The following is a 288,358-nucleotide window of genomic DNA, read 5'->3' on the forward strand; positions in this document are numbered from 1 at the left end:
GAAGGAATAGGCAAAGTGAGAAGCCTATGACACCTCCCATCCTACACATTTGATTCCGTATTTTATCTCTGGCTTCCACTTTGAATTTCAGAGGTATTTCTGCTGCTAAGATGCTTTTCAACACTCACCACTGGCTTCAAAGTTCAAGCCTTTCATTTCTTTGCCTCGTACTTACTTTCTGTTTCACTGCTTGCTACTGTCTTGCACTTGTCTTGCTGAAGAGTCCACCATGGCTATTTAATATTTAAAGGTTGGGATCACTTTGCAGGTTTTAGTTTAAAGGTAACCATAGCGCACGCGCACGCACACACACACACACACACACACACACACACACACACACACATTCATTATTAATAGCAGAGATGCCCTGTAAGTTGTTGGGAATCTTCTTTCCTTGCGATGTTAGTTTCATGCAAGTGCTGCTTTCAGTAGAATTAGGCTCTGATATTGCTATGTGGCAGGTAGACCAATGCAGTAACAAGGGACCCAGAACTCTGTGAACTGTTTATTATGTGGGTGGATGGGACCATGCTGAAGCGGGAGGTGAAGCCAGAAGCTGACAGGCCACGGAAAGTCCGATTTCGGATAGCATCGTCTCACAGTGGGAGAGTTCTGAGGGAGGTGTATGAAGATGGACGGCCAGCAGGCTCTCTGGATTCTGAATGTGCCAGTATCTGTGGCATAGATGGACTCAGTGAGTCTGATGGACAGCAGAATGGCCACATAGGATCAGAAGGTGATGAACAGGAGAATGACCAGGATAACCTGCTGGTGTTAGCAAGGGCAGCCAGCGAGAAGGGGTTTGGGACAAGAAGAGTCAACATTTTAAGCAAGAATGGCACAATCAGAGGTGTTAAATATAAAGTCAGTGCTGGACAAGCTCTGTTTAACAATTTGACCAAAGTATTACAGGTAAGTCATTGTACTTTGTCCTTCCTTCCTGATCTTTGTTTCTAACTCACTGTCTCAACACCTCTGTTCTCCAGTTTAAAGCAAGCCTCTCTTATTCATGACTATTACACATTTTATGAGTTACTTCTGCATCTAGGCTATTGTCTCAACAGCCATCAATTAAAAATATGGTCAAATGCTTAGCAAACTAGATTGATTTCTCAAAGCCAAATTCCTAACATTTAAGTAGTCTTCTAGTACATAATGACTAAAACAGAATATATGTTTCTTAGCCAAGGAAGGGAAGAAGACAGATTATAGTATTCAAAGCATTTGAACAAAGCTTAGGAATTAATTTCTGGTTAATCATCTTTAATACACCAGTTTACCATTTGTCATCACTTGTATAGACATTTAAACTAGAAAAGATTGAGTGCTACATTGAGTGGAGTTGGATTTAGTTGGAATGTTATGAAGATAGAAGGCTAATTTGACTTTCTGCCTTTCCTGGTGAGATTGCAGATTTCATCTAAGGTACTTTACTCCATTAATTTGCCTTAAGAACTCTAGAGCAGTACTTGAAAAAGTTATTCTTCTATAAATGTATACTTTGGATCCAGATTTTATAGTAAGAAGTTAGTCTTTAAAATATGATAGATTATGCTCCATAATGTAGGAATGCATTATTCATCCTGGGGCCATTGGCAATGAGCTTATGTTAATACAAGGTTTTGAAATTGCCTGGGAGCATTGGTGAAATGATTTTCTTTTAAAAACAGGAATCTTTATTTCACGAATGGAATTTATAATCACTACCATTAAAGTAGCAAGCCAATATTTTTTCATTTTAATACCATTGTATATTATTTTCAATATTTAAATAAAATGATCTCTCATGATGAATATTCCAGTGCCTCGACATTAAATAAGGACATGGGAGTGGTGAGGAATTTAACCAAAGACTTTCATTTTTCATTTAAAGGAAGTATTGGGAAAGGTCACATTATGAGTATTTAGAAAAGAAACTAAAGGGTAAAAGCTTTTCAGATCAAAGGTTTTTTTCATATATGGAATTTACCTATGACAGATTTTACAGATTAGGGGTGAGGGTTAGAACCAAACATTAGAAATCGGTGAGTGTTTTACTAGGTTGAAAATAATCCTATGTGGTGTCCTAGTCATTAGGCTGAGTTCATCTTAGTGCCTGTGTGTTTCTCCCAGTGCAGAAACTGTTATTGCTAAAGTGTAGAGCAAGACACGATAACAATTACATTTGTAACTGTTTGCATTCTTGTGATTAATTCAGCTTGTCATGACTTCACTTGCTTTATAATTTGGAGGGTTATTTACAAAACTACTGTACTAATTTTGGTCCTTGGATTAGAATTTGTTGTTCAAATCTCCCAAGAAACCTATCATTTATGAGTAAATACCTTAAACCTTCAAAGCCTGCAAGAGGAAAGCTTTTCCTCTCTGTGGCTTTATCCTAATGAGGCTATAAACTCAAATACAAAATAGAGGAAATTCCAAGGTCAAAATTTTAGTCCTAGATTAGGTTACAATATTTATTTAGAATTTTATGCATAATTCCATCACCCTATTTTGTTTTTTTATATTTTAATTTTTTTAAATTATGAAAGTATGGTAACACATTTACAGGAGACTTAGAAAATACAAAACAAGGTTACAATATATATTACAATTATTTCTTAAGTAGATAAATTAAGATTTTACTTGGACTTTCAATATCAAACTCTCAAAAATTAATAGAATGAATACAAAGAGAAGTAGAAGGATATACTAGGCCTGAAAAGCAGTATGAACCAATTCAACATAATTAAGATTTATACAGTTTTCACACAACAGTAGGATACAAATTCTATTAAAGTTCCCATGGACTGTACACTTGGAGACATTGGAACATATCCAGGGACATGAAACAAGGTGCAAAAATTTCATGGTCTAGAGGTATTGAAATCATACAGAGTCTGTTCCCTTATCATTGTGGAATTATGCTAGAAATCAGTATCAAAAATATTTGAAGATAGCCCATGTATTTTCAAGTCCAGTGTGAACTTTACCAAGAGAGATCTTCAGCTTAGTCATGAGATGCCTCAAAAAAGTTAGCTTGAAAAAAGTAGAGAGGGTAATTGCAGAGAAGAAAGCATCTAAATGAAAAATTAGCATCAAAATGAGAAATTAATATTAAAGATACTTTATAAACAAAATCCCATGTACTTGGAAATTAAATGACCACTTTCAAATGATGGGTGTATCCAAGAAGCCATAACAAGGAAAATTAGAATATATTGGTAATAGAGTAAAAAATGAAAAGAGAATTTACTAGAATTTGTTGCATGCAGCTGAAGCTGCTCAACACAGTTAAATACAACGTGGATTCTTGAGTAAGGTATGAAAACAAATAAAGGACACTAGCATAAAATTTTGTTCATTTTTTTAAAGATAAAAATCAAACAAAACTGTCCTTTTCTAATAATGTAACCTCATTCTATATACTCCATGCTTTAAGAAGATAATAATGGTTACTAGCGGAGGTCTCTCAAAGTTTAATATTTAATCAGTTTTTTTTTTCCAAGCTGGTCATTCTTTTTTTTTTTTTAATAATTGTAAAGAAATCAGCACATTATATTCACAAATTGTGGCCATGATCACTAGTTTCATCATCATTATTATCACCGCCACCATCATTGTGGGGATATTCGCCCATCTCTCCAGGACAAAATGTTAAAGGAGCTCCTACCTTATATCAGAGCTGCTAGCTGCACCATTTCAAGGGGCTCCATTAACATCACTGTCTGTGTGAACAGCACAGACATCCACACAGAATTATGCTGAGAGCTGACTTGGATACTGCTGCTTGCTAAGAGATGTGTATGTCAGTAAGGGATGACAAATGTCTTAGGCATATGTCTTAGGATGACTGAGTCGGTTATGTCCACAGGCATCCCACATGCAGCATCGGAGAAGCCCCAGAAGGTAAACGCAGAAGTTACCATTCAATTACACTCATAGGTCGGTATAGGGGCCAGAAGTGCCTCTTCCCTGGATCTCTGTATATTTTCCAAATCCCTTGGGAAGTAAGCAGCAAATTTAACTAGATGGAACTGTAATGTAGCAATTTCTCTCAGGGAGGAAAATCTGAGGAGTCAGGAGTCCTATCTTGGATATTTGGTTAAGTTTCACAAAGATTCGCACAGCGAATCTTGAAGAAAGGAACTGTGCTGGAAGATCAGGTTGTTCTTCCTGCTCTTCCTTTAAGATATTAAGTTATAAAATCTTAAAGCACTCAACATGAAACTTGAGAGGAAAACCTAAATATAAATAACATCTTTGAAAAACCATGAAAATCACTTTGCTTTCTCTCTATTAGTTTTCCATTATGTTATTACCATCTCATAAAACACTGGTAAGTGACTTGCAAAATTTTCAACTGTGCAAAGAATAGTCATTGAAATAATTTTTACTCCAAACATTTATACTTCTGAGCAGCACTTATTAATTAATAGGAAGTTGTCTATAAAAAGGATATTAGAACAAATTTTTATTTAATTTGTCAATTAATTGCCCTATAAAATTCTGGGTTATTGAAGGTGTGCAGTATGAATCAAGGTTTTTAAGGGTGGTGATGGACCCAGAGAGAAAAGGTTACCTGGATTATCCAGTGACCCTTGTAGATTGTGATTTGTTAGTGAATCACTCAAGGGCCTGGTGATGGTCTAAATTATGACTTTTCAGATGCCTGACTTTTTCATCTCTCCCAGAGATCACAGGATGTAATGCTTAAGAGAGGCCGATTTGGAAATCTGAAAGCCTAGAATATAGTCATGGCCTGGAAATAGGTATGTATCAGAAGCTGTTTAGGTTGTTCTTACATATGGTAACCTGAAGAAGGGCATGGCAGCCCACTCCAGTATTCTTGTCTGGAGAATTCCACGGACAGAGGAGCCTGGTAGGCTACAGTCCATGGGCTCGCAAAGAGTCAGACACGACTGAGCGACTTTCACTTCACTTTGCATATAGTAAAGTTCAAGAATTATTGACCAAGACGTAAAAGGAAATTTTAATGAAAAATATCTCATAGTGTTCTTTATGACTTCAATGTTTAATGAGGAAATAAGAAGATATGTATTAATCTATGATTTTTTACTCTGATGAGGTTAGACCATCAGGAGGGTCTTTATTGAGTCAGAGATAAATAAAGGTATACTGATAGGTTTCCTATTGGTATCCTAATTTATCCATCTCTAGTTGGTTTAGAAACAGGTCCAGAAATCTTACCAGTATAGGTGTTCTTTTTTAGTTCTCTTTAAGAAATTTGGCTGTAAGGATATTTCTATCTAGATAATACTTTTCCTCATTATTTGAAAATTTATTTTTTGTTTAAAAAATTATTCATTTTTATCTCATGCAAGACAAATTACACAACTGTATTGCTCAACCTCTCCACCCAGTTCATATGATTAAGTATGAGATACACTTTTCTCTCAGCAGCAACATCATTTCCAAAGGCTCTTACAGTGGTCAATGATGCAGATAATTAAGGTCATTAATGTTTTCTGATTTATTCTTATAAAATTACATTTCAGATGGTAATCTTTTCTTGATCTTATCTTCAAACTTTGTAAGCATACTTTGTTAGAATTGCCTAAATAATTTTCATAATTTTAGTTCCCTCTCTTTCTACAAATTTGACATTTCTGTATTAGAGAAAAATAGATGCAAAAAAGTAAAGTAATTACAGCACACACTATAATTTGGTGGCTCTTTTCAAAGAACTCAAATTAGACATATAACCTCCATCTGTGTATGTATATGCATTTCTCTAGCTTGTGAGCTTGTATTTATGAACATTCTAATATTTCAAGACAAATAAAATAAAAATAATAATGCACTTGCAGAACAATTATATTATGCAAAGGGTTTTACAAACATTATTTTGCTTAATTGTACTAAAATTTTTGTGAAATAAGGAGGGTATTATTATGATGATGTCTGTTTTTAAATAGCTGGATATCAGAGAAATCAGTTATTTGACCCAAAGATAGAAAACTATCTTTCACTGTTTTGGCTTTGTTCATTTTTAAAAGTATAACACTCTATACAAAAAGCCCTCACTTTGCCTTTTGAAATGTTGTAATAACAAATATGAAGATATACAGGAATAAATATATCATGCTATGATATAATCTGGTCTTTTGAAATTTCAACAATTGGTTAGAAGATTTTTAAATTTATCATCCATTGAACTTTCAATCTTCACCTAGGGGAGGTTTATCTGCAGCTAAATAGCTTCTATTCAGTTTTAAATTGTAATTCTATAACATCATTTGATTGAATTGTCATGCGATTGGAGAAGTTGAGTCAGCAGGGGAATGGCTTGGTTCACTCAAGGAAACAGCTGCTCAGCTTTGCTCACTGACCTTAGCATACAGCTATCTATCTGTATTGGCAGAAGTTTCTGGACATACTTCTTATCCATCTCTGGTTCACTGAATCTAGCTTTGATAATAAAATAATACTCCAGAAAAAAGGAAGCAATACTCTTGATGACTCTTATGTCCCAATGGTTTATTTGGACCACTCTGGAAAAACAATGATAGTGGTTAAGGCTGCTTAAGTACTTCCTGAATGCCAGGCACTGTTCTCATTGTTTATGTGCATTGGCATATTTGCTCTTCATAGCAACTATATAAGGTAGTATCATTATTAATCAATTAATTACAGTTTGTGCTTCATTTCTGTATATGAAACATTAAATTGTGGGATTTAAAATCATATTTATCTGGGGAAATTCTTATGCAATAGTTTATCAAAACAAGCATCTACTAATGGAAATATTGCCTTCTTAGCTATCAATAGGCAAGAAATTCTAGGATTTTTGATACAATTTCAAATGGTACAGGAAGCTACATTAAGAAATTAGGTGGCATCATCAAAGAAGCAGGAAAAAAAGCACCAGAATATAAGTTGGTACTGTTGTCGTTTAGTTACTAAGTCATGTCTGATTCTTTTGTGACCCCATGGACTTTAGCCTGCTGGATTCCTTTGTCCATGGGATTTCCGAGGCAAGAACACTGGAGTGGGTTGCCGTTTCCTTCTCCATGGGATCTTCCCAACCCAAGGATCAAATCAGTGTCTCCAGTGGATTGTTTACTGTTGAGTCACCAGCTACTGATATATTATTGTGTACAATTAAAGAATTGTTGTAAACTGTAGAGTACTGTGACGACTTTCCATGTGCTATCCCTTTGGTACTCTTTATAACAGTATACAGTGATACTAATTAGGATCTCAATAAATATTCTTTCTTTGAGTTAATGAATTTAGGGACATACTCTTAGTGGTTATTTCCTTCTCTTTGTGTTTGGAGATTTCTTATATTGGATAGGAGTAGAGTTTGCATGGTGAAGTATTAATAGCTTGCTCCCATCAATTCTCTAATTGATGTGTTATCTTTAATTGATATGAGTTATCTTTCCTGTGCATTCAATCCTTTATTTAATAGCCATTTACTGCATATTTATTATGGAGCAGGGACTATGCTAGATAACACGAGGAATAAAACTTAATTTCTGCCCCCATGGAAGATTGAACAGTGTATTATGAATGGTTGTGTGAAGTGATTCCTGGGAGAATTCAGATACAACACTGACATTGTTTCCCATCTCCAGAGGATTCTTGCCCTCTGTTTGCTCATTGACCTATCATAGCCATGCCCCCATTCTTCATTTGCCAATGCTTATATTTTTCTCAGTTTTAGTCTTTTTTCTCGTTAGACTGTCATTGTATTACATTCTTTTCTTCAGCTACTCTTGCTTTCTTTCTAATTTCATTCTGATCTTGATATATAATTAAAGATACTTATTTTGACCTTATAAGTCCCCAGTAGTCAGAACTAGTTACTCTGCCCTTTAACACTCACTTATCCAAGTCCTGTGAATCTTATTAAAATCTTGTCTCTTTAGTGCAATAAATATCTAAATTGGAATATTTCATTTTTCTCTATTTATCAGAATCCTTGTATCATCATGAATTTAAACTTGTAGGAGCTTGGTTTTATTTTATTTTATTTTTAAACTTTACATAATTGTATTAGTTTTGCCAAGGAGCTTGGTTTTAATTGTTTGAAGATTAATTGTGTGAAGATCCCATGAAGCTACTTCAATTCTGACTTTAGAACAATACACTGAGCAAACCTGCAGATTCTATAAGATGACTTGAAATGGTTTGATGAACTCTTACTGGCAGCCCATGGTTACCACACAATTAGAGAATTAACACCTGATGTTTCCAAACTTTATTAAAGCAGTATAACAGTATCCTACAGTATACTGTATACAGTATACAGTATAACAGTAGGATTAGACAAACATCCTCTGAGTGGCATATTCATGCTTGCAGAGTTTCTGATATTTTCTCCTAAAACCAGTGTTTTGGATTTTGTATAAAAGCAATATGAACATTTAATGGTGTATAAATTGGCATACTATACAATTATATGAATCCCTCAATCATTATTGCTTGGAATGAATTTTCAAAATGATACACAGAATAAAATATACAAATTTTTTTGGTTAAGGACAATTTATTTACATACACAAATCCATTCAACTAAGAATTTGGATCCCTTTGCTTAGTTTTATTTTTCTAATAATTCATTATTTCACCTAACTGCTGACAATTTATTTATGTCTTAGAATCTTTCATTAGAAGGAAAGTAGTAGATATATTAGACTGACCTAAAATTTCGTTAAATTTTTTTCCCCATAAGATGCGATAGAAAAACCTAAATGAAACTTTTGGCCAACCCAATATTTGCATTTTGTTCATGTAATCTCCCCCACAGTTAATAGACCAAATTAGAGAAGAATTCCTTATTTTATTGATCTTTAAACAACAGAATTAGGCCATGAAAGAATTAAGTTCCTCCATTATGTATCTCTTATGTAAGAAATGCTATGGAATTAAAGATCTTTATTATATAAAAACTCTGAAAGCTTGGCTAGTCCACAGTTGGAAAGAGTAGTGAAAACCAAAGTATTGATTTGCAAGAGATAGTCTGTGTTAGAAGAGGAGGCGCTGGGGAATTATGTTCTAACAGGTCAGCAGAAAGAGAATAAGGAGAAGTTAGAGTCCCAGACCGGTGGAGACTAAATGAAGGTCATCTTAGGAAGGGAAGAGAGCGGATGGGCTTTGACCTTAGAGGAAGTTGTTGGGTCTAGAGACTGGGGTTCTGGGCTTCATGGATTAGAACTGGGTCAGCATGGAGAAGCTGTGGACAACCCTATTATGGGGCCTCTAGAAGCAACCAATGCTGGCAGAGCCGCTCTCCTTGACTGCTCGCTGTCTCTGCTGCAGAGCCAGGTTCACATGTCACCCCGTGGCTGTTTCATGAGCACCTCCCTTTGACAGCTACCAGCATATGGCTTGTGGAGCATCTAATGGAAGTGATGCCCTCTCATGTCCTGAGATTCTGCCGAACTCCTTCCAAACTGGCCCAAGTAAACACTCCTCTTTTCAATGATGCAGGACTCACGATTCCCTCCTGAAATGAAAAGCGGATTCATTTTGGTATTTGGCAAAACTAATACAATTATGTAAAATTTAAAAATAAAATAAAATTAAAATAAAATAAAATAAAACAAAATTTGACTTGGAGATGTATGTGAAACATGGAGAAATTTACAGTTGCTGCCTAGAAGTGTTCAAAGTGTGAAGATTATCAGAGAACATACTAAATATCATGACGAACCCAAGGGATGAAAAAAAGTTAAGACAAGAAAAAGGAAGTGAAAAGCTATTAGAAAAAACAAACAAACACATGAACTTACTCATATAAGAATGTTTTGTTGTATTTTTTTCATTTTACCACTAAATTTCAAGTCATATAAAAAAAAAAAAAAGAAAACAAGGCCTTTGGCATCCAGATTAATCATGCTGGGTATGTGAAAAATAAAGCCTGCAGTATCCATATTCAGGACTTTCCTGGACAGTGATAATGACTCACTTAATGTATTAGCTTCTTACTGCTGTTGAAACTGGAGAAGGCAATGGCACCCCACTCCAGTACTCTTGCCTGGAAAATCCCATGGACGGAGGAGCCTGGTGGGCTGCAGTCCATGGGGTCGCTAGGAGTTGGACACGACTGAGCGACTTCACTTTCACTTTTCACTTTCATGCACTGGAGAAGGAAATGGCAACCCACTCCAGTGTTCTTGCCTGGAGAATCCCAGGGACAGGGGAGCCTGGTGGGCTGCCGTCTATGGGGTCGCACAGAGTCGGACACGACTGAAGCGACTTAGGAGCAGCAGCAGCTGTTGAAACAACATGCCACAGACTTAGTGGCTTAAAAGAACACAAATTTATTACTTTACAATTCTAGAGATCAGAAATCTGAAATGTCTCAGGGGGATAAAGTGCAGGTTTTAACTGGACTATGATCTTTCTGTTCCTGCCTTTTACAGCTTCCGGAGGCTGCACATTCCTTGGCCATGGTCTTGCATCACTGTGACCTCAGCTTCCACTGTTACATCTCTTCTTCTTGTTCTTCTACCTCCTTTTTTCTTTTATAAAGACATTTATGATTACACTGAGCTTTCCAGTATAATCCAGGCCAATCCTTCTACTTTAAGATCACTTAACACAATCACTTCTGCAAAATCTCTTTTGCCATTTAAGGTAACGTATTCACAGCTTGTGGGGACTAGGGCATGGCCGCTTTGGAGTGGCTGTTAGTCTATATACCACAACTGGTAGGTGTAGTAAGCTTATTTTATGTATGAGAAAACTAAGGTATTGTGGTAGATTAAATTATTGGCTGCTTTTTCTCCCTTTTCCCTGTGGTACACTGACGTAGTTTTGCCATTGCCACCTGAAGACAGGAGTGCACTTCTACAACTTTTGACTCTGTAGTCTTGGACATGTGACTCTTATTGGACAATGAAATCTATTGATGTAGCACATGAAGAGGCTTGAAGTGTGTTTGCACATTTGGGTTTGCCATCTTGTATGCCTTCATTTTATGTCTGGGCTCTTAAAAACAGCACTATCAATTATTCCCAAGAGTAAGAAAAGAACCAAGTGTGTCTAAGAAACAAAGCCCCAATTTCCTTTCTGAGAGAAAGAAGAAACAAATGTCCTAATTCTCTGGTAGCGTCTTAAATGATTTTTGTGCTCTCTTTCCCTCCATTAATGGGTAACAGTATTATTCTCTGGAGGGAGATGGCCTGGTTTCTGATGCAGAGTCTGAAACTCCGAGGTGAGTATCCTAGGGAAATTTACTTAACTTTTGTAAATCGCAGTTGCCTCATCAGTTAAGTGGGGATAATGATAGTAACTATTTCCCATGAAATGAATGAACTACTGAGTATATAGCATTTTACACAATGCCTAGCACATTGTACATGGTGAATAAAACTGTTATTTCTGTTATTCATCCCTCAAACAAACTGAATCAATCATTGCTAACTAAGTACTCTGCTAGGCAGTGAGGGCACAGTGATGAACAAAGCATGATTTATCCTCAGAGGAGCTAAATTCCTTCTCCTGAGGCAGATAAACTCATAGTTCCTGTCAAACATGGTGAGTACCGTGGTGTTTACAAACAGACAGAGGCAGGAATTCTGACCTGACTCTGTTAAGTCTTTAGAGATGCTCTTCTCCTCATATAACATCTTTTTTTTTTTTTTTTTTTGTTTGAGGATTCCAGTTTTATTTTTTTAAATTTTATTTTATTTTTAAACTTTACATAATTGTATTAGTTTTGCCAAATATCAAAATGAATCCGCCACAGGTATACATGTGTTCCCCATCCTGAACCCTCCTCCCTCCTCCGTCCCCATACCATCCCTCTGGGTTGTCCCAGTGCACCAGCCCCAAGCATCCAGTATCGTGCATTGAACCTGGACTGGCAGCTCGTTTCATACATGATATTTTACATGTTTCAATGCCATTCTCCCAAATCTTCCCACCCTCTCCCTCTCCCACAGAACTAGGGCTTGCGTGGGACTTCTTGAAAAGACTTCATGGCACAGCAAGCTTTGCTGGCTGCACTCACTTCTCTTCGGGAAAAAACTCAGCTGCTGGCCCTGGGCTTGGCTTAGCCTCTGCTACACAAACCTGTTTTCCCGAGGCCAGTTCCTCCGTTCCAGATCCTGTCTTGGCTCTGGCCCCTGCGTGGACCTTTGTCTTCCATTCTCTTTTTAACCTCCTGTGGCTGCTAGGCCACACGTGTGTCAGTTTGGCTCTGTACCTGTGAGCTCAGCCAGCCACCCACGTGCCTTGTGTCTGAGCATTCCTCCACAACACCTGTCATCCTGAAAGCCTGGCTTGCTCCTTCTGGGTAGAGATAACTCCCATCTCTTCTTTAGTAATAGCCTGGATTGACTTTTTATACCTTTCAACCCTAATCCAAGGGATTGTTTGTATTTATATGGGATGTATTTTGCTATAAGCTATAGAGTAGACTACTGGATATGGCTTAAAATACATTCATTTTTATCAGTTCAGGCAATGTTGAGAAAAGGCTGTTGCTGAGGTTGTTTGGTGGCTTGATAATGGGGTAGACAACCCAGTTCCTGTTTTCTGCTCTATCGTCCTTGGCTTATTTGTGAAATTCCTCGTGGATCCAAGATGGCTGCCAGACCAGAGTCAAAAACAGAAAGGGGGCAGTGGCAAAAGAGAGCTCCTTTGTAGGTTCGTCTTTTCTATCAGAAAAGAAAAGAGAATTCTAGAAATTTCTAAGAAGCATTCTCTTACAGTTAATATCCAGAATAGAGTTTTATGGCTACTGCTTGCTATAATAGAAAACTGGGAATATGAGTTATGGCTTTGCCTCTGTGGCAGAGGACAGCATGGAGCCTGGAGTTTGAAACAACTGTTGGGTAAGCAAGCAACTGTGCCTGCCACACCGTTACCCAAGAACTCTGTTGTTGTTCAGTCTCTCAGTAGTGTTGGACTCTTTATGACCCCATGAACTGCAGCATGGCAGGCCTCTCTGTCCCTCACCATCTCTTAGAGTTTGCCCAAGCTCGTATCCATTGAATCAGTGATGCCACCCAGCCATCCGGTTCCATCCAGAGCTGTGATATGACTTAATTTTTACTTTATACAATTTGACTCACATTGGACCATACAGAAGCATTTTAATAGTGATCTTATAGTATAATCTGTGTGCATTGTTTTTACCTGTCCTTGTTTTTTCCTGTCTTTTCAAGTTCATTTCTTAATATTTTTTCAGTATCCATTCCTTTTGATTTCTGGCTGCCATACCTGTTTTTTCAGGCCTAGCCCTTTTTCTTGTTGCTTTTTACCTTTTAAAAAAGTTTTTTGAACCTTTTTACCAGATGGCTTTCATTATTCTAATACTAGAACTTCAGAAACCTCAAATGACATGTTGTTGTTCTTCCAGTCACGTCCAGCTCTTTGCGACCCCATGGACTGCAGCACACCAGGCCTCTCTTTCCCTCACCACTCCCAAGGTTTGCACAAGTTTATGTCCACTGCGTCAGTGATGCCATCAAACATCAAATGACATGAGAGGATGGTAAACAACTTATTATTAACTCATTGCCATAAACATCTAAGTATATTACTTACCTATTAAATCTAGAGTAGGGCCTGACTGTGTAATTTTAAAAAGGTGCATGTCAGCCACACTTGACCTAAGCTGAGCCACCTGAAACAGAAATGAACTTCTCCTATACAGTGCCTATGGCTTTATTTTTTCCCTCCTGCTTGCTTTCATTAAATCAGAAACAAAATAAAATACAAAACACAGTGACTACAGAGTCACGGGGAGGCTTCCCACAGCTTCCTCCTCCACGCCTGCCTTGGAAGCATCCCCTCAGGGCTCCATAGGCAGGGAGGGGGACTCGCTTCCCATTTGAGGAGAACAATGAGACAGCAGCTCTCTGCATGCAGAGCAGGGCAGACCTCTCTCAGCAAGCCTCTTAGCTTGCTGCTGCTGCTTTCCAGATTCCACTAGTCATAAACAAGCTTTAAAAAAATTATTTAAACAATTCTATTGGTATTAATAATGAGAGCAATCCTTTTTTGAATGCCTGCACATACAGAATTTAACTTAGGTACCTTTCTTATGGGCTTCCCAGGTGGAGCAGTGGTAAAGAATCTGCCTGCCAATGCAGGAGACTCAAGAGACATGGGTTCAATCCCTGGGTGGGGAAGATCCCCTGGAGTAGGAAATGACAACCCACTCCAGTATTCTTGCCCAAAGAATTCCATGGGGTTGCAAAGTCCAGGGGGAAATGACTGAGCACACACACACACACACACATCTTTCTTATAATACTATTTCTTCAATCCTTATAGCAAACTTGGAAGTCAGATATTAATTTATTTTACATGATATAAGCTGACAACATCCTGATTTGATGAAAAAGCAATGAAAAAACATTTGTCCTCAAATATTTTGACCTTTGTTTTGATCTTCCATCTGAAATTTTTCCATTATTTTTTTACTCCAGAGATCTCCTTTGTCTTAAGTTGAAGTTCCCTTGAAGGAGAACCTGTGATTGGATTCTTGAGACAAGTGATTTACTGAGGGAACACTCTCGGAAGAAAAGGGGTGGAGGGTACAGTTTAGGGTGGCAAGAAAGCTAAGCAAAGAAGCAATCTTGTCTAGAGACCAGCTTCAGCCTGAATGCTTGGAATACAAATTATACCATGGATTTATCCTTGTTTTCAGGAAGGGGCTGGCGTTTGTCATGCCTGTGTTGTCTGTCATTGGCTGTTGTGTGTCTATGTGTGTATATAAATGTCTGTAGTAAAAAGGCATCATCCATTCTGCTGAAACATTGATCCAGAGAAAGGGGAAGCTGTGAGCTTTTGGCAGGCACTATTCACAGTGGCTGGGGGTGGTGGTGGTGGGTGACCCATTATTTTGGGGGAAACCTGGAGCATCCACTACAGTCCACTTCTTGCGCTGTTCAGACTTATTTGCTTCTCCCATGGAATTTATTCCATCCAGGCACAGCCATGCCCCAGTTAATGGGGGAGCTAGTGGGATAAATTATAACCCCCACACTGTAGCTGGTCTTAGAGTGATTTTTGTTTTATCCCTCTCTTACTTTCCACTGTAGACCTCCTCCTCTTAACTAGTATAACCATAGCTTGCATGGGTGAGTGCCCGTATTCTCAGTCCCAGGGGATTCTGAGCCTCTGGTGATTGGTACCCTCATCAGGCAGTGATTGCTGTACTTGCCCATTTACATTTAAAACCAAGTGAGTACCAAGAGTGGCACCTGAGCACCGCACTGATTTTTATCTGTCCCTAATATATAGCAGCAGTTTATCCCTTTGACAGTCAGGGTCAATTACCCCATCCAGTGTGATAGCTCCTTTTTTATGACAGCTGGATCACTGTTATAATGAGCCCAAGGTAACCACATGTCAGCTGTAGCTTTAAGTTTAATGGGCCCTGTCCTATGCTGTTTAGTGGAAGTCGCCCCTTTTGGGACCAAGGGATTAATGACAGCTAAAGTTGTAGGAATGGAAAGCACAAGTCAGTCACTGCAAGTGATGGTGAATGGGAGCATTCTTCTATCTCCCCATTGGTTCCTGGAGCCATGAATTCTAGATATTGGCAGTATAGCATCTTATAATGACCACTGGCTTAAGGTGTAATTGGCATCCTGAGGAATGATACCCTTTCCCACAAGGTGTCATCATCAAGCTGATACATCATCTATGCTTTCAAGCTGCTTTTCTATAGCTCTATCCAGTTCTGGATGATGTTGTATATGGTAGGGGCAGTGTTCCTACCTATTCAAGTAGCTTACTTGAGCCTTCTGAACCTGCTTGAGCCTGATCTTACTTCATTTTCTGATGAATTGTTGCTAGACCTACTCGATCTTAAATGACTTTGTGGTTGTGACAGTATACATCTATAAAGTAGTATACATCCAGACTAACCATATTAGTCTGGAAGGGTAAATGCTCGATTTCTACCAGGGGCCTGGCCATGCCAGAAGCTGCTTTTCAAATACTGTGTAGTTTCTTCTGCAGACAGCATGGTTTTGATACAGAACCTAGAGGTTGCTGCTACGTCTTTCCTGGCCAGAGATTTGACAGAGTGTCCTTGTCCACTTCAGACACCCCTAGTAACATGGGATCTGCTGGGCGCTTCAGAGCTACTTGTACTTTGGCCTGTAGCTGTTGCAAAGCCCTTCTTTTTGTGAGCCTTACTGTAAGACTGGCAACCTTCTGTGCCACTTATAAGTGGATGTGTGTCTGCTAACCCCATCCAGCACTGCACTTTTTACTTAGAGATAGATGGTACAGGGATTTCCCTGGCCGTCCAGTGGTTAAGACTGTGCTTCCAGTGCAGGGGGAGCATGGTGGATCCCTGGTTGGAGATCCTACATGCCGTGTGGTGTGGACAAAAAAGAAAAGGTGCAAAATACAACAACTCATCCTTTCCATTTGAGGGGACATTCCAGCATGCCCCAGATCACAAGACTCCTAAATAATTCATCAGGAGTTGCAAATTTTTGGATCTTTATTGGGATTTTCTCCTACATTCTGGAGCATATGTGTCTTACAGTCAGGCATTTAGTATTTTTTGCTCATCATGTCTTACTTAGATGAGCTGTTAATACTGGTGGGCCAGTATGTGGTTCTGGGTAATGTCCATAATTGCCCTCCCACCCAAGTCTCCTAGACGAAGGGAGTAATTCTCTGTCTAAAGGGAGAGGAAGCTGAAGCTGAGAGCAGTTTGCAGCCACGACTCATGACAACAGAGAGTACCAGAACAGTGAAGGGAAGGGAGAGTCAGGGATAGACGCCACAGCATCCACTACACCCTGGAAACATACAATGATATCTGGAGATAGTGGAGGAATGATGCTGAGTGAGGAAGGGATAGGATACTGGCATCTCTCACTATAGCACTGCACTGGAAAGCAGTTCCATATTGATAGAAAGGAAGTTGGTTGTGAGAATTCTGAGTAGCCTGAGTCCTTTCCTGTGGGAAATGGCAGTGGTGTGGTGGGAAGAAGATGGTTAAGTATTCATAAAATCTGCAAGTTGGTTGTCAAAACCTTTGCAGTTAGAAACTGGTCATGGTGGGAGTGTTCCTAGCACAGAGATGAGCAAATACTACAAATTAGTGCTTTTTTTCCCCTCCCCTGGAAGCAGTTTACCAGCAGATCATGGCTACTAGAAGCTTTTTTAAAAGAATTGCAAAATAGGAGAAGGTGAACAGCAAGAGAACCCCAAATCCAAACTCTAACTAATTAGTCATTTTTCCTGGAACCAGAGCTAGCGCATTTTCCTTTTCCTAAAATGCAATCAGAAAGTGCCATCTGGTTAGCCATTTTTTAAGGTCATTAGTGTTATTTTCTCATTAAAAAACCCATTTACTTCTGGGGATTGCTTAGTAAGTTTATGCTGCAATAGACATGAAGAAACTCTTCCTATTTTGTTTTCCAGCCCCCAGGCTTGCCTTTGGCTGATCATTTCCTCATGGAACTGAAAATCTAATCATGTTACTCCCTTGCTAAAAGTAAGCAAATTGTTTTCTGTAGCATTTACATATAAAACTTCTCAGCCTGGGATATGAGCCTGAGTTCCTCTCAAAATCAGAGTGTAAAATAAGGGTCCGTGTGTGGGTAGTTTTTGGGGAGTAATCTCAGGGCAGAAGGGAGAGATTGGGGAATGTGGGGGAGGGAAGGAGATAAAGCCAATACAGAGATGCCTTAATCAGTGTCATGGGACACTAGGGTTCCTTCCATCCCCGTTCCCACTGCGGCCTTCTTGGGATTGTCTATAACACCTTTCAGAGTCCACACCAGCCATAAGGGTAAGCATTTATGAACTTTTCCCCTTTGGTGAGGGTTGCCCCAAGAGGTTTACATGTCCCCCACCCCATCCATGTACACACTTCTGTGCTGTAACACCTAAGAGCTGGGTGGTCTTCCTCCAGTGCCTCTCATTGAGGAGTTGGAGAAAACCTAGGGTAGAAAGCAAAAGATGTGTGACACAAACTTGCAGCGAGTTTCTGTCAGTACAAAGTGACTTGACACTCATATGGGACTGTTTCCTGAAGCCAGGATTGTGGGGTGGAACACAAAAGTCTGCTGAAACACATGACATGTAAAGCTCTCTGTGAGTTTCCTTTTTACTCTTCCTGTCTCATCCCTGGACATGGTCTCCTTACAGACTGTGCACACCAATACAGGTATCCTAGTCAGACCTTTTCGTTTAATATAACCTGATTTTTTTTTTTTTTTTGGGTGTATACTCATTTCTTGTCTTGAAATGCTGCCACTCTTTTCTCTTAGTTAACACAATCTTTTCAGCTAACACCAGATGTGACTTTTTCCTGGAAGCTTCCATGGTTCCCCCTAGTTAGTGCTAAATGCTTCTGTAGTTCTTGAAATATCCTTATTACAACTCTTATTACAACACTAACTCTAACACCCAAATCTGTTTACTACCCAGCCTTCCACATAGGTTCATAAGGGACTGTATTTTAAATTTCCATATCCTGAGTACCTAACACAGTACTTGACTGTTTAATAAATGTTCTTTAGGTACTTGAGGACTAAAAGAATGAGTGCATTTTGATTTTGTGATGCCTTGCTTTTACCTAAAAAGAAAATCTAATCTAAGTCTATTCCAAATAAGTTAAAACATTGATATATTTTGAAAGCAGTGAGGTAAGTATCCAAATAGGTCTCTGATAAACATAGATATATATGTATATATTTATATACACACATATATAAATATATATATACACATACACCTATATATGTATTTATGCATATGTATAGGCAGCTGAAGATGGAGAAGCTAGCTCTATAAGTCAGCAAAAACAAGACCAGAAGCTGATTGTGTATCAGATCATGAACTCCTTCTTACAAAATTCAAACTTAAACTGAATAGGGAAAATCTCTAGACCATTCATGTGGGACCTAAATCAAATCCCTATGATTATACAGCAGAAGTGACAAATGTATTCAAGGGGTTGGATCTGGAGAACAGTCTGCCTGAAAAACTATGGGTGGAGGTTTGTAACATTGTACAGGAGGCGGTGACCAAAACCATGCCAAAGAAAAAGAAATGCAAGAATGCAAAACTGTTGTCTGAGGAGGGCTTACAAATAACTGAGAGAAGAAGAGAAGCAAAAGGCAAAGGAGAAAGGGAAACATATACCCAAATGAACGTAGAGTTACAGAGAATAGCAAGGAGAGATAAGAAAGCCTTCTTAAGTGAACAATGCAACAAAGCAGAGGAAAACAACAGAATGGGAAAGACTAGAGAAATCTTCAAGAAAATTGTAGATACCAAGGGAACATTTCATACAAAGATGGGCACAATAAAGGATGGAAATGGTAAGGGCCTAACAGAAGCAGAAGAAATTAAGAAGAGGTGGCAAGAATCACAGCAGAACTATATGAAAAGGTATTTATGACCCAGATAACCGCAATGGTGTGGTCACTCACCTAGAGTCAGACATCCTGGAGTGTGAATTCAAGTGGGCCTTAGGAAGCAATACTAAGAACAAAGCTAGTGGAAGTGATGGGATTCCAGCTGAGCTATTTCAAATCCTAAAAGATGATGCTGTTAAAGTGTTGCACTCAATATGTCAGCAAATTTAGGAAACTCAGCAGTGGCTACAGGACTGGTAAAGGTCAGTTTTTCATTTCAATCCCAGAAAAGGGAAATGCTAAAGAATGTTTAAACTACCACATAATTGTACTCACTTCTCATGCTAGCAAGGTAATGATCAAAATCCTTCCAGCTAGGCTTCAATAGTACATGAACCTAGGGCTTTCAGATGTTCTAGCTGAATTTAGCCAGGACATGGAAGCAACCTAGATGTCCATCAGCAGACAAATGGAAAAGAAAGCTGTGGTACATATACACAATTAAAAAGACTACATTTGAATCTGTTCTAATGAGGTGGATAAAACTGGAGCCTATTATACAGAGTGAAGTAAGCCAGAAAGAAAAACACCAATATAGTATACTAACACATATATATGGAATTTAGAAAGATGGTAATGATAACCCTGGATGCAAGACAGCAAAAGAGACACAGATGTATAGAACAGTCTTTGGACTCTTTGGAGAAGGCAATGGCACCCCACTCCAGTACTCTTGCCTGGAAAATCCCATGGATGGAGGAGCCTAGTGGGTTGCAGTCCATGGGGTCGCTAAGAGGTGGACACGACTGAACAATTTCACTTTCACTTTTCACTTTCATGCACTGGAGAAGGAAATGGCAACCCACTCCAGTGTTCTTGCCTGGAGAATCCCAGGGACAGGGGAGCCTGGTGGGCTGCTGTCTCTGGGCTCGCACAGAGTCGGACATGACTGAAGTGACTTAGCAGCAGTAGCAGTTTGGACTCTTGGGAGAGGGAGAGGGTGGGATGATTTGGGAGAATGGCATTGAAACATGTATAATATAATATATGAAATGAATCGCCAGTCCAGGTTCGATGCATGATACAGGATGGTTGGGGCTGGTGCACTGGGATGACCCAGAGGGATGGTACAGGGAGGGAGGTGGGAGGGGGGTTCAGGATGGGGAACACGTGTATACCTGTAGCGGATTCATGATGATGTATGGCAAAACCAATACAATATTGTAAAGTAATTAGCCTCCAATTAAAATAAATAAATTTATTAAAAAAAAAAAGAAAAGGCAGTGGAACCAGAGATCAAATTGCCAACATCTGTTGGATCATAGAGAGAGCAAGGGAATTGCAGAAAAACATCTATTTATGCCACATTGACTATGCAAAAGCCTTTGCCTGTGTAGAATTCTTAAAGAGCTTGGAATATCAAACCACCTTACCTGCCTCCTGGAAACCTGTATGTAGATCAAAAAGCAACATTTAGAATCAGGTATGGAACAACTACTGCTGCTAAGTTGCTTCAGTCTGGTTCAAAATTGGGAAAGGAGTACATCAAGGCTGTACATTGTCACCCTGTTTATTTAATATAGTGTACTTCATGCAAATACAAAAAGGATCTTCATGACCCAGATAATCAATGATGGTGTGATCACTCACCTAGAGCCAGACATCCTGGAATGTGAAGTCAAGTGGGCCTTAGGAAGCATCACTACAAACAAAGCTAGTGGAAGTGATGGAATTCCAGTTGAGCTATTTCAAATCCTAAAATGATGTTGTGAAAATGCTGCACACAATATGTCAGCAAATTTAGGAAACTCAGCAGTGGCCACAGGACTAGAAAAGGTCAGTTTTCATTCCAATCCCAAAGAAAGGCAATGCCAAAGAATGCACAAACTACCACACCATTGCACTAATTTCACACGCTAGTAAAGTAATGCTCAGAATTCTCCAAGCCAGGCTTCAACAGGACGTGAACTGTGAGCTTTCAGATGTTCAAGTTGGATTTAGAAAAGGCAGAGGAACCAGAGATCAAATTGCCAACATCCGTTGGATCATTGAAAAAGGGAGAAAAGTCAAGAAAAACATCCAGTTCTGCTTTATTGACTATGCCAAAGCCTTTGACTGTGTGGATCACAACAAACCATGGAAAATTCTTCAAGAGATGGGCATACCAAAGCACCTTACCTGCCTCCTGAGAAATCTGTATGCAGGTCAAGAAGAAACAGAACTGGTCATGGAACAAGAGACAGGTTCCAAATTGGGAAAGGAGTATGTCAAGGTTGTATATTGTCACCCAGCTTATTTAACTTATATGCAGAGTACATAATGAGAAATGCTGGACTGGATGAAGCACCAGCTGGAATCAAGATTGCCAGGAGAAATATCGATAACCTCAGACATGCAGATGATATCACCCTTATGGCAGAAAGTGAAGAACTAAAGAGCCTCCTGATAATAGTGAAAGAGGACAGTGAAGAAGTTGGCTTAAAACTCAGCATTCAGAAAACTAATATCGTGGCATCTGTTCTCATCACTTCATGGCAAATAGATGGAGAAACAGTGGAAATAGTGACAGACTTTATTTTTTTGGGGCTCCAAAATCACTTCAGATGGATTGCAACCATGAAATTAACAGACCCTTGCTTCTTGAGGGAAAGCTTTGATAGACCTAGATAGTGTATTATTATTTTTTTTTAATTTTATTTTATTTTTAAATTTTACATAATTGTATAGTTTTGCCAAATATCAAAATGAATCCGCCACAGGTATACATGTGTTCCCCATCCTGAACCCTCCTCCCTCCTCCCTCCCCATACCATCCCTCTGGGTCGTCCCAGTGCACCAGCCCCAAGCATCCAGTATTGTGCATCGAACCTGGACTGGCAACTCGTTTCATACATGATATTTTACATGTCTGCCCATGGCAAAGGTCATGAGGAAGGAGGTTCGGCATATGCAAAGGCAGGATTGAGCCTCAGGAGTCCCCCTGGAAATTCTCGAGCATCTACCCCCAAAACCAGAGTCTACCTACTTTACTGCTTTGTGCTCTCACCTACACCTCTGACTTTATGGGGGGCTGTCCCCCACCACCTCTCTCGGAGAAGGAGTTAACTTAGAGCTCCAGATAATAAAGTTCCTGGGCGTGACAAGAGTGTTTTAGTTCACAAACTCCTTTGGAAGTCCTCTAGCCTGCCTGAATAGGTTCTTCCAGCCACATGTGATTGTTCACAGCCTCCCAACTGTGGAGGCACGAGATGTTCTAAACTGTTTAAATACAGATTCCTTTGAGCAGTTAGAAGATTATTAGTATAGTATAGTGGGTTGATTAGAAATTATATTGGTGAAGGGTTTTCATTTATTGGGCCAATGTTTGCTGCTAAGTTTCCATATTCCTTACCTATTGTGTCCCTGGGAGTGTATTGATTAATATAATTGGTGCATAGGAATGTAAGTAGTAGCTTTAATGTTTGTAACCTTGGACCCTTGAGTTAATTCTTTTCTTGTTATAGCCCACCACATTTTGCCCTATAGAAATGCAACTTTATCTAATGCTTTCGGAGGGTGGCGCCTGACTTTAGAATAATCACCTTTAGAGAAAAATAAGTTTTCTGAAGAAAGGGTCATAAAATGTTAACAGCCCTCCTGGCCAGAAGATGATGTAAATCACCTAAACTTTTGCATATGATAAGTTTGAAAGCCTGGCTTCGATAGGGATCAAGGACTGCTGTCCTAGCATGACTCTACCCATTCCCCCGTTATCCTCTATGCACAACTTAAGGTATAAAAACTACTTTGGAAAATAAAGTGCGGGTCTTGCTCACCGAAGCTTGGTCTCCCCATGTCGTTCTTTCTCTCACCTTCTGGCTGAATTCCCATCTGGAGTGTGGAGGCTCGCCAAGCCTACTAATTTTGCCTGGGCTTCTAAGATCTGACCAGGGAGGCCTTAGTGTCTCCTCTCCTTCGGGAGAACGGGAGGACACCTGCGGCCTACGTAGGTGGCACAAATTCCTTGTCTTGGAATTTTATGGATTTTCCACGTAAACCAAGTTATTCAGCCTCTTTTCTCCACTGAATTTCTTCACTGAGCTATCCCTGTTTAGCCACTCTTTATATCTTTAATTCTATCATATCCTGATCGCTGAAGCCATCTCCCCTTTGAGTTCCCTGGATCCACCGGGGCTGGACCCTGGTAGTCATGTACAGATGTGAGAATTGAACCATACAGAAGGTTGTGTGTTAGTTGTTCAGTCAAGTCCAACTCATTGTGACCCCATGGACTGTAGCCTGCCAGGCTTCTCTGTCCACAGAATTCTCCAGGCAAGAATACTGGAATGGGTTGCCATGAGCACTGAAGAATTGATACTTTCAAATTGTAGTGCTGGAGAAGACTCTTGAGAGTCCCTGGGACATCAAGGAGATCAAACCAATCAATCCTAAAGGAAATCAACCCTGAGTATTCATTGAAAGGACTGATGCTGAAGCTGAAGCTCCTATGCTTTGGCCATCTGATACAAAGAGCTGACTCACTGGAAAAGACCCTGATGCTGGGAAAGATGATCATTGAGCCCCTGTGGCCGTATTCACCTAGGATAAATGCTATTCATGTCAGCATCCTTATAGCATTAGCTTGCCAGCTGAGGACTCATGTTATGCATCTGATTGGCAACACCCATTACATGTATGGTGTCAGCATCAAGAGGGCCTAGGACAATGACTTCTGGCTATATCTTGGGGGTTCCAGAGGGGGAAACTCTTCAAAATTCAGAAATTATGTTCAGAAGAGATTGGACAGCTTCAAACTACTCTGTCTAGGAGAAAATCAGTGCCCCAGGTAATAACCCCTGTACTATATGAAAGGTAATTGCTACGTTTTAAAGCTTATTTTACTGAATAGGAAGAAAAATAAGGTAGATGGACCTTGTAAATGAAAACTGTAAGGAAAACTAGCCAGATATGCTTTCTCTTTTATTGTTAATATATCCATATGTATTTATATTAATATGATTGCAAAATATATTCTCACTATTAGAAATTCATGAAGAATAGAAAAATTATAGGGGAGAAACAAGAATCATCGAATAATTCTACCAACATAAAATTACTTTTACCTATTTGTTTCATACTCATCCATTCATCTAATAAAATTACATAATGTGTACATTGTTGTTTAGTTTAAAAAAAATAGATGAATACAAAAGGATAAGGGGGCAACAGAGGATGAGATGGTTGGATGGCATCTCTGACTCAATGGATATGAATTTTAGCAAACTTCGAGAAATAGTGAAGGACAGGGAAGCCTGGCGTGCTGCAGTTCATGGGGTCACAAAGAGTTGGACGCAACTTAGGGACTGAATAATACAACACAATGCTGCTTGGAACATTGAGTTGGGGCACATCTAAACCTAAAGTTGCAATGCCATTTGATTGGACATCTCTTAGAGAAAATTATTTTGAACAGATAAATTAAATTCCAGCCAATGGATAATTCTACTCCCAAGCCTACGCCTGTATAAATCCACTAATCAAGTATAGTAGTAGTAGTGAAAGTCACTCAGTCGTGTCCGACTCTTGCAACCCCATGGACTGTAGCCTGCCAGGTTCCCCTGTCCATGGGATTCTCCAGGCAAGAATACTGGAGTGGGTTGCCATTTCCTTCTCCAGGGGATCTTCCCAACCCAGAAATTGAACCCATGTCTCCTGCATTGCGGGCAGATTCTTTACCGGCTGACCTAGGAGGGAAGCCGGTATAAGTATAAGCCTAGAGCAAAAATATTTCCTCCTGTTCAGAGTTCAAGAGAGTTAACCTTGCTCACATCGTTTCAGAAGAGTACTGTTGCTTAAGGATGTACTTTTCTTAAAAATAAAGGTACAAACCAAGAGATGAGAAGATTTTGAATTTAAGAAATACTGGATCCCACTCAGAAGAGCAGTAAAGGAAGATTCCAGGATGAAAGTCTTCAGCAGATCCAGAGAGCAATTTGTTCAGACTGGATTAACAGAATAAATGGTAGTCGAGAAAAGTCCTCTTGCTTAAAGAGGGCTTCCTGAGATAACAGGCACTGAAAGCCAGAGGAAAGAAAGTAAGCTATGAATGCCAGGAAAAACTACAGAAGCTGAAACGTAGTCATGATCTGAATATGTAGCAAATAAAATTTGTCATTTTTAAGATGAGAGTTCTTCAGCCTTTTTTGGTCTTTTGTGCCACTGACATCTTGAAAAATATATACCAGTTGTTTAATAGAATATCTCTTAATCTGGGTTTCTTTGATGTTTCCTCAAGTTACACATTTTTGGCTGGGATATTATTTAAGTGATAAAATATCATATCTGAAGGTACATGTTATTCATTTTCCCCTAAGAGTGATAGTAATCTTGATCACTTTATTATGGTGTTCTCTAATTTCTCAACTGCTTAGTCATTTTCCTCGCTTACTTGCTAAATAATTTGTTGGGAGGTACTTGAGGCTATGTGATTCTCTTGTTCTTCGTCAGATTTCTACAACCAAGATTAAGCACTCAATGATATTTGCCTGCATTAATTTTCAGAATGTTTGCAAAATGGTATTTTTTCCCTACAGTGATTGACAAGTATTTTCCTGTAAGGAAGACTCTTTGTTTCTCCTTTGTTATGGATGCATTTATTTATCTATTTATATCAGTATGTATGCCAGGGTCCAGCCCCGGCTGATCCAGGGAGTTCAAAGGGGAGACGGCATCGGTGATTTAATTAAATATTAATCAAAGATATAAAGAGTAATAGAATGAGGATAGCTCAGGAGGAAAATTCAGTGGAGAAAAGAGGCTGAGTAGCTTGGTTTACATGGAAAACCAATAAAACTTCAAACCAAGAAGCTTGCACCACTTACATAGGCCACAGGCGTCCTTCCATTCTCCCGTGGGAGAGGAGACACTGAGGCCTCCCTGGTCGGATCTTAGAAGCCCCAGCAAAATTAGTAAGCTTGGCAGGCCTCTGCGCTCCAGATGGAAACTCAGCCAGAGGTTGGGAGAAAGAATGACATGGGGAGACCAAGCTTCAGTGAGTAAGGCCTGTAGCTTTATTTTCAACAGGGGCTTTTATACCATAAGTTGCACATAGAGGATAATAGGGGATGTGAAATCATGCAAAGTCAGCAGTCTTTGATCCTTATCGAAACCAGGGTTTCTTTTCTGCAAATTTATCGTATACAAATGGTTTAGGTGATTTACATCATCTTCCGGCCAGAAGGCCTATTAGCATTTTATGACTCTGACAAAGGTTTGTCAACCATAAGACTTATTTTCTCTAAGAGTAATTATTTTAAAGTTTGGCACCATCCTCCGAAGGTGTTAGATAAAGTTGCATTCCTATAGCGCAGAGGTGCAGTGGGTTTACAACAAAGGAAAGAATTTATTACCTTAAGGGTCTAAAGTTGCTAACACCAAGGCCACTACTTATTTTTTCTACATACCAACTATATTAATTAATACACATTCAAGGATACAAAAAAGGGGATGTGGAAACTTGGCAGCAAGCATTGGCTCATCAATGAAATCTTCGACTAGTTTTATTCTGACAGCTTCTAACTCTCCGAGAGGCTCTAAGCTATTTGAATATCTTAAGCTTCCCGTACCTCTCGTGGCTGGGAGACTGTAAACAATCGTATGCATAGCTGTAGGAGTCCGGGTAAACTTGTCAGGCGAGTTAGAGAGCCATCTGAGGGGTTTGGATTTAAACACTCCTATTATGCCCAGGAACTTTATTAACTGGAGCTGTAAGTTAACTCCTTATCAGAGAGAGCGGGATGGTGGTGGGGGACAGCCCCCGTAAAGTCAGAGGTGAGAGCACAAAGCAGTAAAGTAGGCAGACTCTGGTTTTGGGGGTAGATGCTCAAGAATATCCAGGGGGACTCCTGAGGCTCGATCCCACCTTTGCGTATGCCGAGCCTCCTTCCTCATGACCTTTGCCATGGGCGGAGTTCCTCACGCTGGCTCCCGGCATATGTAGACTCATGGATTCTTATCATTGAGTTATAATCTACCAATGTTTTTATTTTGATACTTTAAATATTCCAGTTTTGGTTAGTGGGAGCCCCTGAAGAGTGATGCTGGTGTCTTTTTGACATGCCTCCATCAGTCTTTTGAGCATTTCCTTACTTGTGGCACAAGATGTTCTAGGCTGACTTTTCCTACACATCTCAAGAATCAATCATTTCTCCAAAGAGCTCTGGTACCTTCCAGTGAAGAATGGTATTTGGAAACCAAAATCTGGGTGGTGGATTTGCTCACTGCTGCTGGTACATTATTATCTGTTTTGTTTTTTTGGTGGGCAAAGCTAATAGAAGGAGGGAGCACTATTGAAATTTGCATTGATTTGAAGCTCAAGCTCTTCTCTCCTTCCTAGTGATGCTGAATGTATGGGGCATGTGTGGTATTATTTTGTTCCTTGTTGACATTGGTTTTTGGGAAGGATGTGTAGAGTGATTTGGATTCAGGAAACCATCCTTATCTGAACACTGATAAGAACTTTTGAGATCTGAGGTCTTCTGCTGTTTCTCATATCCAGGACACTCTCATATCCAGGACACTCATATCCAGGGTATTTAAAATTTAATTAAAGATTTTCAATGAACTGATGTATGTGCTGATGAAAACTGTGAGAATAGGAGTTTCTGCTCCATCTCCTGACTATTTTTCACTTTAATGGTGTGTCGCTGTTTGAGGGTCAAAGAAGGCAGCTTGGGAGGAAACCAGGCCAATAATTACTCCCTTAAAATGAACACTGATAGGAAGATGGCTTTTGTAATGTGCTTTTATGCATTGCTTTCACAGGCTATTGATACATTTGCCATTTTTTCTTACATATTATATATATATCACATATAATATATAGCCATATTATATATATCTTAGATACATATATGAATAGTCAAAAGTGTAATCCGTGGCATTTATAAAAGTCTAATCTGATTTTATTGCTGGAAGCAGAAATATATAGAGAAGAAAAAAATTGTTCCATTTCCTCCTGTACTGATAGCACAAATGAAAGCTTAGTGTTTCATTCTAATGAGCTTGTGGCTTTCATTAATCTCATGCTCACTGCTGATGAATGAAAATTGTTTTGTCATCCCAGGCAGACTGCTCCTGCAGAGTAATTAATCACAAATGAAGGGTTGGAACAACTACCAATGAAAATATTGTATGTCTGCAGCTCAGCTGGGACTCACCAGCCAGGACTTCATGGGCAGCGACTCATGACTTTATGATTCCTTTCACTTACGTAGGGAATGACAGATGGAGCCACTGACACTCGCTTTAATCAAATAGTCTCTAAAACAGGTGGCCAGTCAGGATGAAGGAGGTACAGAGCGCTTCTTAGATAAGAGCTTCCTAGAGTGAATGCATTTCATAGTGAAAGAAGTTGTGCTAGGCATAAAAGCTACCTTAGTATTTCTGGGCAGAAAAGGATCAACTGGGATTATGAAGCATACACCATAGTCTCTAATAGGGAGCAAGGTAAGAATTAGACATAATGATAGGAAGAAAGGAAACCCACGAACTATTCACCTTTTAACCTTTAGTTTTGCAATATTATGAGATCTAATGTGGAACCTAACTGGTGAATAGGCATTTTAAGATTCCAGTCCAACCAACACACACTTGTATCTGAAGGTACAGTGTTTTGGAATCAGTTTTATCTGCATAAGGAGAATAACATGGCAGCCCACTCCAGTATTCTTGCTTAGAGAATCCCATGGACAGAGGAACCTGGTGAACTACAGTTGACGGGGTCACACAGAGGCCGACACGACTGAGCGACTAACATACTTTATATGCATAAAGTGAAAGTGTTAGTCGCCGACGGACTCTTTGCGACCCATGGACTGTAGCCTGCCAGGCTCCTCTGTCCATGGAATTCTCTAGACAAGAATACTGGAGTGGGTAGCCATTCTTTTCTCCAGGGGATCTTACCAACCCAGGGATCGAATCCAGATGTCCTGCATTGCAGGCAGATTCTATACCATGTGAGCCACTGGGGAAGCCCTTATATGCATAAAATATTTCTCAAAACTCCTCTGGTGGTGTCTCACTTGACACACCAGCCTCACTTTCATGAATGGGGGAGCCTAGAATCACAGTCGTGTATTCCTTCTTTTTTTTTTTTGTGGCTGTGCTGGGTCTTCATTGCGGTAAGTGAGCTTCTCTCCCGAGTTGTGGCACGCAGGCTTAGTTGTCTGGTGGCATGTGGGATCTTATTCCCTGACCAGGGATCAGTCCTGTGTTGCCTGTGTTGGAAGGTGGATTCTTAACCGCTGGATCACCAGGGATATCCCTGCAATCATATATGTCTTGAGCAACTCTAGTTTTAACAAAGTTTTCTTTTTCCCTGAGGCACTAAAATCCCCAGGTCAAAGGATTCCTTGCTTCTCAACATGTCATCTAAAACCAGCAGCCTCAGCATCACCTGGAAGTTCATTAGAAACAGAGGATTTGGGGCCACAGCCAGACCTACTAAATCAGAATGGCATTTAACAAGAGCCCTGGTGATTCCTTTGTAAATTACTGTTTGAAAAGCCGTGCTGGTGAGGACTAGACCTGGCCAGTAACTTTATGGTATCCCTCCATTCTCTCCTGTATAGTCCTAGCTCCATATTCTGCCTCCCACTGTTGTGGAGGCTCCTAACATCCCCTGCCTCTGCCCCTGAAAGTACCCGTGGGTTCTGCACTGGTGTGCTCTGTCATTTGAAGAAGAGGGTGACGAACGAAAGGATGCTTGTTCCCATCTCTGCTTCCTGTCATTAACTTTGTAACAAGTTCCTGTGCTTGACCATCTCTCTTCTGATACATCAGTTCTTTTCCAATAGGTGTCTTGGTTTGCTCACATGAATAAAGTACTAGAAGACTCTCCCCTTTGGTCTACACGCTAAATCCGAGGGTAAATCTAAGGCTCAATCTAGGAGCTCTGCTGGCTGTCATTTTAATAATAGCTATCATAATTTAATAATGTTTTAAGTTAAAGACAGCCTGTATTAGCTTCAATTATTTTAAAATCAGAAGATTTTACATCAGTCTGTATCAGGGGCATGTCTTGACAAATCTGGGTTCGCATTTCCTCCTGTGATATCAGCTAGAGCTGTGTAGTGGTTGGCTTGTCAGACAGAATTGCGTCTTCCATCATGCCTCTGTCTTTAATGCTTTTTATTATCGCCTTAATTCCAAGTCCAGGGGTCCTTGGTGTTTATCCTCATATCCACTCTGTTGTTTTCTCATGCTTGGCCCAAGTCCCTCTTGTTTGTGTTGCCTGCTTATCTTTCATGGGCACGTGGATTTGGGGTCCTGAGCCAGCTTCTTAGTCTTTATTAAACATGGTATTTTTAAAGTGTGCCATTTGCTTTTGTTTTTCCACTTAATACAGGTGCACTGTAGAATTTTCATCCCTTTTCAGGGATAAATCTGGATTCCAAACATAGAACATAAGTCTGTGATACCAGCATAGAAAGTTTTGGACCTCTTAGCCATCAGTGCCTTCAGAATTGAAAGCTCAATAGAATACGAAAATAATATATTTGGACGACAGAGAAACTGACTAAATCATGTTTTCTTGGTTGTTCTCACTGGATCCTTTAGAATTCGCTTCACCGGCAGGCACAAGGCCATTTCTAAGAACATGTCACATCTGTTCAGTCGCTCAGTCATGTCTGATTCTTTGTGATCCCATGGACTGCAGCACACCAGGCCTCCCTGTCCATCACCAGCTGCCAGAACTTGCTCAAACTCATGTCCATCGAGTCATTGATGCCATCCAACCATCTCATTCTCTGTTGTCCCCTTCTTCTCCTGCCTTCAATCTTTCCCAGCATCAGGGTCTTTTCCAGAGTCTTTCCATGTCACATACTGGTTCAAAAAAAATAAAAAATCCCAGAACTCACTGTTTATTTTCTATCTGGAGCTTAAAATTTTAATTTCTAGAGATGAAAATTCCTATAAGCGTTCCTTTCCATTTATATTACTAATTTGGAAACCTGTCAGCTGATTGCTGTATCTATCAAGGAGTCCCATGCATCCTACTATGTGATTTGCCATAAAAGATATGGAATATGTAGAATTATGTATACCTTCATCCTCTGTGCTCTTTGGAAGGCACTGCGGCCTTTGTGACACAAGGGAATGGAGCCTGGGCCTCAGAGAGGCGAGTAACCAGTCTGGCTCGCGTCTGGGGAGTAGGCAGGAGGTTTGCCTTGCTGACCATCCACTGGCAGAGCTCTTCTGTAGTGTGCTTCTCCTGCTTCATGGCAGAGGGAGTTTATCATAGGACAGTGGAAACAGAGGCAAACACTTCTAGAAGAAGCTGCTTCTCATGAAGTCAGCGGTGTTGGAAAGGTGAAGGGGGAGGTTGGGGCAGAAGCACTGAGCATCTCAACGAAAGAGAACTCTTGAACATGTCTAATCATACCCTCACCCATTCAGCCAAGAAGTTTTTTTTCTTTTACAGCTTATGATGAATTAGTATGAGAACTTAATTTGCTACCCCTTCCATCTGTACTTAATGCATACATCAGGAACAATGACTTTCAAAGTCAGTTATGAAATTATGAAATATATGTTGGGACAAGGTGTCACATAGAAATAGCAAAGAGCAGTGTATCATGTTGAGAGGTGCTAAAGCCTAGAGCACGTGTCAACTTTGTGCAGAGCATCCATGAACAGGGCACAGAGGTTCTGCTTCAAATCACAGCTCCATGCAGTGCACAGGATGACGTCCCCTCTGTCAAACTGAATAAATCCTGCAGGATTTAAGATTCCCTTTCTCCCCTCCTCCCTCCTTCCTTCTCTGCCTTCCTTTTCCCTTCTCCTCTATTTCTTAGAAAATACCTTTAAAATTTTTTTCAGATAATCAAACACTTTTTACTCTTCTCTCATTTCTCATACTGAGCTGTTCCACTAATCCTGATGAAATTCATACTTAATAGTATGAAGAACTGAAGAGTTCTCTCTGAAATTCTTAACCCTTTTTCTCTGATTTTTCTTCTTCTGTCTTCCTTAGTAAGCAGAGGTCAATAAATTATTCCTAGCTCACTTCACTGTGGGGTTATCATTCACTATGGCGTTGCAATAATTTCCTTTTAAATCTCTATCCCAGAAAATGAATGCTTTCAGTACCAATATCCCTACTTTTACTCATTTCTAGATTGTTTTTCTAAAGATCTTCTAAATTTGGAAATTCAGAACCATACCCTGCTTCTGGGTACTGAAGAGCCACACAGGAAACACTTTGACAGAGGGCTGCAGGTAACTTTCTCCTGAGCATTTGGGGTGGGGCATTGGTACACAGAAAAACCTGTAGCTGCACACTCAGTCATCACCAAACTGCTCATTGAATAGTCTGAACTTGATGGGATTCAAACAGTAAATTGATTTAATTTTTTTATATCACCATCTGAAACATGTTTAATCCAATCTTTTTTTATTTCATCAACATCGCAGACAAATACATAATGATTCCAAGTTTGTCTACACTTAAAGCTCTCTTTCTCTTATTTAACCCTTAGATTTTCTCTCTCCCACTGCTGATGTGACTTAGGGCTGGGAAGACCTGGAGAGATGAGAGATGTGGTAGAACATACCACCTGCATGCCTTTCCTTCACCCACTTCCTTTTCTAGGTCCCTATGCCTATGGTGCAGGAAGGAGAAAAGTGATAGAAGGTGACAAGTGTTTCTTTTTTATTTCTTGACTAACACTAGTTGGCTTCCCCAGGTGCCCCTCTGTTGCCAGGTACCCCTAACATTTTGGGGGGTCTGTGTCATGAGTATGGATAGAAGCCAAGACATCCTATGTCTAAATACTAAGAAGTTATATATCAAGTAAATGAAGTATTGAATAGATGTATTACATGCACTTATATTGATAGACATTTTTCATATTGACCCTCAAGGCCAGTTGGACTGTGGAGTCCATGAACTCCTTGTAATGTTGTATGTTAACATGATGGCATAGAATGAACTGTCCTTGTCCTCCTCTCCACCCATGGCCCAAGGCTACCATCTTGATCTTTCCTGGATTTCACACTGACATTGGCCCTGTAGCCCTGTTAATAGTCACTGCAGCCAACAAGTTCAAGCTCTGTTTTACCTCCTGCCACCTGCTGCAAACAGCCACCCCATGGCTACTTTTTGGGCATAGAGGTTTTATTCTTCAGGGGAATGGACCCAGGGAAGAGGTCTGTGTAAATTCTGAAAGCAGGCTTAGGACCACTTGGAGAGAGAATTCTGGAGTACTCAGAACATGACCTAGAAGAGGGTGCAGACTGGCAAGTCCCTTTGTCCCTCATCTTGTAGGGATGGGCATGGCTGTAGGAAGGCAAGAATGTTGTCCTTAGAGAGAAGGCTAACCACTGCCTCTGTAATGAACCTCAGGTCTCTTTTATCCTCTCCTTATATAAGGTGGGGGGAGAGGTGGAAGTGGGATGGGGAGGTAGTTGGAGGATGGCAGAACTTGTTTCTTAATAAGCCCAGGAGGGACTGTTGGGCCCTCTTATTAGGTAATTTATGCTCTATCTTCTCAGTTTACAAACTGAGTGACCCATTCCAGGGCCAATAAGAAAATCTCTCAATATCCTAATATGCATGCAGACAAAATACCTCTCCTATTAGAGTAGGTAGCTTTGCCAGTAAAAAAGAAAGAGGACTATTTAGCCAAATATTTATCTTGATCTTTGCTTTCTGTGTATAGAAATTTTCTTTTACTTCACAGTTATACAAATAGCATACTTGTAATTTGGCTTAAAAATGTGTCTGGGCAACAAGCAAATTACCAATTTAATCCCTTCTCTTTCTATCTTGGCCCCATGTTTCTACGCCTCCATCTGTCACCAGGCTAGGCAATGCACATACACAGTATTCGCACAAACACCAATTCTTAAAACTCTCCAAAGATCCTCCAATATTTTTTCTTCTGAGACATAGACAATAGATATTGCTCACTTACTGGAGTACTCACTTACTGGAGTGCTCACTTACCAAGCATCATTCCATGTGCAAGAGGGAAGGTGATGTACAGCCTCCGATATGCTACCTTCACTGCATCTTCTCTCACTCAGGGGAACATTTCAAAAGCTAGAATGTGAGCGTGAAGTTATTATGGGGATAACCTTGAACTCTATTCTATATTAAAAGGCAAATCCCTGATAAATAATGCAGCTATACTCAGTAATAAACTATCTGCCACCAGTTGCACAACTGATTGTGACACTAAAGTTGACAAGCAATTCCCTAGATGATCTAAAATGCAGCAAGCAATAGAGAGCAACAAAGAGAGCGGATCTGATTCCTGAAAGGGACCCTAATTTATGGAGGGCTCTAGATACATGGATCAGATCCTATAATTTACTTGCAAATTCATCAAGCACTCAGTTACTGACATACTTCATCACAGTTGTCATGCTTTTAGAAATATTTATGTGAAACAAGGTAAGAACTGTATATTAAATCATGTGTGTGTGTATGTGTGCACACACATGTAATATACCAGGAATAATAATTGATGGATTGATGATTTTACCGAAATTATCATATTTAATCCTTAAAACAACTCGGCTGATGAGATAAAAATCCATTCCATTTTATGTATAAGGAAATAGATGCTCAGAGAACTTACATAATCTGCCCAAATACATACATGTAAGAATCAATGAACTGGTACAGGCACTATGGAGTATGTTTTCCCCAAGGATTTAAAAGTAGAACTACCATATAATACAGCAATTCCACTTCTAATAACATATCTAAAGGAAACAAAACAGAGTCTTAATGAGATATCTGTACTCCCATAGTCATTGCAGCATTATTTTCAATAGCCAGGGTATGAGAACAAGCTAAGTGTCCATCAGTGGATGAACAGATAAAGCAAAAACTTAAATCTTCTCACTTAAAAAAAAGGTAAATATGTGAGATGATAGAATGTTTTAATTAACTCGACGAAGGGGATTCTTTCACAATGAATACTGCAGATCAAATCATCGTGTTGTACACTTTAAATATCTTAACAGTTTTTTTTTTGTCAATTATACCTCAATAAAGCTGGAATAAAAAGAATTAAAACAACAAAATAGTAACAGGGACAGAAGAAGCAATGACCCTGTGTGGCAATTCAGGCCCTTCTGACTCTAAAACCAATTTCCCTAATCACAATTTTCTGCTGTCCCTTTTTTCTCTATTTCTTTCCTTTACTTAACAAAAATAAATGAAGCACCTATTATGTGAAAGGTATGTTTCTAGGAGTTCGGTATACCCTAAGGACAATCCAAAATTCCTGCATTTTGAGAACTTAAATCTATTTGGAAAGCAAGTAATAATCAAGCAAATATATGACTAAATTAATACACAATGCCCCTTCAGGTGGTGGTAAATTCTATGAAAAAAATCTCCATAAAATGAGGAGATTGGGAATGACAGTTGTGGTGGACAACAGGAGCAGGAGCAGGGTGCTTTTTCAGGTATGGAGGTCAGGGAAATCTAAGAGTTGACATGCTTTCACAAGACATTGACTGCTTTATTGAAGGATCTAATTTCCACTGTGGCCCTGTAAACAGTATGCATTTTTTAGAAGAAACCCTTAGGTGCTTTTTGCAATTTGTTTGTAGGGCTTCTCAGGTGGCATAGTGGTAAAGAATCTGTTTTCTAAACAGGAGACCCAGGTTCAATCCCTGGGTCAGGAAGATGCCCTGGAGAAGGAAATGGCAATCCATTCCGATATTTATGCCTGGAAAATCCCAGAGACAGAGGAACTTGGCAGGCTGCAGTCCATGGAGTCACAAAGAGTTGGACATGACTTGGTGACTGACCACACCAGTATCGACAGTGTTGTATGCCTCTGCTGTGAGCCTTCCCAGTGAAAAAGAAAAGTTTGTGAGCCTTTCTAAAAGCACTGAAAGATGTCTGAGGATACTTAAAAACATTTTGAGTTGTATATGGCAAGAAGGTACAGATCCTGTGTTTAGACTGAATGTCCCTTTAACCCGGGCAAATATTACATGTTTTGAAAGGAGGAAGAAAATTAGACAAAAGAGAAAGGGTCAGTGATGAATTTGGGAGGGCGTTAGGGAGGGCAAATTGCTAATGGAAGCAGAATGTGAAAACTGTAGATCCATAAATAAAGCCCCACCTTTGTTTTACTCAAAGAATGCAGAAAACCTTGGAATAATTCAATCCTAGAAGCAAATAGTCATTTTACAAAGTGCATCAGCACCCTAATTAGAGGTTCATTTTAGGAATACATCTCAGCAAAACCAATTAACCATATTTTGTTAATTTCATTCTATTATTTTTTTCAGCAATTTGCTTATAATTGTAATTTATTTCCGCAATTTCCTTAATAACCTTCTTAGAATGGCACTCTCAGATATAAATGGCTTCAAAAAATATGCTGAATCCGTGCATGTAAAAAATTTACACTCAATTTCCTTCTTCACAGTATAAATGAAATGGAGTCATTTGGGCTTGTGCCCTTCCGCCATCTTTACAGGGGTTTAATGAGGTGGAGTAGAAGGGCAAGTGGGAGAGAAGAGAAAGCACTTGCTTTGACAGAGGCAAAAAGTGGAGGAGGAGGGGTCGTACTGACAGGCAGCTGGTTCATTTGATCCCTCAGACATTTTCACCACCTCCAAAGATCAGACGCTGAAGCTGAGTTAGACACTTCTGACAGTAAATGAGCAAGAACTGCAATATAGAATGCCTCTGGGTGGGAGAAGTTCAGCTCACGCTGACTCATTAATTGCTTTGTTAAATATTGCCATAGGATGAACTGCTTTCACCTAACATTTCAAATCTCCTTGAGAGAAATGTTTCTTTAAAATGAGTTCTAGTCTTCTCTCTTTCTACCTGAAGATACAATTTTTAAATATTTATTAATTTTTTGAAATATAGTTGATTTGTAAAGTGTTAATTTCTGCTGTGCAACAAAGATATGTATATATGTATATTCTTTTTCATTATGGTTTATTACAAGACATTTGAACATAGTTCCCTGTGCTATACAGTAGGATCTTGTTGCTCATCCATTCTGTATATAATAGTTGGCATCTGATATCCTCAACCTTCCAGTCCATCCTTTCCCCAGCCTGTCCCTGTTGGCAACCATAAGTTTGTTCTCTGAGAGTCTGTTTCTTTTTCATAGATGGGTTCATTTGTGTCATATTTTAGATTCCACATAATACAGGATATCATATGGTATTTGTCTTTTTCTAACTTAGTATGTACTAAGTACTTAGTATATACTTAGTACTACACTTAGTATGATAATCTCCAGTTGCATCCATATTGCTGCAAATGACATTATTTCATTCTTTTTAATGGCTGAGTAGTATTCCTCTGTGGATATATATCACATCTTCTTGAAGATACATTCTTGATATTTTTTAAGTTCTTCTAGCTGCCCTATTACTGTTCCTAAGGGAAGAGTAATTCAACATGGCAGTACTCTATTCTAGGTTTTCACAAGTTTTAAAAAAACTTCTAGTAGAGAGTTAAACTTATTTTGACGTTTCCCTCATTCTGAGTTTCTTTGAGTTCAACTTTGGATATGCTCCAAGTTTTACTATAGTTTCCATTTTAGAAGAAAGAAAGGAAATTGAAGTACGAAGAGGTCAAGTACTCATCTAAGACCACTGCTAAAACAATATCAGAGCAAATGGCTTAAACAACAGCATTTATTTCTCACAGTTCTGGAAACTGCAAAGTTCAAGATCAATGTGCAGGCAGACTTGGTGTCTAGTGAGAGGCCACTTACTGGTTTATCGGCAGTTCGAGTACTCTCACATGGAGCAACAGAGCAATGAGGTTCTATGGGGGGTCCCTTTTATAAGGGCATTAATCTCATTCATTAGAACTGCACCTTCATGATCTAATTATCTTCCCAAAGTCTCACCTCCTAGTACCATCATACTGGGAAGTTAGGATTATAACATGAATTTTGAGGAGATACAAATATTCAGTCCATTACATTCTACCTTGACCCCTCTCCCAAATCATGTCCTTCTCACAAGGAAAATACATTCATTTCATCCCAACAGTTCCCAAAGTCTTAACTCATTCTAGCATCAACTTTATAAAGTCCAAATTTTATCTAAATATCATCTCAAGCAGCTAAGGGTGAATCTTGAGGTATGATTCATCTTGAGACAAAATTCCTCCATACTTTCCATCTAGTAAAACCAAACAAGTTATGTGTTCCCAAAATACAATGGTAGCACAGGCATAGGATAGACTCTCTTTTTCTAAAAGGGATAAACATGGAAGAAGGAAGGGTAACTTGTGATATAGATTCCAAGTAAGTCCCAGACCTACCAAGGCAAGCTCCATGAGTTCTTAAGGCTTCAGAATAGTCCTCTTTGATGATTAATCCTGGTTTGATGATTTGCCTTCTGGATCTACTGAAGTGGCAACAAGCCCCACAGCTCAGCATGGTCCTGCTCACTCCATGGCTTTCTGCAGTGGCTCCACCTGCCGGGGTCCAGCCCTGGCTGATCCAGGGTATTTGAAGCGGGGACGGCGTCGGCGAGGATCAGGATAAAATAGCTTCAATTAGATATTAATTAGAGATATAAAGAGTAATAGAATAAGGATAGCTCAGCAGGAAAATTCAGTGGAGAAAAGAGGCTGAGTAGCTTGGTTTACGTGGGAAACCAATAAAACTCAAGACAAGAAGCTTGCACCATTTACGTAGGCCGCAGGCGTCCTTCCGTTCTCCTGAAGGAGAGGAGACACTGAGGCCTCCCCGGTCAGATCTTAGAAGCCCAGGCATAATTAGTAAGCATGGCAGGCTCCGCGCTCCAGATGGAGACTCAGTCAGAGTTTGAGAGAGAGAATGACATGGGGAGACCAGTATTTCTAGGAACTGATCCCAATTCTTTATTTTCCAGAGTCTGTTTTTATACACTGAGATGTTATACAAAAGTCACGCAGGGACAGCAGTCCTGACTTTTATTAAAGTCAGGTGCTTCATACAAATGTATACAGAGGTCTTAGGGGTGTTACATCATCTTCTGGCCAGGGGGCCTGCTGACAATTTATGACCCTCTCCTTGTGACAGCGGTCAGTCAACACTTATTTCTCCAGGAGTGATTATTCTTAAAACAGACGCCACCCAAATAAAGTTACATTCTTATAGGGTGAGGGTGTACTGGGTTTTAGTTAAGGAAAGAATTTACTTAGCCTAAGGTCTAACGTGATTTATATCAAAGGTTAATACTTATTTCTTCTATATATTCATTAATGTGTATAAGGGCAGGGGATGTGGAGACTTAGCAGTAAACATTGGCTCAACAAATGAAAAACCCTTCACCAATACAATTTCTAATCAGCCCACTATACTTATACTAATGGTTTTCTAACTTTTCTAAGGAACCTGTTTTTAGAAGGTTTAAAGCATCTCGTGCCTCTCACAGTTGGGAGGCTGTGAGCAATCACATGTGGCCGGACAAGCCTGTCAGGCAGGCTAGAGAACCTTCAGAGGAGTTCGTAGGTTAAAACACTCTTGTCATGCCCAGGAATTATTATTAACTGGAGCTCTAAGTTAACTCCTTCTCTGAAAGAGGTGGTGGGGGACAGCCCCCCATAAAGTCAGAGGTGTAGGTGAGAGCACAAAGTAGCAAAGTAGGCAGGCTCTGGTTATGGGGGTAGATGCTCGAAGATTTCTGGGGGGACTTCTGAGGCTCGATCCCGCCTTTGCATATGTCGAGCCTCCTTCCTCATGACCTTTGCCACGGGCGGAGTGCCTCACGCCGGCCCCCAACACCCCAACACCCACCCATGCTGTGGTTCTCTGTTGGAGTAAGAATCATGCCCCCAGGGCTCCTCTGGGGTCCTGTTCTTTGATATTAGGTGGTTGTTGTTCAGTCACTGTCGTGTTTGACTCTTTGTGACCCCATGGACTGCAGCACGCCAGTCTTCCCTGTCCTTCACCATCTCCCAGAGCTTGCTCAAACTCATGTCCATTGAGTCAGTGATGCCATCCAACCATCTCATCTTCTGTCGTCCCCTTTTCCTCCTGCCTTCAATCTTCCCTAGCATCAGGGACTTTTCCAATGAGTCAGTTCTTCACATCAGGTGGCCAAAATATTGGAGCTTCAGCTTTGGCATCCATCCTTCCAATGAATTTTCAGGATTGATTTCCTTTAGGATTGACTGGTTTGATCTCCTTGCTATCCAAGGGACTCTCAAGAGTCTTCTCCAACACTACAGTTCAAAAGCATCAATTCTTCAGTGCTCAACCTTTTTTATGGTCCAACTTTCACATCCATACATGACTATTGGAAAAACCATAGCTTTGACTAGACAGACCTTTGTTAGCAAAGTAATGTCTCTTCTTTTTTAATACTCTGTCCAGGTTTGTCATAGCTTTTCTTCCAAAGAGCAAGTGTCTTAATTTCATGGCTACAGTCACTATCTGCAGTGGTTTTGGAGCCCAAGAAAATAAAGTCTGTCACTGTTTCCATTGTTTACCCATCTATTTGCCATGAAGTGATGGGACTAGAAGCCATGATCTTAGTTTTTTGAATGTTGGGTTTTAAGCCAGCTTTTTCACTCTCCTCTTTCACATTCATCAAGAGGGTTTTCAGTTCCTCTTTGCTTTCTGCTATGAAGGTGATGTTATCTGCATATTTAAGATTATTGTTATTTCTCCTGGCAATCTTGATTCCAGCTTGTGCTTCATCCAGCCCGGCATTTCACATGATGTACTCTGCATATAAGTTAAATAAGCAGGGTGACAATATACACCCTTGACGTACTCCTTTCCCAATTTGGAGCCAGTCCTTTGTTCCATGTCCAGTCTAACTGTTGCTTCTTGACTTGCATACAGGTTTCTCAGGAGGCAGGTAAGGTGGTCTGGTATTGCCATCTCTCTTCCCTTGTCTTAAAGAATAACCTGTGTTCTCAACTAAATAGTTCCATGGTCCAGTCCTGTAGGAGCTAGGAAGTCTGACATTCTTCCTCCATTTTGTCCTGTTTTCTCTCTTTCACTTAGTTCCAGTTGAGAGTGTTTCTGCTGGTATAATCCCATTTCTATTCCTGGCTAGTTTTGAGATAGTTGAGTGCATAGTGGTTCCATTCATATTAATCTCCTTATAAACAGTTGGTCAGTCATACCCTTGGTGTTCTCTTCTAAATGTACTTTCTCACTTTTTGCAACATGGACAGACTGATAATTTTCCAATTAAGTTCTGCTTCCCCTTTGCTTAACCATTCCATCTTTGGTTTACTTCTCTCTTCTTGCTTTTTACCATCAATAGCCAAGAGGAATCAAGCGACTTCTTCAACACTTTGCTTAGAATGTCCTCAGCTTAGTATCTGATTTCATTTGTTCATAAGTTCTACCTTTCACAAAACCACTGCAACTCAGATACAATTTAGTCAAATTCTTTTCCATCTTATAACAAGGACTGCATTTTCCCCAGTGTCCAATAGCATCTTCCTCATTCTTATCTAAGACCACTCAGAGTGGCCTTTACCATCCATATTTCTACCAACATTCTGTTCATGACCACCAAATTGTTCTCTGACATGGCTCTACGGCTGTATTCATTCTTTCTCTACAGTTATTCTCTTTTCTTTCTGAGTCCTCATCATAATCACCTTTATAATTCCATCCCTGGTAATCTAGACTTTTTCTAGAGTTCACTTCAAACTCTTCCATTCTCTACCATTCAGTTCAGTTCAGTCACTCAGTTGTGTCCGACTCTTTGCAACCCCATGAATCACAGCATGCCAGGCCTCCCTGTCCATCACCAACTCCCAGAGCTCACCCAAACCCATGTCCATCGAGTCGGTGATGCCATCCAGTCATCTCATCCTCTGTTGTCCCCTTCTCCTCCTGCCCCCAATCCCTCCCAGCATCAGAGTCTTTTCCAATGAGTCAACTCTTTGTATGAGGTGGCCAAAGTATTGGAATTTCAGCTTTAGCATCAGTCCTTCCAAAGAACACCCAGGACCGATCTCCTTTAGAATGGACTGGTTGGATTTCCTTGCAGTCTTCTCCAACACCACAGTTCAAAAGCATCAATTCTTTGGCTCTCAGCTTTCTTCACAGTCCAACTTTCACATCCACTATTACCCAGTTTCAAAACCCTTTCTACATTTTTAGGTATTTGTTATAGCAGCCCCTCACTTCTCAGTACCAATTTTTATCTTAGTCACCTATACTAGTGGTAGACAGGATGTCTGAGATATGAACTCAACTAGCAGCTAGACCCTTAAACTCTAAGTCTGATTTTTGGTTTTCAGGGGATTCTTTACATTAATTCTATATCTCACTTTTATCTGCCCTGCTTTATCACCTATCATCACTCTTGTTCATTTCTTCATCATAAGACATTTGTGTGTAGGAGATTGTTATCAATACTAAAAGCTTAGAGCCTGAGGGAAAGGGATTCCAGACTAGTCCTGCACTGGTAAAGAGCAACCTAAGACTTATTACATTTCACTGTACTAAAATTTCATCAGCCACTCTTCATCATGGGGAATTTCTCTAGACCACTGCCCTGTCTGAATCAGGCCTTTCCTCCTCTTTCTTCAGCTTCTTCCTTCTAGCAGGTTAATTTCTAATGTCTTTTCTAAACCAACCATTGAGCCTGTCTTTGCACATCCAGAAGTTTGTGTTGGATACGTGCATTTCTCATCAGGTTCTGTGTGTTTTGCCTTTGCTTTCCTTCATCCCTCTATGCAGTTCATTAGCCTCTGGCATCCAGATCACAGTGCTAACATTGACTCTCACTGGTTAAATACTGAGGCTGGTGATCAAAATATAGGTTCATGGTTTTTTTAATATATATATATATATATATATATAATATTGGTTTCCTCAGATTGGAATATTGTGGCGTCACCGAGGTCTGGGTTAAAATCTCAGTTCCTCTGTTTATTTGCATGCAATTTATTACCTCTCTGAACCTCAGATTTCTCAGAGCTACAATGGACATAGTAATCAGATAATGTACATGGAAGAACCTTGTACATAGAAAAGCACTCAGTGATGCTAATTCTTTCCCTCCATTCTTTCCTTTCTTTTCTTTTGCTATAACAGCAGTAATCAGAGGGTAATCAAGGTAGTAAAATTTCTTATGAGCCTAAGACATGATTTATGTCTTAGTGTAAACTCTATAGCAAACAGTAGAAGCAGTGGCGAGTATTATATCTGAGTGATGACATGGAATATAGTGGAATATAGGTAAAGATAAATTACATGTTTAGCTCAGCCTTCCTGAAACACAGAGGAAAGGTCGTCGTCTTCTTCTTCATCTTTTTTTTTACAAATGGGACTTGAACCCCAGTTCTCTAACTTAGTTCCCTTTGAAATAGGCAATAGTACTCAAAAGAGACTGAGGGAGTTGGTTTTCTAGGTTAACACTCAGGATATGATCAGACCAGTAGGTCCGTGTGGCATCCTGGGATTCTGCATTTCCAACAAGCTCCCAAGTGATACTCTTGTGACTGGTTCAGGCACCACACTGATTACTCATTCTGGAGAACATCCTTTTAGTATCCAGGGGTTTTTTGGCACCTACTTATTTATTTTCACTTTTAGGCCACAGTCAAAACTGACAGAAAGAGTCCCATGTCAATGTTTTGTCAAATGTCAAATGGTAAGAAAGTTGTCATGTAGATCTCCATCCTGCAAGCCCTGTACTTGTCCAGCCTCAAGACTGCAGAAAAAGCCTAGAATCAGTGACAGAGACATCATTGTCTTAATAGCTGTGGGATCTTACTTGTCTAAAGAAGGGTCCCGGAGAGATACCCCACAGTGTGCAGCAGACAACAGTCAGGACGTGGTGGCAGGCTTCACTACTTGGGGTGGGGGAAGTTACTAATTATAGGAGGAACTGACATCCGGTTGGCTTATGGGAACCAGCAGAGGGGCATGCGACTGAAGCGACTTAGCAGCAGCAGTAGCAGCAGCAGCATAGTGGAAATACCTCTGATCTAAAGATGAAACAATTACAGCTGGGTCTGGAAAAGGACATAGGCATTTACTGGTTAGGCTCTTTTGATTAAGAAGGAGGGTCAGTCAGGTGACTACAGTGTAGGTGAGGCAGATACTGGTTGATCAGGGAATGTATGGAGAGCAAAATAATAGCCGCCTTAGGTGGCCTGACCACACAGTTCAGGAAGCCTTTTAAGTATGTTACCATATTGAATGCACATTTTCTTATCCAGCTATTCCATCAGCCTGCCAGCTAAAATTTACTGAGTACCAGCTCTGAGACAGGAGTCTTTTAGAAGTGAGACATACAACCATGCTGTGATATCCAGAGAGCATTCTAGTTCATTCCTTTAACTCTCCAGTCCTTTATGGAACGTCAATACCAAAGAGCTGGTGACATGTCCTTCCTGATTTGATATCACCCGCAGCAGCTTCAAATGTGGTTAAAGGCATCTCAAAATTCATAAAGGCAAATTTAAATATGACTCAAACTCTCTGGATGGTACAGCGTCACCAGCAGGTGAGCATCCTCAAGATGCAAGGATTGTGTCCCACAATTAAGGACCAACACAGTGGCTCTAGGATAAATCCAAGGTTTTTTTTTTTTTTTTTTTTTTGAGTGGGAGTTCAGGGCACTGTTCTATGTGCAGGGACTTAAAGAAATGTGAAGCATCTCTGTCCTCATAGTTGTTTCCAGTTTATTTGTTGCAGTTCCTTTGGCCCTGAAATTACAACCAAGACCAAAGCTAAATGTGAAAGGAGTTATGTGCTCCTGAGTGTTAGAGAGCTGGCAGCAGTTGGGGATGCCTACCTCTCAGAAGGTTTGCTGGGAAAACTTCCTCTTTCATTGACCACTATCCTACCTCTTGAGATGGAGAGAGAAAAAAGGAGACCAGTGTTTGCTCCTTACTAAGCTTAGGAAGGTCAGTGATGAGAGAATGATCTATGATTCTAGGGAGCCTCAAAGAAGGAGAGATGACCACTTTACTCAACCAGTGGACATGTGCTTCCTGAGAGAGTTTTATAACTTTCCAATGTGCATAGGAAAACAGCGGAAAGAGAATTAGGGAGAGATGGCATGGTGAGAAATTACTGAGCAGAGAGGAAGCCGGGACACATCCCGTGTCTTGCTCTCAGTTTTAGTAGGTCTGGAAGCGTGACCCTCCCCATACACCTGGCCAATGATAGTGGAGGCTGCAGTCTTTCAGGAACCAGGGCTTTATGAACAAGGAGCACATGAATCAGAGGGATGTTGCCTGAAACCCTGAGCTGGGCATCAGCTAGAAGGATGGTCACACCTCCCAAAGGACTGCCAAAGTTAAGAGGTGTTGCATTGCCTATTCGAGTCAGCATCACGCCCATCTGTCCAAGGTCATGAAGCTAGAGGAACTGCCATGACCCATCATGGGGAAGACAGCATGCTGACACAGTGAGGCAAGAGGGCTGCCCTCCTCTTGTCTACAAGAATGAGGAGTCACTGCTCTGTAGAGAGAGAAAAGGAAGTAAAAACCTGACCACATGGTGTCTCTACCTCCTTCTTCCAACTGAGCCAAAAGCAAGGAGAGATATAGCCAAATGGAGCCGAGGGAATGGGGAGCTCTGCTTTAGGTTTAACACTGAAGTTTAAAAATTAATTTTTAATTATTATTATTTTAAATATTCAAGTGAGGCAGTTCTAAATTGGAAAGGAACAGATCAGTTATGGAATCTTTAAGTAGGCCTCTTAGTAGTATTTGATAAAGCAAAGTTATGAGCATTAACTGGAAAGCTAAAACAGTTTTATGCTGCTTTATACATGTCATACATGTATGTTATATATGTATGATAGGACATCATAGATACATAAAATTACCCACACCATTTATCATATCCTAAGTGATATTTTAGTGATAAACAAGCAATAAAGAAGGGCAGACAAGATACACTGGACAATTTTATCATGAAACAAATGGTAATTCAATTTAACACCCTGCCTCTGCACCACACACCCCCACACACATACAAGCACCCACAGAGTCTGTTTTTTATGTCTAAACACATGGATTAGCACTTCTTTTCATAAAGTTCATATAATTTCTTGAGTATGTTAATCTCTTGGAGTGAGGATTTTGGGGTTGCCTGAAGCAGAACAAATTCTTTCTCTATCTTAGCAAACAGACACTACACGTATTCCTAGTCACTTGCTCTATCACTCAGTAGAGTGTTTACTTGACTTCTCTTTGTTTTATACAAAATATTTTCACATACTTGTTTGTATTAGACCTGATATGTGAGCAAACTTTGCAGGAATAAGAATCACATATGTAACAGCTAAAACTAGTATCTCATACAGATCTTCCTGCCTTCAATCTTTCCCAGCATCAGAGTCTTTTCCAATGAGTTGGCTCCTCGCATCAGGTGGCCAAAGTATGGGAGCTGGGAAAAGTTGAGGGCAGGAGGAGAAGGGGATGACAGAGGATGAGATGGCTGGGTGCATCACTGACTTGATGGGCATGAGTTTGAGCAAGCTCCAGGAGATGAAGGACACGGAGGCCTGGTGTGCTGCAATCCATGGGGTCACAAAGAGTCGGACATGACTGAGCAACTGAACAGCAACAACCACATACATATCCATGTACAGAGACTTGAACAAGAGTAGATGAGGCCCCATGAATGAGCTCAGTGAAAGCTCAGGAGCACGGACAAAGATTATTCTTATGGTCAAAGATGCTTTTCTTTGAATCTTTCAAATATTCTATTCTTTGGGATAGAATACATGTTAAGAATGTTTCCTATGGAGGATTGGGATGCTGATTGAAGATTGCAGAGCAGATTCCATACTCTTAGCTTCTGATGAGGGGAGAAAACTTCTTAAACAAGTTCCTTGAAGAAGCAGATTATTTTGAAATGCCTGAAACCCTGACTGCTCAGGAACATGTCAAGGCAACAAGTATTTATTATGCTCCATATGTTAAACATGGCTATCCCAGTGATAGGTCACCATCAAATGAAAGACATTCTCTACTGTCAAAGAAAAAGACACATGTATGCCTTCAGAGACATGCAAACAATGGCAAAGTTAGCATTTTCTCCATGATGGAGGTAGACTGATTTCTAGTGCTAAGAGGTGGTCAGCAGAAACAAAACTTAATAAACGCTGGCCGTTCCATGGGACACATTTGGAGAAGTAAACTGGAGATTATGCAGTAAGTGACAAAGTCAGCATCATAGAGAGAAAGCACTAGAGGAAGAAAGAAAGCAGTGGTTGAGGCCAGGAGAGGTCCAGGAGGGCTTTTTGCATAGTGTGACTTAAGCTAGACTTTGAAAGATGGGCAGAATGTGGGGGGGAGGAAGAGGAAGGAGGCTTTTAGATAGTCAGAATATTGTCAGATAGGCACAGTCTTAATCAAGTCTCAGAAATGAAATTCTTCTCCATATGAAGAGAGAAGAGCTTTGTGAGAGCAGAGGTTCATGCTGAAGGAGTCTGAGATGCGGGCTGGACATGCAATGAAGGATAAGTAGACTATGATAGAGGGGCATGAATGCTAGGCAGAAGCATCTGGCAGGATTAAGAACCTTTCCAAATGTGATCTATTACAGAATGTTCTTCCATGAACTTTCCCCTGTGGTTTATATCATTCTACTCAAATCTCTCAGAGGGCAGCTTGTTTACACCAATGTATAAAATAAGATTTTTGTGCTTCATACATTGGGCAAGCCTTGTATCAATCACTATTAAGAATCAGCCACTCTTTTTTTTTCTTTTTTTCTTTTTTAAATTATGAAAATACGATGCAATTACAGGAGACTTCAAAAATACAGAACACAGTTACATATAGTTCCACTATATATTACAATTATTTTTTAAGTAGATAAGATTGTTAGTCAGGGTATCAGTATCAGACTCTCAAAAATTAATAGAATGAATAGACTGAAAAGTAGAGGGATGCAGTAGACCCAAAAAGCACTATGAACCAATTCAGCATATTAATAATGAAGATTTATACAATTTTCACACAACAGTTCAGTTCAGTTCAGTTCAGTCGCTCAGTCGTGTCTGACTCTTTGCTACCCCATGAATCGCAGCATGCTAGGCCTCCCTGTCCATCACCAACTCCTGGAGTTCACCCAGATTCACGTCCATCCAGTCAGTGATGCCATCCAGCCATCTCATCCTCTGTCGTCCCCTTCTCCTCCTGCCCCCAATCCCTCCCAGCATCAGAGTCTTTTCCAGTGAGTCAACTCTTCGCATGAGGTGGCCAAAGTACTGGAGTTTCAGCTTTAGCATCATTCCTTCCAAAGAAATCCCAGGGCTGATCTCCTTCAGAATGGACTGGTTGGATCTCCTTGTAGTCCAAGGGACTCTCAAGAGTCTTCTCCAACACCACAGTTCAAAAGCATCAATTCTTCGGTGCTCAGCCTTCTTCACAGTCCAATTCTCACATCCATACATGACCACAGGAAAAACCATAGCCTTGACTAGACAAACCTTTGTGGGCAAAGTAATGTCTCTGCTTTTCAATATGCTATCTAGGTTGGTCATAACTTTCCTTCCAAGGAGTAAGCATCTTTTAATTTCATGGCTGCAGTCACCATCTGCAGTGATTTTGGAGCCCCCCAAAATAAAGTCTGACACTGTTTCCACTGTTTCCCCATCTATTTCCCATGAAGTGATGGGACCGGATGCCATGATCTTCATTTTCTGAATGCTGAGCTTTAAGCCAACTTTTTCACTCTCCACTTTCACTTTCATCAAGAGGCTTTTTAGTTCCTCTTCAATTTCTGCCATAAGGGTGGTGTCATCTGCATATCTGAGGTTATTGAAATTTCTCCCGGCAATCTTGATTCCAGCTTGTGCTTCTTCCAGCCCTGCGTTTCTCATGATGTACTCTGCATATAAGTTAAATAAGCAGGATGACAATATACAGCCTTGATGCACTCCTTGTCCTATTTGGAACCAGTCTGTTGTTCCATGTCCAGTTCTAACTGTTGCTTCCTGACCTGCATACAGATTTCTCAAGAGGCAGGTCAGGTGGTCTGGTATTCCCATCTCTTTCAGAATTTTCCACAGTTTATTGTGATCCACACAGTCAAAGGCATTGGCATAATCAATAAAGCAGAAATAGATGTTTTTCTGGAACTCTCTTGCTTTTTCCATGATCTAGCGACAGTAGGATACAAATCCTATTCAAGTTACCATAGACTATAAACCAGAAGATACTAGAATATATCCAGGGACATAAAAGAAGGTGCAAGGATTCATGATCTAAAGGTATTGAAATCATACAAAGTCAAGAATAAGTCACTTTTAAGAGCCTCATTTGAAGAAAGTAAAGGTCTGCTTTATCATCCTGCTGATGGCAGAATATTTTGCTACTCTGATCTCCTAAACAGTGACTTTTAAATTCCGCTGGTGAATAGGTGCATCATGGTTTTCAGAGAACAAGCTAATAGAATCTACTTTTGCACACTTTATGACATGGTCATATTGATTGAAATATATTTTCTAATGAAATATTGTCACAGAGAAAACAGAATGGAATTTAAAATTATTTAAATTAAATTTCTTCTTCCTGAATGATCTGAATGCACTGTCTTATTTGGAAGTCTGTGTTAATAAATGCTTTCTGAAAAATTAGACAATGGTCATACAAAGTGGGATAATATGTTTTTTTAACTCTAAGAGTTCCCCAACTAATATGTTAAATTAACTGGTTTTCAAGGGGAGAATGCAATATTGCATGAAAGAACTCCCATCCTACTTTTTATTTCCACGAGGAAAAAATTGTCATTTTATAAAATTCAGTTTAGGAATTGTTCCATCAGACGTTTACTCACTTTTCTCCTGGGATTTGTAGTCCTGGCCTATGTTAATTTGAGTGAGGGCAATGTATAGGATGAGAAGTATCCTTCTTTGGAGAGATTGCGCTTCTTTGTCAAATGATAAAAATATTAGAAAATAGGATTGTCATTTTAGTTTTGATATCATTTCAATAAAAAATTACAGTAGGCCAGAATCAGTTGATATTTAAGACCACATCAGATCAGATCAGTCGCTCAGTCGTGTCCGATTCTTTGTGACCCCATGAATCGCAGCATGCCAGGCCTCCCTGTCCATCACCAACTCCCGGAGTTCACTCAGACTCAAAGACCACATACCAGGGTGAAAATTGGCCTTTAATGAGGGAACAGCATCCAGCTCTCTAATTTTCATGAATAATTATCAGAGTTACAGCAATTAGTAATATTTTCACATTAATTAATTACTCATGTTAGATTTTTCATGTTTATCAACCTCTGTTTTTTAATAAATAATGCTTTATTTGGAATAATTTTTGATTTATAGAAACATTATGAGGATAAAATAAAGAGTTCTCAAATATCCCATACCCAATTTCCCCTATTACTAACATCCTAAAACTAGTATAGTGTATTTGACATAATTAATAAACCAATATTGATACATTTTAGTTTTTATTGATATACAGTTGATTTCTAATATTATATTAATTTCAGGTATACAGCATAGTGATTCAGTATTTTTACAGATTATACTCCATTGAAAATTATTACAAGATAATATTGATAGTTCTAACCTCTGTGCTATACAGCATGTCCTTGTTGCTTATCTATTTTATGCATATAATGTATATATCTTAATCCCATACCCCTAATTTGTCCTTCTCACTTTTCCTCTCCTCTTTGATAATCACGTTTGTTTTTTATATCTGTGAGTCTGTTTCTGTTTTGCTTTTCATTCATTTGTATTAGTTTTTAGATTTCATGTATCAGTGATATAATATTTGTATTTCTCTGTATGACATTTCACTAAGCAAAATATTCTCTGGGTCTGTCATTGTTGCTGCAAATGCAGGATTTCATTCTTTTTTATTGCTGAGTAATATTCCATTGTGTGATATATACCACATCTTCTTTACCTGTTCATCTATTGATGGGCAGTTGGGTTGTTTCTGTGTCTTGGCTGTTGTAAATAGTGCAGCTGTGAATGTTGGGGTGCATGTAACTTTCGGAATTGGTGTTTTTATTTTTTCTGGATACATACTCAGGGGTGGAATTGATGGGCTGTATAATATCAACAGTACTGTTGTTAATTTTTTTGAGGAATCTCCACACTGTTTTCTACAGTGGCTATTCCAATTTACATTTCCACTAACAGTGTAAGGCTTCCTTTTTTCCCACATGCTTGCCAACATTTGTTATTTGTAGACTTTTTGATGATTAAAGTTTGTAGTTGATTTAGATTTCCTCAGTGTTCACCTACTGTCCTTTTTCTGTTCTAGGAACACAGGTTAAATAGCATATTTCACTTAGTTTCTCAGACTTTCCTTGGTTTTGAAGGCCTTGATTGTTTGGGGAAGTATTGCTCAGGAATGTTGAAGAATATCTCTCAACTGGAATTCATTTGATGTTTTTCTCATGATCAGACTGGGGTTCTGTGTTTTGGGGGAAAAAATCACAGAGGTAAAGCGACATTTTCATCACATCGTATTTAATGTACATGCTATCGACTTGACTTAGCACAGGTGAAGCTAAACTTGATCACCTGGCTGAGATAGCGCTTGTCAGATTACTCTCTCTCCCATCTTCCACACAGTGCTTTTTGGGAGGAGGTCACTGTGTAACCCACATTCAAGGACTGAGGAATCATCTTAGAGTGCATTTTCACAGGGGTTTCTTTTCCCTTCCTCCTGCCAGAGCCTAGGGCATCTTTCTCGGTTCTTTACTGTTAGAATCTGTGGGAGTTCCTACAAATAAAACTCATAAGAGTTTTAGGGGCCAACTAAAAGAGCAGCCCCTTGCTTTTTCACAATGTCAGGCTAGTCCACACTTATCAAAATTATCATTTAAGTGTCCAAGAACTTCAGCTCCAGGTAAGTGGAGCTCAGCTGTCTCTGACTGCATCTGTCTCTCCAGGTTTCAACGTGGCAGTTTGCCTTGCAACCTTACTTCTATGATGGACCCAGAAAAGTCATTGATTTTAGTTTTGTACAACTTTTTGTTCTTATAAGTAACAGCTTCCAGACTCTACATGTTGGAGTTGAAATCAGAAATTCAAACGATTAACTTTTAAGGGTTATCAATCTCATTTGGTATTTTGGACTAAAATAGTTAATTCCTATGATCATTATTGCAGCTATAATATGGTCTAATAATTGGGTCAAGGAATAGTAATGGTTGGTTTCTATAAGCCTTTTCTAGTTTTATTATTCTGATTTTATGACTATATTAACTTTCATATGACACTGATAAACACATTTTCTTTAATTTTAAAAATTATCAACATTTTAGACAATTGACTTTTTATAAAAAATTATCCTTATTCTTATTCTCTAGTTTTTAATAACAATTAGTCCTCTGAGCACACAAGGCTATTTCAGTAATATAGAGGCATTAAAAATAACTTTTATCATTTATTATTTTAATGGAGTAGAATATTAAATAATGTTGCATATGAAATATTCCTTTCAAGTATTACTTTTATCCTTCGTTAAGCCTCTTGATTAAGGTTTATAACTTAAATATTGAAGTAATTATGTAATTGATTAAGCCTGGCTTGCTCTATTGTTTGGTACTATTGTAATTCTTATACATACAGAAATGTCAGTGGATTAGCTTGGACAAGTTATTTAAACTACCTGTGCTTCAATTTTTCCCTTTGGAAAAGCAGATTAAACAACAACAATAATAATAATATTATATACCTACCTCGTTAGCTAAGAGACTGATGTATAGTAAGCACCAGATAAATGTTAACAATTATTATTATCTAGATTATAAGGTGGTTTCAATTACCATTACTTGTGATTTCAGAAACACATATGATTGGAGGTAGAAGGTACTTGAAAAACTATCTAGTTTAGGGATTGTAAATAGTCTGTGGGCTGGATTTGACTTTCAGAGGCTTGGTTAACACAGTGTTTTTAAATTAATTTAAATACTTTTTGAGAGAACATAAAAATCCAGTTTGTCATAATCCCTGCTACCCCCTATTGTCTTATATTAGCATTTTGGTTCTCACATTTGCTTTACCTGCATAGCTCCTGAAAAACCTTTGAAAATTTAGCCCTTGATCTACTCCATCCCTCTCATTTAATAGAGAAGCACATGAGTTCCAGAGGGATATAGAAAGGCCTCCAAATTGTGACCAAAGTAGAAATAAGATCCAGGACTTCTGATTCCTAAGCCATTAATTAGAGCATGCTGTGTGCTTTAGTTAGAATGCTTAGATCAAGTTCCTCTTGAACGACAATAGATTGAAGGACCTAAAATTGAGCTATCATCTTATAATACATATCCATGGGGAGAATGTGTAAATTTTTGAGGACAAAGTTATCCTCGCAATTGAGAAGCAAAATAAAAAACAAAAAAAACAGACTTAAGGTATGTGGCAATATCGCTTTTCCCTTTTTAAAATGATATAAATGAGTCAGGTTAGGAAACTATCAGAATTTTTTTTTTCCTTATTAACTTGGCATAGCTCCTAAATTAAAACAGCAACCTGAGCACATCATTTCAACTTCTCACAAGGTTTTCAGTTCACAGCTTGTTTTTGTGCTGTCTGTAAAAGAGGGAGTCAAGCTAAAATTATTTGTGTGGGCCTGGGGCATTATAATAGAAAACTCTTCTGGTTGTGGGCATGGTAACAACAATGAATCATTTCTACAAAATATAAGAGAAAGAAAGATGACATCATTAATTTTAAACACTCTGAATCTGGTAAGTTGGATGCAATGTGCAGCACATACAAACAGAAAAGTTGGTGAGATGGACGTTTATTTAAATGAGATGAGTGCTTTGACAAGGAATTGGATTTTGTATAAGATTTCACTGTCACATTTCTTTTACAAAACCGAGAAAGGACAGCATAGGTACCTGAACCTGACTTCCTGTCAACTCAGTGGGAGGTTTTAATTAGGAACTCTTCTTTCAGTAAGAAGGAGACAATGAGAATAAGGTGACAAGTCTTATCGGTTCACAGTCATAAGGATTAGGCAAATTTCCTATAGAATTTTTGCTTACCCTCCATGGGGACAAATAGAAAATGCTGTTTAAAAAGATGGCAAGAATATCGAGAGACTTGCGGTTTCAGGGATTTGCAATCTGTCGTTTGGCTAAGACTCGTCCGGGGTACTTGCTGCACAGGCAGGGCTGCTGCACTAGAATCTGTGGGCGGGGGTGGAGGTGCTAGGACTGCGTCCCAGGAGATCTGAAACAAGTGGTCTGTGGACCATACTTTGAGGAGTGATGGTGAGGCATCTTGTCTCCTGTAAGAATTTTAAGAGTTCATCTTGCTCTCTCCTTCCTTCTTTCCCTCCCTCCCTTCCTCTCTCCCCTTTTCCTTCCCTTGCTCTCTTTCCACTTTACTCTTTCTCTATTCTCAATTCTAATAGCAGACAATAATGGAAGACTTGAAGATCTGAACTTTGCTTCCAAGTTACTCCCAATCTACCCGTTAGACATAATGCCACTAATAATTGACACAAGGAAGCATAGATTGAAGCACGGGGGTAAATAGAAATGTTTGCATTTGCATTTGAATGCAAGAAGAAGTGACACAGCCTGTGATGAAATGGCTGAGATGTGACCAATTAGTGGAAAGCACTGCGTTATCGATTTGGGAGGTAGACTTGCTAGGGGTCAATTCTAGTTTTCCAGATCACATCTGTATAATCCAAGGCAAGTCATTTTGTATCCCTGAGTCTCAACTTCCACATCTTTTTAAAAAGTAAAAGCTGCAAAAGTGGGGACAGATGGAAGGAAAAAGGCTTCAAACATATATAGAAAGAATTGATACTTGATTTACGGAAAATGGGGGTGGTGAGGGAAAGTGCTGGAGAAATCAGGGCCTTTCCCAGATTTTCAGCAGTTGATTAATTAGGTTTAGTGGCAATGATGTTAGTTTCAGGCATTCTCAATGCAAGGTATAAAGGCTGTGTCCCTCTGGGTGGAGACGTTACACTGATAACTGGACATCTAGTCTGGAGTGCTGGGGTGCAGTCTGAGCTGAAGTTACACCCTTGGGAGTTCACAGCCTTCAATTAGTTATTGAAATGTTGATGAGCTCATCCAGAGACAAGGAGGTGGTCCAAGCTGAGAGTCCAGGGGATCGAGAATTCTTAGGGGAAGAGTGACTCTAGCTGAACATGAATAGCCAGACACATAAGAGGAAATCTAGGAAAGATGGATGTTATGTATGCCAATGGAAAACATTTTTATGAGTTTGTGCTTTGAACAAGTTTTCAGTCTCCCTGTGACTTATTTACTTTGGCAATGAAAATGAAATAGCAATATCTATTGCATTTTGTTTTGTGAGGATTATAGTGATAATAAATCTATTCATCTGATATCAAGTGCTTATGATGCCTATAGCATAAAATTCATCAATGAATATTTTTTCTGCTGCATATGTTGACTGAATTATGAACAAAATGGCTGATATTAAAATCTTCCACCTAATGAGACATTATTTCCTTCAATAATTCAGCCAGGTCTCTTTCCTAATGACTGAATTTCCAAAATCTGATAATTAGTTCCAGTAAGGAGTTCTGCCAACAAAAGTCCATCTAGTCAAGGCTATGTTTTTTCCAGTGGTCATGTATGGATGTAAGAGTTGGACTGTGAAGAAAGCTGATGCTTTTGAACTGTGGTGTTAGAGAGGGCTCTTGAGAGTCCCTTGGACTGCAAGGAGATCCAACCAGTCCATTCTAAAGGAGATCAGTCCTGGGTGTTCATTGGAAGGACTGATGCTGAAGCTGAAACTCCAGTACTTTGGCCACCTCATACGAAGAGTTGACTCATTGGAAAAGACCCTGATGCTGGGAGGGATTGGGGGCAGGAGGAGAAGGGGACGACAGAGGATGAGATGGCTGGATGGCATCACCGACTCAATGGACATGAGTTTGGATAAACTCCGGGAGTTGGTGATGGACAGGGAGGCCTGGCGTGCTGCAATTCATGGGGTCACAAAGAGTTGGGCACGACTGAGTGACTGAACTGAATTGAACTGAACTGAAGGAGTTCTGATATCAAAGGAAGCAGTGTCTGGTGAAGAATATTTTTATTTTCTTCCTTCTGATAATACTGTGATTAATCTTGTTTGAAAATGCCTGTATTTATTTCTTATTTGAATATGCAGTCAATATCAAGTGCTTATCTTCCTTTAGAAAATTGCATCGGTCATCCCAGATAGTACAGAATACACTTGAAAAAAATTATGACTTTTACGGTTTTGAGTATTATTCTTTACATCAGCTCCTGTAGGCTTCATGTGCCTCACAATTTAGTTTCTTTTATTAAAGCAATATAATTTTGGGAAAATGAGATGAAAAAGCAACATTTTCTTGGTTTTGAAATCTTATGGTTATTTGCTTTGAAGTTGAACTGAAAGACTTAGCTAGGTTCCTTTTTGGAACACACAAACAAATTCAACCTCTGGCTTTATGCAGAAATTTCAAACATTTTTATTTGTGCTTTTCTTTTCATGTAACACAAAGCCCCTCCCTTGTTTCATCATGCTTAGCATCTGATTTTCAGAGCAATATCTAAGGCTTGTTTGGCAATTTGAACAAAGCATATTGCAAGGTAAGAGGTAGGAAAGAGTAGAAAAGAGAGATGAGACACACTGAATTGATAAAGATCGAGCAAATCTTTCTTTAATGCACTTGGCTTGTTTTTCAACTCTTTCCATCTCTTTAGTAGCAATTTGGAGATAAGTCCTGCTCACAAATAATTGTATCGAGGTCTTAAAAGAACAATGTGTTTCATGCCTGTCTTACTAGAAATACCTGTATTTTGTGTTTAACAAGCCAATAGGCACAGTGAGGAAGATTTAGTCTACTAGAGGTTTGAGTGTATTCTTGACACTGTCATACATTTGTGCAAGCTGGGCTAGATGATCTCCAAGTTTCCTGCCTGCTTTAAGATTGTGTAACTTGAAGTCTTTTTATTCCTAAACCTATGATCTGTGACCGTAAAGTCAATCTATCTCTATTTACCTGCCTATATATCTATCATATGGAGAAGGCAATGGCACCCCACTCCAGTACTCTTGCCTGGAAAATCCCATGGACGGAGGAGCCTGGTGGGCTGCAGTCCATGGGGTCGCTAAGAGACGGACACGACTGAGCAACTTCACTTTCACTTTTCACTTTCATGCATTGGAGAAGGAAATGGCAACCCACTCCAGTGTTCTTGCCTGGAGAATCCCAGGGACGGGGGAGCCTGGTAGGCTACTGTCTCTGGGGTCACACAGAGTTGGACACAACTGAAGTGACTTAGCATAGCATAGCATAGCATAGCATATCTATCATAAACTCAACAATAGTTTCCCTAACCCCAAAGCTGTTTTATCCTAATTCCTGAATGCTTGGTCACTCAGTCATGTCTGACTCTTTGAGACCCCATGGACTATAGCACACCAGGCTCCTCTGTCCATAGGATTTCCCAGGAAAGAATACTGGAGTGGGTTGCTATTTCCTTCTCTAGGGGCTCTTCCCAACCCACGGATCAAACCTGCAGCTCCTGTGCCTCCTGCATTGGCAAGAGTGGTAAAGAATTCTTTACCACTGAGCCACCTGGGAAGCCCCATCCTAATTCCTAGAGTTCGTGAACATGTTGCCTTACAGCAGAAGGGACTTTGCATTTGTAGTTAGCTATGGATATTGAGATGGAAATATTATTCTGGATTATTGGATGGGACCAATGTAATCACAAGGGTCCTTGTAAGAAAGAGGCATGAAGGTCAGAATCAGAGAAGAGGTGTGACCATGGAAACAGAGGTTGTTACAGTATACGGTTGACCCTTGAACAAGAATGGAGGTTAGGGACACTGACCTTCCACACAGTCAAAAATCCTGTATAATTCAGTCAACCTTCACTGTCTTGGGTTTCTTCACACTAGCAGTTTGGCGTTTGAGGATTCAACCATCCTTGGATCAGATCGTGTAATACTGTAGTGTTTATTATTGAAAAAAACCTGTGTATAAGTGAACTTGCACAGTTCAAAGCTGTGTTGTTCAAAGGTCAGCTGTACTTTGAAGATGGCAGAAGGAATGGAGACCCAAGGAATGCAGGTGACCTTTAGAAGCTGGGGAAAATGAGGCAATAGATTCCCCCCTGGAGCTTCTAAAGGGGAGGTGGTCCTGCCAAGACCTTGATTTCTTCCCAGTGGAACTTATTTGAGACTTCTGACCTCCAGAATTGGAGATAATTAATTTAGATATAATACATTTCTGTTGTTTTAGGCCACTACATTTGTGGTAATTTGATACAACAGCCCTAAAACATTATTAAACTTTAGGATTCATTTCAGTTCAGTCGCTCAGTCATGTCCAACAGAACTGAACTGAACTGAACTGTCCAACTGAACTGAAGTGAACTGCCCAACTCTTTGCGGCCCCATGGACTGGAGCACACCAGGCTTCTGCCTCCCTGTTCATCACCAACTCCTGGAGTTTGCTGAAACTCATGTCCATTAAGTTGGTGATGCCATCCAACCATCTCATCCTCTGTCATCCCCTTCTCCTCTTGCCCTCAATCTTTCCCAGCATCAGGGTCTTATCCAATGAGTCAGTTCTTTGCATCAGGTGGCCAAAGTATTGGAGTTTCAGCTTCAGCATCAGTCTTTCCAGTGAATATATTCAGGACTGATTTCCTTTATGACTGGTGACTTATGAAACTTTGTTGTTGTTGTTGTGAAGTTGCTCAGTCGTGTCCAACTCTTTGCAATCCCATGGACTGTAGCCTGCCAGGCTCCTCCGTCCATGGGATTTTCCAGGCAAGAATACTGGAGTGAGTTGCTATTTCCTTCTCCAGAGGATTAATAAATCCTATATCTGTCCCTCTAACTTCTTTTTACTCAATGAGATGGGGTAGAAATGGAGTCAAAATCAGGATGTGACCTATAGGATCATATAAAGATTTGAGTTCTGTGGTTTACTCAGATCAAATACTGGCTCCATCTCTTGCTACTTGTCTGACTTTAGGCTTGTCACCTACTTTGTTTCCTCATCTGCAAAGCTAAGATAATGATAGCACCTACTTTCCTTATAGAATTAAAGGACTCAGTGCTCATAAGATACATGTATCAGCTTTCTGTGCCAACTTCCAAGCTTCCCATCAATGCTCTCCAGCAGTTTCTTCCCCTAAATACAGTGTTTAGAATCTCTAGAAGAGGATATTTAGGTGAGGTTGGGACCATGAGATTCATAAGAGTCAGAGTGATGTAAGAGTTAAACCTGGAAGCCTAAAGAAGAGGCAGGGATGAGGGATTTGCCTGAGGCTGGTTCCAGTTTTCTCAACCTCTGAGTTTTCACTGGCTTTGAAATAGACTCTCAGTTGATTCTGGGACTTCAACAAAGACTGAGGTCACCTCTTCTTAACAATGGCATTTATAAAAGCATCAAGCTGAGATGAGATGCAAGTATTTCAATCTCCAGAGTAGACTTTTATCATATCCCAACCCACTAAAGAGGACTGACTACATTTAGCTGATTATTCAGGCAGTTTCTTTGATGTAAAAAATCCAGAAAGATTTTAATGTTTTATTGTTTGATTTTGTATTCATAATGTGTATGTCTTTGGGAGAATGGAATAAAAAGTGCACCTTTCCCTTTAGGAAAGCACCAGAGTTTTTATAAAATAAAAAGATGAAAGGCACTATGAAAATGGTCAGGGCAGGACCAAGCACTTATTATTCTGATGCTATTGTTAAACACTTTAGTCCAGTTTCTTCTGGTTTTGTCACGTGAATCTTTCATAGGATTAGAGGGACAATGTGGTTTTTCAGTATCTCCATTTGTAAGATGTTTCTGATTCATTTGCTGCCTGGTTTTTCACTATGGGTAAGTGCATCATTTTGGGATGGGATGCTCCTGAAATGATGATTTTTGGAATTCACATCAATATTGTGTTACCTGAAGAAATGAGCAGAATTGCAAATGCCAATAAATCGTGTTTGTGACAATTTATATAGAAACCAAGTACTCATGTCAGAAGAGAGATGCTTTGGTTTGATAGAAAGGTGGCTTCCATGAGATCCTAGTTCCTCTTCTCCAAGCTGTGTGACTTTGGGGGATAATAATGGCTGGTGTGCCTGTAAAGTTTTATAATTTACAGTGTCTTCAGGTGTCTTTGGGCTTCCCTGATAGCTCAGTTGGTAAAGAATCCACCTGAAATGCAGGAGACCCCAGTTTGATTCCTGGGTTGGAAAGATTTGTTGGAGAAGGGATAGGCTACCCACTCCGGTATTCTTGGGCTTCCCTTGTGGCTCAGCTGGTAAAGAATCCTCTTGCAATGCGGGAGACCTGGGTTTGATCCTTGGGTTGGGAAGATACCCTGGAGAAGGGAAAGGCTACCCACTCCAGTATTCTGGCCTGGAGAATTCCATGAACTCTATAGTCCATGGGGTTGCAAAGAGTCAGACATGACTGAGCAATTTTCACTTTCGCTTTCTTTCAGATGTCTTTTACCTATGACCCTAGGACTCCCTCATGGGCTAGATTATAGCTGTACCTATATGAGAGAAGAGAAAAAGTAATCCCAGGAAAGTAAACTGATTTCCCCAAGTTCGTGCAGGTACTAAGTGCCAAAGCAAAATGGCTCCAGATGGATTTTCTTTCCCCTGCAACATGTTGCTTCCTAAAAAAAGTTTGATTCAAATAATTAAAGTGTGAGTCTCAATTTCTTACCATGTAAAGTGTGCATATGGACTAGATAGTGCTAAGCCACTTTCAGTTGTGTCTGACTCTTTGCAACCACATGGATTATAGCCCACCAGTCTCCTCTGTCCATGGAATTCTCTAGGGAAGAATATTGGAGTGGGTTGCCATTTACTTCTCCAAAAGTGAAAGTCACTCAGTCGTGTCCAGCTCTTTGCAACACCATGGACTATAGAGTCGATGGAATTCTCCAGGCCAGAATACTGGAGTGGGTAGCCTTTCCCTTCTCTAGGGGATCTTCCCAATCCAGGGATCAAACCCAAGTCTCCCGCATTGCAGGCAGATTCTTTACCAGCTGAGCCACAAGAGAAGCCATGGACTAAATATGACATCACAAACTCAGACCTAAAGGGGCAATGCAGGCAATGTTAATGACAGATATTGTCTAGATATAAAGGAAATAGTATTAAATGTGACAGCAAGAGCCATGTGTCATCTAAAGCAAGGAGTTGCTGTCAAGCTGTTTTTGCAGAGGAAGGCAGCAAAACCAGTGTTGTCAAGTTTTCTGCTGTTTCAAGAGAAGACAAAAATCTAAATTTTCAAGTGAAATATCCCTGTTAGATTAATGCTAAATTGACAGAATTATGACCCCCCCCTCCAAGGTCAAGGGGTAGAAGGGGGCACCTTCATTTCTATTAACTCTGATGTGCTGGAAAATCAGTATTGTTTCAGTTTAACTTTCTGGAAAAATTTATCTCTTTGGTCTGGAGGATTCATTAGGTTCATTGACTTTTCAATTAATGTCTAGGCCAACTCAGTAATTGATTTGGACAAATAGATAACTTTTAAACCATGAAGGGAAATGAAATATAATGAATGAAATAAAATAAAATCCATTTATTTCTGTGATGTTGGAGCATTGTGAAAACAGAATACACTGTACCGAAATCTTTGTGTGAAGAGATTATGCTCATGTGTTTCTTTGATGCCACCGTGAGGGCAGCTGAACTTAAAAAAGGAGGGATTTTTATGACATCTTATATGTATTCTCTATTGTTTTCCACTCTTAGAATTGATGGCACATCCAAGCAAATTTAAGTAGTAATTTAACTCATTAAAGATATTTATTTTATGATCATCATGTAATTAGTTAAACTTTGCCATTCAAACTTAGGAGGTTGATGACTTGTGTGAATTTGGACTTGCTGATAATAATGATAGTGGTGATAGTACTATTGCTGTTGTGTGTCCAAAACATTTTGTAATAATGATATTAATAATAAAGAAATAACATTTATTGTTTATTATGTATCAGGATTCATGTTAAGGATTTTTCTATTCATTTAATCATTTAATCTTCACAATTTCCCATGAAGTAAGCATTGATGTCTATTTTACAAATAAAAATTCTGAGACTCAAAGAGATTAACTGGTACAAGATTATTCTGTTACTAAGAGATAGATTCAAACCAAGTCTTAATTCAGTGTATGCAGAAGAGGTCAGGAGGTATTTCCTGAGCATCTATGTACCAGGTCATATTCTGGGTTCTTGTGTACAAAGTGAATTTCTGTTTCATTTGTGTGTGTGTGTGTGTGTGTGTGTGTGTGTGACTGAGTCATATCCAACTCTTTGTGACCCCTCTGTCCATGCCAGACTCCTCTGTCCATGGGGTTCTCTAAGCAAGAATACTGAAGTGGGTTACCAATTCCTTCTCCAGAGGATCGTTCCAGATCAGGGATCAAACCCATGTCTCCTTCATTGGCAGGCAGATTCTTTACCACTGAGCCACCAGGAAAGCCCTTGCTTTATTTAGGTTATGTTTTATTTGTTGAGATGAGAAGCCAATAAACATACACAGTAATGTCCAGCAGCAGTAAGTATTCTATATTTTATAACCTGTGTCTTACAAAGGAACATGAGAAGGTACTCATGGTGTTTGTGATCAAAGTGTGGGAGGGGGTATAGCATAGAAAATCACCATTTACCCTCAGAACTGAATAGGGAATATGGTCAGAGTGGAGTCAGATTCAGAAACTAAGAGAAGAGAGGAGGACGGTGTGGATAAAGTGGGTTTTCACATCACAGTAGTTAAGTGAAATAATTCAAAAGGCACTTTGAAACAAGGCAGGCAGGAACTTATTTATTTATTTAAGTTTAATATTAAGAAGCATCTCAGAATACGCATACAGCCACAGGGGTTTACCGAGTGGCACGAAGAGGGAGAGAGAGAGAGAGAATTCCTGCCCTTTACTAAGTAAGGCCCACATCCCTGCTTCCAAAGGCAAGTGTCTTGTATTTAAAATTGATTCCTGCAGCCAACGGCTTGGCCCAACGCCTAATAATCAGGAAATCTGGGTCCAGTCCCAGCTAGCCTTCTGACATGCTGCATGGCTCTGAGCTAATCACTTCACCTCTTTGCCTTCAGACAGAGAAAAGGTCTCTGCACCTTGTCCTTGTTAAAGGAATCTTTTTAGACTGAAATTAAAAAAGTTAAAAATGCCCCTCCTGGGATGTTACTATTAAATGTGGGAGCATAATTTGGTAAAGAGACAAACCTCTTTAAATCATCAGTGTTATCTCACGGGCCTTGAATTAGTTCTACAGTGGTCTGTTTTGGCAATAACTTAATCCGGGGGCAGGGGTAACAAAGCAACAGCGTTGTTCAGGGGTTCTGCTTGGCTGGGTGGAAACACATGGACTTTTAAGTGTATACATCTGGGCTCCAATTTTCTAATTTTGCTATAACTTTAACTCCATCATCCTGTTGAGAACACTTGTTCTTTCTGAACCTAGGTTTCTAGATCTATAAATAAATATACTAACATCATGTAAATTATTGGGAAGATTAAGTAAATGTAAAGTTATTAGCATTACGTCTGCCATAGCAGGAGACGTGGGTTAGAGCCCTGAGTCAGGAAGTTCTCCTGAAGGAGGGCATGGCAACCCCTCCAGTGTTCTTGCCTGGAGAATCCCCATGGATAGTGGAGCCTGGAGGGTTACAGTCCATGGGGTTGCAGAGTTGGACAGAACTGAGCACGCATGCACACACACACTGCCATCAGCCTTTTAAAATGTCAGTCTTTATTATATTTTTTAGTTTTGTTTAAGAATTGAATTCCTGGAATTGTCTAGGGACCTCAATTTCAGGAGATCTTGTCAAACCAGGGCCACCTGGACAGGCAAAGGGTCAAGTGGAAATAACCCACCACATCTGCCCAAGCCTGCGGAGGTGAGTCTACACCAAGCTGACCCTCTATCGGGGAGCAGTGGGGACTAATTCTTGGCCCGAGGCAGTGGGAGTTACAGTGGATGTGGGGCTCTAGAAGTATTCCTAGATGCCTGCTGCTACTGCTAAGTCACTTCAGTCGTGTCCGACTCTGTGCGACCCCATAGACGGCAGCCCACCAGGCTCCCCCGTCCCTGGGACTCTCCAGGCAAGAACACTGGAGTGGGTTGCCATTTCCTTCTCCAATGCATGAAAGTGAAAAGTGAAAGTGAAGTCGCTCAGTCGTGTCCTAGATGCCTAGATGACTACAATACTTACTGTCTGACAGTGGTGATTGCCAGACAAGGTGCAGCTTGAAGATATATGTTGGCTATGTAGAAACCCTTCAGTCTCATTCACAGCAAGTTCCCTCCCTTGACAACACATCTATCTTTGCTGTGGGTTGTGGTGAGGCTTTGGGGCACCCTGAAGATTCATCTTTTTTTAATTAATGGAAAGGAGGCAACAGCTTGCCTTTATTATCACCTAGATTTGACTCTCTCAGAACAAGCAGGCTGCAGATCCCAGTGGCTTCTTAGCGCTTTCTCAAGACGCCTCCATCCTTCATTACGCTATTCCCATGGTAACCTGAGGAAGGGAGAAGAGGGACAGCTAACCACCGAAAGGCTATTTTTAGATTTCTGGCCAGATGCTTTGACAAATCTGTTGAGGGAAAGAAAATGAAGCAAGTGTAGAAGAGGATTATTTTCCCCCAAGACAATGTCATTTACAATTCATATGATAAAACTGGAAACAACCTTGAGAAATCATTCAACCTGTTTCTACTTATAGAAAGATCTACTTTCAAATCATATAAAAAACTGTTCAATAAGATCATTTTTATTTACTTAATTACTTACACTTTATTTCCTACCTTGAATTTATCCCAGATTCAGTCTGAGTTCCCAGACCAAGGGAGTTGGGAATGAGAATGAAAATGATGGTTCACGGTGTGGATCACACAACCCTGAGAGCGTCTTTCCTTTAGACTACACTAATAATGAGACTGTTGTTGGGCCTCCCTGGTAGCTCAGCAGTAAAGAATCTGCCAGCCAATGCAGGAGACATAAGTTTGATCCTTGGGTTGGAAAGATCCCCTGGAGAAGGAAATGGCAACCTGCTCTAGTATTCTTGTCTGGGAAATCCCATGGAGGAGCCTGGTGGGCTATAGTCCACAGGATTCCAAAGAGACAGACAAGACTTAGCGACTAAACAACTTACAGCAAAAATGGCACTTGCTAGGTTTGTGCAAATATCTGCACTGGATCTGCTTCACTTATTTTTAAATATGTAAACCCCTCCCATACTACTTAAAAACCTTCAGGAATTTCTCATTGCTTTTAGGTTAAAGGCCATAGATCTTTAAAGTGTCTGTAAAATACGCATGCTATTGATCCTATATACATGTCCAGAATCATTCAAATTCTCCTTCTTTGTGTTTCACCTAAGACTTTCTTTCAGAATCTCAAACATGCCTTCTTCCTCCATGTCGGCCTCTGTACACTTGTCTATATTTTTCTTCATGCTCTCTACCTAGTTAATTTCTGTAACTTCTTATCCTTTTAATCGGAGCTCAAATACCAGAAAATGCTTTCTTAACCTCTAAACAAAAAAGACCCCTCTGCCATAGCCTCTTCTAACAACTTGTGCATTTCCTTTGCAGCACTTACCAGCTTATAATTCTATATTTATTTATGTAACATTTTAGGGTTTTTTTTTTTATTACTTTAAACTATGAGCTCCATGTCCTTAGGAAATTATATTGTTTGGTCACCAAAATATATCTGCTGCTGCTAAGTCGCTTTAGTCATGTCCGACTCTGTGCGACCCCACAGACGGCAGCACACCAGGCTCCCCCGTCCCTGGGATTCTCCAGGCAAGAACACTGGAGTGGGTTGCCATTGCCTTCTCCAATGCATGAAAGTGAAAAGTGAAAGTGAAGTCGCTCAGTTGTGCCTGACTCTTAGCGACCTCATGGACTGCAGCCTACTAGGCTCCTCTGTCCATGGGATTTTCCAGGCAAGAGTACTGGAGTGGGGTGCCATTGCCTTCTCCATTATATATCTAGTGCCTAGTATATATTTGGCAACTTATTCTAATGACTGTGTAAATGACTAGAAGTTATTTTAAAGGGACATAAACCTAGGTTTTCTGTCAAGTCAAACTGTCTATGTGACTTACCAGGGCTCCTCAAAATAGAATGTGCACCCAGATTTCCCAGAAAACTTGTTAAACAGCAGATTCTGATTCAGTAGATCTGGGCTGCAGCTCACGATTCTGCATTTCCAACTGGTGTCTAACTAGTTCTAGAACTTGGTTGCACACTGAAATTGCCATGTGCTGTGTGCTCAGTAGCTTCAGTCGTGTCTGACTCTTTGTGACCCTATGGACTGAAGCCCTCCAAGCTCCTCTGTCCATGGGATTCTCCTGGCAGGACTAATGGAGTGGGTTGCCATTCCCTTCTCCAGGAGATCTTCCTGAGTCAGGGATCAAACCCACGTCTCCTGTGTCTTCTGCATTGCGGTGGATTCTTTACTGCTGAGCCACTGGGGAAGCCAGAAATTGCCATAGGAATTTTTTAAAAAAACTTCAATTTTGAAGTCCCACCCTGTGATACTGATTTAACTGGTATGTGCTTGGCCTGGGCTTTAGGGATTTTTAAATGCTTCCTAGGTTGTTCTAATATCAAATACTGTTGTAGAATCATTGATTTCAGGCAACAAAGCCAATTCTCAACAATAGCTGTATAGGAATATTTTTGTTACCCTTTGCATTAGACAGCATTTAACATGGCCACCAAATAAGGATTCATAGTGTTACTGTTTCTTAAATGTATATGTCTTAGAGACACATAGGAAAGTGGTACCAAGCATTTGTTTCCTGGCAGAGAGAATCCTATGTGAGTCAGTTGTGGTGGTAGCAGAACGGTCCAATCTTAAACTTTCCCGCTTCTTCACGTAGGGGAGCTGTATTGCTTATCAAATATTTAAAACAATAAGTATACTATTGAAAAAAGTGAAGCATTTTGGTAGAAACAAATGCAGTTATAAGTCTTTGCAGCCAGAGGAACAATGCGTAATTACCCAGATAATATCATTAAGAAGAAGAGAACCTTAGTGCTCTTCCAAAAGCTGCAACATTTACCATGAGTTCAGTGATTCCCAGCATGTCCATAAGTGTATGAAGAGAATCCAGAGGCTCTTGGGCACTTGGTTACCCTCTGTGAAGATCAATGCTCCTTAATCTAAAGCATAGTAAAAATCCTCCTTTTTGTATTATTAATTTCACTAATGTTTTCCACTGATTTATTTTTTGCTTGTGGTTTTAATCTTAAAAGTTCCACAATGTGGATTGTAATATTTTTGCAGTTATAACTTAACACAGTACTTTATTTTAAGCCCTGCAGTAGTTGTTTTCTTATTTTCTCTTACTTAATCTACTCATCAAATATGTTTGGTATCTACTGCTATGATCACATTCTACAGATGAGGAAACTGAGCTAAATGGCTCAGTAACTTCTCAGAGACACATATGGCCAGAGACATTGTCCAGGAACATATGATATAACTCCTCGGGACTCTCTCCTTTCCAGTGTTAATAAATTTCCGGTCTATAAGCCAAATTCCGCCTTCAGTGATATTGGTCCAAGGGTCTCCATATATTTTTTTAATGAGGTGCCACTATTTAGAAAGCAGAAAATTTCTTATAAAAATCCAGATGTCAGGTTTATATTTACAATAATCTTATCTGACAACACTAAGTGACATGACTGAAATCCTGAAATTGCTTGAAGCTGAGTTCTGTTTTTTCCTTTTCAAATGACACTCTTCCTGCCTCTCACTAGCACCTACCTCTTTTACTCCTGGCCTGCTCCAGTATTCATGACAGAGGCTTTGCCCCTCCAGAGCTCTGGTTTTCAACTCAGCCTCTAAATTCTGTTGAGGGAAGAAATGATTCTTATGTCTTTAGTGCATTTTACCATCAGGAAAAACAAAATGTCCTCTTTCTCAGTGAAGTGTAGACCATTGTATTGCCATCTTCATCACTTCATACCTTTTTAGGACTACCTGTGTGTTTGCATCTGGCTGAGTGGTTCAATTTCGTTGAATACAAAATGGTGGAGCTTAGTATCCTACCTTCTGCTTCTACTATTTAGCTGCTTGGAGTGGTTTCCAATCAAAGTTTTGATTTCACAGGAGTTTACAAGTTGTGTGGTTGTCTTTCAACAACTGTAGCCCCGTGGACACTCATGTATCCCTTGAACTCAGGATATGTAGTTGGGTTCTGTTCAGCCTCCTTCAAGTAAGACTATGCTAAAGAGGAAGAGGATGATGTTGTCCTGGTGATGTCAGGACCACCTAGCTGATATGTGGCTTGCAGTGTCAGCAGGGTTTCCCAGGATTGCAGTCACTGATTTCTAATGTAGCAGGAAACGCAGACAAAAAAGGATTCTCTTAGGAGTCTTCACCTTGGTTTTGAGAGTTGTTTGCCTCTGTTGCAATGTACTATTTCCTTTATTCCTTTCCTTGTCTGGCTTTTACCTGCTGCCCACCTTGGTCTTGGTTTCTATACACTCTCTCTGAGCCACTCAACATTTTTTCCTAGTGGTGGAGACCTTTCACTGCACATGGAAGCCTGTCACTCAGCAGAACTCATGCACACACACTTAAACCTCAGAACAGCCCTATGATATAGGGTCTTTTACTCTCAGGAAATTGTGGCTCAAAAAACCTTAAAATTGGGGCTGGTGCACTGGGACGACTCAGAGGGAGGGTATGGGGAGGGAGGAGGGAGGAGGGTTCAGGATGGGGAACACAGGTATACCTGTGGTGGATTCATTTCGATATTTGGCAAAACTAATACAATATTGTAAAGTTTAAAAATAAAATAAAATTAAAAAAAATTTGGTAAGTTGATTAGGAGAAGAATTTTCAAATGGTTAAATTTTAATGTTGACTATTCTGTCCCATGTTTTACTTTGGGTACAAGAGGCCACTATCATAATTGAATGATGTCTACAAAAGATGAGAAAAGTAATTTTACCATTCCTTATTTCATCACATGGCATGCCATGTGAGACATCATCAATTTTAAGGAGCACCATTATCTGATATACTACTAAGTAGAGAAAAAAATACTGCCAATTAAATTATGTCATCTAAATTATGTTGATTGTCATTTGTATTGCAATTATAAATGTTCTAAAATATAAAGACATGTCTTAGAATTGACAAATATGGTGCTTATTCAACTTGTACACATTTAACGTGTAAGTCATTGGCTGAAATGTTAATTGTCTTAAAATAATGAGAAGAAAGCAAATGCAAAATATTTACTCTATAATGTTTTCCTTCAGCAACCATCAACTGAGCTGGAATTTGACCGGGTAGTGATTTATACCACTTGCCTTCGTGTGGTACGGACGACCTTTGAAAGGTGTGAACTGGTTAGAAAGATCTTCCAGAACCATCGAGTCAAATTTGAAGAGAAAAACATTGCTTTGAATGGTGACTATGGAAAAGAGTTAGATGAACGATGCCGGCGGGTTTCTGAAGCTCCTTCCCTCCCTGTTGTGTTCATTGATGGCCATTATCTAGGGGTAAGTGTCTGCTAAGGAAAATCTTTTTTATTGAACCCAATCAGTGTTGATACCCTTTCACTTTTCACTTTCATGCATTGGAGAAGGAAATGGCAGCCTGGTGGGCTGCCGTCTCTGGGGTCGCACAGAGTCGGACACGACTGAAGCAACTTAGCAGCGGCGGCGGCAGCAGCAGCAGCAGCAGCAGTGCTGATAGAAATCTGTAAACTTATGACAAAGCAACTTGCATCATAGCTACCAGCATACTTCCTGATTTTCGGAGTTCAATCCAGCGGTTTTGAGGCACTTACTTCTATCCCAAATGATGTATCACTACAGTGTTCATCCCTACAGAGTCATAGTGAGACAAAATCAGCATGGAATTGTCTTTTTGAATAGAAATACATTTTAAAAATGGTTAGTCGACTTGAGTTTTGAATTGAGAAGCTTGACCTATGGGATAAAAACTTTTTTTAAGTGCAGGTAAGAAAAATGGAATATGAGATATGCATTTGTGAATTCTCCTATACTACATCATCAAACACTCAATTTCCTACTTAATGAAACTGAGATGACAGTCATGACATGAAATCAATAAGAAATAGGGCTGTAGCCAGAATTTTATCTGCTTGTTGTTTAAAATGATTCTTGATTGGAGGAATGCAGGAGTGTGAGACACAAATGCAGGCTTACAGTGAGCAGAGCAGAGAATTCCCAGAGCAGCAAAAAACACGACTCCTCCATTGCTCTCTGAATAACACCGTTAGCATAATAACCCCCATCCATCTATGAATGTGTGTCATCGGTAAGAAGCCCAAGAAGGGGGCGCTGGAGGGGACACTTTAGAGAGAGGGAGAGCAAATTGCTGAGGGATGCCAGTGGCTGGGAGGTAGGGCTGACAAGGTCACTGATCAGAGAACAAAAAAGTGAATTGCAATAATTAATTTACATGGCATTCTGTATTTTTCTTGATATTTCTGGTGCCTTGAGTGTAGTGAGAAATCAGTACATATTAATTTTTCAAATCTGGTCTTAACTTTCAGGTTTCAGGGAAAGTTAGAAAAAACCAGAGATTTTTCTTAGCAGGAAATGCTCCTATTTGTTATGGGGAGCTTGTATCTGATGTCCTGTCTAGAGCCGTGGCTGTTAGAGGGAGTCTGCCATCTTATGGCAAGATTAATGCAGAAAAGCCATGATTCACTAGCTATGACATCATGCATTCTTACTTTCAACCAGAGCTGGATACAGATTGATTCTGAACGAGAAGAATTTTGATTGAAGTATTGAGCCTGAGGTCCCAGAAACCCACGGCAATGGTACAGATAATAATGACAGATAAATACATAGATTTTAACCGGTGGATACAAACTTCCAGTTATAAGTACTAGGGATATAATATACAACATGGTTAATAAAATTAATGCTGCTATATGTTATATAGGAAAGCTGTTAAGAGAATAAGTCCTTAAGTTCTCATCGCAAGGAAAAGTATTTTTCCTTTTTCTTTTCTTTTTTATCTATATGAGGTGATGAATGTTCACTAGGCCTACTGTGATAACCATTTCTTGATGTATGTAAGTCAAATCATTATATTGTACACCTTAAACTTACACAGCACTGTATGTCAATTATACATCAATAAACTCAGTGGGCCTTGATATTGACAAAAAAAAAAAAAAGCACTATAGTATACTTTCAGCTTGCATGTGTTATCTCATCTAACCATCAGTCTACCTTTAGAAATGAACTCTTTGGAACACTGGTTAAAAGGCAAGATTGCCTTGGAGTCAGGCAGCATTGTTTCAAATTCACGCTCTGATACTTCTAATGCTGAGAAATGTATAAATCACTCTGTACCTGGTTTCCTCTTTTGTATGAGAATAATAGTAGAACTGTTCTTAGGTGAATGGTGAGGATTTTAGTATATATGTATGTATTATATTATTTTATTATTATGCACGTGTGTGTGTGCAGGGTCGCTTAGTCGTGTCCACGTCTCTGAGGCCCCATGGACTGTAGAGTGCCAGGTTCCTCTGTCCATGGAATTTTCCAGACAAAAATACTGAAGTGGGTTGCCATTTTCTACTCGAGAGGATCTTCCTGACCCTGAAATCGAAACATGTCTCTTGTGTCCTCTGCATTGGCAAGAGGGTTTTTTTTTTTTATCACTAGGGCCACCTGGGAAGCCCCATTATTATACAATTATATGTATCAGTTATATAATGATATAAAATATTAATCAGTTCATATGGTCGGAACAAAGTATGTTTTTAATAAGTAGTAGCAATTTTCATCCCTGTTTTGAAAAAGAGAATATTCTTTTGCTCCAAGTGACATAGCTGGGTGATTGGCAGGGCCAGGACTCCATGTTATGTCAGTCCGGTTCCCCAAACCCTTGTACTTTGGCACATCACCTTAAGGAAAGTAATTGTTATTAGTTTGTTTGCTGCTATATTCTTAGCACCTTGAACAGAGTTTGTCACAAAGCTCTCAAAAACATACATTAAATGGCTGTAGGAATGATGCTATATTGTCTCTTCATATTCTTTCCTTCTTTAAGATATTCTTCCACAAGGGAAAAAATCTGAAGAACATATCCATGCTGGGAAGAAAATCACTGGTAAAAGGTTGTGAGATTTGCTTTTTAAACTGGGAAAAAATTCTTCTGACAATGTAAGATATTTTTCACTGTGGTGTTTTAAGTTCTGTGAAACTGCACAGTTGAACTTAGTGGGTGATCACTAAGATCACTTAGTGGTCAATAAGCTTGGCCCACCCACTGCTCTGATTTTAACCATGCTCCTCTTCCTACTTCTCAGTCTATGCTGCCCAAGTGCCTCTCCTGTTGTTTGTCCTTCAGTTTCAGGGATAGAGGGAGAGCATGACAGACAAAGGAGGTTGAGTGCGGAGTTCTTTCTCAATGACTTTGTCTCTGTGATCACTTTATTACACACAAAGTAACCTAGAGGTAGAAGAATCACACACATGCTACTCTGTTGCTTCTGAAATTTGAAGCTGATTCCCCAAGTCTGAAGAGAGGTCAGACACAGAGATGTTTTACCCCCCTTTCTTTTTCTGATAAAAGAGGAATTACTTCTAGATTTATAATTCAAAATGGAGATAAACAGTCCAAAACCGCTTACATAACAAAATTCCCTCCTCCTGCAATAGCCACTTTATTTAGATTCCATGCACAATTGCAAATAGAGGACATTGTTGGGCTTGTAGAACCTTTTCCCTATTTGTGCATCTGAAATGGAAGGATGCCCTCTGCTGGGTTTTGGCATGTGGTGAAGCATTATTCTGGAAGAGGATGAGAAACTGATGTTGGTAGTTTCCTTAACATCTGTGATGTCTTAAACAGTTATATAGAACCATTTGATTTACTTAACATTTAAGTAAATGAGAAAAATCAAGATGTGTGAATCAGCTGCACAAATACAACTGCCTTTAAGGATGGAGAGAGAGAGAAACAGCCAGAGCCAGAGAATGAAGTAGACACAAACAGAGGAGTATGGAGACAAAGCGTGATGTGATGGAAAGAGAGAGGAAAAGGACAAGTCACAGCTACCCTATTTTACTGCCACAGACTCAGGGTGGGTGGTGCCAAAGGAGCTCAGTTGTTTTCATTGAAGGGAAGCTATCAGGGCTCCATCCGAGGGCAAGAATGGAAGAGTTGACAAGGATGCTCTTTTTGTCTGATGACTCTCTTCCCCAGAGAAACTAAAACCTGAAGATGGAAATAATGGAACAGTCAAAGGAAAAGAAATTACTTTAGAAAGAAGATCTACACAGCCCTGTGATGCTCAGTGGTAGAGGGGGAGTTGGTGGAGGTAGAAGCAAATTCAGCTTGGAACTTCCCTGGAGTTGCTATTGTTGTTCAGTCATTCAGTCGTGTCCAGCTCTTTGTGACCCCATGGACTGCAGCACGTCAGGCTTCCCTATCCATCACCATCTCCCGGAGCTTGCTCAAACCCATGTCCATTGAGTCGGTGATGCCATCCAACCATCTTGTCCTCTCTTGTCCCCTTCTTCTTCTGCCCTTGATCTTTCCCAGCATCAGGGTATTTTCCAATGAGTCAGCTCTTCGCATCAGGTGACCATAGTACTGGAGCTTCAGCTTTGGCATCAGTCCTTCCAATGAACATTCAGGATTGATTTCCTTTAGGATCGACTGGTTTGATCTCCTTGCAGTCCAAGGGACTCTCTTGGACTTCTCCAACGCCACATTTCAAAAGCATCAATTCTTCGGTGCTCTGCCTTCTTTATGGTCCAACTCTCACATTCATACACGACCACTGGAAAAACCATAGATTTAACCATAAGGACCTTTGCTGTCAAAGTCCTTGGAGTAAGTGTCCTGTTGTTTTTGGCATCAGAAAATCTTGATGTGAAAAGATTATGTCCCAATAGTTTGGACATAAATAATCTTATAAATTCCAGTTGGATATGAGTTAGAAATTATGTCTTGATTACGGACCAACCATAAACCTCTACAGTAAGAGTCCACAAAATCCACATTGGAACATAGCTATGAAACATGTAGAATGAATCCAACAGGGGCCTCCTCTCTAACAGAGAGAGGAATGGAAAGGCTGTTGGTCTAGAGGGGTCTCTGAAATTAGCTGATACTGAGTTGTGACTGCTTGGAAATTCTGTATCTATTTAAAGTATTATTTTATTCAATTTAGGAATGAAGAAATTATTATTGAGCATTGCTAGTAGACACACTAGAAATATAGACTCTAGGCTTGTCTAGAGACTACTTCCAACACTTCTCTGTAGAAATGAGTCACCAAGGAAGCCTTTGCCACCATCTGGAAGTGACCAGCTCTAGTAACTTGTTGTCTTTGCCATGGTCCTCACCAGCAAAATAGATGATGTGTTCTCCACCCTTCTTTCTACGAAATTCTCTTCCTAAGTAAAATCTTGAGTGATGTTTATCTGTTTGTGGTCAATAAATAAGTCACACGTGAAAGCAGTGAGAGAAAATGGGAAATGTGCTTTGTAGGTTTCTAGCCTCTACACCCCGATATTCTCTCTATAGCACAGGAAGACAGTCTATAAAGTGATGGGGTAGGTTACTGAGTGAGACAAACCATAGTATCTGCTGGATATGCTGCTTTTATTTAGTTTTATTTTAACCAGCTTTATTGAGGTACACTTTACATTTAATAAATTGTACGCATTTAAATTGTACAGTTTAACAAATGTGTACACCCATGTATCTACCAACACATCCAAAATATACAGCATTTCCATAAGCCCCCAAATAGTCTTCATGTCATTTAGTAGTTAATCCCTTCCTCCAAGCCCAGTCCCCTGCTAAACATGGGTCTTTGTCTTAACATAGTTTTCTATTCTTCTAATGTCTAGGTCTGGTTTCATGATCGGGGTAGTGATGCCCTCATTCAAGTGAGTTTGAAAGTACTGTAGCCCCTGGAATTTTAATGTCTGGTTCTCTTTAATCCTTGATATAGAGCACCATAGCCATTTGACATCCCTTTTCTTTTTTGTGAAAGACTTCTTATACACTGCTATGTAGTGTGGGTCTGCTGTGGATGAATTCTTTCAGTATTTAAAAGTCTGAAAAGTTTTTATTTCATTTTTAACTTTAAGAAATATTTTTGCTGGATATAGAATTATAGGTTGGATTTTTTCCCAGTAGTTTAGAGGTGTTGGTCCTCTATCTTCTCACATTACTTCTGATAAAACATATGTGGTCGCCCTGATCTTTATTTCTTGGTTTGTAACATGTCTTCTTCATCACCGCCAACCCCAACTGCTTTTAAGCTTTTCTGTTTATCACCAGATTTGAGAACCTCAATTATGGTATGCCTTGGTGTAACTTCCTTCATTTTTCTTTTGCTTACGGTTCAAGGAGATTCTTGAATCAGTTGTTTTATTAGTTTTTATCAAATGTGAAAAACTTTCAGCTATTTTTTTTTCAAATGTTATTTTTATTTTCCCTTCTTTCTCTTTTTGTTTTCAGAGGCTTTAATTACATCCCTATCAGGCTGCTTGAAGTAGTTCCATAGCTTACTTCATTTCATTTTGGGTACTTTCTATTGCTATGTCTCCTGGATTCCTAGTCTTTTCTTATATAATATGTAATCTTCTATTACTCCCATCTGTGTGTTTTTTTTTAATCTCAGATACTGTAATTTTTATCTTTAGACATTTGATTTCTTTAAAAAACGTATTTTTCATGTCTCTGCTTAACATGTTCAATATGTTTTTTTAGCTTTTTGATCATATAATAACTTTTAATCTGTTTAACAGTTTCATTATCTGTGTCAGTTCTGGGTTGGTTTTGAAATTCTGAGTACTGTTTTCCACTTCTTTGCCTTCCTGGTAATTTTTGCTTGAATTCCATATACCTGGTTGGATAAGAGTATTTTTATTGGGATATTTTTGTATTAAAAAAAATATATATGTATATGTATATGTATATATCCTTGTACTTTTTGCTGAAAGGCAGTCATGTTACTCGGAAATAGTTTGCTATTTTGGGTTTGTTATTAAGATTTTTTAGGTGTTTCAGTTCAGTTCAGTCACTCAGTTGTGTCCGACTCTTTGCGACCCCATGGACTGCAGCACGCCAGGCCTCCCTGTCCATCGCCAACTCCCAGAGTTTTCTCAAACTCATGTCTATTGAGTTGGAGATGCCATCCAACCACACAAAACTAATTATTCCTTAGTATTACTTTGCCAACAAAGGTCCATCTAGTCAAGGCTATGGTTTTTCCAGTGGTCATGTATGGATGTGAGAGTTGGACTGTGAAGAAAGCTGAGCACCAAAGAATTGATGCTTTTGAACTGTGGTGTTGGAGAAGACTCCTGCAAGTCCCTTGGACTGCAAGGAGATCCAATTAGTCCATCCTAAAGGATATGGGTCCTGGGTGTTCATTGGAAGGACTGATGCTGAAGCTGAAACTCCAATACTTCAGCCACCTCATGCAGAGAGTTGACTCATTGGAAAAGACCCTGATGCTGGGAGGGATTCGGGACAGGAGGAGAAGGGGATAACAGAGGATGAGATGGTTGGATGGCATCATTGACTCCATGGACATCAGTTCAGTTCAGTTCAGTTCAATTGCTTAGTCATGTCTGACTCTTTGCGACCCCATGAATTGCAGCACGCCAGGCCTCCCTGTCCATCACCAACTCCCGGAGTTCACCCAAACTCATGTCCATTGAGTTGGTGATGCCATCCAGCCATCTCATCCTCTGTCGTCCCCTTCTCCTCCTGCCCCCAATCCCTCCCAGCATCAGGGTCTTTTCCAATGAGTCAACTCTTTGCATGAGGTGGCCAAAGTATTGGAGTTTCAGCTTTAGCATTAGCCCTTCCAATGAACACCCAGGACTAATCTCCTTTAGGATGGACTGGTTGGATCTCCTTGCAGTCCAAGGGACTTGCAAGAGTCTTCTCCAACACCACAGTTCAAAAGCATCAATTCTTTGGTGCTCAGCTTTCTTCACAGTCCAACTCTCACATCCATACATGACCACTGGAAAAACCATAGCCTTGACTAGATGGACCTTTGTTGGCAAAGTACTATTTCTGCTTTTCAATATGCTATCTAGGTTGGTCATAACTTTCCTTCCAAGGAGTAAGAGTCTTTTAATTTCATGGCTGCAATCATCATCTGCAGTGATTTGGAGTCCAAAATAATAAAGTCTGACAGTTTCCATTGTTTCCCTGTCTATCCGCCATGAAGTGATGGGACCAGATGAGTTTGGGTAAACTCCAGGAGTTGATGATGGACAAGGAGGCCTGGCGTGCTGTTATTCATGGGGTCACAGAGTCGGACATGACTGAGCAACTGATCTGAATTGAACTGAACTGATGGGGATGTGATCTTTTGATTACTTTACTCAATACCCCAGTCTGGCTGGTGAAAACAGGCAGTATTCCCAACCCTTCCCCCAAATACTGTCACTTTTCATACTTTCAGGTGGTCCTTTGCTGGCCTTGAGTAGTTTCCTTACATAGATGTACTAAACATTTCTCTGCTGAACTCAAGCTGGGCCCTCTGCCCATCTCTGGAGTTCTCTGTGAAGCTCTTTACTCTCTGTCCTATGAACGCTAGCCATCTTAGCTTCCTGGGCTCTAGGTCTCTTTCCTTAACTCAAGGAATCTACCTGGTTCTGTTTAAACTCCCCCTTCTTGAATATAACTTGAATAGCTATTATGATAGTAAGCCTGGGAGTCCATAGAACTCACTCATTTACTCCCTGCCTCTCAGAGGTCATAGTTCTTTGTTGTTTAATGTTTACTACCATATAAACAATCCATTAAAAATATTGTGTTGTGCTTGCTTTCAGTCGCTCAGTTGTGTCTGACTCTTTGTGACCCCACAGACTGTAGCCCACCAGGTTCCTCTGTCCATGGGGATTCTCCAGGCAAGAGTAGTGGAATGGGTTGTCATGCCCTCCTCTAGGAAATCTTCCCAAACCAGGGATCAAACCCAGGTCTACCACATTGCAGGCAGATTTTTTTACCATCTGAACCACCAGGGAAGCCCTTTAAAAACCATTATACTGTTTATCAAAATGAATCATTAAGTGGTCCACTTTTAGGCAGTATAACAGAGAAATTTTCAGGCTTAATGTCCATGGCATTAATGAATTACATTTTTTTTCTGAATAACAGTGATTTATTTTTACAGAAAACATCTGTAAACAAACAAAAAGTCCTGAAGCCTTAAAAATTAGAGGTTTTATCTTTTCTCACATAAAAAATGTCCAGGAAGATGCTCCTGGGAGGGTATAAAGTCCCATGATGTCACCTAAGACCACTTTCTATTTTACAGTTCTTAGCACATACCTTCTATCTTTGAGGTTTAGTGGACCTAATGTTCCTATAATTAATATAAGTATTGATATCACACTTGCATTCTAGACAGGATGGGAATGAGAAAGAAAAGAAAAGAGAGAAGTACATTCTAGCTAAAAGAATTTAAAGAATCCATCCAGAAAGCTCACCCAACTTTGTATTTTATTATTCACCTTTGTTGCAAAATAGAATTGTGCTCTTCCAGAGGGACACATTGATATGTTTAAAAAAATCAAGGTTTTTCTTAGAATAAAGCATCATGGTATTGAGTAGGAAGTTAGTATCTGCCACACTGAGCAAAGATCTCTTTGAGTAGTTGACTAGAATAAGCTTCTTCAAGTTGCATGTTTTATACTAATTGTTTGCTTGAATCAGACAACTCCCTAGTATTCATTCTGTTAAGGAGGGTTGCAGAGATGGTGGGCTGATGGGAGGGAATCTTTGGTAAATTTGGTGTTTCTTTATGGGAATGTATTATATGCAATAATAACTATTTTCATAAACCATCAATGTAAAATTAAGTGTTTTTTTAGGTTTTGAAACTCTGGTTTTGAACCTCTTTAAAATATTTACCATGTACCTGTGAGAAGTGGTTTATAAATGTTGGAGTTACATGCTTTGAAAATCCGTTAAAAGTTATAGACCATCTCACTGTACCTAAGACACAATCTTCTTTAAATATCAAGGCTTTCTGAAAATTTATCCCTAGATAATTAACTTTTCATTAAAAGGAGTACTTTCAAGATGGTGCCTACTGAGGTATACCCCCACTTCTTAGTTACCTTGAGTATTTTATCAAGTAAGTAACCCACTTCATTACAAGTAATTACCATCATATCTGATTTAGATTCTTTAGCATTTAATTGTGGAATTGATGAATTTTAGATCTTTATTTTTTCCTTTTTCTTTGGAATTCATCTTTTTGGTCATTTCCTTGATCATTACTAATTTCCCCAGAGATCTGGATGAAAGAAGAATCCCCTGAGCTTTCAGATCTACTAATTTTTCATGGACCTGATTTGGTAATAGGTACAGCAGATATTCAATCTTTAAGCGTCCTTGTGCAGAGTCATGGAATATTTGTTCCTGGCCTGTTCACTCTACTTCAGAAAGTACAGGATGGGGAAGTTTGAAATTTAAGCTTTAAGTCAAGCTCTTGGAGTATAAATGAAGCAATAATCTGTCATGTGATTGCTTCCTTGTCCTTTTTTTCCTGAATAACTGAGGATTTTTTTTAACTTTTTATTTTTGTATTGAGGTATAGCTGATTAATGACGTTGTGATAGTTTTGGGTTAACAGCAAAGGGGTCCAGCCATGCATATACATGTACCCATTCTCCCTCAAACTTCCCTTCCATTCAAGCTGCCACATAACATTGAGCAGAATTCCACATGCCCTACAGTAGGTCCTTGTCAGTTATCCATTTTGAATATAGCAGTCTGTACAGGCCTATCCCAAAGAGAAACAACAACAGCAATAGTAAAAGCTAACTTGAATGATACACTCTGCTAAGCTTTCCTTGACCTATTAAAATAAAAATGTAGATAGTACCCCTCTCATTTCTATCACCCCAAATTTTGTTAGACAAATTAAGAAACTTAGAGAAGATAAGAAACTCTTTAAATACCTTCAGATCACAAGCCAGGATTCAAATTTAGGAGAGTTGGACTCTAGAGCTCAAACTCTTCCACTCTTCAGCAGCATATTTACATTCTGAGTTATTTCATCACTTGAAAACACTCCACATTCAAGATCTTGACCTTAGAAATATCCTGCTCTGACCACAATTTTCTGTCCTTCAGTCTCTCTCCATTATTGAACTTGCTCTGTTACCACTGGTATTGTTTATCCTTCTCCCTTTCTATTGTAGGCACACTTTTGGTTTCACTTGTTTCCCTATATTTCTGTATTCATAAATATAATAACATCTAGTCTGTATCACTCACTGGATCAGCTCTCTTGACTTTCTACATTTGTCAGATCCCAGTCTGGTACAGATTCCTGTGTTTTTCTTCTCTTATTCCAGCACATCAAGGACATTATTGGAGAAAATCTCAAAATTTTAGCAAAGAAGTCTACAACAAAGTTGTATCATCAGCATTATCTAGGCCCACTATTTCATACTCCTGAGAATATCTTGTTGGTTTTCTGTTGTGGTCCACATAACCAACTACTTTGAATTGTTTTCTAATTTCCCCCAAACAGAAATTTCATTGACATCTCTTGATTCCTATTTCCCACATCTGTTATTATCTTTCACTTTTGCTAGTCTTCAAGTCTCTATACAGTCACAATCTTGTAGGGTATGTTAATTTTTTTTACAGATATTTTACTTTGACATTAAAAAAACACACAAAACTTCTTTATTATTAGCTTTTTATTCCAATTCTTTGGTTTTGATAAATGATCCCACAATTCTTCCAGTCACTCAAACTCCAATCTCAGTTTTCTTTGATACCACGTCTTTCTCTTCCTCATATCTAGTCACTTGTCAAGATTTACATTGTATTCCATGGGATCTCAATTTTCACATTTTGGGAGCCCCTCCTATAAAGGAGTAGCAAAGCAGTGGAAGCACACATCTGAATGCAAGAGTAAGCTATTTGTCTTACTGGAATGGATGTTAGTCTAGTTATTTAATCTCTCTAAGGTGAAGATAATAAAATACTAATGACTGAGTATTTTGAGAATTATGAAGCATAAAAACTCACAGTGCCTGGAACATGGCACACACTAAGTGATTCTTTGCTAATATTATAGCAAGAGCTTTAGAGAAAACTTTACATTTATGGGCTGTAGGTGGAAAGACAGAGAGAATAAAGAGAATTAATATAAGATTGGATCAAGAAGTCATGAGAGGAGAAAAGGTACAGAGTATTATTCTGAGTTCACTTTCACATGTTAATTTCCAAGCAGTCTGATCTATGAGGGCAGGATGCTGCACAGCATCTGAACTTCTGCATAGTGGTAGTTTTTTAAATATAAAAACTATCATCAAGGTCATGCTTCAGATACTAGTTTCATTTGAGTTGATATGTGGGCTACTAGCAATGTTCCATTGCCATTCATGATACCTTTCCATGAATATTAAACATAGTTATTTAAATAGTGTTACTTTTTAAATTTTAATACTAAGCAATTAAAAATGCTAGTTAAAACATATTAATAATAGTTTATAACATATGAGATTTAAAAATTATTAACAATATACCTATTTCCTCTGAAAATGAAAGAGAAGGTTTACGTATAAGACACTATACCATCATAATTTTTTCCTTACAATATGAAACTTTGATTTTCCTCCCTCTCTTTTCAGTAGTAAACCTAATTTTACCTTTATTCAACTCAGAATGAATTTCATTGTATTAAAATATGAACAGATGACATCTGATTTGCTCTTATTTCTAGAACAAAGTTGTTGAATCTAGAGTGTGTGCCCAACTAAGAAATAGAGTGGGTGAAGGAATTAATGTTTTACATTCTTAGTGCCTCCCCTCTCTCATATTCTCTCAGATTAAGACCACTGGGAGACTGGTGGGACAACTAGTAAGATGAGGTTGCAGAAGATCTACTTAATTACTAAATTTCAGATGTAGTAGATAAATACATGTATAAGTTTCATACAGAAGATTAGAATCTTGGATTTGGAAGGAATCTTACATGTCATCCTGTCTAATGTCCCTCTCACTGCATAATTCTTTCTACCATAACCCTGGGCAGAGATGAACAATCTTTGAACACACCCAGTGACAAAACCTCTTACTGTTCAAGTCAATCTATTGTGGTACTCCTGTAAATATTAGAAATTTTTTTCTCATGTTGATAACAAGCCTGTGTCTAACTTCCTTCACCCATTAGTCTTAGTTCTACCTAGAGTAATTAGAATTAAAATTGTTCCCTCATCCACTTAACTAAATCTTCGTATACAAAAATGTTGGCAAGTTTTCTTCTTGGTTTGTTTCATACTTACTCTTATCTCTTGACTTTCTGAGCTTCAAAATCGTAATTATTCTCCTTAAGACATATTCTAGTCTTTAAGTGCAGCACCCAAAGCTAGAACCAATCTTCCAGATGGTTATCTCCTCAGTAGGATCTCTATCCCTCTAATAGTAGTGCCTAGGTTTACTTTAAGCATCATCATGCTGAGTCTGAGGTCACTTAAAAGACACATGTAATTTTTAAGTGAACTATTTTTCAAGTGAACTCCTAATACCCTTGGATTTTGTTGCATTTTACTGGGCCCCAAGACCTCTTTTCCATGGATATGTAGTTGCTAGACAGTAATTAATAACACAGGAAATAAATTTTTTTAATGAAATATAACCTATGATTTTTGATAACTGTCACTCTCTTTCTGTAAGCAGCTCATTCTGGTGCTAGTATCATTCCTCAGATCAGGAAGCAAAAAAGTTATCAAATGTCTCAAACTTCCATCCCTAGAGAAATATGCCCATGGGACTGGAATAAACTGTAGTCAAAGTTAGGGTGCTATGTTGAAAATAGTTGTAACAGTTAGCTTTTGCTGTATAACAAATCACCTCAAAACTTAGTGGCTTTAAAGAATCACTTTGTAGACTGCACTTTTGGCTGGGTTTGGCTGTCTTTCATGGTCTACTGGTCAGTTGGCCAGAGGTGGGTAGTCTAGGATGACATCAGTTACATATGTGGAAATTGGCTTCTCAGATTTCCTCTTTCCTAGCAGACTAGCTGGGGAATGTTAAATGGCAGCAATGGGATTTCTAGCAGTGAAAGAAAGCAAGCCCTAAAGCTGAAGCCCACTTCAAGACTTGGATTGAGTCTTGTTTGTTTTTGTCCTGTTGACTGGAGCAGGTGACATTGTCGGGTTCAGGTTTAAGATGCAGAGAACAGACTCCACCTGTTGATGGGAGGGCTGCCTACATCACATTGGAAAGGGTGTGCCTAGAATGAGTCATAAGCAAGCCGGTGACAGTGACCCCTGCAATCCACCGGGGTGAAGAACTTCATTATCGAACCCTGACTTTCCACCTGAGTCACGTGTGCTCAGTGACATTTTCATGTTGGAGGATTGCACACTTTTGATTGACTAAAGCTAGTTAATTATACTTTAGCACTCCACAAGCCCGCAAAATATTTGTAGAGCAGTTTGGCATTCAAGCACATCTGTGTGGAACTAAACCAGTGTACCAAATCCCGCTCGAGTTTCCAGAGTCACATTCTATCATCTTGTTTCTTTAGTAATCCTGTACCCTCCAGTAACATCTTGTGATATCCTTGATCTATTGACCAAATCTTTGCCTTTCGCCTCACAGCTTTGTTTTTCTGTCACTTAACCTCACAAAAGAAATGCAGAAGTATTATGATTATAATTTCTTCATCTCATATTTTGGATGCTAAACTTAATTCAATGACATGAAAAGTCATATAGTAGTAAGTACCTTGAAATCTGTTTATGCACAATTCAACTTTACTCCAACACTTAGAGTTTATTAAGGAGAGGGGAACTTTGAGGCATGCTGGCACTAAGTATTTCTAAATTATAAACCTAAGGAACAGCTTCACCCATACAGTCTTTACTTAATATGTATCCTGGCTTTGCTACTGAACCAAATTTAGGTCTACTTGGCTGTGTGCAGTAAAGCCAGGTTGTGGTGAAGGAAAGTGCAGCATTTATTGCAGGGCCAAAGAGTATGGGTGGCTAATTCTTAGAAGACTTGAACTTCCCAATGGCTTTCAGGGAAGGGTTTTTAAAGACAAAGTAAGGGAGAAGGTCATAGGATGCCTGATTAGCTTGTGGACATCCTTCTATTGGTTGATGGTGAGGTAACCAGCTGTATTTCGAGAGTCAACATCACCAGCCTTCCAACTGGTCTGAAGTCTACAGGCTTGTGGTCAACGGTCAGTTGACTTTGTCTTACCTGATGTGGATTTCAGTATCTGCAAAACGGTTCAAGGATATGGCTCAGAATGTTGTCTACAGTCCTTGAGAGGGAACTAAAGATCCTTGACATTCTGTTATGGATAAACTACTATTATTTTGTCTTGCTTGACTGTTTGCCTTTGTGCTTCATTTTCTTACTTCTCTGATTAAATTTGTGCTTTGGAAATCAATGAAGGCCTGATTGAAGAAGTTTTTCTACAAACAAGAGGCAGGCAGAGGATGGGCTGGGGAAGGTGTCTGTCCTATGAAAGTCCCACAGCATCCTCCTCAGTTTAGCTTTATCATTTTGCACATTTTACAAATTAAAAATGCATTGTCACATTTTCCTAAGACTTTGCCACTTTAGTTTTTCCTTCTGTAATTTTCTGTGTGGAAGGATACTTGTAAAATATCTGGTAGTTTCACTCTTTAGTTATTTGTATATGTCAAATCCTGAGTCTTAAATTTTGTCCTTTGGACCATGGTTCCATACAAGTACAAAATAGCGTTTGTTTTCAACTTGGGCATAAATTAAAAGAAGACATAGAACATGCTACCTAATAAGGGACTCCAGGACCCAATTTATCTACATCTCTTAGATATAAATTGCTAAATATTCTTAATCTGATTGAAAAGAAAATGTTGTTGTGCATGATCAGTGTTTTCTTATTTGGATTTAAAGAGACGTAAGGCTTGAGTGAAAAAGTTGGCTTAAAGCTCAACATTCAGAAAACAAAGATCATGGCATCCGGTCCCATCACTTCATGGGAAATAGATAGGGAAACAGTGGAAACAGTGTCAGACTTTATTTTTCTGGGCTCCAAAATCACTACAGATGGTGACTGCAGCCATGAAATTAAAAGACGCTTACTCCTTGGAAGGAAAGTTATGACCAACCTAGATAGCATATTCAAAAGCAGAGACATTACTTTGCCAACAAAGGTTTGTCTAGTCAAGGCTATGGTTTTTCCTGTGGTCATGTATGGATGTGAGAGTTGGACTGTGAAGAAGGCTGAGTGCCGAAGAATTGATGCTTTTGAACTGTGGTGTTGGAGAAGACTCTTGAGAGTCCCTCGGACTGCAAGGAGATCCAACCAGTCCATCCTAAAGGAGACCAGTCCTGGGTATTCATTGGAAGGACTGATGCTGAAGCTGAAACTCCAGTACTTTGGCCACCTCATGTGAAGAGTTGACTCATTGGAAAAGACTCTGATGCTGGGAGAGATTGGGGGCAGGAGGAGAAGGGGACGACAGAGGATGAGATGGCTGGATGGCATCACTGACTCAATGGACATGAGTTTGGGTGAACTCCGGGAGTTGGTGATGGACAGGGAGGCCTGGCGTGCTGCGATTCATGGGGTCGCAAAGAGTCGGAAGCGACTGAGCGACTGATCTGATCTGAAGGCTTCCCTGTTGGCTCAGCTGGTAAAGAATCCTCCTGCAATGTGGGAGACCTGGGTTGGGAAGATCCCCTGGAGAAGGGAATGGCTACCCAGTCCAGTATTATGGCTTGGAGAATTCCATGGACTGTATAGCCCATGGGGTTGCAAAGAGTTGGACACGACTGAGTGACTTTCACTTTCAATATATGCATTTAAGATTTTTTAAAAAATTCTAGAAATGTATGAAAATAAATTAATGTACCATTCTATGAGTAGGTGAAAATTAATAGAAAATTTAATGTCTCTATTTTTAATAAACTGATAAAATCAATTTTAATTAAAACTGATTAAAATCAGTTTTAATAAACTGATTTTGAAATCAGTATCTCAGTAAAGATAACTTTGGTTGATAATGAACTCTGTCTGCTCTTGTGCATATAGAGATTTAGTATCTTCTCAACCACCAGAGGGCTCTCACAATATAAGAAAATATATTAAATGTGTAAGAAAATAAATGAAAGTAGAAGTCATTTTTTATATATCTTTTTTAGTGTTCAATTAAAAGTTTAATATCTTAAATATATGGATTGCATATAATATTTCAAATCCAGATTTCATTTCTAGAAATGAAATAGGAGGAACTGTTTAAACATGATAATTCAAAAACTTAAAACAATGAGCTAAATCCTGAATCAAACGTTAATACCATTCATTTATGTTTTCACTGGAAAAAATTAATGGAAAGTGCATGTATATTTTCTGTGAGAGATTCTAGCCCTAAAGACCTATTTTTCTATAAATATCTAGTTTGTTGCTTTGGTATCATATATAATTACAACCTAGTGAACATCCCACACAGGATTTGACAAGGTAAATAGCTCTTGTGCCAAGCAGCGCACTTCCTTACGCTCAGGTAGGATTGCGATACATTGTGCTACGGTTTTGTTTAGTTTTTAATCACTCCTTGGACTCCCAATTTGGTTGAGCTTAGCCCAAGATGCCTTTCTTTCTAAAATAAAAAATTAAGCTAATGACATGACCATATGTTTGGTCCTGATGGTGTTTATTCTCTGGATCAGATTCAAAGGATGAATCGAATGAATAAAATGAAGCAAACCACTTGTTCAGCGACAAGCCCTGAAATACTAAAGTCAGGGGCTCATTACTCGCCTCCTTTCTGGGCTGTAATCAAGGCCGGTCTTGCAGGAAACCAACAAATTTCCCCAGTTCTCGTCCATTTGTTGTGAATTTCAACCAGTCTCTTAGACTCTTGTGACCTGTCTCAGGGACTGTGGAGACTGAATCAGAATTAGTGATTATCAGGACTTCCCTGGTGGTCCAGTGTTTCAGACTCTGCGCTTCCAATGCAGGGGGTGCAAGTTCCATCTCTGGTCAGAGAACTAAGATCCCAGCTTTAGTCTAAGTTTAGACTTTAGATCTTTAGAACTAAGATCCCCTGACTTTAGTCCATGTTGAGTGGTATGGCCAACAAAATAAGAATTAGTGGTTATCAAATTGTTCTCTGTGGTTCCCTAGAAGTTCCTTTGACTCTTCCTTAGCGGGCATCTGATGGATGGTATGAATGGGAGGGATTTCAATCTCTCTTTGAAATGCCAAACCAAACCGTCACATTCATACCTGTTATTGTATTCTACATATAGTCTCCCTTGAAAGATTTTTTTTTAATTTTTTTTTTAATTTTATTTTATTTTTAAACTTTACATAACTGTATTAGTTTTGCCAAATATCAAAATGAATCCACCACAGGTATACATGTGTTCCCCATCCTGAACCCTCCTCCCTCCTCCCTCCCCATTCCATCCCTCTGGGTCGTCCCAGTGCACCAGCCCCAAGCATCCAGTATCATGCATCGAACCTGGACTGGCAACTCATTTCATACATGATATTTTACATGTTTCAATGCCATTCTCCCAAATCTTCCCACCCTCTCCCTCTCCCACAGAGTCCATAAGACTGTTCTATACATCAGTGTCTCTTTTGCTGTCTCGTACACAGGGTTATTGTTACCATCTTTCTAAATTCCATATATATGCGTTAGTATACTGTATTGGTGTTTTTCTTTCTGGCTTACTTCACTCTGTATAATAGGCTCCAGTTTCATCCACCTCATTAGAACTGATTCAAATGTATTCTTTTTAATGGCTGAATAATACTCCATTGTGTATATGTACCACTGCTTTCTTATCCATTCATCTGCTGATGGACATCTAGGTTGCTTCCATGTCCTGGCTATTATAAACAGTGCTGCGATGAACATTGGGGTACACGTGTCTCTTTCCCTTCTGGTTTCCTCAGTGTGTATGCCCAGCAGTGGGATTGCTGGATCATAAGGCAGGTCTATTTCCAGTTTTTTAAGGAATCTCCACACTGTTCTCCATAGTGGCTGTACTAGTTTGCATTCCCACCAACAGTGTAAGAGGGTTCCCTTTTCTCCACACCCTCTCCAGCATTTATTGCTTGTAGACTTTTGGATCGCAGCCATTCTGACTGGTGTGAAATGGTACCTCATAGTGGTTTTGATTTGCATTTCTCTGATAATGAGTGATGTTGAGCATCTTTTCATGTGTTTGTTAGCCATCTGTATGTCTTCTTTGGAGAAATGTCTATTTAGTTCTTTGGCCCATTTTTTGATTGGGTCATTTATTTTTCTGGAGTTGAGCTGTAGGAGTTGCTTGTATATTCTCGAGATTAGTTGTTTGTCAGTTGCTTCATTTGCTATTATCTTCTCCCATTCTGAAGGCTGTCTTTTCACCTTTCTAATAGTTTCCTTTGATGTGCAGAAGCTTTTAAGGTTAATTATGTCCCATTTGTTTATTTTTGCTTTTATTTCCAATATTCTGGGAGGTGGGTCATAGAGGATCCTGCTGTGATGTATGTCAGAGAGTGTTTTGCCTATATTCTCCTTTAGGAGTTTTATAGTTTCTGGTCTTACGTTGAGATCTTTAATCCATTTTGAGTTTATTTTTGTGTATGGTGTTAGAAAGTGTTCTAGTTTCATTCTTTTACAAGTGGTTGACCAGAGTTCCCAGCACCACTTGTTAAAGAGATTGTCTTTAATCCATTGTATATTCTTGCCTCCTTTGTCAAAGATAAGGTGTCCATATGTGCGTGGATTTATCTCTGGGCTTTCTATTTTGTTCCATTGATCTATATTTCTGTCTTTGTGCCAGTACCATACTGTCTTGATAACTGTGGCTTTGTAGTAGAGCCTGAAGTCAGGTAGGTTGATTCCTCCCGTTCCATTCTTCTTTCTCAAGATCGCTTTGGCTATTCGAGGTTTTTTGTTTTTCCATACAAATTGTGAAATTATTTGTTCTAGCTCTGTGAAGAATGCTGTTGGTAGCTTGATAGGGATTGCATTGAATCTATAGATTGCTTTGGGTAGTATACTCATTTTCACTATATTGATTCTTCCAATCCATGAACATGGTATATTTCTCCATCTGTTAGTGTCCTCTTTGATTTCTTTCACCAGTGTTTTATAGTTTTCTATATATAGGTCTTTAGATTCTTTAGGTAGATATATTCCTAAGTATTTTATTCTTTCCGTTGCAATGGTGAATGGAATTGTTTCCTTAATTTCTCTTTCTGTTTTCTCATTATTAGTGTATAGGAATGCAAGGGATTTCTGTGTGTTGATTTTATATCCTGCAACTTTACTATAGTCATTGATTAGTTCTAGTAATTTTCTGGTGGAGTCTTTAGGGTTTTCTATGTAGAGGATCATGTCATCTGCAAACAGTGAGAGTTTTACTTCTTCTTTTCCAATTTGGATTCCTTTTATTTCTTTTTCTGTTCTGATTGCTGTGGCCAAAACTTCCAAAACTATGTTGAATAGTAATGGTGAAAGTGGGCACCCTTGTCTTGTTCCTGACTTTAGAGGAAATGCTTTCAATTTTTCACCATTGAGGATAATGTTTGCTGTGGGTTTGTCATATATAACTTTTATTATGTTGAGGTATGTTCCTTCTACTCCTGCTTTCTGGAGAGTTTTTATCATAAATGGATGTTGAATTTTGTCAAAGGCTTTCTCTGCATCTATTGAGATAATCATATGGTTTTTATTTTTCAATTTGTTAATGTGGTGTATTACGTTGATTGATTTGCGGATATTGAAGAATCCTTGCATCCCTGGGATAAAGCCCACTTGGTCATGGTGTATGATCTTTCTAATGTGTTGTTGGATTCTGTTTGCTAGAATTTTGTTAAGGATTTTTGCATCTATGTTCATCAGTGATATTGGCCTGTAGTTTTCTTTTTTTGTGGGATCTTTGTCAGGTTTTGGAATTAGGGTGATGGTGGCCTCATAGAATGAGTTTGGAAGTTTACCATCCTCTGCAATTTTCTGGAAGAGTTTGAGCAGGATAGGTGTTAGCTCTTCTCTAAATTTTTGGTAGAATTCAGCTGTGAAGCCGTCTGGACCTGGGCTTTTGTTTGCCAGAAGATTTTTTATTACAGTTTCAATTTCCGTGCTTGTGATGGGTCTGTTAAGATTTTCTATTTCTTCCTGATCGAGTTTTGGAAAGTTGTACTCTTCTAAGAATTTGTCCATTTCTTCCTCGTTGTCCATTTTATTGGCATATAATTGTTGATAGTAGTCTCTTATGATCCTTTGTATTTCTGTGTTGTCTGTTGTGATCTCTCCATTTTCATTTCTAATTTTATTGATTTGATTTTTCTCCCTTTGTTTCTTGATGAGTCTGGCTAATGGTTTGTCAATTTTATTTATCCTTTCAAAGAACCAGCTTTTGGTTTTGTTGATTTTTGCTATGGTCTCTTTTGTTTCTTTTGCATTTATTTCTGCTCTAATTTTTAAGATTTCTTTCCTTCTACTAACCCTGGGGTTCTTCATTTCTTCCTTTTCTAGTTGCTTTAGGTGTAGAGTTAGGTTATTTATTTGACTTTTTTCTTGTTTCTTGAGGTGTGCCTGTATTGCTATGAACTTTCCCCTTAGGACTGCTTTTACCGTGTCCCACAGGTTTTGGGTTGTTGTGTTTTCATTTTCATTCGTTTCTATGCAAATTTTGATTTCTTTTTTGATTTCTTCTGTGATTTGTTGGTTATTCAGCAGCGTGTTGTTCAGCCTCCATATGTTGGAGTTTTTAATAGTTTTTCTCCTGTAATTGAGATCTAATCTTACTGCATTGTGGTCAGAAAAGATGCTTGGAATGATTTCTATTTTTTTGAATTTACCAAGGCTAGCTTTATGGCCCAGGATGTGATCTATCCTGGAGAAGGTTCCATGTGCGCTTGAGAAGAAGGTGAAATTCATTGTTTTGGGATGAAATGTCCTATAGATATCAATTAGGTCTAACTGGTCTATTGTATCGTTTAAAGTTTGTGTTTCCTTGTTAATTTTCTGTTTAGTTGATCTATCCATAGGTGTGAGTGGGGTATTAAAGTCTCCCACTATTATTGTGTTATTGTTAATTTCTTCTTTCATACTTGTTAGCATTTGTCTTACATACTGCGGTGCTCCCGTGTTGGGTGCATATATATTTATAATTGTTATATCTTCTTCTTGGATTGATCCTTTGATCATTATGTAGTGACCATCTTTATCTCTTTTCACAGTCTTTGTTTTAAAGTCTATTTTATCTGATATGAGTATTTCTACTCCTGCTTTCTTTTGGCCCCTATTTGCATGGAAAATCTTTTTCCAGCCCTTCACTTTCAGTCTGTATGTGTCCCCTGTTTTGAGGTGGGTCTCTTGTAGACAACATATGTAGGGGTCTTGTTTTTGTATCCATTCAGCCAGTCTTTGTCTTTTGGTTGGGGCATTCAACCCATTTATGTTTAAGGTAATTACTGATAAGTATGACCCCGTTGCCATTTACTTTATTGTTTTGGGTTCGAATTTATACACCATTTTTGTGTTTCCTGTCTAGAGAATATCCTTTAGTATTTGTTGGAGAGCTGGTTTGGTGGTGCAGAATTCTCTCAGCTTTTGCTTGTCTGAAAAGCTTTTGATTTCTCCTTCATACTTGAATGAGATCCTTGCTGGGTACAATAATCTGGGCTGTAGGTTATTTTCTTTCATCATTTTAAGCATGTCTTGCCATTCCCTCCTGGCTTGAAGTGTTTCTATTGAAAGATCAGCTGTTATCCTTATGGGTATTCCCTTGTGTGTTATTTGTTGTTTTTCCCTTGCTGCTTTTAATATTTGTTCTTTGTGTTTTATCTTTGTTAATTTGATTAATATGTGTCTTGGGGTGTTTCGTCTTGGGTTTATCCTGTTTGGGACTCTCTGGGTTTCTTGGACCTGGGTGATTATTTCCTTCCCCATTTTAGGGAAGTTTTCAACTATTATCTCCTCAAGTATTTTCTCATGGTCTTTCTTTATGTCTTCTTCTTCTGGGACCCCTATGATTCGAATGTTGTAGCGTTTAATATTGTCCTGGAGGTCTCTGAGATTGTCCTCATTTCTTTTAATTCGTTTTTCTTTTGTCCTCTCTGATTCATTTATTTCTACCATTCTATCTTCTAATTCACTAATCCTATCTTCTGCCTCTGTTATTCTACTATTTGTTGCCTCCAGAGTGTTTTTAATTTCACTTATTGCATTATTCATTATATATTGACTCTTTTTTATTTCTTCTAGGTCCTTGTTAAACCTTTCTTGCATCTTCTCAATCCTTGCCTCCAGACTATTTATCTGTGATTCCATTTTAATTTCAAGATTTTGGATCAATTTCACTATCATTATTCGGAATTCTTTATCAGGTAGATTCCCTATCTCTTCCTCTTTTGTTTGGTTTGGTGGGCATTTATCCTGTTCCTTTATCTGCTGGGTATTCCTCTGTCTCTTCATCTTGTTTAAATTGCTGAGTTTGGGGTGTCCTTTCTGTATTCTGGCAGTTTGTGGAGTTCTCTTTATTGTGGCGTTTCCTCGCTGTGTGTGGGTTTGCACCAGAGGCTTGTCAAGGTTTCCTGGTTAGGGGAGCTTGTGTCGATGTTCTGGTGGATGGAGCTGTATTTCTTCTCTCTGGAGTGCAATGAAGTGTCCATTAATGAGTTATGAGATGTCTGTGGTTTTGGGGTGACTTTGGGCAGCCTGTATCTTGAAGCTCAGGGCTGTGTTCCTTTGTTGATGGAGAATTTGCTTGTTATGTCTTTCCCTGGAACTTGTTGGCCCTTGTGTGGTGCTTGGTTTCAGTGTCGGTATGGAGGCGTTTGATGAGCTCCTGTCAATTAATGTTCCTTGGAGTCAGGAGTTCCCTGGAGTCAGGGTTTGGACTTAAGACTCCTACTTCCAGTTATCGGTCTTATTTTTACAGTAGTTTCAAAACTTCTCCTTCTATACAGCACCACTGATAAAACATCTACGTTAGAGATGAAAAGTTTCTCTACTGTGAGGGTCACTCAGAGAGGTTCACAGCGTTACATGGAGAAGAGAAGAGGGAGGAGGGAGTTAGAGGTGACCCAAATGAGATGAGGTGGAATCAATAGTGGAGAGAGTGGGCTAGCCAGTAGTCACTTCCTTATGTGCACTCCACAACTGGACCGCTCAGAGATGTTCACGGAGTTATACAGAGAAGAGAAGAAGGAGGCAGGAGACAGAGGTGGCCAGAAGGATAAAAGGGGGAAATGAAAAGGAGGGAGACAGATCCAGGCAGGAATCAGTTCCTTAAGTGTTCTCCACCGTCTGGAACACACAGAAATTCACAGAGTTGGGTAGAGTAGAGAGGGGTTAGGGAGGAGATACAGGTGACCTGGTGGAGAAAATGGAGAGTCCAAAGGGAGAGAGAGCAGTCAAGCCAGTAATCTTGTACCCTAGTGAAAAATGGGTCCTGAAGATTGGGTTCTTAAAGGTACAAAATTGGTAACAAATACATAAAAGCAAAAATTAGAAATCTAGAGTAGAGTTTGGAATTTCAAAAATGCGATGTTAATGAAAAGAAGAAGGAAAAGAAAGAGAGAAAAAACGAACAAAGAAAAACAAACAAGGTCGTGAAAATTATAAAGAAACTACAGGTACAAAATTGATAACTAATACCAAAAAGCAAAAATTAAAAATCTAGAGTAGAGTTTGGAATTTCAAAAATACAATGTTTAAAAAAAAAAAAAAAAGAAGAAGAAAAATAAAGAGAGAAAACAAACAAACCAACAAAAACAATGTCGCAAAAATTATAAAGAAAATACAGGTACAAAATTGATATCAAATACCAAAAAGCATAAATTAAAAATCTTGAGTAGAGTTTGGAATTGCAGATATACAATGTTATATAAAAGAAGAAGAGAAAGAAACAGAGGGAAAAAAAAAGTCACAGAAATTATGAAAAAAACTATAGGTACAAAATTGATAACATATACCAAAAGGCTAAAATTAAAGATCTAGAGTAGAGTTTGGAATTTCAAAAATACAATGTTAAAGAAAAGAAGAAGAAAAAAAAAAAAAAAACACGGTCAAAAAATTATAAAATATATATATGAAGTTTGCTGAAGAAGAAAAAAAAATAGGGTCTTTTTTTTTTTTTTGCAAAATAATAGCTATAAAAGTGAAAATTAAAGGACAATAGAGGACTTAAAATTTTTTTTTTAATTAAAAAAAAGAAAGATTGATCATAAAAATAGTAAAAATATATCTAGGTCTTTCTCTGGTTTTGTTGTGAGTATTGTGTGTTCAGTTCATTTTTGGCAGTTCCTTAGTCCGACTTATATTTCTCAAGATCTACAGGCCCCTTCCTATGTAATCCGTAGTAACCACAGGGTTTTAATCTATGGCCTGTAGCTTCCAAGGCGTTTCCCTCTGTTACAGCTTCTTCTGTTTGCTGGTCTCTTCAGTGTCTGGTTCCCGCCCTGACACAAAGGGGATGGTTGAGGACACTATTTTTTTTTTTTTTTAATTTAGGCTCACTTGTTCAGCCGCGCTGTGGGGAGGGAGGGAGGGATGCTGCAAACAGGCGCTCGCAGTGCCTCAGCCACACTGGGTCTTGCCCCCGCTCACGGCGCGTGTAGCCTCCCTGCCCACACTGCTTGGGCTCTAGGTTGTTCCGCCGGGAACAATCAGAGGCCGGCCCTGGGCTGAGCTCCCAGGTCCAAGCCGCTCAGGTTCAGGCACTCGGGTAGTCCTCAGAGGCGCAGACTGGGTTGGGCCTGCGTTTTGTGTTCTTCCCAGATCCGAGCAGCTCAGGTGATGAGGTGTTTGGCAGGCGCCAATGCTGCGACTTATCGCCTCCCCGCCACTCGGTTATTTGGGTGTAAAACCGGCGCACCTTCTCAGGCAGCTGTTGACCGTCCAGACCCCCAAGAAGTTTTAGTTAGCAAAGAAGCCTGCTTACAGTTTTATAGATAGTGTCTCTCTGGGGCTGCGATTGCCCCCTTCCAGCTCTGGCTGCCTGTCACCGGAGGGGGAAGGTCTGCAACCAGCTATCTCTGTTCAGTCCTTTGTTATGTGCGCAGGCCTGGCGGTGTCTTAGGTTAGGGCTGGCTTTTTGCGTGGTAGATATCCCACAGTCTGGTTTGCTAGCCCAAATTATTTCGCTCAGATAGCGCTCAGGACATTCGGCCCGATTCTTACTCTAAGGGACACAGCCCGCGCCGCACTTCCCTGCCCAGCCCCCGCTTGCTAATGCCGTGTGCAGGCGTCTGCGCTGCTTCTCCGCTGGGGGAGTTACCGTAGGGCTCACAATCTGCGATTTTTAATTGTTTATTTTTTTTCCCCTCCCTTTTATGTTGCCCTCTGTGCTTCCAAAGCTCGGCACAGATTCGGCAGTGAGAGGGTTTCCTGGTGTTTGGAAACTTCTCTCTTTTTAAGACTCCCTTCCAGGGACGGAACTCTGTCCCTCCCTCTTTCGTCTCTTTTTTTGTCTTTTATATTTTTTCCTACCTCCTTTCGAAGAGTTGGGCTGCTTTTCTGGGTGCCTGATGTCCTCTGCCGGCATTCAGAAGTTGTTTTGTGGAATTTACTTGGCGTTTAAATGCTCTTTTGATGAATTTGTGGGGGAGAAAGTGTTCTCCCCGTCCTACTCCTCCGCCATCTTGGCTCCTCCTCTCCCTTGAAAGATTTGAATAAACAAAAAGTTCAGCTGAAGGACTTGAGAGAACAAAGAAAGACAGGTGTAAAGTTTTTTTTAGCAGTTTCATCATATTTGAATTTCTTGGGAAATATCGCTAAAGTACAGGGTGGGAGTGGTGGATTACAATCAGACGGGACGGGTTTGGATACTTCTTTTTGCACTGTCTCTAGGCTATAGTGAAAGTTATTGTCCTGACAAGCCTGGGAGGAACAAGGGGATGTCATTAAGCAAACACTGAATGCCCTCTATGTACAAAGCACTGTACACTATTTAGGATACAGAGATTTTTCATACATAGCCCCTGCCTTCTAAAATCAAAATTTAAGGAGAGTGTGTTGTGGGGGAGGGGGAGGGTACATATGGATACATATTATATCACTATAAGCTCAGTTCAGTTCAGTTCAGTCTCTCAGTTGTGTCCAACTCTTTGCGACCCCATGAATCACAGCAGGCCAGGCTTCCCTGTCCATCACCATCTCCTGGAGTTCACTCAAACTTATGTCCATTGAGTCAGTGATGCCATCCAGCCATCTCATCCTCTGTCGTCCCCTTCTCCTCCTGTCCCCAATCCCTCGTTGTACTCATTTAACATGCACAATTGCACTCATCTCCCACATTAGCAAAGTAATGCTCAAAATTCTCCAAGCCAAGCTTCAACAGTTTGTGAACTATAAGCTTCCAGATGTTCAAGCTGGATTTCAAAAAGCAGAGGAATCAGGGATCAGATTGTTAACATCTGTTGGATCATAGAAAAAGCAAGAGAGTTCCAGAAAAACATCTACTTCTGCTTTATTGACTATGCCAAAGGCTTTGACTGTGTGGATCACAACAAACTGTGGAAAATTCTGAAAGAGATGAGAATACCAGACCACCTGACCTGCCTCCAGAGAAATCTGTATGCAGGTCAAGAAGCAACAGTTAGAACTGGACATGGAACAACAGACTGGTTCCAAATAGGGAAAGGAGTATGTCAAGATGTATATTGTCACCCTGCTTATTTAACTTATATGAAGAGTACATCATGAGAAACGCTGGGCTGGAAGAAGCACAAGCTGGAATCAAGACTGCTAGGAGAAATATCAATAACCTCAGATATGCAGATGACACCACCCTTATGGCAGAAGGTGAAGAAGAACTGAAGAGTCTTTTGAAGAAAGAGGAGAGTGAAAAAGCTGGCTTAAAACACAACATTCAGAAAACTAAGATCATGGCATTTGGTCCCAGCACTTCATGACAAATAGATGGGGAAACAATGGAAACAGTGACCCACTTTATTTTCTTGGGCTCCAAAATCACTGCAGATGGTGACTGCAGCCATGAAATTAAAAGACGCTTGCTCCTTGGAAGAAAAGATATGACCAACCTAGACAACATATTAAAAAGCAGAGATACTACTTTGCTGACAAAGGTCCGTCTAGTCAAAGCTATAGCTTTTCCAGTAGTCATGTATGGATGTGAGATTTGGACTATAAAGAAAGTTGAGTATTCAAGAATTGATGCTTTTGAACTGTGGTGTTGGAGAAGACTCTTGAGAGTCCCTTGGACTGCAAGGAGATCCAACCAGTCCATTCTAAAGGAAATCAGTCCTGGGTGTTCATTGGAAGGACTGATGCTGAAGCTGAAACTCCAATATACTTTGCCCACCTGATGTGAAGAACTGACTCATTTGAAAAGAACCTGATGCTGGGAAAGATTGAAGGCAGGAGGAGAAGGGGAGGATAGAGGATGGGATGGTTGGATGGCATCACCAACTCGAGGGACATGAGTTTGAGCAAGCTCTGAAACTGGTGATGGACAGGAAAGCCTGGCATGCTGCAGTCCTTGGGGTTGCAAAGAGTCAGACACGACTGAGTAACTGAACTGAATTGAAAGCTAGTTGTGCTAGGTTGTAAGTTCATGGTGAAGAAACGTTTATTTAGAAGGAGAAGAAGAAAGAAACATATCCATTAGGGCAATGAAGGAAGTTTCTAATAAGGAGGCAGCATTTGTGCTGTGCTTGTGAAGTGAGTAGGATTTCAATAAGGAGTGGCAGCAGAATACCCAGAATTTCATGCCACACATGTTCCTAGCACAAGAGATCTCTAGAGAGAAATCTAGTGCTATGCCTAACCTGTGAACATCTTTGATTTCTTCTAATGAGATGTGATTCAGTTGAGTTTTGAGAAAGATGTAGATGGTGAAATCCAGGGTAAAAGAACCTCTAGGGACTTATGGGGATTTCCTTGAAGAAATAACAGCTCAACTTAGATCTCTATAAAAGGTTAGCTTTCTCTGACATATATAAATATAGCTTGACTCCATACTGATTGCATTGAGTTTCTTTATGATCCTTCTTTGAGGTTTCCAGACAGAAATCCTCAAAGGCTTTGGGGTCCACCGAGGGCAGGAGATTTCCTCCTTGTTCTTCTCATTGGGTTCCTCAGATGTCACACATGGTTCAGGGTGTGCTGTGCTCTGGAACTTGAAATGACCTTCGAGCTTCAGGTTTCAATTTTCCCTTGAGTGAGTCAAGTGAGTCAAGAGAGTCAAGAGAGTGGTTACACACATGTAGCCAAAGGTGTGAGAAGGTGGTTTGAAGGACCAGGGTATAGGATAGTGCCATGTTGGCATGGGGACTCTGGTTGAGAATCCTGGCTTCACTCTATTATATTTTATCCCTGGGAAAAAAGGGTAAGAGCTACTTTCTAATAAAAATGAGAAATAAATCAATTACATTCTGTCATTGACCAAGAGCACTGATGCAGAATGACAGCAAATCTCAGTCCTTTCTTAGGCAAAGGATGCAATAAAATATCTTAAAAAATAACAATATCTTTTTTTCTTGAAGACTGTTAAGTCCTGTCTACTCTTTCACTTCAGTTGGTGTGGAACTGAGGTTCAGTTCAGTTCTGTTCAGTCACTCAGTCATGTCCGACTCTTTGCGACCCCATGAATCGCAGCACGCCAGGCCTCCCTGTCCATCACCAACTCCCAGAGTTCACTCAGACTCACGTCCATCGAGTCAGTGATGCCATCCAGCCATCTCATCCTCTGTTGTCCCCTTCTCCTCCTGCCCCCCAATCCCTCCCAGCATCAGGGTCTTTTCCAATGAGTCAACTCTTCGCATGAGGTGGCCAAAGTACTGGAGTTTCAGCTTCAGCATCAGTCCTTCCAGTGAACACCCAGGACTGGTCTCCTTTAGGATGGACTGGTTGGATCTCCTTGCAGTCCAAGGGACTCTCAAGAGTCTTCTCTAACACCACAGTTCAAAAGCATCAATTCCTCGATGCTCAGCTTTCTTCACAGTCCAACTCTCATGAACTGAGGTTAAAGGGAGGTTATTCACAATAAATATTCTCTCAACATCACTTTTTTTCCTAGGTTCAAACACATATATTTAAAATGCATTACAATTCATAGTATACTAACTTATTAGAGTATTATGAGTGAAAATATAATTGAGGGTTTGTTATCTTTTTTTATTTTGTAGAAAGACACTTGATCCATTTTTCCTGAATTTCCCATCACTGATTAAATACTTTTGAAGTCACCAATTAATGAATGAGTAAGAACCTGTTGTGTTTTGCCAGGCCTTTTGGAAGATTTAGTAGTAAAATAAGCTGTGATGGTTGCACACCAGAAACTTGTAAGACTGTGAAGACATGTGTATATATATGGAGTATACATAGTTTTTTTTTTTTCTTCAGATTATAAGTGCTATAGGATATCCAAGGAGAAAAAGACTAATGAAAGATGGAGTTATCTGGAAAGACTTGTTGAGTTCATAGGATTCTGTGCTTTCTTAATCCATTTATCTCTATATCTAGCTCAGCTTTCTGATGTAGTGACCTTGAGGATAGAGGGTCTATGTTACCATCTTACTCAGAAATCAATATGACTGTTTCCAAAAAAAATTCTGGAATACAACCATAGGCTTGGCATTAAAATGAAACTGATCAAATGTCCTCTTCAGAGAGCTAAATAATTTATTGTGATTGATAATTAATAGGAGAAAGGGGAGTGCTATAAGTCAAAGCTGAGGTAATCATTTTATTGAAATGTCCATTTCTCTGCACACCACAAAGTTACTCTTTCAAATTAATTACAACACAGATGACTAACTTAAGGAGATTTTGTGCTTTATATGTTATAATATAAGGTGTATTATGCTGCAGTTATTTTTCCTACCTTTGAAAATTGCCAACACTTTATTGTCCAGATTCATAACTTTCACTGTTTTCTCTGGTCACAATTTCTCTGCTTAGAATTCCATTATTAGTTTTGAAAAGGGTTGAAAATTAGATTTATTTACATTATACTCGATGCATTCATAGTGCATCATGCCGTTTCTTCAGTGACCTCAAAGCCCTTTTGATTTATACTGGGACTCAGAAGCTTACAAGGTTTAGTAACTTGAGTCAGGCAAATAGCGTGTTGAGAAAAATGACTTTGCATTGTTATAGCAGGAGTCCCCAATCCCCAGGCCGTGGACTGGTACCGATCCGATCGGATCCATGGCCTGTTAGGAACTCGGCTGCAAAGCAGGAGGTGATTGGCAGGTGAGCTAGGGAAGCTTCCTCTGCATTTACAGCCACTACCCATTGCTTGTATTACCACCTGGGCTCCATCTCCTATCAGGTCAGAGGCAGCACAATAAATGTAATGCAGTTGAACCATCCCGAAAACCACCTCCCACCTCTGTGGGAAAACTGTCTTCCACGAAACTGGTCTCTGCTGCCAAAAACCTTGGGGACTAATGGTTTATATTCTCATTGTTGTTCAGGAGCTCAGTCGTGTCCGACTTTTTGTGAACCCGTGGATTGATACTGATACTATAGTATCAGTACATTCAGAATATTAAAGTGAGGTGATTGTGGGTGGAGGGCATAAACATTCACATGTTTTACTATGATTACTAAAATATAATTAAAATGGTTTTCTTAAAAAGACTTTAAAGTATTTTTATAAAGATGTTAAAATGTGTGTGGTTCTTTTGGTTTATCTATTTTTAAAGTTTCTTACATTTTTTTATTGCACTCCCAATTTGGGGAGAAGAAGAATAAAAATGTAGTTTTTCTGAGAAGTTCTTTTTTTTTCTCCTTTTCTTTTTTTAGCAAATATCACACATATCAAAATGCATTTCAGCTTTGAAAATGGCAGTTTCCTTTAATTAATGGTGGGATTTCCTCCCTTCTTTCTCCCTCTGTTTTTTCCTTCCCTCCTTTCTTCTCTTCTTCCTTCTTTTCCTTTCTTTCAACTGAAGAGTGTTTTATCTGTCACAGGTAAAACATACATGAAATTAAAGGAAGAGCTGAAAGTATGCTCCTGACCAGATGGGAGTAGTCCATTTCTGTAACATCTCAGAAACACTCCCTTCATCTTTTTGTTATCTGTCTCTTTCTTGCTTTTTCTAGGTTCTGGGTTATTAATTCCTTGATGCATCTCTGCTTGAGCTGAAAAAGTGGGAAAATATAGTGAGGGTACAGAATTTTACCTTATCCTATAGTGTCAATGTCTGAACCATAAGCTTTACTTTCCAATGATTAATTTTCAACTAAGAAACATTGTGTGCGTGTTTGTTATGTGTGTTAATCGCTCAGTCATGTCCAACTCTTTGTGACCACATGGACTGTAGACCCTCAGGCTCCTTTGTCAGTGGGATTCTCCAGGCAAGAATACTGGAGTGGGCTACCATTTCCTCCTCCAGGGGATCTTCCCAACCTGGGGATCGAACCCATGTCTCCTGCCTTTGCAGGTGAGTTCTTTACCATTGAGCCACCAGGGAAGCCACATATCATAATTAAACATTTAGCTAAACTCACAGAACATACACCACCACAAGTAAACCCTCATGTACACTGTGGACTTTGGGAGATAATGATGCATCAGCATAAGTTCCTCAGTTGTCACAAATACACCATACTGGTGGGGGATGTTGCTAACAAGGTAGGCTATGCATGTGAATGTGTAGGGAATATGTGGCAAACCTCTGTGCTTTCTTCTCAGTTTTGCTGTGAACCTAAAAGTATGCTAGAAAAATTGTCTTTAATAAAAGAAAAATATAATGTTATTGCTTTAATGGAATCATGTTCTTTGTTTCATATTGCCCTCCAGTTTACAAATATATGCATATATGGACTTTTATGGAGGCATTCACATTAAATGGACCATTTTTACAGTGTTTGTTAAGCATATTTTATCAAGAGCATTTTTCACTTTCCCTAGTACTTGTAATTAAACCTGAGAATGATTTTATTATGTCATATTGGTGACACATTTGAATTTGTTAAAACATTTCCCTCTTGTTGGAAATTGAAGTTTCTAGTTTTGAGGTTTGCTTTATAAATAATGTGAATATAGACTTTTGTTCCTGTTGAATTATACTTTTAAGACAAAATTCCAGAGATGGGAGAATTGAGTTATTTTTGTAGCTTAGTATATTCAACAATAAATTTGAGTTTTTCTTTGCACAATTTGAAATGTGCTTTTAATTATAAAAAGTTTTAAAATGTTTATTTAAACATGTATTTTGTTAGCATATTTAGAAATTATTTGTTTAAAAATATTTCTGGTGGCAATAATCTTTTTTGTTTGGAAGGGTAAGAAATAGTATATTCTATTTTTCCCATTCTTTTTGACTTTGCTGGAAATATATACTTGCACAATTATGTACCAACCACTAGGAGTCACTAGTTTACCACATCCTCGTTGCAAACAGTGTATCCATAATCCTATGGACACAGCTGAATCGAGTGGCATTGAGGCAAGCCACATATAGTGCAAATCTTACTAAGATGCAAGCACATTTAAAATACTTTAAATAGATCATGAAGTATATGCAAGCCACGCTTTAGATCAATAAAACAAATTGGTAAATTAGGAAATATTTTAGGTTTTTAGCAGTTCTCTTCTAAGGTGATGTGTGGAGTAAACAGTTTTTATCTTTGAAAAATTGGAGGGTCAGTCAGCTCAGGATAAGGTCTCCTTTAGTCTGAGAGCTTAAAAGTTGTGTAAAGCAAAACTATGATATATTTTCCCAGGACAGATGTCAGACAATACCAGGCTTTACCTGCTACTGTTTAATCTTAACAGAGAACTCCTCCCATATAAACATCCTGAAGCTTTCAGGGTTCTTCATCATGCTACTCTATCATGGGCAGCATTTAATCAATAAATGGATGCTATTTTTTCAGACTAGTGATATTACTTTAGAACACTGTAGAAAAAATCATGTATTTTTTAAAAATATGTTTTTAAAGCTGAGATTTAGGGTCAAAATGATTTCATTAGAAGCAAAATTATTATGGAAGAGAAGTAGAAATTTAATTTGATTTATAAATCCTGCTTTATATGCAATGTCACAGAACTCTATCTCTAACATAAATAGAATTATAGTCATCTGTCCTTGTGACTTGTGGTTTGCTCTGCTGTGGCTAATACTGTCTGATTAAAAATACACATTATGGCAGAGGAGAAATATCTTTGGTTACAAAATGACAGGGAACAAAACAAAGACATAAATTTACTACGTTCAGTGCTATTTTATAATCCTAATAAATCATCTTTAACTTTGACCTAAAGTTACATGGAGAAAAAATTGCCTTAGTTTTTCCCAACTTGTGCCTTTTAATATGTGGGCCCTTTGGTTTGCACAGTGAAGAAGTCTTGACTAATCATCTATTTAGAGGATGTATCTTTATAGCTCCAGTAAAATAACAGATTTGCCTGTGACTAAGATTTTCTTTCCTTAAAAATTGTCAAGTATTCTCTTTGGTGTGAATTTAGACAGCAAAACCATACATTCTATACATTTAGGTTTACTATGGAGAGCTGTCATCTTTAATTATTAGTGTTTTGAGGATGATTCTGTAATGTAGCCTCAAATAGCAATTATGAAAGATGGTGAAATAACATACTGACTGTATAAAAAATAAACTCCAGTAACTATTGTAAATTTTATACATTAATATTTTATATTAATAAAACAGACATATGACTAAAATATGACTGACTTATACTGTGCATGTATATTCCTCTCTTTATCTTTCCTCACAATGGAATGGCCATCCTTAGTTACTGTCTCTTCGACCTCAAGTAGTCTTGATTCTACTTCCTGAATATTATATATCTCTCCTCCTTTTCATAACAGTTCCTACTACGTTAGTTCAGTCTCTTATCCTACTTGGTCTATAGCCATTTTGCCAATTTGTTGAGCAAATGAATGACATACAAAGTTCTCTGTATGTCTCTGGATAGGTTTTTGGATATATAGCCTGGCAAGCTGCAGACTGTGTAGTCTTTTTTAATTAAAAAAAAAAAGGAAATATATTTGCATACAACATTGTGTAAATTTAAGATGTACATGTTATCCTGATACTTTTATGGTAATGGTTACTATTGATTACAGAGTAGATCTGGAAATTGCAATTTTAATAAACAGAAACATTGTGTTCTGTTTATACAAGCCATCTCCTGGCAAATGTTCAAACTCCTACTAAAATTTGTGGCAGAAGAGAATCAAGCATGTAGCTGAAATTGTATTTAAAAAAATCTATTTTTCTGTATTTTCTGATGCTTTGACATCTGGGGCCTTGCTGACACTGGAAGGAGTGCCCTCATGGAGAAAGTTACTTCCTAGAGAGAGCCATTCACATGCAAACCAATGACCCTGAGACCATACCCTCAGCCATCTTCTCTCTCACACTCAGGGCCTCTATCCCTTTGCTCCAGTCATTCTAAGGTTAAGCTGGCCGCTAGACAACCCTTTTCCCTCAGGGTCCACTACAGCCATTCAAATTAGCCAATTCTAAACCTGCTCCCCCTGCTTTGCCTTTCCTGTGGAAACCACAAGAAAGCTTCTTGCCCATGTTCTTTGGTCAAAACCTGTATTCAGTGCTTGGTCCATGCATGACCTGGTGTGCTCCTTCCTCTTGACAACTCTGAGTATTATTGCTATAAGAGCTCCCCTGGTGGCTCAGATGGCAAAGAATCTGCCAGCAGTGCAGAAGACCCAGGTTTGATCCCTAGGTCAGGAAGATCCCCTGGAGAATGGAATGGCAATCCACTCCAGTATTCTTGCCTGGAGAATCCCATGGACAGAGGAGACTGGTAAGCTACAGCCATGGGGTTGCAGAGTCAGACATAACTGATTGTATGTTGCTGCTGCTGTGAAGTCGCTTCAGTCGTGTCTGACTCTGTGTGACCCCATAGACGGCAGCCCACCAGGCTCCTCTGTCCCTGGGATTCTCCAGGCAAGAATACTGGAGTGGGTTGCCATTTCCTTCTCCAATGCATGCATGCATGCTGTCGCATGTTAATTGTCTACTAATTGGCCTCACCATATCTGAATATAAAATTTATAAAATAGGAAAGAGTTTATTACTTTTTAAAAATCTTACATTTATTGAGCCCTTTGTGACAGGCACAGTGGTAACTGCTTCACATGCAAGATCTCGCTAAATCCTCCGAGCTTTATGAGGTAGATGCTATTATTTCCCCTTTTAAAAATAAACGGACTGGGGTTGTCAGAGATTAAGAAACCTACCCAAAGATCCACAGCAGAAGTGGTGGAGCAAAATCTCAGTACAGTTCAGTTCAGTCGCTCAGTCGTTTCCGACTCTGCTGGATTGCAGCACACGAAGCTTCCCCTGTCCATCACCAACTCCCAGGGCTTGCTCAAACTCATGTCCATTGGCTTGTGATACCATCCAACCATCTCATCCTCTGTCATCCCCTTCTCCTCCCACCTTCAATCTTTCCCAGCATCAGGGTCTTTTCAAATAAGTCATTTCTTTGCATCAGGTAGCCATAGCACTGGAGCTTCAGCTTCAGCATCAATCCTTCCAATGAACATTCAGAACTTATTTCCTTTAGGATTGACTAGTTAGATTTCCTTGCAGTCAAAGGGACTCTCAAGAGTCTTCTCCAATACCACAGTTCAACAGCATCAATTCTTTGGTGCTCAGCTTTTTTATGGTCCAACTCTCAGATACATACACGACTACTGGAAAAACCATAGCCTTGACTAGACGGACCTTTGTTGGCAAAGTAATGTCTCTGATTTTTAATATGTTGTCTAGATTGGTCATAACATTTCTTCCAGGGAGTAAGCGTCTTTTAATTCCATGGCTGCAGTCACCATCTGCAGTGACTTTGGAGCCCAGAAAAATAAAGTCTGTCTGTTTGCATTGTCTCCCCATCTATTTGCCATGAACTGATGGAATCAGAAGCCATGATCTTAGTTTCTGAATGTTGAGTTTTAAGCCAACATTTTCACTCTCCTCTTTAACTTTCATCAAGAGGCTCTTTAGTTCCTCTTTACTTTCTGCCATAAGGGTGGTGGTATCTGCATATCTGAGGTTATTGATATTTTTCCCAGCAATGTTGATTCCAGCTGGTGTTTTATTCAGCCTGGCATTTTGCATGATGTACTCTGCATACAAGTTAAATAAGCAGGGTGACAATATCCAGCCTTGAAGTATTCCTTTCCCAATGTGAAACTAGTCTGTTGTTCCATGTCCAGTTCTAACGGTTGCTTCTTAACCTGCATACAGATGTCTCAGGAGGCAGATAAGGTGGTCTAGTATTCCCATCTCTTTCAGAATTTTCCACAGTTTATTGTGATCCACACAGTCAAAGGCTTTAGTGTAGTCAATAAGGCAGAAGTAGGTGTTTTTCTGGAACTCTCTTGCTTTTTTGATGATCCAGCAGATGTTGGCAATCTGATCTCTGGTTCCTCTGCCTTTTCAAAATCCAGCTAGAACATCTGGAATTTCTTAGTTCATGTACTGTTGAAGCCTTGCTTGGAGAATTTCAAGCATTACTTTGCTAGCCTGTGAGATGAGTGCAATTGTGCAGTAGTTTGAGCATTCTTTGGCATTGCCTTTCTTTGGGATTGGAATGAAACCTGACTTTTTCCAGTCCTGTGGCCACTACTGAGTTTTCCAGATTTGCTGGCATATTGAGTGCAACACTTTCACAGCATCATCTTTTAGATTTGAAATAGCTCAACTGAAATTCCACCTCCTCCACTAGCTTTGTTCATAGTGATGCTTCCTAAGGCCCACTTGACTTCACATTCCAGGATGTCTGACTCTAAGTGAGTGATCATACCATCTTGGTTATCTGGGTCATTAAGATCTTTTTGTATAATTTTCTGTGTATTCTTGCCACCTCTTCTTAACATCTCTGCTTCAGTTCAATTCAGTTCAGTTCATTCACTCAGTCATGTCCGACTCTTTGTGACCCCATGAATTGCAGCACGCCAGGTCTCCCTGTCCATCACCAGCTCCCGGAGTTCACTCAGACTCATGTCCATCAAGTCAGTGATGCCATCCTGCCATCTCATCCTCTGTTGTCCCCTTCTCCTCCTGCCCCCAATCCCTCCCAGCATCAGAGTCTTTTCCAATGAGTCAACTCTTCGCATGAGGTGGCCAAAGTACTGGAGTTTCAGCTTTAGCATCATTCCTTCCAAAGAAATCCCAGGGCTGATCTCCTTTAAGATGGACTGGTTGGATCTCCTTGCAGTCCAAGTGATTCTCAGCAGTCTTCTCCAACACCACAGTTCAAAAGCATCAAAACTTCAGTGCTCAGCCTTCTTCACAGTCCAACTCTCACATCCATACATGACCACAGGAAAAACCATAGCCTTGACTAGATGGACCTCTGTTGGCAAAGTAATGTCTCTGCTTTTGAATATGCTTAAGTCCATACATTTTATGTCCTTCACTGTGCTCATCTTTGCATAAAATGTCCCCTTAGTATCTCTAATTTTCTTGAAGAAATCTCTAGCCTTTTCCATTCTATTGTTTTCCTATATTTTTTTGCATTGATCACTGAGGAAGGCTTTCTTATCTCTCCTTGCTATTCTTTGGAACTCTGCATTCAAATGGGTATATCTTTTCTTTTCTCCTTTGCCTTTAGCTTCTCTTCTTTTCTCAACTATTTGTAAATCCTCCTCAGACAACCATTTTGCCTTTTTACATTTCTTTTTCTTGGAGATGGTCTTGATCTCTGCCTCCTGTACAGTGTCATGAACCTCCATCCATAGTTCTTCAGGCATGCTATAAGATTTAATCCCTTAAATCCATTTGTCACTTCCATTGTATAATCATAAAGGATTAGATTTAGGTCATACTTGAATGGTCTAGTGGTTTTCCCTACTTATTTCAATTTAAGTCTTTTTGCAACAAGGAGTTCATGATCTGAACCACAGGCAGCTCCTGGTCTTGTTTTTGCCCACTCTATAGAGCCATTCTTTGCATCTTTGGGTGCAAAGAATGTAATCAATCTGATTTCAGTATTGACCATCTGGTGATGTCCATGTGTAGAGTCATCTCTTGTGTTGGTTGATGAGGGTGTTTGCTGTGACCAGTACATTCTCTTGACAAGACTCTATTAGCCTTTGCCCTACTTTATTTTGTACTCCTAGAGCAAGGCTTTCTAAATCCAGAGGCTGTACTCTCAGCTACCAAGCTTGATTATGTTTCTATCACTCTACTGTACTTTGCCTAAAAAATTGCCATATTCCTCCATTCCCTTTCTAGTCATATTTTTATTGATTGAAAGATTCCTTTCTTTTATTAATATAGAAATAAACTTGAAAGGTATGTATACTGAAACTTCAACCTCATCAATAGAGAGCCCCATATGTTTTACATAATCAATATGCTCCATGTACATATAACTAAGTAGAGCCAAAGACCAATTCAACCTATCTCAAAAAATGGAAAATATGAAAATCACAGTTTCTGAAGACAATATTACAGAACTACTGGTTAATGATAAGTTGTAAAAATATAAATGACTGAATAAAAATTCATCAGGGGTCTTATAAGGAAAAAAAAAGAATCTCTTCATGCTTTTAAAAAGAAACCGAAAAACTGCAGAATCTGCAACAAGACAAACTTGAATCCCACATTGATAGCATTTCCCAAGAGGAAATCATTCGTTCTAAACACTATACGTGCTTCCTGACTTTTTCATAAGGCAGAAAAGAAATAATTACCTCTGAAAATGTAAATTTAAACTGAAGAAAAATATTTTTCACCTTTATTTTTCTTACCTGTAGTCATTGGTTCAATTTTATATGTTGCAAAGAAATTTTACAAACTGGCTTAAAAAATGCTTTAAAAACACTTAGCAAATTAGTAGATTTGGGGAACATATATCTTTTTAAATTCCTTTGCACAACAAAGGAAACTGTAAGCTTAATGAAAAGATTAGAATGGGAGAAAATATTTGAAAATGAAGCCATCAATAAGGGGTTAATCTCCAAAATATAGAAACAGCTCATGCAGCTCAATTAAAAAAAAAAAAAATAAGAACAACCCAGTCAAGAAATGAGCAGAAGATCTAAATAGACATTTTTCCAAAGAAGACATGAGTTCAGTTGTTCAGTCATGTCTGACTCTTCGTGACCCCTGAACTATATAGCCCTCCAGGCTCTTCTGTCAATGGAATATTCCAGGCAATAATACTGAGTGGGTAGCCATTTCCTTCTCCAGGGATCTTCCCAATCCAGAGATTGAATTGGGGTCTCCTGTGTCTCCTGCATTGGCAGGCAGATTCTTTACCACTGAGACACCTGGGTAGGCCCCCAAAGAAGACACCTAGATGGTTAAAAAACACATGAAAAGATGCTCAACATCACTAAATTATTAGAGAAATACAACTCAAAACCATGACGACACCTCACCTCACATAGGTCAGAATAGCCATCATCAAAAAAAAAACAAACCTACAAACAGTGAATGGAGGGGATGTGGAGAAAAGGGAATCCTTCTACACTGTTGCTGCTGCTGCTGCTGAGTCGCTTCAGTCGTGTCCGACTGTGCGAGCCCAGAGACGGCAGCCCACCAGGCTCCCCCATCCCTGGGATTCTCCAGGCAAGAACACTGGAGTGGGTTGCCATTTCCTTCTCCAATGCATGAAAGGAAAAAGTGAAAGTGAAGTTGCTCAGTGGAATGTAAATTGGTGCAGCCTGTTCTGTATGTAGGTTCCTTAAAATACTAAAAATAGAGCTACCCTATGATCCTGCAATCCCATTTCTGGGCCTATATCTGGAGAAAACCATATTCCAAAAGATACATACACCCCAGTGTTCATTGCAGCAGTATTTATAATCGCCAAGACCTGAAACCAACCAAATGTCCTCGCCCCTTTCTTTGAAAGGAAAGAGATTCTTTGTTTACTACAGAGCAGTGAAGCCATTCTCCTGTGCTCCTTCTGAGCTTCTACTCCTATCCCAGCCCCAGGCCAACTTTTTTCCCTCAAGATACCCCCAGATTGGGACTTCTCCCCAAAACAGCTTTAACCCTTAAAAGGTATCTTGCTTGGAGCAATTGCTAGAAAATTTTAAAAGTTTGTATAAAATCATCATACACTGAATTAAGAGAATAGCGTCAATTCACTAACTGCTAAGCAGCAAACTCTTAAACCAGTCCAGAGTATATGGTTGGCTCATTGGTTTGTAAGCATGAGTTAGTAAACAACAAGCCCACTGAATTCCTAAGATGGTTGGATATCAGATGTTTGCTGGAGATTAACTTCTATTTAATGTACATTTTTTAACCTGTTGTGATGTATCAGCCTATGCTGATTGGGTTATTACCCAAACATGTTGGGGGAAGGGTGAGGACTATATTATCAGTTCATACTTTTTCCAGTCATATGCTAGGGACAATGTGTATAGCTATAAGCATTTCTTTCCTTGTACAATTTAATTCCTGCATCTTTCTCAGAGATTACTGGATACCCTTATACTACCTTCAAAGTTACTGCCTTTGGTCATCTGTCAACTGCGTTTGCAATGAGACTCTACTTTGTTTCTTTTGCTTGCCCCAAATGAAATTGTCTTGCTTAGTTTTTGAATTCACCTTGAGCAAGGGCTAAGGAGCATCAGGACTCAGTGGAGGGTGGTTTGACATGAAGCTTGATGCTAGACTTTGCAAAGGGTGCAGCTTATTCCCTTCATTGAGTTTTTGACTCTTGAAAAGGATCCAGTTTAAAACACTGATGTCAGGAATGAAGGTGAAGGTGAAGTTGCTCAGTTGTGTCCGACTCTTTGCAACCCCGTGGACTGTAGCCTACCAGGCTTCTCTGTCCATGGGATTCTCCAGGCAAGAATACTGGAGTGGGTTACCATTACCTTCTCCAGGGGATGTTCCTGACCCAGGGATCGAACCCGGGTCTCCCGCATTGGAGGCAGATGCTTTAACCTCTGAGCCACCAGGGAAGCAGGAATAGTGACAGTTATTTATTTTGCACTGTGAGGAGAGATATCTCGATTTATGTGGAGTTTTTCTGGAGAAGAAATCTATTTATTTTTACTCTTCAAAATGTAGACTCTTAGCAGTATATGTATCTTGCTGAAAACTTCTGAATGGTTTGCTTGTAATTGTTTGGGCTTGTGTTGAATATCCTTCTTATATTTTAGCTGTTTTTGTCCCTCACTGCCAGCCTACTGGAACCAATGCTATGCTTTTTTCTGTTTCCTGTCCTCTGTAATCCTTCTTGTAAATACCAGGAGCAAAGAGATGATAGTTTATTTTGGTCTCACAGGAAATAAAGGTACTGATACTTATGCTCTGATGTAAATGAGACCTGTATTCAGTGACAGTTTAGTCTCTGAGATATTTTCTTTAATTCAGTTAATTTTAAAAATTTAATCCTAATTTACTTAAAAACTTTAATTTAAAATATACTTTTATTTTGCAATAACCTTTGAGAGATTGGTTGGGTCCATTTTATTATTTGTAGCACATTCTTTAACTTTAATTATATGTCCTCTTTTCTGTGGACCAATGTGTGTTTATTATGTTGAACCATAATAAGTGGCACTAATGGCAATGCCGTGTTGTTCAACCTTATGTTGTTCAAGAACAAAGAATCGCTGCAGGAAGGGAGACTGTGACCAGATTGCAAATTACAGGCTTTAAGGAGCCAGGCTGCAGTATTTCCTCTTGCTGTACCGAGTTATCCTACACTAATATCTGTGGGAGACAGTACACAGGGGGCATGAGAAGCCAGATGTAGGGGAAGGGCACCAGGACTTAGTATCTTGCTTTCTGTTCCTTGGTTCTGATGTGAAGGATTTTCATCTATTAGACAGGCCAAAGCTTTGAAAAGGAAGCCCACAGCATGAAATTTCATTCAGAAGTATTTAGGAGACATGCAGATGCATCTGGCTCCATGCCAAGTGCCAGTTATATACAATGTTGAATTACATAGATGTTGTCCTGTCTCATGGAGCTTACATTCTACTGGGGGAGAGGAACAGGCAAATATTAGGAACAGGTGCTAAATTACAGATAGAAAATTACTATCAAGTTAACAGGGTCTAAGATTGAGAGTAATTATAAAACGGGTTTATTTAATTTGGGTGATCAGAGGAGGTCTGTTTTAGGATCTGAGACTTGAAGCTAAGACTTGGAATATTACAATGAGGCGGCCATAAAAGCCACCCTGGGAGCTGTGAATTCTGATGGTAGAGCTTTTCTGCATTCAAACAGGTGCTGATGCTCTAAGGCAGGAAAGAACTGGCATGTTTGGGGTGCTATAAGAAAATTGAAGGGAAAACCAATGGGAAGATCATGAGCTTGACACAGAAGTGAGGCTGTGAAAGTAGTTTAGAGAATTAGAAGGAGACATGCTGCACAGGATCCTATAGATCATGATAAGAGGTCTGGCCTCTGGTATAAATGGAAGACAAAAGTATTCAATGTTTTTATTGAGGGGAATGGCAAATGAGGTGACCATTCTGGCTTTGCATGGAGTAGAGATTGATGGTGAGCATGAATAAAACCTCAGAAATAGTGGACCTTTGAAACAGAATGTTAGCAATAGAAGTGACAAGAAATGGATGGTTTCAAAATAAACATTGTAGGTGAATAAATAGCACTTCCTGATTACTTGGATGTGGGGTGATGAGTAAGGAGTCAAGATCAACTGCTAGAATGTTGATTTGAGTACCTGTCTACTTGGTGATGTCATTTATAGTTTAGTAACTAAGTAATCGGCCTTAAAAGCCTGGATAGTTTCCATATGAGGATTTATGCTTTGGGTCTTAGAAGCAGCCTCATTTATACATTCTAATAAAATTCCTTGACATTATTTTCATACCTCATAATGTCTTAACTGGTTCATTTTATATTTTCAATTTTTTTGTTTTATTTTAAAAATGTTTCTGGGCTCTCTTTATCTTACTTTTCTTAGTCTACTGTGACTTTGGTTATACTATTTTACTTTACTAGTATATCTTTCCTAGTTTTTATTTGCTTAGTTTCATCTAGTTTTCATTGATTACATTAAACTTCTTTTTATTCTTGGAATCTGCTTTTAAATTTTACCTTTTACTGTTTTAGGTATGCTTTCATTTCTCTTAATTTATTTTATCTTATTATTTAGTATATTATCTTTTACCTGTGACTGTACTTTGCCTTATTAAATGGGTGGAAGATAAATGATCATTTCATGGATTAGCCCACCTTTTAAACAAGAGACTATATATTTACTCTCTAGAGTCCCTGAAACAGTCCCGAGAGCCTAGGTCCTTTAACAAATAACCTCTATTTCCATCTATTTGCTTTTGTGCTTCACAGGAAGGAAAATAGAGATGCACAGGTCAGAAATTTACAGCCTAAGTTTGCCTGCACTGAGGGCATAATAAAATGCTGAAACACTTAGTGAGGCTTAAGAAATGACAAGGTCTAAAATCTATGTTCTTTACTATCTACTATCAGTTAACATTAGACAAAATTTATCGTACACTGCTTTTGTAGTGTTTTAGTGCAATAATAATAGTAATAGCAAGTATATTAACAGATATTATTATTAACCACTTTCTATGTTCTGTATTAAACAGTAACAACATGTGTTAGTATCACGCTTTATCCTCATAGTATCCCTTAAAGATAGGTATTATTTTTAAAACATATATATGTATATATTTATAAGTGAAAAAAGTGAAGTTTGTTGAAGAAAAGCATAGACTTTGGAGCCAGGTAGACTTAGATTAGAGCTTTCCTGGTGGCTCAGATGGTAAATATTCTTCCAGCAATGCGAGAAACTCAGTTTTGATCCCTGGGTTTGGAAAATATCGAAGGGAATGGTAACCCACTCCAGTATTCTTGCCTGGAGAATCCCATGGACAGAGGAGCCTGGCAGGCTACAGTCCATGGGGTTGTAAAGAGTTGGGCATGACTGAGCCCCTAACACACAGAAATTTAGATTGCAATCCTGACCTTGCCAACTGTTAGCTGTAGAGTGACCTTGAACAGGTACTCATAATACTTTTATAATTCCTTTGAGTCTTATGTTCTCTATTTTTACAACTAGGATTTTAAAAGACAGCTTGCAGGGAAGCAGTGCAGATTAAAAAAGTGATGCTTGCAGAGCACATGTTCATTAAGCTTCTGCTTAGAGAAGAGGCTTCTCCTAGGCTCTGCTACAGTGTCACTGTCTAACTCCTTCCTCCCACATCCCTTGAGAACTGCCCTCCTGGCATTGTCCTACCCACTGAAACAGCCAGGAGATGAATCACAGAAGCCTTGTACTCTGAGAAAATTGTAAGCCAAGTTTCTTTGGAGGTCACAGAGGCCAGAACAAAAGAAGATAAGAAAGGAGCACCAAGCTTTGTTCTCAGTCCTGATTTAGAGACCTGAGTTGATTCATCCTTCTTGAACCTGCCTTCAAAATCAGTGCCTTGACTTGCTTTTCTGGAACGGGAGACAGTGCTGGCAAGAAAAGCCCCTGGTAAAGTGGAGGAAAAGAGCCTAAAAATAGCTATAAGAATTCTCTCTGAACAAGGTTATTATTGTCACTCTATTTTACTTTTCCCCTAAATCTTGTAGCTAAAAGCAACAACAAAAAAAATAACTTAAGTTTTGGGCAGCACCCAAGAATTTGTGCTGGTTTCTAAGTCACTCCCTCTGATGTCTTCCTCATCTTATCTCTTTGTCTCTATCGCCACCTTATCTCAACATAAATCTCTCTCTCTCTCTCTCTCTCTCTCTATATATATATATATATATATATATAAGCACATCTATACTTATATATGCATATATATCTATATGTCTATATACCTATTTTTCAGTCATCAATGTGAATCATGCATGTGTTTGCATGCTAAGTCACTGCAGTAGTGTTCAACTCTTTGTAGCCTCATGGACTATAGCCTGCCAGGCTCCTCTGTCCATTGGATTCTCCAGGCAAGAACACTGGAGTGGGTTGCCGTGCCCTTCTCCAGGGGATCTTCTTGATCCAGTGATCGAACCCGTGTCTCTTACATCTCCTGAACTGGCAGGCAGGTTCTTTACCACTAGTGCCACTTGGGAAGCCCAAATTATGCATAGGTTATTCTTATAAACAAGGTAGATGATGTATATTTGTCTCTCAAAGAAGTCTGAGTTGGAGGTAGTGCAGGGGTACAGACTGTCTCTTTTCCATAAGTGATTCTTCTAAATTACTGCACCTCCCTTCAGGGTGAGCCTCACTCCATGGTTCCCAGCTTATTTAAAAGAGAAAATATAAGAGAATCTGCCTAATTTAAGAGTGTGGCTTGGGAGCAGCTTGCATTACTTCTGCTCACATCTCACTGGCAAGGACTTAGTCGTATGGCTGCACCTAACCACACAGAGGCTGAGAAAAATAGGCTCTCACTGTATGCTCTGCCCAAAGAGGTCTCAGAGGATTTTCTAACTACAAAGGAGACTGGAGCATGGATAATAACAGTGGAGCAGAGGTAATTAGTATTCTCCCCATACTATTATAGAAAGAAGATAGTCCCACTGTGAGAAGGTCACTGCAGTTGATTTCAGAAAAGAAAGCAACTGACAATGTCTTTCCAAACGCCATTTCTGAAATTAAGCTAAATGAAACATCCATAACTTATACAAGTTTGCCGAAAACAAGAAGAAACACATATTTTAATTTCCAAGGCTCTATGAGTGCCTGTTTAGTTGCTCAGTTGTGTCTGACTGTGACCCCCATGAACTGTAGCCGCCAGGCTCCTCTGTTCATGGGATTTCCCAGGCAAGAATAGTGGAGTGGGTTGCCATTCCCTTCTCCTGGGGATCTTCCAGCCCAGGGATCAAAACTGGGTCTCCTGAATTGCAGGTGGATTCTTTACTGTCTGAGAGACCAGGGAAGCCATGCTAAACACGTAAGAGGCATTATTTCATTTATTTCTTACAACTCTGCATGATAGAGATATTTTTCTCTTCATTTCATAACTGAGAAGGCTGAGGTTTGGAGGGATTAACTGCCCAAACTCACACAGCACATAAGTAGCCAAGACAGGATTTAATGTGTGGCTGAGCCCACCAGTTTAACCCCAGTGCTACAACCTTCTCACCAGATCTTGTTACTGGTATGATTTCCTTCCCCTTAGGATTAAAGGAGGATTACCATCATCCTTATTCTCTTGTTCTGAAGATACATAATAAATGGACTCCTAATAGAATGAAAGGAATCATCTGATTTGTGGCTGTTGGGTTCATTACTTTCTGTTTTCCTTTCCAGATTCATTCTCTCCTTCTCTGGTCTGCTGTGGGCAAACTTAACAAACTGCACCACTCAACTGCCTTGAGTGTCTGATTTCAAGTGCTTTGCCCTCTGACATCAGTCAGAAGGGACTAGAGCAGGAAATCTGAGGGAGGCAGGAAAGAGAGGTATTTATTTTCTCTGCTCCCTTCATTCTGAGGTGCACCTTAGGCAGACCTTGAATTCCTCTTGGTCCCTTTCCCATGACTACATCTTTTGTTGGGCTCTGTATTCATTAAGTTGGCTTAAAGCTCAACATTCAGAAAACTAAGATCATGGCATCTGGTCCCATCACTTCATGGGAAATAGATGCAGAAACAGTGGAAACAGTGTCAGACTTTATTTTTTTGGGCTCCAAAATCACTGCAGATGGTGATTGCAGCCATGAAATTAAAAGACGCTTACTCCTTGGAAGGAAAGTTATGACCAACCTAGATAGCGTATTGAAAAGCAGAGACATAACTTTGCCAACAAAGGTCCATCTAGTCAAGGCTATAGTTTTTCCTGTGGTCATGTATAGATGTGAGAGTTGGACTGTGAAGAAAGCTGAGTGCCGAAGAATTGATGCTTTTGAACTGTGGTGTTGGAGAAGACTCTTGAGAGTCCCTTGGACTGCAAGGAGATCCAACCAGTCCATTCTAAAGGAGATCAGTCCTGGGTGTTCTTTGGAAGGACTGATGCTGAAGCTGAAACTCCAGTACTTTGGCCACCTCATGTGAAGAGTTGACTCATTGGAAAAGACTCTGATGCTGGGAGGGATTAGGGGCAGGAGGAGAAGGGGACGACAGAGGATGAGATGGCTGGACGGCATCACCGACTCGATGGACGTGAGTTTGGGTGAACTCCGGGATTTGGTGATGGACAGGGAGGCGTGGCGTGCTGCGATTCATGGGGTCGCAAAGAGTCAGACACAACTGAGGGACTGAACTGAATTGAACTGTATATATTAAACTCAAACGTAGTAACAGCTTCCTCTTTTTGCCAGCACTTGGGTGCTTCATCAAGCCTGTTGGTTTACTTAATGCTGTTCATACTTCTGTAAATGGGCCCCTCATTAAATGCTCTTCAGCTAAATTGTTTGTACACCCCAATTTCCTTCTGGGATCCTGAAAGATGCATTGGGTTTATTCTCATAAATTAAACAAACAAAAATATTAGATAACCCATGACCCTTTTACATGGTAGAACTTTATAAAAAATAGTATAGCTACTTTATTTCATGAGCATGAACTTCACTACTGAGATGTCTTTCTAGGTAGCTAGGTAGAGTGTGCTTTGATCTTTTGATAATTTTACTATGTTGCTGTTGTTCAGTTGCTAATTCTTGTCCAATTCTCTGTGACCCCATGGACTGCAGCACTTCAGGCTCCTCTGTCCTCCATTCTCCTGGAGTTTGCTCAAATTTACTAAGGTAGTAATGACAAAATAAAGTAATTTTCATTGACTGCTGCAGTGATAATTCTTTAGTTAACCCATCTGTGTTTAAACATCCTTGGATCCCATCTGGGTTAGACCCCATTCAAGTAGGAGCTCCCTCCTATTGATGAAATTTTAACTGACATTTTGATCAACTAATTATATCTCTCAATTATTCTCACCATATGAGTCTTTCTCAAATATTTTCCTGCTGAGTAATTAGATATCCATGTGTCCCAGAAAAATAATCAACTCAATTTTCATCAACAAAGTTTTTCACTAACTGTCCCTTTTTAACTCTTCAGAGTCCTAGTTGAAAGCTTGCTAAATCTCCCATAATAAAGAATACTTTAGCCATTCTACAACTTAGCTAAGAACTTTTATTGTCTGGAAAGTCCTCAGGTATGCCACCTTTCAACAGGTTACACAACTGAGTTTTTCGTCCCACTGTTTTATTTAACTATCCCCCCCCCCTTTTATTACAGTCCCTTTATGGTGACATTACCCTAAAACAATTGCTAGACTCTTGTTGATTTGCATGTACCTTTTATTATTTATTGACTGTGGATGGAAAATGTTTTCGAGAGCTTGAAATAGATTCTAGCTTATAATGTCCTTGGGGAGTTCAATAATAATAATAATAATAAACAAGTAAATGACTACTATTTATTGAATTCCTATCATGCATTATACAAAGTTCTAGACTCATATCATTTCATGCCATCTTTCCAACAACACTGTACACATTATTATACACAATTTACAAATAAGGAAACTGAGTCTTAAAGAGTTTTTGTCCAAGTTAATTTGTGAGTGGAGACACTGGGATTTAATCTGGCGTCTTATTAAAAAATAACCCTGTGTACGAGACAGCAAAAGAGACACGGATGTATAGAACAGTCTTATGGACTCTGTGGAAGAGGGAGAGGGTAGGAAGATTTGGGAGAATGGCATTGAAAGATGTAAAATATCATGTATGAAAAAAAATCCTTTGATTGTAAAAATAGACAGGTTGGACTACCTCAAACTAAAAAGCTTTTGCACGTCAAGGGAATCCATCTACAAAATGAAAAGTCAACCTTCAGAATGGGAGGAAATATTTGCAAATCATACATCTAATAAGGGGTTAATATTCAAAATATAAATTCAATAGTGAAAAGGCAAATAATGCAATTAAAAAATGGGCAGAGGATCTGAATGAACATTTTTTCCAAATAAGACTTACAAATGGCCAACAAGTACATAAAAAGGTACTCAGTGTCCGTAATCCTCAAGAAAATGCAAGTCAAAACCGTGAGACATCACCTCACACCTGTTAGAATGACTGTCATCAGAAAGACAAGAAATGACAAGTGTTGGCAAGGATGTGAAGAAAAGGCAACCCTTTACACTATTGGCGAAAGTACAAATTGGTGCAGCCACTGTGCAAAATAGTATGGGTGTTCCTTAAAAATCTAAAAATAGAACTACCATACAATCCAGCAATTCCACTGCTGGGTGTTTATCTGAAGAAAACAAAAACACTAACCCCAAATATATATGCACTCTCAGTGTTCATTTATGCATTCTTTACAATAGCCAAGATACAGAACAACCTAACTGCCCATCAATTGATAAGTGGTTAAAGAAAATAAGATACATATATGTTTTTCTACCATAAAAATGAAGGAAATCTTGCCATTTGTGATCTCATGGATGGTCCTTTATGGCATTATGCTAAGTGAAATAAGTCAGAGAAAGGAAGCTACAATATGATCTCACTTATATGTGGAATCTAACCCCCACAAGACAAATTAAAAAAAAAAAAGAATCCCCCAAAGTCATAGATACAGAGAACAGATGGATGTTTGCCAAAGGTATAGTGGGCAGAAATAAAATGGGTGAAGGGGAGTCAAAAGGTACAAATTTCCAGTTATAAAACAAATAAGTTATGTGATATTATGTACAGAATGGTAACTGTTGTTAATAGTACTTACTATACTGAATATTTAAAAATTGCTAAGAGAGCATATCTGAAAAGTTCTGATCACAAGAAAAAATACTGTAGCTATGTATGATGATGGGTGTTAACTGGACTTCTTATAGTGATCATTTCACAGTATATACAAATACCAAATCATAATGTTATACACCTGAAAACAGTTAGATGTTATATGTCAATTATATCTCAGTTTAAAGAAAAAAAAACTTTGTGAGCGTAATCATTGTATTCTAAAATTCAATTTATGAGGAGAAAATTTTGTGACACAGTAGCTGACAATCTAAATCTAGTAAATAATGCAGTCTTCTGGCTTACTCTGCTCAACCCTCAATACTGTCTTCTTTTAGCTTGGTAACTTGGTATCACTTTTGTATGATTTGATATTAATATTAAAGCAAAAGGAGAGGTGGCCTTCTGCCATAGGAAAGACAATAATACACATTAAGAACATCTATTTTGATGATATGGATTTATTATAAAAAAACAATCAAGATTAACCTCCATAGGAAGTTTTGTTCTTTAGAACCACACTGAAAAAATTAATTACATAAAACTAAAATCAGTCTTTGGCAGGTATTTTCTAACACTAAAAGTCTGTGTTATATAATTGCACAAAACAAGTCAGCTAGTTTAATTTTACGCTTACTTCTCCCTGCCAGGGACAGAGGAATACTGTGCTTTTTAGAATGAAATTATCCACAGGAGCCTTTACTGGTTTTTTTAGACACTGGTGGGATACTGCTTCAGCTGTTTTGAACATTTTCCAAGCCTAAGTGTTTCGTGTAGAATACCAGGGCCTTGGTGAGTTTGTTCATGTGCTGGAGACGATCCAAAGCTAATTCCTGAAGTCAATCCTGCCTTTGTCAGCTGGGCTCAGGTGGCCTATCTCCAGGGTGGATGTAACCTTCCATTCTGGGCCACATGGCAACCATAACAATACACATTTGTTGAACACATCCTTTGGCAGGCATCCTGCTGCGTCGTAGTTGAGTTGCTTAAACACCAGCTCTGCCATCTGCTCTCCTAATTACACAGCGGAAGGATCCTTTAGCAGCCAGGACTTGACAGTCCTAGTCTCCTGGGCTTCATCAGAAGTCAACTGCCAGTGGTTTGTTCTTTGCTTCCTATCATGTGCCCAGATGAGAGAAGTGATAACTAGAGGAAATCATTTGCATTGTCCTCATCCCTCTGTCTACTCTAGGTATCTGTCTTTCGCCTTGCAAGTTTACCTCCACCAAGGTACAGGTTGATTCATGACCTTGTTTATTTTCCTTTTTAAGTGGCAATTATTATAAGAAACTACCATTTGGAGTTTATTACTGCATTTACTACAAAAAGATAGAAGACATAAATCTAGCAAATATTTATTGAGTGTGTATAGTGCACCCCACAAAGTGCTGGTCCTTGAAGAAGTTGTAGTCCCTGCCATCACCACTTGGATTGCTGTGCAGTGGGACACAGTGTGGTCTAACAGCACAGAGGTGGGAAGGACTGATTTTTGTCTTAGAAAATCAAAGACATTTCATTGAGAAGGTGTTGGGGGCCGGCGTGAGGCACTCCGCCCATGACAAAGGTCATGAGGAAGGAGGCTCGGCATACGCAAAGGCGGGATCGAGCCTCAGGAGTCCCCCTGGAAATCCTCAAGCATCTACCCCCATAACCAGAGCCTGCCTACTTTACTACTTTGTGCTCTCACCTACACCTCTGACTTTACGGGGGGCTGTCCCCCACCACCTCTTTCGGAGAAGGAGTTAACTTAGAGCTCCAGTTAATAATAATTCCTGGGCGTGATAGGAGTGTTTTAACCTACAAACTCCTCTGAAGGTTCTCTAGCCTGCCTGACAGGCTTGTCCGGCCACATGTGATTGCTCACAGCCTCCCAACCGTGAGAGGCACAAGATGCTTTAAACCTTCTAAAAACAGGTTCTTTAGAGAAGTTAGAAAACCATTAGTATAAGTATAGTGGGCTGATTAGAAATTGTATTGGTGAAGGGTTTTTTCATTTGTTGAGCCAATGTTTACTGCTAAGTCTCCATATCCCCTGCCCTTATACACATTAATGAATATATAGAAGAAATAAGTATTAACCTTTGATATAAATCACGTTAGACCTTAGGCTAAGTAAATTCTTTCCTTAACTAAAACCCACTACACCCTCACCCTATAGGAATGTAACTTTATTTGGGTGGTGTCTGTTTTAAGAATAATCACCCCTGGAGAAATAAGTGTCCTGGTTGACTGACCGCTGTCACAAGGAGAGGGTCGTAAATTGTCAGCAGGCCCCCTGGCCAGAAGATGATGTAACACCCCCAAGACCTCTGTATACATTTGTATGAAGCACCTGACTTTGATAAAAGTCAGGACTGCTGACCCCGCGTGACTTTTGCATAACATCTCAGTGTATAAAAGTAGACCATGGAAAATAAAGAATTGGGATCAGTTCCTCGAAAGACTGGTCTCCCCATGTCTCTCTCTCTCTCTCACTCTGGTTGAGTCTCCATCTGGAGCGCGGAACCCACCATGCTTACTAATTATGCCTGGGCTTCTAAGATCCGACCGGGGAGGCCTCAGCGTCTCCTCTCCTTCGGGAGAACGGAAGGACGCCTGCGGCCTACGTAAGTGGTGCAAGCTTCTTGTCTTGAAGTTTTATTGGTCCCCCGCGTAAACCAAGCTACTCAGCCTCTTTTCTCCACTGAATTTTCCTACTGAGCTATCCTTATTCTATTCCTTAATTAACGTTTAATTAAGCAGTTGTTTCCTGACCCTCGCCTAGCCGTCTCTCCTTCGAATACCCTGGATCAGCCGGGGCTGGACCCCGGCAAGAAGGTAACATTTCCACTGGGTTTGGGAGGATGTATAGGAGTTTCCCAGAAGAGGATGGTGAGGATAGGAGAAACTTTGGGCAAAAGGATGGAGCATGTGCAAAGGCATATTATCTTATATTATGCAAGGATGCGGTGTGTCCAGGAAAATGGGAGAAATTCAGAGTATCAGCATATGGTATTAGAGCACAGGGCTGGAAAGGTTGGTCCAAAAAGATAGTGAAGGCCTTTGTAGATGGTGCTAAGGATGTTGGGTTTCATCCCAGTCACTCAAAGATATAATAAAATATGGAGAGAGAAATAAGTGCAGGGAGGCATTAGAGAGGGAAAAGGAACCTGAAAAGCAGGAGAGATGAAATCATATATTGTTTGGTTGAAGAGACATTTCTGTATTGACCTGGAGACCATGGGCTTCTCTGGTGGCTCAGTGGTGAAGAAACTACCTGCCAATACCTGCAAATGCAGGAGATCTGAGTTCAATCCCTGGGTCTGGAAGATCCCTGAGAAGGAAATGGCAATCCACTCCAGTATTCTTGCCTGGGAACTCCCATGGATAGAGGAGCCTGGAAGGCTACAGTCCATGGGGTCACAAAGAGTCAGACACAACTTAGGGTCTAAACAATAACAAAAACAAATACTAATGTTTTATAGTTAATAAAAAGGCAAGGGTTATTTACTATATCCGCCAATTCTTCTAAAATCTTATGTAAGGCATTGCATTGTATAAACTACTGTGCTAAGGAAACTTTGTTTCAGTGGAGGAACTGGCTCAGAATCAAACTTAAGGCTCAATCATAGATATCATTTTGTGTTTTACATATGCCACATCATCATATGTAAACTATCCAAGTAAGTATTATTATCACAGTTTTTGAAATGAAGAAACTAAAGTATGAAGAGCATAAGGGAGGTACCCCAGGCCTTGTATTTGGTTAACAGAAAGGCCTGGGATACTGCCTTTATCATCACACTTCAGTTTCTTCATTTCAAAAATCATGACAATAATACTTACTTCACACCGATGATTAAAAGAGCCAGTGTCTGTACACCACTTAACATATCACTATAATCATTATTTTCAGGAAGATATTAATTTTCAGAAAAAAACATGATTCTACATTAATTGAAAAATATACTAGAAATATTTCCACAGGTATATTGGCAGTCTTGGCAAACTGTGCCAATCAATAGAATCATTACTTAATTTCTACTTGCATGGACTTGTATGTGGAGTTATATTTTAAAAGCAACAAACTCACACGTGACATTCCTACCCAAATACCAGCAGGAAAAAAGACGATTTCCCAAGAATGCTAATGCTTAAGGAAATACACTCCCTTTTATGGACACAAGGGCTTCATTATTGGCCAAGTAATAATTGGAAAGCTCTGGATGGAAAACAGTATGGAATAAGACCTTTGGAATATGTAAATGCAGTGCAGACAGAGTTACTTTGGTAAATATCAGGTTGGGAGTTACCCTGGTAAATGTCCCAAGTCTCGGGTTGGGAGGAATCTAATTTTTCCCTGCATTGGCAGGTACTGGCAGGCAGAATTTTTACTGCTGAGTCACCATAAAAGCCCATAGTCTTTGCCAATGAGGCTGAGATTCCCATCCTGTTGCTGCTGCCGAAGAGCAGAGAGAACACCATTTGATGCCTTTGTCCTCCCTGTAGGATCTTGCACTTAGATTCAGCAAGGACAAGGTCAGGTGGAGGGTGCAGATGTGGAACCCTGTGGGCAAGCAGGCGATTTTGGTTGTTATCACAGCTCAATACATAGCTCAGGGACCAGCGGGCTCTTCCCAAGGAAACCAGGGGAGGTCCGGCCACGTGGAGCTGCGGCGGAGGCCACATTGAGCAGCTGCAGTGAGGAGGGTGGAAATTCTTAGCTCCTAGGTCTCTATTAGAGAGCAGAGCTTTTCCTCCCTCAAGAACGTGGTCCACCATTTGTGCTTACGGCATGCAGATGTCTCCAAGAGCATAGACTCTCCTGCCTTCCATTATTACAGGGCTTATGTGAGCACAGCCTGAGTGTCTCATGAGACACGGAATCTGCTCCTGTAGCACTGATGGTGCTGGAATGATTTGGCTGAAGAGAGTCAATTTCACGCATCTGGGGGTAGTGAGATAGTCCTTTCCTGACCTGTGCATGGCATTCCAAACAGCAGACTAAGGCACCTTGCTAAGACAAGGAAAGATCTGGGAAGCAGATGCATGGTGGCTGCGTGGGTACATTCATATGTTTTGTAGTCACTGGGGTACATTTTCTTTCATTGAAGAAAAATGAGTGATATATTCTCCTTAATGCTTAGTTCACGTACCAAATTTCCTGAGGCTTTTCCCATTTTAGTTTATGCAGAGAACCCGTGTCTCCTGTAACTCCTAAAAGAAATAGAATGCAGCACAAGTAAACTACACCAGTTATCACCACATTTTAGGCTTTTAATGTTTTGTTTTGGTGTTTCCTTAGTTTGTTCTCACTCTAAGTCAGTCATATCTGTATTCCTGGCAAAACCACTGACAAACAAAGGAATATAATGTGTTTTCCGTAGCCCTGTATATTTATTCACTATGCTTTGTTGGACATTCCTGATTGTGATTAAGATGATATGTGTGCATGTGTGCTAAGTCACTTCAGTCTTGTCTGACTCTCTGCCCTACCAGGGCTCCTCCAGGCTCCTCTGCTTATGGGATTCTCCAGGCAAAAATACTGGAGTGGATTACCATGCCCTCCTCCAAGGGATCTTGCCAATCCAGGGATCAAACTCACATCTTCTATGTCTCCTGAATTGGCAGGCAGGTTCTTTACCGCTAGCACCAATATAAAATAAACTGAAGTAAATGAAATGCAAAACTAAAGGCTCCTGTACATCCCTGGTGGAGTTTCCTGCCTGTCTTAAAAGTCTTACCTAATCTTCAAACTCCTGCCTGTCTTAAAAGCTCTCACCTAATCTTCAAAGTCCAGATCAAATGCCACCAACCTCAGAAAGTCTTTTCTGCTCCCCATAAGCAGATCTTCTTTTCTCCCTGCTGGGATCTCCTGGTTCATCCTTTTCCTGCATCACTCATTTAGCAGTCATCTCCCATTCTCCTTGAGGGTTACTTGGTTGTGTGTTTACATAAAAATGTATTGTAATCTCCTAACATGAGGGCCTTTTTTTTATTTTTTAAATGAGTCTTTGTGTTTTTCATCCTGCTCAGCACAAACAGGAATCCAGGAAGTATTTTTTTATGTGATGATATTTCTGTCTGTCTTGTACCGGGGTCCAGCCCCGTTGGATCCAGGGAATTCGAAGCGGGGACTGCATTGGCGAGGATCAGGAAACAATTGCTTAATTAAATGTTAATTAAGGATATAAAGAGTGGTTAAATAAGGATAGCTCAGTGAGGAAATTCAGTGGAGAAAAGAGGCTGAATAATTCAGCCAGAAGGTGAGAGAAAGAACGACATGGGGAGACCAAGCTTCGGTGAACAAGGCCCGCAGTTTATTTTCCAAAGTAGTTTTTATACCTTAAGTTATGCATAGAGGATAATGGGGGAAGGGGTAGAGTCATGCAGTAAGCCAGGCTTTCTTCCTGTAAACTTATCATATGCAAAAGTTTAGGTGATTTGCATCATCTTCTGGCCTGGAGGCCTGTTAACATTTTAAGACCCTTTCTTCAGAAAAGTTATTTTTCTCTAAAGGTGATTAGTCAGGCGCCACCCTCCAAAAGCATTAGATAAAGTTGCATTCCTACAGGGCAAAGGTGTGGTGGGCTATAACAAGAAAAAGAATTAACCCAAGGGTCCAAGGTTACAAACATTAAAGCTACTACTTTATAGACCAATTATTTTATACACTGCCAGGGACACAGTAGGTAAGGGATATGGAGACTTAGCAGCAAACATTGGCCCAACAAGTGAAAAACCCTTCACCAATACAATTTCTAATCAATCTTTTAACTGCTCAAAGGAATCTGTATTTAGACAATTTAGAACATCTCATGCCTCTCACAGTTGTGAACTAAAACACTCTTATCATGCCCAGGAACTTTATTAACTGGAGCTGTAATTTAACTCTTTTTCAGAGAGAGGTGGTGGGGGACAGTCCCTGTAAAGTCAGAGGTGTAGGTGAGAGCACAAAGCAGTAAGTAGGCAGACTCTGGTTTTGGGGGCAGATGCTCGAGAATTTCCAGGGGGACTCCTGAGGCTTGATCTGGCCTTTACGTATGCTGAGCCTCCTTCCTCATGACCTTTGCCACGGACGGAGTTCCTCATGCTGGCTTCTGGCAGTCTTGATTAATCAAAAATGGCATTCATGAAATCTCAGTCGCTCGTTGTGTCCAACTCTTTGTGACTTCATGGACTGTAGCCCCATCTGGTTCCTCTGTGGATGGGATTTTCTGGGCAAGAATACTGGAGCGGGTTGCCATTTCCTACCTTAAATCAAAAATGGATTCAACACTTATTCTTTGCCGGGGATATGATGTGAAAAAGGCAGAGGTGGTCTTGTCTTTGATAGAAAATAATGATGTCTTCCTTCTTTCTCCTCTATGGCTGGATGTTGGGAAATAGAGTGGGAAAAGGTAGGTAGAGGCTGGAAGGGAAAGGAAAATGGAGTAGTTCCAAAAGACACGATGGGTTTGTGGGAAAGTGCATACATTGCCTCTGTTTTCCTTTTTCACAGTAAAATTTTAAAAGTTGAAAACATTAGCTCTTGAGTAAATCCCCTGCTTGTGTTCTAGTTCCAACTCTGCTTTTTCTCTGGGTGACCTTGAAATTGTTATTTAATCTCACTGAGGCTCAATTTCTACTGTTATGAGAATCCACCACATCAAATTAGATGATGTTGGTGTCTACTCACAATATGTACTTTTGTGGATGCTTAGTAATTTTATTATTACTATTATGCATGACTCTAAGGAGGGGAGGTCCAGGACTGCCTGGAAGAGGGCAGAGGTAGCCCAGGCTGGGGATTTGCTCAGAGGCTTCCTTTCCCAGGTGGCTGGCTTCAGCTTCCTGAACAACTCTGAAGGGTATGCTGGAATCTTCCATATCTGGACTTCATCTGATAGCTGTGGGTTCCCATCGCTCAACTTCTGCTGGCAATCCTCCTTTTGCCCACCATTAGCCTTACTAGAGGGGAGAATATGTGAAAGGGAAGAGAAATTTCTACTCCTTTGGTTTCCTGGATCTAGGTTTTGTTGTTATTATTCAGTTGCTAAGTCATGTCTGACTCTTTTGCGACCCCATGGACTGTAGCCTGCCAGGCTCCTCTGTCCTTGGAATTTCCCAGCAAGAATAATGGACTGGGTTACCATACCCTTCTCCAGGGGCTCTTCCTGACCTAGGGATTGAACTTGCATCACCTGAACTGGCAGGCAGATTCTTTACCTCTGAGCCTCCAGGGAAGATTGGTTTTAGGTTTATTTAGATCTGAAGTGACGGAGAAGGCGATGACACCCCACTCCAGTACTCTTGCCTAGAAAATCCCATGGACAGAGGAGCCTGGTAGGCTGCAGTCCATGGGGTCACTAAGAGTCAGACATGACCTAGTGACTTCACTTTCACTTTTCACTTTCAGGCACTGGAGAAGGAAATGGCAACCCACTCCAGTGTTCTTGCCTGGAGAATCCCAGGGACGGGGGAGCCTGGTGGGCTGCCATCTATGGGGTCGCACAGAGTCGGACACGACTGAAGCGACTTAGCAGCAGTAGCTGCAGCAGATCTGAAGTGAAAAATCCTGTTCAGTATTTTTTGGGTTAAACTTTCTCGCCTAGAACTTTTTTTTCTCAAATACTAACAAAATGGATTTTCTTTCTCCCCTACCCTCTCTTGTTAATAGGGTGCTGAGAAAATTTTGTCAATGAACGAATCAGGAGAACTGCAAGACCTCTTAACCAAAATTGAGGTAATTGTGCTTTTAGCAACTTATTTTTAGTAATCAAAATGTTCAACACATTCTGATTGTAATTGAGTTTCCCTAATTGAATTTTTCCCTGCACGTTCTTACAAATATGTAACAGGATACGTGTGGCAGTTTTAATTTGCTACCACCTGCCGTGAAGTTTGCTCCAGCTAGAGTGACTTTAGTGTTAGTTTCTAACAACCTCATAGTATTAGGTGAAAATTCCAGTCAGCTTTATTAGAACCTAATTCTGTGTTATAGAGATGTTGATGAGGTATTTCAAGTCAGGCCATTGTCTGGAAGCACAAATAACATTTTTTATGTAAATTATTTTCCTTTTTCCCAAAGACCAGCTCGCCATTTCTAAAGATAACAGAAAAACTTATTTCTCCAAAAGTGCACCTTTTAATTTTGTTCCTGTACTTATAATTACTACATCTCAGAAATATTTATTTGGATATATAATGTATCAAATCAGTATGTACCCAGAAAGTCCTTAATATCTCTCAATTTTATCAGCCTATTTCTCTCTATATGTAGAATCAAATTATGTATATTTTATAGCCTAACTGGGTCATCTTGAGAGTGAAAAAGGTGCATTAGTAATTTTTCTGGGACAGTGAACATGACTCAGACTTTCCCAGGTGAACCATGCAATATGGTTACATGGTATGGATGTGCCATGGCCAGCTGTTTGTGGTCCAGTCTCCTTTGCTGACCTCTTTCCTGATTTTCTTCCATTCCTTCCACTTCATGGCTTCTTACTCCCTTTCCTTCTGTCTGCCTAGCCTGCTATTGTTCCATTGCCTCATTTTCCTCTACCTTCATCAAGGCCCCTCTGCGGCATTACATCTTTCCTACATCATTCCAGATTTCTCCCACCTTCGCATTCCTGTATCCCTCTTTTTCTCAGGTGTTAATCACAGTCATTTAATTTTTCTTACCTCTTTTATTTGAACATTTGAGTCGTGTCCCAAATGAACTATATGCTCCTTGGTGTTAGGAATCATGTTTTATTCATATTGTAATCTTGCCCAGAAGGACAAATACAATGATGGTGTGTACTTCATAATCTAAAACTCCTCTCAGCTCTAAAATCTGTATAGATGGGTTTGTTTCTTTCCTTTCATCCCTATACTGTACTTCAGTCCCATCAATTTGATGAAACCATCAATTTGGGTTAATATGTGCCTTTTAATTTAAGTGATTTAACTCAATGTGTATTATTATTTTCTTTGCATACTTTTATTTATACAAATGATGTTATGTAACACACCTAATTGTGTTTCAAATTCCTTTCTATAGGCACTATGCTTTTAAGAACCACCTATATTACTACGTGAACCTTTCATCCCCTCTTTTAAATTGCTTCATACTTCTCCAGGACAGTACAATTGAATCCAGCTTTCTCTGATGATGGAGATGTTTTTACTGTATCCTATCCAACATAGTAGTCACTGGATGCATGTGGCTATTGAGCACTTAAAGAATAGTGTGACTGAATTTTTAATTTTATTTAACTCTATTTGATTTAAATTCAAATCAAGTAAAAATTTTTAAATAAGTAATATAATTAACCATATCTGACAAATAGCTTATATTTTGGACAGTGCAGCTGTACGTAGCTCCCATACTATTTTTAATCTACTCATCCACTGATGTCCTCTAACTTCTCCTTCAAATAAACTGCTGCAAGGAGTAACCTTGACCACGTTCGTTTGTGAATTTCTCTGAGAGTAGAAATCACTGGATAATAGCTTATGTGTATCCCCACTTTTTCAGGTAGTGCCAGATGGCTCTTCATTATGTTTGCACCATCCAATACTCCCTCCTACAGAGAAAGAGGTTTCCTATGTTCTCACATTCCCCACAATGTTTTACGTTGTTCCATAATTTTTGCCAAGGTAGTAGGGATAAAGATATATAGCCTTATCATTTTAATAATGTTTTTCTGATAACCATTGAGTTTGGGCATTTCCTTGTATGTTTGTTAAATTTTTAAATTTCTTCTTCTGTATGTTGTATATTACTGTAAAGCATCTGCCTACAATGAGGGAGACTCAGGTTTGATCCCTGGATTGGGAAGATCCCCTGGAGAAGGAAATGGCAACCCACTCCAGTTCTCTTGGCTGGAAAATCCCATGGACAGAGGAGCCTGGTAGGCTACAGTCCATGGGGTCGCAGAGTCGGACATGACTGAGCAACTTCATTTTCTTTCTTTCTTTTCTTTATGTTGTATATTCTTATCATTTCCCATTAAAAATCTTGGAACTTTTGCTGTTGTTGTTGGCTTTCAGAAGATCCTCTATAGTCTAGATGTTAACTTTTTGTTGGTTTTAATTATTGTCAATATTTCCTTCCCTATTTTTAGATTCTTTCTTGGTGTCCTTCATCCAATAGAAACCTTCTGATATAATCTAACCCACCATTTGTCCTTATTTTTGTGCTTTTTAACTTTTATTTATGAAGTATCCTTCTGTCATAAGGTCAGAAGATATCAGCCTACATTTTCTTCTGTTCACTTTATACTTGTTACCATCTGGTTCTTTCATTAATGAAGAATCCATTTCCATTTTCTTATACATAGTGAGATTTCCAGCATCCTCTATTAAATAATATATTATTTATTTATTGCTTTGTTTTGCCAATTTTCAATTCAGTTAAGTCACACAGTCATGTCTGACTCTTTGCCACCCCATGGACTGCAGCACACCAGGCCTCCCTGTCCATCAATAACTCCCGGAGTTTACTCAAACTCATGTCCATTGAGTTGGTGATGCCATCCAACCATCTCACCTCTGTTGTCCCCTTGTCCTCTTGCTTTCATTCTTTCCCAGCATCAGGGTCTTTTCAAATGAGTCAGTTCTTCGCATCAGGTGGCAAAGTATTGGAGCTTCAGATTCAGCATCAGTCCTTCCAATGAATATTCAGGACTGATTTCCTTTACGATGGACTGGTTGGATCTCCTTGCAGTCCAAGGGACTCTCAAGAGTCTTCTCCAACACCACAGTTCAAAAGCATCAATTCTTGGCACTCAGCTTTCTTTATAGTCCAACTCTCACATCCATACATGTGAGAAAATGGATGGAATTTTCTATTTTCTACTGGAAAAACGATAGCTTTGATTAGATGGACTTTTGTTGGCAAAGTAATGTCTCTGCTTTTTAATATGCTGTCTAGGTTGATCATAACTTTTTATCTAAGGAACAAGCATCTTTTAATTTCATGGCTGCTGTCACCATCTGCAGTGATTTGGGAGCCCAAGAAAATAGTCTGTCACTGTTTCCACTGTTTCCCCATCTATTTGCCATGAAGTGATGGGACTGGATGCCATGTTCTTAGTTTTCTAAATGTTGAGCTTTAAACCAACTTTTCCACTCTCCTCTTTCACTTTCATCAAGAGTCTCTTTAGTTCTTCTTCACTTTTTGCCATAAGGGTGGTGTCATCTGTATATCTGATGTTATTGATATTTCTCCTGGCAATCTTGATTCCAGCTTGTGCTTCATCCAGTCCAGCATTTCTCATGATGTACTCTGCTGCTGCTGCTAAGTCACTTCAGTCGTGTCTGACTCTGTGTGACCCCACAGACAGCAGCCCACTGGGCTTCCCCGTCCCTGGGACTCTCCAGGCAAGAACACTGGAGTGGGTTGCCATTTCCTTCTCCAATATATGAAAGTGAAAAGTGAAAGGGAAGTTGCTCAGTCGTGTCTGACTCTTAGCGACCCCATGGACTGCAGGCTACCAGGCTCCTCCATCCATGGGATTTCCACCCCACTGGAGTGGGGTGCCATTGCCTGAATATAAGTTAAATAAGCAGGGTGACAATACACAGCTTTGACGTACCTCTTTCCCTATTTGGAACCAGTCTGTTGTTCCATGTCCATTTCTAACTGTTGCTTCTTGACCTGCATACAGATTTCTCAGGAGGCAGGTCAGGTGGTCTGGTATTCCCATCTCTTGAAGAATTTTCCACAGTGTGTTGTGATCCACACAGTCAAAGGCTTTGGCATAGTCAATAAAGCAGAAGTAGATGTTGTTCTGAAACTCTCTTGCTTTTTCAATAATCCAATGAATGTTCGCTGCCAATTTTATATTATAAGAATTGCCCATATATATTCAGGTCTTTGTCTGAGCTTTCTAATAATTTCCCTTGATCTGTTTGTTCCTGTTTTACCAATATTGTACTATTTTTATTCCTGTGGTTTAATAGCACTTTTTAGGATCCTATAGAGCGAATGTCCCTCATTACTCTTCTTTTTAAAGATTGATGATTTATCTTAGCTATTCCTGGACTTTTTTCCTTTGAGTCTATAATTCCTTTATTTGGCAACTTGATTAATACTATCATTCTATATATTAACATAACCTCTCTCTCTCAGCTCAAAGAATCCTGGAAAGAGGATTTTATGCTCTTCATTAAGTCTGTCTCAATTCTACAGATGCCATAAATAATCCAGAAACATTTAAGTCTATTCTTAATGTTGAAATACAATGGTATGGTACTGGCTTCTACCATTCATAGGAGTTGTAAGAGCTATACCTCTGTTGGGCTGCTTTGCCCATATAACAAAACTGATAGAGAATTTTCAGCCATCCAGATATCCCTAAACTGCCTGTGAAGGTGCTAGGGTTTAAGCCAACTTACCCAGGGAAAGAGACTAGCCTTGGAGAAGCAGTTGGAAGAACCAGGAAAAGTGGACAAAAGACAAGATTCATATCCAAGCACATCCAATTCTTCTGATTAGCTTTTGGCCATAAAACAGGAGTTAAATATTCCTGAGGTAGGAAGCATTGGATTTCTTTCTAAGTAGCAGTACTGTTCCTATTCCTGGTATTATATGTATTAAGTTATTCAAACCTCAAAATAACACTGCAAGGTGGGTTCTGTTACTGTCTTTGTTTTTCAGACAAGGCAATGGAGGCCTAGATGATTAGGTTAGTTGCTCCAGACCTTGTAAATAGTGTTTGACTCAGGATTCTAAACTTGACTCCTTGATCTTAACCATGAATCTGTGCTTCCTTCACTCTCAAATTAAGTGACAAGTTGGTGTCTGGGAAATCTGACCATATGTGACAGGACCTAAGACCCAGGGGAGAAGTTTACTGGGAGATAGGCAGAGTATTAGGTCCAGGGAACAGACTGGCTTTTTAACACTTGGCTCTTATGCTAGTATGGCATTGCACAGAAAATGGGCAAATAGGCAATACCTTTAGAGAGAAACCAGAGAGCTCATACCAAGTTCTAATTTGCTGTTACTAGGGTGCTGCATAGCAGACCATGACTCCCCTGGTCTTTGTAATTCAGGCCCCAATTTCTAACAATTACTCTAGTAATGGAGAGGAAAGCGGCTTAGTGGCTACAGCTGGGTCCACAAAAATGGTGTCAGCAATTCATCTCAAGTTTTCTGGCCTAAGAATTCTAGCATACATTCCACCCAAGTGAAACTTGCCTTGGGAAGCTGAGGGGGCATGATTTGCTGATGAAGACTTGTCAGTGGCTTCAAACATGGGTAGCAGAAGCAAGTGAAATGTGGCAGTAGCTGGTACGAGACTTGGGTTCAATAAGGCTAGCTGAAAGAAGATTAAATGACTTATTTTATGTAAGAGAATGCTTGGGTTAAAAGGATGAATAAAAACACCTTTTGGGGGGTAAACTTTATTTGTATATTTATTTATATTAATAAACAAGCTAAAGATCAAAAGAGAAGAGTGTCCAAATATTCCCCCCAAACAATAACTGAGATGGACAGCTGATCCTGCTGGTACCCACACAGAGGAAGTCAGGGCAGCCCTGAGATGTATTAGCAAGCACCTTGTTATGGCAGACGCTGAATTAAAGATCTCAGATGGTAGAGAAGCTCTAATGCGCTTTTCTGCCTTGTTGTTTTTCTAAAGATTCGAGCAAACATTTTGATGTCATTGCTATGAGGCTACCAATATAGCGTTCACTTTCAGTATTTTTTTTTTCCTTGTAAAGCCTGATTTTTCATTCAGGAAGAACAGAAGTAAGATTCTCAACTACGCACCGAGGATGCTGGAAATGGCACAGGCTGTCTGTGTAAGGCATTGGAGCTATCAAAGGCTGGCCTGACCCTCCTTGGAGAGGCAACATTCTGGGTGATGTTCCCTCTCCATGGAGTGGGTGGCCACAGCATGTTCAGAGATTAAAGCAGCAGAGTACCATCTACTTACCTAGGCAATCCTAGGCCATGTGCTCCGGGTGCCACTTTCTGAAATTGGAACATCTTTTTAAATAAGGTTGTGGCCGTACATTCCATTGGATCAAGAATCAGATTCACAAATCTGGCTTATACATTTAGGAATATAACAACATATTTCCACTGTGTCAGCATTTCATAACTCTGCAAATCAAGGATCAGGAATGATTCTGCTTATTAATGGCTTGATCAGACAGAGAATAGCCTCCTAGGCACTTAACAAGCAATTGCTGAAATAAATCGTTGTTCAGTTCAGTTCAGTTCAGTTGCTCAGTCGTGTCCGACTCTTTGTGACCCCATGAACCGCAGCACGCCAGGCCTCCCTGTCCATCACCAACTCCCGGAGTTTACCCAAACACGTGTCCATTGAGTCGGTGATGCCATCCAACCATCTCATCCTCTGTTGTCCCCTTCTCCTCCTGCCTTCAATCTTTCCCAGCATCAGGGTCTTTTCAAAGGAAGTCAGTTCTTTGCATCAGGTGGCCAAAGCATTAGAGTTTCAGCTTCAACATCAGTCCTTCCAATGAACACCCAGGACTGATCTCCTTTAGGATGTACTGGTTGGATCTCCTTGCAGTCCAAGGGACTCTCAAGAGTCTTCTCCAACACCATAGTTCAAAAGCATCAATTCTTTGGTGCTCAGCTTTCTTTTAGTCCAACTCTCACATCCATACATGACCACTGGAAAAACCATAGCCTTGACTAGATGGACCTTTGTTGGCAAAGTAATGTCTCTGCTTTTGAATATGCTATCTAGGTTGGTCATAACTTTCCATCCAAGGAATAAGCATCTTTTAATTTCATGGCTGCAATCACCATCAGCAGTGATTTGGAGTCCAGAAAAATAGTCAGCCACTGTTTCCACTGTTTCCCCATCTATTTTCCATGAAATGATGGGACTGGATGCCATGATCTTAGTTTTTTGAATGTTGAGCTTAAAGCCAACTTTAAATGGTTTACTATAGTTTAAAACAAAGTATGTAGACAAAGATGGATCATCCAGAGATGACTATAGGCCAACTGTTCACTTTTGTGACAATCTGTTACGTGGAGTGAGTCTGATTCATAGATAACCTGGATGAGGGAGTTTATGGTTACAGAGAGTCAGATAAGTTGCTTCTTCCTTGGCAGAACACTTAAGAGAGTTCCCAGTACTTATAAAATAAGATTAGATGATCTGAGGTTAAAAATAAGAATTGCATTCATTCCTTAATCTTGAAAAAAAAAAAAACACGAAATACTCTTGATCTTAGCATCCTGTTTCTGCATTAGAGAACAGCAAAAAGCTCTTCTTATTTATGAAATTTGAGTTTGTGCCACAAAAGAAACCCATTTCACAATCATACATGAACTCCACTCTTATCCTCTGGTCCATTGTTAGAGGCTAGGGATTTCTTGGGGGCTTCAATTTAGATGACTGTGGTATGAAGTGGATATATTCAAAGACCACAAATAAATTCCCTAAAATAAAATTAATATATAAATAATAAAAGTTACATCATCATTTTTATATGGAATCACAAACAGGCCAAAAGAAAGAAGAAAGAAAGAAAGAAATAAAGAGAAGTCGCTCAGTCATTTCCGACTCTTTGCGACTCCATGGACTGTAGCCTACCAGGTTCCTCCGTCCATGGGATTTTCCAGGCCAGAGTACTGGAGTGGGGTGCCATTGCCTTCTCCAGGAGATCTTCCCAACCCAGTCTCCCACATTGTAGGCAGATGCTTTACTGGCTGAGCCTCCAGAGAACCAAGACCATCCTCAAATAATGAAGAATCTCTATAGCGCTATAATGAGATCAGCCTTCTACTTGATTGTTGAGAAGATTTAGAGTGAATTCATGTAAAGTGAATAGAACATTGCCTGGTATGTAATAGCCACTCAATAAGATTAGTCATTATTAGTTAATATTTCACTAATAAATCCTTATTTGTAGCTGAGAGCTACTTATTAAAAGAACAGGGAAATTTCTTGCTCACTGCTGTATCTACTATGCCATACATAGTGCCTAGCAATGTGAACTTATTTGTGGAATGAGCCCGCTGGATTTTTATTTTTTTTTAAGTCCCTGGCCAAGAATAGATGAACAGATAGAGCTAAAAGGGAGGATGATTTCTTACTCCTTTTTTCTTAAATTCCACCTCTAAAGAGTCGGATATGACTGAGCATGAGCACTACTACTGCCCCTAAGGCACATGCCTCCATCCAAACCACTGTGAAGAGGGGGCATTCTGTAGATTCAGCACTCTTACTGGGTGCTGTTATCAACCAGGTCTGCCTGGTTTCTAGCTTTGCTGGGTGTCAGGACACTGAAGAGCTACTCTAGATTTCTTAACTGTTTGAAGATCAAATTGTCTGTAGTCAACCTCTTCACTGAAAGTGGAAATCTGTTTTCAAATTTCTCTGTGATCTGAACATTCACTTTTACTCATTAAAAATCTTTGTTTCATCATTTGTAAAATGAGGTAGTCTCTATTACATCAGGTACTGGATATAGACTCTTGTTGGGCTGCCGCCTTCAGGCCTGCAGTTACTGTATTTGCTGAAGAAAGAGCCCAGAGTCAGTAACAGAGACATCAGAAGTTTAATCGATGGGAGATCTTACACATCTTTCTTACAAGAAAGAAAGCTGAACACTGAAGAATTGATGCTTTTGAGCTGTGGTGTTGGAGAAGGCTCTTGAGAGTCCCTTGGACTGCAAGGAGATCAAGCCAGTCAATCCTAAAGGAAATCAACCCTGAGTATTCATTAGAAGGACTGATGCTGAAGCTCTAATACTTTGGTCACCTGATGCAAAGAGCTGACTCATTAGAAAAAAGATCCTGATGTTGGGAAAGGTTGAAGGCAGGAAGAGAAGGGGATGATAGAGGACGAGATGGTTGGATGACATCACCAACTCAATGGACATGAGTTTGAGCAAACTCTGGGAGATGGTGAAGGATAGGGAAGCCTGGCATGCTGTAGTCCACAGGGTTGCAAAGAGTCAGACGTGACTGAGTGACTGAACAACAACAACAACACATCTGAAGCAGAAGGGTCCTGGAGCAACATCCCACTGCTGGGAGGCAGATGGCAGGCTGGACACAGCAGCAGAGGTCTTCACTCCCGGGAAGAATAAGGAGACTACCAGTTATAGGGAGAAATATTGTAGACTGGCTCATTGGTTACTAGGGAAATCAGCAGAGGAGGATTTCCTCTTTTATCCCCTTAGGCTATGTACCCTCCTGGGGCAGAGTTCTTCCCTTCATTAAACTATCAAAGGGGAGCCATTCTTATCTAAAGATTAGAACAATAACAAACTTGGGCGAGGGACAAGTATATAGATATTTACTAATTAGGCTCTACAATTAAGAAGGAAGGTCAGGGGCTTCCTTGGTGGTCCCAGTGGTTAATTAAGAATAGTAGTACATAGTAGCTGCTGCTGCTGCTAAGTCACGTCAGTCGTGTCCAACTCTGTGCGACCACATAGACGGCAGCCCACCAGGCTCTTGTCCCTGGGATTCTCCAGGCAAGAACACTGGAGTGGGTTATGTGCCAATGCAGACACTGATTCAACTCCTGGTTCAGGAGGATCCCACATCCCTTGGGGCAACTAAGGCCATGAGCCACAATTACTGAGTCCAGGTGCAGCAACTACTGAGGCCAGTGTGCCTGGAGCCCATGCTTGGAAACAAGGGAAGCCACTGCAATGAGAAGCCCGTGCATTGCAATGAGTACCCCCGCTTGATGCAACTAGAGAAAGGCTGCACGCAGCAACGAAGACCGAGTGCAGCCAAAAATAAAATAAATAAATAAATAAATAAACAAATTTTTTTGTTTGGAAGGAAGGTCAGTCATGCAAGAGAGTGTAGGTGAAGCAGGGACTAACTGAGCACCGGATGTAGAGAGCAAGAGAACAGCCATGTTGAGTGGCCTGATCATACAACCGTACGTGCTGGGTAAGCCATTCTTTTTTCTCCCAAGTTTATGGCTAAAGGGCTGAATTTTCTTGAGAGCCTCAGAATCTTTCCAATGCTGTGCTCCAAGACATCAGAATTCACATGTGAATCAAAATACATTTACTCTCCTTTTCTTACAGTGGCAAGGCTTTAGACCAGAAGACCAAGTATAGACATGGTGTTTAAATAAAATGTCTATATTAGTGGCAGAAAATGACTGTGTCATGTGACCACAAGCAATTTAGCTTGAAGCAGCAGTTAATAAAAATCTCTTCAGATTAGGATTTATTAATAAAATAATGGCTATTAGCCTTACTGAGTAGCTACTATGTGCCAGACAGTATTCTATTCACTTTATATGAATTTACTCATTAAATTGTCTCAACAACTCTATAAGTAAAAGACAAATTTTACCATAGCATTGTGTAATTCTGACAAAGTTGTTTTAGGATGACCTTGGTCTATCTGTGATTCCCTTTAAAATGGACACTGTGGATTTTGTAGTGTTTATATATTATAAATATATAAGTATATTTATAATATATAAACACAAATATATAAATATATATATTATAAACACATAGTGTATATATAGTGTTTATATATTAACTTCATTTTAGGAAATTTATGTGTTCTGAATTGCAGAGAAGTTATTAAATAGCAGACTCATCATATATTTAACATTTGATATTTTGGCCCTTTGAAAGTAATCTTTGGAAGTCATGGTCCAGGCCCATGATATAAGATAATGTTACCAGACCAAATTTGGGTCCACTTGCCCAAACAGTAAACCCAATCTACTCATACCAAGTTGTGGTGAAGGAAAATACAGCATTTATTGTGAGGCATCCAGTGTGGGGCCAATAAAGAAGTATGGACCGCTCACATTTGAATTCCCCAATGACTTTCAAGGAAGGATTTTTAAAAGGAGGGAGAAGGTCATAGGATGCTTGACTGCTCATGGACATCCACCTGACTGGCTGGTGGTGAGGTGACGGGGTGAGTTAACGTCCTCAACCTTCTGATTCCAAGCTCCCTGGTGTCTACATACTAGTGATCAGCATGCAGCTCACTTCTTCCACTTGAGGCTACCCTGGTGGCTCAGATGGTGAAGGATCCACCTGCAATGCATGAGACCGGGATTTGATCCCTGGATCAGGAAGATCACTTGGAGAAGGGAATGGCTACCCACTCCAGTATTCTTGCCTGGAGAATTCTAAGGGCAGAGGAGCCTGGGGGGTTCCAGTCCATGGGGTCGCAAAGAGTCTGACATGACTGAGAAACTAACACTTGATGTGCCAAGGTGGGGGTGGGAATCTTATTGTCTGCAAAACAAATCAGGGATATGGCTCAGGATATTACCTTTTGCCCTTGAGGAGTAACAAAAGGAGTTGACTTTATTACATGGTTCAGTTCAGTTCAGTCGCTCAGTTGCGTCCGACTCTTTGTGACCCCATGAATTGCAGCACGCCAGGCCTCCCTGTCCATCACCAACTCCTGGAGTTCACTCAAACTCACATCCACTGAGTCAGTGATGCCATCCAGCCATCTCATCCTCTGTCATCCCCTTCTCCTCCTGCCCCCAATCCCTCCCAGCTTCAGAGTCTTTTCCAATGAGTCAACTCTTCGCATGAGGTGGCCAAAGTACTGGAGTTTCAGCTTTAGCATCATTCCTTCCAAAGAAATCCCAGGGCTGATCTCCTTCAGAATGGACTGGTTGGATCTCCTTACAGTCCAAGACACTCTCAAGAGTCTTCTCCAACACCACAGTTCAAAAGCATCAATTCTCCAGTGTTCAGCCTTCTTCAGAGTCCAACTCTCACATCCATACATGACCACTGGAAAAACCATAGCCTTGACTAAATGGACCTTTGTTGGCAAAGTAATGTCTCTGCTTTTGAATATGCTATCTAGGTTGGTCGTCATAACTTTCCTTCCAAGGAGTAAGCGTTTTTAATTTCATGGCTGCAGTCATCATCTGTGGTGATTTTGGAGCCCAAAACAATAAAGTCTGACACTGTTTCCACTGTTTCCCCATCTATTTCCCATGAAGTGATGGGACCAGATGCCATGATCTTCGTTTTCTGAATGTTGAGCTTTAAGCCAACTTTTTCCCTCTCCTCTTTCACTTTCATCAAGAGGCTTTTTAGTTCCTCTTCACTTTCTGCCATAAGGGTGGTGTCATCTGCATATCTGAGGTTATTGATATTTCTCCCAGCAATCTTGATTCCAGCTTGTGTTTCTTCCAGTCCAGAGTTTCTCATGATGTACTCTGCATAGAAGTTAAATAAGCAGGGTGACAATATACAGCCTTGCCATACTCCTTTTCCTATTTGGAATAAGTCTGTTGTTCCATGTCCAGTTCTAACTGTTGCTTCCTGACCTGCATATAGGTTTCTCAAGAGGCAGGTCAGGTGGTCTGGTATTCCCATCTCTTTCAAAATTTTCCACAGTTTATTGTGATCCACACAGTCAAACTATTATTATTTTGTCTTGCCTGACTGTTTTCATTTGTTTCTGCATTTTTTCACTTTTCTGGTTAAATTTACTCTTTGTAACTCAGGGAAGGCTAGGAGGCTAAAGCTTTTCTATAAACAAGAGGTGGTGGATGATGTGGGAAGGTGTTTGTCCCCAGGAAAGCCTATAGGGTTGTGTTTGGTTTCAATAATTTTTAATTTGATTGCGTGTTTATTATTATTATTTCTCTGTGTTAAAAGCCTGGTATTTGGAGTAAGTGACATAGATGGTGAATGAGCCTAGGAAACTCCTTAGCACTCACATTCATTCTAGCTTTGTTGTTCTTTGCTTGCCAGCACAAATGTATTTTATGGGAAAATCTTAAGCTATTGAAGAATTTTAAAATATTGAAATGTTTATACTTGTTGTTAAGGTTTATACTAGTTAGTAAATAGCTACTACTCCAAGACTCCCAAGCAGCTCTCCTCTTCCGTAAAAGCAACTACCCTATAAGGGTTGCCAGATAAAATATAGGATGTCTGCTTACATTTAAGCCTCAATTAAATTATGAATAATTTTTTTAGTTTAAGTATGTTCCATATAATCTTTGGCATATCTACACAAAAATTTATCTATGGTCTATCTGACACACAAGCTACTGGGCAACACATATTTTTAGTTGCAAAATTTGATGATCCCACTCTACTTGAAAGCCAAACCTATTTACAATCAAGTACTAATGGGTGACATCCTAGACTCAGGGTTTTATAAGTCCTTTCTGACTAGTTGGTGTTGTTTCTGTATAAGTCATTAAATATTTTTAACATAATCTCTGGCCTAGTTCTAACGCATGTCAAGGGCCTATCTACCTTATCATAGCCTTTCTAAACTTTGATAAGAAGAGCATTACTTACTAATTCTCTTATATTTTGTTTTTAGACTACACTCTTTCTTCACTGCTTTTGTTTTTATATGAAGCTTTTTTCTAAAGACATTTTTATATCATGCAAAATTGTAAGTTCGATGCACCACTTTTTGGTCAACTCTTGCACAAGGAAATGACAAAAATCCAGCTACAGAGAAATTAAATTGCTACATACAATCTAACTTTTTGGAAGAGCTTTGAATCTTTACAAACTTGACAACGTTTCTTGTTTGTGTCTTTCAGACTAGAAATCACTACTTTCCATCAAAGTAATTCTGTTGCTAAAAATAAGATATGACATGAATTTTGCTATCTCGATCTAATAGCATAGTCAAATGGAAACTGTAAATGAATCTTACTGAATACAGAATATGCAGCTCTGAAAAGTGGTCTGGAAATATATAAATTTTAAAGCAATCAGATCCTTAATGTTTCTTTCCCAAAGCACATTTTTATGAGAACATTGTAGTTGCTTTCTAGGAAAGAATTTCTTGCTGGGAACATGGTGGGTTAAACCTAGTTAATTGGTTTCCTTTTCTGTTGGATTTTTTGGAGACTTTATTAAGTACAATTGTGAATTTCCAGAGAAAATCTGTATGTATGTCTAAGTATGTAAGGTATGTTTGAGTGTCTGTGTGTGCATGTGTGTGTGTATCTATATTTCCCAAATATATTTTGGCAATTATTCTTGTCATAAAAGCTGGCTTTCAAACATTGCTGAAAGTTCCTATTTTGCAAGTCGAAGCTTGTATTAACTCCCATTCTCTTTGTAATGGCTCCTAAGCTCCCACCAGCAGATGGTTGCCACTTGTGGACTCCAGCAGAGGTTATATGTTCAAAAAAGAGAATGGAAATGTGTATGGAAAATTTTCAAAATATCCTTAACATGCTGGCTCAGTAGTAAAGAATTCACTTGCAAATGCAGGAGACCTACGGTTCGATCCCTGGGTCAGGAAGCTCCCTTGCAGAAGGAACTGGCAACCCATTCCAGTATTCTTGCCTGGGAAATCCCATGAACAGAGGAACCTGGGCGGCTACAGTTCACGGGGTAGCAAAAGAGTTGGACACGACTTGACTAAACAACAGCAGCAACAACAACAGCATGCTTCCTAGTTAATTTCATTATGCTGTAATGGGTACTTTATTTTTACTTGAGGTAGAAAGGCTGATAGTTACGGTGGGTAGTTTTATGGACTTAGATAAGTCTCAAGAGTTCTATGTCTGTTTCTTTAAATGTAAAATGAAGGTAATGATATTAGAGGAGGGCATGGCAATCCACTGCAGTATTCTTGCATGGAGAATCCCCATGGTCAGAGGAGCCTGGAGGGTGCCAGTCCATGGGGTCACAAAGAGTCAGACACGACTGAGAGACTCAGCACAGCACAGCACAATGATGTTTGAATTAGCTGCTTTACATAGGAAGGTATTCTTATGTGTGAAGGATGAGATGAGAGAAGATTCTATGTAGTGATGCATTTGGAAGTGCTTTTTAAAAAACAAAGCATTATTTATACGTTCAATATGATGATGGATCTTCAGTTGACAGAGGCTCCTCCAATCCAGCTTTTATTTTTTCTTATTTTCCAGACTCACTATTAGTGCTGCTATTCTATAAACAAAGATACAAAACTAGGAAGCGATACTAAAAGGAAAGTTACAGTATTTTCCTTTAGGGCAAATTACCATCTTCTGAATTTCTTTGATTTGTAAATATGTGTTTTCATATGATGGAGTTCTGGAAGTTTTCAAATGATGTGCCCTTTAACTTAAAATGTACCAACCTTTAAGCACCAAGCTTGTGCTGTTGATGGCCATCAATGAGACAATAAAGGAAATGTTAGAGAGCACTTCCTGTGCATCTATTTTATATTATAATGCTAGATGATTGCAAGTCCTCCATCGTCATATGTTGGTATTGTTTTATAACGGTCTATAGTACAGAAAGACAGGAAGGCTGATGGCATTGTCATGCTAACACAAATCCTATCCTTCTTGTCCTCCTGTTACCTATCCAGAGAGTGCAGCATCCACACGAGTGTCCCTCCTGTGGGGGCTTTGGCTTTCTTCCGTGCTCTGTCTGCCATGGAAGCAAGATGTCAGTGTTTCGAAACTGCTTTACAGACTCTTTCAAGGCCCTGAAGTGCACGGCTTGCAACGAGAATGGTCTTCAGCGCTGTAAGAGCTGTGTGGGTTAGAGTTCACATCCACAGAGCACCTGGTGTCATTGACTGAAAGCAATAATTTGGTTTATACGTTTTTTCTTTTTTAATGTCTATGTTTCTGGATTAATCAATAAACTTTGTTTATTATAATTTCCTTTGTTTGGAATTTTTGCCGTGACTACGTTCATTGATGTATTAAATAAATATTTATTCAACAGCTACTGTGTGCCAAGCCCTGTCCTAGACCCTGGATTCTAACCTGAATTAATGGAGGACCTGATAAAATTCCAAGATATTCAAAGTCTGATTCCCTAACTGTGTTTGATTTTCTAAAGAAAATATAAATATATCGAATGGTGTCTATCACAATGCCACCCTGTTGTCTAGGATCAGTTCATTCAGCTCTCCAGATGCATACATTTTATTAATATGTGAGCCTCAGCTGTAGGGGAGAAGAGAGCTCTGGTTAGTGGAAAAGAATATCATACTTATGCTTAAGCAGTAAATTATTTTTAAAGCTGTAAAAGTAGTCTTGGGGCTGATGATATTAATGATAAATCATTAATGTTATTGAATGTATTTCAATAGCTGCCAGACTTCTCTGAATTTATATTTTTAAACAGCTGTCTTCTACTATCGCCACTCTCTTGAGCTGGACACAAAATATTACATAGTTTGAACATATAGTAGAAAATATTAGCAAAGTAGGCAAAAGTAAATTTTACTATAATTATCAGCTAATACCTACCTGTACACATGTCTGTGCTCTGATGGATTCCTTTATGAATGATTTTTAATAAATCACCTTCACAATATCTGTGACAAGGTAATCAAAATATTTTACATCTTGGTTTTGCAGAAAGATATAAATATTTACCAAGTACTTTCTAGTCAGCCAGGTGTGGAATGCAAGACAAAGCTTTTGCTTTCATGGAGGTTACACTCTTAAGAAAGAGGGAAGTATTAAATAGATAACCATACACAGGATGAACCTTATAACTATGACAAAAATAATACAGGGTTCTCTTGGAATGTGTAGCAGCAAGGCAAACCTGGATGAGTTAGGAAATAGTTTAAGAGTAGACTTTGTTGAGTGACTGATATTTAAAGAGACATCATGGGTAGTTGGAAGCCAACTGGTCAAAGAGTAAGAGAGAGAATATTTTAGGTAGAGAAATAGCATATTTGGGAACTCAGATCAGAGAAAAATTTTTGTTTGAGGAACTGTAAGACCTCCAATATGGATAGTTATAATCTGGTAATAATGGAGCAGTTTTTGGCTGACTAAGCCTCCTGCTATACACACATTTACTCTGAACAAAATAAGAAAAAAACACTGTTGAAGATATTGGAAAGCAACTAAAACTAGAAAAAAATCAGAAGGATTTCAGTCAGTGGAAGAAAGGAAACAAAATAAACCCTACCTTTATCCAGCTTACCCTCTGAGAACACTTCCCAGTTTGCACAGAATATAGATCATAAAGAAAGTACCAAGTTACTGATTTGAAAAGATAAAACTGGAATTTGAGGCTGCAGAGTACCTGGAATTGAATGGAAAATTTTAAGAAATGAGAGAACCCAAGAGAGGGGAGCATGTAAGTCTGCTCATAAATTCCACTGAAGTCCTTGGCTGAATCCTAACGTCCATACACAGAGGAAGGAAGTGTCCAGGAGGTAAAACAATTGAGCAGAGATTTCAGCAGCTGCCTGTGCTGCAAAGTAAGAATTTCGAGTTGAAGTGGTAAACAATGAATATTTCCTGAACTCTCAGAAGGGCCCTATCTTAAGGCCAAGAAGTAAGGGCTATGTTGTAAAGCTAAGGGAAGAAACAAAACAGACTTGCCCCTGAAAGACCTAAAGCCAAATTTCCATGGTATTGTGATATTTTTCAGTATGTGATTGCCTGCAAGAACAAAACTCAGCACTCAAGGAAGAGAAAGGAGTTTGTTGAATATGAAACTCGACAGCTAGCAGCACACTTAATGGTAGAATATTAAATGCTTTACCCCTAAGATCAAGAAGAGGGCATGAATGTTCACTTTTAACACTTCTATTCAACATTGTGATGGAGGTGCTAGATAGTGAAATAAGGCAAGAAAAAAGTCATAAAAATTGGAAAAAATAAATCTCATTGTCTGTAAATAATGTGATTGTGATACAGAAAATCAAGAGGATTATATAAACTAGTAAATTCTAGAATTGTTGTTGTTATTAAGTCGCTTCAGTCATGTCCGACTCTGTGCGACCCCACAGACGGCAGCCCACCAGGCTCCCCCGTCCCTGGGATTCTCCAGGCAAGAACACTGGAGTGGGCTGTCATTTCCTTCTCCAATGCATGAAAGTGAAAAGTGAAAGTGAAATCGCACAATCGTGTCTGACTCTTCGTGACCCCATGGACTGCAGCCCACCAGGCTCCTCCGTCCATGGGATTTTCCAGGCAAGAGTACTGGAGTGGGGTGCCATCGATAAAGCTTGCAAAATAATTAGATTTGCTCTTTATAAAAAAATTAGAAGTATATACAGCAACAGAGTATAAAACTAAAACAATACAATTTATAATAGCATCAGAAAACATCAAGTACGTGGAATACATTTTACAAAAGATGTTTATATTTAAAATTGTCTATATTTAAAATTATGACATAGATTTTACTGAGAAATTATAGAACCCAAATACATGGAGAAATATACCATGACTTCATGGATCAGAAGTCATCATTTTAAAGATGTCTATAGTTCCAAAATAATCTCAGTTAAAATCCTATAAAATTCTTTGTATAACCCAACCAACAATTCTAAATATATATTATAATGCAAGCATTCTAGAATAGTCAAGAAAGTTTTGAACAGAGAAAAATAAGTATAGACAAATAGATCAATGGGGTAAACTAGAAAATACAGAAATAGGCACACATATTAACATCAAATTGATTTCTATTGATTTTTGCCAGTTCAAGACAATGGGAAATGGAGAATCTTTTAAACAAATAGTGCTGGAACCACTAGATTCCTATATGGAAAAATTGACCTTGAAAACTACTGCTACCACTGCTACTACCTCTAATGCTGCCACACCTAGGGGTTAGAGACCAAGGTCCTGCTTAACATCTCACAAAGCATAGGACCACACCTCCCCTCAAAAAAAGATTGCCTAGTCCAGCCAATAGTGTTTAAATTGAGAAACTATTGACATGTTAAAGCTAAATCAAGAAAATATCTTCACAATCTTGGGGTAGGCAAAGATGCTTTCAACTAGTCACAAGATATCTAACTATAAAAAAATGATAAATTGTACTTAATTAAATTTAAAATCTCCTCGTTGAAAGACAATGTTTTGAAAAATGAAGATGGAAGCCACAACCATGAGAAAATAATCACAGCACAAATATCTGCCATCGGACTTATATCTACGTATGAAAGTGAAAGTGTTAGTTGCTCGGTTGTGTCTGACTCTTGCGACCCCATGTACTATAACCCACCATGCTCCTCTATCCACGGAATTCTCCAGGCAAGAATCCTGGAGTGGGTTGCCATTTCCTTCTCTAGGGGATCTTCCCCAACCCAGGGGTTGAACCCAGGTCTCCTGCACTGCAGGCAGATTCTTTACCATCTGAGCCACCAAGGGAAGCCCCCATATCATATATATATATATATATATATATGTATTTCTGAAAAATTGACAATAAAAACAATCTAATAGAGAGATGGATAGTAGACACACCACAAAAAAAGATACGTGGGTGGCCAAAACAAAGAGGAAATACATATCATTAGTCATTAGGGGAATGCAAATTAAAGCCACAATGGGATACTGCCATATAAAATTTGGAATGGCTAAAATTAAAAAACTGAAAACTTAAAGTTTGGTGTGTATATGGCATAACTTAAATTCTTATACACTGCTAATGAAATGTTAAATGGTACAAGCACTTAGGAAAGCCATTTGATTGTTTCTAATAAAGGTGAACACCTGGGTTTCCCAGGTGGCGCTAATGGTAAAGAATCCACCTGCCAATGCAGGAGACATGAGTGTCATCCCTGAGTTGGGAAAATCCCTTGAAGAAGGAAATGGCAACCTACTCCAGTATCCTTGCCTGGGAAATCCATGGACGGAGGAGCCTGGCGGGCTACAGTCCTCAGGGTCACAAAGGTCAGACACGACATAGCGACTAAAAACCAATAAAGGTAAACATACTCTAACTGCATGCTCAGCAATGTTACTCCTAGTTGTTTATGCAACAGAAATAAAAACATACGTCCACATTGTATAAAAGTTTCATGGAGGCTGTGTTCATGAGAGCCAAAAAGCAGAAAGATTTCAAATGCCCACTGAGAGGAGAATTGATAAGCAAATTGTCATGTACTAATACAGGTAGACACTGCCTAGTGAATGGATGAATCTTAAAATCATTTTATGAATAAACTTGTCCAGATACAAATAAATGTACTATGTGATTCCACTTATATGAAGCTAAAGGATAGGAAAAATTAATTTATAGAATGGCTTTATCACAGGTGGGAGGCAACAGGAAATTAAGTATGACCAGAATTAAGACAGTGGTACAAATTATGGCTACTTGAGAGTAGATTTTCCTCTCTGACGAGAAATAGGAAGAGTTTCTTGCATCAGTGAACAGTTTCATATCACAATTTGAACACAGTTCTGAAGACCTATCCAGAAATTCCTGACTACTCAGGCCTTGACTGAAGTGAAAGTGTTTGTCACTCCATCGTGTCTGACTCTTTGTGACCCCATGGACTATAGCTTGCCAGGCTCCTCTGTCCATAGAATTTTCCAGGCAAGAATACTGCAGTGGGTAGCCATACCCTTCTCCAGGGGATCTTTCTGACCCAGGAATCAAATCCAGGACTTTTCTGTGTTTCTGCAAGTCCAACTGTGGTCGAAATATTCTCTTGTCTGGGGTTTCAATCAGGCTGGAGAAATACGACAGTACAAGGGGTTCTAATTTTCAGGCCCCATTTTGGACTATGAGTTCAGAAAAATAAAAATTCATTGATGTTTAATTGTGTTCATGAGGAATTTGGTTTCTATCTTTATTCTATTTTTCATGCACCAGCATGGAATTAAAGTGTTATGTTTTCTGCTAGTTATTTGTGAGGCTCTAAAGAAGAGCACTATGAAAGATTAATGAAATTTAAAAGAAAATCTCAGGCATCTCGTAGAATTGCAGAAGTTAATGAGAGCAACAGGCTCAGAAAATACGCTCATAATAGCCTTATTTAAACATAAATTTGTGTTAACTTTTAGAGAGAATTTGGTTTAGACACTGCACATCTATCTGTCTCAGTTTTATAATGTAAATGTGAGGTAATTAAACCTGATATATTTATTCAGCACTGTTGTCATGTGGGATTAATTAGAATATATGGGAAAGTACTTTAAAAACACTGTACTGTACAGAGGCATAGAATAAAGTCCTAATTACCATGAAAATTATGCACCTCCAGTATATCCTATTACTGACCAGATAAGGAAATGAACTTACATTTATTGGACACTTCTGTCTGCTTGACTTTTTAGAAGGTATCTCATTTATGCTCACAACTGTAACACACTATGACTCAGAATGTTAATTCATTTCTCTAAAGTCTTGAAATTTACCCAAATTTGTCGTACCCTAAGAGTCCATGTGAGCTGCCTTTATTTTTGGGATAAAATGGGAATTCAGTCAAATAAACACCTACAAAAATGGCAGTGCTGAAATGAAGACAAAGGTCTGTCCTATGCTTCTGTGCTCTTATGATTTCCTCTCTGCAACTATTCATTTATTTCAAAAGCCAGGAAATGCTGGTTGTTGGCAAAGGACACAGAGTAATGCAATCAGGCTGTAAATAAATATTTTAAAAAGATTAAGAAGGGGAAACCAAAAGATGACACATACCTAACAATGTAAATAAATGGTAATTTCTAAAATCTTCTTGTCATCCCAGGATCTTTTTAAAAGATAAATCATTGGTATCAATTACAGTTTTGTCCGGTGTTTCATGCACAGACCTCGGACATAGCAGAGAAGATAGTTTTTAGCTCCTCAAAGCAGAGTGAAAATTTTAGCAAGAAATATCAGAGAAGGCAATGGCACCCCACTCCAGTACTCTTGCCTGGAAAATCCCATGGATGGAGGAGCCTGGTGGGCTGCAGTCCATGGGGTCGTGAAGAGTCAGACACGACTGAGTGACTTCACTTTCACTTTTCACTTTCATGCATTGCAGAAGGAAATGGCAACCCACTCCAGTGTTCTTGCCTGGAGAATCCCAGGGACGGGGGAGCCTGGTGGGTCCCCATCTATGGGGTCGCACAGAATCGGACACGACTGAAGCAACTTAGCAGCAGAAGCAGCAAAAAATATGATTATAACATTCTTTTATATTTGGGCATTGTTTCACCTGATATTTGTAGTTTCCTCTCCTATAATAATTTGACAATAATTTTTTGTTTGTACGTGACTTCATGACGTAATCTCTAAGGTATTAAACTTAGTTTCCATAGAATAAATATATTCCTCTTTGTGTTCAGATTTAACCAGTATATATAATATTCTGTTATAATAAACTATTATACTTAATGAGTCCCTCAGTTATGTCCGACTTTTTGTGATCCTATGGACTGTAGCCCTCCATGGATAGAATTCTCTATCCATGGAATTCTCCAGGCAAGAATATTGGAGTGGGTTTCCATTCCCTTCTCCAGGGGATCTTCCTGACCCAGGGATGGAACCTGGGTCTCCTGCATTGCAGGCAGATTATTTACTGTCTGAGTCATCAGGAAAGCCCTAATGTTATTTACTTATATAATTATACACATACTTATAAACCCAACTGTAAGGCAACAGATTTGGGAAGAAACAAAGGATGCTTAAGAGATAGATTTATTAAATGGCAACCCACTCCAGTGTTCTTGCCTGGAGAATCCCAGGGATGGGGGAGCCTGGTGGGCTGCCGTCTATGGGGTCGCACAGAGTCGGACACAACTGAAGTGACTTAGCAGCAGCAGTAGCAGAAATATGCAGGCAGAGAGGAGTGTTTCTCCTGGTTGCAAGCATTCAGCAGGCTGGAAGTATCAGAAGGACTGTATCACAGAGGGCGTAGGGAGCATCTGCCAACCTGGAAAGTCTGCAAAGCAGAAGTTGGCTAAGAAAACTTCAGCTAACAGATGTGATGGTAACAGTAACCAAGGGCATTTAATAACATGCTAAAAGTCATTCATTCTCACCTTCCTCAGTGCCCTTCAGGTTCATCAGCAGCTGGTATTGCTTAGCTACCAGCCTTTCTTAAGTGCATGCAGCCTGTGTTCGACTGAAGACTCAATTACTTTGGAAGATACCTGGTTCTTGGCAAGGGTGAAACACTTCCACATCCGCTTCACTTAAGGGATAGCTTCTCTCTTTGTCTGGCTTATTTCACTTAGCACAATGTCTACTGCATGGTCTCATTTATATGTGGAATCTAAAAAGTTGAATATATAGTAGCAGAGTGTAAAAGATTGGTTACTAAGGAAGGGGAGGTGGGGCAAATGGAGAGATGTTAGTCAATGGGTACAAAGTGGTAGTTCTATTGGATCAGCAAGTTTTATAAATCTAGTGTATAGCATGATGACCATAGTTAGTAATCCTGTATTGAATACTGGAGATTTGCTAGTTGAGCAGATTTCTGGTGCTCTCACCACACAAACATGAGTGCAGGTATACACATATACACACACACAAAAGGTAATTGTTAAGTGATATATTAACTTGACTGTAGTACTCATTTCACTATATGCATGCATGCTAAACTGCTTCAGTCGTGTCTGACTCTTTGCGACCCCATGCACTGTAGCCCACAAGGTTCCTGGGTCCAAGGGATTCTCTGGTTGCCATGCCCTCCTCCGGGGGATCTTCATGACCCAGAGATCGAACCAGCGTCTAAGTCTCCTGCATTGGCAAGCAGGTTCTTTACCACTAGCCACTTGTGTGGCCCCATTTCACTGTGCATATGCATGTAAATCATCATGTTGTACATCTCAAATATATACAATTTATGTTAAAGTAAAACATTAAATTTAAAAAAATTTAAAAAATAGTCTCAGTGAACATACTGAAGCTTTTTTGCTTTATTGGAAGCTATTTCATGAATTCTTATCAGTAAGCACTCCTCTTCAGAGAACCACTGGAAATTCTTTGATGGGAGAAAACTTTTTTTTTCAACTGTTGAGGAGTATCCATGTTTCAAAGTATAATTGTGCTAAGAAAAGAAAGAATGAAAACTTTTCATTCTGGCCCTATTCTGAACTTTTTGAACTTTTCCATTAAAAATAGTACAGAGCACACTGGAAAACTCAAAACCCATGATTCAGTAGCAAGATGACTTTAAAGGAGATACAGCTTTTAGAGAAGAATATAAGATATCCTGAAATCTTTGCTTATGTGTAGCAAAACCAAAACCTAGTCTTAATACTAATCAATATCTAGAAAAATCCATATTGATTCTTGACACAGCACAGGCCTCATTTAGCATTCTGTTTCTCTTAAGTATTTACTTTTTCCTTTCTCTGTTCTGTGATCTTAAACCTTTTCTTTCCATCCACTTGTTAGAAGAATATTAATATCAATGTTATCTGAGCACCTAAAAGATAAGATCCGCTAAAAAAAAATACAAAAAGGCAGTTCAGCTAGAAAGCAAAATATTTATATCATCTAGAAAATGGTGCTAGATATAGTGACTATTTTATACAATAAAAGAAAAATATTATGATTAATGGAAAATAGAGATCTTTTAAACTTTTTAAAAATAATTTGCTGATTGCTTTGGTCCCTGTTTTGAGTATGATATATTTTTGTGTGTTGCTTTGCATTTCATGGACGAAGATGTGAAGCCTGAAAAGCCCTAAGGAGAAGCACAGGTGCCAAATCTAAGGTGCTGTTTCCTGGGAGACCAGATGCCACTCATGGCTGTGAAGTGTACATATTTGCTTTGGCCTTTAGAAGTCTGTTTTGAGTGGTTTCCTGTCTCTTGTAGATTTTGCCTGGAAACAAGAATTGTCAATATATTTTCTGTCACATTTTTGCTTTCTGGCTAGGAAATATTGTAGCATGTATTCACAGGAAAGAGAAATCTCTCTGTATTTCAGAACATTCTTCCCTAAGGTAAGGTTGTCTGTATTCTGTATTTTTTTCAGAGTTGGTATGGATGTTTTGCTGTTATAAATATGTGAATAATTATAGCAGTGTGTTATCCCCACCAAATGTGTCCTCTTCCCATTTTCTTCTCCTTTTATGTTTGCAGAAATGGAAATTGGGGAAGATCTTTGAGCCTTCTTATAAACTAGAAGTCTCTGAATAAAATATTTAAATTTATTAACAATGTTATTGTGATAAATAATTGTCGAAAACCCTCTGAGTTTCTGGAATCAAAACTAAACGTGAGACTCTCAGTTAAGAAATGTTCCAGGCATTGTGAGGGCTACAAAATGAATATAATGTGACTTTGTCCCTAGCATGATGTGGTGGATAAGACAGGTTACAGTTAAATAGAACACACTGTTCAATGCAGGTTGTTGGTTCTCAGATGTCTGGTAAAGACACTAAATAGTATGAGATGCTCCAAAGGACAGAATATCTGAACATGGGAGTGTTCTTGGGGGGCTTAGCTTAAAGCAGTGCCTTTAATAATATCTAGAATTTCTACATGTAAAGATGGCTGGAAAATCATGCCCAGCTCTGAACTCAGGCAGGTGGAAAACGAGGTACTTAGCAGCAGTGCTGGGCAGTTGGCAAACATCCATCACAGGTTCTGTGTGATCCTAAAGAAGACGACGATCCCAGTATGTCACTGTGGTTAGGAGCACAGGCTCTGGATTCAGACAACTTGGTTTTGAATCCCAGTTCTACCATTTACCAACTGTGTGACCTTAGGCAACTTTCTTATACTTTCTGTGCCTAAATTTTCTTATTTATGAAATGGGAATAACACTAATACCTAACTCATAGAGTTATTAAGAGTATTAAATTAACACACATAAAGTACTTGTGTACTTTTTAGTACCTGCCACACTGGATTAGAGATTGGGAATACTGTAAAATCTTTGAAAGCACAGGGCTTTGTATTCCTCCTGTAAGCAAGGGATGCCTTTTCAGTCAAGTTATCTATTCCAAGAAAGATTGGTTTGGTAAAAGACAATATTTGGATGTTAAAAGAAGTAAGGAAATTGGGAAGTAAAAACTTAAGTGTTTAGAGTCTAATATACACTCTTCTCCAATGACAGTGTACGGGACTGCTGCTGCTAAGTCGCTCAGTTGTGTCCGACTCTTTGCGACCCCATGGACTGCAGCCCGCCAGTCTCCTCCATCCGTGGGATTTTCCAGGCAAGAGTACTGGAGTGGGGTGCCATCGCCTTCTCCGGTACGGATGGGACTGGTTTTTGCATAATCAGAATGTATTAATCTGGGAACCAACAGGGATGAATCCTCTCAATATTACTGCTATATTTTGGCTCCAAATATTTTTGTTTCTTGTCCCCATGATGTCAGGCTATCGATATCTTAGTATTCAAAGGAGTGCTTTCATTGGGAGCCAAAACAACAGTTTGTGGAAATGAAAGCTGAGACATTGATAAGGTCATTTTTGGCTTTGGATGACGTCAGATCTACAGAAAAAAGGTTACTGTTTGATTGATTGGTCTTGTTCGTTAATGGAAAGTAGTACTGGTGTTATCCAATATGTGTAGGCAGGAGGCTGTCTGGAACCGGGCAGTTTCTCAGACACCTCCTCCTGCTGTCAGTCAGTGATAAAGGTTAATGGAGGATGATAGTCTCACAATAAAAGCAGAGCGATCCTAAGGTAAGATAACCTGGAAATACAGGTTTGGATCACTCTACTAGGAAAAGAACCCAGCCCACTAGGTGCTGACTGAGGGAGACTTAACACGAAATAAAAGGAGGAAGAAATCTGTCAATATAAACCATGTTTTATGACCAGTTGTAGAAATGAGAGTAGTGATCCACACATTATCACTTTCCCATTATCGCTACAAGTATCAGCTAACCTCTGTATTCTCTCCACCTCTTTACCTTTCCCTACTATTTTCCAGAGTATGGAGTTAGTAACTACCTTTATAACTGAGTCCATATTTAAATTTAGCTTCATATGAAAACCATGTCAGATTTTGTCTCTATCTTTTTGGGTCAGCTTCATTCCTTCTCCAGTTCAGTCATATATCTAGGGGTAACCTGGGTTAGAATAAAACATTTATAGGTTCTTGGTGGAAATATTTTCCAGCATATCCTGTAGCTGATGAGAAATTTTTGTTCTAACATTAAGCCAGTTTATCACTGTGCTTTGGAGAAAAGCGCCTGGGAATGAGACTGTGAATTTAAAAAAAGTATAGATTTGACTCCTCTACTGTGGCCTGGGTGGAAATCTGGATTAGTAAGTGTATCCCAGTGAGAAGTGACAAGTACCAGTCGTCAAAATGTGTAGGATGTATCTTCCTTCACCAGTGACCTGTGATTATGAAGATGATGGCATTAGTAGAATAATCAAATAAGCAAAATGGATTAAAGATTTAAATGGTCAGCTAATACTCAGGGAAGCAGGATCTCCCCATCCAGAATTTTGGAAAATCTGAGGTTACGTGAGAGATATTTGCTCCTTACTAACTCCCTGATAGTTAGGAAGAGGTTGACCTACGTAATTGGAAAAAAATCAAAGTAATGTTACAGTAGGTTTATGCCAGCATATTTTTCTTTTCAAATATCTTAGTAGTAGGAGTGATTTTTGATATATATAAAAACTTACTTCTGAATATTACATTTCTACATGGTTATTGTAGCTTTTGTAAAACAATGGACAATAGGAAAAAGAAATTACCATAAATACACACTTTGATGTTTCCTTCCAAACTTTTCACCTATATCTACATGAACTGTGCAAATTTCGATCATCCTCATTTCCCAGCACTAATGAAGTATAAGGAGCTAGAGATCAAATTGCCAACATCCGCTGAATCATCAAAAAAGCAAGAGAGTTCTAGAAAACACCTATTTCTGCTTCATTGACTATGCCAAAGCCTTTGACTGTGTGGATCACAATAAACTGTGGACAATTCTGAACAAGATGGGAATACCAGAACACCTAATCTGCCTTCTGAGAAATCTGTATGCAGGTCAGGAAGCAACAGAAATGGAGATGGAACCACAGACTGGTTCCAAATAGGAAAAGAAGTACGTCAAGGCTGTATACTGTCACCCTGCTTATTTAACTTATATGCAGAGTACATCATGAGAAACACTGGGCTGGAGGTAGCACAAGCTGGAATCAAGATTGCCAGGAAAAATATCAATAACCTCAGATATGCAGATGACACCACCCTTATGGCAGAAAGGGAAGAAGAACTAAAGAGACTCTAGATGAAAGTGAAAGAGGAGAGTGAAAAAGTTGGCTTAAAGCTCAAAATTCAGAAAACTAAGATCATGGCATCTGGTCCCATCAGTTCATGGGAAATAGATGGGGAAACAGTGGAAACAGTGTCAGACTTTATTTTTTTGGGCTCCAAAATCACTGCAGATGGTGACTGCAGCCATGAAATTAAAAGACACTTACTCCTTGGAAGGAAAATTATGACCAACCTCAGTTCAGTTCAGTTCAGTTCATTTCAGTTGCTCAGTCGTACCAGCCTAGACAGCATATTAAAAAGCAGAGACATTACTTTGCCAACAAAGGTCTATCTAGTCAAAGCTATGGTTTTTCCAGTAGTCGTGTATGGATGTGAGAGTTGGACTATTAAGAAAGCTGAGCACTGAAGAATTGATGCTTTTGAACTGTGATGTTGGGGAAGACTCTTGAGAGTCCCTTGGACTGCAAGGAGATCCAACCAGTCCATCCTGAAGGAAATCAGCCCTGAATATTCATGGAAGGACTGATGTTGAAGCTGAAACTCCAATATTTTGGCCACCTGATGCGAAGAGCTGACTCATTTGAAAAGACCCTGATGCTGGGAAATATTGAAGGTGGGAGAAGGGGATGACAGAGGATGAGACGGTTGGATGACATCACTGACTCAATGGACATGAGTTTGAGTAAATTCTGGGAATTGATGATGTACAGGGAGGCCTGGTGTGCTGCAGTCCATGGGGTTGCAAAGAGTTGGGCACGACTGAGCGACTGAACTGAACTGAATGAAGTATAACTGACCAATAAAAAACCGTGCATGATTACACTGTACCTTGTGATATTTTGAAATATGTATGCATTTTGAAATTATTACTACAGTCAAATTAATTAACTGTTTTTAATCACCTTGCAGTTATCTTTTTGTGTGTGTACAGTAAAAGCATTTAAGATTCAGCCTCTTAGCAACATTCAAATATATAATATAATATCTTTGTGACCCCATGGACTGTAGCCCACCAGTCTCCTTGTCCATGGGAGTTTTCAGGCAAGCGTCCTGGAGTGGGTTGTCATTTCTCTTCTCCAAGGGATCTTCCTGACCCAGGGACCAAATCCACATCTCCTGTTTCTCCTGTGTTTCAGGTGGACTCTTTATCTGATGAGCCATTGGGAAGCCTATTGAAACAAATGATAAAAAGATTTAAGATCCAGTGTTTTAGCAAACTTCAAATACATATAGTGTTGTTGTCTATAGTGACTATCATTAGATCTTCAGAAATTTTTCATTCTACATAACTGAAACTTTGTGTCCTCTGACCAACATCTCCTGGCCCTCAGCTCCTGGTCACCACCATTTTACTCTCTGCTTTTGTATATACATCATGAATATAATTATAAATGTAAACTCTCTAGATTCTAAATATAAATGAGTCATGCAGTATTTGTCTTTCTGTGCCTGACATTTTGCTGAGCAGAATAGTCTCTGAGTCCACCCATGTTGTCACAAATGACAAGAATTCTTTTTTTCTAAGGTTAAATAATAATATTTCATGGTATATAAGTACCACATTTTCTCTTTTCATTCATCCATCAATGGATGCTTAGATTGTTTCCATATATTGGCTACTACAAATAATGCAGCAATGAACAAAAGACCCTGGTATCTCTTTGAGACATTGACTTCATTTCCTTTGGATATGTACCCAGAAGTAGTATTGCTAAATTATATGGTAGTTCTATTTGTATTTTAGGAATGTTAGCACAGTTTTCAATAGCAACCACACCAGTTTATGTTCCAACTAATAATACACAAGTACTCCCTTTTCTCCACACCTTTGTAAAACTTATCTCTGGTCTTTTTGATAAAAACCATTCTGGCAGATATGAGATGACAACATCTCATCTTTATTTTTACGTTCTTAATGATTTGTGATGTTGAGCACCTTTTTCTGTGCCTGATGGCCGTTTTATTTCTTCTTTGAATGAACATTTATTCCATCTTTTCCTCATTTTTAAATCAGGTTATTTGTTTTCTTGCTATTGACTTAAGTTCCTTATGTATTTTGGATATTAAGTCCTTATCGCATGTGTGGTTTGCAAATCTTTTCTCATATTATGTAGGTTGTCCTTTCACTCTGTTGATTATTTCGTCACTGTGCAGAAGCTTTTTGGTTTGATGCTGTCCTATTTGTCTACTTTTGCTCTTGTTGTCTGTACTTTTGGGGTCAGATGTTTAAAATAATTGCCAACCAATGTCAAGAAGCATTTTCTCTAATCCTTATAATAGTTTTACATTTTCAGGTTTTATATTTCAAACTTTAATTCATTTTGAGTTGATTTTGTATAGGAGTGAGATAAGGGTCTAGTTTTATTCTTCCTCATGTGTATATCCAATTTTCTCAGCACTCTTTATTAAAGAGACCTTCTCCTCCCCGTTGTGTGTTCTTGGCATCTTTGTTGAAGATCAATTGACCAAAACATGTGGATTTATTTCTGGGCTTTCTATTGTGTTCCATTGGGGTATGTGTGTGTGTGTGTGTTTTAATGCCTGTGTCATGCTATTTTGATTACTATAGTTTTGTAATATACTTTGAAATCAGGTAGTATAATGTCTCCTGCTTTTTGCTTCTTTCTTAAGATTTCTTTGACTATTCAGAGTTTTTTGGTTCCAAATGAATTTTAGAATCGATGTATATTTATATATTTTCTATTTCAGCAAAACAATGCTATTGGAATTTTTATGAGAATTGCACTGTCTGGTCAATGGGTAGGTGGGTCTGGTGTCTGGGTTCATAGGGGTGGGCCTACAGACTGTCTTTGTAGGGGCAGCTCTGAAGCTTGGGTCCCCTGGGCCCAACCTGGTGCTGGAACAAGTCCGGTGCCTGAGTCCACAGGGATGAGCATGGTCCTGAGTCTGAGGCTGGCCTCGCACTGAATACCTGGTTGTATTTATTAAAGAAAAGTAACATAGGATTTAGATATGGCTTGGTGGAATGTACTAGTATTGACGTTTCATCTGACAACTTTAAAAGAGGTTTTAAATTGAATTATTCAGTGATGTTATGGGCTAAAATAACAATCCAGTGAACAAATATGAACAAAAATTCATGGCAAGTATAAATATGACTTTCCCCCAGATAATTTCCCTGACTGCATTTGCACGGTATTGCTCAAAAAATTCTATCAATTCGTCCTTGCCCAGGCAGTCTTAACACAAAGATTACTAGTATTTCTAGATTTTTTTTTTTTTTTTGCATATGGGTGGCACTATAGATTATGAGCTCAAGTATAGAGTAGAAGATTTGACATTCTGAGATCTGAACAAACTCATGTGATTCAATGTTTTGGACAAGGAACTTGACTGTAAATTTTTAGTAAAATGTCTCCTGAGATCTGATGTAGACAGGAGCTCTCTTTTGAAATTTTTGTTGCCTCTTATATACAGCTTGTGGGGGAAGATGCTCTAACTCTTCCCTAAAAGAAATTTTATTCAACTTTCTCTGAGCAGATGACAGCCTCCTGCCATCATCCTCCATTGCTCTTTTTTTCTGCCTTTTCCTCTTCTTTGAAGATTAGTTCAGCATGTGGGAATAGAAATTTCTTATTTTCTTTCATGTTTTCTTTCTCCTCATATTGCTATCTTAAGAAAAGCCAAGTGATAAACTAGAATTTTTTCTAAAAATATGATGCTTCACAATATTCAGAAAATATACAAAACATTTCCCTGGTAGTTTGAAATATAGTCTCTAAAAAGTCAAAATTTGCATTTTGACTAGGTGAACATGCTTTGGAATTTGAGGTATATCTGCCTAAGATATAGGAAAAATTGGTTAAAAATAGAAACATGTAATTAGGTTCATACATTTTTTTCTCTACATAGTAAACAGTAAAGTTAATCAACACATGAAAATTAAATGTAATTGAAATAAAATTATCAATTTTTGTTTTTTAGTGTTACAGACATCTTCAAATTCTTGCCAATATTGCAGATCTGGATTAAAGGTAGTGACATTTTTCATGGTCTGAAAGGTTGTGCATGGTGGTGAAATATGCATTACTACTTTTCACTTCTTGACATACCACATCCTGGAATCCTGTTTTTGTTTTAGTAGACATTGTTCTATAGTAAGAAAATGAGTTAAGGAAATTACTGCCATTTGAAAAACAAATTTTTTGCTTGAAACTCTAACTAGGGATATAACAATATAGCACAGCCCACTGCTGGGTGTCAGATTCTGCTGAAAGACTTTCAGAAAACCTTTGATAATTGTGAATCTATCCTCACCAACATCTTTTAATTAAATATAAGCTTCATCTCATAACTTTCATAAATTCTAGCCCAGAGAATAATCAGCTAACTGTGGACATGTTTATTTTAATGTGTGAAATTCATAGTAGAACTCAGTGCCTTTGGTTTCAAAGAGAAAAGAGAGCTTCAGCAACTGGGTTTCACAGACCATGGAAACTCGAGCTGGATGGGCCGCTGGTGAATGAAAGACTTCCTGCCTTTGGGCTGCTCATTTGGAGCACTTTCCTAGTTGTGCACATGTTTTCCCAAACCATTCATCTTGTATTGAATTTCCTACAAACATACTGATACTTCTGTCCCGTTGCACGGCCCACCTAATGCTTTATTCATTGGATTTGATTTATTTACACTGTGCTTATTCCTCCCAGTGCTCTGATGTGAACTTAATACAAATTCAATATCCAAGGCAAATCCAGCAGTCAAAACTAGTTTTAATAAAAACAAATACTTACCAGGAAAGTATGGGAAGATGAGTCATGTGTTACATGCTAAGGACCTTATCAGTAGGCAGCAATAAGGGTTCCAAAGGAGTTCTGAATGTATTTAAAAAAAAAAAAAGATACTTTATCCCTGAAAACTTAGGGGACACACTTGGATTGACAGTCACATCCAAAGTAGTACATTAAAGGGAAAGGCAGAAGTTTTAAAGGCAATTTTTTGATGATGACTGAACTGTCAGTCTTTAAGACTAACTTATGACTGTTGCCAAGTTTCATTCCCACTGGCTTTCAGATATATTCAGGGCAAATGACATTTTTGAAAGTAATGACATTATATTATTCTAAAAAGTAATATAAGCAATGTTTTGTGGGACTTCTGAATTTGAAAATTTTGTTCACTATGAGTGAAAGTGATTAGATTCTACATCATATAAGCAGAAGTATTATTTAAGATGAACATGATGCAACTGAGGATCTTGAATTTAGTTTTAGAGTGGCTAGACCATGGACTCAGGAGGATAGTACATATTAGAGCTTATGAAAAATAAAGCTGATAGCAGATTACAATTATCTTTTTATAAGATGTGGTGCAATGGAGAACACAGATATTTTGTGTATTCTAGGTATAAAATATTTAATATATAAATTAAAGCAGTACACAATTATTGAAAGAGTTGGGGTCAAGGGAGCCACAATTTAAGACCTCAGCCTGAAACCTCAAGTAGATGGTTAAGTTCTCATCTGAAAGCTTCTGGAATTCTTGAGCATCTCCAGGAAGGTCCCAACAACCTGCTCAGGTTTCAGTGGTGAGGCTGGTGGTTCTTGGGTTCCCTAGGAAGACTGTGGGTCTCATGTTTGTCCACACATCTGAAAGAAACTGCCTCTGGAAAAATAATCACTTCATACAAATCTCATGAAAATGCTTCTCATTGGCAAGTCCTAACTCAGAACCGGGCCAAGGAGAGGATGGTGGGAATTATAGAATATAGTCCTTACCTTTACAGTGCTTACCTATAGTCCTAGAAATGACTTTGGAAGGGAAAAATAGGTCATGATAAATTGACAGTGGACTCTCCACCTCGTTGTTAATGGTAACTTCAGGGAAATATGGGAAATTATGTTTCAGATATAAAAAACTGAAATATATTGACAAAGTAGATATTGGAGAAAGAAAATTGAACATTCAATGTACAAAGTATCTTCTATTTGTATAGGCAAAATATAGAATTCCTTCTCAGTTTACAGTAAATTACTTTAAAATTTACTTTACTTTAGTAAAGTACTTCAGAATGCTAGTTAAAGAACATGACCTAAAAGGATAATTTGCTTTACAGTGGTTTAGCTACAGGTTTCTATGGTGCATATATAGTAAGTATCTGCCCAGCTCATGAACCAATAATCTCTCCTTTGCTAAGGAAACCTATGAAAACCCGAGTCCCCAAAGCCACATAATGAAATCCTTGTTGATAGGTTGCTTGGATCATGGGAAGGCATTTGGCTCAACAAGTTTGTAAGATTCTTCCTCCAGGCAATTTTAGGTGAGTGTGGGCTTCTCCTGAACATACCAGAGCTAACCTTGGGAACTCTGGACTAGCCAAAGTCTACATGCCGTGTAGACTGGGAAGCTGATCTGTTGTTGTTCAGTCGCTAAGTCATGTTTGACTCTTAACGACCCCGTGGACTGCAACACGCCAGGTTTCCCAGACTTTCACTGTCTTCCGGAGTTTGCTCAGATTCATGTCCATTGAGTCGGTGATGCCATCCAACCATCTCATCCTCTGTCGTGCCCTTCTCCTCCTGCCTTCAATCTTTCCCAGCAGCAGGGTCTTTTCCAATGAGTCAGCTCTTTGCATCAAGTGGCCAAAGTATCAGAGTTTTAGCTTCAGCAGTAGTCCTTCCAGTGAATATTCAAGGTTCTATGGAGACAGACAAATAAAAAGCAAGTCCAGAGAGGAGCAAGTTAGGAGTGCAGCGAGAGCTCTGCTGCTGCTTAGTCCCTCAGTCACGGGACTGTGCGAACCTATGGACTCCAGGTTTCCAATTCCTTGTTGCAGTCTCTTTGGAGACCTGGAGTCACTACCCTTGGATTCTGCAAAATATCCATGTCTATCTAGCAAATTCTACCTCCTCCATCAGTCTAAGCTATATTTTTATTTTTCTTCATGTGTCTCAAGTTGCCTTCTGTTAATTGAAATCATAAACCACTAACCAAGGACGTTCATTACATTTAAACTACTATTCAATTCAGGAATATGTCAATTTAATTCAAGAGAGTCTTTAAAGAACAAAATAATGTCATTATTGCCTTCATATTCCCTTTTTGATTCATTAAGTCGTTTCCACATTCTTATTTTTCATGCTGTCCTATGAGTCTGGAACTTTTACCTGACTACTCCTCTCCTTTCTCCCATCTTTCTAACCTATAAGAAGATGAAAAGAGAAATAAAATTTGAAACTCAAACCACGTGGTTATAGATTTGCTATAAGTGCCAGTAAATGAGAGACAATTAAATTTAATTACAAAAAATGAGGCTTCTAGAGGCTTTAAGGTAGATGTTCCTAAGCCTGTGGGACAAATAAAGTACAGCTTTATCGCTTAGCAATATAATCAAAGCTACACTCCAGAGAGAATGCACTGAATTTCACATCAAATGACAGATTGCCAACTTCTCTTCAGCAAGATAATTGGCCACACTGGTAAGAATATTATTGCTAATATAAAATATTGTAATAGGAAACCTGAACCAGGAATGGCAGATTTAGAAATGAGCTAAAAACCTGACAGAGAAATTTTCATTGTAATTGACTGTCATATAAGGCAAAAGAGAAATAAGTGAAAGACAGAGAGAGAGAGGGGAGCATTTCTTTTTGGCATAAGCCTTTACTGAAAAAAAATTAAGAAATGTATATTATTGCCAATATCTACTTCATCATTTTTATAAAAAAAAAGACAATTACTTCATGTATTATTTCTAAACATTGCTTTTGTATTATTGCATTAAAGCTAATTTTATTCACTTAGGCCAAGACACAATATGTGACCACAGAAACATTCAACAGGAAACATTTATGTCCTAAATAATTCAGGCAGCAGAAGAATTTAGATTACTTTAGTTTCTTTTAAATAATTTAGGGGTAGCTCTTAAAGACACTGAATAATCCACCCATGAACTGAGGAGCAAAATATGGTGCATAATTTTTAATATTTAAATCATAGATGTCTTTTCTCTTTTATTCCAGTATAATCAGTCTGAAAAGAATTCTTTTAAAAGGAATGGGTTATGAGTAGACTTTCAAGATATCAGCTCTTAACAGCTTATTGACACTTTGGAATGTTTTACAAGGAGCTAGAAGAAGGCAATGGCACCCCACTCCAGTACTCTTGCCTGGAAAATCCCATGGATAGAGGAGCCTGGTAGGCTGCAGTCCATGGGGTCGCTAGAGTCGGACACGACTGAACGACTTCACTTTCATTTTTCACTTTCATGCATTGGAGAAGGAAATGGCAACCCACTCCAGTGTTCTTGCCTGGAGAATCCCAGGGACGAGGAGCCTGGTGGGCTGCCGTCTATGGGGTCGCACAGAGTCGGACACGACTGAAGCAACTTAGCAGCAGCAGTAGCAGATCATAGCCTAATCTAAGGCCCAGCTAGTATAAAGCCTTGCAATGCTTCTCTTGTATGATGCACTTAACACAAATCATTTTCCCTTTTCTCTGTATTTCACATTATATGTTCCTATATCTCCATTGCAGGCAGATGGTAAAGAGTCTTCCTGCAATGTAGGAGACCCGGATTCCATTCCTGGGTCAGGAAAACCCCCTAAAGAAGGGAATGGCAACCCACTCCAGTTTTCTTGCCCAGAGAATTCCATGGACAGAGGAGGTTGGACAGGACATGGGGTAGCAAAAAGTCAGACACGGCTGAGTAACTAACACTTTCAGAGTCCTCTTGAATGTTTGGGATATTGCTCCTAAAGGATATTAGTCCTTTGGCAATTAAAAATGCTTTCAATGTTAGAATAGAATAAGGTGTGTTCAGGTACACCAGAGTCAAAGATTTTGGTGTAGAATATTTCAAAAACTTTATAGGAGATGTAGATGATGAAGTCACAGAATTCCTTTCCTTGACCAACGGCCAATCAAGCCATTTGCTCCCATCATTATGTGAATTGAATTGTTTAGTGTTAAAACACAACAACATTGTTGCAACAATGCATAATTAAAATTAAGCTTAGTTATTAGGATAAGGCAAACTTTCAATACATTTACATAATGAAGTGGTTGGGTTTAGAAATTTTGTTTCTATAATAGGATTTTATTAAATACATAACCTTAAAATAAAGAGAGATAAGTAAATTAAATACTTATAAGCTTATTACATTTGCTAGCTCATTAAATTTAAGTAAATAAACAGGTAATTTACCCTTTCACAGGATTGTTTATTTAAATGCTTCCAAAGAGAACAGTTGCAACTTGCTTTTTAAATTTTTTTTATTGATGTTTTACAGGTTTTTCCTTTGTTGCTTTTTTTTTTTTGGCAATATTTTAGTTTATTTTAAAGTCAACAGTAACTGAGATATAATTTTATATGATAAAATTAAGATTTAGAATTTTATCAACAGTATACACCTGCTTAACTACCATCCCAATGAACATAGCACATTTCCATCCTTCCAAAAACTTCTGCTGTGCCCATTTGCTGTCAGTCCCTCTTGCTATCACATCCTCCAGAATCAGGCAGACCTGATTTCTATTATTATGTACAGTTTCGCATGTTTTAGAATTTCTTATACACAAAATCATACTGTAATTATCCTTTTGTGTCTATTTTAGTTCACTTAGCATAATGCCTATGAGATTCATCGCTATTATTGCATGCATCAGTATTTCATTGCATTTACTTAACTATCGGTATTATGTCATATAAATGCACTACAACTTGTTCATACTATTGATGGACTTTTAGGCTATCTCCAGCTTTTGGCTTTTGTGATATTACATTAAATTAAATTATTTAATAAAATAACTTAAATAAATAATTGAAATTCTGAAATAATTTCAAACAGATAAAATTTATAAGAATACAAAAAATTTAGTTTTCCTCTAGTTATTTAAGGATTAGTTGATGGTATAATATTACATTATGCCCAAATAATTTGGTGTATAATTCTTATAAACAAGGACATTCTCCTACATAATCACAATTATCAAAATTAATATTGATATATTATCATCATTGATTCTATAGACCCTTTTTAAAGTTCACCAGTTTTCCCGAGTTTAAACCAGGAGTGCAGGTTACAATTTCTTTAATGCCTTTCAATCAGAAACAGTTATTCAGTCTGTCCTTGCCTTTCCTGATGTGAATAATTTTTGAAGATGAGAGTCAGTTACCTTGTAAAATGTTCTTTAGTTGGGATTTTGCGTGATGTTTTTCCATGATTAGATTCAGGTTATGCATTTTTTGGGCAATAATATCAGAGAAACAACGCTGTCTTCTTTTCACTGTTTCTAGTTAGGTGGTACAAAATTTTAATTTATCTAGTTATGCGTGATGTTAACTTGACCATTTGATTAAAGTGACATCTGCTATGTTTCTCCATGTAAAATTACTCATGTGTCCTTTTGTGATTAATAAGTATTTTTTAGAGAGTGACTGTGAGACTATATACGTTCCCACTGTACATCAAACTTTATTCATTTTAGCATCCACTGATATATCTTGGGTAAATTGATATTACTATAGCATATTGTGATTTTTCTAATTCTATGATTTACTTCATATTTATTAGTTGAAATTATGCCAAGAGAAAATGCTTTCTCTTATCGGCACTCATTCATTCATTTATATTAGTATGGATTCACAGATTCATATTTTTGTAAATGGCTTTTAATTTGCTAATGACTATTTACTAAATGAAAAATGAAAGTAAGTGTTATTTGCTAAGTTGTGTCCAACTCTTTGCAACCCCATGGACTATATAGCCCACCAGCTCCTCTGTCCATGGAATTCCCCAGGCAAGAATACTGGAGTGGGTAGCCATTCCCTTCTCCAGGGTATCTTCCCAACCTAGGATCAAATGTGTGTCTTCTGCATTGCAGGCAGACTCTTTGCCATCTGATCCACCAGGGAAATAGTCATTATTTGTTATTCAAATTGTTCTAAATATGGCCAGAGAGTCTCAATGGGCATACTCTCCCACTTATTTATTTATTTATTTTTTACTTTTTAAAAATTGGAAGATAATTTCTTTACAATGTTGTGTTAGTTTTTTCTGTAAAGCAAAGTGAATCAGCTATAAGTATACTGATGTCCTTTCCTTCTTGAGTCTCTGTCCCACCCCCCCAACCCATCCCACATCTTTAGGTTGTCATAGGTCACACAGAGTTGGACATGACTGAAGCAACTTAGCAGCAGCAGCAGCAGAGCGCTAGGTTGGGCTCCTTGTGTTATACAGCAACTTCCCACTAGCTATCTATTTTACACATGGTAATGTATATGTGTCAATGCTACCCTCTCAATTTATCTCCTTCCCCCACTATGTCCATAAGTCTATGTCTGCATCTCTATGCCTGCTCTGGAAACAGGTTTGTCAATATAATTTTTCTGGAGTCCATGCATATGCATTGTTATACAATATTTGTTTTCCTCTTTCTGACACTTCATTCTGTGTAACAGGCTCTAGGTTCATCCACCTCACTGACTCAGATTTGTTCCTTTTTATGGCTGAGTAATATCCCATGAGATGAATAGATAGAATAAGTTGTGGTATATATATACCACAACTTATTCTATCTATTCATCTGTCGATGGGCATCTAGATTGCTTGCATGTCTTAGTTATTGTAAATAGAACTGCAGTGAACATTGGAGTACATGTGTCTTTTTCGATTATGGTTTTCTCAGGATATATACCCAGATATTGCATTGCTGGGTCATATGGTAGTTTTACTCCTAGTTTTTAAAGAAATCTCCATACTGTTCTCCACAGTGGCTCTATCAGTTTACATTTCCACCAGCTGTGCTAGAAGGTTACCTTTTCTCCACATCCTCTCCAGCATTTATTGTTTGTAGATTTTTTGATGATGGCCATTCTGACAGGTATGAAGAGATACCTCATTATAGTTTTAATTTGCATTTCTCTAATAATGAGCGATGTTGAGCACCTTTTCATGTGTTTATTAGCCATCTGTATGTCTTCTTTGGAGAAATGTCTTTTTAGGTCTTCTGCCTATTTTTTAATTGGGTTGTTTGTTTTTCTGATTTGAGCTACATGAACTGCTTGTATATTTGGGGATTTGTCAGTTGCTTCATTTGCAATTATTTTCTCCTGTTCTCAGGGTTGTCTTTTCTTCTTGTTTATGGTTTCCTTTGCTGTGCAAAAGCTTTTAAGTTTAATTAGGTCCCATTTGTTTATTTTTGTTTTTATTTGCATTAATCTAGGAGGTGAGTAGAGAAAATTATGCTGTGATTTATGTCAAATAATGTCCTGTGTTTTCCTCTAAGGCTTTTACAGCTTCTAGTTTGATCTTTAATCCATTTTGAATTTATTTTTGTGTATGGTGTTAGGAAGTGTTCTAATTTCATTCTTTTACATATAGCTGTCTGATTCTCCCAGCACCCCTTATGGAAGAGACACTCTTTTTCCTGTTGTATATTCTTGCCTCCTTTGTCAAAGATAAGGTGTTCACAGGTGCCCGGGTTTATCTCTAGGTTTTCTAGCTTGTTCCATTGGTCTATATTTCTGTGTTCATGTCAGTATTATACTGTCTTGATGACTGTAGCTATGTGGTATGGTCTGAAATCAGGAAGGTTGATTCCTCCAGCTCCATTTTTCTTTCTCAAGATTGCTTTCGCTATTTGGGGTGTTTTTTGTTTCCATATAAATTGTGAAACTTTTTGCTCTAGTTCTGTGAAAAATGCCATTGATAATTTGATAGGGATTGCACTGAATCTATAGATTGCTTTGGGTAGTACAGTCATTTTCACAATATTGATACAAGAACATGATATACTTCTCATCTGTTTGTCTTGTTTTTTATTTCTTTCATGAGTATCTTATAGTTTTCTGTATACTGGTCTTTTGTCTCCTTCAGATCAGATCAGTCGCTCAGTCGTGTCCAACTCTTTGCGACCCCATGAAGCGCAGGTAGGTTTATTTAGATAATATTTTTAAGTTAAAATTTTTGTTCTTTAAGGTCTTCATTATTTTTCAAACACTTTCTTCTTTCTAATACAAGATTTTCCAGGCTAATTTTTTCAATTTTCTTCAGTTCAGTTCTTAGCTTGAGCTTTTAAATTGATCATTTCATCAAGGAACTCTAGTTTCTTCTAATGGAAATATGTATTTAGAAACCAGTATCTGAACACTATACCTAGTGTTTGTCTCTGTTGGGGTGTCGCTGCTCCAGGCCTTCTCAGTGGACATAGGAGATATTTATCTATCTAGTCATATTGATTCCTTCAATTCCAATTCAGCAGCGATTGCATAATCTTCAATGTATTCCTTAGTGAATTCATCCTTCCAGTATGTTTCCAATCTCCCATTGCTGCCACCACCTCCTTACTACTTATGAAGATGTTATCCCCTTGCTTAGGCTCTGCTGTCGACCTGCAGAGCACCTGCCAATGAGCAGACACACTCTTCATCACTCCAAATGGCCACACTCTTCCCAGCCTACACTGACACCTTCCTTGCTTGCCTCCTCCTAATGGCTAAATTATTCAGAGAGAAAGAAAGGAAGGAAAGAAGGTAAATGGGTGGCAATTATATTTAAATAGCTTGTCATCTCACAAATTTTTGGAGTTATCTATCCAAATTGCTACGTCAGGGTAACAAGCCTAATATAGAGAACAAACTGTGCCTTTTTTTATTTTTATGTAAGGAGCATGCTGATTAACATATTATTAATTTGTAATGATTGAATTTAACTAACAACTATAGTATCAGAGGTTTAGAACTAAATGAAAAATTGAAATTCATCACCCATGCCAGGTAGGATGGGATGAAAAATGTAGAATGAAGTGAAATGAAAGTCACTCAGTCATGTCTGACTCTTTGCGATCCTATGGACTAAGTCCATGGAATTCTCCAGGCCAGAATACTGGAGTGGGTAGACTTTCCCTTCTCCAAGGGATCTTCCCAACCCAGGAATCCAACCAGGATCTCCTGCATTGCAGGCAGATTCTTTACCAATTAAGCTGTCAGGCAAGAAATGTAGAATAACTTTCCTAAAGTCATAATTAGGAAGCGGCACTTCCCAGGTGGTGCTAGTGGTAAAGAATCTGCCTGCCAATTCAAGAGACAGGAGAGATGTAGGCTTGATCCCTGGGTCAGGAAGATTTCCTAAAGAAGGAAATGGCAAACCACTTCAGTATTCTTTCCTGAAAACTTCTCATGGACAGAGGAGACTGGTGGGCTACAGTCCATGGGGTGTAAGGAGTTGGACATGACTGAACTTGCATGCAAACTCAGAATATTTCAGTTTAGTTAGCAAAAATTCACTTACACAACGTTTTCATAGTGGTAGAAGTAGGGTTCAAATACAGATTGTATGATTCTTGGGCTTCCCAGGTGGCTCAATGGTAAAGAATCTTGCTGCCAATGTAGAAGCTGCAGGAAATGTGTATATGATTTCTGGGTTGGGAAGATCCCCTGGAGGAGGAAATGGCAACCCACTCCGTATTCTTGCCGGGGTAATCCCATGGACAGAGAAGCCTGATGAGCTACAGTCCATGGGGTCGCAAAGGGTTGGACACCACCCTTATGGCAGAAAGTGAAGAGGAACTAAAAAGCCTCTTGATGAAGGTGAAAGAGGAGAGTGAAAAAGTTGGCTTAAAACTCAACATTCAGAAAACGAAGATCATGGCATCTGGTCCCATCACTTCATGGGAAATAGTTGGGGAAACAATGGAAACAGCGTCAGACTTTATCTTTTTGGGCTCTAAAATCACTGCAGATGGTGACTGCAGCCATGAAATTAAAAGACGCTTACTCCTTGGAAGAAAAGTTATGACCAACCTAGATAGCATATTGAAAAGCAGAGACATTACTTTGCCAACAAAGGTCCATCTAGTCAAGGCTATGGTTTTTCCAGTGGTCATGGATGGATGTGAGAGTTGGACTGTGAAGAAAGCTGAGTGCCGAAGAATTGATGCTTTTGAACTGTGGTGTTGGATAAAACTCTTGAGAGGCCCTTGGACTGCAAGGAGATCCAACCAGTCCATCCTAAAGGAGATCAGCCCTGGGATTTCTTTGGAAGGAATGATGCTAAAACTGAAACTGCAGTACTTTGGCCACTTCATGCAAAGAGTTGCCTCATTGGAAAAGACTCTGATGCTGGGAAGGATTGGGGGCTGGAGGGGAAGGGGACGACAGAGGATGAGATGGCTGGATGGCATCACTGACTCGATGGACATGAGTCTGAGTGAACTCCGGGAGTTGGTGATGGACAGGGAGGCCTGGAGTGCTGCGATTCATGGGGTTGCAAAGAATCGGACATGACTGAGTGACTGAACTGAACTGAAAGCAACTGAGCACACACATATGTATGATTCTAAATCTTTTCTGCTATGCTGGAGAACCTCTCTTTATTTTGGGCAGAGGTCCACACAATCTGTTACTATTAATAAAATTGGCTTAATAAAAATAATTTCTTGTTTATATTCAGGCATAATTTAGAGGTATTATGGATTCAGTTCCAGACCACTATAATAAAGCAAAAATTGCAATAAAGCGATTCACATGAATTTCTGGTTTTCAGGGCACATGGAAGTTATGGTCACACTATACTATAGTCTGTTAATTGTACAATAGTACTATGTCTAAAAAAACAATTTGCATATTTTAATAAAGATATTTTATCACTGAAAAGATGCTAACAATCTTCTTAGTCTTTATCTTTCACTGGTTGTCTCATTTTAAAAAAAATTATTTTTATTGAAGTATAATTGATTTACAATGTTGTGTTAACTTCTACTGTACAGAAAAATTGTTCAGTTACATACACACACATTTTGTTTTTCTTTTTCATTATTTTTTTTTCATTTGGATTCTTTTCATTATGGTTTTCTTTACAGGAAATTGAGCATAGTTCCCTGTACTGTACAGAAGGAACTTGTTGCTTATTAATTCTAGTTGGCATCTGTTAATTCTCACCCCCCACTCCATCCCTTTCTTCCCCTCCCACTTGGCAATCACAAATAGGTTCTCTGCGTCCATGAGTCTGTCAGTTTCATAAATAAGTTAATTTGTGTCATGTTTTATACTGTATGATATGTGTCTTTCTCTTTCAGACTCACTTCACTTTGTATGATCATCTCTAGGTCCACCCATGTTGCGGCAAATGACATTATTTCATTCTTTTTTATGGCTGAGTACTATTCTATTGTAGATATGTACACATCTACTTTACCCATTCATCTGTTGATCAACATTTAGGCTGTTTCCATGTCTTGGCCTTTGTAACTAGTGCTTCTATGAACATGGGGGTGCATGTATCATTTTTGAATGATAGTTTTGTCCAAATATATGCCCAGAAGTGGGATTACTGGATCATATATGGTTGCCTCATTGTTGTCAGGGTGGTGGCTGCTGAAGGTTAGGAATGATTGTAGCAATTTCTGAAAATAAGACAACAGTGAAGTTTTCTTCATTCATTGATTCTTCCTTTAAAGAGCAATTTCTCTGTAACATGCTTAATAAAACTTTACATACAGTAAAACTTCTTTCAAAATTGGAGTGAATACTCACAAACTCTGATGCTATTTTCATGGTGCTTTTGCAGCTAAGTCATGTCTGACTCTTGCATCCCCAAGGGCTGTAGCCTGCCAGGGTCCTGTGTCCATGGGATTTCCCAGGCAAGAATACTGGAGTGGGTTGCCATTTCCTTCTCCAGGGTATCTTCCCAACCCAGGGTGCTTTAGCAACTAAGTTTATATAATATTTCTAATCCCTTGTCATTTCAACAATGTTCACAACATCTTTACCAGGAGTAGATCCCATCTCAAGAAACCACTTTCTGTGCTCATTCATAAGAAGCAATTTTTCATCCCCTAACGTTTTATCATGAGATTACAGAAATTCAGTAATATCTTCAGGCTCCACATTGAATTCTAGTCCTTTTTTTTACTGTTTCCATCACATCTGCAGTGGCAGGAACCTCCACTGAAGAATGAACCCAAGTCATCTACAAGGATTTGAATCAACTTCTTCTAAGCTCCTGTCAATGTTGATATTTTGACTTCTTCTCATGAATTATGAATGTTCCTAATTGCATCTTGAATGGTGAGTCCTTTTTGGAAAATTTTCAATTTAGTTGCCCAGATTCATCAGAGGAATCACTATCTTTGGCAGCAGCAGCCTTACAAAATGTATTTCTAAAGTAATAAAACTTGAAAGCTGAAATTACACTTTGAGCCATGAGCTGTAGAATGGATGTTGTGTTAGCAGCAGCCATGTCCATCTCCATTAGAGCTCTTGGGTGATGAAGTGCATTGTCAGTGAGCAGTAATTTTTTGAAAGAAATATCTTTTCTTTTTCAGCAGTAGCTCTCAACAGTGGGCTTAAATTTTCAGAAAATCATGTTGTGAACAGATGTGCTGTCATACAGACTTTGTTGTTTTATTGATAAGTATAGGTAGCACAGATTTAACATAAATTTTAGGGCCCTCATATTTTTGGAATGGTAAATGAAGATTGGGTTCAACTTAAAGTCACCAGCTGCATTATCTCCTAACAGAGAGTTAAACTATCCTTTGAAGCTTTGAAGCTGGGCTTTGATTTCTCCTCTCTAGCTATGAAAGTCTTAGATGATATCTCTTTCCAATGTAAAGCTGTTTCATCTACATTGAAAATCTAGTATTTAATGTGGTCACCTTCATTTATTATCTTAGCATGATCTTCTAGATAACTTGCAACGACTTCTACATCAGTACTTGCAGCTTCATCTTGTATTTTATGTTATGAAGATGGCTTTTTTTCCTTAAACCTCATGAATCCACCTTTGCAAGTTTTAAGCTTTTTCTTTTTTTCTGCAGCTTCCTCATCTCTTTCAGCCTTCATAGAATTGAAGAGTTAGTGCTTTGCTCTGGATTAGGCTTTGGCTTAAGGGAATGTTGTGATTGTTTTGATTTCTATCCAGACCATAACAACTTTCTCCATATCACCAATAAGCTTACTTTCCTTTCTTATTATTCATGTGTTCACTGGAGTTCAGTTCAGTTCAGTCGCTCAGTCGTGTCTGACTCTTTGTGACCCCTTGAATCACAGCACACTAGGCCTCCTTGTCCATCACCAAATCCTGGAGTTCACTCAAACTCATGTCCATCGAGTCTGTGATGCCATCCATCCATCTCATCCTCTGTGGTCCCCTTCTCCTCCTGTCCCCAATCCCTCCCAGCATCAGGGTCTTTTCCAATGAGTCAACTCTTCACATGAGGTGGTCAAAGTATTGGAGTTTCAGCTTCAGGATCAGACCTTCCAATGGACACCCAGGACTGATCTCCTTTAGGATGGACTGGTTGGATCTCCTTACAGTCCAAGGGACTCTCAAGAGTCTTCTCCAACACCACAGTTCAAAAGCATCAATTCTTTGGCACTCAGCTTTCTTCACAGTCCAACTCTCACATCCATACATGACCACTGGAAAAACCATAGCCTTGACTAGACGGACCTCCGTTGGCAAAGTAATATCTCTGCTTTTCAATATGCTATATAGGTTGGTCATAGCTTTCCTTCCAAGGAGTAAGCATCTTTTAATTTCATGGCTGCAATTACCATCTGCAGTGATTTGGAGCCCAAAAAGATAAAGTCTGACACTGTTTCCACTGTTTCCCCATCTATTTCCCATGAAGTGATGGGACCGGATGCCATGATCTTCGTTTTCTGAATGTTGAGCTTTAAGCCAACTTTTTCACTCTCCTCTTTCACCTTCATCAAGAGGCTTTTTAGTTCCTCTTCACTTTCTGCCATAATGGTGGTGTCATCTGCATATCTGAGGTTATTGATATTTCTCCTGGCAATCTTGATTCCAGCTTGTGCTTCCTCCAGTCCAGAGTTTTTCATGATGTACTCTGCATATAAGTTAAATAAGCAAGGTGACAATATACAGCCTTGACGGACTCCTTTTCCTATTTGGAACCAGTCTGTTGTTCCATGTCCAGTTCTAACTGTTGCTTCCTGACTTGCATACAGGTTTCTCAAGAGGCAGGTCAGGTGGTATGGTATTCCCATCTCTTGAAGAATTTTCTACAGTTGATTTGTGATCCACACAGTCAAAGGCTTTGGCATAGTCAATAAAGAAGAAATAGATGTTTTTCTGGAACTCTCTTGCTTTTTCCATGATCCAGTAGATACTGGCAATTTGATCTCTGGTTCCTCTGCCTTACTAAAACCAGGTTGAACATCTGGAATTTCACAGTTCACATATTGCTGAAGCCTGGCTTGAAGAATTTTGAGAATTACTTTACTAGCATGTGAGATGAGTGCAATTGTGCGGTAGTTTGAGCATTCTTTGGCATTGCCTTTCTTTGGGATTGGAATGAGAACTGACCTTTTCCAGTCCTGTGGCCACTGCTGAGTTTTCCAAATTTGCTGGCATATTGAGTGCAGCACTTTCACAGCATCATCTTTCAGGATTTGGAATAGCTCAACTGGAATTCCATCACCTCCACTAGCTTTGTTCGTAGTGATGCTAAGGCCCACTTGACTTCACATTCCAGGATGTCTGGCTCTAGGTTAGTGATCACACCATTGTGATTATCTGGGTCGTGAAGTTCTTTTTTGTACAGTTCTTCTGTGTATTCTTGCCACCTCTTCTTAATATCTTCTGCTTCTGTTAGGTCCATACCATTTCTGTCCTTTATCAAGCCCATCTTTGCATGAAATGTTCCTTTGGTATCTCTAATTTTCTTGAAGAGATCTCTAGTCTTTCCCATTCTGTTGTTTTCCTCTATTTCTTTGCATTGATCACTGAGGAAGGCTTTCTTATCTCTCCTTGGTATTCTTTGGAACTCTGCATTCAGATGCTTATATCTTTCCTTTTCTCCTTTGCTTTTCACTTCTCTTCTTTTCACAGCTATTTGTAAGGCCTCCCCAGAGAGCCATTTTGCTTTTTTGCATTTCTTTTCCATGGGGATGGTCTTGATCCCTGTCTCTTGTACAGTGTCACGAACTTCTGTCCATTGTTCATTAGGCATTCTATCAGATCTAGTCCCTTAAATCTTTTTCTCACTTCCACTGTATAATCATAAAGGATTTGATTTAGGTCATATCTGAATGGTTTAGTGGTTTCCCCACTGTCCTCAATTTAAGTCTGAAATGGCAGTAAGGAGTTCATGATCTGAGCCACAGTCAGCTCCCAGTCTTGCTTTTGCTGACTATGTAGAGTTTCTCCATCTTTGGCTGCAAAGAATATTATCAATCTGATTTTGGTGTTGACCATCTGGTGATGTCCATGTGTAGAGTCTTCTCTTGTGTTGTTGGAAGCGAGTGTTTGTTATGACCAGTGCGTTCTCTTGACAAAACTTTATTAGTCTTTGCCCTGTTTCATTCCATACTCCAAGGCCAAATTTGCCTGTTATTCCCGGTGTTTCTTCACTTCCTACTTTTGCATTCCAGTCCCCTATAATGAAAAGGACATCTTTTTTGGATGTTAGTTCTAAAAGGTCTTGTAGGTCTTCATAGAACCATTCAACTTCAGCTTCTTCAGTGTTATTGGTTGGGGCATAGGCTTGGATTACTGTGATATTGAATGGTTTGCCTTGGAAATGAACAGAGATCATTCTGTTATTTTTGAGATTGCATCCAAGTACTGCATTTTGGTCTCTTTTGTTGACCATGATGGCTACTCCATTTCTTCTAAGGGATTCCTGCCCACAGTAGTAGATATAATGGTCATCTGAGTTAAATTCATCCATTCCAGTCCGTTTTAGTTCGCTGATGCCTAGAATGTCGACGTTCATTCTTGCCATCTCGTTTGACCACTTCCAATTTGCCTTGATTCATGGACCGGACATTCCAGGTTCCTATGCAATATTGCTCTTTATAGCATCAAACCTTGCTTCTATCACCAGTCACATCCACAACTGGGTATTGTTTTTGCTTTGGCTCCATCTCTTCATTCTTTCTGGAGTTATTTCTCCACTGATCTCCAGTAGATATTGGGCACCTACTGACCCAGGGAATTCCCCTTTCAGTATCCTATCATTTTGCCTTTTCATACTGTTCATGGGATTCTCAAGGCAAGAATACTGAAGTGGTTTGCCATTCCCTTCTCCAGTGGACGACATTCTTTCAGACCTCTCCACTATGATCCGCCTGTCCTGGGTGGCCCCACACAGCATGGTTTAGTTTCATTGAGTTAGACAAGGCTGTGGTCTGTGTGATCAGATTGGCTAGCTTTCTGTGATTATGGTTTCAGTGTGTCTGCCCTCTGATGTCCTCTCGCAACACCTACTCTCTTACTTGGGTTTCTCTTACCTTTGATGTGGGGTATCTTCATGGCTGCTCCAGTAAAACGCAGCTGCTCCTTACCTTTGATGAGGGGTATCTCCTCATGGCTGCCCCTCCTGACCTCGGACGTGGAGTAGCTCCTCTCAGTCCTCCTGCTCCTGTAAATTTCATTCAAGAACATTTCTTTTGCATCCACAACCTGGATGTTTGGTACAAGAGGCTTAGTTTTTGGCCATTCTTGACCTTCTTCATGCCTTCCTCACTGAGCTTGATCATTCTAACTTGTGACTTAAAGTGAGAGATGTGTGACTATCCTTTCACTTGGACACTTAGAGGTCAGTATAAAGTTACTAATTGACTTAATTTCAATATCTTTCTGTCTCAGAAACTAGGGAGACTCAAGGAGAGGGAGAGAGAAAGGGAATGGAGCAATCAGAAGACACGCATTTGCTGAGATAAGTTTGCTGTCCTATATTGATGTGGTTCATGGCATCTCAAAACAAACTACAAGGGTAACATCAAAGGTCACTGATCACAGATTATCATAAATATAATAATAATGAAAAAGTTTGAAATATTTCAAATTACCAAAATGTAACACAGAGACATGAACTGAGCAGATGCTGTTGGAAAAATAGCAATGATAGACTTCCTCTATGCGGAAGAAAGAAATAGAGTGTTTTGCTTGAGAAGTTCTAGCAAAAGCTCCATCATGTTTCACTGTTTTTCAATATGTCATATGTTCATCCCTTGACCACTGTGGCTAATTAGAGCTGTCTGCTGAAGTCAAATCTCCCGAGTCCTCAGGCAAGCTAGTAAAGTAGGGAGAACATAGCTTTCTACACGAACTTTGGAGTATTGTTTTAGAAGAAAACTAAAGGAATGTTAGGAGAGAAAAGCAAAGGATTTTACTAAATGTAATCCTAAAGAATTATTATCTGGTAAAGCTCTGATTCTATTGTAGCTAACTGCCATATACACCGCCCCAAAGGGCCAATGTACCTCACACAGGAATATTTCAAATGTACCTGAAGTTTTATGGTCACATCATGGCCAAGAACATGGGCATCCTGTGGTTTAAAAAGGGGCCATAGCACTAGGCTACATGTTCATCAGCATCTCTAAAGCCTCGGCATTGTGCCAGTGAAGGGGCTGATGATTTCAATCACTTTTCCCCAAGCTTTCTTCATGCTCATAACTTACACTTAGCTCACTTCTTTTCTTTCATATCTGCCATCGCTTAGTTCCAGATTCTTACCATCTTTCTAATCTTCCCTCTCCTAAGCAGAGAATGAAATCTCAAAAGTGAAAAAAAGTCAAGTCCTAAATTTCTCATTTTCTTCCAATATGCTCACTGAAAAAGACAAATTCATACATTAAAATTCATATGTCACATTTCTCCTCTTAGGACTTTAGTAGGTGCATGGTTTTTGCCTAGGGATAATCAGGTATAAGGGCTTCCCAGGTGGCACAAGTGGTAAGGAACCTGCCTGTCAATGTAGGAGACATAGAGATGTGAGTTCAGACCCTGGGTCAAGAAGATGCCCTGGAGGAGGGAATGACAACCCACTCCAGTATTCTCGCCTGGAGAATCTCATGGACAGAGGAGCTTGGTGGGCTACAGTCCATAAGTTCACAAGGAGTCAGACAACTAAAATGATTTAGGATGAACACATGTGATCAGGTATATTTATCTTCTCATTAAGTACCAATTTGACATAGTCTCCTAAAGCAGGTTTTGTCCTGTGAACTCTTGAATAGTTTTCAGAGTGGGTTATTTTGTTTTAATGAAAATTATGAAAAAAAGTTTTTAAGCGTAAATTTATGTGACTTTTAAAAAATTCCATAGTCAACATCAGAAAAAAATTAGATCAAAAATAAGTTAAGGAAGACTAAACAGAATTATTTGTTAATTCACCTCATGCCAGATGTTGGGCCCAGTATTACCAGCATACTGCTGTTAATTCAATAACTTCTTTCCTGGGTGTAACTCAGTTTTGGGACTTATCTCTTTCAGTTAAACATTTCTTTAAAGTGGTTTTATCTCTAGTGGTTAAAATTTTGCTGAACTTGGCCATACATGAAGATCAAACATTGGCTTATTTTGGGGTCTCAGAGTTGTAGTGGATTTTTAAGAAGTTGGGAGTCACCCATGAGCCATCATAGCTCATCTCTCTACCAGAATGTTGCTGTCAGAATCCTAGCCAAATTTTCTCCTACCTATTTTGCACATGTGACCCACTAGTCTAGAAGCTCATGACCACCAACTCTTGAGTATCTTTTGGTCGTAGATCAGCAGATCAATAAGTTATTCTGAGTTAAAAAGAATATATAATTGTGTATTTATATTTACTTGATTTTCTCCAAGTTTCTATCATGATCTTAGAGTATAAGAAGAGATTATAATGTCTACAACATTCATTAGCACTTGACTCATAATTTGATTCCATTCAATGCCAAATCCCCCAGGGTGAATACATCTAAATTGCTATATATATATATTATATCAATAAACATCAGGATTCAGAATCATGTGCTGGGCTAGTTACTTAAAAAATAGAAACTGTTGTTTTAGTGGGGGTTGCTTAAGCCCCACATTCTGAAATAGCTGACCTAAAGAATTGGAGAAATTTCTCCCTCAGAGGACCTACTACCTAGGGTCAGACTATCGGGCACTTCACATTCTGAAGTAGAGCAATGTGAAAGTTCTTTTTCAAAAACTAATAAACAAATAAGAGAAAACAAACTTTAGCCTTCAGTCAGTAAAAAGCTATAATGGCATAAGCTATAAACAAGCTATAAATAGCAACAGTTCTTTTGAATGATGGCCACATTAGTAAACTAAATTGAATTTGTGTTGAGTCATGACATAAGAAACCTTTTACAAGCCTTAGAAAAGAATTGGAAATAATTATTGTTGAGAAATATATCATGGTATGCACTTCACAAACACCAGCTTTAATTGGTTGCTCTTATGTTTGAAGAGCAATTGACTTTACCTGTGACTACAGATCCAAGATCTAAATGCCTAGGTGTCTGTCTACAGCCTAGAACATAATTTGCATTATGACTAAATGGGGCCACATACTGGCACTAGATTATATCCTGGTTTATTTTGTTTGCTCATCAGCATCTAACATATTATTTGGCACAAAGAAGATTCTTAATAAATGTTTGCTGAGTTGGATCAGTAATCACCCCTCATTGAAGTTTTTACTGTAGTACATTGTGATAGTTTATTTTTTTAATAAATGAAATAATGATGTTATTTATATATTCCACAATGTAAAAATGTGTTTTGCTTTGTTTTTACAATATCTCATTTGATGATTCTTTTTGCTCATACTATTAATATTCATTATTCTATGTAAAAAAATTTTATTGAAGTTTAGTTGATTTACAAAGTGTTAATTTCTGCTGCACAGCAAAGTGATTCAGTTATACATACATACATTCTTTCTTATATCTTCTTTTCCATTATAGGATATTGAATATAGTGCCTTATTCTATACAGTAGGGCTTAAAAAAAAATTGATTCATTGAGGGTGGATCCCTGTCTTTCAATACAGAATTCCTGCAGTTAAGTGTTGGATTTAGCTAGAAGAGTTCAATAAATATTTGTTCCACAGACAAATGGAAGTTAAATTAATTATGATACCTTTGAAAAGGACTAGGTGAGAAATGCTCCAAATGTGAGAGCTGAAGTCATTGAAACCAGAAGTCTATGGTAGATTTTCCCAAAGACAGACTGCAAATTATGGAGACTCGAATTTATATATATTTGACTTCCTATCAGCATGGCTTATGAACTCTACTCATAAACTCATAAACTTGTTATGCCTGACACTTTAAAATCAGAAATGCTTAATTCTTTACCAGCAACTATAAGTCATTCACTTCCACTGCTGATTGCGCCGGAATATTTTCTACTTGGAGAATATTTTCTACAAACCAACTCCCTCACCCTCCCAGTAATATCTCCCAATACAATAGACATTATCTGAGAGATTTCAGTACCAAGATAATATCTGTTACTATTTACATCCTGATTGTTTTCTCTTATGAGATTGAGCTGTCCTTTTGAGATTTTGCTTATTTTTCATCACCAAATATCTCTTGAGCCTATAAAATGTCCTTCCTTGTTTCCTGAGTGTGAATAAACAGTCATAGCTTCTAATCCTTCACCTGTAAATCATCTGTTCAGGTCTTTGACAGTGTGGAGCTGATGCAGCGCGGTTTTGCTTGTCAGTGTATTCCTCCTGATCTGAAACCACAAATGTTTTCTTCTGAAGATTCCCAGTGTCTCAAAGATGGGCTTGTGATGTTCCATAGCCTTTGATGACACACGCTCATGGCACAGATGTGGGAGTGACAGGGTTTCATTTATACATTACATGGTGTTGAGTTTTTCCATGTACGGAGTTATATGTAGGGAGACAGAGGAGATAACTGAAGTAAAAGTATTTGCATTTATGAAATGCTCTCAAATATATCAATATTATGTAATGATGGGAATATACAGTTACAAATTTTCTAAAGTAAATGCTCTAAGAAAAAGAAGGGGAGGGGTATATTTTCCTTTACTGTCAACAGGGAAATTTTTAGTGTTTATTTGTCCTTGCAATATCAGAGCATTTATCACTTTCTGATTTATACTGTTCTCATTTTCAACATACATTATCGATACAGCCAGTGCCCTTTTCATAGCCCCTCATGCCCAGTATGGTCTCCGTACACACAGTGTTGCTAACTGAACACCTCTGACTCTTCATCTGAGTGCATTCAGCTCCAGAGCAAGGTGAGCTGAGAACTAGAGAATTAATGCCCCCAGAGCAGCCTACAACCAACAATGGATGGGAAGTTGAGGAATGGATACTCCAGTCTCTCTGTCCGTTGGCACAAATACCTCTGAAGTTCTTGTCTCTCTGCTTGCCAGTGGAATATGACATTCTCAAAAGTGAATTTCTTGATAATGCACTTTTTTTGGCTCCTTTCACTTCTCTGTTTTGCTCCCCAAACCTCAGGGATGTTTCCTGGGATTGCCTCCTGAGAGAAATGCTTATGTTTAAATCCTTGCCTCATCATTCTGATGGAACTCAGAGTCCGTTCATACTGCAGTGAACTGAGAGCAGCGATTCTAATCACCTATCATTCATCTCATAGCATAGTTCCAACAGACTTGCACAGACCTGGCATTCAATACTGGATGAATGACTTTCTGAGTTTGCTTTAGTAATGCATTTTGCTATGAACACAGATTGGTTTGTAATATTAAACAGTTCCCAACAATCTTCAAGGCATGCTTCTAAGAATGAGGTAATACTTATCATGTATTGAATATCTATAGTGGTTGGTAGATATAGTGGAGGTAGACATTTAGAAAGTGCATCTTATTTTATCTTCATAAATTAAGAACTAGTTAAAATGGACAGGTTTCTGTGGTTAGATTGCCAGGTTTCAGGGTCCATTGCAATTCTGGAAACCCCAGAAAAGAACTTTCCTATCTATGCCTCTTTCATCTCCTATAAAATGGGATGATATTACCTGCCTTTTCAGTAGTCACCCTAAAGCTGAGTTTCTCTGCTGAGTTTATGATTAATCTCTCTATCCCAAATTTTATTCCTTTTCTTGCCCTGCACCTGTTCCTTCAAGATTGAAGAAAATCAAAGAAAATAGGTCATTATAACTGAGCGGGACTCTACAGGGCCTTCCCAGGAAGACTCCCCAATATCCTCTGCCTGCCTTTTGTCTGTAGAAAAATTTTATCCTTCTATGCTTTCCCTAAGTTCCAAAGAGCAAATTTAATTAGAGAAATGAAAAAAAAAATGCAGAAGCAAAGGAAAACAATCAAGCAAGACAAAACAATAATCATTTAGCTATTAAGCAAAGCCAAGACATTGAGTTCCTCCTCAAGGGCTACAGATAACATTCTGAGTCATACCCTTGAGCTGTGTTTCAGATACTGAAACCCAGCTATTGAAATTTAACTGCATGCTGACCACAGGCATATACATAGACCTCAGACAACTTGGAACCAGGTTGAAGATGTTGACTCCTAATGACCTCATTACCAAGCAAACAGAAGAGTGTCCACAAGATGATCAGGCACCCTGTGACCCTTTCTCTCACCCCTTCCTAAAAAACCCTTCCCTGAGATCCACTGGGGGAGTTCAGATCTTCTGAGCATCACCTGCCTGTATTGCTTGCTTGGCACCCTGCAGTGAATGCTTACTTTCCTTCATCATTACCTGGCATCAGTAGATTGGCTTTTTATTTAAAGCATCACTGCATGAGGGTGAGTAGAACAGGTTTGGTTAGATAACAGAATGAATGCATTTGATATTATCAATACAAAGTTACAGTAAATAAAATGATTTTTAATTTTTGCATTATTGATAATTGTTTTTTCTCAAAAGATTCCTGTTATCTCTCTTATTTCTCCATCAAGTATCTATGGAATATATAATATACTCCAGATATCATGGTGAGTATTGGGAATTGATAGGGCCTACATACTTGCTCACTGTTAAAATGGTTCATTATGTTGACCTTGCAAACAAAGGATAAAGCCACAGTGACCCTTGAGATTGACCAAATTGCCCAATAGACATTCTGTTATCTGCTGGTGCCTAACTTCTCAAGGCTATGAGACCACTGGATCCCAAATCTCTGGCTATGTGAGTGCAGGACTCAGCTACAGGCTAAAAATCAACCATCATCCTTTCAGAGAATTTTTCATTGGCAGGGAGGGTGTAAGAAAGACCCCATCAGAAAGGGAGGACATCGGTACTCCTTAACGTCCAGTCATCCTCTCATTTCCCTTTAATAAATTTCCCTTTTCTTTGCCTGCCTGGCTCACTCTCTTTTCTCCACACTCGCCTTACAGGAATATAGCAGGGAACGAGGGAAACACAGCTCTTGTTTTCATGGAATAGATTTTATAGTTTTGTAAGGATGACAAACACCCATTTGTACAACTAAAGATAGTATCATAAACTGTGAAAGTGAATGATTATATCAACATTTACCAGGGAGGTATAAGATTGTTTGAGAGGTCTGGAAAGCTTGCCTCAGGAAGTGACTTGAAGAATAAGTAGAAATTAGGCAGTTAAAGAATTGGGGGCTGGCTGGGGAGGGGGTAAGCATTCTAGGGAGAGGAAGCAGCTTATGGGGATTCTCCAAAGTGGCAAAACTCTACATTTAAGGAACTGAAAGAAGCCCAGTGGAGCTGGATCTTAGTATTTTTAAATTCTCAACATCCTAGAAAAACCTTGCTTTCACTTTTTCAGTAACTTAGTTTCCTTGTACCATCTTGTAAATTTTTTCAATATCAGAGAGCCCTCTTACTCACCTTGAGGTATCCAAGACTTAAAAAAACCCTAAAGCTTAATAAAATAAAGTTAGTTCTTACTGACTCAGAAGTAATTTTTCAAAAGTTCTTGGATTTAAATATTCTTTTGTCAGCTCAACTTTAATTTCAGAGGTTTTAGGAAAAGAATAATTATATGCTAATTCTGATCTCAAAATGTCACTGAGAATTATTAACCAGAAAAGAAAGGAATATTGTATTTAAATATTTTCTACCAGAATAAAATTTTTTAAAGAAGGTCTTATTATTTTGGATTTTGAGCATTATCTGAACATGCCTCTGTTCATATTATTTGATGTTTCTAAATATTTAAATAAAAGTCCCAGGAAATTCTGGTGTTAACAACTTTATGTACGATAAAATTCACACTATTTTCATTTGTGTGAAATAAAATATTTACTAATTTATAATGTAAATATTTATAAAACAATACAATTAGCATAATAACAATAGTTTGATGTGTGAATTAAAAACGTTACCTGCCACGTGTGCATGCTGAGTCACTTCAGTCTTTGTAGCCTCATGGACTGTAGGCTGCCAGGTTCCTCTGTCCACGGGATTCTCCAGGCAAGAATACTGGCGTGGGTTGCCATGCCTTCCTCCGGGAGATATTCCTGACCCAGGGATGGAATCCATATCTCTTTTGTCTCCTGCATCATCAGGTGAGTTCTTTACTACTCGCGTCACCTGGGGTACCTGCCATATCAGTAAACAAAGGATGTTGCAGTCATCAAGTCATCACATTAGAGCTGTCCCCAAAGGGCAAGCCCTGAGAAGACTCAAAATGAGTAAGCATAGGATACTGGCCCCAGATAGGTGGGTGTATATCAAAGGAATGATTTCAGTGAGCCTAGAATCTTGCATCTTCCCATATATAAAGAACTAAGTTCCTTGAGATATCTGGCTTTCTTTAATTAACAGTTTTCTTTTGATATTCTGTACCTGGTCTTTATTGCAAAAACTCCTGTAAATCCTGCCTTTCCCGCTTCCTCTTTGGAACAGTCCCTCAAAGTTTTCTGAGATACTGTGTTGCAGGCTTAAATCCTCATTTTTGTCACCAAATAAAACATAATTCTTAAATTTTAGATTTAGATTTTTTTTTCTCAGTAAACAGATGTTACCCAGGAATAGGAAGGATGAGTTTAAAGTCTTCTTGTTTTTAATTTATAATTTCATGCTAACATTTTTATCAGTTAAATGAGATAATCCATATTTTAGCACATAGTGGTATTAATTTTTTCTGTTGCTGCTATTTAGCTATGTATTTTCTCTATGTTTCTCTCCAAGTACTTTCCTATTTACCTACAAGAACTTTAACAGCTTCTGAAAAGAAAATAAGTTTTTTTTTTGATTGATAGTAAATCACAAAGTAAGGTTGACCCTAAAATATAATGGACATGAAATCTTTCTCCATAAGCAAAGCTCAGCATCAATAATGACAAAATAGAGATCATTGGACCCCTTGTATCTGAGTAATTCAAGTCCAAAATTACCCTAGATATTTCTTTCTCTTCCTTGCTGTTATTTCTAAAAAAAAATCAACCAATCCTATCATTATGAACACTTTAAAGACAGAACAAAAGTTGCAACTTTTGTTGCAATGTTGTGGAATCTAGTCACAAAACACATCTCAGTGGACATGAAAGAGAGTGGAGTACAGTTTATTTCTCCAGTGGGTCCAAGGGAAATCAGTTCCCAACAAGGACCCTGATGTTTCTGAGAGGCCCAGTTTTATACCCCCCACTACATGACTGGTTACATGTTAGCAACCTCTTTGTTGTATAATACTGAGTTTTACAACAAGGAGGTGCTAGGAGAGCAAGCAATTAATGTTAAAGGGGGGAGGACGGGGGCAGTAATGATTATACATCAAGGGGGGATGTCTCCATGGTTAATTTAACAGAGGCAGCCTGACCTCAACTACAATCTCCATTTGTCATCTGTAGGGAAGTAAGTCTCTAGGAAACCTGGTTTTCACTAGCAACGGTTTCCTCACTCTTGGGCAGGGTTCAGGCCCAGTTCACATTCAGTCTTGAAGAAGGATGACAGTCTTCAAGATGGAGTCTCTCCTGCTTTCCTCACACTGGCCCCAACAGCAACATATCCATCTTGGAGCTGGAAGTGCTTCTTACCTCCAGACCAATAGTGAGAAGTGCTTTTCAATAGTTATTCATTGTACCTCTCCTTTGCTGCAATCTGGGATCTCGGTTTCTAAAATGGCATGATTCTTTCACTGGGGATGGGTGGAGAGGTAGTCTCTGAATTACTTTAGTTCAGTGCTCTAAGTTAGCATCTTGTAGATGTTCTGGTTGAACCCACAATTCATGAAGATTGTTAGTGATCACACAGAAAGAACAGGTTCAGGAAAGCTTATTTGGAGATATATAAAAAACCAAAGTAACAATTTACTCCTTCATAGAGGGTGGGTAGAGAGTTAAGGGCTATGATGTTATTTGCTGCTAAGTCACTTCAGTTGTGTCCGACTCTGTGACCCCATAGATGGCAGCCACCAGGATCCCCCATCCCTGGGATTCTCCAGGCAAGAACACTGGAGTAGGATGCCATTTCCTTCTCCAATGCATGAAAGTGAAAAGGGAAAGTGAAGTCACTCAGTCCATGGACTGAAAAAAATCCATGGGATTTTCCAGGCAAAGTACTGGAGTGGGGTGCCATTGCCTTCTCTGATGATGTTATTTAGTCATTTACTAAGTTGTGTCTTAACTATTTTGTAACCCCATGGATTGTGGTCTTCCAGGCTACTCTGTCCATGGGATTTTCCAGGCAAAAATACTGCAGTGGGTTGCCATTTCCTTCTCCAGGGGACCTTCCTGACCCAGGGACTGAATGCACATCTCCTGCATTGGCAGACAGATTCTTTACCAACGGGTCACCAGGGAAGCTGTAAGAGCTATATTTGTAACATAACAATGCTTAAGAGGTAGTGTCTGCAGACAACCTATAGCTAACAATGAAGTCATGGAGAGAAGGGTGGGAACCGGAGGCTAGACCCAATTAAGAATCTTTGTTTATAAATTAACACAAAAGCACACATCTGTTGGTCTTTTTAAATCAGCTAAGTTTTGAGCTCCCTTTCCCTGAGGGGCAGGAAATCCAGCTCCATCACTGCAGTGTCCCTCTTTCTCCAGGGAAGGGCAATGTACTGTGAATTTTATGCTACTGGCCAGATCCTGAGGATGCCTGCTTGTTATCTGTAAACTGTGATGCAATCACTGCTGAGACATTCAGGGATCCCACTGGTTCTGCTGCTTCTAGGTCATACCTAAAGCATGAGATGTTTTGTGGAGGTGGGGGACCACATGGCTGAAATATCTAAACCTGCTGTGCAGCAATTTCATTCTGCAATCTGGTGTCCTCTTGCAGTCTGGCACCCTTCAAGGGCTAGCATCCTCTTGAAATCGGTCTGAAGCAGTGCTTCAGACAGGCTTCATAGAGCTCCTAATGAAAACCACGGACAACTGCCTTCATTACTGGTGTTCAGAAAGGGTCTTCTTCAGTCTGTGAAAGATCTTCCTTCTTTTTATGTGTTCTCAGATAGACTTCCACTGTAACATTTATTCTCTTTAGGAGACACACCTCCATATCTTCAGTGGGTTTGATTTTGGGAAACAACAGCAAAGAAGGAGATTCTTTCATTTGCTTTCAGTGCTGCTACAATATATCCATGAAGCATAGATAGATAGTACAAATTAATATTGTTTAAATGAACGAAAATGTAGCAGAATGTGCAAGAACAAAAGAATACTTTCAAATTCTACCTGAAATATGGTAACAAAACAAGCAGTAGTTAAGTGAATGCTTTGATAATTGTTTTGATCATATTTAATGATAGAAGATAATTAAAATACATAGATGAATTAAAACAGTATTATATTTTACATATCTCTGTCTATCTACTTATCTATTATCTATCTATCTATCATCAACCTGTCCAGGCTTTAAAGGTCTCTGAGGAGTTTTTTAAGTGGAATTAGCTTTTTGAGACCAAATTTTAGCTGTAGCTCCTATCATCTGAACAATGGATTTAAGATCCCCAGAGTAGTGACCTCAATTATTTCTCCAAAGAAGTATATCCCTTATGCTGACAAGATAGTGAGCATAAGTACTTCAGTCTTCTTTTTTCCCCTATTTTGATTTATCTAGCCCTTGAAGTTTCCCGAAAGAGCTTTCTGATGCTCCAGAAGATTTCCAGAACCCAAACAAAAAGAGTTGTCTTCCAAAGCCCCAAAGTTGTTCCAGAGCAGTACTCCTTTGTGCCTGGACACTTACAAAGGCTTTCATAAAAACAGCTATTTCAGCCACTCTCTGACCTTTCTCTTTCACAAATACTAACATTTTACTGCCGTCTCCATCTTATTACATCCTGCTTTTATAAGAACACACAGTAATTTGGGCGAGAGCCTGTCTCAATGCAGATACAGTCAAAGTCGATCTCTCCATTTCAATAGCTCTCCTAAAATAGTAATTACTGCAGACAGAACAATGGTTCCTGAAATGTCCATGTCCTGATCTCTGGAACCTGTAGATATGTTGCCTTACACAGTGAAGTGAAATTAAATTTCCTGATCAGATGACCTTAAAATAGAGATATTATCCTGAATGATCCATTGTATCTAAATACAATCATGAAGATACTTATAACTGGAAGAAGGATGCAGAAGAAGAGTATCAGAGAGCCATGTACTTCCATGCACATGGTTGGAGATGCAACACTGTTGAGTGTGAAGATGGATGAAAATAGCCAGAACCAAGGAATGTGGGTGAAAAAGACAAGGAAACAGATCCATTCTAAGAGCCTCCAGAAAGAAATGCATCCTTACCAGCACCTTGATTTTGGCCTGGAGACCCATGGCTGATTTCTAAATGAAGGAATTAAATGATTATTCATTATGAAATGGTTATTATAGTAAGTTTAGTGAACATTCACCATCTCATATAAGTAGAACATTAAAGATATAGAAGAAAAATATTTTTGCCTTGTAATGAGAACTCTTAGGATTTACTATCTTAACAATTTTAACATATAACATGCGACAGTGTTAATCATATTTATCATGTTGTACATTATATCCCTAGTATTTATTCATCTTATAACTGGAAGTTTGAGCCTTTTGACTGCCTTCATCCAGTTTCCCCTCCCTCACCACCCACCTGGAATAACCACAGATCTGATCTCTTTTTCTATGAGTTTGTTTGTTTTTGAAGTATAATTGACCTATGACTCGTTGTTGATTCCTGGTATACAACATAGTGATTCAATATTTCTTTACACTCTAAACTGATCACCAAGATAAGTTTAATTGTCATTTCCCCAGTGGTTTTTGAGAAAGCTTTCTCATATTTCTCAGCTTCCCTTTCTGTTAGACGTGTTTGTGTGGCTGTCTTCTGGTCAGTGAAGTGTGAGCTGGCAAGGTGTATACCTGATGCAGTCCAGGCCCTTTGAAATCTCCTGTTCTCCGTCCACCAGTTTAAAACAGGGGAATCCAGGGGCTTGGATAGAAAGACCCTGGGCCTCTGCTGTATGCATCTATCATCCTAAACTGGACTATAATTTGAGAAACAGAGTAGCAGTGTAGCCTGATAATAGCTGCTTAGTCGCTTCAGTCGTGTCCGACTCTGTGTGACCCCATAGACGGCAGCCCACCAAGCTCTGCCATCCCTGGGATTCTCCAGGCAAGAACACTGGAGTGGGTTGCCTTTTCCTTCTCCAATGCATGAAAGTGAAAAGTGAAGGTGAAGTTGCTCAGTTGTGTCCGACTCTAGCGACCCCACGGACTGCAGCCTACCAGGCTCCTCCATCCATAGGATTTTCCAGGCAAGAGTACTGGAGTGGGGTGCCATTGCCTTCTCTAAGTCACTGTAAATTTTGGTGTTGTGAGTTACAATAAATAGCCCATCCTAACTGGTAGAGGTCCTCCTTTTGTCTCTGAAGATAAGCTACCTAAATCTATCAGATTCACTTTTGCTCTATGATACTATAAATTTTAGGCTTTGGAATACCTCATGGGTATACTCTGTTGGGGACTGAAGAAATGGCATTGAATCTGGGACCAGGGTAGAGTATGAGGAGGCCTGGATGTATAAGCCTCTCTCTTTATTCTGCATATTGAACACCTAGGTGATGCACATATATGCTGATTTTTATGGTAGATTGAAAAGATTATCAGTTGCTAAAAATGGTGGACTACAAGTCCTTTCATCTGTGACCATGTGACTGTTCTGCAGAGTTAAGTTGGGAGGTTTGGGGAGGGTAGAAGTGAGGGAAGGAGCTTTCAGGGAAGGTAGAGAGCAGTTTGAAAGATTAAATGTTGAGAAGAAGACCGTTCATGGTTTTTCAATTAAAGATGACCAAAGTTCACTAAGGCTCTGGGATGCTCAAGCCCACTCTAGGGTATTCTATCAATATGAAAGTAAAGATGGAGGCCGATGGCAGCAAGGCCACTGAACTTGAGTGGAGATATCTAGAGGACAAATAATAAAAATGTCAGTGAGGTTACCAGGTAATGGGTTAGAGGTGAAAATTGTGAACCTGGAGTTGAACATATCTAAGGAGATGGAAATTGGTCATATTTTATAGATTAAACTGAAGAAGCATATAACATTCACCCAAGAAAACAATAAAAAGTGGAGTGGTATAGAGGAAGGGAAACTGGTTTGTCTCCTTATTCAACAGTGGAGTGACCCTAGACAAGACACATCTCATCTGAGTCTCTGATTTCTTGTCTTCAGAGATGGGGATTTTATTGCCAGACTTGCTATTGGGGGCAATCAAATTAAATATGTATGGGGACACATTTGGTAACATGTAAAATTCATTTCAAAGTAATTATTGTGTCTATAACTCTTATGACTCCAGATTAGCTAAGTAAACCAAGGCATGACTTGGCAGTCAGTGGGAAAGACTCCAGGGTAGAGTACAGAAAATAGACTTTGAGATGTACACATGTGTTGTAAGGAATAATTATATTATTTTTAAAAGGGTTTTTTGATCATCTCTCTGGTACTGACTTGGAATAACACTATGGCAAGACATATGCTGGTGGAATAGATTTATTACATGCACAGTTTCTAGAAAAGCGAGGCATCCCATGTAGGGAGCCATGGGAAAAACTCCAAGAGAGAGAGATCAACTAAACAGGTGGGGTGCTGAGGGGGTTGCTGTAGGCAAGTGCCATTATTGGAAGTCACAGTGGAGTAGGCCAGTGAAAGTGTAAGGGTGTGTTTGAATAGCAGGAGGTCACAGTTGGGGAGGGCAAGAAAGAGAACTTGGGGCAAAAACCAGCATTATCACTCTGGTATATCTGGCCACCCAGACAGGATGCTTACAGTCAGTTTGTAGGATGTTGGCACATCAAGAAACAGGACGTTTAAAAAATTTATAATACAATGTACCTGTTCCAATTGGATTGCCAACTTTATCAAAGTTCCTACATCTCAGTACTTCTGTGGTGGTTCAGTGGCTAAGACTCTGCTCCCAGCTCCCAGTGAAGGGGGGCCCAGGTTCCAGAAACTGCATTCCACATGCTACAACTAAGACCTGGTACAGTCAGGTAAATAAATATTTAAAAAACAAGAAGCTCCTTTGTCTCATTTCTCAGTGGTGAGTTAGAATACACAGTGAAAAAGCAAAGCAGGTAAGGGGATATTTTTCATTTCAACTAGGATTTCGCCCTAATGGAAGTTGACCGTCAGACTGAGTGTGGATGGAGGCTGCTTTCTTTTCCCATGTGTCTTATCAGCTGCTTACCAGAAACTACCGTTTACCCAACCACTGGTCTCATATGGCTCAGAGAATAATTCAGGTTAAAAAAATAAGTATAACCTTAAAATGAAAAGCATTGACTCTGTGGCCAGACTGAGTGGGTTCAAATCCTAGCTCCTCCATTTACTAGGTGTGTATTATAGGTGAAGTTATTTAATTGCTCTCAGTTTATTCATGAATAAAATGTGCATTATTTCACATTTCAGTTCACAGGACTATTGTCAGGATGAAAAGAGTTAATATATGTCAAGTGAAGAGTAGTGGCATATACAAGGTAGTTAATGAATATGAACTACCATACTTTTATAGTTATTGTTATTACCAAGGAAAGAATTCTAACATGGGCCCAAAAGACCTGAATTCTTGCCTATATTTGTCAGCTGAAAGTGACAGAAACAAAATCAGGCTAAATTAAACAAAATGTAGAAGTAATTGACTGGCTTATATAACTTACAAATTTTAAGAGTAAGTCTGATTTTGTGCAGTTAGATGCTACATTCGGTGCTTCTCTGGTGGCTCAGATGGTAAAGAATCTGCCTGCAATGCAGGAGACAGTTTTGATCCCTGGGTCAGGAAGAATGCCTGTAAAAAGGAATGGCTACTCACTCCAGTATTCTTACCTGGGAAATTGCATGGTCTGGGGCTACCATGGGGTCACCAAAGAGTCAGACAGCACTGAGTGACTAACACTTTCACTTTCAGATGCTATAATACGTTCAGGAATTTAAATGATGACCTCAGATATCTTCTTTTCTCTCCTTTTCTTGCATTGTTCTCCTTTAATTGGGATTAGTTGTTAGGCAGACGTTTTCTCCATGACATGTGGTGACCTTTGGTAGGTCTATGTTCCCAGCTAAGCAGCCAGCAGAGAATGAGATCACCTCTTGCTTGATGAATCCAGCAGGAGTTAAAAAACACACTATGAACCTGTGAGTGGTTTAGTCACTTTAATACTACCTGCTCTAGAGAGGGAGAGTGGTGGTTCCCCACACAAAATCAGGGTACTATTTTAAGATAAGATTTTAAGATAACTGATGCTGAGCAGACAAAAATACAGGAGACGGCTTGCTGTAGACCCACCTCTGAAATTTACTAGCAATACAACCTTGAACTTGGGACCCAAGCTTTCTGAGTTTTAGTTCTTCAACTATATAATGGGATTAATGCCAGCTCTATCCAATTCACTATGTCAATAAGAGGGTTAAATAAAAGAATGTGAGAGCCCTTTGCAAACAGCTCTATCTGAGCATAGGGAAGCAATATTATCTTTATTATCTTCTGCTTGACTTTTCTGGGGTTTAAAGCATCTGTCACCTCTACTATCTTCTGTTTATTTAAACTGATGTGCTGGAAAAAAAAATTCCTTCTTGAATCTATTCAGAAAAATACTAAAAGCCAAATAAAAGGCAGCCTGGACTTCTATAGATTCTATTAATCACATCAGCCCAACTCAGCACATTGTCATTTATCATTACTCTTTGTTGATTACATGTCAGCCAGTCTTCAGTCCACTTCAAGGGAGCCCTACCAATCCTAATTCATTCTAATTAGTGAGACTCTGCATCTCTGTGACAGAGCAGGAGACATTTTGCTCAAGAACATTTTTCCCACAGTGTAGTAACTGCATTCCTTCGTTTTGTCTAGTCTGTTAATTGCACTTAAAATGGAACTTAAGTTTACATGTTGCAATGTGCTTTATCACTCAAAGTACACTCTCAGGGAAAACTGATATAATCTTTTTTTCTTTTTTCTTTAAAAAGTATTTCATTTAATTTTTTTTGTTGTTGTTAGAAATGGAAATGATGAGTATCTATGGTTCTCAAGACTGCCCTCCTTGACATGGAAAGGATGTATTAATATTACAATACAAGCACCAGTAGCCTCTTAGGACCATCTCATCTTACTGTAAGCGTAATTGTAGATGAATAGTGCTTTTCATGGAGAAGGTAATGGCACCCCACTCCAGTACTCTTGCCTGGAAAATCCCATGGATGGAGGAGCCTGGTAGGCTGCAGTCCATGATATTGCTGCCAGTCAGACATGACTAAACGACTTCACTTTCACTTTTCACTTTCATGCATTGGAGAAGGAAAAGGCAACCCACTCCAGTGTTCTTGCCTGGAGAATCCCATGGACGGTGGAGCCTGGTGGGCTGCCGTCTACGGGGTTGCACAGAGTCGGACACGACTGAAGCGACTTAGCAGCAGCAGCAGCAGCAGCAGCAGTGCTTTTCATGAAAAAAAAAAAAAATGATTCTGCAAACTGAAATTGATTCACTCACTGAGTCCTCATCTAAGAATCCTTGTGGGGTAGGTTTTATAGTACACTTTATACAGATTAGGAAAATGAGGTCTGAGAACAAATGCATTTAGCATTACACAGTTTGGAAGTGGTAGTAGCAGGACTCAGACACATCTATTAACGGCAGATGTCCACGGCCACACCCTGCATCCCAAATGGGAAGGGCTGGAGGGCAAGCTGTGCTGTCTGCAGGGAGGCCGTCTCTACCTGGCGTGTCCACTCACGGCAGGTGGCTGTGCCCAACAACTGGTATACATGCAGGTTTCAGTGACAAGGGCAGGAAAGGGAATCTATCGTGCTCCGGGAGCTTTGAATCAAGGCATGGTGAGTCAGGTAGGTCACTCTGACTCTTGCTAAGCCTGGAATGGGTGGCTCTTAATTCTAAAAATATTCTCAGCAATTTTAAGGAGGTACGATTGACATCATCATCTACGATATTTAATAATGCTACTTGATAACTCTTGTCATATTTAGACACATAGGAAACCATCACCAAAATCAAGATAATGAAAATATTCTTCACCCCCTTCCTTTGTCTTTCTGTCCCTTGAGAATCCCTTCTACTCTCCCCTCCCACATCGCTCCCCCTACCTCCAGGCAACCACTGATCCACTTTCTATTACTGTAGATTAGTTTTCAGTCTTCAGAATTTTAGTAAATGAAGTCATACGTACTTATTTTTCCTTCTGGTTTCTTTCACTCAGCATAATAATTTCGAGGTACATCTGGGTTGTGGCATGTATCTATACTTCATTTCCTTCTATTGATGAGTAGCATTTTGATGTATGAATATATCACAGTATCCATTTACCTTTTCGTTTAATTTTATTAAGTACAGTTGATTTACAATGTTGTGTTAATTTCTGCTGTACAGCACAGTGATTCAGTTATACATATATATATATTCTTTTTCATGGAAATCCCTGGTGGGCTATATATAGTCCGTGGGATTGCAAACAGTCAGACATGACTGAGTGACTAACACACCACACATTCTTTTATATATTCTTTTCTATTATGATTTATCACAGGATAATGAATATAATCCAGTGTGTTGTACAGTAGGATCTTTATTATTTCATTTTTTTGGCTTACTTTAGGTTTTGTTTGCTTTCTTTTTCTGGTTGCTTCAGGAAGAGGCTGAGGTCATTGATTTGAGACTTTCTTCTTCTACAAGTGTTTAGTGCTAAAAATTTCCATCTAAGTCCTGCTTTAATTGGAGAAGGCAATGGCACCCCACTCCAGTACTCTTGCCTGGAAAATCCCATGGATGGAGGAGCCTGGTAGGCTGCAGCGCATGGGGTCGCTGTGAGTTGGACACGACTGAGTGACTTCACTTTCACTTTTCACTTTCATGCATTGGAGGAGGAAATAGCAACCCACTCCAGTGTTCTTGCCTGGAGAATCCCAGGGACGGGGGAGCCTGGTGGGCTACCGTCTATGGGGTCGCACAGAGTCGGACACGACTGAAGCGACAGCAGCAGCAGCAGCAGCCTGCTTTAATGGGATTCCACAAATTTTGATACATTGTGTGTTTATTTTCATCCACTTCAAGATACTTTTAAACTATCATTTTATTTATTTTTGACTCATGGGCTATTCAAAAGTGTGTCATTTAGTTTCAAAGTATTTGGTGATTATCCAGAGACCTTTATGGTTTTGACATTTAATATTTAATTTTTATCAGAGAACGTATTTTTTTATTACTTGAGTTATTCGTGAATTTGTGGATTTTTGCTTTACGGTCCAGAAAATGGTCCATTTTGACAAAATTTCCAAGTTTATTTAAAAAGAATGTACATTGTGCTGTTATTGGGTGGAGTGTTCTATAAGTGTCAGTTGGATTAAATGTATGGATAATGTGGTTCCTTTTTCTCATTCATTCCTGAATTTTGCATGTTTTTATCATTTATTGAGTGAGTGCTAAGATTTCCAGCTATTATTGTGGAGTTGTTTTTTACCTTTGCAGTTCTATTAATTTTTGCTTCAGTTGAAGCACTATTATTAGATACAAAACCTTGTAGTACTGTTATGTCCATGTAATGAATTGATCATGTTTTGTTATGAAATGGCACCCTTTAGCCCTAGTAATATTTTTTGCTCTGAAGTCTTCTTGTCTTATAATAATATGGCAATTCCAAATTTTTGTTTTGATTACTGTCAGTATGCTATAGATTTTTTACATCCTTTTATTTTTCACTTATATTTACCTTACTATTATTTCCAATTACTCATTTTCTTTTTGTATGAGTATTATATATTCTCTATTCTATTTGTTTCTTGTCTATTTATTCACGTTTTCTACTTATTTATTCTTTTAAAGCATAATGTTGGAGAAGGCAATGGCACCCCACTCCAGTACTCTTGCCTGGAAAATCCCATGGACGGAGGAGCCTGGTGGGCTGCAGTCCATGGGGTCACTGAGGGTCGGACACGACTGAGTACTTCACTTTCAGTTTTCACTTTCATGCATTGGAGAAGGAAATGGCAACCCACTCCAGTATTCTTGCCTGGAGAATCCCAGGGACAGGGGAGCCTGGTGGACTGCCGTCTATGGGGTTGCACAGAGTCGGACACAACTAAAGTGACTTAGCAGCAGCAGCAGCAGTGAGAAAATTACTCTTTATATTTTGACTCATTAATTTGTTCTTTGCTTGTATTCAAACTAATGTTTATCTGTACCCTTAAGGAAATGTTTTAGCAGTTGGATCTTCCTTTTCTTTTTAATTTCTTCTTTATAAGTATTCATTCTTGTTGTTTGTAGATAAGTTTGCCCGTCTTTTCCTGAAGATATTAGATTATTTATTTGAAAGTTCTTTTCATATTATTCTAGAATCTGTTTCTTATTTGTACATTATATTGTTGATTTTTTTTTTCTGTAATGACCCATGGTGTTATAGTTTCTCAGGTATTTTGAGATTCTCAATTGTTTGCAATGTTTTCTTTTTTTTTTTTTTTTTTAAAGAAAAAATTTACTACTGTTTTAGTGCAGGATCAGTTCTAGATTCATGGAAGTAATTTATGTTTAGAGGTGTACCTCTAGTTGACTTCCTTTTTCTAGAACTGCATCTCCATTTCTGGTCTGGAGAAGAATTTATTTTCTCCAGAATGCCCTTCAGTACAAAACATGATGGGAGCTTAATGAAGTAGAGTTGCAAAGACATGCCCCCAAATTAGTCTTGTGCTGTTTAGCTCCCCATGCATTTTTAAGTATAAAAGATTTGAAGTTGCTGAGGTTCTCGTTGTTTGGGAAGTTTAAAGATTATTTTTTCATTTTCCCGTATCAATAAATTTTGAAAGGGCATGAAGAGTCCTGGTCTCTGTCCTCAGAGAGGAAAGATTAGTGGCATGTTCTGTTCATCTGCAGCCCTTGGAGAGATTGAACTGTGTCCCTGAAACTCAAGGGTACAGAAAACTTATGTTTGATCCATTTCTTTGATTGTTTAAGGCTAGTTCTGAGGAAAGATAGCCATTTCCCAGTAGTCTGGACTCATGGAGTCGTTTAAGCTTAACCAGGTATAAGCATGTTTTGTGGATAAGCTATGACTGTGTGCACAGAGAGCTGGTTTGCAACCATCTAACATCCTGCCCAAGACACCTATATATAGGGCCATTATATCTTGGTTCCCCTAAACCATTGAGAATCACAGATCTCCATCCAGAAAGTGCAACACCCATGTCAAGAATCTGTGACAAGACATTTCAGCAACTCGAAGTGATATGAGGATTTCTCCAGAAAATCCCCAAAGACCATTAAAAGGGAGTCAGTTTTGAACATGAAACATTCAGAGAAACAAGGTAATCCTGATATTATCACCTTAAAATCTGAATATGTTTTTATTCTCCTAGGCCAGACCCTGGAGGAATCAGCTGTCTTGGCTAGTGGTGTGAAAGTAGAGGGTTTGATGGCAGGAGAGAGAATTAGAAGCTGTCACTGCCCTGTGTCTCCTCTGGTGCCACCACCAGGGAAGACTTGTGGGGAGAGGAAGCTTGAACTTCATAGCTTGAAATTTACTACCTGAAAGTGGAAATATAACATTAAAAAGACTATTTGGGTGACTAAATATGGCTAGAGGAACTTTTATTACCTGAGAGTGATAAAAAATATTACACATATATTTTCATTATCATGAGCAAACACCAAGAGTGGAATTGTGGCACCATATGGGAAATAAATATTTAACATTTTAAGAAACTGCTAAGCCATTTCCCAAAGTTGTTATAACCATGTTACCTTTTCTCCAGTGGTGTGTGAATGTCTCCTTTGTTCTAGAATTCCTCTGATACTTGATATGGTCAGGTTTTTTTTTTTTTTTTTTTTTTTTATTTTATTTTTTAACTTTACAATATTGTATTGGTTTTGCCATATATCAAAATAAATCCACCACAGGTATACATGTGTTCCCTATCCTGAACCCTCCTCCCTCCTGCCTCCCCATACCATCCCTCTGGGTCATCCCAGTGCACCAGCCCCATGTATCCAGTATCATGCATCGAACCTGGACTGGCGACTCGTTTCATATATGATATTATACATGTTTCAATGCCATTCTCCCAAGGAATGCTTAAACTAAAACCACAAAGAGATGCCACTATACACATATTCAAATGACTAACATTTAAAAAACTGACCATATGATACTTGATACTTGATATGGTCAGTTTTTTAAATGTTAGTCATTTGAATATGTGTATAGTGGCATCTCTTTGTGGTTTTAGTTTAAGCATTCCTTGACTGAACTGAACAAAAATGATGTTGAGCATCATTTCATGTGCTTATTTGCCATTCATATATTGTCTTTGTCTATTTAAATATTTTTCTGATTTTTAATTTGATTGCTTTCTTATTGTTGAGTTTTGATATTTAAAAATATATATGTTTGTTATATCAGTCCATAATATATATGATTTGCAAATTTTTTTTTCAACAAGAGTAGAGTTTCAAATCCATTCTTTTGAATTGTGTTTAATTTTGTATGTAAGAAATCTTCACCTAACCCAAAGAGACAGAAGATATGTGCACACAAGGTTTTATACATGAATGTTCACAGTAGCTTTGTTTATAATAGAGAAAAACTAAAAACAACACAAATGTCCATCAACATGTGACTGAATATGCAAATATGTTTTATCCATACAATGAAATACTACTCAGGCAAAAAAAGAATGAATTACTGAAACATGTTAAAACATGGATGAATCTCAAAACAATTATGCTGAGTGAAAGACATAAAATTTAAAAGAATACAGGCTGCATGATTCCATTTATCTAATACCCAAGAAAATTCAAACTAGTTCATAGTCAGAAGCAGATCAGTAGCTGCTTGTAGACAAAAGTTAAGGGTGGAAAGGGAGAGTGGTAGGGAATAAAGTGGAACATGATGAAAGTTTGGGGTGTGATATGCTAACTTGGTTGTGACAGTAGGTTTTATAGTACATACTTACACCTTCCATATCACAACTAATCAAACTGTTCACTTTAAATATTTTCAGTTTACTGTATGTTTGTTATTCCTCATAAAACTGTCAAAACAAATGTTTGATATCTGACTGTGATTTCTTCCAGAACTCAGGAAAAGAACTTGCCAAGTCTAAATGGATGATTAGGGATAAATAATATCATTTTTTGAATGGATTTGAAGTATTTTGCTTATTCACTATATTGGTTACATAATTTGAAACTTGAAAAATCTACATAAGACTCGGCAGAAAAGCTAACAAAAATTATGGTTTACACATACTCTTTTGGCTTTTACTTCTGATGCATCCACCAAGAACTCTGAGCCACTTGGATGACATGGTCAGACACTGATATGATGGGAAGGAATCATGCCAAATTAAAGCATAATTGCAAATTGCACAGCTATAATTAAAACAAATATTTCTATGATATGATGTGGCAGTTTGGTCACAAATCTGAAGTAGTTATGCAGAATTTTGTAAATGGAGTGGAAAAAGGGCTGAGATATCTAAAACAGAGAAGAAAGTGGGGTAATTTGGCAAGAACCTCTTGGGTGGTAATTTAAGTCCACCTCCTTCCCAAATAACTGTGCAAATTGATATCATGAGTGATAATTTAGATGAAAAGAGGTTTTAATTTACTGTTCTGATGAAAGCTGGACAAAACTTACTAATGGCCACTGAGACTGATTAACATTGAAGGGATACGATATTACACAGCAGCCAGTCACTCAGTTGTGTCCCACTCTTTGTGACTCCATGGACTTCAGCATTCCAGGTCTCCATGTCCTTCACCATCTCCTAGAGCTTGTTCAAACTCTTGTCCATCGAGTCACTGATGCTATTCAACCATCTCGTCCTCGTTTGTCCCCTTCTCCTCCTGCCTTCAATTTTTCCCAGCATCAGGGTCTTTTCTAATGAGTTAGTTCTTCACATCAGGTGGCCAAAGTATTGTAGCTTCAGCTTCAGCATCAGTCCTTCCAATGAATATTCAGGACTGTTTTTCTTCATGAATGACTGGTTTGATATCCTTGCTGTCCAAGGGACTCTCATGAGTCTTCTCCAATACCACAATTCAAAAGCATCAGTTCTTCGACACTAAGCCTTCTTATGGTCCAACTCTCACATCTGTACAAGACTACTGTGCCGGGGTCCAGCCCCGGCTGATCCAGGGTATTCGAAGCGGGGACGGCGTCGGCGACCTATTTAATTATTTATTCATCAAAGATATAAAGAGTAATAGAATAAGGATAGCTCAGTGAGGAAATTCAGTGGAGAAAAGCGGCTGAAATAAGGATAGCTCAGTAGGAAAATTCAGTGGAGAAAAGAGGCTGAGTAGCTTGGTTTACGCGGGAGACCAATAAAACTTCAAGACAAGAAGTTTGCACCACTTATGTAGGCCGCAGGCGTCCTTCCGTTCTCCCGAAGGAGAGGAGACACTGAGGCCTCCCCGGTCGGATCTTAGAAGCCCAGGCATAATTAGCAAGCATGGTGGGTTCCGCGCTCCAGATGGAGACTCAGCTAGAATTTGGGAGAGAGAGTGACATGGGGAGACCAAGTTTCAGTGAACAAGGCCCGCACTTTATTTTCCAAAGTAGTTTTTATACCTTAAGGTATGCATAGAGGATAATGGGGGAAGGGGTAGAGTCATGCAGCAAGCCAGGCTTTCTTCCTGCAAACTTATCATATGCAAAAGTTCAGGTGATTGACATCATCTTCTGGCCCGGAGGCCTGTTAACATTTTAAGAAACTTATCTTTCTCTAAAGGTGATTATTCCAAAGTCAGGCGCCAGCCTTCCAAAAAGCATTGGACAAAGCGGCATTTTACATTTCTATACACCCATTATATCAATCAATACACTGCCAAGGACACAGTAGGTAAGGAGTATGGAGACTTAGCAGCAAACATTGGCCCAACAAGTGAAAAACCCTTCACCAATACATTTTCTAATCAATCTTTTAACTACTCAAAGGAATCTGTGTTTAGGCAGTTTAGAACATCTCCTGCCTCTCACAGTTGGGAGGCTCTGAACAATCACATGTGGCCGGAAAAACCCATTCAGGCAGGCTAGAGGATTTCCAAAGGAGTTTGTAGGTTGAAACACTGTCACATCCAGGAATTATTAACTGGAGCTGTGAGCTAACTCTTTTTCCAGAGAGAGGTAGTGGGAGACAGCCCCCCGTAAAGTCAGAGGTGTAGGTGAAAGCACAAAGCAGAAAGTAGGCAGACTCTGGTTTTGGGGGTAGATGCTCGAGAATTTCCAGGGGGACTCCTGAGGCTCGATCCCGCCTTTGCGTATGCCGAGCCTCCTTCCTCATGACCTTTGTCATGGGCGGAGTGCCTCACGCTGGCTCCCGGCAGTGATAGAATTCCAGTTGAGCTATTCCAGATCCTCACTCAATATGCAATATGCCGGCTCCCAGCACTACTGGAAAAACCTTAGCTTTGACTAGATGGATCTTTGTTGGCAAAGTAACAGCTCAGCTTTTTATTATGCTGTCTAGGTTTGTTATAGCTTTTCTTCCAAGGAACAAGCGTCTTTTAATTTCATGGCTGTAGTCACCATTTGCAGTGATTTTAGAGCCCAAGAAAATAAAGTCTTTTACTGTTTCCATTGTTTCCCCATCTATTTGCCATGAAGTGATGGGACTGGATGCCATGATCTTAGTTTTTTGAATGTTGAGTTTTAAGCCAGCTTTCTCACTCTCCTCCTTCACCTTCACCAAGAGGCTCTTTAGTTCCTCTTTGTTTTCTGCCGTAAGGGTGGTGTCATCTGCATATCTGAAGTTATTTGGTATTTCTCCTGGCAATCTTGATTCTAGCTTGTGCTTCATCCAGCCCACCATTTCACATGATGTACTCTGCCTAGAAGTTGATTGAACAGGGTGACAATATGCAGTCTTGACATACTCCTTTCCCAATTTGGAACCAGTCTGTTGTTCGATATCTGGATCTAACTGTTGCTTTTTGACCTGCATACAGGTTTCTCAGGAGGCAGGTAAGGTGGTCTGGTATTCCTATCTCCTTAAGAATTTTCCAGTTTGTTGTGATCCACACAGTCAAATGCTTTAGAGTAGTCAATGAAGCAGGAGTGGAATTTTTTTGGAATTCTCTTGGTATTTCTATGATCCAGCAGATGGCAATTGATCTCTGGTTCCTCTGCCTTTTCTAAATCCAGCTTGAACATGTGGAAGTTCTCAGTTAACGTGCTTTTGAAGCCTCACTTGCAGAATTTTGAGCATTAACTTTGCTAGTGTTTGAGAAGAGTGCAATTGTGCATCAGTTTGAACATTCTTTGGCATTGCCCTCCTTTGGGATTGGAATAAAAACTGACCTTTTTCAGTCCTGTGGCCACAGACTGGCTATGGCCCTGTTTATTTTCACATTGAACTAGAACAAACTCTATACCATTACTTGTTTGCTTGGCAAGAAGCTAGCATTACACTCTTGAGGTTCCCCATTCTGAAATGATTAGTAACTCAAGATCCATATATAATCCAAAAGGAAGTTTCATGATTTTTCTTTCCAGCAGGAAAAAGTTTTCATCTTCCCCCAGTCCGTCACTGCTATTAGTGTCCCTGATTCTAGGTGCCCCCAGACCAGCTAATCGGACATTCCCAGCATGTCCTTTGTTGGGGCTTCATGATGTAACAAAGTCTCCTTCCTGGAGTCCATGTCCAAAAGGAAGATGTCATAAGTTGTAGTGTTCCCTCTGGATTTTCTGGCCATGGCCCTAACAGCTGCGCCTCTCGAGTCTGTCCTGGCAGGAACACTCTTTTTCTTCAGTCCTCATTTCTTATAGGCCCTGGCCTTGGAGTGGATTCAGGTATTCACCTGGTGAAATCAGCAGATATTGAGAGCTTCCCAGTCCCAGGATGTAGGAAGTGGGCCAGTTTTACACCAGAGACTTAGATAATCTGTTTTCAATTTCCTGAAATCTTTTGGTTCATTCTCTTTTTTAGCATGCCACCAACTTTTTAAAAAAAGCCACAAAGTTGAATAGCCTACCAGGAAAAGCCTATATTATAAAAATCTCAAGTCCAGTTACCCTTCCTGGAAGTGAGACCACAGAATACTTTCTCTGATTCTGCCTCCTCATCTCCCTTTTGTCCAACATGCCCTTTCTTGCCTTAGCATTAAAAATATATAATTTTTAAAGTGCTTGATTTGACAGTCAATTAAAGAATATAGTATAAAAGTTAAAATGTTGATTGAAAGACACATGCCTACATCTAAGTGATAGAACAATGGGACTGTACATTACACCTCTGCAATAAAAATATGAGATGGGTGGTCATTGTAGCAGCAGAAATTCTGACCCATCCTTCTGTGAGCTGACTTGTAAACTTTTAGCTTAGGGTCAGTGCAAACAGGTCAAAAAGTATCCTGCCTGTGCTTCATTGAAGTTTAAGGACTTCCATGAATAGTACATTTCTGTCACAACTGAAAAAATTCAGTGAAATGAATATATGTCTTTTAAATATTGGCTTTTACTCCTGAGAAGTAAATGTACCTTCTCTACACTCTGAAAATTCACAATTTGCCTTTTGTCTGTAGGCTTTGGTATCTCTATTGACATAACACATCTTACTCTAATGGAATCATGGGAGTATCACCTATGACAGCCTGGTTACTTGCTCTGGTTAAATGACCTTCCTTGCCAGTGGCCCATCCTATAGGTCTTTGAGCAGAAGCCATCATAGTGCTTCAAAGCTATGCTTGAAAATTTTCTGTACTTGAAATTTCTTCTCTCCACATCTGGCCATGCATTCCCTTCTGTGTTATGCAGTCTTGGCAGGGAGAAGAAAGCAGGGGTTCAGAGGCTTTCCCATGGATTGAAGGATAGAAAGTAAATTAGGGGGAGTCCCACAGTCCTTTAGAATGGTTGTTCAAGGTAAAATTAGCTGGGCAGAGATACATAGTTATTATTCCTGGAAGAAACTAAAATCAGACAGAAAGGCAACTTTGTGTATTGCTTTGTATTAATATTTTCCTCCTGTTCTTCAAGTAGACATATTTAGAAAAACATAATCCAAACTTAAATGATGGAAAGTGAATGCAGATAATGGAATAATGACATTTATTGGTTCTTCCAGGTGGTGCTAGTGGTAAAAAATCTGCCTGCCAATGCAGGAGATGCAGGAGACGTGGGCTTGATCCCTTGGTCTGGAAGATCCACTGCAGGAGGGCATGGCAACCCACTCCAGTATTCTTGCCTGGAAAATCCCATGGACAGGGGAGCCTGATGAGCAGCAGTGCATGGGGTCACACTGAGTCAGACACAACTGAGCACACACTCACAAGTACTGGGTGTGCTAAGTACTGGGATTAGCACAAAGGGAAAATTTAAAAGTGGAGGAGGCTAAAGTATGCTGAGTGCCCACAATTTGGTGGAACTTAATGTATTTTTTTATTATAAATAAATAAAACATCTTTTAATTTAATGTGTAAAATACTTAATGTATTTTATATAATGCATTTTAGCTTCCCTTGTAGCTCAGTTGGTAAAGAATCTGTCTGCGATGCAGGAGACTTGGATTCGATTCCTGGCTTGGGAAGATCCCCTAGAGAAGGAAACGGCAACCCACTCTAGTATTCTTGCCTGCAGAATCCCATGAACAGAGGAACCTGGCAGGCTAAGTCTATAGGGTCACAAGAGTTGGACACGACTTAGAGCCTAAACCACCACCAACGTATTTTTAGTGTCTTTATTAAAATTGTCTCGTCCTAACAGAATCATGTGGAAAAAACAGAATTAAAGACATTTTGTGTGTGTGGAAATGATGACTCAGGGAAGTAAGGAGCGTTCCCAGGTCAGAAGTGGGGAATCTGGGATTTACCCCTGGACAATGCAGAGTCCACACTCTTGCCATGTTATTACAGAACATACTAGGAATGAGATTAAAAAGAAGTTGCAAAATTCAGAGTAGAGGAAGAAAATAAGAAGAAAGTCACTGAATCTTCAGGCAGCAAAAAACATTGTTAATGCCATTCTACTTTAGGCATGAAGAGAAATTGAAAAGTGTTTTCTAACACTAGTTGCTGTTTCTAATAAAAAAAAAAGGTGCCATAAATTCATAGAAGGATTCTTTCAGGGAGGTTTCCATATCCTATAATGTGTTTTTATCACAAATTTTTTGAAATTAAAAAAAATGGAAAAACATTACATTTTGTATAGAATGTGAAAATCTATGTCACAGGTGAAATGCAATATAAATATTAAAAGCTTTTAAGACAGCACAGTGCATTTGCCTCTAAAACTGGAATTGTCTATTGACTGTCATTTTTTTTTTCACTTGAGCATCACCATGTGTAGTGTCTAATATTCAGAAAGGCAGGGAACTTGGGAGATTTTATACTCCTAAAGCACACTGTTTTTATGCTGAATTCTTATTGAGCATTTAGCTTAAGCAAAAGGAAATAACAGAGAGAATTTTTTCTTTAATTCCCATGTACTATATTTCATTTTGAAGTTTCCAGTAACAATTTATGTCTCAAGACTCATATATTTAAATATTTTCTGCTAAAAAATACTTCATGCCTAATGTGAGTTTGGATTCATATTTTCCTATGGAATTTGGCAACCTGCTGACTATAAACAGAGTTCAAACCTAGTTAAAAATAGTTTTTCTTTTTTTTTTTTGCTATTACTGTTTCATGAAAATTCTATCTGAAGGACTGCTCTATTAGTGATAGTATGATTTTTGGAACATATGTCATATGTAAAGGATTTGACTAATTAATTCTTGCAGGGTCTTTTTTGTTGTTGTTGATAAGGTCATATTTGATAATTAACAAAATGTTAAGAGTGTAGTCTATTTATTAAATACAAAGTTCTATTGTATAGCACAGATAACTATATTCAATATCCTGATAAACCATAATGGAAAAGCATATTAAAAAAGAATGTATTTTGAATTCAAAGACAGGTAGAATGGGTTTGGATATATATAATTTGTGACATCTTTTCATTATGGAATTACAAGGGGAGGAAAAAGAGAAGGTTGATTAGACATGAAGAGCCTGAGTAAGACTTCTCTAGACCAGAAGAATGTGATATATATACATATATAACTGAATCACCTTGCTGTACAGCAGAAATTAACATAACATTGCAAATCAACTATGTTTTAATTAAAATATTGATAAAAAAGAGTGTAGTCAATTTCTAAAGATCAACAAAATTAGAATTGTATAGGTCAATGTCAAGCCCCTCCTCCCCCCAAAACCAAAATCACATCAAGAACTTACATCTAAATGTATAATTAATTAAATGCAGGGGGATAGCTACCCAAGAGATGTAAGGCTGACAAATCCAAATGAATGTGAGACAGTCCAGAAATTAGCCATGAAGGAGGCCTGAACCATCTAAAAAGGGAGAAATGGGTATTATTTGAATCCAAATTTTTCCCACCCTCCCTACCAACAGTAAGCTGGAACCACACTAGACCATGGAGGAGATGTAGGGAAGAAGATAAATACCCTAATTTCTCTTTATCTCCCATCTCCCAGAGGCCATCCATTGGTGGAACCCTCTGGGTTTCAGTGTCAGACAGCTTGTGAAATACATCCTGCAGAGATTAGATTCCCTGGGGTAGGCGCAAAGCAAAAAGGAGGAGAAATGGATCTGAGAGCAAACTGGTCCAGGATCAGCACAAGAGGATAAGAGGATAAGACACTTATTGACATATGTTTGTTAACATAGAGTAATAGAATGTGCATGCCTACGTGCTAAGTTGCTTCAGTAACGTCCGACTCTTTGCGACTCCATGGACTGTAGCCCTTCAGGCTCCTCTGTCCATGGGATTCTCCAGGCAAGAATACTGGAGTAGGTGGACATGCCCTCCTTCAGGGGATTTTCCTGACCCAGGATGGAACCTGCATCTTCTGTGACCACCTGCATTGCAGGTGGATTCTTTATTGCTGAGCCACGGGGGAAGCCTATGTTAATAGAATACATATTAACAAAGTTAATTTAAAACAATTACTGAGGAAAAGGAAATAAATAATAAAATGGCTTGGATAGTTAAAGAAAAAAAAAGCAAAAAAAATGCCATGTATTTTGAATTCAAAGACGGGTAGAATGGGTTTGGATATATATAATTTGTGACATCTTTTCATTATGGAATTACAAGGGGAGGAAAAAGAGAAGGTTGATTAGACATGAAGAGCCTGAGTAAGACTTCTCTAGACCAGAAGGCTGCAAACATTTTCTGTAACGGGTGGGATAGTAAATATTTTTGTCTTGAGGGGCCATAGAGTCTTGATGTTAACTACTCAGCCCTGACACCATAGTGAGAAATCAGCAATAGATGTGGTGTAAATAAGTGAGCATGATTGTGTTCCAACAAAACTTTATTTCAGAAGTAGTGGAGGGCTGGAACTGGCTCATAGATTGTAGTTTCCAAATCTTGCTCTAGAAAAATTTCTATCAAAACATTGTTTCTTTTAACTTTCACTGTTTAGAGACAGACAATTCTTATTTATAGGCTCACACAGTGAGCTTTGGTTTCATATCTCCATGGTTTGAATTCCAGCTTTGCCATTTGGCTCAGTTGGTAAAGAATCCATGTGTATTGCAGGGGACCCCAATTCAATTCCTGGATTGGGAAGATCCACTGGAGAAGGAATAGGCTACCCACTCTGGTATTCTGGCCTGGAGAATTCCATGGACTACAGTTCATGGGGTCCCAAAGAGTTGGACACGACTGAGTGACTTTCACTTTTTACCATTTGGCAACTGTGGGAATTTTGGCAAATTATTTCATCTCACTGATAAATGAGGGTCAGGATGACACTGATGGGGTTGTGTGGAAATGATGAGATTATACCTGTAAAGTACTTGAGATGATGCAGGGCACTTAGAAAGAACTAGTACATAGTGATACTGATATTTCTTGATCTTATTACTTCTAGCTGTCACTATTTAATAGATATTTCCTTCCAATGGAATGGATTTATGTGATCTAATATGCATATTTAAACATTTTCACCACCGAAAAATAGGGTAATACTTGACATTTATTCTAGCACTTACTACTCATAAAGCTGTTGTGAACCTTTATTTCAGTGCTTATTATCTACAAAGTACAGCCAAATTGGGCTTCTCGGGTGAGACTGCTGGTAAAGAACCCACTTGCCAATGCAGGAGATGTAAGAGAGTGGTGCAGGTTTGAACCTTGGGTCAGGAAGATCTCCTGGAGGAAGGCATGGCAACCCACTGCAGTATTCTTGCCTGGAGAATCCCAGGAACAAAGGAGCCTGATGGGCTGCAGTCCACGGGGTTGCAGAGTCAGGCACGACTGAAGTGGTTTAGCATGCATCACACACAGCTGAATTACAATCCAGAACACTGAAAAGAGAGTTCCAGAAAAACATCTACTTTTGCTTTATTGACAATGCCAAAGCCTTTGACTCTGTGGATCACCACAAACTGTAGAAAATTCTTAAATAGATGGAAATATCAGGCCATCTTACCTGCCTCCTGAAAAATCTGTATGCAGGTTAAGGAGCAACAGACTGGTTCCAAATAGGGAAAGGAGTACGTCCAGGTTGTAGATTGTCACCCTGCTTATTTAACTTCTATGCAGAGCACATCATGTGAAATAGTGGGCTGGACGAAGCACAGCTGGAATCAAGATTGCCAGGAGAAATATCAATAACCTCAGATATTTTTTCTTAAAAATTAAGAAAATGTTAGATATATAACTAATGCATAAGATACATGTAGATACTAGTCAATTTTTCCACTTACTACCATAAAAATATTCATAAATCTATTATAAAAAGTTAAAGTTTACCCAAACTTTTGCAAAAAAATCCTTGCATACCATACATGGCAACATCCATTACAGTAGACAGTATATGTTATATATTAATATATATAGTGATCGTATTGCTGCTTCTTGTTATCTGTGTGTGAACTGTTATATCTGTAAATAAGTACACATTTCTTTTTCACATTATCTTTTCATTTTTGATGTCTGGTGTTAATAATATGTATAACAGCTTCGGCGTTTTGTATCATGTAAGACAACATTGATGTAGGTACTGACAGATAATTCATCTTGTAAACAGATGATATAAACTTGCAGTATCAATAAATATATTACAGTAAATATCATGCACTTTTTCCTCCTTATGATTTTCTTAACAGTTTTTTCTTTTCTCTAGCTTACTTTATTGTAAGAATATAGTATAAAATATATGTAACATACAAAATATGTTTTAATCAACTGTTTAGATAAGTTAATCGACTTTTACATCAGGTTTTCAGTCAGCATTAGGCTATTAGTAGCTAAAATTAGGGAGATTCTAAAGTTATACGTGGATTTTGACTGTATGGGGAATTGACACCCTTAATCCCTGCATTACTCAAGGTCAATTTGCTAATTTGCAAGCAATTGGTACATATATTAAGTGTGGCAGGTGCTCAAAACAAAGAATAAGTCAGCTCACAAATGGCAAAAATGCCTGTGTATTAACCATGCTAAAAAATTAAATTGACCCCAGTTGTATTTTTACCTCCCTGGTGATCTCTGGCATGATCAGCTTCAGCTGGAAAATTGGGTCAAAGAAATGTACATGTAGCCAAGTATTCAATTCAGTATATTGTTTAGAGCTCTGAAAGAGATTAAAAACAGGAGAAAGAAGGGTTATTGAAAAATTAAAAATATCTAGTTCAACAACCCCACTTCAGAGGTAAAACTGAGACCTAGCAAATGTCACAAAACCAGGTAGTGAGAAAGCCAGGATTGGGACTAATGCTCTAACAACCAGATTCCCTAATTCACTTTTCAGTTTACTTTTCATGCCGATATTGAGTCTCTCTGGACTCTCCCAATGTTCGATTTTAATTTTCCAGATACGTTGATTTTATTTTTTTCATATTTCAAATACAGATTTCATCTAAGTCGATCTAGCCAAACTGGTTGGTCCACACTCATTCCTTGATAGCTTATAGCTACAAAAAGACAACAGTCTCTATACAACAGGCCTGTGTACTCCACAGATGCTGGGGCCTAATGCATGACAATGGACATGGAGCTCACAGCAGAATCATCAACCAGCTGACCTTTAACGGGGTGTTTATACCCCAAAATAAACACATCAGCACATTCTTAAGTGAAACTATACATAATTAAATCCAGAACATATAGAAGTTTTATATATGCTCAATCAATGGTCCTACACAAACAGCATTTTTTCTTTTCTGTTGGATTGAATAAATTCAGCCAGGACCACAGAGATTTGCTCAACCTCTTTCCTGGAAGGAAAGGTGTTGAAGTAAACTCAGTTGTGCATTTCTGAATAAAACTAGAACAATATAATGATTACCCACCACATTCATTTGAGGACACAAAATAACAGCTTTTATGGACTTCTTATAATTTTTTAAAAGACAGTTCATTTCTAGTGCCAAGAAAATAGAGCACCAGCTGCTACTCAGGCCTATTGAAAGAATTCATTGTGAAATAAAACCTTTAATACGGTAGCATATGGTCAAAGCAAGGTATACAGTAAATGTTATTATTTTGTTGCCTTTTATGATTTACTATGATTTACTCTTTTGAAATTCTCACTCTTTTGAAGCCAGCTGTATCTAGATTCTACAAGTAAGTCTCTTGCATATAAAGCAAAAAAAATAACTTGTCCCAATTACGACAAAAAATTAAGTCAAGTCAATATTAGGTCTAAGGATCCCTAAACCTCTTTGATTGGAGAAGGAAATGGCAACCCACTCCAGTGTTCTTGCCTGGAGGATCCCAGGGACAGGGGAGCCTGGTGGGCTGCCGTCTATGTGGTTGCACAGAGTCAGACACGACTGAAGCGACTTAGCAGCAACAGCAGCAAACCTCTTTTGATAGACTTAGCACAGCCTACTGAAAAACTGTAAAAACAAACAAAGGAAAAAAAAGAAACCCTCAGAGAACTTAAAACCAGGAGGAACCCATTGAGCCATCCAATCTATCACTCATTTAAGGAAGCATTTCTCTCTAAAATGTTGCTTACAACAAGTGTAACTGTTAGGTTTTAAGTGAAATCTCATTTGCATTTCTAGGCAAGACTCCTTGGTCCTTATTCTCTGTCTCTCTGGAGCTTACTTTAACTAGGAGCCGTATTTCAACATATTAAATAAAGAATCATCTAATGCAAACTGTGCTGCTATAATTCCCACTGAAACTCCATTAGGCAAAGGAAAGCTGTCAAGTATAAAATCTGCTGATCCTTAGGGATGAATTGGAGGACATTTTTCCTTTAATGGCTTCATGCTTTGCCAAGCCATAATTCACTTATATTTCTGTCAACAGCTTCATCAGGGTGTGTGTTTGACTTTCCTGAAAATGACATGATGGCAACTTTCTTTACTATGCAAAGTTATCACCTTGAAATCTCCATGTGGGAAAACGAAAGCTTTTAGTCAACTCTGCTGTGAAGGAAGACATTATAGAAGTTGGCTCTTGGGTCACAATGAACATTTTAGAAACCTTAAACTAGGCAGCACAAACTGAGTGATTTTAACCGCCAGAAATTGTAACAATTTTTCTGAAGTGCTTTTCTTGGATTGCATTATAGCATTAAGGAATTGAATTTAAAAATAAAATTCTAGCAGATTTTCAGAGTTAATAAAATAATGAAATTATTGATAGGAACAGATTAAAAGGGACTAGATCTGTTCATTTACTTTTAACCTTTTAGAATAATGCAGGAAATATTGTAGTAATATTTTACATGTTGTCTCCCTATAAAATTAAAAGAAATATATCCTCTTTCCTCCTTCTTCCCCAGGGAGTGGATGTATGCATTAACATTGTAATGGGACTTCAATATTTATGAAAAAAAAAATTACAGAATGAACATATATATTTACATGTATGCGTCTGATTCTGCAACTCTATAGACTGTAGCCTTCAAGGCTCCTCTGTCCATGAGATTCTTCAGGCAAGAATCCTGGAGTGGGTTGCCATGCCCTCCTCCAGGGGATCTTCCTGACTCAAGGATTGAACCCATGTATCTTATGTCTCCTTCATTGGCAGGTGGGTTCTTTACCACTAATGCCACCTGGGAAGTCCATTTACACATAAATATGTGTAAATATATATATTTACACTTATATGTATGTATATATGCATATAATCCATATCCCTGGGAGTGGATTTAAGTAAATTAGCATTGTAATGGAACTTCGATATTTATATATAAAAAGCTTACAGAATGAACCTTACAGAAGGAACATATATATTTACATGTATACATATATATACTTGGGCTTCCCAGGTGGCTCAGTATTATAGAATTGACCTGCCATTGCAGGAGATGCAGGAGATGGGGGGGTCAATCCTTGTGTCAGGAAGATACCCTGGAGGAGGAAATGGCAAGCTGGTCCAGTATTCTTGTCTGGAAAATCTCATGGAGAGAGGAGCCTGGCAGGCTGCAGTTCATGGAGCAGCAAAGAGTCAGACATGACTGAGCACTCATGCATGATATATACACTATATGTGTGTGTGTGTGTATATATATATATATATATATGTATATAATCCACACATGCATACACACAGAAACACATATATGTTTGTGTGTTTATCTGGAAGCATAAGCCTGCTACCAGAACTGCGGTTGCTGAGTCATAGTAAGAAGAGTCTAAGTCTTATGCCAACATTTAGTGTCTATATCAGGACCAGGTGAGAAAAAAACACTGCTCATTTGGAAATTTGGAAATCTGTGCCATGATTCTCTTATCCAGAGATGAACATCTAGGAGTGAAATAAAAAACACTGTTTTCCCTGCATCTTATGCTTCCTGCTTGCCAGTTTCAGACTCTTCACACTTTTCTTCTTCTGCAAAGTTATTCCCAGAAAGGGATCAATGTTTGCAATAGAGAACTCTGGGTGGTTGAAGCACTACTTGGACTAAAAGAAAGCAGAGAGCCATTGGGGAGCAGACTTGGAGGAGAGAATGCTTGCTTGTCAATAATTTACAGGAATAGCAATGACCCTGTGGAGACACAATGGGCTTCCCAGGTGGCCCTAGTGGTAAAGAATCTCCCTGTCAGTGTGGGAGACCCAAGAGATTCAGGTTCGATCGCTGAGTCTGGAAGATCCCCTGGAGCAGGAAATGGCAACCCGCTCCAGTATTCTTACTTGGAGAATCCCACGGGCAGAGAAGCCTGGTGGGCTACAGTGCATGGGGCCTCATAGAATTGGACACGGCAGAGCATGCGTGCATACTGTGGAGACTCAGTGGAGGAGAGACACACCTATGACATCAGAAACTGCTACTACCAACTTGCACGACAACCAAGGGAGTAGGAGGAAACCCTGATGGGACATTCTTCTATAGAAAGTGGCCTCTGTGGTCCTCACTAACCTATGAGGTTATCAATTTTCACAGGTGGAAAGAGGTGTCCCATTTTCATGTCACATGGAGTTCCGTAGCCACAGAGCCTGAGTCAGTATTCAGATGTATGTATCTTACTGAGAAAGAAGTGAAGGACTCTGGAAGTGATGGGGCACGTAGCCTAGGGAAGATGTGGTGTCAGCAGGAAGCTAGCTCCTGCCTGATCCCACAGGGAGCTTTGGAGTAAAATGACAGAGTTGATTCAGCTCTGAAGCAAAGATGGTCTCTTCCATCCTAGTCTCATTGGCTGTTGGCTGCTTGATGGTGCAGGAGAGAGCAGAGAGGAAGGAGGTCAATCTGTCCTGATAGGTTGCTTTCACCTGCAGAGAAAAATTCTCTAGAGAAGGGTGCATTTATGAACTCTTAGCAGTCAACATGGAGAAGGCAATGGCACCCCACTCCAGTACTCTTGCCTGGAAAATCCCATGGGTTGAGGAGCCTGCTAGGCTGCAGTCCGTGGGGTTGCGAAGAGTTGGACACGACTGAGTGACTTTACTTTCACTTTTCACTTCATGCATTGGAGAAGGAAATGGCAACCAACTCCAGTGTTCTTGCCTGGAGAATCCCAGGGATGGGGGAGCCTGGTGGGCTGCCATCTATGGGGTCTCAGAATTGGACACGACTGAAGCGACTTAGCAGCAGCAGCACCAGCCAACATACAATAAGAGACTGGGGCAGGATTCTAAAAGCATATACTGCAGTTCTCTGTGCATTCTGATATTGCTGGTGGAGTGAAATGTCATTGTGAGTTCTTTTCCATTTTAATTTTTTCTACAAAATAATGAAGTGATGTCCCGTGGATCAGGAAATTGTATAACCATCTTATCTCACACTTCCAAAAGGCCATGATAATTCTTACTTTAATGCCAGAAGTATATCTGCTTCTCCTTTTGAGTTTTTTCTCCCAATTTTCATTTTTATCCCAATTGTTTTTTTTTTTCCCTGTTATGAAATACCCTTCAGGCCATAGAGGAGACATTTAAACTTTCTCCACCACATTCCTCTCATGCTGAGGGCCGTTAGCCTTATATCAGAATAATTGGTTTTTTCTCATTATCACTGAGTTTTAGTGCTGTCCTGTGTCATTATTTGTTTTAGAAAGTGAAGAACAGAAGATTTTCTAAACAAACATAAAGCATGTGGATCCTTACTGATTTGTCTGTGGGTGAATTAAGGAAATCTGACATCATCCCGCTTGAGATCTAGTATTATTCAAGTATTTGGTGCAGAGGGCTCTGAATAAAGACTGAAATGAAATTCAAGATCATAGTTTCTTCAGAATTTATGGACAAACAAGCAGTATATTTCTTCTTCTTATAGATTGTAAGTCTAGGCTAATGAAAAATCAATGACTGGAACTCACTCTTATTTGCCCAACAAATGTTTACCTTCTATTTCACTTTTCACTTTCCTGCACTGGAGAAGGAAATGGCAACCCACTCCAGTGTTCTTGCCTGGAGAATCCCAGGGATGGCGGAGCCTGGTGGGCCGCCGTCTATGGGGTCACACAGAGTCGGATATGACTGAAGCGACTTAGCAGCAGCAGCAGCTTCTTTGCTAAAGGTGCTCTGAATTTGTTTGAGGTTAACAACCTAGGAGGCCCTAGGTCCTAGGTCTCAGTTTGTGTAAGCCTAAAATGGTAGACATTTCCCCAATTCTCTCATTTTCCTTTGTAGCTGGCAGTGACCATATCACTCCCTTATGAGATTAAGCCCCAAGCGTAATTCTCTTGGGGGAAAGGCAGGGGCAGTTTTGAAAAAATATATGCTGTGACTCCTCCCTCTTTGTTCCTGAGTTACAAGTGCTATATCTGAAAATATAGGAGCCACTTGTGATCACTTCTCAGTAGGGAAAGGCCTACTGAGTCATAGGGACACTGTTCTGTATAGCTTGGCTAAATAAATAAACACTAAAAAATTTGTGATTTGAGAAAAAAATAGGAAGTCCCAATTATTTAAGTCCACTGTGTGTGAAAGTTGTTCTTTTTAATTAATTTTCATTGGTGTATAGTTGCTTTACAATGTTGTCTTAGTTACTACTGTACAGCAAAGTGAATCAGCTACACGTATATATATATCCCCTCTTTTTTGGATTTCCTTCCCATTTGGGTCACCACAGAGCACAGAGTGGCGTTCCCTGTGCTATCCAGTAGGTTCTCATTAGTTATCTATTATATTTTTCTATTACATGCACCTGAATTCTACATTCTTAACAGATATTTAAAAACTTGAGGGCCCTGCACTTTGTCACTTTTTGGTGGACCATGGTGTAAAATGCACAAAGGAAGGATTAGTTAGTTTATACAGATACTCTGTCATTTCAACAAATCTTTATTCATTGCATATCATCATCACAGTTGACATTTTTTTCTTGCTTCTTTATTTGGTATTTTTATTATCTGTCTACAAAACTAGAATGTAAGTCGCTCAGAATGTGGGCTTCATGGGTCTCATTCACTGTTTCACCTCCATTCCCAGAGGAGTGCCTACCATGGAAGAAGCATTAGCCAATGATATCTTGTTGGCTTAACAAATGCATTCCCAGCCTTTGCTGAAGCAGAAGCTAAGACTCAGAGTGTAAGGCAGAAATATTTGGCCATGGACTTGCAGAGTCAGAAGTTCCATTTCCATGGAGTAGATAAATGGAGCCTGAGGGGGAAAGTAGGGTGAGGGTAGGAAGACGAATGTGGAAATGAACAATTAGGACTGGAGAAAAAGTTATGTAATTAGTGGAACTGGCTAATTGAGAAGGGGAAGAAGTTTCCATTCCCCAAGCAAATGGGAGGGCTTCCCTGGTGGGTCAGTGGTAAAGAACCTGCCTGCCAATGCAGGAGAAGCAGGTTCAGTCCCTGGGTCGAGAAGATTCCCTGGAGAATGAAATGGCAACCTGCTCCTGTATTTTTGCCTGGGAAACCCCGCAGACAGAGGAGACTGGAGGGCTAGAGTCCATGGGGTCACAGTCAGTCAGACATGACTGAGCAGCTAGACAGCAACACCCAATAGGGATGGACTTCCAGATGAGCCGTCGTCAGTTCCAGTCACCTCATCTATCTTTCTCTTGATCAGACAGTGTGATTGTAAAACTTTTAGACATAAAGGGGCTGTGTGTAAAGAGTTAGCTAAACAGTTTATTCCTTCTGTATGAAAATTTGACCCTCAGCTAACTTTCTAGTTTTTTCTCCGAAAATTTCATAAAGATGAAAAGTCAACTATGTTGCTAGACAGCATTGCTTATGGTATTGTGTTGGTCAAAATGTTTGGTTGGTGTTTTCTATAAGATGTTATTATTTCTGGCCAATCCAATATAAACACATTTTACTGGTAAATTTCATCTGGGATTGAAGAAATTATAAATAAATTAACTGATGGCAATGCCATTATTTAGGGCTTTTCTGAATGTGATTGCCCTTGATGCTGAATATCCCTTGCAGGAATCTTGGAAAATATGTCTGTGGAATTTGTGCAAGAGATGAAAGTCTCTCCAACTTGCCCAACATGAGTATCATCCCCTTGCACTTGGATAAAGCAACAATGTTTGCAACTGGAGTTGACATTTAAAGTTTATGGCCTTGGCTTCAGTTGAGGATCTCTGAAAGAAGTCCATATTCTGCAGTGTTGTTTTCCATATCATGTAATGCTAATTTATTTGGTAAATATCTCTCTAACCACTCCATATGCATAGCGCAGTTCTAGGTGCAAAATGCCTGCAATAGAAAATTCCTGTTTCCAACATCTTACAGTTAATAGGTGGAAATAGATATGAAACAGATTAAGTAACTACAAAATTAAACCAATATAAAACCTACTGCACAGACAGGAGATTATACAGGTGATCAGCAGAAGGGTACATAAGTGAAATCTCTAATAAGATTATATAGAAAATATAACAGTGGATTTGGGTCTCCTTTCCTGTCAATAGCAATAAATTGTAAATACATATGCTCGCTTAACTTTTAATCTTATTGATACAGTTTTCAGCTTGTGGCTCTCATTTTCCAAATACTGCAAATAACTTTTTGATTTGGTTGAGTAACAATAATAACATTAGATTTTTAAAGTATATTGTAAAGTGTTTTTCCTAGTTCTTAGTCACTGAAAAGCACTGCTATTGTTTTTGGTGCATGTACTCCTATTATTATTTATTAGATACTGATTTTTTACTCAAAAATATTTGTTTTAAAAGAAACTTTATTATCTATTATTGAGAAAAAACTATAGTTAATAAGCTAGAATATAGTTGTTAAAATATAAAATAAATACAAGTTTTAAAAAATAACTGTGATATATAACTAATACTGAGCCTGACAAATTTTACCAATATTTTTCACTTTAAAATTGTTCAGTGAGGGTTCTTTATGTTAGGCTTATAATGAAGGTATATTCAGGTTGATTAGTTTGAGATGAAGATAAGATTTTACAGCAAAAAAATGACATGTTAGTTTTGGTGGAATCACAACCCAATGGTACAGATAATTGGAAAGAATTGAAATATTTAACTGTCTTCTCTCTTAAAATCTAATGTTGGGAATGCTCTTCCAAAGACAATGGTATGAAAGACTTTTCAAAACAAATTTTGTTGATGAAGTCATCTGAAGTAACTCTCACCTGTTTATTTTGTGAATAGGTCAAGTTTTGGAAAATAAAGAACGTAAAGGCAAATTTTCCCTTATTCATGAATTACTGTTATCTGGTTTGGAAATCTGTCTGAGCCACCACGGAAGCCAGGTCATTTATAACATTTCTTAAATGCCTCTGCATAATGTTCATAATACATTTAGTGAATTATTCAGATGAGTTCATTAATAAGCCATTTAGACACCAAAGATCCAAGCTGGCTCAATAAAGTGTTGTACTCCATAGCTCAGTTCCTCAATTATTCCATTTATTTTTCTTGCATATGGAATGCTAATGAAAGCCTCTCTTGTGAGAGTAACTGTAAGTTGTTCAAATGGGCAAATATATCTGCACTGCATGTACATGAGCAAAGCAACTTGTAACTGACAATTTTCTCCAGAAAGACTTAATGTTCTTCTTACAATTCAAACAGATGAATGAAAATGCCTCTTCATAAAAGCCAATGAGCCTCAGTATGAACTGCTTTATACTGACTGTCCTTCTCTTCATAAAGCTGAGAAGCAAGCTGGGGATTTAGTGCCCCATTCTTAACATGACTGATGATTTTAGCAGATTGATTCAGTCTGGTCTTTGAAGAAAGTTCAAGTTTGAACCCTGGCTCTATTACTCGAATTCTATCTTAGAAGCAGGCCAAACTTGAGCAAGTTAACATTTCAGTGCCTAAGTTATCTTATGTGAAAATAGTGGTAATAAAAGTATCTAGCCAAAAGAGTTGTGTGAGGAATAAGCATATTGGTAAACATTAAGTTCTTGGAATAGTATTTGGCATATAATAAGTGTTAAGTGTTTGCAGTTGTTTTATTTTTTCTTAAAATGTTATATGTGATGGACTAAATTGTGTCACCACCAAATTCATATTTGAAACAGTAATTTCCACTGTGACTGTATTTAGAGATAGGGTCTTTAGGAAAGGTAAGGTTCAATGAAATTATAAAAGCAGGGTCCTAATCTAACTGGGTTGGTGTCTTTGTAAGAAGAGGAAGAGATGTCAGATCGCTTTCCCTCTCTTAATCCTTGCAGGAACAGAGATAAGCCCATGGGAGGACACACAGTGAGGAGACGGTCTGCAAGCCAAGAAGAGAGCTTTCAACAGAAACCAAATTTGCCAACATTTGATCATGGACTTCAAACACTCCAGAACTTTGAGAAAATGAATTTCTGTTGCATAAGCCACCCAGTCTGTGTTATCTTGTTATGGTAGCCCTGGAAGACTAATACACTATACCTACTTTGAAAGTCAATGCTTCCTTGTGCATACATCAGTAATAAAATAAAGTAAATACAATATTTACTTTCAGAAATGACAATTTCAATACATTAAAAAAAAAAAAAAAAAAGCACGTGCTGCTTTCTCTCCAGCAGGTTGGCACCAGTCCTGAGCCCTTTCAGGGCTCTGCTGCTATGCAGGACTGCTATGTGGGACTCAGTGCTGTCCTCTAGTGGACTGGCACTGGCCTTGATTCTCCCTGGGCTGTTCAGACAGCCATGAATGAAACCAGCCTTGCCATCTAGCAGGCCGGCAGTCACTGCACAAGGCATGGTCTCATAGGTAACTGGGCTGGAGGCCAGATTAGCTTAGTAGGGCAGCCAAAGCAGTCAGCCTCACTACAACAAAAGTGTGCAATCAGCCTACAGAGGAGGCACCTCTAGAGCAGATAACTCTTGCAGATAGAGAGAAGGGTGTTGCCGAACCCCTTAGAACCTCTCCTATATAAGGCCACTTCTCCAAGATCAGGAAACATATATGACCTACCTAACATGTATAAATAAACACAGAGAACTGGGTAAAATAAGGAGATGGAGGAATATGTTCAAAATTGAAGAATAGGTGCCTCAGATAGTAAAGCATCTGCCTATAATGCAGGAGACCCAAGTTTGAGCCCTGGGTTGGGAAGATCCTCTGGAGAAGGAAATGGCAACCCACTCCAGCACTCTTCCCTGGAAAATCCCATGGACAGAGGAGCCCGGTAGGCTACAGTCCATGGGGTGGCAAAAGTCAGACACGACTGAGCAACTTCACTTTCACGTTCTTTCACTTTCAGAAAAAACTAAACAAAGAACTAAACAAAATGGAGATAGTCAATCTACCCAATAAAGAGTTCACGGTAAGGATCACAAAGATGTTTACTGAACTCAGAGGAAGAGTGAATAAAAACAGTAAGCAGTTTAAGAAATAGTTATAAAATATAAAGAAGCATTAAATAAAGCTTAATAATATAATAACTGAAACAAAAACACACTAGAAGGAATCAACAGATTAGATGATACAGAGGAAAAGACCAGCCATCTGGAAGATGGAGTAGTAAAAATCTGAACAGAAAAAAAAATTAAAAATGAAGATAGTTTAAAAGACAATTCTTGGGACAATATCAAGTGTACTAACATTCATGCTGCAGGGGTCTCAGAAGACGAAGAGAGAGAAAAAGGTGGATAACTTATTTGAAGAAATAATAGGGGCTTCCCTGATGGTCCAGTGGTTAAGCATCCACCTGCCAATGCAGAGGACACAAATTTGATTCCTGGTCCTGCAGTATCCCACATGCTGTGGAGCAACTAATCCTGTGTGCTGCTAAGTATTGACTCTGCGCACCTAGAGACTATGCTTCACAACAGGAGACACCACACTGAGAAGCCCAGGCACTGCAAAAAGAGAAAGCTTGGTGCAGCCAAAAATTATAAGTAAATAAATAAAAACTTTAAAAAAGAGATGTAATAACTGAAAAAATTCCCTAACTTGGGGAAGAACACAGGCATTAGGTCCAGAAAGCACAGAGAGTCCCAAACGAGATAAAACCCAAAAGAGGTCTACATTCAGACACGTTATAATTAAAACACCAAAAATTAAAGATTAAGAGAAAAACTTAAAAGCAGTCAGAGAAAAGGAGCTAGTTATATACAAGGAAACTCCCAGTGGGTTATAAGTTGACTTTTCAGCAGAAATTTTGCAAGCCAGAAGGGAGGGACATGATGTATTCAAAAAGATGAAAGGGAAAACTTGTACTAAAATCTCATCACTTCCTAACTGTATATTTGTACAGACAATGCTTTTAAGTAAGATTATATCCATTGTATCTGTGTAGTGGAAATCTTATGTAATAGTGTACTACTGTGATTATAATATGAAAGCATCTATACAGGGATATTTTACATCACAGAAATTGGCAAACTTTACAATTCAGGATTTGCTTTATTGTTTTGTTTATTGCTTTGTCTTCAGAAGTGATGGAGAAAATGTTAATAAAGTAAATTAAATTGAAAATTGTGTTATTTCTGTTACCTGTTAAATTATGAATGGCATACACATATAAAATTGAGAAAACATCCTTCCGTTATTCAAAACTATTGCCTGATTTAGGAAAGATGTCACTCACATTTTTGATGGATGAGTGAAAATCCATTATTCATCTTCATTGTTTATTTTTATCTTATTTCTACAAAAACAAAAAGAGATAACTGACATCTATGTCAAAACTGCACTTGGTCATCAGTTACAACCATAAATTGGCTGTAGATATGGGTTTGACAAAAATCAATTAAAAAAATCTGTGACTGTCCATTGTTTATAAAGAATTTACAATAAAAAATAATGCATAGTTTACTATCATTTGTAAATTGTGTGCTACAGATATTTTATATCAGCTACATTTATAAATATATATATACACAGACAAATACATATATATATAAAATATATATAAAATATATATATATATATATACAGACAAATGTGCACACATACACATCTCCTTTGCTGCAAAGATGATTGTTGAACATTTACCCACACACCATCAATAAGCATACCTAACCAGTTCGGATAACTGATGTATATATATCAGTTATATATACTATGAACAAATGCTATATTATTGTTCAGTCACTCAGTAATCTCTGACTCTTTGCAACCCTAAGAAATGCAGCATGCCAGGCTTTCTTGTATTTACCTATCTCCTGGAGTCTGCTGAATCTCATGTCCATGAGTCAGTGATGCCATCCAATCATCTCATCCTCTGTCAACCCCTTCTCCTCTTGCCCTTAATTGTTCCCAGCATCAGGATCTTTTCCAATGAGTCGACTCTCTGCATCAGGTGGTCAGAGTATTGGAGCTTCAGCCTCAGTATCAGTCCTTCCAATGAATATTCAGGGTTGATTTCCTTCAGGATTGACTGGTTTGATCTCCTTGCTGTCCAAGGGACTCTCAAGAGTCTTCTCCAACACCACAGTTCGAAAGCATCAATTCTTTGGTGCTCAGCCTTCTTTAATGTCTCTGTTTTTAATACACTGTCCAGGTTTTGCTTGGTTGTTCAGTCGCTCAGTCGTGTCTGACTCTTTGTGACCCCATGACCTGCAGCACACCAGGCTTCCCTGTCCTGGAGTTTGCTCTAACTCATGTCCATTATGTACATGATGTCATCCAATCATCTCATCCTCTGTTGACCCCTTCTCCTCTGACTATACGGACCTTTGTTGGCAAAGTGATATCTCTGCTTTTTAATATGCTGTCTAGGTTTGTCATAGCTTTTCTTACAAGGAGCAAGCGACTTTTAATTTCATGGCTACATTCACTGTCCACAGTGATTTTGGAGCCCAAGAAAATAAACTCTGTCATTTTCCACTTTTTCACCATCTATTTGCGGTGAAATGATGGGACCAGATGCCATGATCTTATTTTTGAATGTTGAGTTTTAAGCTAGCCTTTTTCACTCTCCTCTTTCACCTTCATCAAGAGGCTCTTTAGTTCCTCTTCATTTTCTGTCGTTAAAGTGGTATTATCTGCATATCTGAGGTTGTTTATATTTCTCCTGGCAATCTTGATTCAAGTTTGTGCTTCATCCAGCCCAGAATTTCACATGAGGTACTCTACATGGAAGTTAAATAAACAGGGTGATAGTATTCAGCCTTGATGTACTCCTTTTCCAATTTTGAACCAGTTTGGTGTTGTGTGTCTGGTTCTAACTGTTGCTTCTTGACCTGCATACAGATTTCTCAGGAGGCAGGTAAGGTGGTCTGATATTTCCATCTCTCTAAGAATTTTCCACAGTTTGTTGTGATCCATATAGTCAAAGGTTTTAGTGTAGTCAATGAAGCAGAAGTAGATGTTTTTCTGGAATTCCCTTGCTTTTTCTATGATCCAGAGGATCCTCTTGCTGTTTGTAAATCCAGCTTGAACATCTGGCAGTTCTTGGTTCTAGTACTGTTGAAGCCTAGCTTGAAGGATTTTGAGCACAATCTTGCTAGCATGTGAAATGTGTGCAGTTGTATGGTAATTTGAACATTCTTTGGCATTGTCCTTCTTGGAATTGGAATGGAAACTGACCTTTTCCAGTCCTGTGGCCACTGCTGAGTTTTCGAAATCTGCTGGCACATTGAGTGCAGCATTTTAACAGCATCATCTTTTAGGATTTGAAATAGCTCAGCTGGAATTTCATCACCTCCTGTAGCTTTGTTTACAGTGATACTTCTAAGGACCACTTGACTTCACACTATTATTATGCTATTATATTCACTATTAATATACAATCATTAATAGTTAATGTGTTTTAGAAAAATAAAATGTTTACCAATTTTAGGCTTTAGATTCTTGCTTCAAAGTTGCACTGACAGGGCCACTCCTTTTCCATGAGAGAAAGCAGCAGAGTTTATCCTTGGTGTTCCTGAGTAATATTTCTTTCAACTGTTTGCTGAAGTCCTTCAAATCTTGTTTCTCCATGGTCTACTCTTGATTCTGGTCTCATCTGAATGGATCTCAGTACTTCTTTTACTTCCTTTGGCCCAAAAACAATGACCACAAGTCCATTTCCTTTCACTTTCCTCCAAACCTCAGACAACCATAGAATTAGTACTTCTTGAAGCAGCTGTCAATGACTTAGAATTTCTTAATGATGTGTCATCAATTTTATTCTGGAAATTATGCAATTGCAAGTAAACAGATTTATTCATAAATCATCAGACCATGACTCATGGAAGAAAGTCTCCATAACTTTTTTCAAGTGAGGATGTAAGCCTTCTAGAAAGACATTAATAATTATGTTTCACTGATTGCATATTTTAGCAAGTTTTTAGTTTTGCCAGGATGCATAAGGAAGTTGGATGCAAGCAGAAATCTATGACTATTATGAAGTAGGGTTAGTAGTGAATTATTTTAAATAGGATTTGTGGAGAATTACCACAGCAATGAGATGGATTACAAAATTAATGATAGTTGTACAGCCATAGATTGTTGAATTATTAATTATATATAAAAAATACTCTGTTGGCATTTTGCTATAAAAAGGATTATTCAATTTAAGCTCAGACTTAATAAAATGCTCCACTTGTTAAAAATCAATTGTATACATTATAAGTCTTTTAGTGATTTATAATACTATTTCATGTAATACTAAAAATGTCTTATTGAATAAACGAATTAACTTTTAGCTTAGAAAGTGTGAAGTATGGGTTTTCAGGGTTGTAGAGACGGTGAAGAAATGTTCTTACAAGGGCAGCAGAGCTCACGAGTTAGTAAAGAAACAAGCCCAAAGCATATGAAAGATATCTATTGATAAATGCCAAATTTGTACTGAAGATAATAGCACTCCTCCTTCCTGTGTGTATGCTCAGTTGCGTCTGACTCTTTGCGACCCCACGGACGGTAGCCCACAAGGCTCCTCTGTCCATGGACTTCTCCAGGCAAGAATACTGGAGTGGGTAGCCATTCCCTTCTCCAGGCGATCTTCCTGACCCAGGGATCAAATCTGGCAGGTGGATTCTTTACCACTAGTGCCACCTGGGAAGCCCAGATAATAGCACTACTGGTCAATAACTGTTGATGCATACATGGTGTTTAAATTATACCAGGTGATGTTTTTAATGTCTTACATATAAATTCAAATTTAAATTTCAAAACAAGTCTAGAGTTAGGGGGAATATTATTAAATATTTTTAAATATGAAGAAACATAGTCACACATAATATAAATTACTTACTGTATCAGGTAGGTGGCAAATCTAGGACTTGAACCTGGGTGGTCTGACAACAAAATCTGTGCTCTTCATTCTCATTCTATACCATCCAGCCAGAAGTCTGATCATTGCTATAAAAAAGCAAGGGGAGCACTCGTCTTGACTGAACAGCTGGGGCATGCATTGGAACTTGAGGAGAGATAGATGAAAAATATTTACTTATTCAAAATATGTTTATTGAGCCTCATTATGTCCCAAGACCTGGGGTAGGCTCTAGATGTAACTCTGAATGAGACACCAATCTCATTGTGTTTCTGACCACTTAGAACTTATATTCTAGCATTAAAAGGATTTCACATATGGAGAATAGTATGAACAGGTTTTAAGAATAGGATATGCATTCACCACATCCAAGAGAAAATAAAAATGAAGAATAAGGTTATTTAGCTCATGATTCTTCAGGTCAGTGATTTGGGTTTGACTCACCTGACCCCTTTTTCTGGTCTGCACCAGGTTTATCTGATATCAACTGGCCTGCACTCAATTATGAGTCTCCAAGATTAGCTGTAGAGAAGGCAATGGCACCCCACTCCAGCACTCTTGCCTGGAAAATCCCATGGATGGAGGAGACTGGTAGGCTGCAGGCCATGGTGTCGTGAAGAGTTGGACACAACTGAGCGACTTCACTTTCACTTTTCACTTTCATGCATTGGAGAAGGAGACGGCAACCTACTCCAGTGTTCTTGCCTGGAGAATCCAAGGGACGGGGGACCCTGGTGGGCTGCCGTCTATGGGGTCTCACAGAGTCGGACACGACTGAAGTGACTTAGCAGCAGCAGCAGCAGCAGCAGCAGCAGCAGCAGCAGAAGCAGCAAGATTAGCTGGCTGTTGCCTGATTTCAGATGACTTCATTTTCACATCTAGCCATTGGCTGACTATGAGCTGGAGTGACAGAGGCCCTGTGTCTTTTATCCTCTAGTAGGCTAGCCTGGACTACTTACTCACTTAACAATGGCATTATAAGAGCAGCAGGGAAGAAAACACCAATGAACAAGCAATTTTGAAGTATTTGCTGGAGTTACATTTGCTAACTGCTTTGTCCAAAACAAAGTCACAGGCAAGCCCAGAGTTTGAATGGAAGAGTCTCAGAGTTACAGGGCTGGAGCGTGACCATAAAGGAGAGATGAAATTATTGCCATTTTGAAATGTATGACAGTATTGAAAGGAGTTTGTTATAACAATGCTACATATTACATTGTTTTCTTTTTTGATTTGTGCTTAGTTGCTCAGTTATGTCTGACTCTTTGCAATCCTTTGGACTTTACAACTCCATGAACTGTAGCTCAGGTTCCTCTGTCTATGGGATTTTTCAGGAAAAATGCTGGAAAGGGTTGCCATTTCCTTCTCCAGGGCATCTTCCCAACCCAGGGGTCAAACTCTCATCTCCTGTGTCTCCTGCTTTGCAGGTGGGTTCTTTACCTGCTGAACCATCAAGAAAGTTCCCTTCTTTTGGACTAATAAAGCAAAAGCCAAATAGTGATTTATCATTGTAGATTTATCATTAAATTTTTTAAAATAATTGATTAAATTAGATGTTGCTTTAATAGAGTTCAGAGTATAAATTTAGAAACTTACTAACTTACAAAAATATTAGTTACTTGGTCATTAGTTTTCCACATTGTTAATTTCTGATTAATATATTAAAAAGAGGTTACCGAATTATAACATGACAAATATCTCTTTTACTTAGAGCCAGCTCTGCCAAATATATCCGGAGAGGGCTGAGGACTTAGTTAACTGCATTACACATCTTCCCCCACTGTCAAACCAGAGCAGTTTTGTCAGATGTGGTCTGATCCATTTTCAATTAAAATAAATTTATCAATATGTGCTTGAGAAAATATTATTCACAATCCCTGAGAAACAGATGTGGACATAACATATGAACTATTATAAGCTGTCTAATTAAGACTGAAATGCCTAAATATAATTAATTCACCTCTTTTATAATGTAATTCAAGATAAATCAATAGACTTTTTCTTATTACATGTAATTCTGCCATACACTGTATTTGGGAAATTATGTTATTTATGAAATGTCATTTGATAAAAGGCATTGCATTCATTTCCTGGGACTGTCATAACAAGGTACCAGAAACTGGGTGGCTTTAACAGGAGACGTTTAAGTCTCTAGCTCTAGAGGATAGAAGTCTGAAATCAAGGTTTCTGCAGGATTGAGCCTTCTGAAGGCTTTGAGGAAGAATCAACTCCATGCCTCTCTCCTAGCTTCTGGTAGCGTTAGATGTCCACTGGCTTGTAGATGCTTTTCTCACAATGTCTTTATAACATCTTCCTTCTGTATGTTTTGTTGTGTCTAAATTTCTCCTTTTGTTAAGGATAGAAATCAGATTAGGCCCATCCCAGTGGGCTCATCTTAACTTTATCACCTGGCTAAACCCTCTTTTCAACTGAGGTCATGTTCATAGTTACTAGGGATTAGAATTTCAATTGAATTTAGAATTCAATTAGAATTTCAATCTTTTTGCAGAGACAAATTTCAACATGTAACAGTCATGATGCTCCTTTAAAGAATGTACGTCTAATTCAGTTGTTTCAGTTTGGAAATAATGAAATGAGAATTAAGAAATAATATGAAAGTAATTCTATTAACTTCATTAGGTATTAGAATCTAATTTTCCATATATACATTTTTTTATAAAAGAGAATGGTACATACCACTAAAATTAACATTCTGAAAGCTATCATGTATGTTACTTCTTTCATGGTAATAAGTAGATAGTAATATAAAATAAAATGAGCAAATATTTCATTTGGTATAACAGGTTTTAATTATAATATTGACTTCAAAAATGCTAACTCTGGCAGTAATTAAATGAAAGCTTTACCTGTGGGTTTTAACCAATGTTATTGGGAAAGACATCAAGAAAGGTAGTCCTTGAAAACATTTGTTACCTTTAAAGAACCAGTCTCACAAGCTTTTACTGCTTCATCTGTTTGAAGGTGTTTTTCTGTTTTAAACTAGTAAATGATGAATTCTAGAGATGAGTATTGAAAATACATGAAACAAATTACTGCAAAAAGCCATCTTTAGTGTTCAATATTTATTTTCAATGCTTCCTTTTCTCTATGGGACCCTGCTTCAAAAATCTATGCCTTCTTTGACAATAGATTGACGTGAAAGAGGCGAGTTTGTCAAACAAAAGGATATCTTTACCCAACTCAACTACCTACCTTTCAGTATTCAGAAATTTACAGCTCAGGGCAAAATACTCCATTACCAACATCATGATCCCACTTTAATAGAAATGTGTATAAATAAGAGAAAATTAGAAGTCCTCTGTGCTTATGGCATTTTGATTTATCACGGAAAAAGGGGTCTCTAAAATGAATAACTTGAACCATATATTTGTTGTATATTTCACCCTGCAGGGCAGTTTTCTTACCAAGATTTGGAATGGGTGAGGTTGTTCCTTTCTTTGAAATTGTAATGAGGGTGTTGTGAATGCAAGTATGTTCCCATCATATCAGTATTTAGGGGAAAAGTTATGAAAGTTGAGGATCTGGAAAATAATTTATTTAAAACTGTCTATGCCTACATAATACTTTGACAGTTACACAAGCCTTAGTTTGAAAATCATCCATATAGTGAACCCACCACTTGGATTTTGTGCTTCTGGCATTGGAGCTCAAGCTTGAAGCCCTATTTAAAGCAGTCCCTGCTCTCACCCAGGACTCTCCTGGTCCAAGTGTTCTCTCACCAGGCACTCCAAGCACAGGTTGTGAAGAACCTGGCCCCCCAGCACAAACTCACTTCTTTATTTGCCTCCTGTTGCCACTTCCCCCAATTAACTCTCCTGCCTTAAGGGGTGTGGTGCTGAGCCCAGGTTGGTATCATTTTCATTGAATGTACATTTCTCCTTTCACTGTGCCTCCTAATACAGGGCTCTGTCTCTTATTTTTTTTGGAGCTTCATACACATGTGGATGTTAAAATGAGGTCTTAATTTTAAGACTGCTTGAAATGTGGAGTGAAGAGGTAAGAAGAGATAGGCACTGAGGGTCTGAGCATTTCTCTCTCTCCTTTCCCATGATTTCTGAGTTTAGAGGAAGTAGACTTAGTGTTTTTTCCTTCCACTGCATGGCTTCCTCTCTTCTTTGAGCTTTGGGTAGCAAGACTCATAGGCTAACTTTTACCAAACTAAGCAGAGTCCAGTCCATAAGAAGTATTAATACTTAATACATATTTGTTAAATGATTGTTTGAATCAGTGAAAAGATGACCTCACCTATATGCTGAAATGATGGCAGAATCTGATGTTTTAGACTTAATTATAGATATTAAAAATCTTACATTTTTAGTCAAAATGGAAGGACATCTAAATAATAATGGGTCCTAACAATGACTTACAGAGAAGTCAGTGGCACCCCACTCCAGCACTCTTGCCTGGAAAATGCCATGGATGGAGGAGCCTGGTAGGCTGCAGTCCATGAGGTCGTTAAGAGTCAGACATGACTGAGCGACTTCACTTTCACTTTTCACTTTCATGCATTGGAGAAGGCAATGGCAACCCACTCCATTATTCTTGCCTGGAGAATTCCAGGGACAGGGGAGCCTGGTGGGCCGCCGTCTATGGGGTTGCACAGAGTCAGACACGACTGAAGGATTAGCAGCAGCAGCAGCAGCAACAGTGACTTCTGGGCTTGTCATGTGGTACTAGTGGTAAAGAATATGCCTGCTAATGCAGAAGATGTAAGAGATACAGTTTTGATCCCTGGGTGGGAAAGATCCCCTGGAGGAGGAAATGACCACCCACTCCAGTCTTCTTGCCTGGAAAATTCCATGGACAGAGGAGCCTGGCAGGCTACAGTCCCTGGGGTCTCAAAGAGTGGGACACAATTGCCGGAACAGCAGTGACCTCTCTTAATCATGATCCATGTCACCATCTTACCTCATCATTAAGAAAGAGAGTTTTAGTGACTAGCAAGATCATGTAGATGGAAATGCAAAAGAGGCAAGTGCATTAATATATATTTTCTAAAGTTTCCACTACAATTTACGTATTTAACTTAAAGTATATTGCATTTTCATAGTTCACTGATCAATTAATTCCTTTAATTTCTGCATCATGAAGCAACTGTGCTGTGCTTAGTCTCTCAGTCCTGGCCAACTCTTTGGGATCCCGCGGACTGTAGCCCACCAGTCTCCTCTGTCCATAGGGATTTTCCAGGCAAGAATTTGCATGCCCGTCTCCAGGGGATCTTCCCAACCTAGGGATTGAACCCAGGTCTCTCACATTGCAGACAGGTTCTTTACCATCTGACCCACAAGGGAAGCCCAAGATTACTGGAGTGGTTAGCCTATTCCTTCTCCAGGGCATCTTCCTGACCCAGGAATCGAACCAGGGTCTCTTGCATTGCAGGTGGATTCTTTACCAGTTGAGCTACCTGGGAAGCCCCATGAAGCAATTATTTCATGTTTACTATCAGCACCTCAAATGAAGCATCATAAAATTAAAGCTCATGACTCCACCATTGTCAACTACTCTCTCCCCACGATTCCCCATCTCAGCCAGTGGCACAGCCGTTTACCCAATTGTTCTGTCCGAACACACAGAAACTGTCCTTGATTCTTCTTTCCCTCATCTCTCATACCCAACCTATAATTCAGACCTGTCAGTTCTACCTCAAAATTTCAGAATGTACCTTGGATCTCAATATATCTTTCATTACCTCTTCACTGCTCCCAGCCTGAATCTAAATCATCATCAACTCTCAGCAGCATGATTTTCCTAACTAGACTCCAAAATAGACACTTCACACCTGATTGCTCTTTGTCCATTACCCACTATGCTTCATTACATTCTTCACAGTGCTTGTTATTCTCTTAAAATATATTGTGTTATGTAGTTGTTCTCCGCTTGTTTGATTATTTTTGCTCCACCAGAATGTCATTTCTGTGAGAGCAGATGTCTTGCCTGTGTTCTTCACCTATGTATCTCTACTGCCTGGATGGGACCTTATGCAAAACAGAGCCTCAGTTCTATTTGTAGAATGAATGAATGATCAAATAAGAGAATTCTCTAACTATGGAGCTGTGCCCTTGCAATTTTTATAACAGGGGAATCATAGTGATCAAATAATTCAGTTTTGATAGGTCCTTCTGGCTTTGAAAGCATTGGAGACACGAGGTAAGTTTTCAGAGTATCGTAATATTGCAAGTAAGACTCCTTAATGTAGAAATGGAAAGAGGGACTTACGATATGTTTAAAGGGAAGAATCAATGTGACTTGAATGGTCAAACATGGCCAAATTAGGTAGAGGGGTGAAGTTAGGAAGGGACCTAGGTTTTCAGCTAAGGGGACCTGCTGGTCTGATCACTGAGATGAGAAATGGTACAGTAGTTTGGTTGCTAAGTCATGTCCAACTATTTTGTGATCTCATGGACTGTAGCCTGCCAGGTTCCTTTGTCCATGTGATTTCCCAGGCAAGAATAGTAGAGTGAGTTTCCATTTCTCTCTCCAGGGGATCTTTCTGACCCAGGGATCAAACCCAAATCTGCTGGACTTCAGGCAGTCTCATGCACTGTAGTCCAATTCTTTATTGCTGAGCTACCAGGGAAGCCTGAGATGAGGGATACAAGAGACAAAATGTGTTGGAATGAGGGAAACTCAATTGTAAAGAACATCTTTCTTTTGTAGGATATTCTGTTACAGATATTTAGAAAACAGTTGGAAGTAGAGGCTGAGTATAAGGAGAGTGGTGATGACTGGAAATTCAGCTTTGTGAGACTGCTTAAATTTGAGTGCTGACATCGAGTCAACCAAGGAGGGTAAAGACAGAAAGAAAACTTACTCCAAGGGCAATTTATATTTGAGCAATGGGACAGAGGTGGTGGTCTAGTGAAGGATGTCAATATTTTCTCTCAACAATATTCCCAATGATTACTTTTCCTGTGCTCATTACTCCTTTCAAATGAAATCTTTCTGAATATGCTGTTTCCCAACTGGTGTACTGTTTATAGTGTTTCCTCTTCCACAAATACCTTTTCTCCATTTCCATTCAATTAAATGGTGTTTGTTCTTTAATGCTAGTTGTGTTTCCTTTAGCCTTTGACCTTATTGTATTTTTATGAGAGAAAAAAGAAGTCTTCAACATTATTCTGTGAATATAGCAAGTTTTCAATGACTATTTAATAATGACATCTATCATCAATATGTAGATTGCATTAATATCCCTAATTTTTCACTGGTCCCTGTGTCTGTGCCCTTTGCCTTGTCACTTGGCAGTGCTTCTCCACTCTGATGCTGGTCTCAGCTGTGTGACTTTTTTTGGCTAATGTTAGGCAGAAGTAATGGAATGCCTAGTATTTAAGAGACCTCGTGTATTTCTGTTTGCTATGGTGCTTCTATCATTCTCTTGAGAAGGATATGACTGTGCTTGCTTGCTAATTGTGGAGAAAGGATGTGGGCAAATATTAAGTCACTCCATCAAGTCCTACCTAAAACAACTGAACGTGCAAAAGCATGAGAAATAAATATTCATTGTTGTATGTCATTGTTTGTAATGATTTTAGGGGAATAGCTAATTAACACAATTTCAAAGTGGAAATAAATTCTCTTCAATTTAAGAAAAAAATAAGAATTATCCAATGAAAATAAAGAGTCACCTACAGCACTAGATGAATAGACTTTTAAAACAAGCTTGCAAAAACTAACATGTTTGAATGAGTATGGCCCTCAGAGCCTTCTTATTGCTAGATCATTCAATTATTTTAATACTTTTGCTATAAGTTAAGAATTCTCTTTTCAAATTACTTGCAGAGCCAGTTTATGAATCAGTAAAGAAAATCCAAGTTATTTATTTCCTACTCATACTTTATGAATGCAGAAAACAAATATTTTTTAAAGCTTATTAACACACTTCTAAACACAACTGGATGTTGACCTAGAAGGCTTTAACTTCCTCAGCTTGATTAAACTTTAGGTAGGTTTCTTCCTTGATATAAGCCCCTGACCCCGTCCCTCCTTTTTATTGAACCTTTACTTTAGGAAACTTGCAATTATATATTCTTTTTTTACCACTTGGCATATATATTTCTTAGCTTTTTGCCAGTTTCATAACCCAGGAATTTCTTTCTCAGAGACCTGAGAGACAGCCTTTTGAAAGTAATTATCAAGAAACATGGCACCCCTATCTTTCAATCTCTATGGGAAGGTAGGAACCTGACAAATAAGCACCAGTTAGCAAATATAAATAACCTGATCCTATGGACCAGCCTCTACTCTGCAGTCCTGCCTTACTTTGCCACTAGCTCATCCCCCACTTAGAAACCTGCCATACTGTGCTCCAGTAGCGGTGCATGCATGTGCTCAGTCGTATTTGACTCTTCGTGACCTTATGGACAGTAGGCTGCCAGGCTCCTCTGTCCATGAGATTTGCCCAATAAGAACACTGGAATGGGTTGCCATTTCCTCCTCCAGGGGATCTTCCTGATCCAGGGACTGAACCCATGTCTCCTGCATATTCCGCATTGGCAGGTGGATTCTTTACCGCTAGCGCCAGAGGGGATGGATGTCTGTGCTCCAGGAGAGTTCAATCTCTCTTCCCTATTGTAAAAGTCTTGGGTAAAATTTCCCTTGCTTGTTTAACTGCCCAATGCAAATGAAAGTGATTTCTTAACAATTCTAATCTGAGAAATTCTCAAAAGTCAATTTCCTTTTGTTCTCATTCCTTTAGAGAGTTTTATGTTTAGTCATTTCTTAACACACTAAATTGACACTTTACAATTTGAAAGTACATACATCTTCAGGAATTGAGTTTCTTCTCTGTTGAATTCATCTCTTTACATTTTGCTAATACTGAAGTAACATTCTCTCTTCATAGATGCTTAAGATGTTTAAAAGCGAAATGCAGGAATTTTCTTCACTGCAACTCTGATATGAGGGATATTTTGCATCCGTTTTCAACAGGGTATTACACTATCCAGTGGTGAAATATTTGGGGTAGGCAATTGTTCTCCCTTAATGGATCTCTTTAAAAGATGCCATAATTAATTATCATCAAAAAGAAAACAACTGTGATAAAAAATTATCTTTGCTAACCAGTGGAATTTCTGAGCCTTCTTGGAGAAAATTTTGGGATTCTCAAGGTTCTTTCCACTGATTATATCAACTCTGAGTAATCATTTGAAGCTGGTTTTTAAATTTTTTAGAACTGTCTATATAGTTGCCTTTCTTAAGGTCAGGTATTTTATGATGTGGGGAAGAGAACGGAGACTTCTGGGTGTAAATTAATCAAAGTTGAAGAGAAAAATAAAATAGAGGTTAAAATTTTGTCTTTACATGATAGAAAGATATTAAAGTATGATGATATTAATGCATTTTAAACTAAATATAGGGGAAAGAAAGCACCCCTTTTACAGAGCATATACAGACAAGGAACAAGGTGGGATGAAGAGAGGGATTTCTCATAACTAATGGTTCTTCAGTACTCATTTAACACAGGTATGAGGCTTTGTGCATTGGTCCATAGACTGCACATGGTATATTGATTTTACTTTTTTAATCATACATTGGGATACTTTTCCTGGTAATCATGTCTATGCAGAGGACAATTCACTAGCTTTTCTATAGCAGTGTCAGCAGGTGGCAATAGTGTGCTTCTAATAGGTGATGGCCTGATCTATCAAAGATGGCTTGATGGGCTATGCAGATGCTCTCCTGTGTAGATGTCTAGGGATGAAGAAATGTGAAGCCCAATAAAAATCTGAGATACACAACTCTTTCAGTATATACATACATATTAAACACATATACAGATAACAGTTTATATTTGTAATTACAAATATAATCATGAGTTATTTCTTTGAAAAGCTGCCTAAAAACAAAAATATGCATTTGGAATTATTCAATATAAATTTTTAAAGATTTCCAGGCCTTAGTTTCTCTAAATTTCTTTTTAAGTTCTAGGCTAATTCATCTTCTCAGGGCCACAGTATTTTATAGGTAGAAAATCAGGAAAATTGACACTGTGCTACAGAGTGTAGCTCCTCAAACTTTCATGTAGCACAGTTCACTTAAGGATTTTGTAAAATGTGGATCTTAACTCAGTATATCTGGTGGGGCCTGAGATTCTGTATTCTGAGCATGCTCCCTGGTGCTTCTGATGCTGCAGGTCCTCACATTACACGTTGAATAGCAAGGCTAATCAGAAATCCACATGGGACCTATGTCTAGCCCTGGTAATCTTTAACTAGATATGTGATCTTGGTGAGGTCATTTCATCACTTTGATTCTCTAATGATGAAACAAACAGAAAAATAAAGTAATATCTCTTCTGGTTTTTTGTTTGTTTATAGAAAGTATCTCAGAATCTTGTAAAATCCTGAATCATCTATTAAAGAAAATATTCAATTATTTTTATATTTATTCCATGAGAAAGTTGAATATACCAATTTGGAAATTTTAGACAATGCTGGACACTTGAAAATTAAATTACAGGCTAAATGAGTAAAGTATATTTAATTCATATTTTTGTTTTCTGACTGAATATTAATCCAAAGAGATCATTAAAAAATAGAATGAGTCCAATGAAAAATATCTAAAATGAAAGCATTGACAACAAAACTAAAAATTGGATGAAATACTTCACTTAAAAAAAAAAGAATGAAGAAACAATACTTCTAAATACTAAAGTACATAATTGTGATTTTAAATGGTACCCAAAGAAGAAATGAGAAAGAACGTTAGTCATTTAATTATATAATTATGATAATAAATTAATATCCCAGTGGGTATATTGAGATCTTATTTGATGCCTATGGTGTCAGGGGGAGAGGGTTTGGAGATGGTGTGGACCCACAAAGGCCTTGCTCTTTTGTCTTCCTGCTAGTTTGATACCTGGTTTCTTGTTTACCTGAGTAAAAGTCCCCTGACATACACTCTTTGTCCATATGTGTCTCAGCAGGAGGAATTAGACTAATAGCAGTTTTATTTGTTTGGGCAGTTGGTGGCTCAGACAGTAAAGAATCTGTCAGCAATGCATGAGACCTGGGTTCGATCCCTGGGTCAGGAAGATTCCCTGGAGAAGGAAATGGTAACCCATTCCAATATTCTTGCCTGGATAATTCCTTGGACAGAGGAGTCTGACAGACTACAGTCCATGGGGTCCCAAAGAATCAGACACGGCTGAGCTACTGACACATGTAATGCTTGAATATTCATCAACTGAGTAGTTGCAGTAAATGACTTCTCAGGCTCTCAGGCAAAATAAAGAAGGATGCAGCCGTAGCCTTGTACCCAGAAGTGTTGTCTTCAATCATTTGCTCTTCAAGTATTGTTTTCTTAATGATAACTTTGGAATCTCCAAAGTTGAGTTTGGATAACTTACTCAATTCCTCTAAGCCTCAGTTTCCTCATCTATAAAATGTGAGCATTAGCAGAACCTAACTTTATAGCACTGTAGAGAAAATTCGATGAGATTTAATACACAGAAACATAGTTCTGACATCAGAAGTCATAAATGCATATTGACTGCTGTTATTGCATTTGCTAGTATTGTTATTAGCAGTTATTATTGCTGGATTGCAGTTTTTCTGAATTCTTAGATTGTGGTTACTCTGGGCCACATTAATAGCCAGAATTCAACATTATTGCAATTTTACTATTTCAGTCTTCTTTTAAAATTCATTATTTTTCTCTTAGATATCTTTTTAATCTTCGGCAAAAGTTTTATCCTCCCTTAACCTAGAGTCATATTAACTGATTAATTACTCTAACATCAGATAATTCTATAAATATTTTTAATATTTTATATAATTGTCATTACTAATAATTTCTGCAGTTTTTCTTACAAAAGCAGTAACCATTTTTTTTGTTTTTTTCACATTGACCTTGAAGAACAAAACAAGCTGAATTTTGCTAATGATGAATTTTCCTAAGGGTAAATTGAAACTTTCAAGTTCAAGTGCAGTTAGTGAATTTTATGTGTGCTAGATGCTTTGGTGGAGCTATCTTTTCTAAGACCCATATCAATTCCATAAAGGAAGGTAGGTAGATGTTGCATATAATTTCCACAGATGAAGAATTAGATTTAAAATATTAATTCAGTTCTTTTCCCACAACCACAAAATTTATATGTAGAGGAGAAGAATTTCAAGCCCAGGCCTCATTATGGCACATCAAGGACTCTTTTTCAAAATCATGAAAAATCTTTGAACTTAACTATTAGATCTGGGTGTGTGCTGCACGAGGATGCTGAGTTCAGCTCCGAGAGTATTCATCAGCTTGATCAAGTAATCACAAGCTGAGAAAATTATAGATATTAGTGCTATCAATGGGAGGAACAGACTGTTGGTACAGATGGTGAATTGGAGGTGGAGCCAGAATGGTCAGAGAAGGACTCTACTCACTTTATGGATGAGAACACTGAGGTCCTGACAGATAGAAAAGATTGGCTGAGTTCACTGAGACAAGTGATAGACCAACACCTGGACCTACATCTGGCCCCCTCAGGATCCGGGCTTTCTTACTTGGTGTCTTTTGAAACTTAAAATTTTTAGGTAGCCTTGTAGGTTTCAAAATTCAGTAACTATTTTCTCAGATATATGTAGCACTATAAATATGTGTATTAAGAAAAGAAAAGGAGGTCTTTTCCCCCCAGAAAAGGCATTAAGAGTAAGTATCATATTTAAGGATACTATATTAAAGTGAATTTTTGTGATATATTAGTGCATATATTTATATCACTATTCCTATCTATCTGGGGGATGTAAAGAACTCTTTGGTCAATGCAGGAGAGGTAAGAGACCTGGGTTCAATCCCTGCATCAGGAAGATCCCCTGGAGGAGACCATGGTAATCCACTTCAGTATTCTTGCGTGGAGAACCGCATGGACCCTGAGGGCTACAGTCCATGGGGTTGCAAAGAGTGAGACACAACTGAAGTGACTTCAGTTCAGTTCAGTCCCTCAGTCGTGTCTGACTCTTTGTGATTCCATGAATGCCAGCATGCCAGGCCTCCCTGTCCACCACCAACTCCCGGAGTTCACTCAGACTCACGTCCATGGAGTCAGTGATGCCATCCAGCCATCTCATCCTCTGTCCTCCCCTTCTCCTCCTGCCCCCAATCCCTCCCAGCATCAGAGTCTTTTCCAATGAGTCAACTCTTCACATGAGGTGGCCAAAGTACTGGAGTTTCAGCTTTAGCATCACTCCTTCCAAAGAAATCCCAGGGCTGATCTCCTTCATAATGGACTGGTTGGATCTCCTTGCAGTCCAAGGGACTCTCAAGAGTCTTCTCCAACACCACAGTTCAAAGGCATCAATTCTTTGGCACTCAGCTTTCTTCACAGTCCAACTCTCACATCCATACATGACCACTGGAAAAACCATAGGTTTGACTAGATGGACCTTTGGTGACAAAATAATGTCTCTTCTTTTTAATATATTGTCTAGGTTGGTCATAACTTTTCTTCCAAGGAGTAAGCATCTTTTAATTTCATGGCTGCAGAAACCATCTGCAGTGATTTTGGAGCCCCAAAAAATAAAGTCTGACACTGTTTCCACTGTTTCCCCATCTATTTCCCATGAAGTGATGGGACCAGATGCCATGATCTTCGTTTTCTAAATGTTGAGTTTTAAGCCAACTTTTTCACTCTCCTCTTTCACCTTCATCAAGAGGCTTTTTAGTTCCTCTTCACTTTCTGCCATAAGGGTGGTGTCATTTGCATATCTGAGGTTATTGATATATCTCCCAGCAATCTTGATTCCAGCTTGTGCTTCTTCCAGCCCAGCATTTCTCATGATGTACTCTGCATATAAGTTAAATACCTGTGGTGGATTCATTTTAATATTTGGCAAAACTAATACAATTATGTAAAGTTTAAAAATAAAATAAACTTAAAAAAAATAAAGGAAAATCTGCAGTTCAAAAAAAAAAAAAGTTAAATAAGCAGTGTAACAATATACAGCCTTGACGTACTCCTTTTCCTGTTTGGAACCAGTCTGTTGTTCCGTGTCCAGTTCAAACTGTTGCTTCCTGACCTGCATTTCTCAAATTTCTCAAGAGGCAGGTCAGGTGGTCTGGTATTCCCATCTCTTTCAGAATTTTCCACAGTTTATTGTGATCCACACAGTCAAAGGCTTTGGCATAGTCAATAAAGCAGAAATAGATGTTTTTCTGGAACTCTCTTGCTTTTTCCATGATCCAGCGGATGTTGGCAATTTGGTCTCTGGTTCCTCTGCCTTTTCTAAAACCAGCTTGAACATCTGGAAGTTCATGGTTCACATATTGCTGAAGCCTGGCTTGAAGAATTTTGAGCATTACTTTACTAGCGTGTGAGATGAGTGACTTAGCACACATGTATGCATGCATCTATCTATCTTCTATCTAAAGATATAAAAAAATTAGATGTTAACCATGTCAAATTGAAGATACTTACCCACAGCCTATTATTAAACTTCTGCCTGGAATCATGGAGAAGGCAATGGCTCCCCACTCCAGTACTCCTGCCTGGAAAATCCCATGGACGGAGGAGCCTGGTAGGCTGCAGTCCATGGGGTCGCTAAGAGTCGGACACGACTGCACAACTTCACTTTCACTTTTCACTTTCATGCATTGGAGAAGGAAATGGCAACCCACTCCAGTGTTCTTGCCTGGAGAATCACAGGAACAGGTGGGCTGCTGTCTCTGGGTCGAACAGAGTTGGACACGACTGAAGCGACTTAGCAGCAGCAGCAGCAGCCTGGCATCAGGGATGATCTCAAGGTAGAGATTGGGCTTCCCTGGTGGCTCAGGCAGTAAAGAATCCACCTGCAACATGGGAGACCTGGGTTTGATCCCTGGGTTGGGAAGGTACAACCAGGGAGGATCATGGAGAAGAGCACGGCAACCCACTCCAGTATTGTTGCCTGGAGAATTCCATGGACAGGAGGAGCCTGGTGGGCTACAGTCCATGAGGTTGAAAAGTTAGACAGGGCAGAGCCACTAAGCACATAGCACAAGGCAGAGATCACTAACTATACCCCAAACACCTGAGATACGACCTTCAGGGGAAATGGTCTGGGAAAGGATAATAGGAATCATACAGAACTTTGCGGGGTCTTTCTCTTTTACTGAGATACAGTACAGTCAATACAAAAAGAAGCATGTATTAACCCCCATCAGTTCTGTTCAGTTCAGTCGCTCAGTCGTGTTCAACTCTTTGTGACCCCATGGACTGCAGCATACCAGGTCTCCCTGTGTTTACCAACTCCCGGAGTTTACCCAAACTCATGTCCATTGAGTTGGTGATCCCATCCAGCCATCTTATCCTCTGTCGTCCCCTTCTCCTCCTGCCTTCAATCTTTCCCAGCATTAGGGTCTTTTCTTTCTTTTTTTAAATATAAATTTATTTATTTTAATTGAAGGTTAATTACTTTACAATATTGTATTGGTTTTGCCATACATCAACGTAAATCTGCCACAGGTATACATGTGTTCCCCATCCTGAACCCCCATCCCTCCTCCCTCCCCGTACCATCCCTCTGGGTCGTCCCAGTGCACCAGCCCCAAGCAACCAGTATCATGCATTGAACTTGGACTGGCGATTCATTTCATATATGATATTATACATATTTCAATGCCATTCTCCCAAATCATCCCACCCTTGCCCCCTCCCACAGAGTCCAAAAGACTGTTCTTTACATCTGTGTCTCCTTTGCTGTCTCGTATACAGGGTTATCATTACCATCTTTCTAAATTCCATATATATGCATTAGTATATTGTATTGGTGTTTTTCTTTCTGGCTTACTTCACTCTGTATAATAGGCTCCAGTTTCATCCACCTCATTAGAACTGATACAAATGTATTCTTTTTAATGGCTGAGTAATACTCCATTGTGTATATGTATCACAGCTTTCTTATCCATTCATCTGCTAATGGGCATCTAGGTTGCTTCCATGTCCTGGCTATTATAAACAGTGCTGTGATGAACATTGGGGTACACGTGTCTCTTTCCCTTCTGGTTTCCTCAGTGTGTATGCCCAGCAGTGGGATTGCTGGATCATAAGGCAGTTCTATTTCCAGTTTTTTAAGGAATCTCCACACTGTTCTCCATAGTGGGTGTACTAGTTTGCATTCCCACCAACAGTGTAAGAAGGTTCCCTTTTCTCCACACCCTCTCCAGCATTTATTGCTTGTAGACTTTTGGGCCGCAGCCATTCTGACTGGCGTGAAATGGTACCTCATAGTGGTTTTGATTTGCATTTCTCTGATAATGAGTGATGTTGAGCATCTTTTCATGTATTTGTTAGCCATCTGTATGTCTTCTTTGGAGAAATGTCTATTTAGTTCTTTGGCCCATTTTTTGATTGGGTCGTTTACTTTTCTGGAATTGAGCTGTAGGTGTTGCTTGTATATTTTTGAGATTAGTTGTTTGTCTGTTGCTTCATTTGCTATTATTTTCTCCCATTCTGAAGGCTGTCTTTTTACCTTGCTTAGAGTTTCCTTTGTTGTGCAGAAGATTTTAAGTTTAATTAGGTCCCATTTGTTTATTTTTGCTTTTATTTCCAATATCCTGGGAGGTAGGTCATAGAGGATCCTGCTGTGATTTATGTCGGAAAGTGTTTTACCTATGTTCTCCTCTAGGAGTTTTATAGTTTCTGGTCTTACATTTAGATCTTTAATCCATTTTGAGTTTATTTTTTGTGTATGGTGTTAGAAAGTGATTGTTTCATTCTTTTACAAGTGGTTGACCAGTTTTCCCAGCACCACTTGTTAAAGAGATTGTCTTTGATCCATTGTATATTCTTGCCTCCTTTGTCAAAGATAAGGTGTCCATATGTGCGTGGATTTATCTCTGGGCTTTCTATTTTGTTCCATTGATTTATATTTCTGTCTTTGTGCCAATACCATACTGTCTTGATGACTGTGGCTTTGTAGTAGAGCCTGAAGTCAGGCAGGTTGATTCCTCCAGTTCCATTTTTCTTTCTCAAGATAGCTTTGGCTATTTGAGGCTTTTTGTATTTCCATACAAATTATGAAATTATTTGTTCTAGCTCTGTGAAAAATACCATTGGTAGCTTGATAGGGATTGCATTGAATCTATAGATTGCTTTGGGTAGTATACTCATTTTCACTATATTGATTCTCCCAATCCATGAACATGGTATATTTCTCCATCTATTAGTGTCCTCAAACTCTTCCAGAAAATTGCAGAGGAAGGTAAACTTCCAAACTCATTCTATGAGGCCACCATCACCCTAATACCAAAACCTGACATAGATGCCACAAAAAAAGAAAACTACAGGCCATACTGTATGTATGTTCACTGATGAACATAGATACAAAAATCCTTAACAAAATTCTAGCAATCGGAATCCAACAACACATTAAAAAGATCATACACCATGACCAAGCTTTATCCCAGGGATGCAAGAATTCTTCAATATCCACAAATAAATCAATGTAATACACCACATTAACAAATTGAAAAATAAAAGCCATATGATTATCCCAACAGATGCAGAGAAAGCCTTTGACAAAATTCAACATTCATTTATGATAAAAACCCTCCAGAAAGCAGGAATAGAAGGAACATATCTCAACATAATAAAAGCTATATATGACAAACCCACAGCAAACATTATCCTCAATGGTGAAAAATTGAAAGCATTTCCCCTAAAGTCAGGAACAAGACAAGGGTGCCCACTCTCACCACTACTATTCAACATAGTTTTGGAAGTTTTGGCCACAGTAATCAGAGCAGAAAAAGAAATAAAAGGAATCCAGATTAGAAAAGAAGAAATAAAACTCTCACTGTTTGCAGATGACATGATCCTCTACATAGAAAACCCTGAATACTCCACCAGAAAATTTCTAGAGCTAATCAATGAATATAGTAAAGTTGCAGGATATAAAATCAACACACAAAATCCCTTGCATTCCCATACACTAATAATGAGAAAATATAAAGAGAAATTAAGGAAAAAATTCCATTCACCATTGCAACAAAAAGAATAAAATACTTAGAGTATATCTACCTAAAGAAACTAAAGACCTATATATAGAAAACTATAAAACACTGGTGAAAGAAATCAAAAAGGGTCTTTTCAAATGAGCCAGTTCTTCACATCAGGTGGCCAAAGTATTGGAGTTTCATCATCAACATCAGTCCTTTCAATGAATATTCAGGACTGATTTCCTTTAGGATGGACTGGTTGCATCTCCTTGCAGTCCGAGGGACTCTCAAGAGTTTTCTCCAGCACCACAGTTCAAAAGCATCAATTCTTCGGGGCTCAGCTTTCTTTAGAGTCCAGCTCTCACATCCATACATGACCACTGCAAAAACCATAGCCTTGACTAGACGGCCCTTTGTTGGCAAAGTAATGTCTCTGCTTTTTAAAATGCTGTTTAGGTTGGTAATAACTTTTCTTCCAAGGAGTAAGCATCTTTTAATCTGCAGTGATTTTGGAGCCCCCCAAAATAAAGTCTGCCACTGCTTCCACTGTTTCCCCATGTATTTGCCATTAAGTGATGGGACCAGATGCCATGATCTTCAGTTCAGTTCATTTCAGTCACTCAGTCGTGTCCGACTCTTTGCAACCCCATGAATTGCAGCACACCAGGCCTCCCTGTCCATCACCATCTCCCGGAGTTCACTGAGACTCACGTCCATCGAGTCAGTGATGCCATCCAGCCATCTCATCCTCTGTCCTCCCCTTCTCCTCCTGCCCCCAATCCCTCCCAGCATCAGAGTCTTTTCCAATGAGACAACTCTTTGCATGAGGTGGCCAAAGTACTGGAGTTTCAGCTTTAGCATCACTCCTTCCAAAGAAATCCCAGGGCTGATCTTCTTCAGAATGGACTGGTTGGATCTCCTTGCAGTCCAAGGGACTCTCAAGAGTCTTCTCCAACACCACAGTTCAAAAGCATCAGTTCTTCGGTGCTCAGCCTTCTTCACAGTCCAACTCTCACATCCATACATGACCACAGGAAAAACCATAGCCTTGACTAGACAGACCTTTTTTGGCAAAGTAATGTCTCTGCTTTTCAATATGCTATCTAGGTTGGTCATAACTTTCCTTCCAAGGAGTAAGCGTCTTTTAATTTCATGGCTGCATTCACTATCTGCAGTGATTTTGGAGCCCCCAAAAATAAAGTCTGACACTGTTTCCACTGTTTTCCCATGAGTTTTCTGGTAATAAAATCTTACCTCCAACACTCTGTAAACTAGTGACTGAAGCACAGCAGTTACCCACTAAGGGCTGATTACAGAAAATGAGGACTATGAAGTGAGTGAAGTCAACCGCACAACTACAGTATGAAACTGGATGCCTTCAAAGAAAAGTCCATCACATTTTGTCCTCGGTGGTGGGATGCTGGTATGAGGAGTAAAGAGCAAACATAGACACAAGAGCTCACACAGCAGTCAAGCTTAGGCAGATCCACGGACTTATCCTCAAATTTACGGTTGCTAAATATGAAGCTTTTGTCCAATTCTTTCTTCCCCTAGACAACTCTAATTTCTGAGACTGAACCTCACAGTGATGTATATTCAAATAGAAAGCTATGATGACTGATTCCTTGGGGCCTCTGAGGACTAAATGTTCATGGGTAGGGGGGTGGTTGCTCTGCATTGCAAATTGTCCTTGGGGTGAGGAAGAGGAGAGATGTCCCTGAGTTAAGGAGAATGTTCTTTACTGATATCACAGTATTAAGCCAGTCATGGCCAAGCTTGCAAACCCCAAAACTCCTTTTTACTGACTTTCCTTTATGGATTTGAAGTTTTTATTTTTGCTTCAGTGTACTTACTAGGTGTAAATAATTAGCTGTTATAAGATATTATTCAAATTCATAAAATCATTAATTAGATTTTTGAATACCCTAAGATAATTAGTAGTACCACACTGAGTGGTGACCATTTTAACCAAGGCAAAACTCCACTAAAACAAAGCCTGTTGTTTTGTTTCCCACTCCCTGACCTTCAGAAAGATACTTTGCAGCATCCAAGAATAAAGAATATTGACTTACAAATGTGTTCTTGTTGCAACTGGAGATTAGCCAAAGGTTTTTAATAAAGGATTCTTGGTTGTGACAGCTGCTGAGGAGTCTTATTATTTCCCACTCACTAATATCTATATAACAACAGCAAATATTCATTATTTTATACATTTGTTCAACAAATATTTATTGAAGAGTTAGTAAATGTCAGGCACAGCCTTAAGTTTTAGAGATACAGAGATTTATCATAGTGTAAAATCTTTCCTAAAAGATCTTATAATCCAGCAGTGAAGACAAGACAGCCTAATACAACAAAAATGATAATTTACTGCCTAATAAGACCTAGATAATTCTGCACATGTACATATAACTAAAGCTTAGTGAGCATTTATCACTTTTCAGGTTATTCATAACTGCAAGGGCACATAACTGCTGCACCCATTGTATAGGTGGGGAAAATGAGGCAAAGAGAAGCCAAGTGTCTTACTAGAGATCATATAGTTACAAAGAAGCTGAACCCAGATTCGAATCTTACCCTTTCATGTTGCTTGACCCTAACAATGATTAGATCATAACAGTTAATTTTTCTGGGATGATGGAAATTAGACCCTATAGGATGGAGAACTAATTATTTGGAATTTAAAAGATAGATAGATGATTTTCAGATGGACTAATGAAGTGATGACTAAGAGGCTACCATAAGGATGTTGCTGCAGTTCAGAAATGAGATGACAGGAACCTGAAGTCAACAGGGTCAGTTAGAGAGGAGAGTGGATTCTGGTTGCTGAGTGGGTAGACCCTACCACGTGTGGAGAGAGGTTGGGTGTGGGGAAAGTGAGGTCAATGTGCAGTGAGTAAGATCCAGGAGAAAGGAATTTAAATGGCATGTTTTAGATTTGAGAGACAAGTTGCCTTCAGGGAAAATTGGGAATATGTAAGGAAGAGCAACAGACCTTTTTTGGGGGTTGAAGGAGGTAATGGAGGTAAGCAGGTAAGAAAATATATGAAAGTTTAATTTTGAATATGTCTTGAATGTTGTCATTGGATATACAGATGCAGTGTATAGTCATAGATTTAAGATAACATTCGTCAAGGAGTTGTGTGATGGAGTCATATTTGGGAACTATCAAATAACCTAGAGCAGAGTTGAAAATTCTCTGAAATGAAATAATGACCACACTTTGTTGAGGATTTCTTATCTTGCAAGCATGGTATTAAATATTTTATGTGCCTATTTTTATTTCAGTTCAGTTCAGTTGCTCAGTTGTGTCCGAATCTTTGCAACTCCATGGATTGCAGCACTCCAGGATTCCCTGTCCATTACCAACTCCTGGAGCTTGCACAAACTCATGTCCATCGAGTTGGTGATGCCATCCAACTATCTCATCCTCTGTCATCCCCTTCTCCTCCCGCCTTCAATCTTTCCCAGAATCAGCGTCTTTCCCAGTGAGTCAGTACTTCCCATCAGGTGGCCAAAGTATGAGAGCCTCAGCTTCAGCATCAGTCCTTCCAATGAATATTCAGTACTCATTTCCTTTAGGATGGACTGGTTTGGTCTCCTTGCAGTTCAGAGGACTCTCAAGAGTCTTCTCCAACACCACACCTTTCTCCTTTGCCACAATTCAAAAGCATCAATTCTTCTGCACTCAGCTTTCTTTATAGTCCAACTCTCACATCCATACATAACTACTGGAAAAATCATAGCTTTGACTAGACTGACATTTGTTGGCAAAATGTCCCTGCCTTTTAATATGATATCTAGTCTAGTCATATATTTTCTTCTAAGAAGCAGGATCTTTTAATTTCATGGCTGCAGTCACCATCAGCAGTGAATTTGGAGTCCAGGAAAATAAAGTCAGTCATTGTTTCCATTATTTCCCCATCTATTTGCCATGAAGTGATGGGACCAGATGCCATGATCTTAGTTTTTTGAGTGTTGAGTTTTAAGCCAGCTTTTTCACTCTCCTCTTTCATGGTCATCAAGAGGCTCTTTTGTTCTTCATTTTCTGCCATAAGGGTGGTGTCATCTGCATATTTGAGGTTATTGATATTTCTCCCAGCAATCTTGATACCAGCTTGTGTTTCATCCAACCTGGCATTTCATATGATGTACTCTGCATATAAGTTAAATAAGCAGGATGACAATATACTGCCTTGACATATTCCTTTTCCAATTTTGAACCAGTCTGTTGTTCCATGTCCACTTCTAACTGTTGCTTCTTGACCTGCATCTGTCTTCTTGACAGATTTCTCATGAGGCAGGTCAGGTGGTCTGGTATTCCCATCTCTTGAAGAATTTTCCACAGTTTGTTGTGATCCACACAGTCAAAGGGTTTGGCATAATCAATAAAGCCAAAGTAGATGTTTTTTTCTGGAACTCTCTTGCTTTTTCAATGATCCAAAGGATGTTGGCAATTTGATCTCTGGTTCCTCTACTTTTTCTAAAACCAGGTTGCCCATCTGGAAGTTCTCAGTTCATATACTGTTGAAGCCTAGCTTGGAGAATTTTGAGCATTACTTTGCTAGCATGGGAAATGAGTGCAATTGTGAGGTAGTTTGAACATTCTTTGGCATTGCCTTTCTTTGGGATTGGAATGAAAACCTATCTCTTTAAGTCCTGTGGCCACTGCTGAGTTTACCAAATTTGCTAGCATATTGAGTGCAGCACTTTCACAGCATCATCTTTTAGGATTTGAAATAGCTCAGCTGGAATTTCATCGCCTCCACTAGCTTTGTTAGTAGTGATGCTTCCTAAGGCCCACTTGACTTTGAATTCCAGGATGTGTGGCTCTAGGTGAGTGATCACATCATCATGGTTATCTGGGTCATTATGATAATTTTTAAATTTTTATTTATTTATTTATTTTTTGATACTTTTGTTTTTTAATTATATATATATTTACTTTACAATATTGTATTGGTTTTGCCATACATCAATGTTTTTATATAGTTCTTCTGTGTATTCTTGCTACCTCTTCTTAATATCTCTGCTTCTGTTAGGTCCATACCATTTCTGTCCTTTATTGAGCCCATCTTTGCATGAGATGTTCCCTTGGTATCTCTAATTTTCTTGAGGAGATCTCTAGTCTTTCCCATTCTATTGTTTTCCTCTATTTCTTTGCATTGATCACTGAGGAAGGCTTTCTTATTTCTCCTTGATATTCTTTGGAAGTCTGCATTCAAATGGGTACATCTTTCCTTTTCGTCTTTGCCTTTAGCTTCTCTTCTTTTCTCATCTATTTGTAAGGCCTCCTCAGACAACCATTTTGCCTTTTTGCATTTCTTTTTCTTAGGGATAGCCTTGATCCCTGCCTCCTGTACAATATCAGGAACCTCTGTCCATAGTTCTTCAGGCACTCTGTCTATCAGATCTAATCTCTTGAATTCATTTGTCACTTCTACTGTGTAATCACAGAGGGATTTGAATCAAGTTATACCTGAATTATGACCAACCTAGATAGCATATTGAAAAGCAGAGACATTACTTTGCAATCAAAGGTCCATCTAGTCAAAGCTATGGTTTTTCCTGTGGTCATGTATGGATGTGAGAGTTGGACTGTGAAGAAGACTGAGTGCCGAAGAATTGATGCTTTTGAACTGTGGTGTTGGAGAAGACTGTTGAGAGTCCCTTGGACTGCAAGGAGATCCAACCAGTCCATTCTGAAGGAGATCAGCCCTGGGATTTCTTTGGTAGAAATGATGCTAAAGCTGAAACTCCAGTACTTTGGCCACCTCATGCAAAGAGTTGTCTCATTGGAAAAGACTTTGATGCTGGGATGGATTGAGGGCAGGAGGAGAAGGGGACGACAGAGGATGAGATGGCTGGATGGCATCACTGACTCGATGGACGTGAGTTTGGGTGAACTCCAGGAGTTGGTGATGGACAGGGAGGCCTGGTGTGCTGCGATTCATGGGGTCGCACAGAGTCGGACACGACTGAGTGACTGAACTGAACTGAACTGATACCTGAATGGTCGGGTGGTTTTCCCTACTTTCTTCAATTTAAGTCTGAATTTTGCAATAAGGAGTTCATGATCTGGGCCACAATCAGCTCCAGGTCTTATTTTTGCTGACTTTATAGAGCTTCTCCATCTTCAGCTGCAAAGAATATAATCAATTTGATTTTGGTATTTATATCTGCTGATGTCCATGTGTAGAGTTGTCTCTTGTGTTGTTGGAAGAGGGTGTTTGCTATGACAAGTGTGTTCTCTTGGCAAAACTCTGTTAGCCTTTGACCTGCTTCATTTTGTACTCCAACGTCAAACTTGCCTGTTATTCCAAGTATCTCTTGACTTCCTACTTTTGCATTCCAGTCCCTTATAATGAAAAGGACATCTTTTTTGGGTGTTAGTTCTAGAAGGTCTTGTAGGTCATCATAGAACCATTAAACTTCAGCTTCTTCAGCATTAGTGGTTGGGGCATAGACTTGAATTACTGTGATATTGAAGAATGGTTTGCCTTGGATAAGAACAGAGATCATTTTTATTTCATCCCCATAATAAATCCATATTGTACATCCTGATGTAGTTACAGATAAAATTTAAATGTTTAAGAGTGGATATTAGAGAGACTGAATGTGGTGAAGCGAAAAGAGATACACAATTAAACATGGAAATACTAAAGACCTGTGCATGCTTGCTAAGTTGCTTCAGTTGTGTCAGCTCTTTGCAACCCCATGGACTGTAGCCACCAGGCTCTTCTGTTCAAGGGATTCTCCAGGCAAGAATACTGGAGTGGGTTGCCGTGCCCTCCTCCAGGGGCTCTTCCCAACCCAGGGATGGAACCAACGTCTCTTATGTCTTTTGCCTTGGCAGGCGGGCCACCAGCACACCATTCAGATGCTGTTGGACTCGTACCTTTTTCCCTTAGATGACCTGTAGTAATACAAGCTACCAAGAGTATGTGCCCCTTTTCAATCATTATATGCTCAAATGCTTGGTAACTGTGTTTCATTTCATTTCATTTTCTATCAATCTGATACTAAGAACACAATTACTTTTATTTCTTTTTAATTTGAAGGAGGAAATGGAAACCCCCTCTATTATGTTTTCCTAGCAACAATACTGAAGTGGGTTGCCATTTCCTCCTCCAGGGGATCTTTCCAACCCAGGGATCAAACTCATGTCTCCTGCAGCTCCTGCATTGCAGGTGGATTCTTTACCACTGAGACTCCAGGGAAGCTCATATTAAAGACTGAGGGTCAAGCAAGAGGCTTAGATGGAGTGATGAGAGAAAGGAAAAGGCATGAAAACTGTTAAAGTGGAGAAGTAGAGAGCTTCAGGGTTGAGTGTCCTGCACTGCAGAAAAACAAGTAGCATAGGCACTACAGGGCGTGGTTGTATGTCTCAACTGGCAGTTGGGTGGAGACTCTGCCAACATGGTGGGGGGGGGGCAGACATCAGGCTGTAGTAGATTAAGGAGTAAACAAAAGCAGAGACATTGTGCTCAACTTGTTTAAGAAAAGTCTGGTTGAGAAGATGAGAATGGGAAGAGTCAATGGAATAATAGTAAGGTCAAGGGAGAATTTTCCAAGCATAGGGAGGATTGAGCCTGTTTATAGCATATGAGACAGGAGCCAGTGGGAGAAGAAGCATTGATAATTGGTGAAGAAATGTTGGAGGGGAGAGGAGAAAGGAGAAGATAGCAGAGATTTGCAGTGAGAAGGAGAGAGGAGAGTGATCTAAAATTAAACAATGGAATTTTTCCTGAGGATGAAAATGCTGTGGCTTTTCTTTTCTTTTTAGTTTTATTGGGGTATAGTTGATTTACAGTGTTGTGGTAGTTTCAGATGTACAGTATAGTGATTCAGTTATACAGATACACATGTTCCTTCTTTGTCAGCTTCTTTTTCCATATAGATTATTATAGTGTGTGTGCTAAGTCACTTCAGTTGTGTCCAATTCTGAGAACCCATGGTCTGTAGCCCACCAGGTTCCTCTGTTCATGGGGTTCTCCAGGCAAGAATACTTGCATTTCCTTGCATTGTAGTGGGTTGCATTTCCTTCTCCAGGGGATCTTCCCGACCCAGGGATTGAACACACGTCTCTTACATCTCCTGTACTGGCAGGTGGGTTCTTTACCACTAGCGTCACCTGGGAAACCCACCTGGGAAGATGCACTGCATAGTGATTCAGTTATACATATACATATGTTCATTCTTTTTCAGATTCTTTCCCCATATAGATTATTACAGAATATTGAGTATAGTTCCCTGTGCTATAATAGTAGGTCCTTGTTCCCTGTGCCGTGGTAGTGTGGTGGCTCAGACAGTAAAGAATCTGCCTGCAAAGTGAATAGACCTTGGTTTGAACCCTGGATTGGGAAGATCCCCTGGAGGAGGGCAAGGCCACCTGCTCCAGGATTCTCGCCTGGAAAATCCCCATGGGTAGAAGGAGCCTGGCTGGCTACAGTCCATGGGATCATGAATAGTAGGACACAACTGAGAAACTAAGCCTAGCACAGTACAGTGTGTGAATGTCAATCCCAAGCTCCCAATTTATCACCACACTGTATAGAACTAAGTCAGTGTATGGTTAGATAGCATCACTGATTCAATGAACATGAGTGTGAGCAAACTCCGGAAGATAGTGAAGGACAGGGAAGCCTGGCATGCTATAGTCCATGGGGTCACAAACAGTTGGACATGACTTAGCAACTGAACAAGAGCAAAATGTGTGGAAGTAGCAGTTGGAATCTCACCTTTAAAAAAGTCTGTGCTGTTTTGAGTGGTTATGAACCAAGGGACCATATGGTTCTAGGCTTCCTCTGTACAGATGAGGAAAATGTAGCCTTAGGAAGGGAGCTCCAGTCAGATTTGATTTTTTAACTCCTGTCCTCCCTTGTTCTCTGCTTTCCTCCTTTCCCTGCTTTTTCACCCTTTTTTTCCTTCTCCTTCCCTCCCTCCCTTATTTCCTTCCTTCCTTCCCCATTATTCCTTTATTTCTCACTTAGTATATTAATGAACATTTTTAAAGTGCTTCACATCATTATGTCCTCTATCTCTATTTAAACAATATGTTGAATAATATTTTCTACTGTTAAAAATATTGCCAACATCTGCTGGATCATGGAAAAAGCAAGAGAGTTCCAGAAAAACATCTATTTCTGCTTTCTTGACTATGCCAAAGCCTTTGACTGTGTGTCTTACAATAAACTGTGGAAAATTCTGAAAGAGATGGGAATACCAGACCACCTGATCTGCCTCTTGAGAAACCTGTATGCAGGTCAGGAAGCAACAGTTAGAACTGGACATGGAACAACAGACTGGTTCCAAATAGGAAAAGGAGTACGTCAAGGCTGTCTATTGTCACCCTGCTTATTTAACATATATGCAGAATACATCATGAGAAATGCTGGGCTGGAAGAAGCACAAGCTGGAATCAAGATTGCCAGGAGAAATATCAATAACCTCAGATATGCAGATGACACCACTCTTATGGCAGAAAGTGAAGAGGAACTCAAAAGCCTCTTGATGAAAAAGTGAAAGTGGAGAGTGAAAAAGTTGGCTTAAAACTCAGCATTCAGAAAACGAAGATCATGGCATCTGGTCCCATCACTTTATGGAAATAGATGGGGAAACAGTGGAAACAGTGTCAGACTTTATTTTTGGGGGGCTTCAAAATCACTGCAGATGGTGACTGCAGCCATGAAATTAAAAGATGCTTACTCCTTGGAAGGAAAGTTCTGACCAACCTAGATAGTATATTCAAAAGCAGAGACATTACTTTGCCAACAAAGGTTCGTCTAGTCAAGGCTATGGTTTTTTCCTGTGGTCATGTATGGATGTGAGAGATGGACTGTGAAGAAGGTTGAGTGCCAAATAATTGATGGTTTTGAACTGTGGTGTTGGAGAAGACTCTTGAGAGTCCCTTGGACTGCAAGGAGATCCAACCAGTCCATTCTGAAGGAGATCAGCCCTGGGATTTCTTTGGAAGGAATGATGCTAAAGCTGAAACTTCAGTACTTTGGCCACCTCATGGGAAGAGTTGACTCATTGGAAAAGACTCTGATGCTGGGAGGGATTGGGGGCAAGAGGAGAAGGGGACGACAGAGGATGAGATGGCTGGATGGCATCACTGACTTGATGGACGTGAGTCTGGGAGAACTCCAGGAGTTGGTGATGGACAGGGAGGCCTGGCGTGCTGCGATTCATGGGGTCGCAAAGAGTTGGACACGACTGAGCGACTGAAATGAACTGAACTGAACTGAATTGTTAAAAATAAAATTCAATGAAATAAATCTGAAGATTTAATTGGCTTTATTCAATGATTCATGATTTGGGCAGCAGACTCCCCCCACACTCCCCCGCTGCCCCAATCCCCCTAGCAAGGGTGCTAAGGGGTTGTACAAAATGGAAGGTTATTATAGGAAGGAGGGTGGAGCAAGGGAGTTACTAACAAGAAAAACAAAAGGATTAATTCAGTCCAGATTATCTTCTTTTGGGAAAAAAGAAACAGCAGGGTTCTTTGTCATGCAGATTACCTCACTGGTATAGAGGTGTGCTAAGTCCTTTTGATCCTATGGACTGTAGCCTGCCAGGCTCCTCTGTCCATGGAATTCTCCAGGTAAACATACTGGAGTGGATTGCCATTTCCTTCTCCAAGAGATTTTCCTGACCCAGGAATCAAACCTGTCTCTTTATGTCTCCTGCATTGGCAGGTGGGTCTTTACTGGAGTTGGTTAGAAAAGTTCAGATTGGATATTTTAAAAGTCACATTTCTTGGAGGGGTTGAACCTGAAGTTAAGTATTGGTTTGCTGCCATGGGGGCAAATGTCACCATTTGGCATTTGTTATTTCTTCTTAACACTCCTGAAAATATGCACGCATTTTCTCCAGGGTAAAGGAGAACATCACTTCAAATTCTATGTTGCTTTGAATTTTTTTGATGGTGAATTTAACTCAGGCTACATAACTGACATCTCTATGTGGGCTTCCCTAGTGGCTCAATCTGCTTTCAATGCGGGGGACACAGGTTCTATCCCTGGGTGGGGAAGATCCCCTGGAGAAGGAAATGGCAAACCACTCCAGTATTCTTGACTGGAAAATCCCATGGGCAGAGGAACCTGGCTGCTTACATCTCTAAGTAGAGATTGAAGAAAGAGATGGTATATATTGGAGCTTGTGAAAATTGCATATATTCATGCCCACCTTGATTTTTTCTTTTTTTTGTATTATTAAAAAAAATAGGTTTTGGTCTAATTGAGAGAATATTAAGAGGAAAACATACATGGCAATAGTGTCCAGAACATCTTGGTGATTTGATGTCCCCTATAGCAAGTGCCATGATTTTATTTAACCTTCCCTTCTATCACAAAGACTACAAATGAATATATTAATTTATTAAATTTTTCCTATGATTCCTCCTCCTCCACCCTCATCCCCACTCTATAAAGAGCTCTGTGATCTTTTGGTGACAATATCACCCAGTGAAATAACAGAATATATGGAAATCAAGGTTATCTTATTTTCCATTTGCAGAATTGGCTGTACCCTGGTTGATATAATCCAGCTATCTTATTCCCTGTGGACTTTGTAGAAGAAACATCAGTTTACTTTCTAACTGAATAGATTGACAATTTCTTCTTTTATTTTGTGTCTTGAATTGATTACTTTTATTGAATTGACTGGCTCACCCATCAGTTGAGATTCTGTTAGTAAAACAAGAATTGGCTATATACATATTAAACTAATTTATTCAGGGAACAAAGTAATTTCTTTGAGCAAAAAAGATTTTTGTTAAATAGCAGTTTCTAAAGCCTCTTCCAAAACAGAGAGACCCCCTTAGGAGGAAAAGTTGCTAGAATAGAATTTTCATCTCTCTACATTGGGTTATAAAAGTGAAAAAGAAGATCCTATAGCTTGTGTTGCATAACAAATGAGGCTTATGTAACCTGAGTGTTCTCTGGCTTGACCAACTTATGACTATCCCACATCATCAACAGTAACTCTAAATATCCAAGTTTCCAAGGCATCATCCTATGTGCTTGAATGACAGAAATTAGCATCTCTCAACTTGTCCTCTAGCTATTTTGAAGAGTTCCACAGATAGCAGTCACATGGGTGCCCAGAAATAAGTCTTCACATTATTCTACCTCAGCCCCCAGACATGCTGCCACGATGCCGGCACTGCCCATCATGGCTGTGGTGTGTCACCATTCTCCGGGCACAGTGGTCCTTCTCTGGTGAATGCTCTTGTCAACACTGTTATAATCTTAAGGGATCCAGCTCTCCCTTTGTGGTGACTAATCGCAAACCTAGGAGAGATGGATTTGCAGTTCTACCCAGAAACACAAAGTCCAAGCACTAACTTTTAACTTGACTCTACTCAGTGTTCAGAATCATAGAAATAATGTGAAATCTACAGGGTATACATACTACTGTATGTTGAAACACTGATGGAGTATCAGCACTGCTCCTTTCATCAGGAAACCTCGATCTGCTGATCTTTGGTTTTGTTCTTTGGCACTCCCATACATTTTAGACTAAATAGAGTATTATTCTTAACATCTAAGTGATGCATTCTCTCTCAATAGAGCATGAGAGGACCACTGGAAATTCAGACTCCATCAAACTGTGCCAAGTTCAGGTCCATGGTCAGCACAGTCTCTCCTGCAGTGAACGTGAAGGAAAGACATACACTTACTTCCCCATTGTACCTTCCTTATCTCTTTGCTCTTTCTACTTCAAGCAACTCTTTAAACAGACAACACCTAATTCTGCAGGAATGTGCACTTATAGGCATGAATAGAGAACTCAACCATATGTGATAAAGAAGCATTTGTTACATAAGGGAAATGATCAACAGACAATCAGATCTGGCTACCCATCACAGAATGTGACAGTGTTGGAATGAAATTGTCCCAAAGAGTTCCCTTTCTGGAAAGAGACTTTGCTTGGTGTTTAACTAAATAGACTGATTACATTTTTTTCCAGGAAAAAAAACAATCTTCTGGGGATTGTTAAAGGAAAATCAAAATGGGGTTGATATTGTTTAGAGAGCTCTCAAAAATGGAGCCAGGAGGTCATTAAGGAAGTCTGATTTATACATATCTCAGTTGGGATGGAATCTGACCTTTTGATTCAATGAAGTAATCCAGAACATCTGTCAGTAACTCAGGATGCTTATAAGATCCTTACCCTAAAATTTTTCATGACAATCATCTGTTTTTCAGACTGCTATGTTAAAACAACTTGTGAGTCCTTAAGGATGAATATTTTCTGACTTGCATCAGAGTCAATCACCATTCTCACCAGGCGACTTTTAACAGCCTCCTGGCATTTTGTTTTTATGAGTCTCTGGCTCTTTCTCAGAGCACTCTTTCGGGGTTACCAGAATCTGTGTCTCCTGAATTGCATTTCTTCTTCTTTTTTTTTGATTTATATTTATTTTAATTGGAGGCTAATTTCTTAAGACCATAAATAAACTCCATTCTTATTGGCAGCCTGTGGGATCTGAGGCCACCTCCAGGTAGATAGTGACAGAATTGAGTTCAGTTGTAGGATACTCTGGAGAAGGAAATGGTAACCCACTCCAGTACTCTTGCCTGGAAAATCCCATGGATGGAGGAGCCTGGTAGGCCACAGTCCATGGGGTTGCTAAGGGTAGGACACGACTAAGCGACTTCACTTTCACTTTTCACTTTCATGCATTGGAGAAGGAAATGGCAACCCCACACATGATACATTTTCAACATAAATTCAATTAAAAAACAGGTAGCAAAAGTTAATTTTAAAATATTGGCAATACAACTATTTAGTGTTTCTAAATTAGATTCAGTTCAGTTCAGTCACTCAGTCATGATATCCTTCTACATATTAAATAAGCAAAAAATAATACCTTATTATCTAGATAAGTATATTAGTAGGGGTAATACACATTCTTTTTCTGCTCTTGATTCAGTGAAGAGGGCTTCTCTCTAAGTGCCTCTCTTTTCTCCTTTACTTACTACATCTCCGTAATACTATGCATGCTAAGTGACTTCACTTGTGTCTGACTCTGCGACCCAATAGACTGTAGCGCGTGACTCTGTTGTTCTTGGGCTTCCCCAAGGTCTCAAGTGGTAAATAATCTGCTTGCAGTGAAGGAGACCTGGGTTCAATCTCTGGGTGGGGAAGAAACTCTGGAGAAGGAAATGGCAACCCACTCTAGTATTCTTGCCTGGAGAATCCCATGGACTGAAGAGCCTGGTGGTCACAGTCCACGAGGTTGCAAAGAGTTGGACATGACTGAGCAAGCACCCATGCAGACTGTAGCTCACCAGGCTCCTCTGTCCATGGGATTCTCCAGGGAAGAATAGTAGAACGTGTTGCCATGCCCTCCTCTAGGGGATGTTTCCAACCCGGGGATCAAACCTGTGTCTCTTATATCTCCTGCATTGGCAGCAGGTTCTTTACCACTAGTGCCATGTGGAAAGCCCTGTAATACCATAATCAACGTTATGCTAAAGCTCAGGTCATGTTGTTGTGCAGTTTGTAAATGATCAAGGTGGGCTGGCAGGATTTCTGAAGACCTGATTTCACATTTCAAATCAATCCAAATCTGTAGATTGTTGTTGATCAAAGTTTAATATTGATGAAGATCACTCTGGATCCTAAGATACACAGGGACAATTAAAAGAAAGGCAGCTAATTATAACGCTTTAGGTTTGTTGGTGCTAATTTCAGTTCTCTGATAATCAGATTTCAGATTTGACCAGGAGAATGACTGCTGATGACAGAGAATGCACTGCCCACCTATCAGCTTACTGAGATGGGGTTGTTTACCATTTTGCTTCCTTGTCTCACCTCTTCCACCTTTCTCCATCTGAGGTTCAGGAGTTTTATCTTGTCCCGCTTAATAACTGGGAGTGGAATCAGGAGAAAAGTCATTCACAGTACATGTTACATATTAATTCACATTATTATAGAGTATCTATTGTGGCAACATTTACTACATCTGATTTGTAAATTTGAGAAGAATAACTGGATGTTCTTTCTCAGTGCTGTCCTTCTTTCTCCTGGGGTCAATTTGCTTGAAGGAACATGAATCCTGCTATCACACATGCACCACACAAGACCATTCCAGTTGAGTTTGTCAAAAATAGATGATTAAGTCTTTCAGATTAAGACTTAGTACTTGCAAACCTACTAGGAAAACAGACTTAAAGTCACATTCTTCAGTCTAGCCTCTCTCAGCAAGAAAAGGGATAGTGAAAACATGGGGCTTCTGGGCAAAGAAGTATTTCTGTCCCCTGTTTTTTTGTTTGTAGGGAGCAGACCCCAGCCTCATGACCTTCCCTGAGCTCCAAAAGACAGATTTGAACAGTTGCTAATCAAGGGAGGACTAGCCAAGAAACCACCTGTTGTTACTGTTGTTCAGTTGCTAAGTTGTATTCAACTCTTTGCCACTCCATGGTCTGCAGTATGCCAGGCTTCCCTGTCCTTCACTATCTCCCAGAGTTTTCTCAAACTCATGTTCATTGAGTTGATGATGCCATCTAAGCATCTCATTCTCTGCTCTCCCCCCACTCCTTTTGCCCTCAATCTTTCCCAGCATCAGAGTCTTTTCCAATGAGTTGGCTCTTTGCATCAGGTGGCCAAAATGTTGGAGCTTCAGCTTCAGCATCAGTCCTTCCAAGGAATATTCAGGGTTGATTTCCTTTAGGATTGACTGGTTCTATCTTCTTGCTGTCCAAGGGACACTCAAGAGTCTTCTCTAGCACCACAATTCAAAAGCATCAATTCTTAACCACTTGAGGCAACATTAAGGGAACCAGAGAAGCTCAGCAAGGTTACCTGAAAGCAGATTAGAGGAGTGTAGTCCCTGCACACATCCTAATCTTATCAGCAATAATTCACCCTTAAACTGTTGTCAAAAAAATCCTCATCAAACTCCCCTGGGTTGGGACAGGAGGCCACTGTGTCTTCCTTTGCCTGGCAAAGCAGTAAAGATATTCTTTACTACCTCATCCAAAACTCTGTCTCTGATATACCATTTGGCACCATTGCACAGAGGCCAAGCTATTGGCATCGATAGTTTGATTTCCCAATTTTCTTACTGAAATGTAAGCTTTATTTTTCAGAACCTGGGTAGAGAGGAAGGATAATATGGTTACTTATTAGGCTGTCCTTCAAGATAATATTATACATAACATAATGTTAACATAATACAATGTTGTATGTCTACCTTTGCTCCTTAGACCCACTCTCCATCCTTCACCATGTGGATCATTATTGGAACACTAATATATGTGGTTACTCCAAGGCCTCTAAGCATCTAGGTGAAGTCCACCAATAATGACTACCAATAGACACTCGAGGGAAGAAGTAAGAAATCAAGGTATTTATTCCATAATGAACTTGCATGATTGTGGTTTCTAACAGTTTATGTGCTTGATCGAAAGTTACTGTGCCTCTCAAAGCATTTAACTCTGCATTTCTCTCTCCTTCTTGTTTCCAGTAATTATTCCCTCTCCTTGTATGTTGTCTAGGGTTAGTAAGAATTTGGTTGCTGTCTAGGATTAGTTCAGTATGCCTTGTCGTTGTTCTACAATGATATCTTGATAAATGCTCCCTTTGTTAATAAATTACTGTTGGATTATTGTGTTTTGCATGAACCATATTTCCTCCTTGGAAACACACACAAACATACACACACATATGGAACAAACCATTCATTCATTTATTGACTCATGTATTTAATAAAAAAATGCTTTCTGAGTATCTTTTATGTGTTTGATGCTAGAAGTCTAGAAAAAAGAATAATCTCTGCCTTTGAGGAACCCACAGTCTAGGATAAGAGAAAACAAGTAATTCAAGTTAAGAAGACAAATGCTTTAGTGTGAGAATATAAGAAAGTGCTACAGATCTTTCTGGCAATGTTGTTAAATGCTTCACAAAGAAACCACTATTTGAGATGTGTCTTGAGGGAAGAATTAGGAGTTTTCCCTTTGGAGAAGGAGATGATGGATAAATAAAAAACTTTTATAAGAATATACTACAATTGAGACAGACAGAAAATCCAATGTTTAGGAGCCTTAGCATTTTTATTAGAATGAAAGGGAATAAGGATTAGGTTTGAAAAGTAAACTAGAGAAGTATTTAAAGACTCCTAGATCTATAATGAAGAATTTCAGTTTTATTTTTTCAGTTTTGTTCTCTTGTCAATAGAAAATCATCAAAGATTTTTAAATAAGAAGGATGTGATCAGCTTTGACTTTTAGATCTCTACTATAGTGATCATGAGAGTACATCATGAGAAACACTGGGCTAGAAGAAGCACAAGCTTGAAACAATATTGCTGGGAGAAATATCAATAACCTCAGATATGCAGATGACACCACCCTTATGGCAGAAAGTGAAGAGGAACTAAAAAGCCTCTTGATGAAAGTGAAAGTGGAGAGTGAAAAAGTTGGCTTAAAGCTCAGCATTCAGAAAACGAAGATCATGGCATCTGGTCCCATCACTTCATGGGAAATAGATGGGGAAACAGTGGAAACAGTGTCAGACTTTATTTTTTGGGGCTCCAAAATCACTGCAGATGGTGACTGCAGCCATGAAATTAACAGACGCTTACTCCTTGGAAGGAAAGTTATGACCAACCTAGATAGCATATTGAAAAGCACAGACATTACTTTGCCAACAAAGGTCCGTCTAGTCAAAGCTATGGTTTTTCCAGTAGTCATGTATGGATGTGAGAGTTGGACTGTGAAGAAAGCTGAGCGCCGAAGAATTGATGGTTTTGAACTGTGGTGTTGGAGAAGACTCTTGAGAGTCCCTTGGACTGCAAGGAGATCCAACCAGTGCATTCTGAAGGAGATCAGCCCTGGGATTTCTTTGGAAGGACTGATGCTAAAGCTGAAACTCCAAGACTTTGGCCACCTCATGCGAAGAGTTAACTCATTGGAAAAGACTCTGATGCTGGGAGGGATTGGGGGCAGGAGGAGAAGGGGACGACAGAGGATGAGATGGCTAGATTGCATCACTGACTCGATGGACATGAGTTTGGGTGAACTCCGGGAGTTGGTGATGGACAGGGAGGCCTGGCGTGCTGCAATTCATGGGGTTGCAAAGAGCTGGACACGATTGAATGACTGAACTGAACTGAACTGAACTGAACTATGCTGCTGCTGCTGCTAAGTCACTTTAGTCGTGTCGGACTCTGTGTGACCCCGGAGACGGCAGCCCACCAGGCTCCAGCATCCTTGGGATTCTCCAGGCAAGAACACTGGAGTGGGTTGCCATTTCTTTCTCCAATGCATGAAAGTGAAAAGTGAAAGTGAATTCGCTTAGTCGTGTCCCACTCTGCGTGACCCTGTGGACTGCAGCCTACCAGGCTCCTCCATCCATGGGATTTTCCAGGCAAGAGTACTGGAGTGGGGTGCCATTGCCTTCTCTAAAGATCTCAAATAAGGACTAATTTGCAGACAAATGAACTCACATTTTAAAAATAGAGTATATGGTGATATGGTGACAGGGTAACTAGACTTATTGTGGTGATCAATCAGTACATACAAATATCAAATCATTATATTATACAACTGAGGCATATAATGTTACATGTCAGTAATATCTTAATAAATAACCAAAATAATTTTGTGGCTATAAATATTAAAGCTGTCAGCATGTGCACATCAAAGAAAAGCAGATACCATGTATAAATCAGAACAATGGCAATGAATGGCACATATGCTTACCAAATGCTGTCAAGATCTGAATGCATAACATTAAAACAGAAAATGAAATGTAAAAGGTTTTTAAAAAATAAAAACAAAAAATTAAGGTTAATAGCAAACAAAAAGGATTTGATCAAATCATACATGGTGTTATGTTTAACTGCTGATAGTAGTTCTTATTACAATTTTAGCAAACATACAATAACGTCTAATTCATTTGGATTTCATGAACTCAAAATGGGTGATGAATTGAACACAGGGTGGGTTGAGGCTCGCCATCCACCAGTAGAGTTTGCTGAGCAAATGAACCATATTAACAGAATTGTGGGAGAGTATAGTCAGTTGTCGATAATTTATGTGCCAAATAAACATAAAATAAAAAGGTAAAGCTACAGAATCAAGTTATAAAGCTGAAGGGATCTGAGAAATCATACAATCTAATTTCTTCTACTTACCACTGGGCAAAGGTGACTTCGAAAAGTGAAGTGACTGGCCTGAGGATGCACTCAGATTCACTAGGGAACTCTCCCTGGCAAATGCTATGTGTGCCTACACTAAGGAGAAGGCAATGGCACCCCACTCCAGTACTCTTGCCTGGAAAATCCCATGGATGGAGGAGCCTGGTTGGCTGCAGTCCATGGGGTCGCTAAGAGTTGGGCACAACAGAGCGACTTCACTTTCACTTTTCACTTTCATGCATTGGAGAAGGAAATGGAAACCCACTCCAGTGTTCTTGCCTGGAGAATCCCAGGGACGGGGGAACCTGGTGGGCTGCCATCTATGGGGTCGCACAGAGTCGGACACGACTGAAGCGACTTAGCAGCAGCAGCAGCATACACTAAAGTACTAAATCTGTATTTCATCAACACTTACTCAGTGATTGAACTGATTTCTGTTAGTCCAAATTAGAGAGGTTTTAACTGTAGTACCTAATTACAGTATATCATTCAAATTCACTGAGCCTATCACTTCTGTAGTAGATGGTGATTGCGTGGTTCTAGACATAGTCGTTGTACTCAGTAAAGTCTTTTTGAAACTTAGCTTTGCTTCACATGATTATAAACTATGAATGACCATAAAAGAGGAAGCTGAGAAATAGCAAAGAACCTAGTGGAAGTGGCATGCAAGGTGGGTTCGATTTTCCACTGTGTGGCTGCCAAAGACCTCACCCCATCAGCAATTCTCTCCTAGAGAACAGCCAGGGCAAAGTCACCACAATGCAGGTGCTGACCTATGGAGTCGCTTGCTGGGAAGACACAGGCAGGATCAGTGCAGCCTTTCTGGAAAGCACTATGCACCCATGTGGAAAGGAAGGAGGAAGAGAAGGGAATTCCCTAATTACTGGGCAAATACTACAAACATAACAGCAGCTACCTCCTTGCACTCTAAGCACAGACTAAGAACTGAGTGGGGCAGACTTTGCTTTTAAGACAGCAAAAGCCTGGCTCACATCAAAGTGTACAGGTTCAAAGTCTAAAGTCCCAAGAATTCTGTTCATCTAGTAAAAATAACAGAACTATAGTGATATTCAGTTCTGGGCTGGCTTGGGAAGTCTAGTATTAAGAAATGAGAAGCATATTGTAATGGTCCAGGCATGAGGTAAGCTGAAACTTAACAAAAGCAAAATGGTCTGACTCTATGTGGCTTAGGATTGCACTTAACACACCATCAGGTAAGGCTTCCAAACAATCTCTTTATAATTTTTTTCTTTGGGTGGGCCTCATTTGCTTTCATTTTCATATAGGTCAAATATTTGTTCAGAGAGTTAGATTGCATTTAAAAATAATAAATGTTGAAAATATACTATTAACTTATAAAGAAGTAAACTATCAATACAATCATTATGTAACTACTAACAAAAAGAGTGCTACTGTTTGATCATTCAAGTAAAGGTCACACTCATTTTATTTACATATGAAATCTTTATTTCCATTTAAAGATTATGGCAATTTTATGTGATATGTTAAATATATTATTTTCCTATTCTCATTGAATTCTCCATTTTTATATTTTTACTCCAGTTAATCATGCAGTTACTTTCTATACCTAATTTGAGCATCACCAAAGACAACTGCTATCCAAAGTGTTATGACATGCAAATAATTCATATAGAGCTGAATGTCTTTGATAAATGAATATCTCTGATGAATGAGAGCTACTTATCAGTGCTTACCATATAATGTAATATGAAACTGATTAGTATAATATTTCAAAAATAATTAGTTATCTAAGATGAAGATAAAGGATTAAGTATAAAATGTTTCTAAAGCAAACTAGGGTAAATTAAACATTACATATTTAAAAGTTTAAGCACCTCAAGCTAATATTACCTTGAACCATGATGACAAATGTCATTGTGTTTCTTCTGGGTAAACAGCGGAAGTTCAATAGTACAGTGACAGCCACAAGTCTTAAATAATTACCTTGGAATGTTAGATGATAAGGTATGCCAGTTGTTGAGTATTTCTTTGCTTTACACAAAAAAGAAAGCAGGATAAACCATGCAATTCAAGGTCTATTTAAACTACACCAAGATAAATAGAAAATGTCAGCCAATCAAGAGAATATGAATTTTCTCCTCCGAAATCACAGTTTTTTTTCAACTAAAATGGAATCGTGTTTTTATCATGACAAATCAATTGAATAGTTAAGGATATTTAGTATGAACTGATTGCTTTGATTCTTCATGCCCTTTAATTAACTTGAATTATAACTTTCATTGCTTTGATGGACAACCAGCTTTATAGCACTGTAAAAAATCTGCTTCATATTTGTAAGAATTTATGAAATTTCAGTGCAGTTCAAAAAGCATTTGTTGAAATTACTATGTGCTTTACATTGAGCTATGTACAACAGTTTTATGAAGTAAATAAAAGGAGCAGAAATATAACTAAAAATCATGATTGCTAGACCACATAGAATGCTAATATCATAATGCTTGACACAGAAATAATAAATAGAACTGCATAGCTCTCAGAGAGGGGGTGGTATCTATCTTGGTATTACTAGGTGTTTCCATACAGATGCAAGTGTGAAGGCAACCTGAACAGAATGGGCAGAAAATGTAAAGGCACATGTAATCGCAAGTAAATTGGTATCTTGGGGGCAATGGAACATATAAATCATGAAACTAGATAGCTGGTTAAATACAACTTCATAAATGCTTCTATTTGCTAAATTGGGACTGTATCTTATAATTAACAGGAAACCAATGACTGTTTTCAACAGAGAAATAGCTTGACTAGTTTTGTTTTAGAATGATTTCCTTGAGAGCAGTTCAGTGAAAGGATTTTAATGATGTAAGCAAAATATATGTCAAAATAGATTTAGGCAAGAGAAGATTCTAAGTAGCTCCATAGTGATCCTGAAAGTTTGACACATGATAGGCATAACATAAATGCTGATATTTTTTCATTTGCTTTTTGCCCTTTTTTTCTTTACTCACAGATAGATATTAGATCTTGGCCATGTATTAATATTGCAATAAGTGTTAAAATATCCTTGGGTATTATGCCCTTAATACAGTAAAAAAATAAATAGTCCATTAAAAAAAATCAAAATCTTACAGTTTTTAAATCTTTCCCTTTCTTGGTTAAATTTATTTTTAATTATTTTTTGTTTTGATGGCATTGTGAATGATATAGTTTTCTTTTTCTTTTTCCCCCTTAAATTCTAGTTGATTTACAATATTATATTAGTTTCATATGCACAACATAGTGATTCAATATTTTTATAGATAGTATTCCATTTAATATTATTACAAAATATTGTCTAAATTCCCTGTGCTGTATGTATATCTTTAGATTTTATTTTACACATAATAGTTTGTACCTCTTAACTCTCTACTGCTATCTTGCTCATACCCCCATGTATATTAAAACCATGATGAGATATCTCCATACACCTGTCAGAACAGCTAGTATCAAAAAGACCATAAATAACACATATTGGTGAGGATGTGTCCCAAAATATAATTGTGTTGTTATTCAGGTCAGGAGGCAACAGTTAGAACTGGACATGGGACAACAGATTGGTTCCAAATAGGAAAAGGAATACGTCAAGGCTGTATGTTGTCACCCTGCTTATTTAACTTCTATGCAGAGTACATCATGAGAAACGCTGGACTGGAAGAAACACAAGCTGGAATCAAGATTGCTGGGAGAAATATCAATAACCTCAGATATGCAGATGACACCACCCTTATGGCAGAAAGTGAAGAGGAACTAAAAAGCCTCTCGATGAAGGTGAAAGTGGAGAGTGAAAAAGTTGGCTTAAAGCTCAACATCAGAAAATGAAGATCATGGCATCTGGTCCATTAACTTCATGGGAAATAGATGGGGAAACAGTGGAAACAGTGTCAGACTTTATTTTTTTGGGCTCCAAGATCACTGCAGATGGTGACTGCAGCCATGAAATTAAAAGATGCTTACTCCTTGGAAGGAAAGTTCTGACCAACCTAGATAGCATATTCAAAAGCAGAGACATTACTTTGCCAACAAAGGTCCGTCTAGTCCAGGCTATGGTTTTTCCTGTGGTCATGTATGGATGTGAGAGTTGGACTGTGAAGAAGGCTGAGTGCTGAAGAATTGATGCTTTTGAACTGTGGTGTTGGAGAAGACTCTTGAGAGTCCCCTGGACTGCAAGGAGATCCAACAAGTCCATTCTGAAGGAGATCAGCCCTGGGATTTCTTTGGAAGGAATGATGCCAAAGCTGAAACTGCAGTACTTTGGCCACCTCATGCGAAGAGTTCACTCATTGGAAAAGACTCTGATGCTGGGAGGGACTGAGGGCAGGAGAAGAAGGGGAGGACAGAGGATGAGATGGCTGGATGGCATCACTGACTCGATGGATGTGAGTCTGAGTGAACTCCGGGAGTTGGTGATGGACAGGGAGGCCTGGCATGCTGCGATTCATGGGGTTGCAAAGAGTCAGACACGACTGAGAGACTGAATTGAACTGAACTGAACTGATTTATAATAATGAAACATTGGAAACACCCTTAATGTTCAATAGTAGAAAATGGATTCAGGAAATTACGCTATGTTAATGTTGCCTGGTCACTAAAACATGTTCACAAATCATTTTTCATACAGTAGAAAAACACTTAGCATAATCATGACAGGGACAAAATTTATTAACATTACAGGATACCCCATCTTAGCCTTCCATTACACCTTCTTAGGACAGGCGAGACTTTGAAAACCCAGTTCTCAGACTTTTTTTATTCTTTCTTTTCCTTTTTTTCTTTCTCTCTTTTCTTCCTTCTTTCCTTTCTTCCTTTCAGTTTTATGTATATGTGATTCAGAATCACAATATGATAATGTCTGAGAGTCAGGGGGAAAAGGGATAATTCAGGTGGGGTGACTAATTTGAAACAAATGGGTGACAGGTTTAAGATAAGAGAAAGCATGGGACTGGAGTTTTACAGAAATTTAGGTTTAACGTGAGAGAGGTGCAAAAGTATCAGACTTTGGGAGTGGTAGGTCTTCCAAGAAACTTGGTTGCAATGTTCTTCAAGAGATGAAAGAAAGGTTTGCTTCCTTTCTGATTACCATTTGTGCAGAATTGCTTTTCTGAGTGTGATTGTAACTGAGAGCAAATCTAACTCCGCACTGGATCTATAAATTTTGTGCTCTGTTGCCTGTGCTTAGTCATGCTGGCTCTGCACCTTTGTAAAGAACATTGAGTATAGCCTGAAATACACATGGTAGCTCATTCCCAAGGCTCTGCCTCCCATTGTTATCTGCTTGGTCATGTCCAACTCTTTGTGACCTCATGGACTGTAGCCCGCCAGGCACCTCTATCCATGGGATTCTCTAGGCAAGAATACCAGAATGAGTAATCATTCTTTTCTGCAGTGGATCTTCTTGACCCAGGGATTGAACTTGGGTCTCCTGCTTATACTTGGATTCTTTATAGTCTGAACCACCAAGGAAGCCCCTGCCTCCCAGACTTGACCTTTAAAGGCATAACACCTTTCATTTATATAGAGATACAACATTGCAGAACAGAGAATAACATTTTTCTTGTTGGAGGTTTGCAGTAACATTGTGACCAGATCTACCGGGACAACTGCAAGAACAAAGAATAATAATATCCCTCCTGGGTCTAGTTGGCAGCAAGAAATTTGCAAAAACTAGCCACTTCCCCAACCCATTTTCTGTCCCTCTTTTAGTATAAAATAAGCCTGGATTCTAACTTGCGTAAGATGGTTCTGTGGGACATTAGTCTACCATTTTCTCCATCTGCTGGTTCCTAATAAAGTCACTATTAAGCACATCTTGTGTCTCAGTTTATTGTCCTGTCATGCAGTGATCCAGAGCCAACAAAGGTCCAAATAGTCAAAGCTATGGTTTTCCCGGTAGTCATGTACAAATATGGGACTTGGACCATAAAGAAGGCTGAGCACTGAAGAATTAATGATTTTGAACTGTGGTGTTGAAGACACTTGAGAGTCCCTTGGACAGCATGGAGATCAAAACAGTCAATCCTAAAGGAAATCAACCCTGAATGTTCATTGGAAGGACTGATGTTGAAACTAATACTAATACTTTGGCCACCTGGTGCGAAGAACTGACTCATTAGGAAAGATCCTGATTCTGGGAAAGACTGAAGGCATGAGAAGTGGTTGACAGAGGATGAGAAGGTTGGATGGTATCACTGACTCAATGGAAGTGAGTTTGAAAAAGCTCTGGGAGATGGTGAAGGACAGGGAAGCCTGGTGTGGTGCAGGCCATGGGGTTGGAAAGAGTTGGAGATGACTGAGTGACTGAATAACAACAAATGTAGTAAGGAGCATGAACCTGAAGCAATTTCATGTAGGTGTGAAACAGATGTGGTCTCTGATTTGAAGATACAGATATAGCAGACTATTTTAATAAGAAAAATTCTCAATTGCTGGGCTTCCCAGGAGGTGTTAGTGGTAACGAATCCACTTGCCAAAGCAGGAGACAAAAGAGATGCGTGTTCAACCTCTGGGTTGGGAAGATCCCCTGGAGGAGGAATACCCACTCCTGTATTCTTGCCTGGAAAATCCCATGGACAGAGGAGCCTGGTGGGCTACAGTCCATGGGGTCACAAAAATTTGGTCAATTAGTGAAAGAAAAGGAAATTAAAAGAGGAGAAGGAATAAGCAAACGAGAAGAGAAAAAAGTAAGGAAATCAAAGGGAGAAGAACAAAGGAAGGAAAAAATAAAAAAAATATATAATAATCTTATTTTAATAATTAATAAGAGACTGATTAGAAAAGTCTACCAGATTCATAAAAGCCACAGTTTTTTCAGTGATTGTGCTTGCTTGACTGGACATTTGTTTTAATTTTATTCTTAAAATTTTTAGTACTTTTTTTGGTATTTTCCATAATTAGATCATATATATTCTTACTTTGGAAATCTTTCATTAAAAGTGTCATATATGGTAGATATTCACCACTTCCTATGTTGGATGGAGGTTTTAAACAGAGTTTATTGTTATAGTAGTTTTGAACAAGGAAATTTATGGTCACACAAGGAAGGCATTACATCAGAGTTGATTTCATAGTACCATCTGTAAGAAACATATTGACTTTATATGAGGGGTATAACTATTTAAATTTCTTTATTTTCCTTATTATATTACACAGCAGAAATCTACCTAGGGTTTTGTATAGTCTGATTTAAAAGATTTCATGCTATTGATACATTCCAATTTCTTACTGTGTAAAATCTTGTACTTTTGTGCTCAATTTTATCATGAATCATTTCCTTATTTAATAACTCTGCCATACGAGGCTATGATATCACTGGCTAAATGTTTAGAAAGTCAAAATCAATGATTCTTCATTTCATGGATTTAAGTAATTTTTTACAACAGAAACAATAATGAAAGATGAACTTTCCCCTTAGAAAATATTGTAAAAAAATAAAATTGATATTTATCTAGCATCTCTTTTTGTTAGGTATTGTCTGAACTAATTAATATATATTAAATGTAACCCTCTCCAAGTAGGTTATAGATAAGGAGACAGAGCTTCAAGGAGATTAAAGAATCTGAACGTGGTTCCCCAGTCAGTGATGGGGTTGTATAGCTGATAAGGAATTTCTGCCTTTTATTTCTATTACATTGTAGTGCTTTCCTCATTAATTAAACTATATAAATGAAAAGTAACATTGATTTTAAAACCAAACAAAGAAGAATGAAAGAGCAAAAACATTTCTCTTATTAAGTCAAATGGGGACCAAATCCTATGGAAATTCAACTTTAATTCATGATTCAATCCATACGACAACTCCCACTTCACCAAGTCTTCATTTTCTTTTTCCCTTAAAGACTCAGACACAAAAACAGAATTGGGGTAGACTCTTCTGATTTTTCCAGATATATTCAATTCTGTCTGAATCACAAATGGAATGCAGCATTAACTCACAAGCTGGAAGCTCTGATATGCTTCACATCTCTTTGAAACTTTGAGTTAATTATTGTATTCTATGACAGTGCTCTGAAATATTTATAAAGGAAACCAATATTGTCATTTTTTTTCTATTCACTCAGGTTAAAATAACAGGTTTATGTTCAATAATATCTGCATAAATATCTTTAAGTGGAAAGAACCTGAGCTTGTTAATAAATTATTTTTACTTTCTGTTTGAGAAAATGATGAAGACAACAAAACAATCTTTTTTTTAAATGGTTTATTTTAAAAGTAGACATCTTCCAAATATGTTTTGGCATCAACAGTCTTTCAGAATAATTTTATTTTCTATTTCATTCTGTTCTACAGCAATAATGAATGCACAAAGGGGATCCTAATTACTAAACCAAGAAATAATTGGTTGGCACTTATTTTAAAGAACTCAGACAAGCACCATTTTCCAACATTTTCAGCAAGAGTTAAACAAGTTTTCTACTGAAAATATAATTAACTAGAAAATAGCTTTTATAAAACACCCCATTTCTAAGATCTTTTACTGAATGAATCTTCGTGGAATTTTCTTTTCTGTCATTTTTTCTTATTTCTATGTGGTGATAGCTGTTTAGCCATCACCCTTTGAATTTTCATTAAACCATCATAAAGATATAACTTAAGATTATTGTAAGTATGCTAGTTGTTTTTATCATGCACAAAATATGTTTCATTGATGATTACATAGGAAATATTCCTCAGTTTGAGTTGCTTGTTGATATATATCTGCATAAAAGTTTTTCTTCATTTTCAGAGAATATGTCAAAATGTTTTGAAAGATGATATATAAACAAATGGTTAAATAAATGCTGGAGAGGGTGTGGAGAAAAGGGAACCCTCTTACACTGTTGGTGGGAATGCAAACTAGTACAGCCACTATGGAGAACAGTGTGGAGATTCCTTAAAAAACTGGAAATAGAACTGCCTTATGATCCAGCAATCCCACTGCTGGGCATACACACTGAGGAAACCAGAAGGGAAAGAGACACATGTACCCCAATGTTCATCGCAGCACTGTTTATAATAGCCAGGACATGGAAGCAACCTAGTGGCCCATCAACAGATGAATGGATAAGAAAGCTGTGGTACGTATACACAATGGAGTATTACTCAGCCATTAAAAAGAATATTTGAATCAGTTCTAATGAGGTGGATGAAACTGGAACCTATTATACAGAGTGAAGTAAGCCAGAAAGAAAAACACCAATACAGTATACTAACACATATATATGGAATTTAGAAAGATGGTAACCATAACCCTGTGTACGAGACAGCAAAAGAGACACTGATGTATAGATCAGTCTTATGGACTCTGTGGGAGAGGGAGAGGGTGGGGAGATTTGGGAGAATGGCATTGAAACATGTATAATATCATGTATGAAATGAGTTGCCAGTCCAGGTTCGATGCACGATACTGGATGCTTGGGGCTGGTGCGCTGGGACGACCCAGAGGGAGGGTATGGGGAGGGAGGAGGGAGGAGGGTTCAGGATGGGGAACACAGGTATACCTGTGGTGAATTCATTTCAATATTTGGCAAAACTAATACAAAATTGTAAAGTTTAAAAATAAAATAAAATTAAAAAAAAAAGAGACTTCTAAGAACAGTATTCAAAAGAAAAAAGAAGATCCAAGGAAGAAATTTAGCTTGAAAATTCTAGCTTCAAGAATGCATAATCTTAAGAGAAAAAGAAATAGAAACAAACTTTAACTTTGTCATTAGACTGTTCATGTATTTTCTTATTCTAATTTGTACTTTCAAGAGTTTAAAAAGTACTCCCAAAGAAATTTATCTGTAAATGAAACATAATATAGCTGCCTAATAATATTTTACAGTAAGAGGAAAATAGTTTTACTACAAGGATAAAAATAATTTGAATACTCTTTGCGTTCAAAGAACATGGGAATTTATATTCCTAACATGAAAATTTATGTTGCATTAGAACAAGCTTTATAAAGAAACCATTCTTTCAGGTGGCAGAATGACACATATGTCACTACACTGTGTGAGGATGGATTAATGAACTCTGAACTCTTGAGATCTGTTTTATAGCTCCATTCTATTGTTGTTTAGTCACTGTCATATCTAGCTCTTTTGTGCCCCCATGGACTTCAGCCTGCTAGGTTCCTCTTTCCATGGGATTTCCCAGGTAAGAATACTGGAGTGGGTTGCCATTTCCTTTTCCAAGGAATCTTCTTGACCCAGGGATTGAACCCATGCCTCCTGCATTGGCAAGCAGATTCTTTACCACTGAGTCAACCAGGAAGCCCTTATAGCTCCATATGTGTGCGCAGTTCAAGATTTTGATTTCTATCATCAGAATTACATCTTCAGTGGTCCCTAACTTGAGACTATATCTCTTCTTCAGAAACAGTGAAGAATTCTACAGGCATGGGATGGGAAAATGAAATGATGCTCTTGATAAGACTTTTATATGCAGTTAGATGCAGTAATATTGAGATAATTTTGCAATGTCTGGCTTATACTTTTAGTAAACCAGGATGCTACATTTACTTATAATTTAGATTGGAATATGCACGATGACCATGCTATTTTTATATATATAAGAAATTTGCTATTTTTTCTTTTAGTGGGGATTACCTGAACAGCTGTTCTCTGGATAACTGTAACTAGAACCTTAGGCCTCAGTAGTTTTAAAAATTCTTGAAAGTGCCTTTGGCTCCTCTCTCTACACCCATTCTTTGTTGAAAATGGAAATGTGGAAATACCTCATTGAATGTCTGAGTGTGTTCTCAGTTATATGAATGCACAAGTACCCAAGGTCTGTCTCTGACATCGTCCTGCAAGCAACACTTATTTAATAAAGGCATATCCTGACTCCCTCCTGTAATCAGCTCTCCAGAGGAATTTAATTTTTAATTAAGTGCAGCAGAGTGTTTACTTTTGCTTTGGAACTGATTAATCTGAACTTTGTTATTTGTGTTGCAAAAAGTGGGATATACATCTAATTAGACAAGGGGGAATTTACTTTCACTGACTTGCATCTAGCCAAAATAAAAGCAGACTCTGAAAGCAAGGGTGCTTGGAATATTCCATAGCAAGTTGTGCAGGGGTTAGGCCTTTGGTGATAAACTTGCTAACTGCTGAGTTCTAAGCTGTGTATTCACTAAATTACTTGTTAGTATGTTCTATTATTTGATTTAACCTTCATGAATTTTTTTTCTCCAGTTGCTTCCACTGAACTTTTAGGATAGAAATCAAATACTTCCCTCATTGTATTAGTCAGGCTGCCATAACAAAATGTTATAGATTAATGGCAGAAACTTAGTTTCTCAAAGTTCTGGAGTCTAGAAGTACTAGACAAAGGTCTGGCAGGGTTGTTTTCTGGTGAGGATTCTCTTCTTGGCTTGATGATCACCAACTTCTGGTTGTATCATTGCATGGCAGTGAGAGAGTGAGAGCAAGCTCTCTGGTGTCTCTTATAAGAACACTTAATTCCACAGGTTGGATTTCCCCAATGGCTCAAGCAGTAAAGCATCTGCCTGCAATGCAAGAAACGCCTTTTCTGTTCCTGGGTTGGGATGACCCCCTGGAGAAGGAAGTGGCAACCCATTCCAGTATTCTTGCCTGGAGAATCTCATGGACAGAGATAGCCTGGTGGGGTACAGTCCATGGGGTCACAAAAAGCTGGACATGACTCTGCACATGCACAAAAGGCTCCACCCTTATAACCTCATTTAACCTTAATTATCTCATAAAGGCCCTAGCTTCAAATATAGTCACACTGAGCATTAAGGCTTTAACATAGGATTATTTTGAGAGGCTGGGAACAATTCAGTCCATAGTACTCATGTAAGGTTTCTATTCCCTCTCACTCATTATCTTTATCTTCTTTTAAAGGCCATTGGAGACGTCCAAGTTGAATATTCTTTGCTCTTATCAGCACAACATATTAAACTTTAACAGTAGAGACTCAGGGCTTCTTTTGTCCTGGCCCAGGTATCACAGCTTTCTGTCATCTACTCCTTTAAATATATGTCATATTTCAGCTTTTCCTATTATAGGAAGTAGAACTATCAGAATCCCAATAAATACATCTTATCTGATAATATAGGAAAGCCAGGAACACTGGGTAATAAACTGAATATGTGACCAATCACCTAGTATTTTTCCTCTGACCAGAGAAGTTTAAATCTTGAAGACAAAGCTCGAAACAGAATGTTTCTTAAATACAAAAGCCACTTTTCACAGTAACTTTCAAAAACCATTTTTCTCTGCCATAAAACATATCTCTTCAATCAGATTTTAAAAAATATATAGCTTTTAAGGAAGGAAACAGGCACTGAGGGGTGTATACACGACATACGTAGACATACATGTATGTCTATGTGCATATGTCTATGTGCATATGTCTATGTGTACTTTGTGCACACGTGATTACTTTGATTCCTTAAAAAATTCTCTGTAGTAAGTTTTTTTAGTCACTCTCTTTTAGCTGCTGAAACTAAAGTTCATACAGAAGTGACTTTTTTTTTTTTAATTTACAAATTTTGTAAGTTAGAAAAGATAGGGTTAAATCCAGCTTTCCTTTGTTTGCAAATATTTCCCCATATTCTTGGGTTGTCTTTTTGCTTATGGTTTCCTTTGCTTTGCAAAAACTTTTAAATTTAATTACGTCCCATTGTTCATTTTTGTTTTTATTTTTGTTACCTAGGAGGTGTATTAACCTCCAAAATATTCACACAGATCATGCAACTCCATAAAAAAAAAAAAAAGTGACAATTCTCTGGCAAGTCAGAGAGCTGGGGATTGGTCTACACAGAGCTCAGTAAACAGACTCCAAGAGGCCTGGTTCAAGTTCTTCTCCAGGACCACCATGCCTTCCATGGTGTCCAGGGCTTCACCCCACTCATCTTGGGATGGTGTTGGCTCATCTCAGTAGAGCTAGAGCAACCTCTGCACTGATTTCATGTCTACAAGAGATGCTGGGCACCCTTAAGCTTCTCCTTCTGACTTACAGAAGAGGTGGCTCAAGCCTTCTGGAGTCCTACCATCACAGTTGAAATAGAAGCCCAGAGAGAGGGTTTCTGTTGATGAGTGGGCTTGGAAGCTGACTGCTAGTAGCACCAGTGAGGTGCCCCTGAGCTCTTTGAATTCACTGTTCTTCTCATCCTTACTGAGGACCTCGGGAAGCCCTGTAGCAGTCCCAGAGTGATGGGACTCCCTTCCTGGCCTGAGATACTCAGTTAGCACCTGTGAATCAGAATTTCATCTTCACAGCAATAAAACATCTAGCCTTTGCATCTGTGACAGCCTCCCCTGTAATTTATGCATTCTATGAGATCAAGGCCTGAGCCTTTGGAGTGGGAACACTGACTCCAAGACCCTAGACTACCAGAGAGCTAACCCTACGGAGTATCAAATAGTGAGAACTGACACAAAGGAAATCGCTTAAATACAAGACCCAGCAACACCCAACCACCAGTAGCACCCTGTGTAGGATGCCTCATCTAAATAATAGACAAAATAAAAATACAACCCCAATCATCAGCAGACAGGATTATCACTTCACTCAGCCTTGCCCATCAGAGGAAAAACAAACAAACAAACAAACTCAGCACAAATCTCACCATATATGAAGCTTACACAAGCCACTGGACCAATCTTAGGAGGGCAGAAGCTAAAAGGAAGAAAGAATTCAACCTTGAAGCCTGGGAAAAGGAGACTGCAAACACAATAAGTTAAAAAAAGGTAATGAAAAGGCATAGAAATGCTACACAAATGAAGGAACAAACTGAAACACAGAAGTCCAAATAAATGAAGAGGAAATAGGCAAACACCTGAAAAAGAATTCAAAATAATGATAGTAAAGATGATCAAAAAACTTGAAAACAAAATGGAGTAAATGCAAGAATCAATTAACAAACACCTAGAAGAATTATGAAACAAGTCGCCAGTCCAGGTTCGATGCATGATACTGGATGCTTGGGGCTGGTGCACTGGGACGACCCAGAGGGATGGTATGGGGAGGGAGGAGGGAGGAGGGTTCAGGATGGGGAACATGTGTATACCTGTGGTGGATTCATGTTGATATATGGCAAAACCAATACAATATTGTAAAGTTAAATAATAAAATTAAAAAAATTCTAAAAAAAGAATAAACATACATAGACAAACAACACAATTACTGAAATTAAAAATACTCTAGAAGGAATCAATAGCAGAATATCTGAAGCTGAAAAACAAATTAGTGAGCTGGAAGACAAAATGGTGAAGATAACTTCTGAAGAGCAGAATAAAGTAAAAAGAATGAAAACAACTGAGGATAGTCTCAGAGACCTCTGGGACAATGTCAAGTGCACCAACATTCAAATTATAGGGGTCCCAGAAGAAGAAGAGAAAAAGAAAGGATATGAGAAAATTTTGAAGACATTATAGTTGAAAATTTCCCCAACATGGAAAATTAAACAGTCAATCAAGTCTAAGAGGCACAAAGAGCCCCATACAGGATAAACCCAAGGAGAAACATGCCAAGACACATACTAATCAAAACTAAGAAAGACTAAAGAGAAAGAAAGAATATTAAGAGCAGCAAGGGAGAAGCAACAAGTAACATACAAGGGAAACCCCATGTGCTTAACAGCTGATCTTTCAGCAGAAACTCTGCAGGCTAGAAGGGAATGGCAGGATATATCCAAACTATTGAAAGGGAAAAATCTACAACCAAGATTAACTGTACCTGGCAAGGATCTCATTCCAATTTGATGGAGAAATAAAAAGCTTTTCAGACAAGCAAAAGTTAAGAGAATTCAGTACTACCAAACCAGTTTTACAACAAATGTTAAAGGAACTTATATAATCAAGAAATACAAGAGAAGAAAAAAGATACAAAATCAACACCAAACAATTAAGAAAATGGCAATAAGAACATATATATATCAATAATTACTTTAAATGTAAATGGACTAAATGTTCCAACCAAAAGACACAGATTGGCTGAATGGATTAAAAAACAAGACCCATATATATGCTGTCTACAAGAAACCCCACTTCATACCTCAAGACACATACAGACTGAAAGTGAGAGGATGGAAAAATATATTCCATGCAAATGGGAAGCAAAAGAAAGCTGGAGTAGCAATCCTCATATCAGAAAAAATAGACGTGGAAATAAAGAAGATTACAAGAGATAAGGAAGGACACTACATAATGATCCAGGGATCAATCCAAGAGGAAGACATAACAATTGTAAATATCTATGCACCCAACATAGGAGCAGCTCAATACATAAGACAAACACTAGCAGACTTAATAGGAGAAATTGCCAATAACACAATAATAGTAGGAGACTTTAACACCCCACTCACACTAATGGACAGATCATCAAAACAGAAAATTAATAAGGAAACATAAGGCTTAAATGATACATTAGATGAGATGGATATCACTGATATCTTCAGGACATTCCATCCAAATGCAGAAGAATACACCTTCTTCTCAAGTGCATATGGAACATTCTACAAGATAGACCACACCTTAGATCACAAATCAAACCTCAGTAAATTTAACAAAATTGAAATCATATCAAGCATCTTTTCTGGCCACAACACTATGAAATGAGATATCAATTACAAGAAAAAAGCTGTAAGAAACACAAACATATGGAGATTAAACAACACATTTCTAAATAACCAACAGGTTACCGAAGAAATCAAAAGGGAAATAAAAAAATTTCTAGAAACAAATGACAATGAAAACATGACAATTCAAAACCTATGGGATGCAGCAAAAGCAGTTCTAAGAGGGAAGTTTACAGCAATACATTTATACCTCAAGAAAAAAGAAAAATATAGAATAGACAACCTAACTTTACACCTAAAACAACTGGAAAAAGAGGAACAAAAAACCCCCAAAATTAGTAGAAGAAAAGAAATCATAAAGATCCTTGTAGAAATAAATGAAAAAGAAATGAAAGAAACAATAATAGAACTAAAAGCTGGTTCTTTGAGAAGATAAACAAAATTGGAAAACCTTTAGCCAGACTCATTAAGAAAAAAAGAGAGAAGAATCAAATCAACAAAATTAAAAATGAAAAAGGAGAGGTTACAACAGACAATGCAGAAATACAAAGGATTATAAGAGACTATTATGAACAACTATATGGCAATAAAATGGATAACCTGGAAGAAATGGACAGATTCTTAGGAAAGTTCTATCTTCCAAGACTGAACCAGGAAGAAATAGAAATTATGAACAACCTAATTATATGCACTGAAATTGAAGCTGTGATCAAAAATCTCCCAAAAACCAAAAGCCCAGGACCAGATGACTTCACAGGAGAATTCTATCAAATATTTAGAGATAAGCTAATTTAGCCTATCCTCTAAAACTGTTTCAGAAAATTTCAGAGGAAGGAAAACTTTCAAACTCAGTCTATGAGGCCACCATCACCCTGATACCAAAACCAGACAAAGGCAACACAGAAAAAAGAAAACTACAGGCCAATATCACTGATGAACATAGATGTAAAAATCCTCAACAAAATGTTAGCAAACAGAATTCAGCAACACATCCAGGAGGCTCATATACCATGATCAAGTTGGGTTTATTCCAGCAATGCAAGGATTCTTCAATATACGCAAATCAATCAATGTGATACTCTATATTAACAAATTGAAGGATAAAAACCATATGAAAATCTCAATAGATGCAAAAAAAGCCTTTGACAAAATTCAGCACCCATTTATGATTAAAACTCTTCAAAAAATGGGCATAGAAGGAACCTACCTCAACATAGTAAAGACCATATATGATAAGCCTACAGCAAACATTATTCTCAATGGTGAAAACCTGAAAGCATTCCCCCTAAGATCAAGAATAAGATAAGGGTGTTCTCTTGCCTGGAAACTCCCATGGACAGAGGAGCCTGGTAGGCTGTAGTCCATGGGGTCGCGAAGAGTCAGACATGACTGAGCGACTTCCCTTTCACTTTTCACTTTCATGCATTGGAGAAGGAAATGGCAACCCACTCCAGTGTACTTGCCTGGAGAATCTGGGGACGGCGGAGCCTGGTGGGCTGCTGTCTATGGGGTTGCACAGAGTCGGACACAACTGACGTGACTTAGCAGCAGCAGCAGCAGCAGAAGTCCACTCTGAACCTAGAGTTGATGCTTGTGGAGTTTAGGGAGTGACTGCTGGCCATATCATTGTACTGGACTTTGAAGTATTTGAACAATTCCAATATCTGACTTAGCTCACAGGGGTCGCACAGAGTCGGACATGACTGAAGCGACTTAGCAGCAGCAGCAGCAACAGCAGAAGACCCCTATGATACTACAATTTCTCTCTGGGACTTGGCATACAGTTAAGCACTCATGTAGGTGTGAACTTGTGGAAAATTGCTGAAATGTGTGGTTGCAAGAGCAGGAAAATATAGGGCCACAAAGCTTCAGGATATCACAGATATAGATAAATATAAATACACATACATAAATATTCATATTAAATATTTTCAACAAACAATCTAACAGAAGCAAAGAGATTAAGAAGAGGTGGCAAGAATACACAGAAGAACTATACAAAAAAGTTCTTAATCACCCTGGTAATCACGATGGTGTGGGCACTGACCTCGAGCCAGACATCCTGGAGTGTGAAGTCAAGTGGGCCTTAGAAAGCATTACTATGAACAAAGCTAGTGGAGATGATGGAATTCCAATTGAGCTTTTTCAAATCCTGAAAGATAATGCTGTTAGAGTGTTGGACTCAATATGCCAGCAAATTTGGAAAACTCAGCAATGGTCCAAGGACTGAACAAGGTCAGTTTTCATTTTAATCCCAGAAAAGGACAATGCCAAAAGAATGTTCAAATTACCATACGATTGCACTTATTTCACATGCTAGCAAGATTATGCTCAAAATCCTTCAAACTGGGCTCCAGCAGTACTTGAACCAAGAACTTCCAGATGTACAAGCTGGGTTTAGAAAAGACAGAGGAACCAGAGATCAAATTCCCAACATCCATTGAATCATAGCTTAAACAGGAGAATTACAAAAATACCTGCTTCTGCTTCATTGACTACGCTAAAACCTTTGTGTAGATAAAAACAAACTGTGAAAAGTTCTTAAAGAAATGAGAATACCAGATCAGCTTAACTGTTTCCTGAGAAACCTGTATGCAGGACAAGAAGCAATAGTTGAAGCCAGACGTGGAACTACACACGGAGTTCAAAATTGGAAAAGGAATACGTCAAGGTTGTATATTGTCACCCTGCTTATTTAACTTCTAAGCAGAGTACATCATGTGAAATGCTGGGCTGGATAACTCACAAGCTGAAATCAAGATTGCTGGGAGGAATATCAACAACTTCAGATATTAAGATGATGCCACCCTAAGGGCAGAAAATGAAGAGAAAATAAAGAGCCTCTTGATGAAGGTAAATGAAGAGAGTGAAAAAACTGGCTTAAAACTCAGCATTCAAAAATAAAGACCATGGTGTCCAGTCCCATCACTTCATGGCAAATAGAAGGGGAAAAAATTGAAACAGTGATAGACTTTATTTTCTTGGGCTCCAAAATCACTGTGGACAGTGACTGCAGCCATGAAATTAAAAGATGCTTGCTCCATGGAAGGAAAGATATGACAAAACTTGACAGCATATTATAAAGCAGAGCGATCACTTTGCTGACAAAGTTCCATATAGTCAAAACTATGGTTCCAGTAGTCAGGTATGGGTGTGAGAGTTAGACCATAAAGAAGGCTGAGAGCTGCCAAGAATTGATGCCAAGAATTGATACTGGAGAAGACTCTTGAGAGTCCCTTGGATTCAAGGAGATCAAACCAGTCAGTCCTGAAGGAAACCAGTCCTGAATAGTAATTGGAAGGGACTGATGCTGAAGTTGAAGCTCTAATATTTTGGCCACCTGCTGTGAAGAGGTAACTCATTGGTAAAGACCCTGATGCCAGGAAAGACTGAGGGCAAGAGGAGAAGGGGGCAATAGAGGATGAGAGTGTTGGATGACATCACTGACTCAATGCACATGAGTTTGAGCAAACTCCGGGAGATGATGAAGGACAGGGAAGCCTTGCGTGCTGCAGTCCAGAGGGTAGCAGAGTCAGACACGACTTAGTGACTGAATAATGAGTCAGAAGAGAGTTAAGGAAAGTGATGGTTAAATTCAACTAGCTATCTCCTAAAATAAAAAAAGGCATTCGTGATTATTTTGTTGAATTTTTTTTTCTCTAGAAAGTCATTTTCTTACTTGCTTTAAAACATGATTCATTTGCGAGGAATATAAAAGAATGTGGCAAAACTGTGAACTAGCACTTAGCTGTCTTCAGCTTTCTTTAGATGCTCTAAGCTCACTTCCTATTCTGGACACACCAGTGTGGAGACTTAAGAAGACTAAGCAAAATTTTTAATGTGAAGACTCCAGTCTCCTACACAAAAGAGTGGATATTTAATTTCCAGGGACAATTTATGAGAGAATTTGTTCAGTTAATGACATATCAATCTCACTTTAAGACAAAGCTATAATTCTCTGTGTGCTCAATATGCTGCTTGAGTTCTTATAGACACTCAACTAAATCAACAATAGCAGGTATATTTCTTAAAATAGAGATAATTACGACTATGTTTGAAACCACTATCAGAAGAGAACAAGATTTACCTTCGAAAACAATATTTAAGTGATAAACGATCTACATACAAAGAGTTATTGTGAGATAATGGTACAAGTCATTTGAGTTTACCTTAGATAATATTTGTGGAATATTTGGTTTATTTTTCCGTTAGTTATATCCAAGTCTCTATCATTCATGTGTATGTTATAAAAAGTGATCTATCTTTATCTACTATTTTGTAAATGTCTACCTTATTATTCAATGAGTGGAGAATAGAAAGCACCTTAAAAAATAATCCCCAGTAACAGATAATAAAGAACAAAAGCTGTAGAAGTTGTATGTAAAACTGATAGAGTAGGCCTCTTCTACTTTGAGTGATTCTTATGTTTGCTTTTGATTATTAATACCTTGGTGGAGACTGTGGCCATAATATTATGAGGTGAGTATAAGGTGTGCTATTATGCCTTACTTTCACAACATTTAAGACTTTTAAGGACATTAATATTGACATCATCTCTGTGAGATTACATCAGTAATAATTGCATAATGGACAAAAGAGGAAATCCTTAATTTTTTGGAAGTAGAAAACATTTAGGGATTCAAAGGTTGAAATTTTAAAATCACAAAAAATCCACTTTTTAAAAAAACATTTCACTTTTCCTTTCTTTATTTGAAGTATGACCTGAGTTTAGTAAAAATTATATTAATAATTCATTTTGAATGCTAGTCAAGGAAGAAATTACAACTTCTTATTTGAGGACTTTTGAATGACCGATGTATTTCAGTTGCCTGAGTGTCTAAGTTGATTCTGTAATATAATTTCTTAGGGATCACAAATAAAAAAAATGATTTATGTCTTTCTACCCAGTTTTTTCTAGTTCATGTCCATCTTTTCAATGAAATGGAAACATCTGAAAAACTGGCATCCATAGACCAGGCATCAAATAGTTATTGGCACCTTTGTATTATATGTGACTTAAATGTCTTTGGTAGACATGTTTTGTGTTATGTCTTTTTTCTAATAAAGTAGGGAGAGTCAAATTTTCTGACCACTCATATTACTGGGAAAATAGAGATATTGATAAATATATAATCATAAATTAAAATCAATGAAAATTTCCAATCACAGTCCACTTACAAACATGAATATTTATGTCCCTAGGTAATAAATATTCTTCCCATAAATTAATAAGTTGGCATCTGATTTAGAAATTAGTATTCTAAAATTTTGTTGATATGAATCTGCCCTCTGAATTAACTAAATCAGATTTGAAGATTTTCAAAATGGAGAATCAGCTTGGAATAGCTTCTCTTGGTGACATCTAGAAGAAATTTGTGGATAATACCTTTATACATCTCTCAAGAAAAGCTAAAATAAATTGAAAGTACCAGGAAGCTAAGATGTTCAGATAATAAAGCAGAACTGAAAGACAATGAGAGACTGTAACTCCTCCTAATTCAGGTGTGAATCCAGATGCTTACTTCTCAATTGTTACAATGTATCCTTGAGAAATTCTCAAGAGGTTGCTACTTGATAAAAACAGAGTGTCTCAAATACAGTTTATTGGCAGAAAACACCTTTGTGGTTTCAGCACATTAAGAACTAAAAAATAAAAAACCTCATTGCTGTTGTAACAGCTGCGGAAAAGTGTATCTGTGAATGCACATGAGATACCTTCTGGGGGCTTCCAGAACTAAGTTTCAACTTGAAGTTTAAATTCCAAGGAAACAGAGAGAACCGCTAGAGTCAGGTTGCTAGCAGACATTAGCCTGGGCTTACATTAGCTGATATTAGCCTGGACCATTCAACAAATCATGTTAATCTCTTTATATACAACTTCTTTGAACATTTCTTCTCCTGTATCTTCCCCCTGCAAGAGGAGCCTTTGCCACATCATCCAAAGGTGATGGATATGTGATGTCTTATGTGACCATGCTGGCATATGGTATTGCTTGAGAAACACTAGTCTTTTCTCTTATTATTGTCCTTGGTTCTGTTTGAAGAATCTCTATGTAGTGAGAAGTATACTTTTGAGGTTGTCCTTTTTACATTATATTGAAAAGGAAACACCATGACATATATCAGAATCAACGGCATAATAAAGCCTGTCAACTGACAATGTGTGATGCCTGACAATAAATGACAACATGTGGCATCTCTGTACCTGAGAAGCCTTTTTGGGCAAGTATTCTGTCTTCTGGCAATTTCCCAAGAAGAGTTCTGAAGTTACTCTGATTTAGAGATGCCTTTACCCTTGACACTCTTTTCATCTAGGAAAGGACATGAGTGTAGAGTTTTATACACACACACACACACACACACACACACACATATATGGACTATATAGTTCATGGAATTCTCTGGGCCAGAATACTAGAGTGGGTAGCCTTTCCCTTCTCCAAGGGATCTTTCCAACCCAGGGACTGAATCCAGGTCTCCCACATTGCAGGCATATTCTTTACCAACTGAGCCACAAGGGAAGCCCATATATATATATATATATATATATATATATATATATATATATATAGCTATTTTATATTATAACTAGTTGTAGCAATAAGCTACTCTGAATAACAGTTTCATCAAATCTAAATGGAAACTTCTTTTTGATTTTTCTTCACATTCAATGGGGAAATAGCTACAAAGAGGAAAGGAAATAATGGGCGTCCCAGGTAGCTCAGTGGGTAAGGAATCTGCCTGCAATGCAGGAGACAGAGGAGATATAGGATTGATCCCTGGGTTGGAAGATCCCCAGGAGGAGGGCATGGCAACCCACTCCAGTATTCCTTCCTAGAGAATCTCAAGGACAGAGGAGCCTGGTGGGCTACAGTCCATAAGGTTGCGAAGAGTAGAACATGACTAAAGCGACTGAGCACACACACATACACACACACACACACTGAAACTAACAGAGATGTTTATTGAGGAATATTCAGAATCTGGTGATAGTGTAGAAAAGTAAGACTATCAGCTCCTTGATCAAGGAGCTGTGTGGAATCCCCAACCTCATGTATTCATGTGGCTGGGTGACATTCTTTGTCATGTTAGTTTGGCAATATTTGGAAGGTCAGTAAGCCATCATTCTTCTATTTGTAAAATGGGAATAATAACCACTTTACCCAGGTGAGGAGTAAATGTGATGTTTCATGTGACCATACTGGTGTATAATATTTCTCAGCAAATAGTAGCCATTAGTTATTATAGTAAGTAATTTCTGGCTACAAACTCAGGAACTGTGAAGCAGGTAGCCATATATCTCAAACTAAGCTTATTCTTTGTTACAAAAAGTACAGATCTTCCCAGTGTAAAATCTCTACATGTTTTTATATCATGTGTAATTTCAGAGAGAATAAAAGATTGGAGTTATTAATATATGTTGCATGAAATAGCTCTATGAAGTGACATCATAAAGCTTTTTCACAAAATATGTGTTAATACCTTTAAAGCTTTAATGTGATATATTTGTCCTTAAATATTGCTCAAGGTTGGGTTTCTAAAGGGAATGTTTAAAAGCTAATTCCTAGTGATAGAAAAATGAATGCATGCAGAAACTCAGCAACATATTTATCAGTTTCATAAATAATGTGAAATTATTATGAACTAATAATTATTATGAAATAATATTCATAATTAGTAAATAAATATTATTTAATAATATTATAAATAATAATTATTTATGATTATTGATTATTAAATAATAATTAATTATTATCACATTATGAAATAATGTGAAATTAACATAAACACACATATAAATTATGTGTGGATTTATATTGTGATTTAATAAAATATACATATGGTTACAGTTTACCTAGAAAGAGAATGCAGTAACATATTCTGTGGTTCTATTTTCAAAATATCATAAATACCTGGAGAAACATGATTATTAGTCATAATACTCAGAGTTTTCAGCATATTAGCATCCAAATGAACATGTTTGGGTCTTATTAAAATACTCAATTTTAAGACCAAAACCTTTATATGAAAATCTATCGTTTGTATAACCCAATCATTCTACCTGAGTATGTAATGGGTGCCTGAACTCTTTACAATGCAGAGAAAATGAGTTTTCATGTTCACAGTTATGGTTTACATAGACTCCAAATTATCTCCATGTTGACAGAATAGAAGGTAGCTAGACAGCGAATGTTTAAAAGACAACATATGGTGATGTCCTGCATGATGTGGTCCCGTTTAACTTTCCAACATCAGCTGGTATCACTTTGACTTGTTTTATCCAGATACAGCACTTCTTTAACATAGACCCATTGCATCTCTATCTAGATCTGAGTATTAGCTTTTTCTAGTTCTCTACACAGTAACTTGCTGAGGTAACTTCCCCAAAGCCTACACTTCTCATGACATTTGTCCTATTATGGCTGCCTTTCTGCATTTATGGGAATCCCTACATCATGAGTTTCACCTGTCCAACATAAACATCATAACTCAGAATCCCAGGCATTAGGAAGCAGATAGATGATCAAGAATTGCCAATCTAACACTTTCAATTAGCTCCCCAAAGCTTGGAGTGCTTCTCTTTTTGTTGTCACCATAGGCAATAGAGGTATCTTCGACAGTGGAAACTGGCAGTTTTCCAGGGATTAAAAAGTTGAGTTCTTCATACCAACGTGACATTGGTAAGCACCAGAAATGACTTATGGCAGTAATGCAGAAACATCAGCAGTTCTTGCTTCATCAGGCCAGTTCTATGGTGTGGTTTTGCATCTTGTCCTGGAACGCTTTGTCTTAAAGTCTGGTTCCCCATTCCTCCCAGCAATGTATGAATATATGTAGAATATATGTATGCTACCTGATATACATACAATGTTGTCTAGTAAACATCTAGAGTCAGCTTCCATTGCTTGCAACTAAGAATTCTGTTAAACATTATCAAATACAGCCCTACCTAAGGGAGTCTCCTTTAGATACTTTCTTCCTCAGGGATATTGTTTTGTTTCCTTCTTGGA

The 288,358-nt window shown here is 38.9% G+C and overlaps 1 protein-coding gene and 2 long non-coding RNA genes across 3 annotated transcripts; 1 reads left to right on the forward strand and 2 right to left on the reverse strand.

Moving 5' to 3' along the window:
• Nucleotides 1–513: 513 nt before the first annotated feature.
• Nucleotides 514–144,381, forward strand: GRXCR1 (glutaredoxin and cysteine rich domain containing 1). Its single transcript, XM_055588442.1, has 4 exons — nt 514–915; nt 69,532–69,774; nt 128,482–128,547; nt 144,097–144,381. Exons 1-4 carry the CDS (start codon nt 514–516, stop codon nt 144,274–144,276), a joined length of 891 nt encoding a protein of 296 aa, XP_055444417.1. The 3' UTR covers nt 144,277–144,381.
• An 18,006-nt stretch (nt 144,382–162,387) lies between these two features.
• LOC129657227 (uncharacterized) lies at nt 162,388–178,191 on the reverse strand. Its single transcript, XR_008716622.1, has 4 exons — nt 177,912–178,191; nt 163,762–163,796; nt 162,942–163,292; nt 162,388–162,512 (listed from the first exon to the last, which is right to left on the reverse strand). It is a non-coding gene; the product is annotated as an uncharacterized LOC129657227 (long non-coding RNA).
• Nucleotides 178,192–209,797: 31,606 nt separating this feature from the next.
• LOC129657228 (uncharacterized) lies at nt 209,798–211,372 on the reverse strand. The gene is made up of 3 exons (XR_008716623.1): nt 211,266–211,372; nt 210,219–210,369; nt 209,798–210,093 (listed from the first exon to the last, which is right to left on the reverse strand). It is a non-coding gene; the product is annotated as an uncharacterized LOC129657228 (long non-coding RNA).
• Between the last annotated feature and the right edge of the window lie 76,986 nt (nt 211,373–288,358).

The sequence above is a fragment of the Bubalus kerabau genome, chromosome 7, assembly GCF_029407905.1.
Source record: "Bubalus kerabau isolate K-KA32 ecotype Philippines breed swamp buffalo chromosome 7, PCC_UOA_SB_1v2, whole genome shotgun sequence".
Classification (NCBI taxonomy): domain Eukaryota; kingdom Metazoa; phylum Chordata; class Mammalia; order Artiodactyla; family Bovidae; genus Bubalus; species Bubalus kerabau.

What these genes read in the sequence shown, in the direction of transcription:
- GRXCR1 (XM_055588442.1), top strand. Translation starts at nt 514, where the DNA reads ATGTGGGTGGATGGGACCATGCTGAAGCGGGAGGTGAAGCCAGAAGCT. An exon ending in ATTTGACCAAAGTATTACAG is followed by an intron (nt 916 to 69,531) that starts GTAAGTCATTGT and finishes GTTTTCCTTCAG; the next exon opens with CAACCATCAACTGAGCTGGA. An exon ending in ACCTCTTAACCAAAATTGAG is followed by an intron (nt 128,548 to 144,096) that starts GTAATTGTGCTT and finishes TTACCTATCCAG; the next exon opens with AGAGTGCAGCATCCACACGA.